Source organism: Martes martes (assembly GCF_963455335.1).
Source record: "Martes martes genome assembly, chromosome: 1".
NCBI classification, from domain to species: Eukaryota; Metazoa; Chordata; class Mammalia; order Carnivora; family Mustelidae; genus Martes; species Martes martes.
The window spans coordinates 106,655,261-106,943,618 of NC_137888.1; the positions used below are offsets into that span (position 1 = coordinate 106,655,261).

Consider the following 288,358-nt stretch of genomic DNA (forward strand, 5'->3'; position numbering starts at 1 on the left):
GTAAATAGTCCTTGTTCTTCAGGTTTGTGCTCTGGCATTTCTAAACTATATTAAGTACAAGTCCTATTACTTCTATGTAGGATGTGAAAGAATGGGCCATGAATGTGTGTTCCGTGGCTTTTCCTCCTGGGACGCACAGCAAACATTAGAACAAATTAATGTCGGAACCTCATGTTCTGAACACTTGGACATGGAACCCTCCTTTGTGTTTCACTTGTGGAACTGTTGTATGGAACACACTTTGGAAAGTGCCAGAAGTAACACCAAGTGCAGAAGAACGTACCTCAAAAATACACTGGGGAAGCGCTGCCCCCCACCGGCCTCTAGCACGCACGCTGCCTCCTGAGGGCCATGTGACCATCCAGTCTGGAGTCACGCTTCCGATTTTCCTTCATTGTATTCGTAATAGGTTCTCATAGTAGAAAAGTAAAATGCTGATAAATGGTAAAGAATGAGAGTTTGTAAACTCCCCATTCAGAGTTAATAACTGAACATTAACATTTTGGTATATATCCTGGCCTTTGCTATATGCCCCTTCTTATATATATAAGTAAGTGTGAATTGTACATGTTCACACATGTATCTTTTTTGTTATTAACAAATAGAGAATCATACTACATATATATGGCTATATAACCCCCTTTCTACTTAGTTTATCTCAAACATATCTTCATGTCAGTAAATACTGACATTTAGTGTTGCATAGTGTTCCAGAATATGGCTTGTGCCAAACATACCATCTTGTGCCATGTTTGGGTTATTCTCTTAAATTCTCAAAATTCCCGAGTTAAAGTTAGATATATTAAAAACAAATTAGGGTGAAAAATCACCTATTGGTATTTTGACTGGTTACTTCTGACACAGGATAATGTGTATCTCCATTGTTTAAGTATTTTTAAAATTTTTAATCTTTATTTTTTATTTCTTAAAGATCCTGTCAGAGAGAGAGCAGTGCACAAACAGGAGGAGCGATGGCAGAGGGAGAAGCAGGCTCTCTGCTGAGCAGGGACTTGATCCCAGGGCCCTGGGATCTTGACCTGAGCCAAGGGCAGATGCTTAACTGACTGAGCCACCCAGGCATCCCTAAGTATTCTAAAGCAAAACCTTCATGTGTCATTCTACCTGAATATTTAAGAATGTCTCCCTAGTAATACTTAAAAAAAAAAAAAAAATCCTCTGTCATTTTCACATCTAACAGAATAAGGATTTGCTAATATCATCTAATACTCAGTTCATATTAAGATTTTCCTGATCATTTAACAAATGTTTTGTTCTATTCTTCTAATCAGGATATATAGTGGGCTGAATGGTGGCCCCCAAAATGGTAGGTCCACATCCTAATCCTTGGAACCTGTGAATATTACCTTCTGTGACAAAAGTTGATTAACTTAAAAGTCTTGAGAAAAAGAGTTAATCTTGGATTATCTGGGTGGGCTCAAATGCAGTCACGGGTGATATAAGAGAGACTGAGTTTTGAGACAGAAAAGGAGGAGGTGTTAAAATGGGCCTAGGCAAGGTCTATATTTTATACTAATTTTTGTGGGGAAAAAGATCTGTATATCTCTAAAAGTCTGGAAGAAGATACCGAGTGTTAATAAGGGTGGTCTGGACGGGCTGTTACTTTCTTCTTTATAAACTCATTTTTGGAGTTTAAAAAAAAGGAGGAGGCAGTAAGACCATGGAAACCAAGTCTGAGGTGATGTCGCCACAAGCCAGGGAAACCTGGAGCCACGGAAGCTGGAGGAGCCTTCGGGGGAACAAGGCTCTGCTGACACCTGGATTTTGGTCTCCTGGCTCTGGAACTGTGAGAGGATACATTTCTGCTTTAATCCATCCGATCTGTGGTAGGTAGTTACAGTGGTCTCTGGAGTCTAATTCAGGCTCCAGATAAGAAACCTTATTTGATGTGTGTGTTACGTTTGATGATTACCGAGCTCTTGAGACTCGCAGGCAGCAGGGGTCTCCCTCCCTAAACTCTTATTAGAGAAATTGCCTTGTCCTGTGGAATGTCCCACCTTCCAGATTTGGCTTAGAGCTCCTTGGTAGTGCTTAGATATTTCCGCCAGCCCTTGTATTTCATAGAAACTGGTTAAGGGTAATCTAGCAGCTGGACTGGATTCAGGTTGAAGTTGGTGAGGACACTTCATTGCTGTCCCTGTTGTATTGCATCTGGTTGTCCTGCTTAGTGACGCTAAGATCAGTGGTTCGGGCTGTAAGGCTTCCTATTCATCTTTCTCTTCTTGGTTTTAAATTTGATGGCCCATTACTTCATTAAAAGGTATAAATGGTACTTTTCTAATTCTGTCATTGCTTCTGTGTTCACTGAACTCTTAAATAAAGAAAACTTACTATTTGGTTACCCTGAAATGTACTTCATACAGGAAAGAATGTATGTTTTGACTCACTAGTACTCTGTTGGATGTCAAATGCCCTATTTCGGGCTTTTGCATTCTTTTGACAGAATCCCACAAGTCTGAGGGTGATAGCTTTCTTGCTTAACTGGTATGCTAAAGGCTCATCTTACACATCTCCTGTTCCAGACCTGAAACGGCCATTTATTGAAGGATTTCTTTTAGTGAGAAATTGTAGAGCCAGAATTTGAGCAGTGTTAATGCTGATTACCACTGGGTTATGGGTGCTTCTAGGCCTTTACAATCAGCAGACTAGAAAATACTTTTTCTTCCAAGGGATGATTTCCAGTTCCAAGGTGAGAGCCTGTGGATTTTCTTTCTTTTCTTTCTTTCTTCCTCGCTCTTGCTCTTCTTTCATATTTTATTTATTTGACAGAAAGCAAGCACAAGTACTGGGAGCAGCCAGAGACGCAGGCTTCTCTCTGAGCAGGGAGCCAGACGTGGGGCTCAATCTCAGGACCCCAAGATCATGACCTGAGCTAAAGTCAAAGTTAATCGACTGAGCCACCCAGGCACCCTGAGTCTAAGGATTTTCTTGATTTTACATTGTAATCTTGAAAACCTTGGTTGCTAACAACATCCACATAATTATTTGTTTTTACCCCATAGTATACTTAAAATAATTTCAACATATCCAGCATAACAACTAACAAGGTCACTAAATACATTTTAAGATTTCTTTGCAATTCTTTTTATTTTTAGACCATATCCCACTGGAGATTCATGTGAAAATACTCTCTTAAAATCACTTAATTTTTTTCCCCAGTAATTATGCTTGATATGTGTATCAACTTGATACACAGTTAGATTCATTTGTTCTTGGTGTTTAGGGATTTGCGTTTTACTTCTCTAATTGTATAAAACATAAACATTGGTCCAAGAGCAAAATGATACACCAAGATACATTAACAGTTTACTTGCCTCATCCTGTTCTTTCCCTGTCTAGATAACTTAATAGCTTTTAATCTTCCCTTTTTTGAAAATATAGCTAGGTGTGTAAGTATTCATATTGCGTTCCTTTTTTACATTAGTAAAGATACCATGTTAAAAACACTTGTTCCTGATTGTTTAAAAAACTCAGTTTATTCTAGGGGCCCCTGGATGGCTCAGTCGATTAACTTTGACTTCAGCTCAAGTCATGATCTTGGGGTCCTGGGATTGAGCCCCATATTGGGCTCCCCACTCATCGTGGGGTGTCTGCTGGTCCCTCTCTGCCCCTCCCTGTTTGTGCCCCCTCTCTCTCACACAAATAAATAAAAACCTCAATTTATTCTAGACAAGTAAGTTACTTCTCATTCTTCCGTTCTTTTTATAGCTTCATAATAATCCAGTGTTTTGGGGGACCGTGCTTCACTACCAGTCCCCTCACGGCGGACTTTTAGGCTGTCAGTCTTTTTCTGTTACAAATAACGCTTCAGTGCATGTGCCTTCTGTGTCGCTTCATGTTTGCGAACATATCTTTGGTATAGATTCCTAGAAGTGGAATTGCTGGGTCAGATATGTAGCACATATAATTTGCCAAATGTCCCTCCTTGGAGGCAGCATCGTGTCACCTCACAGTCTTACCTGCAAAGCCTAAAATATTTACACTGTTTGTGGAAAAGGATGTCATCCCCCTCATGGCAGTCCTTAAGGTCTGGTCAGCACGGAGTCCCTGCGGGAGCTAGTGTAGGCAATTTTCAATGGGTAGGGCTAGGCGTGGCTCCAACCTCGTGCTTAATCACATGTCCACATGGTTCCGCAAGAGAAGGGAGACCAGCAGACAAGGGTCTGGTGCCTGGGAAGAGAGGACCGTGGATTTTTGTTCTGCAGCTAGCACTCTGGCAGTTTTGTCCCAATTATGACACTTTTGGTTTTCCCCCTACTTTTCCCGTATACACTTCACACATTTTTGGTCTTTGTTAATATGTGTTTTGGGGTTTTATCATTACCATGTTTTGCTTCCTCTTCTAGGGTAATTTTGATATTTAAATTCAGTTTTAAATTTAGTTGTAATTATAGATTTACAACAGTTTGAACTTTCCAGTTTGGCTTCAATGCTTATTATTGTTATTTTAACATGAGTTTCATTTGGCTTTAGTTCTTAGTTGGAAACATTTTCACATACTTATTTTCAAAGACGTAGGAATTCTCTTATCTGAATCCCTGCAAATAGAATCTTTCTGAAGTTTTCACACCTGAAAGATGACTGGTATTGAAATTCTCAAGTCATGGCCCTTTCTCTTCTTACAACTTGCTTTCTGGCAGTCTTGTGGTGGAGCAGAGATAGCTGAAACTAGCTTGATTTTTGCTTATTTTGTTTTGTAAATAATTTTTTTGTTCTGTATCCTATTAGAACTTCAGTTCTATCCAAAAGTGTGCCAGAATCTATCTAGGTCTGAATCTCTTTGGTCACATTAAGATACTGCTTTGTTGCTATAACAAAGGACATAAAATAAGTTTCTTTAAAAGGATAGCTTTCTCTCTCAGGTACCTGTGTGAGTCCAAGCAGTCTGATGCGGCCTTATCCTTGAAGGTGTTGGGAGCTTTCCTTAACATTTGGCTTCACGGTTGCATTAAAGATGGCTGTTGTAGCTCCATCACTGCTCTCTCCCACCCCTCATCGGCCTTCCCTTCAGGGGGAAGGCGGAAGTGGTGGGTGACCCTGGAGATGGCAAGTATGTGTGTTTCTATCTTTCAAAAAAGGGCTTCTGTGAAACTAGACCAGGCCAGGCACTGGAGTTTTCCCTTTCCAGTTCCATATCACTTAATGTCAGTCTCCCTTGCTTTTTGAGTGTTTAGTTGTTTTGTCTGTTTTTGGTGCTCTTAAGTTTTCATCTTTTTGATACTGAATGAGAAACCGTAAGAAGGAATACTGAAGGCTGCTAACCAGCAGCTATTTTTAACTTGGAGGGACTTTGTTGTATTTAAACGTTTATTTTATAAATAAGGAGACAGGTCTCTGAGAGGCAGGTCTCCAAGGTTATACTGCTCCTGCACAGGGAGAACATTTCTGGGCCCGGGCTTGCTTTTATGTTCCTAATGAGGACGTGAGACCCCAGTAAAGAAAAGAGAGCTATGGTACCAGAGAGAGTCCCAGTCCGTCCCTGCCTTCAGGCCTGCCCTGGGGTAGTGCATATGGGAGAAGTCTTAAATTTCCATTCATCAGCTCCTTAAGGGAAATGTAACTAGGAAATAAAAGGCAGCAGCAACAGTTTACTGTAAACACCCAAAGAATTTGCTAGCAGTGTTGTTAGACATCTGTGGTAGCAGGCCAAAGCAACCTTGTCCTTTTCTAGAGCTCCATGTTGGATGGAAAAATAACATCTGTAAGTCTAATTAGAGGGAAAATTTACCAGGACGGAAAGGATGTTTGGGGCTACTCACCAAGTCTAGGGAGAGCAGTACCTTCAAAAGCACTAGGGGTCATGGGTTTTCAAGGGGCTCTGTTCAAGGGAACAGAGAGGGGCTATTTGAGTGCAGGCTCATGAATAAAACCTTTCTTGTTGACCTAAGGCCCCATTTAACAACCGTCCTTTATTTGCATAAAATCACATAAGTAGGACTTTCTGGGTTGTCAGGATGTCCTCTCAAGACAGGAAGTCGGGGATTCGCAGAAGGACCGAATACAAAGTGGGAGTCGTCTCAGCTCAGGCAGATGCGGAGAGTGCTCCCTCCGAGTCCAGCGCGGGCGTGAGGCTGTTCTGGCTTACAGTTAGGTGAGGCAGGATTTCGTCCAGCACTTGGGTTCTCAGAAAATGAAGGTGAACATCTTTGCTTTGGAAGCAGCCAACAGTCTCCTTCCTGTCTTCTTCCTCTCCGTGTGGCCTCCCCTTCATTTCTGCAACCCTAGGACAACTTCTGGGTGCTCAGTACCACGGCAGGCCAGGCATCATCTTAGCATTTCCTTCCCTTTCTCTCCCATGTTCAGAGACAACTTGGCAACAGGGCAGTTTAGGACTTGGAAGGAAACCTCGGATTCTGCCAGCTAGAACAAAGGCCAAGGAATGAAACAGGGGCAGCAGAGCTAAGAGCGCATTTTTGGAGGGTCCTGTGTCTTCTCGCTCTCACAGAGATCGCTCCATCCTGACAGACTGGTTCCCAAGCCCTTGGGCCTATATTTAAAGCTCTGCCTTCAACGGTGTGCTGTTTCTCTGTTCATCTGACAGGGACACCTCTGGCCGGGGCACAGCTCTCAGACATAACCCTGGTTGCCAGGAATCCTGTGGCTTCTCTACGACAGCAGCCTGTGGTTGGTTTGTCCCTGAGAGGGCAGCAGGTTCGAGTCCTAAAGGGGACAGGAGGGAGGGCGGAGCCAGAGGGTCCAGGACTTTAAGGGCCACAGGAATGGAGTCTGTCCCTGCCCTTAGTCATGCCAGGCACGGCAGGAAGAGGACAGCTGGCGGCCATGTGCAGAAACACTAGACGTACAAAGAGCGTCTCAGAAATCAGTGTAAGGAGAAAATCAGGAATGGGGATGGACACGGGTGAAGAACACACTTTTAAGTGACTGAGGAGCCCTCAGAGCTTGTTAGAAGGGGAATGAGGCTCCTCGGCAACCCCATTAGCCCCCCTCCGTCTGTCCTTTCTGTGCTATGAACAGTCACCCCAAAAGGCCTGGCTGGCCACTGCTGGTGGTCTGGTGTCACCTCTCTATTCCAAAGACTGCTTGGACTTGGAGCATCCGTCTCTGGTAGGCCCCACAGGTCTATGAACGCAGGCTCTGACATGCAACGGGCCCATACCTGTCTGACTTTATTCCGACCCATCCGACACATGCACGGGAGTGTCCAGTATGGCACCCCGTCCCCACCTCCAGTCCAAGGCCTGCCCTGCCCTCCTCCGACCTCCTGGAACACTTACAATGGGGCTTTGGCAGGGGCGGGGGTGGTGGTGTGTGAGCCCCTCTTCCCTTGAACTGTCAGGCGTATTATCCGCTCCTCCTCCCCCACATAAAGATCAACTCTTGCCAGGCCAGGCTCAGCGTTCCCTAAAGAGAGGGGCCAGTCTTACCTATCTTGACGTGCAGTCTGTTCATCCCTCCAGTTCGTGGCTGTCAAACTCCGCCACCCCGGAATCACCCAGAGGGCTTGCTGCAGCCGACTGCGGGGCCCCTCAGGGTCTCTGATTCAAGGTGGACCCCAAGAATGTGCATTTCCAACATGTTCCCCGGTGATATGGGTGCTGCCAGGTGGGGACCGCACTTGGAGCACCACTGACCTAGTTTAGCTTCTCCCCGAAAGCTTCCTGCGGAAGCCCGCCTCTTCCTGGCTCTATGTGCTGCGCATGTTCCCTCAGTCCCCCAGAACTGGACTCTCCTGACAGTTAGGCATGGGCAATGCTTAGTAAAATAAAAGACCACGACACCAGGATCTTGTTAGCTGGATATATTTCAATTTTTTTTGTTTTTGTTTTTGTTTTTGTCACAGAACACTGTTTGCAGTAGAGGAAACTGGCATTGCAGTCTGGTGGTAAATGGCTTGTTCACATAAACCAGTACATGTTCATCCTTTAGCGCAAAAAGCCCTAATGGCGCGTACCCTATTGAAATTCAGGACATCTCCAATATTTTCTCTCTCTGTTTTTCTTTGTCATCTTTTTTTTTTAAATAAACATTTTCAAGGTTTGTCCAAAAGCAGGCCATACAGGTTCTTGGCTAGCGGAAGACAATTCAGAACAGCTGTTGCACACTTGGACTGTCACCTTCTCCAGGCTGGCAGTTGATATCTTATTTTTTTCCAACTCATTTTTATTAAAAAAATAAAAAAATGCTCCAACTATCAGTTTTACAAAATCTCTAAGGGAAACACAAGAGCAAGGTGCTGAGGTAAAAAACACCTGAGGTAGCTTTTTTTGTGTGTTTTTCTCGTTTAAAAAAATCTGTAAATTTAACGCCCTGGGCCAACGACCTTGTGTAAATTGCTATTTTCCTCCACATTTTTTTTTAAAAGAAAGAAATCATTTCGCTGAATATGGATGGCTTATACACCAAAATGTAAAAAGACAAAATACATTCTTTCTTTGTGGAATTTTTCTTTGTTTGGTTGATTGGTTTGATGGGTTCCTGTTTTCTTCTTCCAAAATGCTAGGACAAGTACCATTGACTCTTGTTCTTTTGAGTAACCAAGTGTAAGTTGAGGCTGGTTTGTGTGTTTCGCTTTTGTTCCTTTTGTGTGATGTGATACTCAGAGCACTGCTTTGCCTGGGGGGTGCGCAGATACTGGGAATTGAGACAGAGGGGTGAGGGAATGAAAAAGAATGGGGATGGAGAAGGAGGGGAGGGAGAGAAGGTAGGGGAGAGATAAACAGAGAGAGACAGAGAATTATATAGCAGTATGCAAAAAACCAGTTTAAAACCTGTGAAGCAAAGAGAAATGGGTGTGTGAGCTAGACAGGGATGAAGAGAGACAGAGTTTCCTCTTCAGAGAGACGGTATCCCTTCTGTTGACATACACAGGTGATCCAGAACTGCTGTGAGTGTCCTTTCGAGATTTCCCGCGGGTGGATTTTGTCTGGGTGGTCTCGAAGCTCCTTCACTAAACCATTAGACCTCCCAAAGAATGACTTTATTCTTTAAAGTCTAGAAAAGCCTGCTTTCTCTTTAAAAAGAAAAAAATTAATAATTGATTAAAACTTGGAGTTAGTTGAGTTATTTGATATATTATTTCTAAAATATATTAACGCTGCAGGCCCCCTGTGCAACCCACAGGCCACATATCTTAACATCTTTCCCCTTCTAATATGTACACACATGTACAGAGACAATTTCCACAAAAAGAAAAGGGTGTGAATTTTGCTTTGCTTTGAACATGTTCACCTATGTTAGTTCAACTAAAAGGGATAGCGCGGTGGGAGTTAAGGAGAGATCCGAGTGGATGGTGCAGTGGCTGGCTGGGAAGCCTGCAGAGGCCCCGGGGGGAGGCAGGAGGCCGGGCGGGGCCCCGGGCTGACCTCCCTCCTCCCTCCTGGCCCCTGGGATTCTCAGGGCGCCTCCGCAGACTTCTCATTCCTCAGGATGGTCTTTGGTTTGCTCCCGAGCTGGCTGGCTGTGTTTGGTCTCATTCTGTCAGGTGTTGGAAGGGCTACATTCATCCGTTGTTTTGCTGGTGCCTGTGGGGGCCTCACTTGCTGCGCTGTGAGGCGACTCCCTGAGGATATTTCTGCTCCTGCTGCTTCACCTGTTGTACAATTTCCCTGATCTTGCGCTGTGCGGTCTGCAGCAGGGGAGAGGAAGGGACAGGGGAGAAAAAGGAACCCGGTTCTGAGGACAAGCAGTGGGGGTGGGAGGCTGGGGCTGGGACGTGGGGAAAGCAAGTGGGAAGCTCAGGAGAGTGTCATCGACCTACTGAGGCCCTCACTCGGTGGGGGGGGGGGTGGTTCTGCCTCAAGTAAAGTGGAGGGTTCCCCCACCCTTCCCCAAGGCCACTGGGTGCAGAATGAGGATGTGGGGTGCCAGAAACTTCCAGGTACTTGGTGGACGGAAAGGCCAGGAAGCAGAGGCAGGGAACCAGTGCCAAGGGGGCCTTGTGGAGGTCCTATGGCATCCCCTGCCCACTGCACACACTGTGGCTTTCAGGGCTGCCCCACCCGCCTTTCTGGAGCCCATAGGAAGAACATGAGTGTGATGGCGGGAAAGACGGACAGGAAATGGGATGGGGAGGAAGTGAGAAACAGACACTCTACCCTGTACAACTAGAGAAAACACATGAGCCCAAGCCTGCCACCCCTACCCCCCAGCACCGGTGCTCCAGGGCCAGGAGGGCGCAGGGACGGCAGAACTGCACCCCTCTAGGAAGGCAGGGCACTGGAGGAGCTGGAAGCAAGAACGGCAGAGTGGGCCAAGCTGGGGCTCTGATGGGGGAAGGGGCGGGGCTTCCGGGCACAGGCTCAGCTCTGGGAAAGCAGGCTCCGCTCAGACAAAGCTGCAGACAAAGCTGCCAAGCTGCCGGGTAAGCTTAGCCCACCCTCACTTGTTTGGGGCAAGGACTGGGACTGCTCCATCCCCAAACCCAACACACAAAGAGCATGGAGAAGAACCAGGCCACGTGATGCGGAGTCACTGGTCCTTCTGAATGGAAGACAGGAGGTCCTGGGCCCTGACGGGGGATGTGACGGTGAGGTGGAGAAGGACGGCAGAGGAACGGAGGGCTCCTGCAACGAGCACGTTCAACCCTTGTTCAACCCAGTGAGATTCTGGCACCCACGTGGGTTCCGAGTCTGACTGGGGAACCCCGAGGGTGGGTCCTTGCCTGGTATGTGGTTCCCAGCAGGGGAAGGCTGTGACTGAGGCCTCAGTAGGCGGCAAAGGAAGGGGGTATCTTATGCTCTAGCATTTCAGGGGGCTGGAGATGTGCTTGGCTTGACTTCAAAGTGCTAGGCTCTTCCTCGAGCTCCTCCAGCATGCCTGGGGAGAGCCATGAGGAGAGGGTGTGGAGCAACTTCCCTTGCCCCGTACATAGTCCCTGAAGAGCCAGGGGAAGGTTCCATCTGTGTGTGGGGTTCGGGGAGCAGGGCGTGGGGTGTGTGCAGGGCCTGTGACCACCAGACAGGCCAACAGCTTAGAGAACTGAAAAGTGGCTGGCAGGAGAGACCAGACCCTCACGGCACAGATACCTGGCTAGCAAAGAAATGCCCAATAATTCTGACGATCACTTCCTCATTTTCATCTGGCGTTTGGTCACGAGGCACGATGACTTCTGCACTGGTTAAGTTCTGCAGTTCATTCACCTGGGAAGGAACGGAGTGGGTTCAGGAGGAAGTGGGAGAGGAGAGTGCTGGAGGGAAGGTTGGCTGGAGGCTCCTCTCCTTTCCTTCAGCCGAGGACGTGTCTGGGGCTTCCCAGCCCTTGGTCACACAGGGCCATGTTTGTTTGAGCCCTGGAGACTCCCTGGGTGGCCCAGGGAGGGTCCAGCCCCCAACTGGAGCTCCTTCTGGGGCTGAATTCTTACTCTGGAATTCCCTTCAATGCAGGCTCCTGCACATGCTCCCAGTGACCCAGGCTCCCCCGTCATCCAGGAAGGAACACCCCTCCTGGACATGCTCTCCTGGGTGTCAGTCGTCAGCCAATATCCCCCCTCTCTCAGTCTCTCAGACTCACCAAAATAAACTTTCTAATCACACATTGCTCTGAGCCTGGCTCTTCATTTTCATCCCTGCCTCTGCTCTTCCTTCCGCTTCTTCTACCTTTGGATCATTACCTTATCTCCCTGCTGCTCTAGTTCCGTGTTGGCCCCCCTCTGGGAAGACTCCAGCTGGTGCTGCTCCCCCATCACCTGTGGCCCACTTCCTGCTCTCCGGTGCTCCTCCCCAGCCTCAACAAGCCTACACTACGTGGGGGCTCAGCCTGGGCCCCGGCCCCCAGGGTGCTGAACACACAGGTGGGGGCACCAAGTGCTCCCTGGACAGGGGACAGCCGGGGGGTGGCGTGCACAGAATTCGGTGACTGGTTCCCAAATGACCATACATGGGATCCAAGGGCTCAGGATGTGAATCCCCCATGGGTCATTAGCTCTCCTGCCTACAGCAGTCTAGCTTGTCTAGAGCCCGTGTGTGCCCTAGGATGCTGATCACGTTCCTGGATGTGGGGGTGATCTGTGGGCCTTTCGGCTTTATGCTTTTGTATAAAGGTGACTCATTATACCCAGAACTTGGCTTTGAGTGCTTAGCAAGAGTTTCTGTGTAAAGAAAACAGCAGGTACCTGCATGCACACACATGCAGGACTCCAGAGATCCCCCAAATTCCTGCCACTCAACAGGCCACTCTGGTAGTGTGCACACGCTCTACGAGAACTTCTTGGGGATCAGAGCCCTGCCATGTAGGTTAAGTCTTGTTCTAGAACACACCTGCGTCTGATGGACTCTATGCTCATTCCTACAAGCTTCACAGATCATTCTCTGGCACTTTTACAAATTCTTTGTGCTACTGCCACCTTCAGGTTGAAAACCTTTTTAAAAATTTTTTTTATTTTTATTTTTATTTTTTTTAAGTATTTCCTCCTCACCCGCCACCTGATGGCTAACCTAGCTCCCCAGACACAGATGGGCAGGTTGGGGAAATAGCCAGGACACAGAATCTGCCAGTGGGAGAGTTTGAAATGTCAGAGGAGAGTGTAGGACAACCAACCCTGCCTGCCTCTGAGCGTGACTTTAGAGAAGACAACTGTCAGCCAAGTGGGTATCCTCTGAATGGATACTGTTCCCTAGTACTTTCCTGCTACTATATGTGGGTTTAAAGGGGGCAGGAGGCAGCCTCCTGGTCTCTAGGGAGTTGGGATCTTCATTTTCCAGCCATGTGGCTGAGATGCAAGATTTCCGCGTACAGAACCCTGGTGGTTTTGGTGGCCTGGCTCAGCTCCCAGGACTCGGGGCCCTCAGCCCCAGAGTAATGTCCCTGAAGAGCCGACAGAGGTCTGAGGAAAGTCAGGTGAGGCTGGGCAGGGAATGAGCCAGGAGACGAAGCCAGCTCGCAGCACACTTACGGTTTTGCCGCCCTTGCCGATCACCCGGCCAGCTGTAGAAGAGGGCACTCTGATGTGGGCTTCCAGCTTCACCTCTTCTTTGGGGTTAAAGAAGTTTTCTTCTTTCAGTTTCCCAAAGATCCGCCCCTGGGCCTGAGAGAGCAAGGAGGGACGGCTGACTCTCGGCTGCCAGAAATGGCCAGCCCGGGCCTGGTACACCCCCAGCCCCAAACACCACAGGGCCGGACCCGGGGCAGCTGTGAGCCTGTGTCGCTCCTCCAGAGACCCAGCGGGGTGCTGCTCTGGCCACACTGCAGGGCCGCACATGACTGCCCCCGCCAGAAGTGCTGGGTGTGGGGCTGGGGTGGAGGCGACCGAGTCTGAGTTCCATTGCTGCCCTAGCACCCACAGCCCGGTGTGTGACATTCCTCACTCCCTCCCCCCACACAGTAAGTCTAGACTTCAAGTCACTGAAGGCTGGAGGCGAGGCGGCTGGGGACGCAGCTGCTTGCCGATGTCTTAGCTCCAGAGCTAGTGTCAGCTAGGAGCGTATGTATGTTTTTTTAAACTGAAAAACTGAGATATAGCTTATATAACCTAAAATTCATCATTTAAAGTGTCCACTCCAGGAGTTTCGGTGTATCCACTATATCAGGCAACCGTCCCCACTACCCAGGACACGTCCACGCCAGCAGGCAGCTGCCGCCCTACTGTCTGTCCCTGTGGATGGGCCTTTTCCCGACATTTCAGATGAGGGGACTCCTATAACATGTGGCCTTGTGCTTCCGTCTTCTTTCGCCGCACGCGGGGTCTTCTAGGCTCACCCACACTGCGGCACACATCAGAATTTCGCTTTTTATGGCTAATGTCCTACTAAGTGGATATACCAAGTTTTGTTTATCCGCTCAGGAGTCGAGGGGTTACTGTTCTAAAATGTTTCCACATGTGTTAATATTTGTTCTCAGATCTAAATATTTTTAATGATAAGGACTATATTTTCATAAATACGCTTCTGACTTTCAGAAAACTCAATTTATAAATTTCCTAGGGGAGAAAAAAGGACAAAACAAAATGCACCCCCCACCAAACCACTCCTAACAAACTTCTGCGTCCCCTTACACCCACGGCTTTTGCCCCCAGGGCTGGGAGGGCATAAGTGACTCAGTGAGTCTGACATCCCCTGTCCTCAGAACCACGGCTCAGAGGTCAGAGGCACCCCAGAGTGGGTGCCATCTGAACTGGGTCCCCACAATCTACTTTTCCATAGAAGAGCAGGGAAGGAGGGCTCTAAGCAGAGGAGACAGCCGAGGTAGGGTAAGTCTGAAAGGAGCAGCAGCAGGAAGGGCAGTGGAGGCGAGGCCTCCCCAAGACAGTCTTACACATGCCTCTGAGCTGGCTGCTGCCTGCTTAAGGCCCTTGGCTACTGCAGGCTGAGGGGACCCTTGACACTGACCTTGAACTGGGCTTCAGGTGGGCCGGTGATGATGACCATCCTTTCGCTGACGTCTGGGCCTTCTGCCGGGGCAATCTGTAGTTTACAAGCAAGAGGAAAATGCTGCTGCCGGGCTGTGCTCCCCAGGCCCCTCTCTCGTCTGCGTGTGTGGTACGCACACTAGCAGGGGACTACAGGGACTACAGGGCTTCTGCCTTTGTACCCGCTGCTTCCACTCTGGGAAGCTTTGGGCGGGGGGGGAGTGGGCAATGGGAGGGCTAGGGCCAGCTCATCCATGGCACGGGAACTGAGTGTGACAGCTCCAGAGCAGAGGTGAGGACACCCTGGTCCCAGTGTCTGCTCTGCAAATCCCTCCCCTCCCTGGACTCTGTTTCCTCATCTGTGAAATCTGGAGGTGAACCCCGGAAAGCTCAATTCCTCCATTTGCTCTCACCATTTGTGAGTTGGAGTCCTCTCGTAACACATCTTAAATGACAGACCAGGCAAGCACTTTTTGTTAGATCCGCATTACTGGCTCTTCTCTGCATAGCCTATCTTGTTTCAAAAACCATTAAGGTAGCTTTGGAAAGTAATACGGTGTAGCAAAACTAAAGGTAAAGTAAAAGGAGTGAAAAGTACACCAGACATTGAGAAATGAGCCAGGAGCGAAGTCAGCACACAAATGCATCTCACGCAGTCCCGTATACCTGCCTCAGGTGGGCCGCAGACTCAGTTGCAAGCTTACCAAGAGCAAAGTAAAAAAGAAACCTCATTTACAGGGTCACAGTGTTCCTAAAGCCAAAGAAGCAGTGGCTCAGGAGACATGCCATCCTGAGCTGGAGCCTGGAGAAGGAGTTGTTCACAGTGATTGTAATTCACCATGATCTGCGGCGCCTCTGATGTGGGCTCCCCCAGGAAGACCGCCACCTCCACTTCCACCGTGGCCAAGACCAGGCTGCATCTGCTGATTCCGTGAGCCTCAGGGCGCTCAGTTCTATAGGGATGACGCATCCAAGTTGTGCTCTGACCTGTGTCTGGCTCTGGGATCAGAGCATCTTCAAAGAGGGCTGTGGCTGACACTCTGTGGCACGAGGAGTAGCACGAGGCCCAGGTCTCCAAGCCCCGCGCTCCTCGGGAGGACTTGCTCTCATGTGGGCAGACGACCTGCTAGCTCCGGCGGCACAAGGGCAGCAGCCGCAGCCGAAAAGTGAAGATCACATGTCCCCAGGGGACTGGAGCCCACCAGCAGGCCCCACACAGGCTGGCCCCCGAGACCACTGGTGGGAAGACCTGCCTCTACTTCTTGATCCACAGTTGGTATTAAGTCTGGCCCTTATCTCAAAGAGGAAACAAGTGAGACGGGAGCATGGACATGTGGGTCCCAGCTCTTACCCACCCAAATCCGGAAGGGCTGCCAGGCCAATTCACACTTCCTGCTGACCAAAACAGGTCTGCCATCGTTGTCTGCCTCCCAGGGGCTCCTGGCTGCCTGTCTCTGATTCGGAAGCAAACAGCCCATCTCTCCACTGATTCCACCGCCCAGACCTGAAGTCTCAGAGCTACTCGTGGGCTCCTGCAGTTCTGCAACGACATTCCGCTGGCAAACTCCTGTGACGGTGCTGGGAAGGAGGATGCCGTCTTATGACTGAACCAAAGGGGAACCAGAGGTGAGGTGCCTGCCCAGATCCCAGGGCGAGCAGGGCCCGACACAAGGCTCAGGAGGTCCGTGTGGCATTCTGCAGGGGAGGCAAGCGACAGGAGCCCAGCATCAAAGCCTCTCTAGGTTGCCCACCCCCTGCCGGCACATAGCTCCCACAGGGAGTGCACAGCTCTCTCCCTGCCTCCTGCAGCCACGGAGGACTGGCAGAGCAGGAAGGGGCGGTGGTTTGTTCTTTGGTGCGATATGCTCTGTTTTGCTTTAGAGAAAATGTGTTCAGAGTCCTGCTAAACAAAAACCAGCCTGATTTTGTAAAAGTGGGAAATCTCTTCCACAAAGAATTGGCTTGCCTGGTTTTTTCTCTGTCTCTACTATGGGGAGAGGCCAGGGCCAAGGAAGAGGGGGGCGCTGGGGAAGCAGCCTGATGGTGCAGCAGCAGGGATGACTGCAGAGCCCATTGTGCCCCCTGGTTCTGCCCTGCAGTCTCCACCCATCACAGAGGTCATGAGCAATGTGACACACAGTCACTCAGCCTTCCTGGGATGGGGAAGGGTGCTGGGCACGCCGTGGGGCAATGCCCGACGGAGTGCTGCTCTCTCTCCTACTTTCCCTGAGGCCTGCAGGGCATGATTCTGGTGAAGCACCCGGGCTGCTGCGGTAGAAAAAAACACTGGACCGGAACTGGTTCACCCGGTCAAACGTCAGCTCTCACATTTTTCGCCTTTGCAGCCTTCAACAGTCGGTGCAAGGCCCTGGGCTGGGTTCCTTATGGGCATCAGTAAATGGAGTTACTGCCGCAGCCAACCCCAGCAGGTGCTCAGTATCCTCGAGGTCAGCACTGCCGATGAGCTCACAGCTGGTCCTGCCACTGGTGTGCCTCCGCCCGGCCCTGAGGCCTCCCGAAGTCCCACTCTTCTTGAGGGACGGGGGGATGTGACATCATGCCTCAAGCCCCCCGTGGTTGAAATCGTCTTGTTCTGGCTCCACGGCCTCTCAGGCCCCAGGACTGGATACCAGGAAGGGTCCCAGGGACAGCCAGCTGCGTGGGCTTTCCTGCTGTACCTGTCCCACCACAGCTGTCCCTCACGGGCTGGGGTCCCGCCGGCAACAAGCCTGCTGGGAGCACCCCGCCCGTCACTGGGTGTGGTGCTGCAGGCCGCCGCACCTCAGGGCTCCCACCGGGTCTCCGTGCTTTGCAGGTAACAGAGGGGAAATGCTTTACCTACGTGAAACTCTCTGATGGTCTCACGGCAGTCCTTTACTCAGAACGTTTTGGTTTTGCCTTTTCTGCAGCACACTCGCTGTGGGAGAAATTCCAGCTCTTCTTGAGGAGAAAGTGCAAGCATTCTTTCTCTCCGAGTCATGAGACTTCTCGTTTGGAATTCCGGGTTGTCCCATGGTAGCAAATTACTTTACGTAACAACGGAAACTCTGTTTTCAAAAGTGTTTCATGAGGCTTGGGACGTGCTCAGCATTCTGCCCGTGAGTCAGAGCCGATAGCCGGGCTTGGAGCAGGACCAGGGTCGAAGAATCCTTCCCTTCAGCTCCTGGGACACTTCTTCACAGGGCGCTCGAGGGGGCAGGATATGGGCACGGCACTGCCACCGCCAGGCTGGCACTCGCGACCCTTCCCAGAAATGAAGGGGCCTTCCGTCCTGAGCTGGTGCGTTCGGTCCCAGGACTCCCCTTCCGGCTGTGTCCCCAGCTCTGGTTATCTACGGCATTAGTGCTTCCCAAAGAGTGTTTCACGCAAACTTTTCTTGAGGGTCAAGGATTTGTGAAGTTGAGGCTAATTAAAGTGTCAAAGCTCTGATAAGGGCAAAGTGTGAGTGACGCTCTGCTGCCAGCTGCCCCTTGGCTCGGGAAAGCCCTCAGCCTGTCTTTGCTTTACGTTCTTGAGAAAAGGGCTGTGTTAGCCCAAAGAGGACCGGGTTGGCTTAGGTGGTGCTAATATTTTTTCTAATTCAGTTATCAGTAGAATAAGAAGGGAATGGATGGGAGAGGTAAAGAGGAGAGCCAATGGGATTAATCCTGGAGGCAAAGTTGCCAGACCCCGTGGGCCCCTGTCCCTGGCATCAGCACTGGCCAGGAGCCTCAGAAGGAACAGGGGGTGGGGGCTGGTGATGGAAGAGGGTGGCCGTCGAGAGCAGCTTTACCTTGATGGAGGCCCCAGCGAACCTGGCCAGCTGTTTAATGTGCGCCCCCTTCTTCCCGATGATGGCACCTACAGCCTGGGTTGGGATGAAGAGATTCACGGTCTCCTGCTCTGGATACTGGAAGGGCAACACAAGACGAGACATCATTCCCACTGGGATGGCTCCTTCAGGCACTCAGCAGCTACCGAGCATCTACCACAAGCCATCTGCTATGAAGACCCCAATGCCCAGGGAAGTGGCCAAAATGGCGCCCGGGGCTCTCTGCAGTCTAGAGCTCTGCGGGTGTGAGGCCTATAGAATGAACCTAACCACAGTGCACCTGAGTGACAGTCAAAATGGAAAGTCCTCTTGAGCAGCTCGGACGCTGTTGACAGAAAGCAGTCTGCTCACAGATTTTTTTTGTCACATACAAATGGGATGTGTACTGCTCATGTGTCTTTATCCAGGAAATCAAGACTGTGACTAAATATAGCTGGCCTGAGCACGGGGTTCTGAGGCCCTCTGTTAGAAGGAATGGGAAACCACTCAGCACCTGGGAGCCACAGTGGTATTTTCATGAGCGCGGCATCCTGTTCAAAAGAAGATAAGTAAACCCACCCTGCCCAGGCTGCATGGTGACAGCCCAGAGAGCCAAGGGCCAGGCCACCATGGGTCCTTGCTCTAAGGGTCCTTGCCAAAGACATGACTCCCTGTGTCAGACTTTGTTCAAAGACGTTTGGAAACTCTGTTCTTGAGCTCAACACCACCTCCTGACCTGCCCTCCTGAACATTCACACGTACAGACTCCTGCCACCCATGGCTGCGGAGCCTCGGCAGGACTGCTGAACAGGACAGCACCAGTGCTTTGAGGAACCTTGAGGGCCCAGATGCTGGGGTAGTCTGGTGTGCTCCTGCCCTGCGATGTGTCACTCCTAGGGTGACTGGGAAACACGGGACCCAGCACTCACACCGAGAGCATTTGCTGATCAGTCGGCCAAGGACTTTGCAGCGCCCGCCACAGGACAGGGAAGAATGTCAGATGGGGCTGATCCAAGGGGACACTTACGGAGTGGTGATGCGGGAACGGGCCAAACTGGTGAGGGGGGTACAAGCTGGAGAAGTATCCGGAGTGGGTCTGCAGCATGAAAGAGACAGTTGGTCAGTCAGCGCATGCCCACCGGGATACGGCCCACTCTCAGAGAGGCGAGAGTCCCACACATGGCACAGGCTCCTTGCACCATCACCTGGCCCCACTGTCACGTCTGCACCTGTCCCCTGGCTCAGATCTCTGCTGCACTTTTCCCGATAGAACACTGAATGCCGGGCTGAATTTATCACAGCTCAGCTGTGCCACGTATTAGGCCCCTAGGAACTTACCACCGCAGGAGAGAGGGAGCGCACACACTCCTTTAACCTGCTCTCCCTCAGACAGGCAGGCCCCGTGGCTGCTATTTTCTGGGAAGCCACAGACTGGGGACTACAAGGCACAGAGACTGCGGCACAGTATCTGGAGTTATGCATTCCCATCAAATGTGCTCCTGCGAAGCTGGGTCCGTGAGCTCCCTCCCAGAATTTCAGAAAGAATGACGAGATTGAGAATGGAGGGAATGAGAAAGAGGTTGGGAGAGGAGGGAAAGAAAATGAGTGAATAAACAGTACCGTGAGTGAGTGTGTGTGTGTGTGTGGGGGGGGGTTGTACAGAAAGGTAGATGTGGACAGAAAACAACAGAGCTATTAGGAAAGTAGGATTTAAAAAGTAGCTGCTTCTTACTACCTACTGTGTACTAGGCACTATGCTGGATACTTTATTCACAGACTCTTAATCCTCACAATAGCCACACAAGACAGGAAGAGGTCTGATTTCGTATATTCGTATGGGCAGGATGCTGACAGAATCAGCATGGTCCAGGTAGCGGTGCCTTACATAAATAAGGCCAAATAAATGCAGGCATGCCTATTACAGGAAGGGAGGTTACCACGAAGCCAATGCCTGTGGGCCTGCCTTGCAGGATGACCTCCTAGGTTTCCAACACTGGTCAGACATGGATGAGACTTCAAGTCCAGGGCCTAGCTTTCATCTGAGGGCCCCTGAACAAATCTCATGGCGTTCTTGGTCTCCCAGATCTCCAGCTGCACTCTTAGCTCCAAATCACAACTTTGCCTTACCACTCACTAGGGACAAAATGAAACAGTCCCCCCTTTCTGAGCCTGGAGAGTGGACTTCTGGCCTCGGGGAGGGGGTTGGAGAGCAGGTGTGGACACCAGGGAAGCTTCCCCCAGGGGGTGCCCTAGGTGTCCACAGAGTTCTGCTCAGGGAAGGTTTGCTATGCTGTAGGGAGGGCAAACTCTCAGGCCTTGGAAAGAGGCTGCAGTGACACCTTACACCCACAAGAGGGTGCTCTGAGAGCAGCTTCTCCTGGCACTCTCCACATCGGATAGGAAGTCCGGTGAAGAAGGCTTTCTGGGTCCTGCCTCTTCCTCGAAGAGCAGTCTGCTCCAGACCCTTTGCACAGGTGCCTGTCCTGAGCCATGCAGCATGAGGGGAGAATTCCTGTGGCTTTCTGCTCAAAGCGCTGCCTTGGGGAAAGGATGCTTCCCTTCCTCTTGCAGGAGGCCTCAGAGCAGCAATGACTCCTTTTGACTGATATTTGCCTTTTCCCAAAATTCATGAGACGGAGAGTAGACCAGCCACAGTGTGGCTCCTATTCTGGGTTTGAATACTCCCAACATAAACACCGTATCAGATGTAGATCTATCCCTTGGGTTAGGGGAGAGAATTAGCTGTGAAAGTGTAAGAAGGACGAATTCCCCACTCTCCTTGTATTCATGAATTATTACAGCAGGAAAACCATTGGGGGGAAAAGAACCCTAGACTCGGCAGCCGGGAGCTCGTTTCTAGTGGAGCTCCTGGCTTTGCGCACAGAAGTCGGTTTTTGAAGTCCGAATGGTCACGAGGCCAGAGTCTGAATCACCAGCTCTACACAAGCTGGAATAATTTATCCAACCCTTCTGAGCCTCATCCACAAAGAGACTAAAATAGTATCACCTAGATCTTCTAGAAATTAGATCTTCCAATATTGTTGCGAGGGTTCCTTCGATCACTCATTCACTCACGGGAAAGATATCTGAGCACCTAACCGCCTATAAAGCAGTGTTCTAGGTGCCGGGGACACAGCCATTAAGACAGAGAGGCCACTGCCACCACTGACGTTCTATGGGGGAGGCAGACAAGTGTGAAAGAAGGGAACAAACAGGACAGCGTGCGGAAGGGAAGCAGCGGAGACGAGGGGTGCAAGGGCAGCCTTGGGAGAGTCCAGGGAGACCCCTGCAGGAGGGAATCTCTGAGCTGGGACCCATGGAGACCACAGCACCTGATGCAAGGCCCTGGGGAGGGAGCCGTCTAAGCAGGGCTGTTAGAGGTGCTGAGCTAGGAAAGGGGTTGGCCTTTTGAAAAACAGAAAAGTATGGGATGCGATGGTAAAAGCAAGTAAGAGAGTACAGCTGCAAACAACAGGGAGGTGGGCCATCAGAGATCAGGCAGGGCCTGGCAGGCCTTGGTGCCAAGGTGCATTAGACCCTAGGTACAATGGATGCCCCCGAAGGATGCTACCTGGCATTCAGAGGTCACGGGAATGAACAGTCTAACAGTCTGTCACTGGCTACTGTACGGGCTGAATGAGGGGTGTTACGTGAGCACGGTTTATAATGAAATGCATGGCTCAGAGCTCACTCTGTTTCCCATCCTCCCAAGCTTAAATGGAGTCTACAATCTCAAATGTAAGAAGGTTTTTAAAACATGCTTTGTCACAAATGATCCGAGAAATGACCCGCTGATGACTTGAATACACGTTCTCTCTTCTGGGAAAGCAGGTTGTAGCCATGGGGTAAACCAAGGGCCCAGGGAAGCGGCAGCGGGTACGGAAGCCCACCCCCACCCCCAGCTGGCCTCACTGTCTCAGTTTGAGAATTCCCACTTATTTTACAAAGGAGAAGCTACTTTACTTTTGAGTATTTGAGAAGCATCATGACACTGGGGAGGGGGCGAGGGATGTCATAGGAAAGATGACCTGTGCCAAGTGTGCTCCAACTCCCTGCCAACAGAGGCAGCAAGGGGAGCGTGGGGTCATTATTACCCACTGGTTCATGTTACACTCTCTGTTTGAGGGAAACTGCCTGCTTGACTGTGCTGGGGTGTGAGCAGAGGAGTACATATCAAATGCATTTGTAGAAACTAAAAGGGAATTACAAATAGTTGGACCAGCTTTTCCTGGAAGAACTGTGGCACCCTTTGTTCCAAGCTGCCGTGTATGACCAGTATCATGATGCCAGATTTAAGTAACACACTGAGGCATGAATAAATCAGGGGGCAGGAAGAAGGAGGGGTAGGAAATGGGTAGTGGACAGGGCGGTGGTCAGGCATACAGATCATGTTCAAATACTGAAACAGCTTTAGTGAAGACAGAATGATGTCACATTGCAAAGACAGTAGATGCTCTCCCAAGGACCAGGGATGTGGCCGCAGGCCTGGTGGGGGGGTGGGGGGGAGCAGTGGACTTGGGCAGAGCTCTCCAAGATTCTGAAGGTTCACCATTTTATCCCAGCTTTTGAAGGGCTTCCCTGCAATGGCTGCTTACCCACCTCTGTGTTCTCATGGGACAACCTCAGGAACTGATGGAAACTAGAAATTGTTAAGCTAGCCAGAGGCAGAGCCAAGATCTGAGCACAAATCTGTGTCTGACGCTGCAGCCCAAGGTCTCAACCACTATACCCAAGGCTGCCCCCACCTAGAACACTGCGAATTCATGGGTTCAGGGGGGCCCACGGCACATGTTATGGAAAAACTCCCCTAAGAATTCTAATATGCCCTCTGTTGAGTTTATTTAAATATATGAATAGACAATTAACATTCATTAGACAATATACAGAGAATCAGCAACATGAAAGAGGGGAGCAAAGCTGAGAAAGGCAAACAAACGACCCCAGTGAATTAATTCATGAAAGAGAAAGAGCTTTTTTTAAAAAAGTGTCTGATTTCTTTTTTTTTCTTTTTCTTTCTTTCTTTCTTTCTTTTTTTTTTTTTTAAGGTTTTACTTATTTGACAGAGAGGGCGCACATACACAGAAGCACAGGCAGGGGGAGCACGAGAGGGAGAAGCAGGCTCCCTATTCAGTGTGGGCTTGACCCCAGGACCCTGGGATCATGACCTGAGCAGAAGGCAGATTGTGACACCCTGGTGCCCTTTGATTTGACTTCTTAATTAGATTCAAGATGACAGTTCATTCCCATGTAAGTAACTGCTGTGAGAAAAAAACAAGGAGGGGCCTACATTGATCTTGGAAAGGAAACACTCAACATGGGCTGTATCTAACAGCAGAAAAGACCCTCCTGCAAAGCCCATCAGTGCCCCCTGGAAGATTAACCCACGCAAAACAAAAAGAAAGAACCAGACATGAGGATAAAGATGTATGAGCCATAAAGTGGGAGTTCCAGAAGGAGAAAATGAAGTGGAGGGAGGGAGAGTAATACTACCATTAAGTACAGAAGGGAAAGATTTTCCTGAACCAAAGAAAAACCTGAATCTTGAGATCAAAAGGCTGAGATTCAGATTTCTGAATTCTAAAGGGGGAAGGCAGAAATACTAAAAAAAAAAAAAAGGCAAAAACCTTAGAAGGAGAAAAAGCTATCTACAAAATAAGGAGAATCAGGCTGGTTAGCACACAAATCTGAAAAACACAATACTGAAAGTACTGTTTTTAGAGTTAGTCTAAAGTTACTAGGACTCTAGAATCTCTAGACAGCCTGTTGAACTTTCATTCATGTGTGAGGGGGAAAAAGGTCATTTTCAGATCTAGAAAGTTTAGAAGTTATGCTACTTATGCACTATTCCTGAAAAAGGTTGTTTAAACAAGTATTCCTGACAAACTAACAAAAAAGCCCCAAGTAACTAAAAAAATGAGAGCATATGGAGCACAATAAACCATCCGCAGTGAGCGAAGCAATCCATTATACAGTTAATTCTAAACTGCAGATGATGAGGCTGTGTATTCACTAAGAAAGAAAGTTTAATAATTTGTAATAAAATTCCAGATTATTTCTAGGGTGAACTGACCAAAACATATTAAACAAACTTTGTTACAATAAAGAATTTGACAAAACCATCATCACAGTGGGAGACCAGCAAACTTCTCCCATCATGTATTAAATCATACGGATAAAAATAATTATATAGAGGACATGAGCCGCCAATGAGAAGCTTGTTTTCATAGCTATAAACTCAACTCTGAGCCCATCAGAGAAGGTACATCTTTCCAAATGCTCATGAATTCAAAAACTGATCATGAGTGAGTGAGGTAAGGGCCACAAAAATCAGAAATGTTCTGATGACACTGTCTGAACACAAAGTACAGGAAACAAATGCAAGATAACAAAAAAGAAACCACTAACTACTTAGAAGTTTAAAATAGATAAAGCCCTAGCAAATTTGATAAAGAAAACAGAAAGGGGCCCCGGCTGGCTCAGACCCTAGAACACGAGGCTCTGGATCTTGAAGTCATGAGTTCAAGCCCCATGTTGGGGTCAGTGTTCACTTTAAAAAAAAAAAAAAAAAGAGAGAGAGAGAGAAAACACAAATATACGATGCTAGGAATTACAAGAGAGTAATACACAAGTTTGGGGATTTAAAAGGCCAACAGTCCACTCTGTACAGGTTATGCTAACACATGAAAATCAGGTGAAATGAATACTTTTATGGGAAAATAAAAATCAACACAACTAAGTCAAAAACTTATAAGAAACCAAAAGGCTTATAAGTGAAACGGACAAACAAAAGGTGGTAGGCCCAGATGTTTCACAGATAGGTCTTATCAAGTCTTCAAGAAGTAGAAAACTCCTATATATGCTTTAATTTTCCCAAGCACATTAAAAGTTGGTCATCTTTCCAATTCATTCTTTGAGAAAAAAAAAATCATGCTGTTAAAGAGAGTATAAAACTACAGTAATTACAGTGTAGACAAAGAGATGAATGGAAGAGAGTCAGGAAGACGACTAAGTGGGAATTTAGTGTATGACAAAGCTAGAATTTCAAACTGAGTGATAAAACGGTACATCACTCAAGCAATGTTTTTGGGAAATGTGGCTATTCATTTGGAAAGAAAATAAAGTTAGATCCTTTTGTCAAAGTATAAATCAAGATAAATTACCTAAGGATCACAGATACAGATACAAATAACAATCCTCAAAAACCAATAAGAAAACATGGGAGAATATTTTTATAGTCTTGGATGGGAGATTTTTTCTTTAGCATGTCATCAAAGGCCAGAATCCACACAAACATCACTGATTTAACTACCTTACTTCTTAAAATTTCTACATGAATTCTGGTGAAAGGAAATCTGTGAGAATTTAAACTGCATACAGCCTTTGATACAATAAATACAGTCTTAGAAAATTTACTTTCAGATATACTCACACATTTGTGCAAAGACATAATGAAGACTATTCATTTTGACACTATGTATAGTAGAGAAAATGTGGGAACAATACAAATGTCTAAAAATAGTGTGCTTGTTAGAAAAATTATAGTAAATTCATACAGTGGAATATTATGTGACTGTTAAAGAGAATTAAGTCTAGCTATGAAAAAATGCTCATAATAAGTAAAAGCAAACAAAAAACCTTGTAATTCTGTATGACATGATTACATTTATAGTTTTGAATAATATGATTTTATCTATGCTGAGAAAACATTTCTAAAAAGTGTAAACTTAAAGGTGCTATACCTCTGGGGAGTGGTGTTTGCTAAACTTTGGGTAAGATAAGGCAGGCCAAGGGAAATGTTTACATTTTACTTCATACAACAATTTGTTCAAAATATATCTATTTTAAATTATTATGGCACAAGACACCATGAGTAAGGCAAAGAAAAATGACAAGCTGGTAGAAAATATGGACAACATGATGAACAGATAATATCCTTAATATGTAATCAGCTGTTACAAATTATTAACAAAAAGATGGAAAGTAAAGGTGATGACAATAGCAACTACATTTGCATAGAAATTATTACATGCAGGTTTTAACTTATTTAATAACCCTAACAACAACCCCTATGTTTATGATTACTACCCCCATCTTATGGGCCAGGGACATCAAGATGCAAATGCAGGCAGTCTGGCTCCAGAACCTGTACTGCATCTCAAAAGGCTGATGGGCAAAGGATACAGAAAGACAGAGGGGGAAAATGGCCAATAAAAACTGTGGAGTCTCATAATAACAAAAGAAATGTGTATTTTTATTTATTTATTTATTTTTAAAGATTTTATTTATTTATTTGACACAGAGAGAGATCACAAGTAGACAGAGTGGCAGGCAGAGAGAGAAGGGGAAGCAGGCTCCCTGCCCAGCAGAAAGCCTGATGCGGGGCTCAGTCCCAGGACCCTGAGATCATGATCTGAGCTGAAGGCAGAGGCTTAACCCACTGAACCATCCAGGTGCCCCAGAAATGTGTATTTCAAAGTATCAGATTGTAAGGAATCATTACATGAGTAATGAGAGTATGGAAGGAAAAGTCCCTCTGTCACACACTGGTGGGAAGGAAAAGTAGTATATCCTCCATGTATCAAAATTTACGTATTAGGCATCAACATTTATATATTTTATAACTATATATTATATATAAAATGTATCCATTCTTAGGCTCAGAAATTCTATTTCAAGGAATTTATCCCAAAGAAATAAATGGAGAAAAGAGTCAAGATGTATATATAAGGATTTCCACAGCAGCATGAAAAATCTGAGTATATATAAATATATGTAGTATATATATAAATTATATATACATACACCCATATACATGCATACACTGGTTATTTCTATAGAGAAAAAACATGCACTTTCCACATTTCTGTACTAGTTGCTTCTTAAATACTATGCATGTATTACTTTTATTAACCAGAAAATAAGAAAAATTAAGCTTTCAAACATACACACGTTTCCAGAATTTCAGACGTCAGAGACCAACCTTGGCATGTGTAAGCCAGCTATGAGGAGGTACAGAGACTTCCTGACCTTTGGATGCCAAGAGCAAAAGTACTAGTTCTGTGATACATAAAAGCCAAGATGGACCCTAAAGTTTCCTGGAAATCTGAAAGCCTATGTGACAGGAGAATAATGTAAGTATTTAAAGCATGCCCAACACTCCCACCCTACCCTGTCCTTCTCAGACTCCACAAGTGTGGCTTTGGAGGCCTGTCCTAGGTCCTGAGCAGGTAGGTAGCGATCGCCATCTCCAGGCCTTGGCCTGCACTTTCACAGCTGCCCCAGGGAGCCATATTGTCACAGAGAGTCAGGGTGACTACGTGCTCTGGATTAGAACCCAGTCTTAATCAATGGGATTGAGAGCAGAAGTATACGGCTTTTAGCTTTATAAAGATGAGTAAAATCTGGGATGCCTGGTGGCTCAGTTGGTTAAGTGTCTGCCTTTGGCTCAGGGGTCCTGGGATCGAGTCCTACAGCAGGCTCCACCGTGCTTTCTCTCTCTGACAAATAAATAAATTTTAAAAATCTTAAAAAAAAAGTAAAATCTATTTGATGAAGAACAGGAACTATATTTTAGTAAAATGGTTATCTTCCTATTGTAGCAAAGATCTCAGCTGAAAGGAAGCTTTCTAACAGGCAAAACTTATTTTCAAGTTGAGAAAATATTCTGCTCTCACCTGAGAGTTTCTCCCCTTGTTTCAGTACAGGGGTCTGTGAACTGTTTCTGTAAGGGGTCAAATACTTATTTTAGACTTTGCAGGTCACAGGTTTCCTACTGCATCTCTTTAACTCTGCCATCACAGCAAAACAGCAAACAGACAATACATAACCAAAGGTCATGGCTGTGCTCCAAAACATTTTTTTTTTTTTTTTTTTAAGATTTACTGATGGGCACCTCGGTCGGTTAAGTGTCTACCTTCAGCACAGGCCATGATCTTGGGGTCCTGGGATGGAGCTCCATGTCTGGGGTCCCTGCTCAATGAAGAAGTCTGCTTCTCGCTCTTGCTCTGCCCCTCCCCATTGCTTGTGCGCACTCTCTCTCTCCCTCTGAACACAAAAATCTTAAAAAATACATATGCATTATTTTTTAGGGAGAGCAGGAGAGAGAGTTTGTGAGCAGGGGGAAGAACAAAGGGAGAGAATCTTCAAGCAGACTTCCTGCTGAGCAAGAGCCCAATGCAGGGCTTGATCTCATGACCCTGAGATCATGACCTGAGCCAAACCAAGAGTTGGAGGCCCAAACTAGGGAGCCATCCAGGCGCCCCTCAATACAATTTTATTTACAAAAATAAGTGGTAGGCAAGTCTGGCCCCTGAGCCAAATCTCAAAATAAGGGCTTCCTGACCCCCTGATCTCAGATTACCAATATTAGAAGTGGCCTATTTTACTATACGTTCCCCCCACTATTTATGTTTATCTCAACTTTGGTTCTGAGGTTATCTTCTGTAAGCAGTAGATGCAGACTTTCTCCTAAGAAATGAGATGTGTCCCAACACCACTGAAATGGACCAAGCTTGGTCATTCTCAAATCTCACAGCAAAGATGTGGGGATGTACAGCTCTCAAAGCTGGTCTAGCTCCTTGGAGCAGCCCCATGACTGTGAGAGGGGGACTGCCACAATTCCTCCTGGCACACCCCAGCTCCCTCTTACCGGGCCCCCACCCCCCACACACGGCCCAATATTGGGCCCCATCCTTTAGTTTACGAGAAATGGATATAACTCCAAAGAAATGGTGTGAAGGTTTAGAAATGACTCAGAAGATCGGTATATAAACAAGAATGCAGAATGTGTATATTCTTGTGACCAAAACTGTAGGTGCCAGTCATGTCTGTATTTTGCTGGCAGAAGAGCTTAATGGCTTCACCCTGTCTCTACAGATAACTCAAAGAGCTGCTAGGAATTCTCACTTTGCAGTGCCGACACCAGAGACCAGCTCTGAAAAGAAAGGAATGTTAGCTAAGGTAGTGTTCATCAACCTAATTCTTCCCATTAAAAAGTATAAAGGTTGGAGGAAAGAAAGTTTGCTTAAAAAATAAGCAATACATATAGAAAAGAATTAGGAGTGAAAAAAGATAAGCTGTCAAGTATCCTGAACCCAAATTTGACAACGTATAGATCTATAATGCTTGTAGATGGAAATGGAAGTAACAGAAAACTCTTAACATTCACATTTCCCTTTTTATTCATTATGACTCAAGCAGTAAATACTTATTGAGAACCTACTAAATGCCAGGCATTGTGCTAAGTATTCAGAAACAAACACTGTGTATTATTTTCTTTTAAAAACTCCCCATTAATAAAATGTGATGCATTTGAGTTGTAGAAACAGGTGAGAAATATATATATTCGAGTTACCCAGGTACCCTATTAATAAATGAACAACAGCCATGAAGATTCTTATTTGAGCTAACAAATCCTTTTTTATAATAAAGAGGATTCTAGTTAGTGAATTTGCTAGCACTGCAGTTTCTTCCCTAGATATGGTATCTACTATGTTCAAGAGCACACATTTAGAGGACGGTGTAATAATATTTCTCTGCCCAGTAGGAAGAAGTCCTAAGAAATGTTGGATTTATTCTCCAATCACTTGCAATTATGGCCTCCAAATTAAAGCTTTAGCTGTGATTCAACACAGCAGAGTAATGCTGCTGCCTGGGGGTGCCCAGAGCATGAGCAAACCTCTGGATGCTGAGCTACTTACAGCGAAAGGGTGGTAAGGGGGAGCGGGGGGAGCTCCTCGGGGCCCTGCTGGTGGAGGCAGCACGGATAGTCCTGTTGAAAAGATGCCAAGTGCGCTGAGGTTCAACCCCGGGATCAGATTGGCTTGTTGCTGGGAACAGAAATGAAGAAAAAGATGAGGGGAGGAGAGCAGAGAGGCCCAGCTTGCCTGGGTCAACCTCCATCTCTTGGCTGGTTGGCACCAGTGCCTCCTGGTCAGGTCTGCCCTGGCCTCGTGGACCACCCTGCTGCTGGGGTGGGCTCTCCAAACCTCAAGATCGCCATGGCATTCCTTCAAAGCTTCTCCGAGAATGTCTACACATCGTCACACAGCCAGCCAGGCTCCTCGGGGGACTCAGTCCCCCACATGCTCTTTCCTGCTCACCCCTCAGCCACCCCCTGCCCAGTCTGCTCCTCTCGAACCCTGGGCCCCTGCAGACATTAGCCATTGTGTAAGGAATGTGCTTCTCTTCCCCCTCACAGGGCTAAGTCCTGCCCTTCATGTGGGTCCCACCTGAGCTCAGATGTCCCCTCAGACAGGAAACCATTCTATGTGCCCCCATCGACATTCCTGTTTCCTTCAAATAGTATTTGAAAGATTAGTCACACGGATTTGCACTGCCTGAGTGGCTGCCTCTCCCTCTTAGACATAATTTCCTTGTGGATGTAGACTGTATCACTCAGTGTTGTGTGCTCAGTGCCTGGTACATAGTAAGTACTCAATAAATACTTGTGGAATTAATATGTTTAAAATATATTGGGTTAATAGGTTTTCCAACCTATCCCGACAAATATCAGACCTTTCAATAGGATACCGGACATGTAAACTCCATTCTCCAGGTTCAGGATGGTTCACAACTTCAAATTTTTCACCGTTTGGTTGCCAGTGTTGTCATCCTCTCATCTTGCTCATTTCCCATTTATACACAGGGATGCCCACCTAGGCTGCAATGAGTCTGAACTGCATAGCCCTTCTGAAGCAGAGGGATGTTGTCACCTGGCCTGGGTCCTCCCTGCTCCCACCTGTCTCCCTGAACACTAAGCAGCTAACATTTTCAGTTTTCTTATCTGTGAATAGGGTCACCCATTATCTTGCCTTCTCTTAGGATGTCTGGAGTAGGAAAGCTGAGATCTTTAACCTTGACCTCATCTGATACCTAAGATCCAGTAGTTCTATTATCCCTCTATCAACACATCACCTTGGTGCAGATACGGGTGGGTCTAAGTGGTATGCTTAAGTGGAGGTATGGGGAGCACACAGACCCTTCTGTAGCTTTTCTTGGTGTTCACAGAAGAGATGTTTATTGTATGATGTCAAGAGCCCAAAAGAAGAAAATGAGATCATGTGAGGCTATTTCCACGGACAAATACAAACAAACAAGGGGGTGACAGTGCAATCTTGTCCTCGTCATGTTTCACAGTTATCATGCGATGTGGGCTGCTACTGGGGGTGGGGGGTTGGGGTGAGGTGGGAGCAGTGCTCTGAACTGAGGAGGAGGGTCCTTAGAAAGAGCTACACTGACAGCACTGGGTTTGGCCTACAAAGCTCTTGGTCAATATTTACTCCTCTGTGAAGTATTATCAGGTCTGGGATTTGCTTCAAAGTCATTCAAGAAGGGTGGGAAAGCAGATGGAGGTCCAGATGAAACAAAACAGGCTGGGAGCTGATAACTGTTCAATAGGATTACAGGTATAGGAGGATTTATTGCAGTATCCTTCCCTCTTTTATGTTAGAAAATCATTATCATAAACAGATGAAAAAAATTACTCCTCTGAGTGGAGCTTGGGCTTTGTTGATAGACAAATATTTTGAAGACGTCTGAATGTCACACTGGTGTCTCCTCATTATAAAGGGAGAGTTAGTTAGCAATAACAGGAAGGACATGTCCAAACCCAGATGTGTGCTGGAAGCATCAGTGAGAGCCAAGGTGGTGGATGACATTTACTAGGTGATCCGGATGGGCAGATCAGTAAGCAAGGGATGAACATCAGCATTTAATTTTAAAATATGTATTTTTCAATTTAAAAAGTAACAGGACAATAATACAGAAAGTTTGCGATATAGAAAAAAAAATCCCCCTTTCTTAGAGCACCAGCTGTTTTTATTTTTGTACGCAGCCTTCCAGTCACTTTGCTCCATACTATTTTACATAACTATAACCCGAGTTAAATATGCTTCTAAGTGCTCCTTTCTTAATTAACATTATATCATAAGCAATTCTTCACTTTATAATCTTCAGAGTTATGCTTTTAATAGTTTCACACTATTTTTTTTCCAGTGCATTTATCACAGTCCACTAGTTGGTTTCCTGCTTGCTTCAATGCTCTTGCCCCAAGAAGGCAGGAATAACTCTGCATATCTATTCCAAGGCACTTACTCACTAGCTGAATGACAACTATCCTTCGAGAGGCTTGTGTCCTGCCTGAAAACACATGTGAAAGTCAGTAGAGAAGAAAGCATTCGGCACTTACATTAACAGCCAGCATATCATTTTCAAAGGCCTCACGGAGCTTCTTCATAATCTCTACCTCTGCATTGGCACAGGCCTCGACTGTGCCCTTCACAGTGATGGTTCTTTCAGGGTTGTATATGCTCAAATCCTGCAAGCTGGCCACCGGGAAAGAGAGAGATTTCCTTTTTCAAAAGGAAAAATAAAATCCCAGAAGGATCACAAACAAGTCTTGGTGGAGGATTCCCTCACCACACACTGTGGTATCAAATACTTGCCATCTTATCTCAAATCTCAGAAGTGACTTAGCTCATATCCACAGTAGAAAGTGTATGACTGGTAACGATATATGCATTTGTTTTGATGGTGTTGGAGAGAATTAGATTAATTATGATTATACTACCATTTTAAGGAAAGGCAGATGGAGGCGTTGGGCATATCAAAATGCTCAAGTTCTCCATTTGGGCACAATTAAACTGAATGGGTGGCTTACGATGAGATTGTTATCTTGGTCCCCGTCTCATGTTCAATTTTCTTCAAATTTCTGCCTTCTTTTCCAATCAGTCTTCCAACTAAGCCATTGTGGGCCAAAATTTTCAGAGGAATCTCTTCAGCTCTAAAAGAGACAAAAAACAATTCAACACTCAAGGTGGACATACTGGTTGCCTCCTAAGAGCTATTAAACCACTTTTCTCCCCTTTACAAACAGAAATCTTTGTTCAGGTCCCAAGTGGCAACAGGATTTAGGTGAGGCTGGTTCCCTCACCAAGCCCAGTGCATGAATTCCGATTAACATAAGCCAAACCGTGGTAATTGTATTCCCTTTTTAAGATGGACTGGAAGTGGGTCCATGAGGCAAGTCTGGACAATGAGGTATTAGGAGAAGTCTGTTGCATGACTTTAGGAAGGTTTTTCTTGCTCTTAAAAAAAGACAGGAGAAAATATCATCTAGATGGCAGACTAGGATGCTACAGGCCCTCCTGACCCCACAGAGACAAGTTAACAATAGAAAGGACTGGAATACCTCTGTAAGAACTCCAGAGTTCAACTGAGAAGCTATAGCACCTTGACCATTGTAAACCCAAGAAAGACTCCAGTAAAAGGAGTGGGAAAATTTGCAATGTTCGGTGTAGCTACACATGCTCCTTCCCTTATGCAGCATTTCAAGGAGCAAATGGGAAGAAATCTCCCATACCAGAGATCCTCCCATGGGATGTAAACAAAATATGGGACCACACATCCAGCACTCTGGCTCATGTGGGAGCTGCCCAAGGGACTGGTTTCTGTCTTGCCTCACTTGGAGCAGTGAGGAGACTGGCACCAGAGTTTTGGAAGCCACTGAAAAAAGAGGTGAGCAGTATGTTAGCACTGCAGTTCCACAATCAGAAGCCAGAGGTGAGAAAGAGATCAGAAAAGGTTTGAGAGGCCCTAACACCTCTGGTAGGGCTGATAAGTGAAGGAAGGTCTTCCCCTGAATGAAGGCAGTGCGCATAGACAAACAGATCGTTGTTTTTTTTTTTCAAATGCCCCAAGCCTAGCAAAACATTAAAAGACATACAATGAAACAAGGAAATATGGCCTAATCAAAGGATCAAAACATAACTCCAGAAACCAATCCTAAAGAAATGCAGATCTATGAGCTATCTGACAAAGAATTTATAATAATTGTCTTAAAGACACTCAATGAACTAAAAGAGAACACAGAGAGACAACTAAACAAAATCAGCAAAACTATGCATGAGCAAAATGGAAACATCAACAAAGAGAAAAACTATAAAAAACAAATAATGTAACTAAACTAAAAAATATGATAACCACCTCCCCCCCTCCCCCTGCCAATCATCAAAGAGGTTCAACAGCAGATTTGACAGGCAGAAGAAAGAATGAGCAAACTTGAAAACCGGTCATTTGAAATCATCAAGTCAAAGTGGAAAACAAAAAGAATGAAAACAGTCCCCATAAAGCACAAAGAAATGTTAAGGTACTTAGGGGCCAGGATCAAATGGACTAATATACTCATGCAAATCCCAAAAGGAAGAAAGAGAAAGGGCAGAGAGCTCATTTGAAGAAATAATGGCAGAAAACTTTCCAAGTATCAGGAAAGAAATGGACATGTAGATTCAAGAAGCTCAAAGAACTCCAACTGGGAATAAAACCAAAGAGAATCATACTAAGACACAGTAAAAGCCAATTTTCCAAAGTCAAAGACAAAGAGAGAATCTTGAAAGCAGCAAGAGAAAAGTGATTATTCACATGGAAGGAAGTTTCCAGATTTCTGAGCGAAACTTTGCAGGCCAAAAGGAAGTGGAATGATACGTTCAAAATGCTGAAAGAAAAACACATCAACCAAGAATATTATAATGGCAAAACTCTGCTGTGAAAATGAAGGTGAAATTAAGATTTCCCTAGATAAACAAAAGCTAGGGGAGTTCATTATTATTACAGTTACTCTACAAGAAATGCTAAAAGGAGTCCTTTAATGGAAGTGAAAGGACAATGAGCAGCAACACAAAGCCATATGAAAATATAAGATTCTCTAGTAAAAGTGAATACACAAATATAATAATCTGTACTATGATAATTTTGGTCTACAGAATATAAATGACAAAAACACTTTTAAAATAAATCTGTTAATGGGTATAAATATTTAAGGAGCAATTTGTGACATCAGTAACAAAGTGGGGGTTGTGTTGTAAAAGAGCAGTTTTTGAATACGATTGAAGTTAAGTTTGCTATCAGTTTAAAATAGAATGCTATAACTTTAGGATGTTTTATGCAATTGCAGTGGTAACCACAAAGGAAATACTATAGAATATATGTAAAAGGAAATGAGAAGGGACTCAAAGATATCACTATAAAAACACCAAAAAGCAAAAAACAAAGTAAAAAACACAAAAGAATGCAGAAAGAGAGAAAAGGAGGAACAAGAAAGCTATAAGAAATACAGAAAAAAACAAAATGGCAAGAGGAAATCCCTCCCCATTAGTAATTACTTTAAATGTAAAAGAATTAATTTTCCCAATCTAAAAGACATGGATTGGCTGAATGGATTAAAAAAAAAAAAAAAAAAATGAAAGATCTCAAATTGAAAACTTTAAACTCTTAAGGAATTAGAAAAAGAATAAACTAAACCCAAAGCTAGTATAAGGAAGGAAATGATAAAGATTAGAGCAAAGATAAGCAAAAGAGAGAACAGAAAAACAAAAGAAAAAACCAACTATGAATTGGTTTTTGAAAAGACCAACAAAATTGATAAACATTATAGAATAATTAAGGAAGAACACTCAAATATCTAAAACCAGAAGTGAAAGAGGGGACATTGCAACTGATGTCACAGAAATAAAAATGATTACAAAAGAATACGAGGAACAGTTGTACATCAACAAACAGATAACCTAGAAGAAATGGATAAATTCCAAGAAAAACACAACCTACTAAGACTAAACCTTGAATAGAAAATCTGAACAGACCAATGATGAGTAAGGAGACTGAATCAGTAATTAAAAACCTCCCAAAAAAGAAAAGCCCAGGATCAGCTGGCATCCCCAGAGAATTCTAGCAAACACTTATTTTTTCTACCAAACATTTAAAGAAGAATTAACACCAATCCTTTTCTGCAATGTCCAAAAAATGGCAGAAGAGGGAACATTTTCAAGCTCCTTCTATGAGGCCATCTTTAATACCAAAGCTAGACAAAAACACTTTGAGAAAAGAAAACTACAGACCAGCATCCCTGGTAAACATTGATACAAAAGTCCTCAACAAAACAAGAAAAATGAATTCAAAGGCATTATGCATTAAAAGGATGATACATTATGACCAAGCAGGATATACTTCTGGAATGTAAGTGTGGTTCAACATAAAAAAAAAAAAAAAAAAACCAATGTAATATACATTAATGTAGATCAATACATGTAGGTCAAAAACCTTATGATCATCTCGATTGATGTAGAAAAAGCATATGACAAAAATATAACACCCTTTCATGATAAAAACACTCAAGAAGCTAGGAATAGAAGGAAACTACCTTAACAAAATAAAGGCCACTTGTGAAAAGCACACATTGAACATCATATTCAATGATGAAAGACTGAAAGCTTTTCCTCTAAGATCAAAAACAAAGGCATCAAAATTGAAAAGGAAGAAGTAAATTATCTGTTTGCAGATAACATGATCTTAAATGAAGAAAAGTCTAAAGATTCCACAAAAAAACTGTTAGAATACACTCATTCAGCAAAGTTGCAGGAAATAAAATCAACACACAAAAATCAATTGTGTTTGTTTTTCTTTTCTTTTTTAAAAGATTTTATTCAGGGACATCTGGGTGGCTCAGTGGGTAAAGCCTCTGTGTTAGGCTCAGGTCATGGTCTCAGGGTCCTGGCATGGAGACCCGAATGGGGCTCTCTCCACTCAGCCGGGAGCCTGCTCCCCGCCCCACCCACCCGCCCTGCTGCCTGCCTCTCTTCCTACTTGTGATCTCCCTCTCTCTGTGTCAAATAAATAAATAAAATCTTTAAGAAAAATAAAGATTTTATTTATTTGAAAGAGCGAGAGAGAGTGAAAGTGCACACAAGCAAGGAGGGGAGGTAGAGGGAGAAGCAGACTCCTGGCTGAGCAGGGAGCCTGACAAGGGGCTGGATCCTAGGATCCTGGAATCATGACTTGAGCCAAAGGCAGACACTTAACTGAGCTACCCAGGCAGCCCATCAATTGTGTTTCTATACACTAACAACAAATAATCAGAAAAGGAAATTAAGAAAAGTTTCATTTAACTATAGTATCCTAAAGAATAAAACACTTAGGAATAAACCTAACCAAGGAGATAAAAGGCTTATATGCTGAAAACCATATAAAACTGGCGAAAGAAATTAAAGAAGACAAAAATAAATGGAAAGACAAACCCGTGTTCATGAACTGGAAGACTTATTATTGTTTAGATGTCCATACTACTCAAAGTGATCTACAGATTCAATGCAATCCCTATTAAATCCCAACGGCATTTTTTGCAGAAATAAAAGAATTCACTTGGAATCCCAAGGGACCCTGAACAGTCAAAACAATTCTGAAAAAGAAGAACAAAGGTAGAGAACTCAAACCTCCTGACTTCAAAACATGTTACAGGGCTACAGTAATTAAGACACTATGGTAGTGGTGGGGCATCTGGGTGGCTCAGTTAGTTGGGTGTCTGTCTTTGGCTCATGTCATGATCCCAGGGTCCTGGGACTGAGCCCTATGTTGGGCTCCCTGCTCAGTGGGAAGCCTGCTTCTCTCTCTCCTCCCAGCTCATGCTCTATCTCTCTCTCTCAAATAAATAAATAAAATCTTAAAAAAAAAAAAAAGACACTATGGTAGCGGCATCAAGATAGACAAATAAACCAATGGTACAGAACAGAGAGCCCAGAAATAAACCCTTGCATATATGATCAAATGATCTTTGACAAGAGTGCCAAGATAATACAATGGGGAAAAGGACAGTCTTCAACAAATGGTGCTGGGAAAACTGGATATCCACATGCAAAAGAATGAAGCTAGGGAAGCCTGGGTGGCTCAGTCCATTAAGCAACTGCCTTTGGCTCAGGTCATGATCCCAGGGTCCTGGGATCAAGTCCTGCATTGGGCTCATTGCTCAGTGGGGAGCCTGCTTCCCCCTCTGCTTGCTCTGCCTGCTGCTCCCCCTGCTTGTGCTGACAAATAAATAAATAAAATATTTTTTAAAAAAATGAAGCTAGATCCTTATCTTAGCCCATATACAAAAATTAACTCAAAATGGAATAAGGACCTAAATCTATAATATTCCTGGAAGAAAACAGAGGAAAGCTTCATGGCATTAGACTTAGCAGTGAGACACCAAAGCAAAGGCAACAAACACCAAAATGACAAATTCAACATCAAATTTTAAAACTTCTGTACACTAAAGGACACAGTCAATGGGGTGGAAAGGCAATGTAGGGAAAAGAAGTAAATATATCTGTAAATCATGTGTCTGATAATGGATTAATACCCGGAATATATAAAGAACTCCTACAACTCAACAACAACAAAAATAACAAAAAAAATCAGATAACCCATTTTAAAAATGGGCAAGACTTAAATAGACATTCTCAAAAGATGATGCACAGATGGCCAATAAGCCTATGAAAGGATGCTCAATATCACCAATTGTCAGAGAAATGCAAATAAAAACCACTATGAGATACTGTGAGCACAAAATATTACACCCATTAGTTTGGCTACTATCCAAATAACAGAAGATAACAATGACTGGTGAGGATGTGGAGAAACTGGATCCCTTGTGCACTGTTGGTGACACTGTAGAATGATGTCATTGCTATGGAAAATAGTATGGAGGTTCCTCAAAAAATTGAAAATAGAGAGGCGCCTGGGTGGCTCAGTCAGTTGAGCCTCTGCCTTCAGGTCATGATCCCAGGGTCCTAGCATCAAGCCCCGTGTTGGGCTCTCTGTTTGGCAGGGAGCCTGCTTTTCCCTCTCCCTCTGCCTGCTGCTCTACCTACTTGAGTGCTCTCTCTCTCTGTCAAATAAATAAATAAATAACTTTTTTTAAAAAACCTGAAAATAGGAATATCATATGATCCAGCAATGTCACTTCTGGGTATATATCCAAAAGAACTGAAAGCAGGATCTTGAAGTGCTATTTGTACATCCATGTTTGTAACAGCACTATTCCCGACAGCCAGAAGGTAAAAGCAACCCAAATGTCCATCAATGGATTAATAAACAAAATGTGATATATGCACACAAAGGAATATCATTCAGCTTTATTTATTTATTTTTAAAGATTTTATTTATTTCACAGACAGAGAGATCACAAGTAGGCAGAGAGGCAGGCAGAGAGAGAGAGGAGGAAGCAGTCTCCCTGCTGAGCAGAGAGCCGGATGCGGGGCTCGATCCCAGGACCCTGGGATCATGACTTGGGCCGAAGGCAGAGGCTTTAACCCACTGAGCCACCCAGGTGCCCCTCATTCAGCTTTAAAAAGGAAGTCTTGCCACATGCTACAACTTGGATGAATCTTGAAGACATTACACTAAGCGAAATAAGCCAGTTACAAAAAGACAAAATACTGCATGATTCCACTTATATGCAGTCTCTAAAGCAGTCAAATTCATAGAAACAGGAAGTAAAATGGTGTTACCAAAGGCTAGAGGGAGAGGGAAAAGGAGAGTTGTTCAATGGGTACAGAGTTTCAGTTTTGTAAGATGAAAAGTTCTGGAGATCTGTTTCACATTAATGTGACTATATATAAACATTATTGAACTGTACACTTAAAAATGGTTAAGTGAAATAAGTCAGAGAAAGACAAATACTGCATAATCTCATTTACATGGGGAATCTAAAACAAAACAAGCTCATAGATACAGAGAACAGATTAGTGGTTGCCAGAGCCAGGGGTAGGGGGTAGTGAGGCAGGGACAAAATGGGTGAAGAGAGTGGAAAGTTACGAACTTCCATATAAAATAAATAAGTCATGATATACAATGTGCAGCATGGTGACTATAGCTGACACACTATACTGAATATATGAAAGTTCCTAAGAGAGCAAATCTTAGAAATTCTTGTCACAAGAAAAAAAACTGTAACTATGTATGACAGATGCTAACTAGAGTTATTGTGAACATTTCACAATATATACAAATATTCAATAATTATGTTGTATACCTGAAACAAATACAGTATTATATGTCAATTATACCTCAACAAAAAAATGGTTAGATAATAAATTTTATGTGTTTTTAATTTTATTTATTTATTTATTTATTTAAAGATTTTATTTATTTATTTGACAGTCAGAAATCACAAGTAGGCAGAGAGGCAGGCAGAGAGAGAGGAGGAAGCAGGCTCCCTGCTGAGCAGAGAGCCCGACGTGGGGCTCGATCCTAAGACCCTGGGATCATGACCTGAGCGGAAGGCAGAGGCTTTAACCCACTGAGCCACCCAGGCGCCCCGTTATGTGTTTTTTAAAAGAAAAAAAATGTTCAAAAAAGAAAGAGCAAGGATGCCCTCTCTTTCAACTTTTGAATATTTCTCTGTGGGGACACAAGGTCTCAAATCACTACAGCCATCCTGTCATCACCAGGGGAGTATTAGACATCCTGAGGAAGACAGAGCACAAGGGTTATGAATTTCTGAGTCTGTAATTTAACTGACCTTGGAGTCGCTCACCTTAGGACTTCTCGTTATGTGACAGAATAATAGTGTCTTACTGTTTAAGCCATTTATGTTTTCTGCTCGTTAGGGCCAAAAGCAATCTAACATTCATTGCTACTACACACTGGCTTTGTTCACTGGCACAGAGAACAGTGCCTGGCACAGAGTAGGTGCTCAATAAATGATAAATGAATAAAAAGAAAATTTAGGATACCTCTTCTACATCCTCTCCCTCCTGCTCATCCCCCTTAGGACACAGCTTAAATGTCACTTACCCAGGGAGGTCTTCTCTGAGCCCCTCAAATCTCTTTCTATTCTCCTAAAACCTTAATGAGGGCCCTCCATTTACACGTAGTTATTTTCAACTCCCACACGTGCCATGGCTGTGCTTAATGACCCACTGGTTTCAGGATCTGTTTAGCGAATATCTCTCCCACTATCATAAGCTTCATAAAAGCAGGAACTGGATCCTGTTTATGGCTGTAGCCTCATTTCCCAGCCCAGTGCTTAGCACAGTGTGGCACTCAAAAAAACTGATTTCAAAGATATTCAAACTCTATATTGACTCTATGTGAAAACTCAAACATTTAATTTGTGCATCAGTCTTTTTAATTATTTAGAATATTTGAAGTTGCTTGTCCTGAGGCTGAAGGACCAAGAAGGGTATTATTTATAAAGTTCTCAATAATCTGGTTGAGGGAGGGGCTTATTTAAATGAAGCCATGGCATTTGGGGTGTTTCCAAGGCCTCAAACAGAGTAAATAATTCATAAGTAATAAATTTTTAAGATTTTATTTATTAATTTGTCAGAGAGACAGAGAGGGAGAGAGAGCGAGCGAGCACAGGCAGAGGCAGAGGGAGAAGCAGGCTCCCCGCCAAGCAAGGAGCCCGATGAGGGACTCAATCCCAGGACGCTGGGATCATGACCCGAGCCGAAGGCAGCTGCTCAACCAACTGAGCCACCCAGGCATCCCCATAAGTAATAAATTTATAAGTTAGAGTCCCTTATGAAATCTGAGAATAGATTTGTGAAGTTTGGCTTTAAAGGACTATTTTCATCTTCTTGGTTTTATTTTTTATTTTTCTTTTCATCCTCTTGGTTTTAGAACACTCTTATTTGACATTTTTTGCTAATGATGTCAAATTATGTCAAATTAATATGTCAAATTAATATTCAATTTATCCCCTCACTCCTCTATAAAACTGCCCCTCCCCGTAAGTGGATTTTTCCCCCAAACTGACAGGGAGCTTCTTTGTTGTCTATTCCATTACAATTAATTCATTTATAATACAAAGTCAATGGGTTTAGTAAGAATTGTACCGCTGTTTGAACTGGTACAACACTCAGGAATCCCAAGAAGTATTTTGTAGAAAAAAAAAAGAAAGAAAGAAAAGGAGGGAAGGAGATGAAAGAAGAGTAAAGTAGATACTTGGATACCAGTTTCTACTACTTAAGGAAAATTTAAGAGTGCAACATGGTAGTAAAAACCTTTTCCAGAAAAGTAAATGATGGTTTCCATGACAATGTACATTCCATACACACCTGCACTGTCCAGTATGATAGCCATTAGTCATAAATGTGACTATGTACATCTGAATGAATTAAAATAAAATAATTTAGCTCCTCCATTCTACTGGCCACATTTCAAGCACTCAGTGGCAACACGTGGCTAATGGCTATCATACTGAACATGCAGATACACAATGCCTCCACCATTGCATGGAATTAGAAGTATGTATCTATATGTTTCTACCAGTAATTGTTACTAACGAGTGACGGAAGCATTCAGGTTACCAAAAGAAACACTGAAGTGAAGAAACAGCCATATTACAAATATCTATTTCCTACTACATTCTCCTTGGGAACAAATTTCTTACAAATAATTTGTCCCCTGTTCCCTTTACTGAGTAACAAAATTACAGGTCTTAAAACATTTCTTGTGTTAAGTGAATGAGAACTTACTCTTCTCTGTTAAGTAATCTGGGCATTGTATGCAAACTTACAGTTTGGTCTCATCAGCCTCTTTCTGCATGATTTCAAGAATCATGCGGCATGCTTCTGAGGTCCCCTCTGGGGTGGCATGGATGGTGACAGGCTTCTCCGCAGCCCCTGAGTTCTCCTTTCTATGGATGTCTACCCTGTAAGGAAAGAATCAGGAGCCATAACACATCATCATCTGGGACAGGATGCTAGTCCCGAGAAATCATCTCCCGGGCCAACGGACAGTGAGGACACAGACAATGAAGTGTCATTAGCACGTCTGCAACCAATGCCATTCTTCAAGAAGGCGGCAAGCAGGGCAGGACATCTTGTGCCAAACTTGAATTCTTTGCAGTTCCATTTAGAAGGGAATATTTCTTGCAGCAGTGCTGTGGGACAAAGGCACCAAGCCAACTCGGGTAATGAAGCCAGTCTGGTAAATGAAGTATTTTGTGTAGTCTTTCAAATGATCATAGAAGCAAAGGGTAAAGTGAGTGGGGGTAACACTGCATGCTGGCATGGTGCCAGTCTCTGAACTGATTGTAGCTTTTAAAAGCCATGTGTTAATCCAAATCCAAACACCAAATTCAAGCAAGCTGTATATATTTGAGTGTGGATTAAAAACAGAGGCATGCCCTCTCTTCTCTGCCTCTCTAAGTTTTTGATTTCCTTGCCACTGGCAGCCTGCCTTCTTCCAGGCTCTTAAAAACTAATGGCTCAAAAGCTTGATGACTTTATCAGACTTCTTAGGGTAGTTGTGGCCCTACTTGTTTTTGTTATCTTTGAAAATTACATAACTGATTGTGTCCCTTTTTACTCTGGCTGTTAGAAAGCCCAGATCGAAGTTTTCTGCCTCTTTGTAAAAAATAGGCACCTATTTTGAGAACTAAAGTTCACTTTTATCTAAACTTTTTGCATTTTTAAAGCCACTTTAAGAAATTTTTGGAAAAAGACATATAACTAAAAATCACTTTTGCAGTGAAGCAAACTTGGAGGGGAGAAAAGAGCTGATTTTAAAATAAATGGAACAGCAGACAGTATTTCCCCTCTCTACTGGGTCATCATTTCACTGGTATGACTGTGAACTCTGGGACTCATACATTTAAGTGCCCATTATTTGGCAGTAACTCAGACAGTTTGAAGAAAATAGTGTTTTCTCTTTCAGGTTACAAGACACTCTGGATGACGTGAACAAAATGCACTAGGCATGTAAATAACTCCTTTTGGTGTTTTGCAATTTAAGTACTTTCATAGCAATTACTTCTTTTAATCTGCCTGGCTGTCCTAAGTCTAACAATAATCCTGGCTTATGGAAAGAGCAGTTGATGCTCAGAGATCAATTTTTTTCCCTACGATCACAGAGCCTTTAAATGGTCAGTCTTCAACATGGGTCTTTGAGTCCTGGGCTTTCTTCATTACATCAGGCTGTGTTCTTTTTTTTTTTTTTTTTTCCCAGACTGTGTTCTTAAGAACATTCAAAAATCAACAGTCCCACAGGTCATTTCACCCACAACTCCTACCACCTCTTATAACTACAACTCCTGCTTCAATCTCCTTAGACAGACTAAACATAAGGCTAATGTACTTCATTTCTTGGTCAACAGAGCAGACCCACTCACTTCTTTTACATAGCTATTTAGGAGACCACCTAAGAGATCTCAAAGAACGACTACCACTCAGGGCTCCAACTCGAGACAGGAGGTAAGAACTATGAGAAGTGGTTTCTGGGATCCCACAAAACTCAGCCCTATACCTCTGCTGTTTTAGAAACTGATGTTTTCACAAGCATTAATAAGCTTATGAGGACTAGTCTCTGCTGTGAAGTCCTTAGTACCTTCTTTATGAACCTTTAGTATTTCAGGATCTGACCTTTAGCTACTGGGTGAAAGCACGTTAAAGTCCTCAGCTTTGTTAGTTTGTTAGTAGTTCTGTTTTAAGAAGCCACCATCCCACACAGCATAGCCCCCCCACTGCTGATGCAAGCGAGAGCCACCTGAGGATGACTGGGCCCCACCAGGACTCAGGGGGCCTGTGAGAAGGAAGCAAAGGAAGCCCCGGAGGCACGTACCGGGACTGGGTCTGCTTAGTGATGTTCTTTATGGTCAAGCCCTCCTTTCCGATGATGGCACCAACAAACTGGGTGGGGACCAGGATCCGCAGCGGGAAATCAATCTGTCTGGCCTGAGAAGAGCCCCCAGGGGCGTGGCCTTGCTCCCGGGAAGAGTGGTCCCCACGCTGGGCTCGCTGAGGGGGCGAAGGGGAGCTCACCTCTTCATCCGGGATGTAGGAAATCTTGAAGGAGTAGTTCTCAAACTGATGCCCGCTTAGCTTCTCGATGGCTCTGAAATGCAGCAGGAGCAGGTGAGCTTTGTTAGAGAGTGATGTCAAAGAGGACCCTCAGGCCAGCGGACAGTCTGGTTTACTAGGTAACCCTCCCCGAGGATACAGCAATGACCAAGGCAGATGCCAGCTCTGCTCCCTCAAAGCGTAACAATTAAACACATAATTACAACGTACAGGCCTGGTCCCACTTGATATACAACTATGCATTCTGCCTTTTTTCACCACCCAAGGCTGTATCCTCCTCATCAAAAACTCTTTATAAATATTGGTATAAAATTAGGAGTCATTTTTTTCCTCATTTTGATCATAATACATATTTATTATTGAAAATTCAGAAATAGATATGCACAAATGAGAAAAAAAATTCTAGTCCACACTGTATCTTTCTTTTCTTAAATATTATCATTTATAAACATGGATTAATAGTGTGTATACTATTTTCTAATCTTTAAAAAAGAGTTAATACTCTAATTGTTTTCCAAGTCATTAAATTTAGTTGTAATTTAGTTGTTTTGTTTGTTTAAGATTTTATTTATTTATTTATTTATTTATTTATTTGTGTGAGAAAGAGGGTACAAGCAGAAGGAAGAGCAGGCAGAGAGAACCAGGCTCCCTGCTGAGCAAGGAGCCTGATGTGGGACTCATTCCAGAACCCTGGGATCCTGACCCGAGTCTAAGGCAGAGGCTTAACTAACTGAGCCACCCAGGCGTCCCTGTAATTTAGTTTTTACTGGCTGTTTAACATTTTACTGATTTATCATCGTTTTTGCAATTCATTCCCTATTGTTAGATACAGATACATAGGTATCTATGTATATACGTCCAATCTTTTATTATTATGTACAGTGTTGCCATGGGCATTTCTGCAACTCCGACTGCACAAAGAACAGACTCTTAATGGAATTGTTGGGTCAGAGTATATGCAGAAGTCTGACTGTTAACTATTGCCCAGTGTGCTTCCGGAAAGGTTTCAACACTTACTATCCCGAAGCAGCTAAGAGAGCCTTTGTTTCCTTGAGTCCTCGAAAACAAAAGTATTACTGAAAATTATTTATTAATTTGATAGGAAATACACAACATCCCACTACTGCATTTTTATAATTATACAGGAAGTGGGACAATTTTTTCACAAATCTTTTACAGCATGTGAAAACAATAACCTTATTCTACTAGGTTAATGTTTAGGGGGTTGTGAATTTACTACAAAGCAGTACCTTTGAATTCAATAAAGGCAACAAAGTCATACCGTGTATGGCAGCCCTGGCTAAGGGGCAGCTGGACACAAACTACGATGGTGAGTTGCTGGTATGCATCCGGCTTATCTATGCGTGGCTGAAGTCCACAGCAAGTGATCTATTGCCTTTTTCAATGCAAAATTAACTTTTTTAAGACTAGTCGTATGAGGATGGGTTAAATATGTCTTCATGTGTGTTGAAACCTTGAAAAATAAATAAAACTATAATTTTGGGGTGTACAACTAAGGTTACACCACATCCATGAAACAGGACCATGTCTGACCATAATTCTAGTTACAATGACCTGACAGGCATTTCATTTTAAGGACCTTCTACAGAAAGGAACTTGGCTTTGTTTTGTTTCATTTTGTTGTTGTTAAAAACTCAATCCCATGACCATTAATTGCCAACTGCAAAATAAACTATCACTGAAGCAATGTAGTCATGAATGGGGACTAGGAAGTGAATGGAAGTTAGGAAAAGAGAACCCAAACCAGGTGATCTTTGACTAACCACTCCTGGACAATTCTCCCTGCTGTTGGTTTCATCGAAATGGATCCCCATTTTTTAATACTACACAGAGGAAAAATGGATGTTAATCTCTTCACCAAATGTGGGCAGAAATAGGTTTGTGCTTCTTCCTCAGGGTGCACAGGGGGAGGCTCCAGGTAAAACAGCTCTCAGCGGTTGGCAAAGCAGAATCTGAGGAACATGGTTTCACAGAGCTGGTGCCTCTGTTCTGGACCATGTCAAGACACAGCCCCTACCTCGGTTTTGATGCCAAGGCTCAACATTTTTCAAGATAAAGTCTCCATACCACCCACCAACAGACATCCCAGTACAAATGCCCTGCTCCACTGACTTATCAAAGGGAGCACAGATGCCCTGGGGCTCCTTTGCTGTGTCAAACATTTGCATCTTTTGGGAATCAAAGACAACCGTCCCCAAATTTAAAAGGAAAGTAGCCCAAATCCACTTACATTTTTGCTTCTTCTCTTGTTGCATATGTGACGTTGACAACCGCAGTTTCTGTGTCTGTGTTGACTAGGAAAGAAGCAAAAACTATACTGTCATAGAAAAAAAGCTGTCACCCTCTGGCTCAACATAAACAGACTTTAGAGAAGAATGCACAAAAAACTCATCACCCTAACTCCAGTCATTTGAATCTCTATCTTTATTCGTGTGCATTCATATTAATCAACTGTATACACACATTTGTAATCAATTGTATATACAACTCAAAGCTATAGTTTCACTTATAAATACTATCGCACGTGCCTATGTCTATGCACATATTTGTATTTTTCATTTCTAAGGTTATATAAAATTTTAGCAAGTAAATGTGCCATGATTTTTGCCTAACCATTCCTCAATTGTTGACAAATGGGTTATTCCCAATACCTGCTATTCTAAGTAGTATTGCTAAAAATTACCTTTACTGCAAACACCATCTGATCAGTGGTCTCTTCTGAATTACTCTTTTAGGATAAAATCACAGAAGAAAAATAACTGGGTAACAGAACACAATGCCTAATGCATATTTTCAGATTATTTTCCTAGAAGTTTATGTCAATTTACTGTACTACCAGCAAGGTATGAGTTTTAATTGTTATGTCTGCATTTATTTTTAAATAACTGGACATATGTATAAAACAATAAGCAAGTATTTTAATTCTTTATTCATTCCTAAAGTTAATTAATAATATTTCTGTTCCCTTTGACTGAGTTCCATGACTCTGTGAGTTAAATCTAGTAACTGTATAATAAACAAAGAAAACTGACAATTATAACTCACTTGGCTGAAGGAAAGAACACAAACTCTTAAGAGTGGCTAATACCAAACTCTTGTGAGCTGGCTTATCTTGGTTCCTAATTGCTTGCCTCTTCTTCTAAAGTTAGGAGTTAAAAATAAACTCGGAAGGCAAGATAAAACTTTCCCAATCCAAGCCAGTAAAGTTAACCCCCAATCCTGGTCTTCCTCTAACTAGTAGCGATGACTAAATCAGATCCTTCCCTTAAACATTTAAGCTATTGGGAGGCTTGGAGTTAACAACAGGAAGTTAATGATAATTCAAGAAAACCATGATAAAGCTGCTTTCCAAAGGAATACTAAAACCCTGTAGTGCAGGAATTTCTAATCCTGGATCCATGTTAGAGCTTCAGGAATTTCATAAACTCACACCTCACCCCTACCCAAGACTCAAAGGTGCAGCTATATGAATCTCTCTGGCTTATAATTTCCGTAAGACTCTCAAAGAGGTTAAAGACCATGGTTAAAAATATTGTTTATCCAATAACTTCAAAGTCGCTGCAGCCTTCCCAAGGAAGGGATGCACACGCCTCAGGAAGGAGCTGCCACTGAGATTTACATGTCATAAATGCTGAGCCCAGCCCGGCTCTGCCCAGGAGTGTTCTTGCTGCCTCTAATTCACACTTACCCAGAGAAGTCCTCACAGTGCCAAACGGGGGGTGAGCAGCCCATAACTGTCCTCTCTCAGTGCTGACACACAGAATGTACACAGGGTTCCTATTTGCTGCCTTCTAGTGCTCCAGATGAGGCTGTTGACTCCCACAAAGGGAGAAAGGGCTGGGTTTGAACCTCCTGAATAAATCTATCCACTAGGATTCTCAGGTTCTCAGATTTTGTTCTCACTTCTTAGTCATATTCTCTGTTATTCAAAGACACTTTGTCTTTAGGAAATCAGACAATTCTGTGATTCTGGAAAGAACTGAGCTCCATTCAAATAATTTATTTCACTGGACATAAAAGCTCTAAAAAATTTCTTATAACTCTACTGAAAATGTTTCCCTGCTGAATCAGGAGTCACCTATGAAACAAAACAAAACAAAAGCCCAACACTTCCATCCTGTAGTTGTGAGGCAGCCAGAAACTGGGTGGTCTCTGGAGCAAAGGTGCGCTAGGAATTGTAAACTCCCCCAGGGACCTGGAATGATTCTTCCTTGCCTGGCATTGTCCTGAATTTACAACATGGCCTTAGCGAGTAACTTTTACAGGTTCATGTCTGTGAGGCCATCTTTCCTACCACATCCAATCCTTATTAGAGTGTCTTCTTTTCCATGTTGAGGGAAATACCAAGAACTGAGAAAGAGCATCCTTCTAAATCGTATCTTCTTTCTGAGCTCTCTCCCTTCACCTTTGGGCGTGGGCAGTCAGCAGCATGAAACTGAATAATAGTATTTTTAATATTCATGGAATGGAGAACATCTGAATACTTACTACTTTAAAATGATTATTATACTGACAGAATAGATTGCATATAAAAAAATGGGTTCTCTGTGATGATTTTCAAGTGAACCTCAACAATCCCTTGAGATCATAGAGGACTTCATATATTTACATTCTCTTTGGGTGTCACAACTAGTCAGTAAAATGGAAGGGAAAGAAATTATTCTCCCCATTTTGTACAGGTGGAAACTGAGTCAGGGAGGGTAAGTGACTTTTCCAAGGGCCCATAGTCACTAAATGACCGAATTCACATCCTGCTTTTTAGGCCAAAGGAAAAATAATCTTTATGATATAGCCTGTCACATCAGAAGCCTGGAATCTACTTTTCTGGGACACTTAAAGAGCCATATAAGATACCAGCTTCTTTAAAAATGTACCTTTTTTTCTTTTTAAAATCATAGCATTTCATGTTTTAGATGAGATGAGAATGGTAGAAAGAAGAGTATCTATTTTCTGTGGATTTCCAACACTGTTCCTAAGCCTGTGGCTCTCAAACTTGAGTATACGCAAAAATCACTTGGGGGTGCTTGTTTAAAATAAAGATTCATGAACTCTTGCCCCTAAGAGTTTTACTTTCTAGGTCTATGGTAAGCCCCAAGAGTCTGCATTTTCATAAGCACCGTGAGGGATTCTGGTGTAGGAGTCCTATTCCTTGAGAAACACTGAGACATTAGGGATCTGTTGTTCTCAGCCAGGAAGAGGAAAACTGTAAGAGCATAAATTCAATTACTTCCAAGTGAATTAAGCTTACCCTGGCCTGACAGTGTTTGCCTACGGCTTCAGCACATTAACAGAGTATTAAAAAAACAACCTGAAAATCCTAGTCCTTGAAAAAATAAATTATAGAGATATGGATAAAAAGATCTGAATATCTCTCATATACGAGGAAGCTTGTTCCAAAGGAATTTGAATTTACTATTTCTCCTTGGAGCTGGCCCAGCCTATAAGAAATAACAGATAATAATCCCTATCAAAATTCAATAGGCTAATTTCCTTATTACCTTGTTCTACATTCTCCACTGTCCCATACTGAGCCAAAAGTCCATCCAGCACCTGAAAAAAGAAAGAAAGAAAGCTTCAATGTCAGAATGGGAAGACAAGATCATATTCACACACACACACACACACACACACACACACACACACACACACACGGTATAGTGATAACTTCCAGCAAATGAACTAAAACAAAACAAGGACAGTATGGCAATAATCTAATTAAATTGATTTTTCAGGTCTTCCAACAAAACAGAACTGAATAAATACATGGTACTTGCATTTGCTTATTGACTCTTAAGTAATCTTTTCACTGAGGTGACACAGCAGAATTTCAGTCTTAGTAACTGTTAACAATCCCATTCATCATGACAGTTGGAACATACTGCTTTTGAAATGAAAAGCAGAATAAAATACAAGGCTCACTTGTCCTTCTTGAAAGTTTTAACCATTCTTCCTTCTGTCTCTCTCTAGGGAATCTCCTTATCTATCTATCTATCTATTTATTTATTTTTAAATTAACATATAACATATGGAATCTCCTAATTTTTACAAAGCAATAGGATATATATGTTTGAAATGTTTCATAATAAAGGTTAGTATTTCTTTTAAGTATAAAAATATTAGACAAAACATTGTTTCCTTCAAGGCTGTTTTGATTTTGAGTTGGAAATAAACATTTGGGCAGTTTGTTTTTAAATAATGCAAGCCACTCTTTGAATTTTATCTTCTTGATTTCAGTGTTGCTATTTTATAAAAACTTTTACAATTCTGAAACTGTATCTTACCCACTACTCATAGCAAAACTAATTAAAAAGAAAAACCTACTCAAACTAACAAACTTCTTTTTTTATTGAGTTTCCACTGATTTTATTTTTTTTTCCAAAATCATAATTTGGAAAGGCAAAAATCGTTCACAAAATCATGAGATAAAAATCACCAACCAGATACACATTTTTTTTCAGTTTGTCGGTGCCTGGTGCTCAAGAAGACAGACCAGGAGGGCTCAAAGTGTACATCTTGCACCACGAGAAGGACAAACACAAACCTAATGTTATGACAGATCACATACATGAGGGTACTGAAAAAGGGAGATAGAGGACCTAGTGGCCTTGTGGGAAAGGCCTTGAGGACCTCTAATTCCTCAGGGAACTAACAGATGGAGAGAGGTTTTGCTGGCCTATTAAAAAGGACAGAGAGCAGGGAGACCATAAACACACAGGTGACACGGGCTTACCTCCCACTGCAGGTGAGGAGGGATGTTTCGGATCTGAATTTTTCTGCTCCTGTAAAAATGAAAGATCAGACTGTAGCACTCTCTCTAGGACACAGACTTCAACAAGTAATAAAAAGAGGCTTAAGACCAGAGTTTGAGTTCACCTTCTCAGGGGGCTTAAGGAGGCATTGGCAAGAGATTCCAGCTTTGACTCATGAGCATCATGTTTTAAGGGTGTCAATTACTTGGGGGAAAAAAGTGAAGAATAAGCCCAACAAGTCTGAATATGCTAAAGAAACAGTTTAAACGCAGACATGCCTTTTCAACTTCTTGCCAAAGTGGTTAGAACTTAAATTGTCAGAGAGATTCTAACTACAGAATTTACTACCTTCCTCCCCAAAACATATGGCCCTGCAACTGACCCCACCCCAAAAGGTACCTAGGCTCAAACATACAGTTAAAGTCACATTAGAGTAGGCTTCACCAAGATCAGATTTAGCTCACTCTATACCTAATAATGCAAAACTACCTCTCAAAAATTACTTTCATCTTTAAATAATACAGTAATAATCCAAAAATTAGAACACTCTAAAAAGGTAGACTAGGAAAAGACTTACTCCCAGGCACCCCCTTCCCTCAACAGAAGCAAATATTTTACTTATTACTCGTGTATCCTTCCATTTCTTCATGTAAATAAACACAAATGCAAATATAAATTCTTATTTCTCCTTTTCTCTTACAGAAATATTTGCATATTCTACAAACTCTCTGCATGTTGTTTTTTTCACCTTAACAGTAATATCCTGCTGATCTTCCCATGTTGGGAGAGAGCAACTATTTTTCCTCATTCTATCTTCTCCTACCTGGATGTACCAAAGTGCATTTAACTCATCCCCTGCTGATGGACTGTTGGGACTTCCGCCTCTCTAGTCAGAGGATTTTTCTGTTTTTCCGGGACATCCTGCTGGTCTGATAACTTTAAGTGATTTAGAATGTTTCTTGTTTTTATGTAAACATTAAAATTAGAGAAAAGAATAGAAATAGGAGGAGAAGAATTTTTCTACCTTTTTTTTTTTAAGACTTTATTTATTTATTTGACAGAGATCACAAGTAGGCAGAGAGGCAGGCAGAGAGAGAAAGGGAAGCAGGCTCCCTGCTGAGAAGGGAGCCTGATGTGGGGCTCGAACTCAGGACCCTGAGACCATGACCTGAGCAGAAGGCTGAGGCTTAAACCACTGAGCCACTCAGGCACCCCACAAATTTTTCTACCTTTTAAGAACATGTTAGATCCTGAAAAGAATATAAATTGGCACTTATTTATTTATTTTTAAAGGTTTTATTTATTTATTTGACACAGAGAGAGAGAGAGAGAGGGAGAGAAAACACAAGCAGGGGGAGTGGGAGAGTTATCTGGCACTCCATCCCAGGATCCTGGGATCATGACCTGTGCAGAAGGCAGGTGCTTAATGACTAAGCTACCAGATGCCCCACAAATCAGCATTTAAATATTAGAGAGTTCATTTTCATGGATAGACTTGATATTCAATTCTCCTAAATAACCATTTGGGAGGGGGTTGCAAGAGAAGGGATGTGATGGCCAAAGTACCCATTACTTTTTCTTTCTTTCTGGTGTCAGAGGTAACAAATAGTAATAACATATGTTTTTGCATGGCTTTAATCTGGGCCATAGCCCCTGAAAACAATGTTACAATTCATGCAGAGAGTTAAAGAGAGAAGAAACATGGAAGCAAACAATGAAGTAAGTGGGGGGCGGGGGTTCCAGCTTTCTCAGATTTTAAACGCAGGGGGGGCATCCCTATGTTCTAGAGCCTACAGAGTACTTCTGCCTTATTTTTAAAAAATGAGAATACATTCATGCTTTCTATGGGGCTGCTTAAATGACAATACAAGCCAGTCTATAGAACCCCTAATCTTGTATCAGGATAGGAAGGAGGAAAACGAACCAAGAATTCATTTCTATCTCTATACTATGAAGCCTCTTTTCTGACACTGCCCTTGGCAATAGTTCATAATAAAACTGCTGACACCATCCCATGTAGTGGCTACATGGATTGCTCCACAGAAGATGTCACAAGTCTAACTACTTATAGAAAAGGCATCAGAATTTGCAAGAAATTGAATATTTTTAAAAAATTTTGTTATCTCCAAATATAAACATTGACTCTAAATGTGAACCAAGAATTTAGTCGTATAAGTCTTATTGGAAGAAACTCATGCATGAACACAAAGATTTGAAAAAAGACAGCTACAATAGCATTGTTCGTTATGACAAAGACTGCAAACAATTTGAATATCCACTAACAGGGCAAGGAATAAATAAATCATAAGATGGGCAGAACACATGAACAGACACTTCTGCAAAGAAGACATCCAAATGGCCAACAGACACATGAAAAAGTGCTCAATAGCACTTAGCATCAAGGACATACAAATCAAAACCACAATGAGATACCACCTCACACCAGTCAGAATGGCTAAAATCAACCAGTCAGGAAACAACAAGTGTTGGTGAGGATGCGGAGAAAGGGGAACCCTCCTACACTGGAATGCAAGCTGGTGCAGCCACTCTGGAAAACAGCATGGAGGTTCCTCAAAAAGTTGAAAATAGAGCTACCCTACGACCCAGCAATTGCACTACTAGGTACTTAGCCCAACGATACAAATGTGATCCGAAGGGGCACATGTACCCCAATGTTTATAGCAGCACTGTCCAAAATAGCCAATGGAAAGAGTCCAGATATCCATCAAGCAATGAATGTATAAAGTAGATGTGATATATAAATATAAAATGGAATACTATGCAGCCATCAAAAAACCGAAATCTTGCCATTTGCAATGACGTGGATGGAACTAGAGGGTATTATGCTTAGCGAAATTTATCATATGATCTCCCTGATATGAGGAATTTGAGAAACAAGACACAGGATCATAGGGGAAGGGAAGATGAAACCAGAGAGGGAGACATACCATAAGAGACTTTTTTTCCCCCCATAAAAGACTCTTAATCTCAGGAAACAAACTGAGGGTTTCTGGAGGGGAGGGGGGATAGATGGATGGGGTGGCCGGGTGATGAACATTGGGGAGGATATATGCTATGGTGAGAAAATAAAAAAAATTAAATAAATCATAGGATAGTCACAAGATGGAATATTAGATGACCATTAAAAAGAATGAAGTAGGGATACCTAGCTAGCTCAGTCAGTAGAGCAACCGATTCTTGATCTCGGGGTTGAGAGTTCGAACCCCACACTGGGTGTAGAGATTACTTTAAAAAAATGAAGTAAACACATGGGCATGGTCATAGGGAACACTCTAAGGCATGTTGCTGTAAGAAGAGAGCTAATTATAGATTAGGTTGATCCTGTTTTTTAAGCACCCAAAACAGGTTACCCGTTATTAAATGTATGTGTTTGTAAATGCATAAAAAAGGTAGCTAGAAGCAGTTGGTAAAAGGGGGACATACACTTTTTATTTTAGCTACTTCTATCATTTACATTTTTAATAAAATGGGAATGTATTCACATCTTACTTGCTTTAAAAAATTAACAATTAAAACTCCTACTAAGGCTGCTTTAATGAATACATAAGATTTATTCTTGAAAAGTACACCAGAGGGGCGCCTGGGTGGCTCAGTGGGTTAAGCCTCTGCCTTTGGCTCAGGTCATGATCTCAGGGTCCTGGGATCGAGTCCTGCATTGGGCTCTCTGCTCAGCGGGGAGCCTGCTTCCCTCCTCCCCTCTCTCTGCCTGCCTCTCTGCCTACTTGCGATCTCTCTCTGTCAAATAAATAAATAAAATCTAAGAAAAAAAAAAAAGTACACCATAATCTACTAAATTTAAAAAAAGAAAGAAAAAAGGGAAAGAACAAAAACAAACAGCTCACTTCTTCCATAATTAGGTTAAGCATTCTTGAAATCTTATTTCACAGAATATTAATTTATTTAGCCAACTCTGTTCCTAATGTGTAAGCCGTCACACTCGGCCTGGTCCAAATGACCCCAAATCCTAACTAAATGGGCATAAATACTAATGTTTCCCTGTAATACCTCATGTAAAGAATGCACATTGAGCAATCAGTTCAACAACTGCAATGTTTGTTTAGAATTCTAGGAGAAATAATCTCTAAAAAACTAGTGTGTGGCATCTCTAATCTTAACTCACTATGGAAAGGAAGAAAAAGAAACAAGAACTAAAAAAGGAACTGGTGATCACTACTGGAGAACCAATTAAACTGATCCTTGGGTCACTGTGAAGATTATCCCTAGCGATTATCTTTCAGGATCAGGAATGATCAGGACCCTCACGGGTCCTGCTAGCTTGCACAGCACCATCTGGATGGTGTGCCCCCTTGTGTCGGTGTCCTTCGATGCCCGGGTCCCTCTCCCCTGGGAGGGACTTCCACATGCCCTTCAAACCCTGCTCACACCTGCAGAGGCTTCCAGCGCGTCTCCAGGCAGAACTGTCTCCTCTGCACTCCAGCTTTTCTAACAGCTCACTCCACTATCAGTATTTCTCTGCTGGGGCTGTCATGTCCCCCCACCAACCCTCTGCTGAAGGTAATTTCCTCAAGAACAGTCTCCCGGTTACTAGTCTCCTGTCTGGTAACTAGTTTCCTGACCGGCACAGAGCCCAGTGTCCAGTCTAAAAGGTGAACAGGGCACCCCCGGGGCTGGGAAAAGCACTCCTCCTGCTGGCTGTAGCCTGCCTCGCATGTGGATCCTCTGACCCCACCCAGGAAGGCCAACTGTTTACTTCTCCTTTGCCAGGTAGTCAAGAGAAAAGGGAAGAGTTCTTTTCCCTGTTTCCTTTAAAAAAGAAACAGCGTTTGGCTCAGATTCAACCAGCAAAAGTAGATCTTTTTCTCTCTGACATCCATAAAAGTGTGCCTTGCTTTAAAAAGCCAAACGTATACAGTAACTCAGGCCTGCTTTGGTTTGTTTTAGTTTTGGGGGTTTTTTACGAATTTTATTTATTTATTTATTTGAGAGAGAGAGAGAGAGAGACAGTAAGAGAGAGCATGAGCGGGGTGGGAGGAGGGGAGTAGGGGAAGAAGCAGGCTCCCAGCTGAGCAGGGAGCCCGATATGGGGCTTGATCCCAGGACCTTAGGATCATGACCTGAGCTGAAGACAGATGCTTAACCGAATGAGCCACCTAGGTGCCCCAGGAAAGGGACTGGTTTTCAGAAAATAATTTTTTTTTATTCCTTAAAAAAAGGGAATAATCTCAGTTCCTTTTTTTTTTTTTTAAGATTTTATTTATTTATTTGACAGAGAGAGATCACAAGTAGGCAGAGAGGCAGGCAGAGAGAGAGGGGGAAGCAGGCTCCCTGCCGGGCAGAGAGCCCTATGCGGGACTCGATCCCAGGACCCTGAGATCATGACCTGAGCTGAAGGCAGAGGCTTAACCCACTGAGCCACCCAGGCACCCTCAGTTCCTTTATTTTAAAAAAGAAATCAAGCTTCTCTAAATCTATGTAATGACATCTCTCATCCTCACTGCCCAGAAGCATTACAGCAATCTCCCAGTTGGCCCTTCTTCCACCTGTACTCCCTCCTCTCCCATCCATCCCTCCCTGGCTGCCAGAGACTTTCTAAAACACAACTATGACTGGTTACTCCTGCCTTTTTTGACTCCCTGTCACCACATCCAAACTCCCTTTCATGACCCTGTTACTGCCTCCCTCATCTCTTTCTCTTGTCACACCAAACTGCCCAGACTTTGTGCACTTATCCCTTCATCAAAAGCAACTGGTTACATCTGCAGTTTATACGCATGCCTTCAATGTTTTCATCAGTCTACCTCAAATATAAGAATAAAGAATTTGCCTATTACAGATACCTCTGTAAATGGAATCATAAAATATTTGTCCTTTTCTGTTTGGCTTATTACAGTTCATATAATATTTTCAAGGCTCATCCATGTTGTAGCATGTATCAAAATTTTATGCTCTGCACTGATCTTTATGTTTTAAAAGATTTTATTTATTTGAGAGAGAAAGAGAGAGAGAGAGAGAGAGAGAGAGAGAGAGAGAGCGCACGAACTGGGGGATGGGCAGAAGGAGAGGGAGAAGCAGACTCCTCACTGAGCAGGGAGCCTGATGTGGGGCTCGATCCCAGGGCCTTGAATTCGTGACCTGAGCCGAAGGCAGACGCTTAACTGACTGAGCCACCCAGGCATCCCTGTGCACTGCTTATTAAAGTTAATCTGTTAGTGTGCTCACTTGGGCAGTACACATACTAAAGTTAATCTGTTTGGGTCTTATATTTATTTTCTTATAACTTTTTCACATGAAGGAATATTTTGGATATATCTCCAAACTTAAGAGAATCCATTCAGACTTATACTGGTCAGGTTAATTAGATCTAGATCAGTGGGTTAAGGGAAGGGGAAATTACTGTTTATTGGTACATAGTTCCTATTTGGGATGATGAAAATAGATAGTGGTGATGGTTGTACAACACTGCCAGTGGGCTTACTGCCACTGAACAGCACATTTAAAAATGGCTAAAATGGCAAACCTTGTTATGTACATTTCACCACAGCAAAAACAAAAACAAAAAAACAAAACAATATCACAGGAGAGAAGAGCAATGCAAAGAAACGATGTAAAATTTTCTGTAAGACAACTAGTTTGGACTCTTCAAAATGTCAATGTCATTAAAAAATCCCCCCCCCAAAAAAATCCAAAAACTGTAGATTGCTCTAGATTTAAAGAGAATAAAGAGATACAACAACCAAGGGGGATAAACGGACAAGAGTGAAGAGGGCAGTCAGAAGCACAGTTTTGATTTTTTTCTTTTTCATCTTAATCGAAAGCAGAGTAAGACCTACAGTCAAGCAGAGAGTGTCCTTTAATGGAGATACACAGGCTCTTTCCCAGTGGCTCTAGGATTTAGGAATTTAGAATTACCCACTCTCAAAATTCAAGGAAGGTAAGTATTTTGGGTGAGAAAAGTAAAGAAGCTCAGTCTCCACACTACCAGGAAAGGGGGAATACTGTCAGTCGTACAGCCATCTCGGGAATGGGCTGGGGGACTTGGCTACTTTGATTTTATATTCTGGTTAATCAGTGACTGTAGTAGACACGTCTAGACTATCAAATCTTAAAGAACTAGAAAACAAATACACTTAACCTCAATTAATCTAATTCTAACTGACTTAATTGACAGTATATGGAACTTTTCAACATCTAAGTGCCTCAGACTACTTTTTATGAATGTTATTATCTTTGTACTGTAGATGCCCAGAGGAGATAGAAAGTTCCAACTAGAGTGAATTTCAGATAAACAAGATGTCCATTGTTAGGAATTTCAATTACCCAACAGAAATTATTTTGTATGGTAGAATTTGTAGCTTAAAATAAGTGGCCAACCATGTGGGGAAATACAGTCATATTCAATTGTCATGGAATTGCTATGATTCTGAAGAACCATTTTACCTGTATTTGGGGGTAAAAAAAAAAAAATGTAAAATACATGCTTGCATGAGCAGAGGATGATGGCATAGTTTTCCAGGCATATGGTAATTAGCCACAAGTCTAATCAGCGCCTTGGGAACTCTAGCCCAAGCCTTGACCATGATGATGGCTTGAATGGAGAACAAAATTAACAAACTGTGGGAACACAGCTCATGAGCTCTCAGGTTCCATTTGAAAATTAGGCCATCTAGGGACTGGAGGATCCCCAGGGAAACTGTGGGCAAGAGAGGCAATCTAGGAAGTAAAGTGGGTCCTACAGAAGAGTCCTTTAGGGTTCAATGAAGGAGTCTACCTAACTAGGTCCCATCTGTTTCCACAGCCACTCTGGATGCCATCAGATGACACACAGTCCTCACTCTGGAGAGAAATTAGAGCACCATGAAATGTGCATTATCTGTAAAGAGTGTCAAGTACATTAACCAACTCCAAGGACTGTGGTAGAGCCAAGACTAAAACCACCATGGTTCTTGTTTTGCCCTGCCTCACCAGATAGTGCCACAGTCAGATTCCACTGTATCCCATGCACTCATTAGTATGTGTTTAAAACTTAGACTTAATTGGGACTTCATCAAGATAAAAAGTTTTTGCACAGCAAAGGAAAGAGTCAACAAAATCAAAGGACAACCGACAGAATGGGAGAAGATATTTGCAAATGCCATATCAGATAAAAGGACTAGGATCCAAAATCTATGAAGAACTTATCAAAATCAACTCCCAGGGCCGCCTGGATGGCTCAGTGGGTTAAGCCTCTGCTTTTGGCCCAGGTCATGATATCAGGATCCTGATATCATGTGGGGCAGCACCAGGCTCTCTGCTCAGTGGAGAGCCTGTTTCCCCCTCTCCCTCTGCCTGCCTCTCTGCATACTTGTGACCTCTCTCTCTTTGTCAAATAAATTAATAAATCTTAAAAAAAAAAATCAACTCCCAAGAACTAATCCAATCAAGAAATGGGCAGAAAGCATGAATAGACATTTTTGCAAAGAAGACATCCAGACGGCCAACAGACACATGAAAAAGTGCTCCACATCACTCGGCATCAAGGAAATACAAATCAAATCCATAATGAGATACCTACCACCTCACACCAGTCAGAATGGCTAAAATTAACAAGTCAGGAAATGACAGATGTTGACAAGGATGTGGAGAAAGGGATGGGGCGCCTGGGTGGCTCAGTGGGTTAAGCCTCTGCCTTCGGCTCAGGTCATGATCCCAGGGTCCTGGGATTGAGCCCCGCATCGGGCTCTCTGCTCAGCGGGGAGCCTGCTTCCCCCTCTTTCTCTGCCTGCCTCTCTGCCTACTTGTGATCTCTCTCTGTGTGTCAAATAAATAAATAAAATCTTTAAAAAAAAAAAAAAAAGGATGTGGAGAAAGGGGAACCCTCCTACACTCTTGGTTGGAATGCAAGCAGAATGGTGCAGCCACTCTGGAAAACAGTATGGAGGTTCCTCAAAAAGTTGAAAATAGAGCTACCCTATGACCCAGCAATTGCACTACTAGGTACTTACCCCAAAGATAGAAATGTAGTGATCTGAAGTGGTACCTGTACTCCAATATTTATAGCAGCTCTGTCCACAATAGCCAAACTATGGAAAGAGCCCAGATGTCCATCGAGAGATGAATGGATAAAGAAGATGTGGCATACATATGATGGAGTATTACACAGCCATCAAAAATGAAATCTTGCCATGTGCAACGATATGGATGGAACTAGAGGGTTTATTCTAAGCAAAATAAGTCAATCAGAGAAAGGTAATTATCATATGATCTCACTGATAAGTGGAATTTAAGAAAAACAAGGCAGAAGATCATAGGGGAAGAGAGGAGAAAATGAAACAACATGAAACCAGAGAGGGAAACAAACCATAAAAGACTCTTAATCACAGGAAACAAACTGAGGGTTGCCGGAGGGGAAGGGAGTGAAGGGGTGGAGTAAGTGGGAGATGGACATGTGTTGTAATGAGCACTGGGTGTTATATAAGACTGATGAATCACAGACCTGTACCCCTGAAATAAATAATGCATTGTATGTTAATTAGTTGAATTTAAATAAAATTTTAAAAAACCTTAAACTTAAAACTTCTGCATAGTCTGTACAAGGGATATTCTGTGCTAAACTGGACCAGGACCTAGGTCCTGGGAAGCAAATGAATCACCGGTGCTAGCCAAGTCCAATTCTCTAGCCAACTGTCATTTAAATCCTAACTCCAAATCCCCCTTTGTCTGCCTCTCTCTCTGTCACACACGCGCGCACACACACACACACACACACACACACACACATACACAGGGCACAGAAAATGATTAGGGGTCAACTTGACAAATTATTTAGTTACTTTCTTTTTTACAAAATTAAGAACAATTGCCTTTGTCTCCATGGGATCTAAAATAAATGTATTATAACAGTTATTAGAAAACTTAATGTTTTCAATATATAAATTGCTGAAAATGAGCAAAAAAGTTTTCTGACTTTTTAGGAAGAAAAATTATGTGATCAAAGTCTTTGTGAATATTAGCAAGTACTATGGACCAAATCATAAGAGGATTAAATCAAATATTATTGTGGTGACCTACTGCAAAGGGTTTTGAGCCAGGAGAACTTCAGTTAAAAACCTGGTAACTTCCTTTGCTCTTTAAATTCATGTCCACAAAACCATAAATTCCCAAGCAACCCTAACATGCTCAAGCTTCCTGCACATTCAGCGTCAGGAGCTCATGAAAATCTGTTGCTTGAATGCGATACAAAAGACATCAGTGAATATGATAAAACAGTAGCCCAAGACTTTGTAACTTACGTAACCTCCCACACCCTCTCTGTCTACTAGCTTATAAAAAGGCCTTGACTTTTTAGGAAGTTGCTAACACAATTCCAGATTTCCCTATTGATGAAGCACCAGGGATTCTTAATTGTTGCTGAAAGAAGGAGAAGGTGAAAGAGAAAAGTCAAGGGGATGACTTATGATAATTAGATGTTCATGAGAAGACCAGCCACTCCTGGGCAAGATGGTGAAGTAATTCCCCTACGGGGAAGGGGTACAGTGAGTATAATTCGCATTAAAAGACCATTAAGTTTCATTCCAATTGCAGGATTCTACAAATCCTTTGGAAAGTGTAAGAGGAAAGTTAAAATAATCTCCAGTTAAAAGAAATCAGTATGGGGGCACCTGGCTGGCTTGGTCGGTAGAACATGCAACTCTTGATCTCAGGGTTGTGGGTTCGTGCCCCAAGGTGGGTGTAGAGATTACTTAAAATTAAAATCTTAAAAAAAAAAAAAAAAAGGAATTAGCACGCTTGAATTTATAGACTGAAATGACCATATACTATTTAAGCAAAGCAGATAACCAGATTTCTCAGAGATTCAATATTTTAGCTCTTTAAAAAGGAAGTATCTAAAACCTTCTCTTTTTTTTATTCATATTCAGTTTTTGGCAAAGGGGTTCCTTTTACCAGAATAGTGGTAAATAGGAGAACTACCTGAACTGAAGGAAGACCAAAAGAAATCTAAATAATAATTTGGGGAAAACAGTATTTTTCTTTGCCAATAACTTCTTTAGGAAATTAAAAAGAAAATAAAAGGGACGCCTGGGTGGCTCAGTTGGTTAAGCGGCTGCCTTCAGCTCAGGTCATGATCCCAGCGTCCTGGGATCGAGTCCCACATCCTGCTCCTTGCTCAGCAGGGAGCCTGCTTCTCCCTCTGCCTCTGCCTGCCTCTCTGTCTGCCTGTGCTCACTCTCTCTGACAAATAAATAAATAAAAAAAAAAAAAAAAAAAAGAAAATAAAAAATGCTTACAGGAAAAGTGTGACCACTCTTATCAAAGTTTGTATACAATTCCCTACAGATAGTATCACCTTTCCCATCCATCATTACCCTCCTTAATTCATTTTGTGACATGACAAAGAAACAGTTTTAACTCTGGTGTTACCAGAACTTTTCCACGTGTTTCCCTGAACACTATCTCTTCCCCATCCAAGTTATTTTATTAATGAAGTCTCATAAAGTTTTCAGAGGTTTCACCAAAAACATCCATCACAGTGTTTTCAGCAGGAAGCGTTCCCCAAACCACCACTACTACTTACATTTATGTATACTAAGCATCTCATTTAAGCCTTAACACTCCCATAGGAAGTAGACATTGTTATCCCCATTTTTCAGATAAATAAACCGAGGAGTTGATGAGTCCCCTGCCTTGTATTTTTGGTGTAGGTTCAGCAAGTTTAAATCTTTGTTCTTACAACGTCACTTTGGAATTGTCAATTCACCAATAGCACTTGGTGCTATTTACCAATTTACACTTCATGTATAGATTTCAGTTCAATGAATTTTGGATAAGATGTGCACTTTCAGGCAAATTCTAGGAAAATGGGTCCTAAGAATGGGCTTCTAGCCTTTCCCTCTCAGTGTCAACCTCATTTGGAGACTCTGACCAAAAACACCACCTCTAGGAAGGGTTATTTTGGAAACTTCACCATTGCAGCTCACTCTTTGCTCCTCGAAAGAATTTGCTTACATATAAATCCCCTTAGCTGGAGGCGGGGGGAGTGAAGTGGGGGCGGATAGGGATAAAGGCTTTACCTAGTCAAGCACTTCACCAGGTCAGCTGACTCCTGGTTGACATTCAGGCTTTCCTGGCAAGGGCTGGGAGGTGGACACACCTGCAAAGACCTGAGGGGGGACCAATCTGCCTGGCAGTTTTGCTTAGTTATCACCGGCCTCAACCAGGGCTGTGCTGAGCCTCATGATAAAGTTTGAGAACCCTCTCCCAGATACAGACTGCTGTATGGGGAAAGGTGGAGTGGATCCCAGACACGTGGATAAAGTCCTGAGAAGCTTAGGACATTTATGTGTGCCAAAGTACAAACATGCATTTGGATTCAGGAAAGTGAGATTTTGAGAGGTAAGGCTGAGTCTTACCAAAAGTAAAGTGAACCAAAAATCTGCACACCAAATTCCCGCTTTTTAAGACCTAAACAGAGTTAAGAACTGAAAAGATTTTCTTTAATGTTTTTAATTCTGCTGTGATGAAGATTCCAGTTAACAAAACCAAACTGTGTTTCTACAGAAGTGATTAGTTACTCTTTACAAGGCCCTCAACTCATTATCTGTAATTAAGACTAACCAGGGTAAAAACACGTATTTACACATCATAATTTGAGCCAAGATAAATGATACCCATAAACACGATGCAACATAAGTTATAATCCGAGTATATAAACGTTTGCTTTGTGTGGTGCATGGCAGACACAGAATCATCTTTGTAAAGGCAAAGGGAGCCACATGCCTGGTCACCCACAGCTATGCCATCCCTCCAGCACCCCTTCAACCCATTTCAAATAATTGCTTTCTTTAGTTTTCCAAAGAGCACACAAATCTGTCCCCCTCCTTCCTTCCTACCTGGGTCTTTTTCATTTTTTTTCCCCTTCTCAGCCCAAGCAGTGTCTGGAACACAGCAGGTGCTCAGCAATCAGCAAATTCACCAGAAGCATTTGTTGCTGACAGCTGGCTTCTTTTCCCTGGCCCACTCAACCCCATCTTCTCTCTTCCAACTCAAGAACATGTGCTTATGGAAGACACTGACTGGTCCTCAACCAAGCCGATTCCTTTGACTCTAGTTTGTGCTCATCAGCTCAATGCAATAGGCTGCTGAATGAAAAATACAGAAGATTGTCCTAGCACAGTAGCCAGTACATACATTTCCTGTGATTCATGTAAAGGACTCATGTAAAGGTGGTGTTTTCCCCCTTCAGACAAGAAGTACGTCAGCATGTCTTGACTTACTGAAGAAACAGTTTCACAATGAACACAAAAATTCAAGCCGGAAGCTATGAGTCCTCAATGTCTGGGAATGAGTGATAAACCAACAACACTTTACTTCTGAAAAGAAGGAATCATGCCCAGCAGTTATACAGTACTTTGATCTTATTCATTATAGTCATGATGATGACTGAGAAAAATTAAATGCATCTCTACCATAGCCCTAAATCCCAATAACCAGAGAAAGGTAGGAGAGGGTTGGCCAAATTGCATACCCCTCCCTCACAAGGGAACTCCTTTCCCTGGCTGTGCAAATCAAGTAGTATTCACCACCTCATACAAGAGTAACATCTCACCTATACTAGGTTGTAAACGACCCAAACTGCACATACCCGAATGTTCTGACAGGAGATTAAATATAGGACATTTCATCCAATTTTGGAAAACAGGATGATTTCTAAGATTAAACCTAAAACTTTTCCAAATTCATTGAGCAAATGCTCACTAAACACCTGTTGTATGCCAAGCACTTGTCTTAGGTTCTGGGGTATATTAGTAAACAAAACAAAAATGTCAGGCTGCTTATGTTCTAGGGAGTAAAAAACACAGGACACTATTGACCTCAGCAACCCTGAGAACTCTCAATTCAACTTCAACAGAACAAAAGAACTTCCGAGTTGGCGCCTTGATCTAATCAAATAGGGAAGGAAAAAGGCTATCCCTGCTTTTTGCTAGCTTAAATTTTTTAGGTTTTAGCTAGAAGTGAACCAAATATCTTTAAACACCTACTTCTGCACAGTATTTTTTAAAAGATTTTATTTATTTATTTGACAGAGATCACAAGTAAGCAGAGAGGCAGGCGAAGGGGGTGGGGGAAGCAGGCTCTCTGCTAAGCAGAGAGCCTGATGCGGGGCTCGATCCCAGGACCCTGTGGATCATGACCTGAGCCAAAGGCAGAGACTTTAACCCACTGAGCCACCCAGGCATCCCTCTGCACAGTATTCTTACAACGTAATTGCAGTTAGCAAAGAGCATGGCCAAGTCCTTGTTCCCATGGACCGTGAGGGAAGTGGCGGCTGGGGCAGGTACTTCCGTGTGTAATAGCAGTGGGACATGTGCACTGCCACAGAGGGGTTTTGGAGGAGTTTTCCTCCCTACCCAGGGCCTGTCCTTGGCACTGGACCCCCTAAGGCTTTCTCTGCTATACAAAGGGGCATTCTGGAGAAAATAAAAAAGATCATGGGAAAAGTTAGTTGTCAAAATTGGGAGAGGAGTCAGAAAAACAACTTTCGCACAGTCCCAATGCAAAGATAAAAGTAGTTCACAGGATACAGAGAAAAAAAATCAGTGACCAACTGGTATCCCATAAGCTGCGATGAAAAAAGAGAGAAAAATCACTAGCTCTTAATGTTACATGATCTGAATACAATGCAATTCACTTTTTAAAAAAGATTTCATTTATTTATTTATTTGAGAGAGAGAGAGAGAGAGAAGAGAGCATGAGCACAGGCACAGCACGGCAGGAGGAGGGGGAGAGAGAGAACCTCAAGCAGAGTCCACACTCAGCGTGGAGCCCGACACACAGCCTGATCTCACAACACTGAGGCCATAACCTGAACCAAAATCAAGAGTCCAACGCTTGACCGACTGAGCCACCCACACACCCTGCAATTTGTTTTTTAAAACCTCAAATAGTCAACTTTAAAAACATCTGAATGAACTGGGGAAAGAGTATATGAATTTTTCTTATTTTTAAAAGGATTCATCATCTAGGGGCACCTGAGCGGTACCATCGATTAAGCAGCAGGACTCTTGGTTCTGTCTCAGACCATGATCTCAGGGTGGTAAGATCAAGCCCACGATCATGCTCCGCACTCAGCACAGAGTTTGCTTAAGACTCTCTCTCCCTCTCTCTCTGTCCCCCGTCCCCCCATTCTAGCTTTCAAATATTTCAAAAAAAAAAAAAGATTCATTATCTTAATGAGGATTCATTTTATGATCCCTTCACATCAATTCTGAAATGAAACAAACAAGCGTGGAGATAACTCCAAATATGTAAGTTTGATTTATAACCAATTTTGGAAGACTAGACTTTTACACAGAAAATTTTCCCAGGGGTGCTAACAGAAATGCAAGGTTCATGAACTGTACCCTTCCGCAACTATGTACATTGTATCCCTACGGCTGTATGTCCACAGCTTCCAACCTGGTAGCATGGACACAGCAGGCGCCCCATAAATTTGATGAATGAATCAATGTACACGACAGGGTTAATGTCTCTGGCGCTTAAACACAGAATTCCTTCCAGCTGCTGATTCACACTCTCTTCTTACAAAGACTGTAAACAGAGCATCTGTCTCAGTTGGTTCCTGACTTTTCATCACTTCCTCTTAAGCCAGCACCATTGGCTAGGTGAGCCCCCCCACCGTCCATGAATGGGAAGTTGCAGAGAGAAGCCAACGCCAGACCTGAATACAGGTGAACAACCTACCTGGCTCAGCAGGTGGCCATAAGAGGTCCTGCTACCACAGCTTCTGATTCCTTTTCCCATCTCCTTCCCCTTCTCTGGATGCAGCCCGGGCTGCCTCCTACTTCCGGATGCTCCTTCTTTCTCTGCCTGGAGCCAGGTCCTCAGAAACATGACTGGGGGAGGGAGGAGAGTTCAGCGGTGCCCTCCCCTCTGCTGTTCGTAGAGTCCCAGTCTCCTTAGTTTTGTGATGAGCAACTGCCCTCTCCTCTTAATTGTCCCTTGCCAAACTGCAAGGAATTATGAGAAAGTACTCTGTCAACTGCAGTGTACCCTACAAATGGGGGCAGGGTTATTCTGACAGATGCATAGAAGCCTCCAACTGCGCTCGCATCTCTCATTCCCAGCTTTGGTTCTGATGTACCCAGAAGAGCTAGTTTTCCTACAAAATGTGAGTGAATCTGACTTCATTCGATGAGTCACAACCATGTCATTCATTAGAAGGCACTGCATGGAGCCAGCACTGAACCAGGGGAGACGTTACTGAAATTATATGGAGCCAACTGAGGAGTCAGGCTAAAAATCCATTTCAGGGTAAGTTTAGAAGGATTATGCTTCTTCATTTAAGAGCACCTTGATTATTATGCTTAAGTGAGAGTACTTTTGTTCCTTGGTAGGAAATAGAGAAGTTGTAATATTCGCTAGAAACTTGTGGAAATGCAAACCCTTTATTAACTAACGTCTGTAAGCTAAAGAAAAGGCCCCGATTTCCTAGAGAAATACGATTTAAGAAAAAATACAAATTTAAATATATTCCCTGGATTTCCTAACTCCGTGATTCTCCCCGCCCCTAATAAAACATTTTGTTACCAAAGGCTACCATTATTTCAGCACAACAGAGTGGAAGGCGTGCCCAGCTGAATTCGAATCCCATTCCCTTTTGGACATGTTGTCAGACAGATGTTGAGGCCAGTCCTTTAACCTCTCTGGTTAATGCCGCAGACCTGGAGGCAGTTAGACAAGATGACCAAATGCTTTCTCAAACTAAAATTCACTTCATCTTAGCAGCAGAACAGAACTGTCAAAAACAGAAGGTAAGAAGAAGAAGAGGTATCTTCATAGACCTAAGCTGCAAAGAGAACTGGAAAAACAAACACCCAATTCAGCAAAACCTGCATTTTGTTTGGGTCATAATTTTTAACAAACCAATAAATAAGTTAGATGGCAGAGTCCATCATATTTTATAATAGGGTGGCTTACAATCCAAAAATAGTGGGTTTCCTCCCATTTTTAAAATTTAAATTCAATTAATTAACATACAGTATATTATTGGTTTCAGAGGCAGAGTTCAGTGATTCATCAGTTGCCTATAACACCCGGTGATCATCACATCACGTGCCCTCCTTAATGCCCATCACCCTGTTACCCCATTCCCCCCAGCAACCTTCAGTTTGCTTCCTATGCTTAAGAGTTTCTTATGATTTGTCTTCTTCTCTGATTTCACCTTTATTTTTCCCTCTCTTCCCCTATGATCCTCTGTTTTGTTTCTTGAATTCCACATATGAGTGAGATTATATAATTGTCTTTCTCTGATCGATTTATTTCACTTAGAATAATACCCTTTAGTTTCGACTACGTCATTGCAGATGGTAAGATTTCATTTTTTGATGGCTGAGTAGTATTCCAAAAACAGTGGGTTTTGACTCTACTTGTATCATAACCCATCCGAAGAGCCACAGTTTATCCCATTTATTTCCCTTTCTACCTGATTACAGAAGCCTTACGTTTACACCCTCACTACTGTTAGGGTTACTCTTGCACAGCCTGTGGTATCTGGATTTTGAAGGTGTGATGTTATTTCATGAAATTTACTATGAACGACGGGTATGGTACAGCTAAGCAGAAGCTCGTCTACATCCTATAGGTATATGTAGGTCTTGGCATGGGACTGTGAATAAGGAGACTATAATTGCCTCCAAGGAATTCCACTGATGTCAGAAACCACCAGATCAAAGCCTATGTTTCCACTACTTAGAAACAGCTCTGGTCCGTAATTCAGATGTTGGTTAATTAGTATTGTGGTGATAGTCTACTTGTTATTGCAACTTTGATCTAAATAGTTCTGTAAAGCCCACATTCGTATTTTTAAAGTAACATGCTTTAGCAGTAGGTGAAACTTCAGGCATAGCACATTTATTTCAAAAGTAGCAATGGTCAGCTTGATTTAATGAAGATACCACAAGATAACTGTCCAAGGCTCCTTCTAGCAATAAGGGTCTAGGTAACAGGTGAGCAAGAAAGACTTTACAGGCAGGGGTCAGAGGGTGGAAAGGTGTGGGGAGACATCAGGAGGACAAGTGTTTATAGGACAGAATTCTTTTCAGTGACTTCTGTACAGTGGTCCTGCAGAAGTCAGCAAATCTGAACATTTATATCTACCACTTAACCGGTTTCTTTCAAACAAATGTACTTTTTATTTATTTTTTTCTAAAGATTTTATGTATTTGAGAGAGAGACAGGGAGAGCAAACAGGGAGAAAGACAGTGTGACGCAGACTCTCCTCTGAGCAGGGAGCCCGACAAGGGGCTTGATCGCAGGACCCCAGGATCAAGACCTGAGCCGAAGGCAGATGCTTAACCAAATAAGACACGCAGGTGCCCCAGATACTCTATCGTCTTTGCACAAAGTTCAAAAGATACCAAAAGGTATAGTAGAACAATTCTCTTCTGTACTTATCCTTCTGCACTCTTGTTCTTGACACCAGTTTTTAAAAAAATCATTCCAGAGTATACTATACATAAACATGGATGTATATATTCCCCCTCATATAAATATGTTTGTGCTCTGTATTTTTTTTTACTTGAAGATTGTTTCATACTCATACACATAGAGTTGTATTATTCTTTCTGATAAGTGCCTAATTCTCAATTTTATGGAAGTGCCATAATTAATTTAACCAGCCTCTTGATGTACATATACTGTTTCTATTCTTTTGCTATTTCCAACCAACCAACCAACCAACAAAAACCCCAATGCTGTAATATCTGTCTACTAATTTTTGTACATGTGTGACTCCATCTTGGAAGATGAGCCCCTAGCAATGGAATCACTGGGTTAAAGGGCTTGTATTTATAACGTTAAAATTCAAATGCAACATAAGGTTGTTTTTCCATACATCTGGAAATATAGTTATCAAATTTTTAAATTTCTGCCTCTTCATATGTGAAAAGTACTATCTTGCATTTTAATCACAAATGAGGTTGATCATTCTTTGTATGTTGAAGAACCTCCCTCATGTCACCCACCCTGGGAAACTTGACAGAATTTTTTTTTTTTTAAGATTTATTTACTTATGAAAGAGAGAGAGAGAAGGGGCAGAGGGAGAGAATCTTCAAACAGACTCTCTGCTAAGCACACAGCCTGACATGGGGCTGGATCTCATGACCCCTGAGATCATGACCTGAGCTAAAACCAAGAGTTGGACGTTTAACCACCTGAGCCACCCAGGTGCCCCAGAAACTTGACAGAATTCTCCCCCACTTTTCTTCAGTATTCTAGGAAGTGACTTCTAGATTTAATTAACCTCACTCATTTCATTTATTTGATAAACACTTGCTGTGCTTTTACTATGCTGGACACCAGAGAAACAGGTGAAAAGCCTATCCTCTCCCATGAAAAGCTCACAGTCCGGCTGGGAAGACAGCCACATATGCCGTCAGTATATCCCGGATCCAGGATAGGCCTGCGTCATGCTGGGGGGAGCCGGGGTGGAACTCAGCAAGGGCCAGACATACCTCAGCCGAGTCCTGAGCAGCAGGAGACAGAATGGGCCACAGGAACAAAGGTGAGGGGTCCAGAAGCAAGGTCAAAAGTGTTGAAGGATCCAGAAAGGTCTCCCAAGTCAAGGGAATGAGGTACACAGAAGCATGGTCATTTAGTTTGAGAGGAGCAAAGAATGCTTCCAGGGAGGGTCAAGAAAGCAGGCTGGAGAGGCTGGCAGGAACCAGATCAGGAAAAGCTTCCTATTTTCTGAGCTGAACCCTGAAAATGTTAAACCTTTCACCAAGATCCAGAAATGAAAGACCAGGCCCTTTGCAGGGTCACTGAACACCAGGTGAAAGAGTGGAGACACATAAACACAGCCATCAGCATTAACTTTCTTTCCAGAACCTGTTCTCTTTTTCCTTCTTACTGACTTCCTTCCTCCAAGAAAAGAGCCTCGTGGCTCTGAAAATTTGGGTACAGCATAATTCTACCCTTTCCTGTGGCTGCGTGCACACCACTGTTGGGGACGTCTGCTGACTATTCCTCACTTCTCCTGGACATGGGGCTGCCAGGTACATTTTACCAACAAATGAAGAGCCTCTTGAACTTAAAACAAAAGCATCTCACCAACTCCACTGTAACACTCCTCTGTCTCCAGCAAGAATTTACCACACCTATTGAGAGTACAACAGATAAATCCATTAAGAATATTAAGAGTGTTTTAGGTTAGTGAAAGTCACGATTAAATAATGATTGATTTTTTTAAACAAATGCACTAGAACTTCTTTTTTTAAAATTCAATATAAATAATGCCTCCATCAAAGTAATGCCCACAGAAAACTATTTACTTACTCCAATAATAATTCTTCTGTCCAACATATTTTTGGATTTTTTTAAATTGACATTTTCTTTAGCAGCTTTCCCATTAACACGGATCTAGCCGATCTGCCTTTGGTCTGTAGTACAGTCGCAAATCTGCTGTGTGTTGAAGCAGAATCGGCCTCTTTTCCTTTCTCTTCCTCTTTCTATATTCAACAGAAACAAAACTCAGAGGTGGCTCCTCTTGCCTCTGCTAACAGCACAGAGCACAGATCTCTGGGGAGTAGGCTGCCTCACTATGCCAGGTTCCTTAGATGCCAGGACTGGGGGGCTGGCCACCATATCCATGTCATCAACCTATCCTCATGGGGGACTCACCTCCTACTTTCCTTCACGGAGGGTGGAGAGGAGCAGCACCAGGGAGAACACCGTTGGCTGTCCTGAGCTTCCTGGTCTGGTTAAGGAGAGGGTATTTGCTCAGGGCTAGGCTGGTGAATGGGAAAGTCAACCCCATCAGTACTGGCTGATTATCAGGATGGGGGCGGGGGACATTCGTTATTTCCAGTTATTGTGTGGTTAACTTTAGATGCCAGGATCAAAATTTCACCTTCACTGTGGGGGAGGCTGCCTATCCTGGCAAGGTCAGTGCTCCCACAGCCTTCTTTGTGGCACTTATCACAACCCTCTGTTTACATCTCTACTGCCCAGCCAGACTCTGCTCCCTGTGGTTCCTTCATCCCACCATCCAGCACCTTCCATGCTGGATGTAAACAAGTGAGCAGATGGCAGGAGTAGCTGTCCTGGAAGCCCATGTCACCAGGCCTCTCAATTCATCCCACTTTGGCCAGGCCAGGTCACTGGAATGGGAAGAGACCACTCTGTCTCTGACCAAGTTCCTTGCAGCCCTCTGAGGGTCAGAGAGCTCTGAGAGAAAGCTCATTCCCTCAGGGTTTGAGACCCAAGTTTATTGGGAGGTCACAGGCAGAGGCGAGGCACCAGGACTGCTGAGCACGCGGCCACCTCCTCGATATGTGACTACGGCAGGCTACTTCACTTCTTGGGGCCAGATGGCCTCTTTCTACAAACCTGCTCAGTGTCAGGAATTCTCCAGTCCTGCCTGCTGTCTTCCCTCAAGGACACCACAGATGTCTCTTCCTCCCATAGAAATCTGTACAAGAACTAAGTTGTCCAGGCAAAACAAAACAAAACAAAACAAAAAAACCCAACCTTTGAAGGAAGAATTTCTATGCTGTGAGTGGTTTATTCGGAGAATAGGACTCAGAAAAGTCTTAGAAATCTTCATTCAATGACATAGATAGACAGACTTTAATCTGTGAGCCAAGAAAAATGGTTTGTAAAGGCCAGAAGAAAAGAACCCCATGGCTAAGAACTTGTAAAAACATCTGTAACAAACAAAAGTTCTAAGGGAAAGACTGTGAATCACCAGGATCACAGGAGGTGGAGAGTGAGCTTTGAAATGGCAGAGAATTAACCGGCTAAAGGGCAAATGGCGCAGAATGGGACTGTGGGAGGTGACACACACAGACCCAAGCAGCACCCGCTGCGGACAAGTAGACACATTTTCATCCCAGGCCCACACCAGTATGCACAGCGTCATCTACCATACTTGTATTTTCCACATGGGAAGTAGGGACTACTGAGATTCATTAGAGATTATAAGGCCAAAAGCTCTGGTCTGGGGAGGTAGAAAAGGAAGTGAGAATGAGCAGGAATTACGTTTTCCATTCCTTTCACCGACACTTTTGCATAAGTTGTAAATGCAAAGGGTGATGTAGATAGAAGGCTCCCACTACAGTCTCTGCCTTCCCGGAACTCAGTACGGGAGGCTTGGAAGACAGGACACCAGAACCTACCATCCGAGGTATTATCAAGGATAAAACCAGTGCAGCCTTCACCACTGCAAAGCATGTTTACGCAAGCCACCTCATGTGATTCTCACTCTGGCCAGCAGGCCGGCAGAGAATGTAAGTAACTTGCCCAAGGTCCCTCAGGTGTGATGGGATAGGCCCAGCTGCAGAAATGTCACAGATAACACTGTAAGAACTGTAAGAGATATTGCGGACTCACAGGCACTGCAAGGACAATAGTGCCTACACAAGGGACAGGCACTGTGTTGGCTACCCTACGAACACTAACCACAGTGCCTAAAAAAGCCCTACACTGCCACTCAGCCTGACCCAGTCAGCATCTGGCCCCTATCTGCTGCATAAATGAGGGTGAAGTATTAACTGCTTGTACTTTGCCCTTGGGGTATCTAACCTGAAGCCAGGAATCTGAACACAGATCTGATGCCCACGTCACCAGTCCTTCCATTCTGGTAGTGTTTTTAGGTGACACATGAGACACAGTTCTATGTGATAACTGCAGGAGGTGAGCAAATACAGCAATAAAAAACAATGTATCACATTTCACTTATTTTCTAGTATTTCTTTGTACATCAAGGAAAAAGTCTCAGGCGGTGGCTGGACAGTTTTTAATACCTCACCAATACTAATCCTCCTCTCTCTTTTAAAAAAGGAGATCATATTGAAAGCAGAGCCTTTCAACAAGCAACAGTACCTAGAATTTAATAACACTTTGTTCACAGTATATTTTAATTTTTATTGTTACTTTCTCTCTATTGCAAATGGTACTGGTTTTACATTTACATAAATGAAATAAAGTTTCTTTTTAAATTAAACTTACATTTTTTTTGTTTGTTTAAGTAAGCTCTACACCTAATGTGGGGCTTGAACTCACAACCCCAAGATCAAGAGTCATACTCTACCAACTGAGCCAGCCAAGTGCCCCTGAGTTAAGCTTTTTAACAGGGGTGGGGAGGATCATGTTAAAGGACAAGAAATTAGTTAATGGTGCAGATCATGGAGCCATGACAGAAAACATGAAAGCAGTACACTAATGGCTGAAATTTGAGAAATGCTGCTCTACATCACACTGGCCCTCAGAATACAAGTGCTCCTCCCCAATTCCAAATTAGTACTCCTTCACAGGTTGGGTAAATAGGACAAGTAATATTCTCCAGGACCCTCAAGTCTGAGACTGCAAGATTCCCAACTTGGCATGTCGCAGACATGATCTCTTGCACGGGCTACGTGAAGAATATCATGTGTTCAGGTTGGCAGACAGTTACATGAACAGGTGTGAGAACTGGATATTAACAAGTGTTTGACTAGAGAAGGGGGTCACCAAACTCAGTTAGTTGGCTACATCTAGCCCGAAGACTGGTTTTGTAAATAAAGTTTTATTGAAATTCACATTTGTTTACATACTGTAAACATATTGTTTACATGCATATTGTCACTACAATGGCACACTGAGCATTGTGCCCAATACATTTACTATCTGGCTTTTTACCAAACCAAACCAAACCAAACAAACCCCAAACGAGCAAACAAAAAACCTGACCCTTGCACTTGGGAGGGCAGGCATTGTATATCAGAGCGAACAGAGTGTAGTTCAAGAACCAAAGCAATAACTCCACCAGAAATTAAGTCAGAAATGGCCCCCTGGAACTGGCAGATAGGTGCGAAAGAAGAAATCTGAATGGAAAACTGAATCTCGAAGAGGGGAAGAGCAAAGCTATGATGGAAACTTGACAAGCAGGGAAGATGAATGAGGGGCAAGGTAATAACAGAGATAACAGTTTTGCATCTGTTGGAGTCCAAAACCACCTTTGTGATGAGCTGTTCTGGGCTTTCCAGACCTTCCCAAGTTGCTGCCCTTTGCAACTTAAAGGAGCCAGATCCTTGGGAAACCGGGGACCCCAGTCGTGCCTTGGCAGGTGGTACTGAGCGTGAACCATGACGACTGTGATGGTCACACAGGACCTTGGGTGGGAAGAGGAAATAACAGCTTGTACTTGGGCAAGGGCCAACTGGGTACAACAAGGAGAGATGAATACTAACTTGGGGAAGTGCAGAGGCCTTGTTCCGTTGAGAGAGGAGTCAGCACTACTGTGGTAGGCTATGGGAGATCACTGCAGGCGTTTGAGCAGGGAGGTAATTTGTAATTCCAGTTATTTGTGAGGCAGATAGTGGGGGGTGGGGGTGACAAAGCTCTACAAAACAGCAAAATACTACCTATCTTTGGGTGACAATAGTATAAAAGACAAAACAGACTGGGTTTGCTAGAATAAAGGTGTTAATAAGACGTCTATCAGTAGAGTGTGAGAATCTGCTGCAGTCACAGGCTCACAACACCTATGCCAGCTCTTCTTTCACATGCTTCATCTCCTTGCACAGACATTTCTATGAGTTAAACACAAACAAGACAGTGATGCCCTAGGAGTGACAGCAGTACTGACCTGGGGAGAAATAAGTAGGCCCTGTCAGAGACAAATTCAAATGAGAGAACCAAGCTGTACTGGATCCAAGAGCCATGAGTACACAAACTTGCAGGGGCTAGGCTAGGGGGGATGGCAGTAATCTGTAGCTCTGCCAATTTCCGTGGTGTAAATACTCTTAGCACAGCTCATTTAAACCCACTAACATGAAGTCACCAAGTGAAAGTTGGAAAGAGATGCTCACAATTGACTCTAGTGAGCAGAGCGAGCCTTCTCCAGCAAACCACCAGAAATCCAGCAAGTTGTTCACAGCAGCTCCTACCTGGACAGATCTCTCTGAAGTCCTGCTGCTGAAGTTACCCACCCCATTGCTGAGACTGAGATCTTTCAGGTGACATTCTCAAAAGGGTTCTGAAGAACCTTACTTTCTTTTTTTTTTTTTTTTTAAGATTTTATTTATTTATTTGACAGAGAGATAGAGAACATAAGTAGACAGAGCAGCAGGCAGAGGGAGACAGAGAAGCAAGCTCTCTGCTGAGCAGGTAGCCGCATGAGGGACTCGATCCCTGGACCCTGGGATCATGACCTGAACTGAAGGCAGCTGCTTTACTGACTGAGCCACCCAGGTGCCCGAACCTTACTTTCAAATCTCAAAAGAACTTCATTTTGCAGAAAAGGAAACTAGCTCAGAACTATGGAGCTGCTCACCTTGGACTATGTGGCAAGGCTGGGAGCATGCTCTGCACGACCAGAAACAAATTCTGAAGCCAGACATGGAGTAAGTGCAGACCGAGAAGGTAGCCTACAGTTAAGCCGCATCAAAGTGCAGCTGATACAGGGCTGGCAAACTACTCCCAGGGTAGTCTAGTTAAAGCAAAGAAAGTCCATCTAGGATGTCTAGAAGCTGTATGTGTATGTGTATACACATGTACACACAGGTGCACATGTAAGTGAGCAGAGGCCACAAAGTGTTCCCAAATGCCACTTCCTATGTACCATCAAGAGAGCAAAATACTCCAGGTATCTTATTTGAAATAACAAAAAATTAATGTGTAAATTTTAACCAATTAATATCACATGTGAAAGGATAGGCTCATACTCCTCCCTCCAGGTGGGTTTTTTTCTTGTCTCTTATCTTTATGGTTAAAACTTTTAATTTTGTTACTTGCTCACTTTAGCAAATGAACAATGAATTTTATGGGAATGAATTCTTTCTCTAAAAACTGTACCTCCATACTGGTTTCCTTCACACTAATATAACGCTGTTTGACAACCAAAACCTTGGGTGGGATGCCTGGGTGGCTCAGCTGGCTGAGTGCCTGCCTTTGGCTCAGGTCATGATCCCAGAGTCCTGGGATCAAGACCCGCATCAGGTTTCTTCCTCAGCGGGAAGCCTGCTTCTCCCTCTGACTGCTCCCTACTTGTGCTCTTTCTCTCTGACAAATACACAAAATCTTTAAAAACAACAACAACAAACAAACAAACAAAAAACCTCAGGGAGTCTGGGTGGCTCAGTTGGTTGAACATCCAACCCTCAATTTTGGCTCAAGTCATGATCTCAGGGTTGTGAGATAGAACCCCACATTGGGCTCTATGCTGGGTGTGGAGCCTCCTTAAGATTCTCTCTCTCTTTGCCCTCTACCCCTCCCTACTCCCGGTTTTCTCTCTCCTCTCACTTTCTCTCTCTCAAAACAAAACAGAACAAAAACCTCAAGTAGGTCTCTCATGTACCTGACCAGTTACGTCTTCCTCCCTTTCTGACCACCACCCCCCTCACCTTCATCTGAAAAGAAGTGAACACCCACCTCGTGAGTTCCCTGTCATCAGGACCAACAGACCGTAGGGAGAATTTACCCACGTTAGCTTCCTTCCTGACTCTTCCTGCTTACAAAGAATGCTCCTTTGGCAAGTCAGGGCAGCCTTTCGGTCTATTTGTGAGGCGCTTTTCTTCTGGGTGGCAGATAATGCCTTCTACTTAACAACCATTCACTCACCACTAACCAGCCTCTTTGGCAGCCCTTAGAAACATCCAGGTGGCAATGTTTGTTTATCCCCATTTTGTAGGGGCCGAAACTGAGGCAGAAGAAGAGGAAATCACTGTCAGGACATGCCATAGGAGCAAGAGACAAAATAAGAGTAACTCAGCTTCATGGGTTATTTTCAAAAACTAAAGAAGGGATTGTAGTAAGAACGGAATCACTTCTTAATACAGTACTGCCTTCTTTACCAATTCCTTCACACTTCAACTTGAAACGAAACTCGAACGAGAGGCAACACTGACAGACTGAAGTTTTCAGTTTTTGCCATGTTGTGTCTTCTGGAGGAGGTATACTGAGTTTGGAAATGGTGATACAGTGGGAGGGTAGAGAAGAGAAGTAAAGTAAGAGGCTTGTATGATCCAGAATGGGATGATCAAACTAAGAATGATCAGTCTGGTGGAGACTACACAGAGACTCCAGGAAATGACCCTCAGCTGTACTAAATGTAAGTTCACTGGAAAATTATGTGGCCTCTTTACATCAGGGCTGGTGGCTGGAGACTTCAGGCCCAGTGCTGTGTAATTATATAAATACAGAGGACCCTTGAACAACAAGGGGTTAAGGGTTTTGAACCCCACCTCATACAGTCAGAAATCTGCCTATAACTTCTTCTTTTTTTAATAATTTCTTTTTTTAAAGATTTATTTGAGGGGGCGCCTGGGTGGCTCAGTCGGTTGAGTGTCTGCCTTCAGCTCAGGTCATGATCCCAGGGTCCTGGGAATGAGACCCTCATCGGGCTCCCTGCTGAGCCGGGAGTCTGCTTCTCCCTCTCCTTTTGCCCCTCTCCCCGCTTGTGCACACACACTCTCTCTCTCTCAAATAAAATCTTTGAGAGAGAGAGAAAGAGAGAGGGCATGTGCATGAGTAGGGAAGGGGCAGAGAGCAACAACTCTGTGGGGAGCACATGGCTCCATCTAATGACCCATGAGATCATGACCTGAGCTGAAACCAAGAGTCGGAGGCTTAACTGACTATGACACCCAGGTGCCCCAAAAATCTGCATATAACTTCTGACTCTTCAAAATGTAACTACTAATAACTTACTGTTGACTGGAAGCCTTACTGATAACAGAAACAGGTGATAAACATATATTTTATATGTATATGTATTGTACACTGTAACTAATTATAACTGAGAGAAAAAATATTAAGAAAATCATAAAGAACTGAAAATACATTTACAGTACTGTAAATAATCTGCATATAAGCATACATATAGGGGCGCCTGGGTGGCTCAGTGGATTAAGCCGCTGCCTTTGGCTCAGGTCATGATCTCAGGGTCCTGGGATCGAGCCCCGCATCTGCCTCAGCATCCCTGCTGAGCAGAGAGCCTGCTTCCCCCTCTCCCTCTGCCTGACTTGTGATCTCTCTCTCTGTCAAGTAATAAATAAAAAATCTTAAAAAAAAAACATATATATATATATGCATATATATATATAGTGGACCTGTGCAGTTCAAACTGTGCTGTTAAAGGATCAAGTGTATATGTATATACACACATACACATATTTATGTGCATATATAATATACATTAATACACATTCATTTACATAATTATATGTAATTATTATGTATACATTATATATGCACGCAATTATAATTGAGTCATGAGAACCTACTATATTAGGGTACTTTGAAGAGCAGACTTCATCATAAGGGAAAACTGCTAGCCATAAAAACACTGTTTTGTCTTGTTTCCAAAGGGATATGTACTTTTGTCTTGCTTTGCTAACTAAGAATCAAAAATTCTTGAAATGTTTCTTACTGGCTAAACTGGAGAGAAGACAATAAAATTCAATGGAGACTTACAAGTCATGCGATTTAGGATCCAATGAGATTTAACATGAGGAGGGAACAGGGTTTATGGACTGTGGATGTGTTTATGACTGTATCAAATCCAGCCAGCCAGAGTCCCCCACCAGGGACACAATCAATATTGTGCAAATAACTAAACCCTGTCCTTAGAAAGTAATGATATTGGGTCATATTTCCAATACTCAGAACTCACTACTTAGCTCCACAGCAGTATACACTCGAAAGCTTATCAGATAAAGTTATCTTTATAGAGAATTAAGGCTGAGAAGGTCCTTAAAGAAATCCTTTCATTCATAAATAAAAGACTGCATCCCAGAGAAATGATTTGTCCAAAGACACACAATAGCTTTTTGGATGAGAAGGATCTCAAGATCCTTGAAGCTTCTTCCCACCCCAATACCTCAGTGCCCCTCACCAGTCCATCCATTAACAGACACGAGCAAGCACTGGTATTCCAGCCACACGTCAACCACCTCAGGAGGATCTGACTGTATTCAATATGCATGGCTCTGAACAGGCACGGAGGGCTCCACGATAAACAATGAACTGGAGGGCTCCAGTTTCTTCCCTGCTGGAGCTCCCAACCTAGTAAGGGTCACATGGAATGAAACAACAAGTAAGTGCAGAATGGAGTGAAAAACCATTCCAGAAGAATGTAGAGGAAACTCTGGGAGCTCTGAGGAGAGGCCACAACCAGCCATAAGGGAGAGGAGTAGGAACCTGACCTAAACCATAAAGAAAGCGTAGGCATTATTCAGGTAAAGAGGAGGAGGAAAGGACATTCATCCTGTAGACAAAACAGCATGAACAAGGTGGGGAGGAAAGCCCAGAAAAGCAGGTTCAGCCCAAGTAACCCCAGGGAAGCCAGAGGAGCCAACTCCAGTGAGAAGCCAAACCATGCTGAGACACATCTCTAACTCTCAGTGGGGCTGCAATGAGGATGAGGTCAAAGCAAACACAGTAGAGGCAGGGAGGTCTAAGTGGGCACCAGAACTAGCAAGGAATGAACAGACGGAGAGAACAGAGGAGAAAGCAAGCTTCCCAGAAAGCACATGGGCAAAATAGCCTGGCTGAGGTCCGAAGAGGCAGACACAGAGACAGTCACTGAGATTCCCTGGGCTCTTGTCCACAGGGGCCAGTGCCGTCCAAGGACTAAGCTGGCTCAAGCTATCTGCCAACAAGAATCTTCCTTCCCTAGAGTTGTGAACCTTACAGGACCACAACTGGACAAGGAGAGATCAGAATTTAAAACTAATTCCTAGTAAGTTTTTATAATTGTTATTATCTTTTTTCCATTTCTTTCCATACCTCGGCTTTTGCCCCGATTAAGTGGAGACACTCTGGAGGTTGCGATTGGAGCCAAAGGTTCTATGATCAAATCCCACCCAACTATTTACTAATTGGAAGACCCTTGACAAGCTTCTTCAACCTGTATTTTCCAGAGATGACAGCAACTAAAATCATCCACATGTGCTTATGATGTGACTTAGACACTTCTCCCACTGAAAGATGGTATTCTATGTTCCCTCCCTTGAATCTGGTCAGGCTTGTGACCATGGCAAAAGTGATAGTATAGGGCTTCTGAAGCAAGATCATATCCTGTCTCTCTTATGAATGCTTGCTCTTGGAACTCTGTCACCATGCTGTGAGGAAGCACAAGTAACCACATGGAGAGAACACTGTTCCAGCTGACAGCTCCAGCTGAGGGCCCAGCCAACAGCCAGCATCAGATTGTCAAAGACGTGAGCAAGTAAGCTCTCAGATGTCAAGTCACACCCCAGCTTTGAATCTTCCCAGCAGAGGGCCCAGACATCACAGAGCAGAGACAAGCTGACCCACTGTGCCCTTTCTAAATCCCTAATCCAGACAATCTGTGAGTCTAAAAAAATGGTGGCTGTTTTATGCCACTTAGTTTGGATTTGTTCTACCGCAACAGTTAATCATTACAATCGCTTTAAGGCAGCAGAGGGACTGCAAAGGTCTGAAAGTGCTTTTCCCCAGAAGGCCAACTTGACTGCAGTGGGTTGACACTGCTGGCAGAGAGACCCAGTAGGGAACCACTGATACAATATGGCAGGTTTTATATGACGCAAACCCAAATGTTGCGGCAGGGAAAGTCTTTACAGGGGGGACAGATTAAATGTAGGGGTTGAGAAGAAGAGTTCACATGACTTCAGCATTTGAACTACTGATGGAAGCCCTGACAGAATTAAGTTCCTCCAGAAGAGGAACTGATTTCTGATGTGTAGAGAAGAGAAAGTCAATTCCATTCTAAATATACTGAATATATTGAATCTGCATGATGTTAAGAGGATCTAAAAAGTGCCAATTGAGCAAGAAGAAATTCAGGACTAGAAGTGGAAGACTGGTTTTGGTTAAAACCTTGAAAACAGATGAGATTAGCTCTGAGACTGTGCTGAGAAAAGGGTTTAACCTCAGCCTTTATTAGAGGAACAACAGTGGAGAGGGAGGGACCAGCTTCGGTAGGTTACAGAGGCAGAATTCTGGAGGTATAACATCACTAAACAAGTTCTGGGAAGAGTGATCATTATTCGTGCCAAATGCTGCCAAGAGGTCAAAGGACAAAGTACTGAAAAAGGGGACTGAAACCAAAAAGGAGACAAGGGAAGGACCCAGGGTCAGAGGAGAGCATCTCCACCCCCGACCACAAGTGGGATCAGACGCACAAACTGAAGAGTGAAATGGCGGAAAGTCTGCTTAGTCCATCGGTCTTTAGTCTCCATTCAGATAGACAATCTCCTGTGAGCTTGCAAAGAGGAAGTGAATAGGAACTGTTGAAATAAGATGGTGAAAGGCACATTTGTAAGGGTACAACGTGGGCACAGGGAACACCTGCCACTAATCTACCTCAACCAGATAAGGGACAGATTAGACTCCTATAAAGTGCTTTGAGTTCTCTGGCATTGTAGTAGATGCGATCCTGATCTTTCAGCCATCAAGAGGAATAGTTCTTAGCATTTGTTGAACTCCACAACATTCCTGTGAGGTAGATATTATCGTTGGATGAGGAAACAAAGGCCACACAGCAAGTCAAAAGCCAAGGCAAGATTAGAATGGGGCCTGCCTCCCATGGTGGGGAAGGCCAGTTGGCGGGATTCCTTTTGTGTCAGTAATAGGTTCTTTGATCTGTAACACGGAAGAGGCTTGTTTCTGGGGAGGTTGTGAAAATAGATTCATTAATGACCATAGGGTTTTCTGAAACTCATGGAGGGTGATACGGAAAAAAAAAAAGTGCAGCCACCCAGAGTCTAGAAACAATTAAATTCCAGGAACAGCGAGGATTCTAAGAATAGCCAGAAAGACAAGGCACTGGGGAAGAATCAGTCTGGGTGGCAACCAGGAGGGGAGAGGCTGTTGAGGACAGACCCTGGAGAGGTGGCTGTGTGCCAGCTGTGCCACACATGGCTTCCTTCTGCTTCTTCACTTTGGGCAGACGGCATGCAAGCGGCTGAGGTGAACTGAACAGTAACTGGGCTACTTCTAGGCTGAGCTGGTGAACAAAAGGGCAGTCCTTCGGAGCAGAGAGGTTCTGGATCAGAGCACTTCCTGCATCCCCAGGAACAGTGAAGAAGAGAGGTCATGCTTTTGTGAAATATTTACTTGAGATTCCTGGAGAACCAGAAGCACCACAACAATCCTTCCAGTACTGCACCTAACTTTTTCAAAAAAACTCACCTTCTTAATAAAAGTGAAAAATCAAGGATCACACTCAACAGTAGTCACGGCCTTATTATAAATGACCAGTGATGGAGTTTAAGATAAATGAAGCTGGCATGCACAAGGTCCCGGCATTTACTGAGTACCTACCATCAGCTATCTCATTTAATATCTGCAACCCCCTCTGGAGGTAGTGGCAACCCCATTTCACAGAGATGAAACCAAGGCCTAAAAAGGTTCACCTCTTGCCCAAGGCCATACAGCTAGTTTATGACAGAGCCAGGGTTTGAGTCCTGACATGCCTCATTGCAAAGCTCATGTTCTTTTCTGTGCATTGCACCGCCTACCTCCCAATAGTCACAAGTTCAACATTAGTCAGGTCTGAACTAATGAGGTCTATTGTACTGCCCCAGAGATGACGGTGCCTCGAAGCTGGAGAACGTGCAGGGAGGGGCACTTACATTACATATGCCTGAACTATGTGTGCAATTCACAAAGGATAAAGACGTGACCAGGACCAATCCCAGTTGGGTATGAGAGGCAAAGTTACTAATCACTCCTCCTTGCTCCAGAGAGCTGGTGGTCCGATGAACCCCTCACTGCTCTTAGATTCTCCCACCCCCGGCCCTTCACCAAGCACTGTCCATTTCCTCCATTCCCTCAGAGCCTTGACTTGGTTGGCAAGAGTGTTGGGTTAATTAAATAAACTAACCTCTGCTAAATTGTTAGCTAATACATTATCCTTCCTAGTATATGGGTATAACTCAGTTAATAGTACATTACCACCATAAGGGTGCAAAGAAGTAATGATAATGGTGGACATCTCAGGCACCCTGGAAGACTGACACAGGAGAGAGTTTCTGGGCAACCCGGCCTTTAGGCCTTTCCCCAGATAATCAATCAACTAGGTAATAAGTTTTACCAACACCTACTGATGGATTAACTATTAAGCAGATTAACTGATTTAATGAGGTAGGTACTATTATTATACCTATTTTACAGAGAGTAAACAGCCACAGAGAGGTTCAATATCGTCCCAAAGTCACACAGCTAATCAGCACCAGAAGCAGAAGTCAAATCCTGGGCAACCTGGACCCTGAGTCGTGCTCTTAACCATCATGTGGTTTTTGAAGTGTGATCTACAGACCTTTGGGATCCCCAAGACTCTTCCAAGAGTTGCAAAAGGCTAAAACTATTTTCCTAAAAATACCAAAATGCGATTTGCCTTTTCCACTGTATTGGTAATTGTATAGATGGCACAAAAGCATATATGATAGCTGGAACTGCTGAAACCTTAGCATGAATCACGGCAATGGCACCAAAATGTACCGGCAGTCATTGAATTCTCACCCATACCCATTTGGTAATGGAGTCCTTGATAAGCAGCAAAATTTACTAATTTTTGTAAAATCTTGACCCTGTAGCACTGGTCTTCCAAAATATTGTCTGATAAAATGGATATTACACATAAGACACTTTTGCACATACTGAAGTAAGACGCTGTCTCAAGAAAAGGAACTTCTGTGACTGAGTTGTGGGCTTTCTTCACAGAAATACCATTTTTACCTAAAAAAAACTGGCTGACAGGCAGCCACAGCTATTCAGAACTGGGTACCTGACATACTCTTGAAAATAAATGAAGGGAGCATGTGACTTCAATGATAACAACTGACAGTATTTTTGCTGCTAATGATGAAACAGGATCTCTCAAGCAAAAATGAGGATGTGGGGAAACTTGTATTTTATCAACATGAGCTTGCAGCTTACCGATATTTAAAGACTTCTGAGATGAGATTGGTCAGAAGAGCAAATGATTGATTTTTTGATACTGTATAATGTAACATCAACATCTGGAAGACCTGAATAACCCAGTATTTTCTAAATAACTAATGTTTGGTATTACAAATTCCTGCATTAGTAAGAGATTCTAATGTAAGAGAATCTTAAAATTCATTTGTATGGTTTCAGATACGGTATGGCAACTAATCTTTAAGAAACCATTACTTGTTCAAGTTTGATGTAGTATCAAAAAGGAATATCTGTGATTATCTGAAAAGGCTACTGAAAGACTCTTTTTTCCAACTACATATCTGGGTGAGCTCAGATTTTCTCCATATATTTCAACCAAAATAATATATCAGGCTGAATGCAGAAACAGATATACAAACATATATGCCTTCTCTTAAACAGGACATTAAAGAGACTTGCAAAAAGCCAATATTCTCACTAAATTTTCTAGCCTTATAAAATATAGCTATTTCTTGGATAAAAGACCTCAATGTGAGGCAGGAATCCATCAGAATCCTAGAGGAGAACATAGGCAGTACACTCTTCGACATCGGCCACAGCAACTTCTTTCGAGATACATCTCCGAAGGCAAAGGAAACAAAAGTGAAAATGAACTTTTGGGACTTCATCAAGATCAAAAGCTTCTGCACAGTAAAGGAAACAGTCAACAAAACAAAGAGGCAACCCACAGAATGGGAGAAGATATTCACAAATAACACTACAGACAAAGGGCTGATATCCAAGATCTATAAAGAACTCCTCAAACTCAACACACACAAAACAGATAATCATGTCAAAAAAACGGGCAGAAGACATGAACAAACATTTCTCTAATGAAGACATACAAATGGCTAACAGACACATGAAAAAATGTTCATCACTGGCCATCAGGGAAATTCAATCAAAACTACATTGAGATATACCACCTTACACCAGTTAGAATGGCCAAAATTAACAAGACATTAAACAACGTGTGTTGGAGAGGATGTGGAGAAAGGGAAACCTTCTTACACTGTTGGTGGGAATGCAAGTTGGTACAGCCACTTTGGAAAACAGTGTGGAGATTCCTTAAGAAATTAAAAATAGAGCTTCCCCATGACCCTGCAATTGCAGCACTGGGTATTTACCCCAAAGATACAGATGTAGTGAAAAGAAGGGCCATCTGTACCCCCAATATTCATAGCAGCAATGGCCACAGTCGCCAAACTGTGGAAAGAACCAAGTTGCCCTTCAACGGACGAATGGATAAGGAAGATGTGGTCCATATATACTATGGAGTATTATGCCTCCATCAGAAAGGATGAATACCCAACTTTTGTATCAACATGGATGGGACTGGAAGAGATTATGCTGAGTGAAATAAGTCAAGCAGAGAGAGTCAATTATCATATGGTTTCGCTTATTTGTGGAGCATAAGGAATAACACGGAGGACATGGGGAGCTGGAGAGGAGAAGGGAGTTGGGGGAAATTGGAGGAGGAGACGAACCATGAGAGACTGTGGACTCTGAGAAACAATCTAAGGGTTTTGGAGGGGAGGGGGGCGGGAGGTTGGGTGAGCCTGGTGGTGGGTATTATGGAAGGCACGTATTGCATGGAGCACTGGGTGTGATGCATAAACAATGAATTCTGGAACACTGAAAAGAAATTTAAAAAAAAAAAAAGGCGACCTGAGGTGGGGGGAAATATAGCTATTTCTAATTCAATATTAATTCAATATTAATTGAATATTAATCTAATTCAATATTAATAGAAATATTGTAATCATTTTATTATTATCTTAAGTGGATTAATAAATACCTTCAAACTTTCTTAGTTTTAACTTCACATTTGGTGAATATCAAAAGTTCCTCGGAGTCCTCAAAAATTTGTAGGAGCGTAAAGAAGTCCAGAGACCAGAAGTTTAAAAACTACCTGTACAGCATGAGTCCAGAAGATGAGAAGCCCAAAGAGCAGACGGTAGAGCTGCATCACTTTCCAGGTGAGAGGGTACCATGACTAGCAACCATGAACCTCTTAGACTTCTCAGCAAGTTAAATTTCAAGGACTCCATTTCTCATCAGGTTTTATGGCCTAATGACAACGAGCATTAAAGATCATTCTCAACTCCTTGCAGGACCCAGAGTGTATGTGTTCTCGCTTTTATCCAGAGAAACTTTACTCTCCTGGAAGGGGACTTCTAGCCCAGTAGGCACTCACCTCTTCCTTCTCCCTCTAAGCACCCAGTATTTTTCTTTTCTACAGCACTAAGCCCATGCTTGTAATATTTGCTTACGTGGCTCTCTGATGGAAGTGTAAGGCCTTAAAAGGTAGAATTTTGTCTTAATTCCAGCATTTTGCTCAGTACTGGGCACACAGAGTGAAACTCAAAAAAGGTCTGTTTAATTAATGAAACTAATTAACTCCCCACCATGCACCAAGCCATTTTGCAACAGCAACCTGACCTCTCCAGGGGAAGACTAGACAGCCCAGGGGAAGAGTGTGGGGTTTTCAGTGCTTCTCAGTATGTCACTCGACTGGCATTTTGACTATCAAGTCTTTTATTAGTTAGACTGGTATAATCTTGAAATTGTCCAATGGAGACCCAATGCCAGGCAAGCCTCCCCCCACCACCTCGTGACCTCCGCAAATCACAAGGGCCCTCCCTGTAAGGACACCAGCCTCCTTCTGTGATATCTGTGTCACAAGTTCTCTAAAACAACACAGGCTGTTAAAGAAGCAGGTTTGAAGAAGAAACTTTTAGCAAAATGAAGAGCATATAAAGTCAGTTAAAAAGCAATGCTGTCATTTGAATGGCCACATGATCAGGGACTCTATAACTCAATTAGAGAGAAATATTTTTTTCCTCAAATTTAATGTAAGCAACGTGTGGGAATAAAGGATATTGAGTCAGATAATCCCCTGTGTGCATCACAGACAATACAATGTGCATAAGTTATGAAAAATTTTCACAAGCTCAGGATGTTACAGCTTCTTTCTGGAATGTTGCTACTGTCCTGTTACTCCCCACCCCCACCCAACACACAATGATCTCTCATCCTGTAATTCATCCCGCCTCTACCCTTCCTTCTGCCTTTCCTTCCACTATACCTTGTTCTGATGCCTCCTTCCTCTATGCACCTGGGAACTGAGGGAGGATATAATAAAGCTGACAAGGGCGCCCGGGTGGCTCAGTCAGTTAAGTGTATGCCTTTGGCTCAGGTCATGATCCCAGAGTCCTGGGGTCCAGCCCCACATCCGGCTCTCTGCTCAGTGGGGAGCCTGCTTTTCCCTCTGCCCTTCATCCTGCTTGGGCTCTATCTTGCTTGCTTGCTCTCTCAAATAAATTTTTTAAAATATCTTAAAAAAAAAAAAAAGCTGACATGAATAATAAGACATTCACAACCTCTGCTAAGGAATGTCATCTTATTTCTTTATTTCTACAGACTATGAACCTTAGAAATGACCTATTCTCACCCCCTCACTTTACTAGAGAGGGAACTGAGAAAAATAATGTTAAATGACTGAAATGCCACATTTCCTTAATTTATTTCTGTATGTTTCAGGAAAACTAATGCCAAGGAAAAGGGGGTACCCACAGATAAAATAGGGAAAGAAGCTGAGGAATGCTTAAGAAGACTTTCAACATCCACTCAACACCATTTATCAAGCATCTACTATATGGGTGGGAGCCTGACACCCTGTGTTAGCCCATGCAGACCTTGTACACTCTAACTGTGCATTGAAAATTTAACAGATATTAAATCAGATTTAAAAAAGCAAATGCAAACAGGCAAAAGAAAACAAAATAAATACAGCAGTCTAGAAAAACAAAAATAGCAAGACTCTCTATGAATGAAACAGGAAAGAAATGGAGGAAAACATAACATTTATTCTGATTGAGGAAAAAAATGTAGCTCTCTCTGCAAACAAAACTGGGTAAAGACGTAGCAATTTATTTACATCACAATTTAAGGATTTGTTTAAAAGAGTGTGTACATTCATTAATGGGAAAGGACTTCTGGAGACAACTTTTAAAAACCCTAATAACAACATTTCCAGTATTTTTCAGAAGGCTCCCTTAACCCCCACACTTTGCCACAAGAGGGTGCACACTTCCTTATTAATAGGGTAGACAAGGGAAACTTAAATACCCACCTCTGCTCTGGCACCTCTCTCTGGGACCCCAGAGCCTCAGGATAATGAGCATACAATTATGTAGGTCAACTCTTTTCACATGTATTACCTCATGTAATTCTAACAATAGCTCTGTGAGGTTGGGAAGGGTGAAAAGTACCAACTCATCTTAAAGAAGAGGAAACACACTCAGAGGCAAAGTGACTTGCCCAAGGGCAAAGAGGGAATGACGTTAGAGCCCAAACTTGAACTAATGTCTTCTGATTTCCAAATCCTATACACATTTTCCTTAGTTCCCTTTAAGAGCATAATCAAAACCCATTATCTCAATCATTCAGTGCCTCCATCCATCCGTTCCACTTATTTTGAGCAAAGAATCATACACTGGGGAGATCCAGGAGACTTTGCTGCCTTTGCGGTGTTAAAGCTTTTTTTTTTTTTTTTTTTTTTTAAAGTGTGTGTGTTAACACCTGGCAATTACTTTTATGGGTTTCCAATGAGGTGAAAAGTGTGCTGACACTAGTCTACAGTGTTCTACGGCAGCATTCACATGGACTAGAATAATTTTAAGTGTTGCTTAGGACAGGGAAATTGACTAAAAACTCAAATTTCTTGGGCAGATCCTCTGAGATTGAGGCTAAAATGTAACTCCAAAAGCCTTCTCTTGTGAGAAACAGTATAGCACAATGGTCAAGGGCTTGAACTTTGCAGCCAGACTGCATGCGTTCAAATCCAGATTTTGCCACTTACCCAGTAACCTTGGCCAATTCCTCAACTCCAGTGTGTCTGTCTCCCTGTGGCAGAATGGAGGCAGGGGGCGGGGGGAGCAACTCCTCCCTTACCATGTAGTAGTGAAGATACCGAGACCATGCACCAGAGAGTACATAGGCTCTCAAGCCATGAAACGCAGTCCTTATTCTAAAGGACAGAATTCAGAATTATAGTGATTGCTAAAGAAACAACTTTATGTGCTTTATGTCACAGAACTGCATTTTATGACAATATGTACACGTGAAAATATATTTAAATCCTTAATAACCTATGTGCACAGCAGATTTTATCTTAAAGGATTTAGAGTATCGATATAAATTGCTAAGGAGTATGCAGTTTTCCTATCTTTGCTTTTATGACACCGTGTGTCTTATCTGTGGCTGCCTTGATGCCAAGTACTCAGTCAGGAAAGAAAAGCAAAATGACAGAGTTCCTCTGGGAGGAGATAATAAGCTTTATGCAGCAGAGGGGAAGCTCCCTGACCTAGAAACCTGAAGACCTGGGTTGTATCACAGCTCTGCCACTACCCAGCATCCCCCAGATCCTGTACCATCAAAGGCTTCATCTCCTTCTCATTAGGCTCCTCACGGGCCACAGAAGCGGGGTGGACTGAGTTTGCTGAGTGAGTGAATAAGCAGGGATGGGAAGAATGGCAATGGAGAGGAAGGCTGCAAGGGCGGGAGAAAAGGTTAACTTACACACTACATGCATATACTTGTTAACTCAAATGCTAGCCCAGCTCTGCCTCACCAGGGCGCTGGGTCTGACCTCTAAGAATCTTCCCTCCCTCTCAGGTTTTCTTAGTGGTGGTATCACAGGGCCCAAAGGGACCCCAGATCACCGTTTTCAGTCCTGTTCAATTTTCCAAATCAAATTCACCAGACCGTTAAGGCTGGGTGGTCATGGGCCTGGCTGAAGCCGTGTTGGCACCTTTTGGTCTAAGATGGCACTGGGCCTAGCCTCATGTGGGCTCAGAGGTGGGGTGGCCTTCCAATTAATGCCTTCCAGCTCCTTCCAAGGGCCCCGAACATCACACTCCTTCTCTTAGGACCACCCTCTAAACTCTTGCTTAGTTTGGACATCTCTCTTGCATGACTCCCGCGGGGCAGAGATAATTCTGTGGTGACATCCCAATGAATGGTGAATACCTTTTACAGCTTCAGCCTCGGGTTTTATTTGATGTCCCCACGGGCTCTGGTGCCTCTCTTGGGACATGACTTCACACACACAATATATGCAAGATTACTCCCTCCTCAGGCAATGGCAATGCCTTAAGTGCATTCACAGGACCACGGACTGCAGTGGCTCCCAGGCTCCCTCCGGAATGTTTCCACTTGCTCACCAAGTGTGGCTGTTAATTTTATAGCAAGGAGGCTCCTCGTATCCTGCTCGCAACCTGAAATGCCCAGCAGGGGGCACCATGGAGGGAGGAATCACTCACCTGACTGCAGACTTAAACTGCTACACTCTTAGGGTTTCAATTTAGGCTTCGTGGACAGTCAGCAACATTGGACTGCATGACGCTGGGGACATGCCTGAGTTTGGCTTCTACAAGAGTGTAACAAGACTCTTTCTTTTGACCCTGATATGCAAAACTGTGCAATCAGAACTGGGTGGCAAATCCATGCTAGGAAGGGCCATGATCTCAGCCATCAAAATTAGAACTAGAAAGCCCTCCCCAAATGTAGGCAGGACAGCTCAGTCGTAAATGCCTCCTATATATGGGGCTTTTGATACTTCTCTGGGGATTCCAATTTACAAGCTAGCAAGTCTCTCCATGAAACAGCTTTTCTTGATGTTCAGCATTAATTTTTATTTCTTTTTAAATACTGCTTTGATTGGTTATAAATACATTTTGTCTTTCCATGATGTTTACATCCGTCACATTCTTAGGGACTGTTATCATATCCCCTTTAATCATCCTTTGGCCAAGCTATACATATTTAGCTCCTTTCATCTCTCCTATGTCCTTCCTTCCAGCAGTGTTGGCTCCTCTTTAAATTCCTTCTAATCTGTCAACATCTTTCTGGAACTGATGCACACCCTCCCTTAATAAACATGCTAGGTACTCCCTGTTTCCTAAGAGTTTTCCAAAGCCCCTATAGTAAAAAGAATACCGGGCCAGGAGTCAGAAGTGGTAGTTCTAATCCTGGCTCTGCTGTTGTCCCTTCTATAAAATGAGAATGGTACCTCTTATGATTCGAGAGAAGATAAAATATAAAAAATCACTTTGCAGATTATAAAGTATTATTCACGAAGGATATGCATATATATTACTCATATAATTTTAAAAGTGTAAACAAAGAAAAGTAAGATTGGAAACAAGTATGCCAATTAACGGTTATTAAATCTGGTGGTAGCATCAGGAGCAATGGCTACATTATTCTACGGACCTGATGGGTTTTTAAATTTCAGTTTATGGAATTCCTCATTTATTTACTCACTGAAAGTATTTATTAAACTTCTACCACACGCAGGACAGTGGGCTGGAGGATATGGGTGAACATGGACATGATATTTTTTTATTTCAATGTATGGAGTTACTCACTGACTCATTTAAAGTATTTATTCAACCTCTACTATATGTAAGACAATGGGCTGGATGATCCCCTAAACATAGAAGAAGCACTTCAAGGAGTTATCATCATCTCAAGTTCTCAGGAACTCACTACATACTCGCTTTGGATCACATAATATTAGAAAGCTACTCCTGCTGTACTTTAAAAATTTTTTTTATTGAGGTATAATTAACATATAACTGTTTCTTTGATTATGCTTTGAAACACGAGTGATTTATTATTTCCTTAGAACAAATTGAAAGAAACAGAATTATTAGGTCAAAGGTTATACCCATATATAAACTTCAAATTTTCAAATAGTTTCCCAAAAAGGGTGTGCCAATTTATACCCTCATCACCAATATACAAATATCTCTTACCATACTATTGCCAACACAGGGCATTATCTTTTTCCCCATCTAAGGGATTATTTTTAGAAGTAATAAACAGGAGGAAATCTAAAATAAATTCATTTCTACCAATACAAAATATCCTCATGTGGTACCTATTTTGGTTCTGCCTTCTGGTAGTTGCCTGTTCAATAGAATCTTTGAGTGCTTATTACTTTCCAGGCAATATACTGGGGGTTAGACCACAAAGATGACTCTGCCCTCAAAAGGCTCATAAACTCAGTGCGAAAGAGAAATACCAGTAATTACAGAACACTGCAGAAAAGTGCTCCTTCCTTAAGAAGTGCACCTAAAATGCATAAGTAACACAAAGTAGCCGAGAATGGTCAGGAAGTCTTCAAGGAAGTGGTGACATCTGAGTTGGGTTTTGAAGGGTAAGCTTTGGGGGAAGCTTAGGCCACAACCAAAAAAGAAAGAGAGGAGGACAGTAATCCAGGCACAGGAGCCAGTTGCTGATTGTGTAGCCACTAGAACCCTCCCCAAGAAAATGTTTTATCATATAAAATCTTAGCAATCCAGATTCAAGCTTCATGGGTAGTTCTAGTGTTATCATCTCTCTTTATCATTTGCAGTTGCATTTCTGTCCATGGAAAAGCAATCAGCAAATCTTCCCGCTATCTCATCCAACAACCGAAGGTGCAAGATTTCTCCTGCTTCCTTCACAGAGAACACTTTCACAAAAACAAGCAGGAAGCCATTTTGTTGAATACAATCTTTAAAAATTAGATTGTCAAGCTGTAAGAGGATATTTAATCCTTAATGACCCTTAAATGGTTTCCTCATTTAAGAAATAAAACAAGCAAAGGGGAAAAAATAAAAGAGAGAAAGAGAGACAAAGGAAGGAACAGACTCTTAACTATAAAGAACAAACTGATGGTTATCAAAGGGGAGGTTGGTGGGGGATGGGTTAAACAAGTGACGGGGGTTAAGGTGCTATAAAGAGCACCAGATGTTGTATGAAAGTGTTGAATCACTATGTTGTACACCTGAAACTAATATAACACTACGTTAACTAACTGGACTTTAAATAAAAACTTAAAAAATAATTAGTTTTCTCAAGTAAGGTAGGAGGGATTAGAAATGAGATTAATAACTCCCTTCTACTCCTAAAAAAATAATCAATTGGACCAACACAAAATCCAGTTTAAAAACAGTGTGGAGCACCTGGGTGGCTCAGTCGGTTGGGCGCCTCAGGTTGTCATCTCAGGTTCCTGGGACTGACCCCTTGTTGGCTCAGCAGGAAGTCTGCTGGAGGATTCTCTCTTCCTCTCCCTTTGCCCCTCCCCCCACTCACGCTGGCTCGCTCCCTAAAATAAATAAATCTTAAAAAAATATTATAAAAATCTATTTTGGCACCGTATCATTTTTAATAATAAAGATATCCCGAAAAGCAGCCCTTTTATGTGTTTTCACATGTCACTAGTGGCAAATATAAATACCCATGTCTGGAATCTAACTGTTCTGGAAAGCTCTTGCAGAACGTGAATTCCTGCAGCACACTTTAAATGCAGGTAGAGGGGGCAACTGCAACTATACTGGGTCAAAAGCCTCTCATTTATTCCCTAATTTTCAAAGCTGAAAACGCCTCTCCAGGTCACTAATCCTCTGGTGTTTAAACTGCAGAGGACTTAAATAGACTTGGCAGAAAATCACATACAAAAGGGCCTCTCTGGTCTCTTATAAATTATTAGAAAATGGCTTTTGAATTACTTTGTCAATTATTTTCACTTAAATTTAAGTCCTTCAATTGCACCCTATGGCTCAAATATCTTCCTAAAGGCTTTGTTGTCAAAAGACAAACTGATCTTGCCTCAATCTGAATGTCAGCCTGGTCTTCTTCTGTCTCCCTAGGAATCACCACCACCTGCTAGAATGCAGCTGGGCTTGGCTGAGAGCAGACACTTAACATCTCTGATGCTGCATGCAGCATGGAGACAGCTTCTCCTGCCCAGAGCTCCAAGGGAAGGCTATGACCCTAGAGCCCAGGTAAGCAACCACACAGAACTTTGGTTTCCGTCCAGGCCCACAATGCAGCCCACATCCCAGCTGAGACTTCAGACCATCTGTCAGTGAGCCCAGTGTTCAGATATGGGAAATTTTACTAAAAGTAAAGATGCCACCAGGTTTTGTCTGTTTTTTTCCCTTGTTTTTTGTTTCTTTCCCCCCAGTTGTCAAAAAGCAAAGGGATCCTCATACATGGAAAAACCATAAAATGCATCTCTTGGTTTGTTTGTAATTTAGAAGGACAGAAGTCACACAAGGTGAAAAATAAAATATTTACCTATTTATTCCTTCATCATTTAATCAGCAAGCACCTACTATGTGCTAACCACTGTGCTGGGCTGAGGATACTGAAATGCATGGCTTGCAGCTCCTGTTCTCAAACACGCAGTTTCATACAGACAACACTATTTTTCTCCTTTGTGTTTCATGGCTATCTGCTGGATTTCCTACAGAACTAGACAAGACTATTTATTAATCTGCTAATAATATTATTCACCTCCTAATGTCACAAATACAGTCACTTGAAGACTTGTTATTTCCAGTGTATACTACTAAGCATAATAGTTAAAAGTGAATGCCCATTCTGTGTCAAACATCAAACAAACCCGTCTTCTCTATATTAACAAGCATAATCCTTTCAGCTAGCTACTCTGCTATGCCTGTTCACAGGTGAGGAATCCAAGCTCAGAACCATAGGTGACTTGCCCCAAATCATATACCGAGTTAAGAGGTAGAGCCAGGATGGGTCTCCCTGACCAGAAGTTATGCTCTTGACTACCAAGCTTTGTAGCCCCCCATTTACTCAACAGACTGTCAAGATTATTTGGAAATGGAAAGAATTTTTGGATATTTTCTAAGGAATTTTCTATCGAAGGCACAGGGGCAAAATATTCCAATAACCTCTCAGAGATAAGTTCAGAAAGTTACTGGTTTGCCAACAGCTCACCCGTACACTGATGATTTTATAAACCCAACAGGAACACAGGGAGAATACCTTGCTGCCAGCAAAAGTACAGTTTTGAGGCTGCTAGTTATAAATTCTGATTTTTATTAAACTTCTTAAATTCCAAGAGCTTGGCCTTTTCGACTCAGTGTTCTTTCCCTCCTATTCAGAATCCCTGGGCTAATGTGTTTGACTGATAAACGCACAATGAAAAATGAACCGGTACCAACAGCAAGCGTACCTTGTACTACGAATGACTGCTATTTGTCATTGTCAGAAAACCTAGAATTCACCCTGAACAGAACTCTGGGCCCAACAGGATTACAGATAAGGAGGACTCGAACTGGGAAGAGAAAGCCGTGGGAGGGTGACAACAAGAACCAGTCATTAGGATCACAAACATGACAATAGTCAGGGCCAGCTTCTCTGCCGGATCCCTCAGGGCCCTGCTCCCCAAAGGGCTGCACTTTGTTTAATGCTGTCCTGGGGCCACATGGGAATTCTTAATCATTTTACCTCTGAATCTGTGTTCTGAACGTGAAGTCCAATAGAATAGCAGAGCATGAGTATGAGCAGAGGAGATGCCGGTAATACGGGCGTGTTGTTCTGTGCTATCATCCTGACTGCATACAGTGTTCATGCCGTCCTAGGAGCACACAACTCTGGTGGACCCACCACACATGGGATTTCAGCAAGACTCAGAGCAAGCCCAAGGTAAGCACGTAAGGTCTATAACTGCATGAGTAGAGGTGCAGACCCAAGGAACGCTTTCCATTGGCACCAGAACTTGTCTGGAAGGTAGAAATAAGGCAATACCGTCCCGAGAAACACAAAAAACCAAGGAACCCTCTAATGTCCTTTCTCACTCATGTTACTTTCCCATGTTAGCCAACCACTTACACTGAAAATGATCACGTCTGATGTAAAAGGAAGAGACAAGATAGGGCAACCTGTAGCTTATTTTCCATTAGTCCTTACCAATAGTAAGCTAAAGGTAGTAATGGTAGAATACGCACACACTGTCTGAAATAAAAATGGCTGGGTTCGTTTGGTGCAGAGCAATGTCTGAGAGGGCGTCTGGGTGGCTCAGTTTGCGGCTTCCTTCAGCTCAGGTCATGATCGCGGGGTCCTGGGATCGATCTCTGCATTAGGCTCCCTGCTCAGTGGGGAGTCTGCTTCTCCCTCTCCCTCTGCTTATACTCTCTGTCAAATAAATAAAATCTTTTTTTTTTAATTTTATTTATTTATTTTTTACAGACAGAGATCACAGGGAGGCGGAGAGGCAGGCAGAGAGAGAGGAAGGGAAGCAGGCTCCCTGCCAAGCAGAGAGCCCAATGTGGGGCTCGGTCCCAGGACCCTGAGACCATGACCCGAGCCGAAGGCAGAGGCCTTAACCCACTGAGCCACCCAGGTGCCCCAAAAATCTTTTTTTTTTAAAAGAACAATGTATGAGCTACAAAATACAAATTTTATAATGGTGGTTTTGCATATGAATTAAATGCTTATATTTGCATTTTAAACTCATATGGGGAATTTAAGAAATAAAACAAATGAACAAAGGGAGAAAAAAAAGAGAAACAAACCAAGAAACAGACTCTTAACTACAGAGAACAAACAGATGGCTACCAGAGGGGAAAGGGTGGGAGGGGTGGGTTGGGGGGTGGGTGAAATAAGAGTACATTTATCATCATGAGCACTTGAGTAATGTATAGGACTGTTGAATCACTATATACTTGAAACTAACATAACACTGTATGTTAACTGTGCTGGAATTAAAATTAAAAACGTAATAAAAATAAAACAAACTGGCAACATACCCTATAAAGGTAAACAGTAAAATTCATAATAATTAAAATTTTAAAATTTCCCTTATTTAGAGTGACATGAAATAGCAAATAAAGTACACTACAAAAAGTCAAGACAGAAACCATGGAAGAAAGGGAAAATGTCTATATTTTAGTACCTTTAACAAGAATTTTTCCCTGTGTTTTTGAAAAAGGGCACTTCCATTTCACTCTGCATGTGGCCCAACAAATTTGGAGCAGCCTTGACAACAATAACAGAGGAAAGGATTAAGTTATGATTGATTGATTGCCTGTGTCCAGTCAAACTTCAAATGAAGAGGTGAAAGACTTGATAATTCAATAATAAAGCAAAAAAAACAGGACTGCTAGGAATTCTGACTTTGGTGAAATCAACTCATCAACACACACACACACACACACACACACACACACACACACACAACCTTCTTACACCACATGCAAACACCCAGGGAATCACAGAAAACCAAGGGTATCCAGTCTGAAAAAGAGGAAGAAGATTTTTATGTCGAGTCGGTCACAGACCTCTCCCGGAGGCCAAGACTGTGCAGCAGAGCTTCCCTGTGAGGGAAGAACAAGCAGATAGGACACGTGAACTTATGGACACGTTTTCAGTGCAAATCTCTGTCTGACACAAGCAGCTTCAGACGTCAGCAATGACTTGTTGCTCACGTGCATCTGACCTATTTGGCACTTTCGAGGAGAAAGATAACTGCTTATGTTTGATAGATGTTTTAAGACTTAATCAACATAAGCATGTACATACACAGTCTTATTTTATTTCTACCACAGCCATACAAGGGACTCGGGAAAAGTAATTTTCAATACCATTTTTATTATCAGTATTCCAATGCTAAAGTCATGTTGCTTTTACTATTCTTGACCTGGAGTGTTTACATGGGTATTTACTTTAGACTCACTCATGAACCTTCATATAGTACTTTTGTGTATAAGTAAGTCTGCAACGAAAAGAACAAAAGGTAATAAATGTTCACTGCAGGAGATTGGAAATGAAGGTTAAAAATCTCCCATATTCCCAAAGAAAACTATTAACAACTTGATGCTTCTTTCCGTTTTTGTTTGTTTGTTTGTTTGTTTTTAAGAGAAAGAGAGAACATGCAGGCACAGTCAGGGGAGGGCAGAGGGAAAGAGAGAATCTTAAGCAGGCTCCTTGCTCAGGAACCCAATGCAGGGCTCAATCTCCTGACCTGGAGATCATGACCTGAGTTGAAACCAAGAGTTGGATGCTTAACTGACTTAGCCACCCAGGCACGCCTCCCTTCTTTGTTTTTATAAAACTGATTTTTTTAATAAAACATGATTTTTTTACATTAAAAAAATCACGTTTCCATGATGCTGCTTCTTGCTCTCTTCTTTCTCTCTCCAACATAATTTTACAAAGCATTACAAATTCAACATAGGGGGCACGTTGGACTCCTGCTTTTGGCTCAGGTCTTGCTGTCAGGGCTTGTGAGATGGAGCCTCAGCTCACACGCTGCGCTGGGCACGGAGTCTACTTGAGGCTCTCTCTCCCTCTCCTTCTGCCCCTCCTGCTTGTGCTCTCTCTCTCTCTCTCTCTCTAACTAAATAAATAAATCTTTTAAAAAATTCAACATAGTAATGCTTAAAGATAAATCCTAGTTAATAAACTAGCCCCCTATTGCTGGATATTTAGGTTGTATCTAATTTATTTCCAAAATTATCAGAGGGCACCTCTCTCTCTCTCTCATGGACAAGGTGACAGCTCATGCAGGTCGATGACCTCATTGTTGCTATGTGCAGAGCCAGGGAAGGCTGCAGCTCACTGGGTTTGCAGGCTAGGCTCCTTCGTCTCCCTATGCTGCTCTGCACTTCTCTGATCACAAGGGTTTAACTTGACAAATCAAAGGGGGAAATCGTGAAAGATGATCTGCCCCTGTCCCTTTCCCAAGAACGCGCTCTCACCCTAAAAAAGCGGCACAGTCTACCAAGTTCAGGGTTAAGATCAGGAAGGATGTGTTTCTTTGGCGGTGCCCAGCCTGAGATAAATGGCCCCATCACTGTCCTTCTGACATGCACTGCCTGGACCCAAACAGTCACTTGGGAGGCCAGGGAGGGAGAATAAACTTTTCAAAGGTACAAGGTTGCAGGGTTCGAGGTTAATAGGGAGGTTCTATAAATATTTACTGAACAAAACTGTGCCTGTTAACTGGTGACACAGAGCAAGGTGTGGTTTTCCTTGACGCCCCCGGAGGTGGCTGGGAACGCTGGTCTGACAAACTAGTGGGAAATGCTGTCCAGCCAAGATGGAACCATGAAACCAAGAATGCCTAACAGGATTCAGGAAATGAAATGAGCCCAACCATCTTCTGTCTGCCTTCTCCCCCCAGCCCCCACAACTCCCACCCCTGGTCCCTGAAGCCGGAAACCATAGAGGAGAAAACATTCATAAACAAAACACTGGCCACAAAAACGAGAGCCTGGGGTAGCTGACCAAACAAACAACGCTGACTGCAGTATGCGCGTTAGCTGCTTCCCAACAGGTTGGGGGTCACTGGCACCATGTTAGACTGCAAATGCCACTGGATAGCAAAAAAATCACAAGCTGTGGGAGGCTATACATAGAAAAAAAGTCCTAACCTGACTGGTTTGGTGGGTGGTCTGAAAGGTCTCTTTTCGACAAGGACACGTCCGTTCCTTTACACTCCTGGCTAACTGAAAAGCCAAGAACCTAGGTTTGAGAAGGTGACCTTCCTTCAGGTAGAACCACAATTAAACCACTCCAGACTTAAGAGACTCTATCCCATCATCTAAGGACCTCACACACACCCTCAAAACTTCTTGAAAACACAAAAATGTGGAGCTATAGTTTCCTGGGAAACCCACCCCTTCCTGCCCCTAGTACACTCTAATTTAATGCAATTCTAAAAAACAAGCCCATTTTCCCATATAACTTAAGATACAGGCTATGTGGGATGACACATTTTGCCTGGGACATCCTGAGGCAGTGGGGGCATTCAACGGTGCAGGAAGCCACCTCTCAGAGCTACTGAAGCCAGGCATACCTGATTGCTCGGAGCAACCATGGACATAAAACCTGCTGGTTCCAAACATCAGCACTCCAAGGACAAGGGCTCCAAAAGGCAGGCCTTGCTCTGCTGCAGAGGTGCTTCTCACACGGGCAACTCCACATCCTCCCGGTAACAACAGCACTGATCCACTAGATGGTGATTGATTATGTTCCTGAGTAGCACTGGGGAGGACAGCTAGGATAAAATATAATTCAAAAGGACTAGCCTTTCTAGCACTGGAAGCCTAGTTTAAACGGAATGTCTCTCTATTCTGGGATCCAGAAAGGCCAAGTCCATGGGTATGAGGCATACTTTGATTTACAAACTTTGTGAGCTTCCAGGAGAAAGACTATATGGGAGTGGAAGAGAAGCGGGGACAAAGCTAACAAGAACACATACCATCTTACACATGACACCTATTTATAATTTTTATTTAGGTTTTCATTTAAAGGATGGATTCTGGAGCTACATATTCCTATAGAAATCACCTGAAATATTTTATGGGAGAAGAGAAAGTACTCTAATGTCTGGAAGCAGGACAAGAAAAGGATTTCTCAGATGCTTCAAGTTGAAAAGCTGATCTGTAAAGATCTAGGTATCCAAAGGTGGTCATGCTAAATTGCAGTGTGGACTCTTTTTCATTCTGGACCTGCCTTCCTTTGGAAGTGTAATTGGGCAAAAAGCAAAATAACAAACAAACAAGAGCAAAAGCAGATAAAACAAAGAAATAAGTCAGAGACACAGAAAACTCCAAATCACTAGGAGTTACGGACAATTACCCATGGAATTATCAAATTATCAAGTATCAATGGAATTACTATGTTTTAATTTTATATTATTTCTACACTTTCAATATTAATTATCTGCTTACTTGTAGCTTCAAACGTATAAACAGGTACTTTTTTACCACTTTGAAGAAATTCTTAAAATACATTAATTAATCTATCTGAGACAGACAGAGAGAGAGAGAAAGAGAATGAAAAGGAGAAGCAGAGGGGGACGGAGGGGGACAAGCCAACTCCAGGCTCAGCATGGAGGCAGACCTGGGGCTCCATCTCAGGATCCTGAGATCATGACCTGAGCAGAAACCAAGAGTCAGACACTTAACAGACTGAGCCACCCAGGCACCCCTACTTTGAAGAAATTTTGATTTTAAGATGTTAACATATTTAACTGAAAACTGTTAACATATTTTACTGAAAACCAGTAAGACTCTGACATCAGTTCTTTTCACTTTCCTTATGCTTTGGTCCAGACACCATCCCTGGGGTTGAAAGTCTTTGGTATTTATGGTCTAGGCACTCGTTCTTTTTTTTTTTTTTTTTAAGATTTTATTTATTTATTTGACAGAGATCGCAAGTAGGCAGAGAGGCAGGCAGAGAGAGAGGACGAAGCAGGCTCCCCGCTGAGCAGAGAGCCCGACACGGGGCTCGATCCCAGGACCCTGAGCTCATGACCCAAGCCGAAGGCAGAGGCTTAACCCACTGAGCCACCCAGGCGCCCCCTAGGCACTCATTCTTACATGATTTAAAACACGTGTATATGGACAATGACTACTTTAGCCTCTTTAGTAGGTTGAGAGTGTCACAAATATAACTTATGAAAGTTTGCTTCCTATCACATTTTTAGGTGGCCCTATTCAGCTTGCCCTCAGCAGCAGCAGAGAAGGCAAAGGAAGGACTAATGGGTCCGCGTAATGGACACACCATTAACCATATGATGTACTGCCTGCCTCTGCTCAATGTGTCCACAAACAACTACTTCGTGCCTTAACACCAGAAGCAGCAACTGGCAGACAGAAAAATATGCCACAAAGCCTGTGGCTGTTACTATTGTGGGAAGTCAAACAGCAACCATTTTAAGTACTAACTTCCTTTCCCCCAATAACATTACATAGACCCTCTCTTCCAAATTATAGAATTTGTTCTATGATTTTTAGAATTATAGAATTATAACAAATTATAGAATTTGTTCTATAAAATTATTTGAGAGAGAGAGAGAGAGAGAGAGCGTGCATGTACAAGTGGTGGGGGGGGATGGTGGGGAAAGAGAAGCAGACTCCCTGCTGAGCTGGGAGCTAAGGATGGGGGCTGGATCTCAAGACCCTGAGATCACGACCTGGCCAAAGTCAGATGCCACCCAGGTGTCCTGAGCTTGTTTTATTTCTAAAAATTACCAACCAATTGTAGGCCAGCAGTTCCTACTGGTAGGGCATATTATGTAACAATCACTGGAGGATGAATTCCCCAACTCTGGATTTAGAATATACCAACTGTCTCCCCCACCTCAGCCTCCGCACACAGCCTGATGGGTGGCAAACCTGTTCCAACAGGTCTGCCAATCCCGCATAATCTCAAAATCAGCCTGATAAGTCACATTTTGAGAAACCCATTCTCTAAGTTGTTGACACAAAGAACTCCAACGTCATTGGCAACGTCAGAAATTCCATAAGGCCCTTTCACCTCTCTCCAGCCATTAAAATTATTTAAAAAATACATACAGTAACTCAAGAATTTCTCCCTTTTTCTGACTGATTGCACTGAGGATGGTAATTTAACCTAAACATGTACATGCCAAGGCTATGTGGTAAATGATGTAATTACCTATTAGTTTATTTATTAGACTCTTGGCCTTAGAAATAAATGTCAAGAAGGGAAAAAAAAAAACAAGAAGTGGGGGGTCCTCATTTGAAGATAAAACTCAACTTAAAGAAATAAAGACATATAATCAATTACTGATTAGACACTAATGATTATAATTTATGCTGGAGTCCATAGTTCAAACAAGCAATTAAGGCTTACAAGAGAAGTGTAAACAATTAAGTGAATGGACTAATTGCTGTTCTGAATGGAGACTGGCCTCTTCCTCATGGAGACTTTGTGACCATCTATCCTGCAATCTCAGTGGTAACTCCCATGCCACTTCCTCCCAGGTACGTGTTTAAGAACTCTGAAAACTAGTAATATTCTGGAATGCAGAGTGTTGTTGTTTTTATGACCATCACTTCTTCCTCTGGGTGATTCTTAGGAAAAAACTTCAAGTTGTTTTACTAACCAGTGTGAAAAAAAAAAAAATTAGTGCTTACAGTCAGTTTTAGAATTAGCCAGGATATGATCTCTCACGGAAAGACAAAGGTACTATTAAAATTAGCAAAGCTGCAGTGTGTTAAAAGGGTCCCTGATACCAAGCCAAAAACATGAATTAGCTTGGCTCAGGGAGAAAAGAGCCTGTTACTGAGATAAATCAGGCAAGCATGCATCTTCAACAAAAATTAAAAGTACAAAACCACAGCAGCATTTTAGCTTTTATTCCTCTTGCTGATTTAATATGTGACTAGAAACTCTTCAAAAGTGGGGCTATATCCTAGCTCAGTTGTTCAAGCCAACATGCATCAGAATTCCCTGGAGGATTTGACACAGGACCTCTCTCCCTCCAGAGCTTCTGGTACAACAGATCTGGGGCGGGGCCTAAGAATTTGCATTTCCAGAAAAGTTCCCAGTTGATGGGAAGACCACCACACTTTGAGAATCACTGTCCCAGCTTATATGTTCCATGGGGTGTATAAAGGTGAGAGGTTACTTACTTTTCTGTGGGGAACATTCCCTCAACAGCACTGGAAATTTGCAAGGTGAAAGGATCCTTCAGGAAATGCCCACCACCATAGGTCCACACTTTGCCTCTGACACTGCAAATTTACTGTTGTTGATCTTTAATCTATGTATCATAAACCTTTCTAGAAATCTAGAATAAGACATACCTGAATTCAAATCTTGGCTTTCTCTTACTAAGTTCTTGGGCAAGTTATTTCGTCTCTGAGCCACCATTTCCTCATCTACAAAATGGGACTCATAATAATACCTATAACTCATAGTGTGATAGTAAAAATTCAGTGAAAGAATAATACAGCTGACCTTTAATACAGGGTTAGGCATGCCAACACCCCCATGCAGTCAAAAATCCCCATATAGCTTTTGACTCCCCCCAAATTTAACTACTAATAGCCTACTATTGACTAGAAACCTTACTGATAACATAAACAGTTGGTTAACACATATTTTGCATATGTGTCATACAGTGTATTCTTATAACAAGGTAAGCTAGAGAAAATGATATTAAGAAAATCATATGCAAAATATATTCACAGTACTGTAGTACAAAAAAATTGCCTAAGTGGAACCATGCATTTCAAACCCACATTGTTCAAGGGTCAATTATATATCTACAGCTTTTAGCCCTAGGTCTAACTCTCAGAATATTCAGCAAAGGTTGGTGCCATCATGCCTACTCCTTGCTGGAGAGTTCTTGAATTCCACATTTGTAATCCAGGATCTCTTCTTCCACTGATAACTCCCACCTACCCGGATTACAACAAGAGGCCAAGGCAGGAGAAAGCATCTCCTGAGAAAACATCATTACCAGTCCCCTTGGAACTCTTGTCTTCCTGCCATCCTTGTATCTTTGCTCCAATCCAGACCCTCCATATATGTTAATGTATGAGGTCTAACTGGCGTACTTTCACCTAAGTCCTCCAGGCACCCTAAATTCTTTCATCACTGTTCAAAAAAACCATCTTTTTGGAAAAAGGGAAGAAAGCTGTGGGCCATCATTAATTCAGTCATCTGAAGATAAGTAAACCATTACCACCTGAATGCATGCCATTTCCTTTGAAATCTGTGTAATTCAGTGCACGTTTTTTCCTTTTAAAAAATGTTTCAGTTTTGCAACATTTTTATTATATAGAGAAGAAATTAGGAAATTAAGACCCCTAGTAACTCTATCACAAGATAACTACTGTTAGTAATCTGATGAGTGTTATTGCAGTTGGGTATGTGCTCATGAAAATGTGATCATACTATTTATTTCTGTTCTGCAATCTTTTTCACTTAGTATACTGTACAGGTTTTTTAATATTCTTCTACAATATTAATTTTAATGGCTGCAAAAGATTTCTTGGCATGGTTGGACAATAACATACTTAACCCCTTGGAACCTTTTTTCTCTCATACCTGCTATGCACATTTAGGATCCAGAAGAATTAATACATGCATTTACTATCCCTGCTCTCCATCACTGGGCCATGTGCAGGGATAGAAGTGCTGGATTGATAAGGCTAAAGGAATCATTACCTAATGAACATACAGCTTGACTTTATTAAATCAGGGAAAAACATTTGAGTTGATTAAAAATACTTCTGTTTCTATACATTCTAATATTGAAGAGCAGGTAGTCACACACTTTTTTGGTACTTCAATGTAGGTGGAGCATTTCCCCCCACTTTTGTTTTAATGAGAAATTTAATCTTGTGAATGAAATTAAATAGGAATACATTTTACACACATTCCCCATGGTTTAAAGAGAATAAGAGCATTCAAAACATTTTTTTAAATAAAAAAGAGAAAGAATGAAGACTTATCTGAGCTATTTACCATGCTTTAGCTCTATAATTACTACAGAGACAATACAGAGTGGTTGGGGGAGACAAAGTCTTAAACTGCACTTTTAATTAGTTGATGCTGTTAAACAATAAGCGACCCCATGTGAGAAAAAGTCCAACTCTCCTGTTTATGCTGTCCTTATCAAAAAGCTCTCATAAAACTGATGATCATGAGTATAGGAATCCCATTCCAGGAAGCATGTACAGCCATGGACTTCATAACCAGCACTGACATCACTTCTAGTACCTGCAGGGGTGCACTGTGCTTGAAAGGGACCATCTGCCCTCCACCCAACCCCTCCAAGTCTCATTTCTCACTAACTGCTTCAAAGCATATATGTTTCCCCATCTTGGGAGGACCAATATTACTAGGAAAGATGCAGAAAAGACTATATATATTACCTATTAGAATCGGCTCATATATCCCTTATGAAAAGTTGAACTATTTATCACTTCCTGTAACAAGTCAACCCTGGGGTGGGGGGAACCCCAAGGATATACCACACTGTGTCATGAGTAGTGGACACAGTCCCTGCCCCATCCAAAGAGACAAGCAGGGCACAGCCATTCTCTCCCCACTACTAAGCAGACACTTCCTTTTGATGTCCCCGTGCCTCAAATTTAAAACTACTTTCTCAAACCCACCTCTCTTCTGATTTCCATGTTACACTTAATGAAACAATACCATCACCCTTCTCCCAAGATCCCTGGTTCAGGATCACTGAGCCACCTCTGATTCTTCTTCTTCTTTACCTTCACTAGACTTGCATATCCAGTCAGTACACACCAAATCCTGTTTCTTCTCTCTTCATAATAGCTTGTCCATCTGCCTCTTTCTTCCAGCTTTCTTAGCCAATACTCTAATTTCGGTCCTTACTCCCCAAACACCAAAATATAACCATAGTCTCTTAACTGGGCTCCCCACCCATCAGTCTGTTCCATCCTCGACCATCCATTTTGATCATACCTTCCTGCTGATCAGAAATTCAGGTGGCTACAGAATAAAATCTGAATGTCTTCATCCAGCACTCAAGATACTCCATGGTTCCAGCCGTATCTCTGGTCCAGCAAAACTGGTCTCTTTGGTATCTTCTCTTCCTGGGCACATTTACACATTCACTCCTGTGTTTCCAGAGTACTCTTGACACACCATCTCCTACATTTGGAATGTCCCTCCCACCTTCCCACCCCTCTCTTCTTCCTTAAATGTATTCATCCTTGAATGTCCAGCTGAAATCCAACTTCTACAAAGCCATTAAAAAAAGCTACCTATCTCTCTGCTCTCCTCTCTCATTCATTCAAAAACTATTTATCAAGTTCTAATGATGCACCAGGCACTAAGCTGGTTGCTAAGCAGGAGGACATGAAAAAGAACCATAGATATGGTTCCTGTTTTTATTTTTTCTCTTTGTGTGAGTCATATCTGCACCAACTGGGTATAAACTTTTGAGAGGCTAGATCCCACACTTTTCCCCTCTCTTAATCCTCCAGCACTCCTAGCATAGTGTCAGGTATGTGGCAGTTGGTCAGTAAATGTTCGCTGTTTGATTTTTGATCAGTGCTTAGAGATCTGATTTAGCCATACACCCGTACGCTGACCTGCCTGTGACAGAAGCTGTTTATGCATTTAAGCTAACTGGCTCATATCTGAAGAGGCTAACCTTTAGTAACACTATTCTCCAAAACCAGCTAGGCTACCTAGCAACCTCACCAAGAACAATAATATTTCGGGAGGCCTGGGTGGCTCAGTTGGTTAAGCGGCTGCCTTCGGCTCAGGTCATGATCCCAGAGTCCTGGGATCGAGTCCCACATCAGGCTCCTTGCTCCCCACGGAGCCTGCTTCTCCCTCTGCCACTCCGTCTGCCTGTGCTCACTCTCTCTCTCTCTCTCTGACAAATAAATAAAATCTTTAAAAAAAAAAGAATTATTAAAAAAAAAAACAATAATATTCCTTCCCACAGAGAATGTGAGCGGTTTGCCTTTGGCACCAAGAACACTTTGTGAAACCCTGATGCAGCAGGAAAAGGCACTTCTGAACGCCAAGAGGAGACAGTACAGGTGGGCTGTGCCTTCCTATGTCTAGGTCACGAAACATGGGTTTGGTCATAGGTTCCCATTCATATAATGCCTTTGGTATTTCTTATAGTCTCATAACTACTTCATCTCATATAAATTTAGGAAATATGCAAAAGATCTGTCAAGCATCCAAAACATGCATTAATTCAGCAAATATTTACCGAACACCAAGAAGAGGCAACACGCTTAGAGAGAAGAGTATGGTCTTTGAAACTAAGAAAACCTGGGTTGATTCTTAGATACGCCACTAACTAGCTGTGTGGAAAGACATCTGACCTTGCTTAGCTTTGGTTTCCTCCTCTGTAAAACAAGCACAGGGCCACCTACCTCACAAGGTTGCTCTGAGGATTAAATGAGGTAATGCATGCAAACTACTTGGCACAGGCAAGTGTTCAGTAGGTGGGAAGTTGTTGCTACAGTTGAAGGAGAAGAACAGCAACCAGCAGTGGTATTCCCAGTGCTGGGCATCATGCTTAATTAGCATTGCCGCCTCTTAGCACTGCCAACAAGACAAGCTCCAGGGAGAGCCCGCCTTAGAGAAATAAGGTGAATATACATAACACTATCTTATGCCTTGGAACTCTGTCATTAAAATCTAAGTAATGTGGAGGTTTCACTGGCATCACAAGCAATATTAACCCAAACTATTAGGAAGTAAAACATCTCCAGCTTTACGTTCACGTCACAGTCACTCCGTGCTTTCAGCAATTCAAGGTGCTGTGGGGGATATAGGTCAGTGGTAGAACATTTGACTGCACTTCAAAGCACCTTCATCTATTTTACCTTGAGCTAAATATAGCCTGTAAACTCCTAGAAAGCCAATATTGTTCCAAAAACCAAAGCTGGTTCTTTAGGGGAGGTAGTGCAGGAATCCAAAACTCGTGTAAGAATTCAGCTCCCTTGCGGGCCACTGTAAGGAGGGCATCTAGCACACAGTAGACACACACATGTCTGCCGAACATAAAAATGAGTTTCAGTTATGCAATGAGCCTGGACATCCAGTGTAATGAACACATGGGATCGCAAGGTCATACATGATTACGAATAAGAATTCCAGTCTTGAGAATCAGAGAAGGAAATACACATGCCAAGCTTTGGTCTCTCCTGAGAACAAAGAACACCTGAAGAAAGTCCTGCAAGAGAAGCCGGCATTCACTCACAATCACGTGCCACCATCAGCATTACCCCGTCTTCCCCACAGTCTTACGGGTGTGGGCATGGGTTTCGGAAGCACGGGTCTCAAGTTCACACAGGAGGTCAAGGACCAACGCTATTCTTTCAGTTCCCCTCCCAAGAAGATACTACATTTAAGTACTTTAGCCCTTGAATCCCACTGAAGAGCAGGGGAAAAGAGGAGACAAAGAAATGTCAAGAGCAAAACTACCTTTAAGAGAGAAGAATGTTCCCTTCTGCCTTTCTGAAGAGCAGTACCTCTTCCTTCCATAACCCATGTAGCACGATCTGAGAAGCACAGGGAAGGCTGAAAAAGCTGTGGATGACCTTACTGGAATTTCATGCTGACTTATACGTGTGACTTAGAGCTAGCACCTGGGCTTCCAGTCTCTCAGAAGTCACCCATAAATCAGCAAATGAGACAAGTGCTGCAAAGAACATACTTTCTCATGAGCAAGAATCCTGGCTATGACATTGGTTTTTTTGTATTTAACAGAGAATGATAAAAATCTGTTTTAACATGTTATCAGGAAAATGTTCAAACTTACACAAAGTAGACAGATAGTGTAGTGGACTCGACCTGAGCAGCTATGGGCGTATGGCTAACCGTGTTTCATCTACACCCTATCTACTGGATTATTCTCAAGCTGAACCCAGAATCCCTGCAACTATTTAGAAACACTTCAGAATGCGTCTCTCAAAGACTTTTAGAAAGTCACCACCATGCCATTATTATAACTAACAATGAAAAGTACATAATTCCTTTGTATTCTCAAATATTTCATCAATGTTCAAATATGTCCTGACTGTCCCATGACCTAATCGTCTTTTTGCAACTGGTCAAAAATTGAGTGTTCACAATAGAAAGAAACTTAGAGACTGCATTGTTCAATTTCTACCCAGTATGACCCAATTCCCCTTGAAGCGGTGACACTGTCCCTTAGAAGTGTGCACCTTGGGGGTGCCCGGGTGGCTCAGTTGGCTAAATGACTGCCTTTGGCTCAGGCCATGATCCAGGAGTCCCAGGGTCTAGTTCCACATGGGGCTTTCTGCTCAGCGGGGAGCCTACTTCTCCCTCTGACCTTTCCCCTCTCATGCTCTCTCTCTCTCATTCTCTCTCAAATAAAAAAAAATTAAAATTAAAATTAAAAATTAAAAAAAAAAAGAAGTGTGCACCTTGTGGAAGATGTGAATCTTAGACTCATGAGCTGATGTTTTTCCTGTATGTTATTTTACTGTCTTTCGTAATGACAACTTCCAAATTTTTTAAAAAGTTTTATAATGATATAATTCAGACACCACAAAATTTACCCATTTAACATGGTTTTTAGTATACCCACAAGGTTCTGAAATATTACTACTATCTAACTTTAGAACACTTCCACCGCCCCCAGAAGAAACCCCCGTACCCGTCAACAGTCACTCCCTACCTCCCTTCTCCAGCCCCTGGAAACTACTCATATGCCTTCTGCCTCTGTGGACTTCATCCATTCCTCTGGACATTCTTACCCCACTCTCACACTGCTCTAAAATCGTTTAGGGGTTGCTCCTCCCACTCCCAACCAAGGCAGGAACTGTCATCCAGGGAGGGTATTCGTGGTACCTGACACTCATCTTGGGAACAAGATGCTCCAGCAAGGGGGCTCCTCCTCTCTCCCCTCCTTTGGGGAGAGAATCAGCCATTTCTTTTTGCTCTCCTATTAGAAACCTCAGAATCAAATTTGTGGCCCAGCTTTTATGACCATGTAACATATTATCATATACCTTTCTCTGACCAAACTTTCCCTCTGTCCTCACTTTAGTATTCTACCTTAATTTTCCTTTTGTTTTCTTCATTTGTTTTTTTTTTTCTTATATTCCAAGAATTTTTGTACTTTATGTCAAATGCTTTTTTGGAACAAGGAAAGATTTAAATTCTTCTCCAGACATTTTGATATGATCCTATCATATCCTAAAAGCCTAGGAAAATCTCTCCCATTTGGCCATAATTATTTCTTTTTGATGATGAACGCTTAGACCAGTACTCCCAAAAATACGGTCCTAGGACTCCTACTAAAGGATATGAACGCATAAAGGGTGACTTGAGTGAGAATATGTGAAGTTTATTCCTGTACACACAAAAAAAGAGGTGTATGTGTGCAGAAGAATCTGTGAAGGAAGAGTTGGTGATTCAGTGGTTTAGAGAACTAAATATGACAGAGTTGATTGTCAGGGGAAATAAAGAGGAAGAAGAAAAGAGACATGGGAGGGATCGCTCTGGGATGTTGGGCAGTGCCTCAATAAGTTACTACTGCATTTACTGGGAGGGGGTGTGTGTGTGTGTGTGTGTGTGTAAATTTCAGGGAATAAGAACTGCAACTTTACTGATAGAAGTGTGATGTACTCACCCCCATTCCAAGTGCTGGCACATTTTACTTGGTGGTATTGGTTGTTCTGCTTTTGCCAAAAGAAAAATATCCTGTACGAAGCAACACGAAAACCCAGGCTTTCCCAAGGAAAAGTTGCCTGGAAGGACCTCACAGACAGAGACATTAATCCTTCCCTTGATAGAGTTTAACAAAACTCTTCCTGTACCCAGGAATGCAATGATTAATCAACTAATTTCAACCCAAGTTTTGTTTATATGTTCCAACTGTAAACATTAATTGAAATATTTCCACTGCAACAAAATCACTTTGGTTTGGATTTAAACACTACTGTATGACAACATGGAAGCATGTTTCAGAACATGAAAGCACAACTTAGCAAAATAACATTTCCTGTATAAATCCAAGGAGGCACACAGTGGAAAGTGTCCTGTCAAGTGCGTGGCTACTTGACAGGTATAGCAAGGGGCTGAGATTTCCTTTTCCGTATGATAAACTGCAACAGATACTCCACCCTACTTTGTGGTTTTAGACAACTTGTGTGAAGAAAAACTGCCTGGTGGTCTCTGTTTTATTTTGTGGAGGGCAGGTAGGTAGTATTAGGTTTTAACGTGTGAAAAAGAGACAAAAGAGTGGGAAACAGCATGTCTGAAAGTACACATATTTTGACAGTATTTGAATAGGGGACAAATCCTTGGAAGAACCTTGGCTACAGTAATAGAGGTGAACATGATAACGTAACTTGTATGGGCCATATTCTATTTCAGTTATGGCTCTAGGAGAAAACAGCCGTTGGGAGGTGGCAAGAGTCTGGGCAATCTGACATGTACAAAGGCTATTATCTTAATAAAAGTTAACAGATGAATTTTATCCAAATGCTTTAAAGTACACATAACAGAAGGATCTGAACCAGCTCTTTTCACCAAGACGAGCTCTCCCACCCTCAAGACGATAAACTGACTTCTCTAACAATGTCAGAGTGACACATTCACTTTTTTTTTTTTTTTTTTAAGGAGGATTCTCTGCCTAGACTGTGGTCCTCATTCCTGGATGCATTCTAAAATCACCTGGACAGCGTTTTCAAACAGCAAAGCCCCCTCCCCCACCACCCAAGACTCTAATTTAATAGTCTGGGATTGAGCCCAGGCACTGATATTTTTAAAAAGCTCCCCAGTGATTCCAAAGTGGGCCAGGGTTGAGAGCCAATGGTCTATACAGATGCCTCAAAGAAGCTTTTCCTTCCTTCAAAGGTGAATCTCTTTCATGTAGTGTACCCAAATGGTCGTACCTTAGTGGGGCCCTAGTCATTTACCCGTTCCAGGTATACCTCCGATACTATGTTTTCTCTATTTTTCCTGTGGCTATTTATGAAAACAACCAGCATTATATTCATAACGTAACCATTATGTCTGCGTTTGTTACTACGGCTTGTGCTAAGTGACATGCTTGTGTTAGCTCTCTCATTTGATTTATTAGATGACTTAAGACTGATTATTATGTGAAGGTCACTGTGCTCAAAACCTACAGAGGGTGCAAAGACGGAAAGTCATTCTTGTAGCTACACATGCAGTCAAGGAACCTAAAATCCAGAATGGAGAGGAGACAGGTCTGAATAACAGCACAAGAATATGAAGTCTGATGGGACGCCTGGGTGGCTCAGTGGGTTAAGCCTCTGCCTTCGGCTCAGGTCATGATCTCAGGGTCCTGGAATCAAGCCCTGCATTGGGCTCTCTGCTCAGCAGTGAGCCTGCTTTCCCCCCCTCTCTCTGCCTGCTTCTCTGCCTCCTTGCGATCTCTATCATATAAATAAATTAAAAATCTCAAAAAAAAAAAAAAAAGAATATGAAGTCTGTAACAGAGGCCCAAGATGAGCTTGACCATGCTTAGCTGCAGAGCTCAAAAATATTTTTTTTTCAAAAATATTTTTGAAAGACATGTATCAAAGTGTTAACAGAGGTTATCGCTAGGAAGTGGGATCAAGGATTTTGTTATCTGTGTTTTTCTATTTGCAAGTCTTTTACAAGGAGCACATGATAAAAATACTCTCTAAAGAGAGTGGAATCAGTTTGAAGAATGGAAAACTGACAGGTAGAGAGGAGCACAAGCAAGCCAAAGCAGCATATGTGCTTGGCAACATGAGTAGCTCTGTTTTGCTGTAACCTGGAGGGCAGGACCAAGAGAGAGTAGGTAAGGTTGGACAGGCTGGAGCAACAGTGCAAAGATTCTGAATGTCAGCGGGTGGGGGGGGGCTGTGTGTGCAGGGGGTTAGGTTTGATAATCAGCACCTGGGAGCCAGTAAATATTTTTAAATGGTATTTTCTATCATTACAAAAATGATATTTTTCTCAAAAAACAGTATTATACATTTACTGTAAAAATAATTGGAAAGGTCTAAAAATCAAAGAGTAAAAAAAAAAAAAGTTATCACCAGAAAGAGAGAGAGAAAGCTGTTATTAATATTTTGGCACCCTCCTTTCCAGTCTCTTCCCTATCTATACAGTCATGGAAGATTTTTGAGCAGGAATGTGACATCACTAGGGCTACGCTTTAAGAAGGCTGATTAAAGATGGTCTAAATATAGGGGCACTTGGGTGGCTCAGTTTGTTAAGCATCTGCCTTCGGCTCAGGTCATGGTCCCAGGGTCTTAGAATCAAGCCCCACGTCGGGCTCCCAGCTCAGCAGGGAGTCTGCTTCCCCCTCTCCCTCTGCTCTTCCTCCTGCTCATGATAACTGTCTTGTTCTCTCTCAAAATAAAAATAAATAAAATCTTCAAAGACGGTCTAAGTGCAAAGTGGACTCTCTGGGTATGGAGGTGACCGGTTCAGGCTTCCACACGCATGTTCACAGTTTCTCCTGCTTACGTTTCTGCACCTGCACGAGTCAGAAGAGAGACTGGGTATTCAGAGCAGACCCACAAATACACCTTGAGGGGCAAAGCAGCACCTAAGGGGGAAGCCCAAGGCGAAAGCCTAGGGTAGGCATTCCTACCGCAATTCAGTAAAGCCGAAAGACCTCAGCAAAGGTAGAGAGAGGTACCTGTAAAGCACAACAGGTCTCCAGGAAGGGAAGGCTCACCTCTGGAAGGGCCTTGTTTCACAAGACAGAGAATGCTTTCCTGAGACCATCCTCACCACGCAGGATTCCCAGTACAGAAATGCCTAAGAATAGGTGATTACCACATCTAGTATGTGATAATTATGTTACGATAAAGCGGTTCATGGCATGACAGCTAGTGCCTATTGGTCAGAAATCATGTTGACTCCAAGATCCCAGCCTCAAGAAGAGGTAGACCTATGTCAAAACGCACTGACAGGCCTCACTGGCCAAGTCAGCTCTGCCGGCACTCAGCCTTGCCCCCACTCGGAGACAGTGGGGCTCTGTGCAGGAGCGGAGGCCAAAGACTGGAAGGAAATTTGCATGCCTCTTCTACTCCCATACTCCCGTGAGGTGTTTATTATTTTTTTAAATTTTTTTTTATTTTTTTTTTTATTTGACAGAGAGAGACATCACAAGTAGGCAGAGAGGCAGGCAGAGAGAGAGGAGGAAGCAGGCTCCCCGCTGAGCAGAGAGCCCGATGTGGGGCTTGATCCCAGGACCCTGGGATCATGACCTGAGCCGAAGGCAGAGGCTCAACCCACTGAGCCACCCAGGCGCCCCGAGGTGTTTATTATTTTGCTTCCAAATAGGCTGAGTCCAGTGTTTTATTCCTCCCCTTTCTTCCCTTTGCTAATTTTAACTCAATTTCAAATTAATATTTTTCAAGAGATAACGTACTTAATCCCCGACCCCGCCTATCCCTGTTTATGACTTAAGAATGAACGTAAGCACAAAACATCTTGTGATGGCCTCAAAATAGAAAGCAGGTTTAAAGTTTTATTTTTCTGTCCCAAAGCTGCCAAAGCTCTGGCGTGTTTTAACTTCTGCTCTACACACTGTTTTCTCCTTCCCTCCCTTCCATCCAGCTATATTTAGTAAAGCCCAAATAAAAGGGATACAGGCAAAGCAAAATTAAATATAGTTTCTTTGAATCAGTAAATCCCAGAGTTAGCCTATATGGCAGCAGCTAAGAAAGTGAAGTTTGGGGGTGCCTGGGTGGCTCAGTGGGTTAAAGACTCTGCCTTCGGCTCTGATCATGATCTCAGGGTCCTGGGATCGAGCCCCACATCAGGCTCTCTGCTCAGCAGGGAGCCTGCTTCCCCCTCCCTCTGCCTACTTGTGATCTCTGTCTGTCAAATAAATAAATAAAATCTTAAAAAAAAAAAAAAGAAAAGAAAGAAAGTGAAGTTCGTATAAATACACATATACTCCTAAGATGCACTGTCCTCTAAAGGTGGCCTTCGGCAAGTGGCAGGACAACAGGAAGGCAGGCACATCCTCTCCCCTCTTCAATCTCTGACCGCCCTTTCCTTTCTTGCTCCCACATCTCCCTAGCCCCCCTTTCCTGCCACCCCCATCTCTCCACTCTCCATTTCTAGATTTCAAGAGATCTACACCACCCTTAACTCTCTGCCTGCACCTAGAAGGAAAAAAGAAAAACTGAGAAAGTTTCATTTAAATGAAAGGAAGCACGGAAAAGTGCTCAGATGACCAAGAAATTCTAAACCAAGCTAGTTCGGAAGCATACCATTGTAACTGCTATAAGGTATACATTTTTACTTTAGTTGTTTTATTTAAAATGGATCTTGGGCTTTTGCTGACTAAAGGAAATTCTATAGAATTGAGGACCAGGGAGGGAAACACTCTGGTTCCGGTTTTCCAAAAGGAACAATGAGACTACAGTGGCAATCAGGATTTGGGGGGAGAGCTTCTTGTCCAAATACAGAACATTCTAAAAGAAGAAATGGGTGGGTTTGAGGGGCATGAATTGTGGGCATGGAAAGGGAATGGCATTAAATGCAACTATGCCATTCTTCCATAAAGAAGTACCTGATGGCCCCATCTCTTTCCCAAAACCAAAGGCACAGAGGAAGAGAGAAAATGTGGAGGTTCTAAGAGCCTAATCGTTGGGTAGCAAACTCAAGTTTCACAGAATATTATTTTTCAAGATTTTAAAAATTTATTTATTTGAGAGAGAGACAGAGAGAGCACATGCGCACAAACCAGGGGGGAAAGCAGACTCCCCACTGAGCAAGGAGCTTGATGCGGGGCTCAATCTCAGGACCCTGGGATCATGACCTGAGCCAAGGGCAGATGCTTAACCAACTGAGGCACCCAGGTGCCCCTATATTTTTTAAGATTTTATTTATTTATCTGTGATTTTATTTATTTATGATATTTACGTTATTTATTTATTTGACAGAGAGAGACACAGCAAGAGAGGCAACACAAGCAGAGGGAGTGGGAGAGGGAGAAGCAGGCTTTCTGCCAAGCAGGGAGCCTGATGTGAGGCTCGATCCCAACCCTGGGATCATTACCTGAGCCAAAGGCAGATGCTTAACCAATTAAGCCACCCAGGCTTCCTTAAGATTTTATTTATTGGCGGGGGGGGGGGACAAGTTGGGAGAGAGGGGCTCCATCCCAGGACCCTTAGATCACAACCTGAGTCAAAACCAAAAGTGGGACATTTAACTAAATGAGCTACCCAGGCTCCCCTTCACAGAATATTCTTACCTAAATGTACCCACCCCCGTTTCCATATATGCCCACTGAATTAATTTAATTTAGAGTCAGCTACTATCGAATCCAGTCTACGGAGCAATAAAGATAGTATACTCTCTATTTAGACAATATCAGAAAAAGCTCCAAATGAATTTGTGACTATAAGGCAAAACAACTCAACATTTTAAAATATTTTCAGTATCATGTTCTAGAACAGGAGTTAGCAAAATATGGACCATAGGCCAAGTCCAGCCTGCCGCCTGCTTTTTGTACAGCCTGCAATCTAAGAATGGTTTTCACTTTTTAAAAATGGTTGAAAAAAGTCAAAAGAAGAATACTAGTCCACAAGTAAAAAATTATATGAAATTCAAATTTCTCCATAAATAACATTTTGTTGGAACACAGCCACACTCATTCACTTACATATTATCTATGGCTCCTTTTGTAGAGTTAAGTAGGTAAGAAAGAGACTATATGGCTTACAAAGACAAAAATATTTACTATCTGGCCCTTTGCATAAGAAGTTTGCCAACCCCTGGTCCAGAGACACATCTAGGGTGTGAAAAAACACCTTTTGCTTATTTCATACATTATAGTTTTTCAGGTAAATTCACACTTGTTACTCTTATTCCTCGTTACTCCAAGCCTGTAAGTTGGATAAGCAGAAATTATTATCCCCTCTTTAGAGATGGGAACACAGAAGTTTGAAAATGGATTTGCCCAAGGTCATGTTGCTGCTAAGTGGCTAGGCCAGAGTTACACTCCAATTTCCTGACCTACATCCAGAGGTGTTCACATTACACAACTCTGTCCTCTTGGATGTCTGCCAATAGTGGCTGCCAAAAGTCTTTTAAACATTCTCTCCATATTTGATAGTTCACCATAGCGTAAAATCCCTCCTTCCTAAAATAGGAGCCCAAACACCACACTCCCAACCCTTCTTTCTGGTTGGGCAGAGACACACAAATGTAGACTCAGTGGTTTCCCATCTTGGCAGAGATGGCTCCAGCAGAGGCAGCAGCTCCCGTGGCCGACCAGTTCTGTGGAATTCCTGGAAGCTCAGCCTGGAGTCTGTTTCCTCAGCCGGCCGGACAAGCTCTTGCTCTACCTACATATCTTAATGCATCTTCCTTGTTTTATCAAGCTACTCCAGGTTCTATCCTCCAGAATCAAGATCAGAGATGAATATAACTTAAGTCGAGAAGAAATCCTTATAATAATATGGTGGTTCCTAAAAGCTTCCAGAATGACTATCACCAATTCTGGTTTCATGAGATATCACCAGATGTTACTCTTAAAATAGGATTCTGTAATTAGATAAATAAAACTGGGAAACACCAAGTTAAACAGATTCGTTTACTACAGGATTTCTCATGTACATGTGTGCTTCATAAATCTACATGTGTGCTTCATAAATCTACAAAAATGTATGCAACATTTTAAAATTTATTGGACCACTGAACCATTTTTTTTTACCTCTCCTAGACTACAGCATTTTATTACAGCTAAATATACATGAAATTTGCCATTTTCACCATTTAAGTGTACAGTTCAGTAGCATTAAGTACATTCACATTATTGTGCAAGTATCACCACCATCTGTCTCTAGAACTTCTTCAGCTTCCCCAACTGAAATTCTGTATCCACTTAACACTAATTCCCCATTCTCCACTCCCAACCAGCCCTTGGCAATCACCATTCTACTCCCTAGACTATTTTTTGGCTTAGTTTCTCTTCACACAATAGAACAGAGGGTCCATTGCTAACTATGGGATTCCTTCTATATATGCAGGCCTTCCTGCATATACGGGATTGAATTTATTATAAGAAAGGTAAGAGAAAATGGGATTGGAGAAAGGAGACAGCTTGATAGGGATTTTCATACTGGGCCTACTATCCACAGGCCTCAGCAGCCCTGCCATGGATCGGACCGATTCTTCCGCATCAAGAAGTTGATCTTGCGAGCCATTTCCATGTTGTAGATTCGCCGACAGGTTTCGTAGCTTTCCCTCTGTCGTCGGCGACAAGGCTTTTCATAGTACCGCCGTCACTTAATGTCTTCAATGAGCCCATCCATGGTGAGGATTCTGTTTAGAGTCCTGTATGCACCTTCCATGTTCCCCTCCTGTACCATCACAGTCCTGGCAATGAACTTCAGATGTTTTGCCATGATCTTGGAATTTAAATATTCACTCTGCAGCACCCCACGCCCTCAGGAACCGGCCCCCACAAAGGTTGCTCTGAACCATTTTTTAATATTGCATTAGTTTATTAATACATTTTGGGAAGTACTGATCAACTTATCTTCTACCTAGAAAAAAGTGTTTATAAAAAAAAAGAAAAAAGTGTTCATAGTTCTAAAACATGTTTTGAAAGAAGGCTACAGAAAGGAGGAATCCAATTCCGGAGTGTGTACAGTGAAAAAAAACAGTAGATTGCTGGAAGAGTATACATTAGTACAATCTTTCTGGAAAGCAATTTAACAATAATTAGCAGATGTCCTAATATTTATGCTCTTTAGACTCAGTAATGTCACTTTTAGGAACTTATCCTAAAACATATAATCTGAAATGTGGGCAAATGTCAGACCCTCAGTTCTTAAGATACCTTTGTCACTCTGTGAAAAGGAAAAACAATTATGCTATGACTTGAGAAAAACAAAAAGGGGCTACTTCATTTTTCTTCTTAGGTGATAGAAAAAGGACTTCCTTATGGTGCAGGGAAAAGAGACAAAAGTGTGTCTATATCTTTAGTAGCATCATGACACTATATAAACATTTCTTTAGCTCTTTACCTTCTGCCTAAAAAGGAAGAAGTTAAGTTGGAAACTTTCCCAAGAATATGTCCATTATTAATTAAAGCATCCTAGGCCAGACACACAGCATTCCCATAAATGAAACAGGGAGAAGAAACCTAGGTGACTAGATAAGTAGTTAGTAGTGGTATGACCCTGAGTTAATCTAAAGGCTGATGACAAACCACAAACCTACAAGACAAGACAGTTTACTCCAGGATTCAGGTTAACTGGGTAAACACCACAACAAAGAACTGTGTGATAAATATTTATATTTGAAGTTAATTTTAATATTTCTTAAAAGATCATTTCGTATTACTTAAATACAGTTATTTATTGAATTTTATACTTTGCATGTTGCATTTATTGTGTATATTTAACATAAAGAACTACTACAAATTTTAAGTGGAAGACTGAAGGGAGGAGCTTCAAATTCAGCCATTTGTAGGTTCAGATCATGTGACTAAGGCAGCAATGCCCCCTAGTGGCAAAGCATCACACTTTCACTTTGAGGCTTCTGACAGATCAATAAGCATCTTCAAAAGGTTGAATCCACAAAAGTAAAGTTATAAGGAGACAGCAAACATTGCTACAAACCTGTAACTCTTAAATAGTGAAGCCATGATCAAACAAGGGTATTCTGTTTTTTTGTTTTTGTTTTTGCTTTTGAGAGAGAGCGGCGGGGAGAGGCAGAGGGAGAAGGAAAGAGAGACTCTTAAGCCAACTCCCCGATGTGTGGGGAGTCTGATGCGGGGCTTAATCTCACAACCCTGAGATCACGACCCTGAGATCACAACCTGAGCGGAAACCAAGAGTTGGATGCTTAACCAACTGCACCACCCGGGCACCCCAACGGTATTCCGTTTTAAAGCCATTCCTTGATTTTCTCTCAAGTCCATTTTACAGATAGAGAAACCACAGTCTCAAAGATTAGAAATTTCATCTCAGTCACAAAACCACACAAACCAAGAATACTATGTCTCTGCCATGCTTACTACCTATTAGGCAAAAACCACAAAATAAGGATGAATGAACCATCTTTTCATAGTTTATCTCCAACATGGTGCTAACCACCTATAGCAGGAGTTGCTACAGTTTTTCTTTCCACAGTTCAGCTGTTGTGGACCAAAGGGCCACACAAACCAGGTAAGATCCAGCTGCCCCAGCAGGGAAACAACTCCCTTCTCCACATCCCTCAAACAGACTTGGGAGACTTTCTCCCTCTTAAGCTCAAATGCCAAGAAAATCCATGTGCTAGTAGGTGTATAACTGACATGAGAAAATGTAGCCTACGTCTCTGGTCTGCAGGAGCACAAGCACAGAGTTAGGATTCAGGAATGGTCAAGCAGGACTGGCCAACTCCAGGCAACATGTCCAGTGATTTACAGTTAACTCTCTGGTTCTCCCAGGGAAAATGGGATGTGGCAGGACAGGCAAAACCAGAGAACAGAGACCACCACACTGGTGACAGCAGTAACAGGGATTTCATATTTGCAGATCTTTTAATACACAGCAAAAAACTCTGGCAAACATTTGCTCCTTTAAGTTAAGACCCGGTAGAGAAAGCACCTTCATTCCAACATTGTAGATTAGAAAGAGAAGACTCTGAAGTTTAGAGAAGTTTAAGTGGTTTGTTTGTAAAATCTGGCAAATTAGCAGACTCAAGACTCACCCTGAGGTCTATCACGTTTCCCAAAGCACCTGTGACACTCAAGTGGGAAGTGGCTTAATTAGCCACTATACATTATGAGAGGAGAGGAGGAGGTCCTATAGGTAGTCACAGAGCAGCCTGCGAAAGTTGAGAAAGACTAACAGATGACATGGTGGAAAGGCTTTTGAAAATCCAAGAAACAGCCACAGAAATTAAAAAGCAAGAGACCTGAGACCATTCAGAATAGTGAAAAACAGGTCTATAAAGCTTGAAAAGAGCCCAAGGTAATCACTGTATTACAATTAAAATACGTGCATTCTACTAAGTCCATTTTAGAAAGACTACTACTTGGGACCCCTGAGTGGCTCAGTCAGTTAAGCAGCTGCCTTTGGCTTGGGTCATGATCCCAGGGTTCTAGGATCAAGTCCCACGTGAGGCTCCTTGGTCAGTGGAGAGCCTGCTTCTCTCTCTGCCTGCTGCTCCCCTGCTTGTGCTTGCACTCTCTCTCTCTGATAAATAAATGAAATCTTAAAAAAAAAAAAAAAAGACTACTACCCAAAACTACTAAAACATTTGCTAAAGGAGATAAACTTTCCACTTTGCAAAAACCTTCTGGATAACTAAGGTTCTGCTTAAAGCCTCTTCCCAGCCATTTCAATCAATCTTTTTCTCTGCTTCCTATGGCTCTCTGTTTCCCCATTTGAATAAGTAGTCTTGTATTTGGAGTTTTTAAGATGGAACATTTCAAATCCTATGAGCTTATTTGCATTGCAAGACTCATTCTCAGTAATGAAAGAAAACAATGGAACTGGAAAAGTAGAGAGCCTTTAATAGACACATTTTTGAGACACTCAGTAGTTCACACTGCACCCCACACCCTCAGGAACTGCCTCTTCATGTCTAGAGTGGGCTCTTGGAGGCAATGTTTATATCCTGGAACCCTGTCCCTGGGGCCATATCTGATTGATGTGGAATAGACATCTGTCCCAAAGAGAGCCAATCAGAAACCTCCCCCGAGCAATTCCTTTTGCTTAAACTAGCTGGATTCTGTTTTTACCACTTGGAACCAAAAGGTTTAAAGCCATACGTTTTATGTATTTATTTTCTGCTTCCCCAAATTGTTTGCTCTATGAGTAATTTTTATCTGTTTTGTTCACTGTTATATTCCAAGTGCCTACAACAATGCTTGACCCATATTAGACACTCAAAAATCTTGCTGAGTAATGAATATTGTTTTAGTTTTCTCCACTGTAAGTTTTATTCAGTGTACACATTCCACTTGCGTAAGAGAGAAGGCCCAGTCCCTGTCTTTACCATGTTTCTACACAATATGTGAAAGATTTCAAATCCATCATTTTGCAAGTATCTGTTCCCCATGCTTCTACCTCTGAAAAATTCTCATTTTCCCTTTTTTTTTTTTTAAAGAATTTATTTATTTATTTGAGTGAGAGAGAGGATGAGAGGGGAGAAGGTCAGTGGGAGAAGCAGACTCCCTGTGGAACTGGGAGCCCAATGTGGGACTAGATCCCAGGACTCCGGGATCATGACCTGAGCCAAAAGCAGTCGCTGAGCCACCCAGGCACCCCCTCATTTGTCCTTTAAAGATAAGCACTTTAAATGCCTGGGTGGCTCAGTGGGTTAAGTATCTGCCTTTCACTCAGGTCGAGATCCCAGAGTCCTGGGATTGAGGCCTGTATGGGGCTTCCTGCTCAGCGGGGAGTCTGCTCCTTCCTCTCCCTCTGCCTCTCCTCCTTTCTTGTACATGCTCTCTCTTAAATAAATAAACTCTTTTAAAAAAAGATTTAAAAAAAGATAAGCTCTTTGGTACATCTGTTGTATACAATGTACTGTACTATTATCATCATCATAAAACAAACGCTAAACTTCCCTTTCTTTCCTTTTATCCTTCCAAAAGTCTGCTCTCAATAATGTCACTGGCTGGGCCATCTCTCAATAAATGGACAGAAGACTCATTCCTGCTTCTTAAGTTCCAGAATTTAAATGATACCAGCCAGGGAATAAGGAGGTGCTTGGGGGAGCCCTGCTGACTTTGTTACAGTACTAATCAGGTTCCCAAGAGCCACAAGACATGTGATTACCACCCAGTAGGCCAAACCACGTCAATATACCTGTCAATCCCTTCACTGAGGTGGGGAGCATGCAAACTGCAAAAAGACAGCTGGCCAAATCTTTATACCTCCCAGACACTGTACCAGCTCCTATATCCGAGCCACTTAACTGCTCTGTGTGCTGATTAGTACAACGATCAGTCCTCCTTCTCCATATTGTTAAGAGGGAACAATCACTATAATAACACCTAGACTACAGTAGTTGAGTGTTTGGCTAAGATGAAATAATCTATTAGATTTTTAAGTATTTTATTTTTGATTTTTTGTTTTTGTTTTTAATTTTTTGGAGGGAGGGAGGAAGGAGTTTAACAAACAAGCGGGGAGGAGGGTCAGAGAGAGAGAGGTTAGAAGCAGACTCTCTGCTGAACAGAGAGCCTGATGTGGGGCTCAATCCCAGGACCCTGAGACCACGACCCGAGCCGAAGGCAGACACTTAACTGACTGAGCCACCCAGGCGCCCCAGATTTTTAAGTATTTTAAAAAGCATAAGTGCTAAAGGAATATAAATCACTCACATAAAAACTTTAAGTCCAGATTACATATTCAAATGGAAACATAATGAAGAAATAGTAAGTTGTTTTTTTTTTAAGTAGAAAATTTCCCCAAATATATAGCTTTAAATTTTAGTGGTAGAGGCACCTGGGAGGTGGTGTCAGTTGTTTAAATGCCCAACTACTGATTTCGACTCAGGTCTTGCTCTCAGGGTTGTGAGATCGAGCCCTGCACGGGGCTCCACACTGGATACGGAGCCTGCTTAAGAGTCTCTCTCTCCCTCTCCCCTGTCCCTCTCCTACCCCCATGCTCATACATGCACTAAACAAAAAAAAAAAAAAAAAAAAAAAAAAATTAAGCGTTTAATGTTTAAAATCAATTGGTTAAAAAAAACCACCCCAGACTTGAGGTGAGATTAAATTCCCAACATAAAAACCAAGTTAGGGAAACCAAGGAGGGGCTTTATTTATAAGGTAGAAAGAAACATCATCACAAATGGGTAAATGAGCCTTATCATCACAAATGGATAAAGTGGCCTCATCCCTACAGTTCCTTAAAATTGCTTCTATCACTTCATTTCATGCTACATTCTCTTTCTTGTTTTAATTTCTTAATGTAACTTCTTGGGCTTAAACACTTAGAATTTTTTTTTCCTATTGTAGCTATGCATTAGCTCAATCTTAATTTCTTGCAGTCTGAGTACTCTAAAAACAAGGGCTCTAAAAGCCCTTTGTCATACTTGTAAGGTGTTGAGCACACTTGTGTAAGTGATCTGACAAAAGCAAACACTTGTCCAGCTCCATTCATTATCTCAGACTTCTCACTTTTGGCCCTCCCTTCCAGGAAGTCCTGAGTTTGCTGATTAAGGGGAGAAACAAATTTCTTTTGATATGGTGGGGTGAGGGCTGCCTGCCACTCTCCACCTCTCCTTAATAAAGTGCTGAACACAGTTTTCTGGAGGTGCTCCAGAATGTGTGCTTTCTACAAAGGCAAAGAATTGTGGCCACATCCTTATTCCAGTTCACACAGCTGAGGAGAGTGTGAAGGGTCCAGAGCAGAAGGGAGGGAAGCAAGGAGCCTGTTATACAGGGGCTCACAGGATATCGGTGCCATTCACTAAGTTTCAAACGTCATCTTGTTTTCCTCTGCTACTGCAAAATCACGGACTGAAAAAGCAGAAGTGACTTCAAAAAATAACTCCTGGCTAAAGCTCTGCCTTCCCACAGATAAATAAGTAAGTCTCACAGTATATATATGATGGTCAAGAGGGAACCTAGGTTCAAATCTTGGCTCCATCATTTATGTCTGGGTAAACTCTACCAAGTTACTGAAGCTCTGTGCTTCAGTTTCTTTATTTGTAAAATAAGGATAGTAATAGTACTGACCACCAAAGGTTGTGCATTCAGAACAGTACCTGGCAGGTAGGAGCTCAATAAATGATGGTGGTAATAGCTGTTGATATGATGTGCTACTGTGACTCATGTTGTTCTCCAAAAGAGTTCTCCAAAAGAATGCAATGCCTTCATTCAGCAAACATCTTACTTTTTATTTTTATTTTATTTTATTTTTAGAGAGGGAGGGGCAGAAGGAGAGAGAGAATCTTAAGCAGGCTCCACACTGAGCACAGAGCCCGACACGGGGCTCCATCTCACCATCCTGAGATCATGACCTGAGCCAAAATCAAGAGTCACATGCTTAACCGACTGAGTCACCCAGGCATCCCTTCAGCAAACATTCTGATGAGCACTCACCATGTGTGTCATTTGTGTAGTGTTAAACACAAGAGATAGAAATTCAAAAGCCACTATCCAGATCCTCAAACAGCATCCAATCAAATAAGACAGTATGTCACAGAGTGGTATGATCTACGACAGAGATGTGTAGAGTATGTGAGAAGCAAGAAGCTTGAAGACATCCAAGAAAGGGAGAAGAGCCAAGTCTTAAAAGGCAGACTGGAGTACATCAAAGGAAGAGGAAAGAAATGGTCATTCTGGACTAGGCTGGGGAATGGCAAAACATAAGACCAATAAGCAAACGCAAGTGTATGAAAGGCCTAAGTAACCTGAACCTTAGCCTGAAGAGAAATGCAGACCTTTGATTTTAGGACAAAGGATGGGCTGGAATGGGGGAACAAAAGAAGAAGGAGACAGAAAGCATGGAGTAGAGTGAATAGACCCAAAAATTGGGTAAAAAGGTAAAGTCACAGGTCTTAGATGCTGATTTGATGTGGTAGATTATGGAAGGTAAAAAGTAAAAAGTGAGTACAAGTGACTGGAAAAATGGGGTAGATTGTGGGGTCAATGAAATTCAGGCAGAGGAAGGTTTGGGGGTTTTGGGAGATGAGAGCTTCGTTTGAGCTGAGGGACCTGTGGGACATTCAGATGCAGCCATCTGAAGAGGGAAGTCAGAAATATGAGTGTGTATCTGTAAATTCAGGTGAGGCTGGAGACAAAGTTGGAAATGTCACTGCTTGGGATGCAGCCAAAGCCGCAGAGAAAGAGGAGTGGAAGTGACCAAGATGGACCCATTAGGGAGAAAAGATGACCAGGAAGAAAAAGAGACCAGATACCACAGACACCAACATTTTCTCAGAACTAGGACACTATTTTCATCCTCATCAGCCTTGTCAATAACAACTTCTTCAAACATTCCAATGTTCTTTATTCATATACCATCTGTTTCACAAATATTTGAGGCGGCTCGTGGTAAAGACATACAATAAAGCAGAGAAATAAAAATGAAACAAATATACCAGAGCAAGAAAACAGGGAATCAGATTAGGAAATAAAGGTGGGGGAAGAGGGGAGGATTAGAATAGAACCATGCAGGCCAAGTGGGACCAGAGAGTCGAATCAGAAGTGCAAGTTCAGCAAAAGACAGATACCTCTGTAAGAAAAAACTACACTCCTCCTTATGATTAACTGATTGTCCCAACATCACCCAGTTAAAAGGTGAAAGGCTCCTGGACTCTACCAAGTTCCTTCAACAAGTGAAGAACCTTGAGCATAATTAGATTCCCATCATCAGGGTAGAACGGCAGGAAGGGCACTGGACTAGGAATCAGGAGGCTTAGTGATCATAGCACCTGCTCTTCTACTAACCACAAACCTATCAGGAGCCTCATAACCTGTGAGTTCAAGATCATTGAAATTCTTTGAGCCTTGTTTTCTCAACTATAAAACAAGTGCTTTCACTGAGCCACCGTCAACCAACCACAGACAACATGTGTGCTATCATTCTCCAATCCAGCACACCTCGACAGACACTGCTAATGAATCATAGAGCTTTTTTTCTGCTGAATCCTAAAAAGACCTCAAAATCCTGCCAACGGTGTTTCAGGTAACCACCAATCAACCAGCACACAAGCATTCCGACCCTCGAGGCTCTCAAAGTACCTGCAGTACCATCATGCTCTCTCTCTCTCACACACAGACACACGCACACACACTACCATGCTATGATCATAGTGTCAGTCACAGTTCATGACATCCTCTCTGAATGAGGAATGCTGAGGAGGATATGACTGCAGCTGCTAAGGTAGGTAAGTATGCAACAAAGCTCTTCTTGCACTTATTTTTAAACTTCTAAAAATACTTGGGATATATCAAAATTAAAACTCACGTGATTCAAAATATACTACTGATTAACACAGAATACTTTCCAATCACCGGCCAGAGGAAATCTAGGAAAGACATAGTAGCATGTATTGAGGTGAAAATTCTTAGGAGCAACTCAACTTTCAAACGATCGTTCTCTTATTTTAAAGTTTATATTATGAGCATTTCTACAAAATGCTCTGCATAAAAGCAGGGAGAATAGTACAAAGAACCTATATGTACCCATCATCCAGTTTCAACAGCCATCAACATTTTGCCATACATGTTCACAGGACTTTATTAAAGGTCTAGCCTTCAAGGACCTTAAATCAAGGTTTAAATGCTATGGCAAAACATAGCTCCCTCTGGAAACATGCTCGTGTCCATGTGTTGAGGCATGGACACACATACCCATGAAAACTGTAGCTTTCGGTACTACAGAGAAACAAGCCGGAATGAGATCTGTTCTCTAGATTTCTGCTACTCAAAATGTGGTTCCTGGCTAGCAGTGGCAGTACTACCTGGGAGCTTTTAAGTAATGCAAAATCTTTGGCCCCATTTCAAACTGTATCATAATTTGCATTTTAACAAAACCCTCAGGTAATTAGTCTGCATATTAAAATTTAAGAAGCACTGATCTACTCTAGACCACCATCACTATCCTCTGCAAACCTTTCCCTATCTAAGTTACTCCGAGGAGCTGGGCAAAAAACTGAAGCATGAAAAATAGTGTTCATCTTACTTAGGAGGCCAAATTGCCATTAACTATCAAATTTTAGTGTATATAATTTACAGCCTAGCAATTCCAACCTCTCAATATCCACCCGAAGAATACATGAAGAATTTACATATATGCTTAAAGAGGATATTGCAAACATGCGCAGACAGCCTTGTTTAGAATTGGAAACAATCTGACTGTCCATCAGTAAATAAATGGTGAATAATAAGGACAGATAGTAAGCAGAGGTTAAAATGAATGAGTCCAATCACGGAAAGTTCTCCTGAACATGTTGTTGAGTGAAAAAAGCAAGTTGCAGGATGTTCCACTTAGTATAACAACACTTGTTTAAAACAAAACAAAAGAAAAACAGATGCTGCATCATGTATTTTCTCTGCTACATATATGCATGAGTAAAGGAAGAGGAAAAGTATGGAAGAACAGATACCAAAAGGAAACAGTGGTTACACTTGGAAAAGGAGGAAGGGAAGTGGGAATACGGATGCGGACTTAGAGGAGGACATATACGCTTTTTATGGAAAGGAGAATGCATTTGTGGAACAAATATTTTTAAAGCAGCGATATAGTTTCTTATACCAAGTGAGTTTATCTAGAGAAATTATGATCATGGTAAGGTTGTAGAAAGATGGATAGGAAGTTTAAAGACCTTTAAAGACCTTTGACAAACTGTAGGTATTTAAAAATCAGTTGTTTGCATATATGCATATATGATGGACCACTTTTTTCTCACTGTTTTCCTCAACATGTGCATTCAGGGGGCGCCTGAGTGGCTCAGTGGGTTAGGCCTCTGCCTTCGGCTCAGGTCATGATCTCAGGGTCCTGGGATCGAGCCCCGCGTCGGGCTCTCTGCTCAGCAGGGAGCCTGCTTCCCCCTCTCTCTCTGCCTGCCTCTCTGCCTACTTGTGACCTCTGTCAAATAAATAAATAAAATCTTAAAAAAAAATCCATAAACATGTGCATTCAGATGGTATGGGGCATATTTTACACTATTTAAAAATTGTCTTCAAAAGTGGTATTTGGGGGCATCTGCCTTAGACTCAGGTCATGACCCTAGTGTCCTGGGAATGGAGCCCCATGTCTGATTCCCCCTACTTGCCCATGTGTGCACCTGCTCACTTGCTCTCTCTCCCCCTCTCAAATAAATAAAATCTTTTTAACAAGCGGTGTGGTGTTTATTTTCTGTGTATTTTTGTGTTCCCTTCATTTGTCTACAAGCTACTTGAAAATAAATTCTGTATGTGATAGCTTTTATTGCTGCATATTCCCAGTCCCTAGTTCAACAAATGATCGTGCAGTCTAGCTAAATGAATAACCCGCCGATCTATGTATAATAATAATAGCTCAAAAAAAACTCCTAAGAGGCAGAGCACATACTCTCCTCATTTTATAGCTGAAGAAACAGGCTTAGAAAGGTTGGGTGGTGTGCGGAAGGACCCTTTAGCTAGTAAGTGGCAAAGCCAGACCTGGGCTCTCCATTTGTGAGTCCACGTCCTTTGCTTTTCAATTATACTACACTGGCCATGCCACCATACTCAAGTACGGTTCTTACGCACATTTCCCAGCAGTTTTTAGATTGTTTCAGAATGGAAACTCTGAGGAGAAATATTAAAATTCAATAATATGTACACTTTGGGGATCTCATGTCCAATTATTTTTAGTTTCTTTTCTTTTCCAATACCTTGCCTTGAACAACCCAAGGAGATGAGACTGGAGAAAGTAATATTACCACCATACTCCATTCATAAACAAAAAAGGATGAATTCCGGCAATTATGAGTTTTTAAAAATTTATCTGTTCTAATTTACATTTAAAAATATATATTTATATATAATATTAATATGTAATAATATAATATTTTTATTTAAAAAATATATATGGCACACATGGGTGGCTCAGTGGGTTAAGCCTCTGCCTTCGGCTCAGGTCATGATCTCAGGGTCCTGGGATAGAGGCCTGCATCTGGCTCTCTGCTCAGCAGGGAGCCTGCTTCTTCCCCGCCACACCCCCCCCCCCCCCAGCCTGCTTCTCTGCCTACTTGTGATCTCTCCCTGTCAAATAAATAGATAAAATCTTAAAAATATATATATATGTGTGCGTGTGTGTGTGTGTGTAGATAGATACTATGTACCCATCTCCCAGCTTTTATTTTTTTATGTGTTAAGATTTATTGCAGGGCATGGCTTACGTGATTGTGGGGGCTGGCTAAGCAAGTCCAAGATTCACAGGGCAGGAGTAGAGAAGAAGATCACGGGCAAGCTCAGACCCACTGAAATGATCCAAAACTGTCGTCCTCGGTGAGTCAGGAAGGGGAGATCCGGAGCAGGCTGGAGTTCCAAGAGCACAGGCTCAGGCCATCCTCCCATCTCCCAACTTTAACAACTATCAAAGCCTAAAAATCCTGATGGTGATGAAAATAGTGGTTAGGGGGAGGGGAACTAGCTGTTTGCTCTTAATAAAGGAAAGTGACAAGACATCTGAAAACTGCTCTTGTGAAATAGTCTCCACTGGACTTACAGGTTTTATGAAGTTATGGTTATTTTTTAAAGTATGGAGTTAACAAGGTTAAAATCTCACACTGGACTTTAGATACCAAGATAATACAACTGACTTCTTGATCCTCTTAAGCACTGGGACTACAGAGGACACTCTGGACACACATGCATGCCTCTATTTATAGCAGCAAGTACCACGTCTTACGGGAAAAGCTCCCAAACCATTTAAAAATCAAACTATTTTAAGCACCTCACGACTTTCTAAGAATTTTATTTGTTTGTTTTAACACTGTGTTCCCCCAAATTGGGTCATGAATTGTGTGTGTGTGTGTGCACACCTGTGTGCGCATGTGCACACACTCAAGTTTGGGGGAAATGTGCAAAATGAGGTTAGTGGGTTTGAAGCATTTAAGGCTCAAGAAAGTGCCTCTAACCCAGGCTGCATTTGTGGGATAAGGTCCTGGGAGTTCATAGTATGACTAAGAAATGAATTAACTGCTTAAAAAAATTTTTTTTTTTTTTTAGAATTGGGCTGAGTATATAGATTGCTAAGAACCATGAATCATGTACAGCTCATTTCAAATACTGGGCACATTTGCGATAACCATTTAAACATATAGGTACTGACTCTGGGATCTTGCTAAATTTAAACCCTGACTACATATAGTAAGACAAGTCCTTCCTTCTTCTTTTGGGGAGGGAAGAGTGGAAGAGATGCCCCAGTAGGGAAGACTGCTAACAACACTCTCTATGTGCCAAGAACTTCATGTGTCAGGAACTTTTTAATGATGTAGAGACTTATTAGCCTCCCCCTCCCCCCGGCTTTCTTCTGAATAAAAATTGGTTGTACCCTGGAAAAACCTGCTTAGCATCACAGCTTATTTCCAACATTTGTCTGTTTGACTTCAAAATCTACAACCTTTCCTCTTTACCACAAAGACACTCAAATAGACCAACAATACCATTATGTTTGCTTCAGATAGTCCTGAAGTAAGTTTTACTCACCATCTCTGCTTGGCATTAATCTTTTGACCATGGCTTTTTTACTTTATTTATTTGAGAGAGAGAGAGAGAGAATGAGAGCAAGCAAGCATGAATGGGGGAAGGTCAGAGGGAGAAGCAGACTCCCTGCTGAGCAGGGAGCCCAATGTGAGACTCAATCCTGGGACCCCAGGATCATGACCTGAGCTGAAGGCAGTTGCTCAACCAACTGAGCCACAAGCACCCTGACCAAGGCTTTCTCTAATGCATCATGTTTTTAAGAAGTTCATATTCATTCATATAGAAAATTATATTTGAGAAAGAAGACTTTCCACTACACCATGGCACTTACAAGGTAGTCATCAAGAAATGGTTATTCCCTAGTAATTTTAGGCCATCACCAGAAGCTCAGAATGTAAATTAAGGGGCACAGCTACACTGATCTTATCTGAAAATAGCTGCATGACTAACTATGTCCACACGGTGACTAGAGTATGTCAAAGCACAAGACTCATGGGTTGCAGGACTTTCGTAGAGGGGAGCCTCCATGAAGGCAGACTAGGACCTCAGGCTGAGAGCTGGAAGGTGGAAGTCACTGGTTTTCCAGCCTCGTCACCAAATAATACACTAACTTGAGATTTTTAACCGAAAGTCTTGTTCTTAATCCCATCTGAAGGAACAAATATGAAGAAGTTATGCAGTAGGGATTAACCACCTGTCAGCTGTGGGCCTTGTGTTATCAAGTTACAGGCTTGACTCAATTAGTAGTTGTAATTAATTACATAATTTTTAGTTCAAGTTTAATTCCACTAAAATGTCACGGTGAAACTAGGCCATTTAAGAAGGTTTACAGAAAACGATAACTATAAGATTGAGGGTTATCACACATAGGATTCAAATTTGAGACACGTGGGATACTTGCAAACCAAGAGTGGACCCTCCTACTCCATTACAGCAATATAAGCATCCAGAAGTTTCTGAACATTTGGACTCTTAACTGAAAAGAGAATGGTGCCTCTGCTCTGAGAAAGCCTAATTGCACCCTGGTCCTCAGCAAGGAGAATGCTGTGGGCCTCCCCGGGGCTGCATGGAGCTCCGTGGACGTGCAGGACTTCAGGTGACGGGGACACCCAGGACACTGGGTGTGCCCTGGTCACCAAACAGAGTTCTCATCTTTTTTTTTTTTTTCAGAGTTCTCATCTTTGAGGGCAGGACAAAGGGTTCCCAGAGACTCCACCCCAGCCACTGATTCAAAAACTCTGGGACACAAACCAGGGAGAGCCAGAGGGCCATCACTTTGTCCTTCTAGCCACAGGCCACTGCCTCTGTAGCTAGTCCTTGGTTTTCACCACTCCACGTGAAAACACCTCAACCCCCAAGATCTGAATGGCCACAATGGCTAATATCTGTTTGTGCCTAACCGATAGCCTCACTATACTTCTCCGTCTATGATATAAGTCTTCCCAGGCCTCCATAATGATGGGCTCAAGATACAGGATGAATGCTACTTTTTGTGGAATATCAATTCCATGTAAAGTTTTATATTATTTTTTGACATCTTTTTATGAAAGCAAACACATACATGATGGAGTGCATTGCTAAGCACACGGAAATGTTTAAAAAAATGTAACAGGAGACAAGTTTTATGTTCATAAAGGTCTTTTTGGTGGACTGCTTCTGATTCCCAAGGGGAATATTAGTAGAGCTATTTGAGGACTACTGGCCTATTGGATTGCCAGGCTGTTCCCTCAGAGCCTCAGGCTGGAATGGAAGGTCCCCCTCCCCAGATGCCACTTCCAGCTCCCAGAGAAGGCATGAATCTTGGCTCAGACTTTTCAGTGCCATCCACCACACTACATTCTTAAGTCAACCACAGAGCTGGGCACTACTACATTAGCATTTGTTATGCCACGAAAACGTTCCCTGTGCAATGAAGGCTGTTTGAACAATACCCTGCTATTCGTCATCATCAAACTCTACGACAGTGGTGGAAAGATGATCTGGTACCAGGGACCAAAGTGAGACAGGAAGGATGTGTCTACAAGAATGAGTCTGTGAGTGAGAACAGGCTGGGGCTAAGAAAACCTGCTAGTAGAAACAACTCCAAGATACGAAGAGGCATGTGCAGACACATCACCAGTACAGCCAGTATCAGAAACACATTCACTAATCACCAGCCATGTCCTAGGCACTGGGGATATACAGAAATACACAGGACACAGTCCTTGCATGTGAGGTGAGATCAGGATGACCTAAGTTCCTGACATTTCAGTGGCCTGCTATCAAAATCTGTATATTCTAAGTCCGACTTCTTTTTCAAGTAAAATAATGGTATATCTGTGTTTTCTTTTCAATCTAGAGTTGACATAACTGCAAAGAGCTTTACAGGGAGGTTTAAGGTTCGAGGTCTTTACACTCTAATACCTACGCTCATTTTACTGTGCCAGTAACAAATGTAAGAAAAAATAAGGATAAAAATTCTATTCTAATAAGCAAGAAACATCTGTTTGTTGTATCAGAAAGATTAATCATTTGACAAACTTTTTTTTAAAAAGATTTTATTTATTTATTTATTTATTTGACAGAGAGAGAGAGAGAGAGAGAGAGATCACAAGTAGGCAGAGAGGCAGGCAGAGAGAGAGGGGGAAGCAGGCTCCCTGCTGACAGCCTGATGAAGGGCTTGATCCCAAGACCCTGAGACCATGACCTGAGCTGAAGGCAGAGGCTTAAACCACCACCAGGCACCCCTCAGTTGACAAACTTCTTAAAGGTTAAAAAGAACTTAAAAATTTCTAGTGCTGCGGAGTTTGTTGTGAAAGCAATTTCTAGACAGAATGGATCACTGAACTAGATCAGAGGCTTCTTTCATTCAACTATGCTATAACGAATTTAACAGACTGAAGAAAATATTCTAGATCCTCTGCTAAATGCTGGTATATTCAGAGACTAATGGGACACACGTCTTGCTTTCTAGAATTCAATGTTGGGCAGTGTTTCTCAAACTTTTTTTCATTATCATTTCCCTAACAAGCCGAAGTACCTAACTAGACATTTTCTAATCACCCCAGCTCCTCTCCCCAAGAAATTTTAATACCAAAGATACATTGTGTATCTGTTTATATACTACAGCTCTTTGCAAGTCTGCAAATCATTGTCATATCTAAGATTCTTATCCTCTAAGAACCAATTTCATTCCCTCAGGGTAACATGGCCCCACTGAGAATTCATGGTCTAGGAGAGATGTTCACATAACCCCCATAAGATACATGGAGGGGTACAGCTACAGACACAGACAAGTACGTACACACACACACACACACACACACACACACACACACTTTTAATCAAATTCTTTAAGGACCCCATGATAAAATATATACATACAACAGATCTAGAACAGGGGTCAGCTTCTATTCTTGAAAGGACCAGACAGTAAATAGTTTAGGTTTTGTGGGCTACATACTCTGTGGCATATTCTTATTTTGTCTTTGTTTTGTTTTTACAACCCTTTAGAAATATAAAAATCTTTCTTAGTTCAAGGACCCTACCAAAATGGGCTGCTGGCCAAACTTGGCCTGTGGGCTAGAGTTTGCTGACGCCTGATCTAGAGGGATAACAGCTAACATTTCTTGAGATCTTACCATTTATAAAAAAGTAACTATTTGTAGAATGGTGGTTGCCAGGGGCTGGGTGGAGAGGGGAATGAGGAGTTAGTGTTTAATGGGTATAGAGTTTCAGTTTTGCAAGATGAAAGAGTTCTGGAGATGGATGGTGGTAATGCTTGCATAATAATATGAATGTACTTAATACCACTGAATTGTACAGTTAAAAATGGTTAAAACTATAAACTTTATATTATGTGTATTTTATAATAGAAAAAGTTATATAACTTTAATTTTCACTTAATACTCACCAAAAAGACATAAAAAAAGATATCTTCATTTTATAACTAAAAGAATGTGAGGCTGGAAGAGTATTAGCAACTTGCCAGAGTTACCAAATCAGCAAGAGGAGCATTTAGATTTGAGTCCTAGTTTGTTAGTTTCAAAGACTGAGCTCTTAGTCATTCTCACCCCCAAGAACTCTTTTTATTTATTTTCTCCAACAGATGCCATACTTCAAAAGATTGAATCTTCTAAACAAACATCACTCACTAATAATTTGTTTTGCTTCTTAAACAATTATTTGAAGATACATACTGGCAATCAGAACTTCAGCTCTGTTCCTCTATCAGCCCATTCTTAAAAGACAAACTCTAAACTGGTCTGATTTCAGCCAAAAATCAAAGAAATGCGGCATCCTTGGTTAGCCTGTCAAGATTTTTCTTTAGGTAAATAAATGTCAGGTCCACAAGGGCAAGCACCTTCCTTATGTTTCATGTCACTATCCTCTGTTCCCAGAACCAGTATGAACATTTGTAAGTCCTCGCCCCCTTTTATTTCTAGGTCCTTCATGTTTTGGAGACACCATAATAGATGTGAAACTTTTAAAGGCAAAGGGAATCTTAGATCTCTTTCATCGCTTGAGTTTTATAATTTTCTGCCTCAGTATACTAAACTTGTGGGATTCATTTAGTCAATCAACCACCATTCTCAAGAACCCAGTACAGCACAGGTTGCTAGTCTGTACTCTTATGAAAACAGAGTCAAATCAAAGAGGAGCCTACAGGTTAGCTGGGTGTAAAGTCCATAACCTGACAAAAACAACAATAACAAAAGACTTTAAACAATTTTCAATGAATTAGAGAAACAATCTTAACTAGTTGTTTGAACTGGGCCTCATATGAACTTAGAAAACAAACAAACAAACAAACAAGAAATAGCTCAAACTGTTTGTAACCATTCCCTCACGGCAATATCTGTGTGACTTCACTGGGCACGGGACACCAGCCAAGCCTGCCATATACCTTATCCCTTCGGCTGTATAAACTGTCACAGGCACAGGACCTAGGCCAGGCCAATCAGAATTCTCCCCTGAGATTCTTCAAACTTAAACTGGAGGGAACTTAAGCTATTTTCTCCTGGATCACAGGCTTTCAAGATATCTACAGGTTGGCACTGAATGTGGCCTTCCATGCAAAGAAAGCTTACCTGAGGTATGAAAAAAATGAAGCTAGATCGAGATAGATAGAGACAAAAGGTGGCAAGAAAGAGGGAAGGAGCCAAACAGAGATATACAGCTGTGTTCAAGTCCCTTGTTCTGAAGGTCCTTAAAACCCACTCCAACCCAGCTTATTCTGTAGGGTGGTTAAGTAAGCAAAAAAAAAAAAAAAAAATCCCCTTTTGCTTAAGCTAGATGAAATGAGTTTCTGTTACTTGCAACCAAGAATCAATCAATCTTCCTTCCTTCCTTTTCCTCTCTTTCTTTCTTTTTCTTTCTTTCTTTGGTTTTATTTATTTGAGAGACAGAGCACAAGCAGGGAGAGCAGCAGAGGGAGAGGGAGAAGCAGGCTCCCCACTGAGTGGGCAGCCCAATGCAGGGATCCATTCCAGGACCCTGGGATCATGACTTGAGCCAAAGGCTTAATTGACTGAGCCACCTACGTGCCCCGCAACCAAGAATCTAAACACATGGGCTGAGGAGGCTGACTGACCTGAGGATAAAGTACGTCATCCCAGAGAAAGCAGGCTAAAGGTAATACCGCCTCAGCTCACCCTGGATGGTTCCTCATCCTTCTTCCACCTCAAGTTTTTATCTGAGAAACTAGGTTAAACCTCTTTGCTGGCAGGTGTGCTCGAATTCCTTACAAGGCAGATCTGACATGAGGTACTGTTTATACATGTTTGTTCTCAGAAGTTCTCCCAAGATCCCCCAACAGAATTATGTTTATCTTGAAAGACCCTCTACATTTTACAGAGCATTTACTCACAGAAACATGTGTGAAGAAGTGACGGGGCAGCTGGCTGTATGTAATAAAGAACTCTATGGGAACTGTTGAGAATGTAATCTTTTAAAACAGCTCATGTAAATTATACTAATCTATGGAAAGAAATCTTGCATCACAGAAAGAATATCAAGAAAAAATTTCATTTTCTTCCAACCTGGCCACCAGCCTACTCACCCTTTATCTTTCCAGCTTTGTATCATGATTTTCTTAACTTTATTTTTCTTGATTTTCTGTTTTCACCCATATGAAACTGATAAAGCTATTCACCATTAAATTGATCCAGTTTTACCTAAGATTGGGGAACTATGAGTAGACACAATATGCAACTGAATTAGTTACCAGACACAAAGAAAACTGATCACTTGCCTTAATAGAAAACTCAGAAAATTAACAATTAGCTAATGAATATTTGGAAAAGTTTATTATTTAATATCTCAGATTACTACTTTAAGACTTTATTTAAAAAGAAAGTAAGTGAGGGCGCCTGGGTGGCTCAGTGGGTTAAAGCCTCTGCCTTCGGCTCAGGTCATGATCCCAGGGTCCTGGGATCGAGCCCTGCATCGGGCTCTCTGCTCCGTGGAGAGCCTGCTTTCTCCTCTCTCTCTGCCTACTTGTGATCTCTGTCTGTCAAATAAATAAATAAAATCTTAAAAAAAAAAGTAAATGAGAATTACTCTAATCAAACACTGTGTAAAAACAAAGTGCCCACATATCTTTCATTAGTTTACTTTGAAGGACAATTCCGAATAATTTTAAAAGTCACTTTTTCATCACTAGTATTTAAGAAAAGAGATTTTGCTATCAGTCACATAGGCTAATTCAAAGTCCATCCATGTAGTTCTAAAATAGCAGTCTATGTATTTCTAGGAACAGTCCCACCTGACCCACTGAGGGCCTTCCTGATGATGGTCCTTTTTTCCCACCAGCCTATAAGCTCCAAGAGCAGGCGATAGATCGGTACTGGTCCAGTCCTATGCTTTTAGAGCCTGGTAGTGCCTGGCACATCACAGGTGATCAATAAATGTTTGGTGATTATGTAAATAAGGGGGTCAATGAGTAAATCCAACTGCATGTCCTACTTCCCATGCTGATGAGTTCTACCTAAGAAAGTTCTTAAGAAACTACTGAGGACGGAAATAGAGAATGTAAACATTTTTCTTCCTTAAATTCAACCTAATTAAGCAAGAACTGGCTAGGATGTGCTCTGTGCCAGGCAACAGACTGGTAGCTGCTGACACACAGATACAGGTGCATCCCAGGGTGCACGTCAGAATGAGCTGACATCAGCCGGAGGCCCAGCTCTCACAGGACCCAGCAGCTCACCAGGAGGCTCATCCTAGGTAGGACTATAAAAGTGGGAAAAAGGAGAGAAGACCATGGAAAACTTAACAGAATGGTGATTTTTAAATGCACCTAAGCATCCTAACTAGCCATTAAGAGCTTATAGTATCACATAACCAATTATTTCCATAATATCATTTCTACAGAGAAATACATTCTAAAAAAATTCTAACCGGGAGGCTATATAGTTCTAGGAACAGGTCCCCCCATTCTTAATTTCTCTTCTCTCCTCTGCCTCAGTTGCTCAGGCAGAAGTGGAAGAAAAGACATAAAGGGCACCTCTGACAAAGGGAGTCTCGTAGGGTGGGAAAAGAGGAGAAGGAAAAATGGGGTGGGTGCAATATTCCTGTGTATGACATGGACCATTTGAGTACGTAAAGACAGGGGTTGCTACACTTGAATTTTGAACCTCATTCAACCCAGATGCATCTCAGTTTACACACCAAATTCCACTTTAGTGAAAGAGTAAAGATATTACTATTACTGCTAACAGCTTGAATGCATGATCATAGACAGTCATCAAATTATAGCAAATCCTGTTAAAAAACAGACCATTACTTTATTGGTTTCAAACACCACCAAATTACAACCCCTCCAAAGACAGCAGATACACAGAATAAAAGTCTAACTAATTTTGGAATTGAGTATCTGCCTTTTCCCCCCATACCAAAAGTAAAATAAATTGCACATATATTCATTTAACATAGATGTTATCAAAGACATAAACAGTGATTCTCTATAAACTGAAAGCTCCTTCATCTATTCATCAAATTAATCCATGGAACACAAATTATGTGTCAGATACCACATTAGCCTTAGGAAAAATATTGAGGGGAGGGGAGAAGGGACGCACAAAGGGAACACCCTCAACTAGTCACATCAAATAGCATTCTTTCTATTTCTCATCTTGACTTGTTAGAGTCTAGATGAATGACTAATGAGTGGAATAGGAAGGGAAGATAAATTCCAAGTACTATCCTATAATAAATTACCGACTTAGAGTAGAAGTTAAAAATAGATGGAGTAAGAGCCACTATTACTTAGAAATACACAGGTGCAAACAAAATGAGGAGAGTATCTGGTCACACCATAAGCATTCCGAAAAGACACCATAAATAGACCTAGGAAGAACTAGCAGCATTAGACTCCTGGGATAGCTCTGAACCACCTGAGACCTTCCCCTAAGCAGCCTACCCCACTTCCTCCTCTATCCCAGCTAGAATATTCTATTATCCTAAGATACAGGGCATGGAAGAACTGTTTTACTTTTTGGTCATAGTTATCACAAACATGGCTCACTAGTTAAAAATTGTTCAGAGCTCAGATTTATGGGGAGAAAAACTACAAACAGAACTAGCTAGTGATTCTATTACTTCCTTCTTAGAGACAATCTTTCAGTTCTACATTATAAAGTAGTACAGTTATATGTCTCTCTATATTATGAAGTGTGGTATAGCAGAAAGACTATACAGGCTTCACAGTCAGACAGATGTAAGTTCAGATCTAAGGTCTGTCCTCTTTCTTGCTGGTGGCCGTGGGAGAGTGGCAGTCTCCCTGAACCTCTCAATCTTCTTTTCTGAGGAATAAAGTTGCGACCAGGCCTCACAGGGCTATTGAGCAACCAGCCCAGTCAATGGCCTCTATTTGACATGCCAGGTTGTCTGCACCTCCTCTCACACAACACAGCCACACACTGTCCACACACGGCACTCACAGCGTTCTGAAGGGAAGCTGCAGCCTGTCACTTGGCCTGTGTGTGCTTAATAAAAGCAAAGCTCTGCTCACATGAGCCTACACCAAACCTAAGAGGAAGGATTAACTTCGTCCAAAACTATATGCTCTAAATCCAAAAGAAACAACTTTTACGTGACTGATATACTAGCCCAGGTAAGAGAACCTTTTCCACAGATGAGTGAAAATAAAGACAATTCAGGAGGAACAGCCTCCATCCTTGAAGGCAGAAACTGACTTTTGATGCCACAATCACTCTGTCAAAAACACTTAGAGAAAAAATCCCTGTCTCTGGGCCTGGTGTCAAAAGCAGGTACACGACACTAAAACACAGCTCTGGAATCCGACAACTCTGGAGGTCTGCTCCTGCCTCTAGAGCAGTGAGGCGAAGATGGACAGGTTAAATGATGACTCTATATTTCATGCACTTGGGTGGCTCGGTTAAGTGTCTGCCTTCAGCTCATTTCATGATCCCAGGGACCTGGGATGGAATTCCATGTCAGGCTCCCTGCTCAGCGGGAAGCCTGCTTCTCCCTCTCTCCCCTGCTTGTGTTCACTCTCTCAAATAAATAAAAAGAATCTTTAAAAAAATGATTACTCTTATTTTCAAATGTGCCTGAGTCAAGGGCTGGTCAGAACAAGTTCTACAGAACTGTGTTGCCCATAATTCACAGGTGCTCCTGGCTCCTTATCTTTGCATAGGCAGTTGTTCCTGAGAAAGTATTTCTTTACAAAGAGTATGGACTCCCAGAATTCTAGAGCAGGCAGGAAGGCTGGACGTGAACCAGCCGACATGCTCACTTTACTGATGACAAAACTAATGGCCAGATGGATAGGGCACAGAGCTGGTTAATGGCAGAACCAGAATTACAGCCCAGGCCAGCATTCCTTCCACCAAACTTTACCATCTCATTCAGCCAGTTCCCTTCTTTCAGGGTTTTGCTGGGTTTTTTTAAAGCCTTTCAAAGTCTTGACTTTATTTGGAAGAAAATTCCAAACACTTTTTATTGTGAAGATACACACATGAGATAGATATTTCATTTACATATATATCTATATATACATATATATACATCATAAAATTTATCATTTAAGCCATCTTTTAAAAGTTTTAACTTTAAGTAATCTTGACACCCCACATGGGGATGGAACTCAAGACCCCAAGATCAAGGGTCACATGCTCTTTCCTCTGAGCCAGCCAAGAGCCCTGTAAACCATTTTTAAGTATACAGTTCAGCAGTATTAAATACAGTTGCACTGCTGGGCATCCATCACCACCATCCATCTCCAGGACTTTTTTCATTGTCTTCACTGAAACTTTGTAGCTATTAAACAGTAACTCCTCATTCTCTCCTTGTCCCCAGCCCTGGCAACTACCATTCTTCTTTATGTTTCCATGAATGTGAATACTCTAGGTGCCTCACAATAAGTAGAATCATATAGTATTTGACTTTTTGTGTCTGGCTTATTTCACTTAGCATAATGTCCTCAAGGTTCAATTATGTTATAGCATGTGTCCAATTTCCTTCCTCTTTAAGGCTGAAAAATGTTCCATTGCATGTATACATCTGTCAACGGACATTTACACTGCTCTCACATTTTGGCCATTGTGAATAATGCTGCTATTCAGATAGGTGTACAAGTATCTGTTCGAGTTCTTGCTTTTATTTTGGGTACACACTCAGGAATGGAACTGCTGGATCATATGGTATACCAGTGCTATTTTGAAATGTGTCTCAAGGAAACAGAAACTAAATTATCTTGCTTGGTGAATCCTTTAAAAAAAAAAAAAAAAAAGGAAAGGAAAATACTGAGTGTTTTGTTCCTGAACTTAGCTTAACTTAAAAACAAATTTTGTGAGATCTCTTTTAGAGGTTGTGTTAGGTAGAAGAGCGAGCACAGCAATGATAGTGAGGAGAATGACTTTGTACTAATGTCTAATGTAACACTGTTGACCTCCCTGAGCATGTAGGAGACAGTGGGAGGAAAGCAGTCTAGACAATCCCTAATGTCTATAGATTCTGTGGGTTCTAGGAATCTATGGAAAAACTTAGAGAATTGCTATGTTCCTTCTTCATTTTTACTTTCCTTTACTTCTGTTTGAATAAGCAATTGTATTAAAGCTTAAAGAACTGTTCCTAGTTTTGTTTTGTTTTGTTTTAAGATTTCATTTATTTATTTGATGCAGAGAGAGAGATAGCGAGAGAGGGAACACAAGCAGGGGGGAGTGGGGAAGGGGAGAAGGGGAGAAGGAGGCTTCCAGCTGAGCAAGGAACCCAATATGGGGGCTCAATCCCAGGACCCTGGGATCATGACTTGAGCTGAAGGCAGACGCTTAATAACTGAGGCACCCAGGTGCCCCAAAGAACCGTCTCTAGTTAAAGAACTTAGTATATTCTTGAAAAACAAATTTCAAGGGCAAGGAGAACCCCTAAGCTAGAAAAAAAAATCACTGAGACTAATTGATAAAAATCATTGAGACTAACTTAATATAACAGGCAATAATCTTCCCTAGTAGCACATTTATTTGATAACTGCCTTAGAATTTTCTAGAGTGTAGTATCTGTATACTCTAAGTCACTGTGGCTTAATTTAAGTCACTGTGGACTTATGATCACTTTATAGTAGTTGATATAGTAGTTGATATGAATGTACACCACTGAGCTCAGTATCAACAGGGAATACCTGCCAGGAAAAGTTTGAAACAATAGTTTGGTCCAAACAACACTTCAGTTACTGAGCAACATACAGTCACCAAGGTCCCTAACCGACAAGGCATTCAGAATCAAAATGCAGACCTGGCTGCAAGTGAGACAACAACACACTCCAAATCCCAGCCATTCCTGGGCCTTTCCTAACGACCCATGGACATTATTATTGTCTTTCTCAGGAAGGACTTGCACCCTACTTTCCCCAGCTTCCCAGAACTCTACCTGCTTGAGCACCCACCATGAAGCAGGCTTTCTACTCCAGGGTCAAGAGGGGCAAGATACAGATAGACTCCAGGTCTGTTTCCCCAGTCAGTATTTCAACTTCTTAAAATACTCTTTATGGAAAGCTTCCCTTGCTGGGTACAATGATCTATATTAACCGATTCAATACTGACAATTCTGGAAACAGGGTGTGTTCATGTTCACACTACAGGAAAGCAGAGGAAGCTCAGAGAAGCATCCTATCATGAGCCAGAAGGTAGGAAGGAGCACAGCCGGATTAAGCCAGCTGCGAGTCCAGCACTTCTTCCGCCACACCATTTGCCCACACTCTCACAAGTCTATGCCAAACTGGGCCTCCCAGAAGAGAACATCTGAGGCTCCTCCCTCAAAAAGCGGCCCCTAATGATTTAAAAATTAATTTATGGTTTTTCAGTCAAGCGTGAAGTGTACTGATCACATCATTTATTCTCTTACCTTTATTTCTGCTGATAGGCAGAACCTTAAAGTTCTAAGTAAGGCCAAGAGGAGAGATCTCAGATCAGTCCTTCCATTAAAAAGAGCTTTCCAGGGGGACACCTGGGTGGCTCAGTGGGTTAAGTGTCTGCCTTTGGCTCGGGTCATGATCACAGGGTCCTGGGATCAAGTCCTACATCAGGCTCTCTGCTCAGCAGGGAGCCTGCTTTCCCCTCCCTCTGCTGCTCCACCTGCTTGTGTGCTCACACTCTCTCTCTGACAAATAAATAAATGAAATCTTAAAATAGTAAAAAATAAAAAAAGAGCTTTCCAGGGATAGAAACACCCACATTACCACCACCTCCAATAGCAGCAGACAATGATTAAGTAAGTCCTTGGATTTTTATCCACCTCCAAGCTTACTCCTGGTCAATCTACTGGGAGAAAAGGCATCCATTCAAGACACCCCTGGGCATTTTTAGAGACTTAGACGATGTGGATCTCTTCCCTCCAAATTCTAAGAGTGCATACAAATAGTGTTAATGAATATTCATTAGGTAATAGATTCAGGAACCTTTGTGTCCTATTTCCACATGCATTTTTCTATGGCACTGAGACATATGGGGTGATCCTAGTTTGCACATCACATTATGATGATTTTATTGGACCTGGAGCATAATTTTATGATTTTAAATGACCACAGATGTTTATAATTATTGTATCATTGACTTCATGACATGCTACTGGTCCATCTATGATTTATTTGATGCCAAGGAGTTGATCAGGAAGTTAACACCCAATTATGACATTGTTCCTGTGGGAAAACACCACTGGTTTTAAAACACCCATTTTTTTATTAATGCAATGCCATGAAAAGTGGGTACTCCTTGCTCAATGAAACCCCGATTAAGCAAAACACAACTGTAAATTTTTCTTTAGGAGAAAGAAGCATTATTTTGGATTTTTTTAATTATTATTTTTTAGTAACTTCTACACCCAACATGGGTCTCGAACTTACAACCCCAAGATCAAGAGTCGCAGATCAAGAGTTGCTCTTCCAGCAGAGCCACCCAGGTGTCCCTGGATTTATTAAGAGATGCAGATGATAATGTGGAATAATTCCACTCCCTACATCACTGATTCTCAACTCTGGCTACATGTCATATCACCTGGGGGCACTCAAAAGATAGCTATGCCAGGCCTACCACAGACCAAAGGAATCAGAATTTCTGGGAGTGGGCTCAGGGGCTCATTTTTTTAAAACTCCCCAAGTGTTACACTATGAACCCAGGGTTCAGAACAACTGACCTATACCAGTGGTTCTTAAACTTAGCGTATCAGAATTACTGAAAGGCCCTATTAAAACACAGACTGTTGGACCCATCTGGGAATTTCTGATTAGGAGGCCTGGGCTATGGCAGAAAAACCTGCATTTCTAAAATAACTTCCTAGGGATACCGATGGCCAAAAGGCCACACTGAGAATCACTTCCTTATACTTTCCTTAGATGAATATTAATAGTTACTCTAACTTAATTTCATTAGAAAAATATTAGACCCCTCCTCAATAAGGTAAGGTCTAAAATTTTAGAAAGTTTTCAACAGAATAGGCCAAAGAAAGGATTTTCTGCTTAACCATCAATTAGTTTATCAGAATGTACCATCCCTTGAGAATTTTAGTTACTAAAGTTAAACCAGGAAAAAATCAGACACAGTTCACTCCCACCATTAGCAAGCACCACCCATGTGATGGCTGGGCACACACCATGAGTAAGTCATTATTTCCTTCCTAGAGCAGTGAACAGACTATCAGACCAGCCTGCTCTGCACACAGATAACTCTGCAGCCAGACGGTGACAGCTGAGGGAACAGTGAAAACCTGACTGGGAACATTTCAGAAAGAGCTGAAGGAGTTTTACACAGGATGGAACCTTATAGCTAGATCTTCAAAGGGGTCACCCTGTTGCCAGTTTCCCAGTACCCACAACAAAGTTTACAACACCAGTGAGTGTCCTCCCTGCCCCATGAGGGTGCATCTGGACCTTGTCCCCAGGTGTGATAGGTGTGATCAGGAACTACAGGCTAATTTTACTTCCAGGCTGAAGGCAGGGCCTGTGGTTTATCTACCTTTGTACTTCTTACAATTAGCCCAATGCCTCACAGGTAAGTGTGGCTGAACACCTGGGAGTAAGTGATGAAAAAAATGTAATGGGGTTGGGGGGGGGGGCGCCTGGGTGGCTTGGCTGGTTAAGCACCCGACTCATGATTTCGGCTCGGGTCATGATCTCACAGGTCATGGAATCGGGCTCCGCATCAGTCTCCACTCTCAACAGGGAGCCTGCTTGAGATCCTCTCTCCCTCTCTCTGTCCCTCTCCTCACCTGCATGCTCTCCCTCTCTCTCTCTCTCTCTCTGAAATAAATGAATCTTCAAAAAAATGTAATGTGGAAAATAAATCTAGTGCACCTCAGAGGTGCATTCAGGCACAGGGGAGGGGGTCCAGTTCAGTTTAAGGTTGAGAGTCTTGCTCCCTTCCAAGCTTAACACACCACAGACACTTGGAAAAGTATTCTTGACTAATCAGAAATATGGCAACACATTAAGCTGGTATGGGGATGTTAAGGATGAAAAGCAAGACTTTCCTCATGGTTTGCTTCTGTGCTTTTGGAAAGAGTAGAGAAGACTCTTTAGAACCTAGCTCATTAATGTGGAGACTGAGGGCTGGCTTCTTCCGTGTCCTACGTTCTGTGTCCTGCACTCTGGCTAAACACACAGTAGGTGCTCAAGTAATGCTCTTCCAAACTGAAATAACTTGAATTCCTTACTGAGTCTCAAAAACATGTTTTAAACTATTGGGACATAATGTGACAGTCACCTGCGATATTGAGAGCAGGCAGGCAGTGAATTTCAAAATGTAGTATCACCAAGTAGGCATAGAATCCCTCTTACCCACCAGCCAGACTGAGGCACAATCAACAAAGCTTAGGTCTCTAAAGACCCCCCACAGAGAAAAGAGCCAGAAGTAAAAGCTTTTCTCAAGTTGAGCATACCCACAAACACTTTTTTGTTGCTAGAAGAACCGAAATATATGTAGAAGTTAAATGCTAGAAGTACCCTTTGGAGTGCAGGTGTAGTAGGGGTTAGCCAACTCCAGGTTCCATAGCTCCTACTAGACCACAGCTCCCAAACAGCCCCTTCTCCTAAACAGCTGGATATTGAAGGTTATCATCTTCTCTCTGAAAAATGTAGTTTGCTATGCTCAAACTTATAAGTTCCCGTATTTCCTTCAAAACTAAAACATATATAAATTTTGCCTTTAAAGGGTAGTACAGAATCAAATGTCAAATGATCAAACATTAAAATAGCCCCCAAATTAAAGTATGATTGGTTTATTAGATTCTTGTTGGTGACTATTTCCCAAATAAAAGTACTGAATAATTATTAAGCTCTAATTATTCTGATCAAACTGCCTTCATTTCTGTCAATTAAATAAAAATGGATTGCCATGATTTAAATTGAACTCTGTTTTGAATGGATGGCTTCCTGTCATGTGAAACTTAGGATAGCATCATCCTAAATCCTTCCAGAATAGTTTGATACTTAGACATTAAATTATTTGCATCTTAAGGGCATTGGAAACCTAAAAAGAACTGAGATCATATTATAGTCCATTGAATAGTGAAATGCCATTAATTCTAATTGTAATAGCACAGAACTGGAATTTATTCCACCATTTCTTTAAAAAGAGGGTAAGGGTGGCTGATTCAACCAAGGATCAATATAAACAAGCTCATAAGAGGGAAATTTAAGCTACTCAAGAGAATAAGCTATTTAAACACCTTTCAGAAGTATTTATATATAACTGATATGATGAATATAAATCATTTTTCTATTCAATAAAAAGGTCTGGTAGGACTGCTCTTTAACTACTCAGGTTGCAGTACTTAATTGAAAGTAACATACATTTTCTTAAAATCTGCCCATTCAGACATTTGACGAATTATCATTGATCTTCCCCTAACCTGCATCAATAAAGCCTCAATGTATTTAATTCTAACCATAACCTCAGGTCAAGAATTGAGCAGCGCCAACCAGATTCAGAGAAACTGATGCTGTTTTGTGTTTTCAGAGAGGATCTGATGTATCTGATGATGAAAAACACCCAACCACTTTCACTGTACATTATGTGGTCCCTAGGCTGTTAGACACAAGAGAGAATGTCTGAGGTTCACACATCAATTGCACTAGACCACAAGCACTTCTGACAAACCAGGAAACATGTAAGTTTCCAAAGAACATGCAACCCTACAGGAGAGCCACGACACACATCCAGAGGCACTCAGAGGAGCAGTGGCCTAAGCGGAACTCTGTGGACAGCTCCTGTCCTGAGGTGTTTAGTAGGTAGACACCTGTGTGGCTCTGGGAGGAGGCCTGGGAAACAGGCTCTGTGAGGTAGCCAAGTTGGAAACATTCTCCTCTACCCCGAATGCTGTTTTTCTAGACTTGAAAAACAAATCAGCTGGAGGGGAACTCAAGGAGGAATAACTGAGATTATACGAGGTCTTGGCAGGTCACCTGTGGCAGTTCAGCCCATTCTTCTGATTTTTGCCCTCCTCATCCTCCCCCAGGCTGGGATTCTAACAGAGGAGTCACCGAGGAAGACTAAGAAAAAATACATTTCTTTGGGTGAATATCTACAGGCAGTCAAAATAATACAAAACAATAATAAAAAAATGTGTACAGTTACATATCACACAGGTCATCCTCTGGGCTCCCAGAATTGTTCATGGTCACCTTTAATCTCCTAACACTTGAAGATGACAAAAATCTCAAATAAATCTTAAATTTGGTCCTTCCACTGAAGGCAGTTGGGTAGTTCTCTCTAAAATCTCTGAAGAAAAAAAAATTTTAATGTCATCATTTGATTGCTTTGTGAAAAAAATACAACAAGATTTTAAACTCTAGAGAGGTTGAGAACCTACTCAAGGACAACCCTCTCCCAAAAAGGGTAACTCAGGATATATTCTGTTTAACTAGAATACACAGGGTGTAAAAAATTCAGGGGGCACCTGGGTGACTCAGTCGGTTAAAAGTCTGCCTTCAGCTCAGATCCCGGGGTCCTAGGATCAAGCTCTGCATCAGGCTCCCTGCTTAGCTCGGAGTCTGCTTCTCCACTGCTACTCACCCCACCCGTGCTCTCTTTCTCAAATAAGTAAATAAAATCTTTAAAAGAATTCAGTATTTACCCCTAGCGGTTTTTCTTAAACAATATAAGAAGTTATATAGATGCGGCCCATCCATCTTTCCTTGAGAGCAATCATTCCTAAAGGACCCTAAACCCTCTATAAGCCTCAGTCTATACAAATTCAAAAGGAAAGAACCAAAATAACTCCTCAGTCACACTATCCTATTATTAGGACCTTTGAGAGAAAAGGTTAGATGGGTTATGGGAAGATGCAATGTAAGTAAAGTAAGCACTGAGATTCAATAAAAATTTAAAGACTTGATTATTAACATACTATATCTGAGTGAAGTCAAAGTCAGGACATTCTATAAGCAAAGTTGACAGGTCTGTGTGATTTTGGCAAAACACTCATCTGTATTAAACACAAATGTGGATATGACTAACACCAGAAATGTGATCAAACTTCCTCAAGAAATAAATGTATGAAAAAGGTAGATACCAAAGATCTCAAGGCTTGATGTTTTCCATTTTTTAGAAAGATTTTATTTTTTTACTTGACAGAGAGAGACAGTGAGAGAGGGAACAGAAGCAGGGGGAGTGGGGGAGGGAGAAGGAGGCTCCCCACTGAGCAGGGGGCTGAACACAGGGCTTGATCCCAGGACCTTGGGATAGACCTGAGCCGAAGGCAGATGCTTAATGACTGAGCCACCCAGCCACCCCTGATGCTTTGCATTTTCAGTGGAGAAGAGAATTGGCCTCGTCTGATATCAAAGTGGCCACTGCATTTTGTCCCAGAAAGATTTACTCAAATTTGGTATAGTAAATAGCATATTTCTTAGAAAACCAATGATTTTAAAGAAGGGTAAATCTATTTTCCTCTTGTAGACCATGGCTAACCACAGTATGGCACAATTTTGGAGAAATCAGACCTCACCCAGTTACAAAAATAGCAAAAAGGGCTCTTACTGCTGGCAAAAAAATGGCTAACATCTTTATTGATACTGCAAGAACAGAGTTTTAAACTTTTCAATTATGCTTTTAAAAAATCAGCTCTTACAGATAAGGCTGAAAGGGAAAAATTAAATTGTGTTTTATAAAAGAGAAAATAACTACAATCATTCTTTGGAGAAAAGAAGAGGATGATAAAAAGTTGGGGAGCGGGGGAGGAGACACTTCAGGTCGAATGCTGAATATGTGACCTGTCGAAGCAGTTTGAACAGTCTGGGCCTTGGGTCCCCAATCTCTGAACTAAGGAGAGCAATGCCTTCCTCACCCTAGAAGGGGTTCTGAAAAATTAAGTAAGGTTTATAAAAGGATTCAGTAATCTGTAATTGTTATTACTGGTGTTTTATAAGGAATTCGTTTTACTCCAGAAGGGGCTACATATCAATATGAACAAAGGGGCATTATTCTCCTCAGTATAAACCCCAGATCAACCAAGGCTCTCTTCGATTTGCTGACTTTTCCTGATTGACTTAGTTAAATCCTAGGCACCCCAAGGATCCCTACCTCCAGGTCCTCACTTCTTGAGTGACCCTTTCCCACTGAGTGCGGGCTGGACTAGTGTCTCCGGTCTCACACACAAAACAAGATGATGCACAACTCATAGACTAGGGGGTGCAAGGCACTGCGGTGTTAGGCTGTCCTGGACTATTCACTCAGGGGAGCCCAGGGCCTTGCTGGGAGAGGCCCCTGCTGTGAAGGCCTCTATCCACAGCCATGGAGAAAGGAGGCTTTCTACCACCAGATGAGTGAGCCTGACAGCAGATCTTCTTGACTGCAACCTCATGAAAGATGCTGAGCTACAACAACCCAGCTCAACTGTTGCCATATTCCTGACCCTCAGAAAATGCAAGAGATAATGAACGTTCGGTGCATTAAATTGCTAAGTTTTGGGGGTAATTTGTTGTTGTTGTTTTTTTATGGAGTCCAATGAAGGGCTTGAACTCACAACCCTGAGATCAAGACCTGAGCTGAGATAGAGAGTCAGACGTTTGGGGCACCTGGGTGGCTCAGTGGGTTAAGCCTCTGCCTTCAGCTTAGGTCATGATCTCAGGGTCCTTGGATCGAGCCCCCGAATCGGGAAATCTCTGCTCAGCAGGGAGCCTGCTTCCCCCTCCCTCTCTGCCTGCCTCTCTGCCTACTTGTGATCTCTGTCTGTCAAATAAATAAATAAAATCTTTAAAAAAAAAAGAAAAGAAAAAGACTGATTTGGAAAATCTATTCTGGTTCCACCAAATCTAAAGCTCTACCTTCCAAAACTCATTTTGTGGCCCTGTACAACAGCTCTTTGCAGCGCAACTCTTGTTTTTAAAGGGCCTTTGTACCTAAAATGCCCATGAAGGCTTCATTCCACTTAGGCCAAAGATTCATTCAGTACAGAGACTGCCAAACCCATTCACAAAAGAGTAAAATCTTTGAACTGCTACTTCTCCCCACCCTCAGTCTGAAAATAAAGACAAGGAAAAGAAATAAAAGCAAATTATTAAGGATACCTTATTATGGCTCTAATTGTTTAAAAGTTAAAAAATATTTAATGAGCAGCTAATTTCACTTTTCAAGGCATTCAAGATGCACCAGTGGAAATAAAAAAAACAAGACAAGAACCAGATCTTGTGGAACTTCAATACTGTAAAGTTCAAAAGATCAGTCCAAAAAATAGAGTTGGCTGTTTTTGTGGAACTGATGACCATTAGATCCTTCACAAATGAGGAAAACCAAATGAAACCCTGAATTCTCAGACTCCTATATGCCACCCTATTTGTCTTACCACAGGTGATCTAATTTATGTTCTCCAAGACACGCTCCTCACCACCATTACAGTGATTCCTCCAAACGAGCAATTTCATTTCATGTAAGCTTTGGAATAAAAAGATACATTTTTAAAATGGTAATCCAACCATTCTACTAGTTTTTGTTTTTCAGTTTTCTTGGGTTTTGTGTTGTTTTTGCTTTTTGTGTGTGTGTTTTTTTCTTTTTTTTTGTAAAGGTCCCTTAGGTAACTGGCAGTTTCCGTTTAGTTTGGCCTTAATGAGTATTTACTGCATGCAGGACCCAGAAGCAGAATCCATACAGCTTTCAATTTCCTCAACTTAAATATAAGAAAGTGTAACAGTAACCAAAACTTTTCAAAATATTTAAAAGCACTACTTTTCACCACTGAATTTTCCTGCCAAGTACACACTATGCTTTTAAAATTACCTGCCTTACATCAGATGTTGATTTACAGGCAGAATTCGAGCTCTTACTTAAAAAAATGTTTGCTAGACATATGAGAATCATATTTTCTTAGAAAACAGTTTAAAACTTCATCTATAGATGGCCCAGTGTTTAACTGGAGAAGGTGTAATTGAGACTGATGAGGAACTATGTTCCTCCAATTATATGAAAATAGGGCTTTTTTTCCTCATGAACATGTAAAATGAAATAGCATATACATAAGATTATAAGATTGCCACATACTCTACATATGTACATTCTAAATTTACAAAAGGATTTCAGATGGTTTCATATAATAGAAACATAATAATTTATAAAATTTAAAGTATAAGGTACCATACAGTAGAGAAAATAATTATTTCAGGAAACTATCTAGACTAAGGATGGCTGCTGCAACGGAGACATAATTTTAATTTTGAGCTTCCAAACAGCTATCCTCATCATTAGATAAGAGACATACAAGTTTATCCAGTTTATCAAGACAAGGACTTTCCCCTCTCACTCATAGGCAAGCCTTAGGGTGGGAGATACTAGACATAATGGAGAGAGTCTTTACAGAAGGTACAGAATTTTCATGTGGCAGAAACTGCAAAACAGCAACCCACGGGCCAGGTTCAACCCACAATTTATCTTCTTTGACTCCTCACAGTCTCTACAAGATTTTTTGAATTGTTGCCAATATTTAACATAAGAACCTTGTCTTCCAGCTTCTTCTGAAAAATCAGATTTGAGAATGCTGGCCTTACATTTCCACATGGTAGCAGCTGGCTGACTTAAGTGTTACCTCTCCTGTACGTCACAGAAGGCCCCCCTTGCCACCACTTACATCATCTGCAGGTATTTGAGTGTGGACCCCTGTAAATATATAGTGGTTTCTTGTAAGAATCTTACTATGAAACTTGAATGTATGATACGAAATCAGCAATCTTCAAAGACCAGTCTTCAGGAAGTGGGAGCAATGGAGCACAGGGCACAGAACAGAGCTCAGAGGGGAGCCTCCTCTCTCTGGGCATGAAAACCATTGAGGAGGCTCTTTAAATAACACAGAAGGCAAAGTCCAAGGACTTTAGATACTGCCCCCAAGAGTCCCTAACCACACGTTAAGAAATCACTGAGAGAATAACATATATTGTTTGAAGTAATATCCTGTTTTAAGATTTTATTTATTTATTCATGAGACTCAGAGAAAGAGAGGGAGGCAGAGGGAGAAGCAGGCTCCTCACAGAGCAGGAAGCTCGATGTGGGGCTCCATCCCAAGATCCTGGGATCATGACCTGAGCTGAAGGCAGACACTTAACAAACTGAGCCACCCAGGGGTCCCTAATACCCTGTTTTAGAATAAGACTCATGCATGTAGGACTGATGCTGAGCAAGTGTGTATTAGATAATGGTTTATGTTCTCTCTGACTTGCAAGGTGTCCATTCTAACTAGTTGAAAATATTCTGAAGATCACCTCTGTGTTTATGGAAACTCACCAAATGCAACAGATAAAAGGAGGGGTGCTCTGCTTGAAGAAGGGGCAGGAGGGCCAACATGCTTGGACCTCCTGAACCAAAAACGTGCTGTTGATGAATGAGTGGGTCCCATGTCACCAGACCCATGACTCCTCAGAGTCAGTTGACTCTCATGGCTCTGCCAAGAACTAGACTGCAATCATTGGCTAAGGAGCTCCCTAGAAAGTTCCCGAAGGGCAAATGTTCTGTGCTATTGATTATAGAAAAATCCACAGATTTACTTAGTCTGGCATGCAGTTGGCAAAGCAAACATTTGTTACTAAAGTGAAAGTGACAGGCCATTCCACAGGAAGTAGACTTAGAAGTAGCAAAGGCAGGGTCTAAATTTTCGTTGAGAAAGAGCTTTGGATCTGCTGGAATGCCTGAACAAGGAACGGATTCAAGGCATGGAATTACATGCTATAGGACAGATAACTGTCAGACTGTTGTTTAAAGCAGCAAACCTCTTTTCTGAACCAAAATCTAGACTGAACTTCGATACATAAAACTGCAACGAATATAGCTGTTTTCTGACTGAAAGGTGGTTAAGAAGCCAGGATCTCCCATGTACATATGTCCACTTCTTCCTTCCCATGAATTTGGCATCTTCTCAGAATCCTAAGGCTTTGTGGAACATACTGTTAAACATACTACCATGGGGGAAGAAAAGGTAGGACTTTGGCCTGGAAATATTTTTTAAATATTTATTTATTTATTTTAAAGCGAGCACACAAGGGGGAGAGGTAGAAGGAGAGGGAGAATCTTAAGCAGGCTCGACTTCGTGCTGAGCACAGAGCCTGACGTGAGGCTCGATCTCAACCCCCTGAGATCATGACCTGAGCTGAAATCAAGAGTCGGACACTTAACGACTGAGCCACCCAGGCACCCCAGGCAGGCCTGGAAATTTTTAAGGCAGATACTAACATCTTGTCCATAATAGTGAACTGAAGCCACAAATGTCCAATATCAAAATTATTGTTTTGAAATCACTGAAATAGACATGGAGAGCAAACCATTAATACAAAAATCAATGAACCAACTCTTCCTGGCAAATCTCCTAAGATATATAAAGAATTATATTAGAACCGACCACCTGTTCCCAGTCCTTTTATAGCCCTTAAAACAAAATGTCAGTTTCACTTACTTACTTCATAAAACTAAATCCCTCTCTTCTTTATTTCAAATAATTGAATAAACAGCACCTTTGTTATCTCAAATCTTTTGTGAATAAAAAAATGAATGTAAAATATTAAAAAATATTAAGGGGCAAAAGAATTAGAAGTATTCATTGACTAGTATTTTATTATTTATTCTTCAAAAGGGAGACTAAATCCTACATTTTAAAATATCTGAGTTTAAAACTTGGCTTCTAAAGATCCAACTCAGCATTAGCATTGACACAACTCAGAGTTTTCCAAAGCTTATTTTACAAATTCAGTGTCCATGATTTGAAGACACCACTATTCATATAAAGAGAGGAGGGGGGAAAGTACAGCAAAATCCAGGAGCAAGGCCAGATTATGCATCCACAAAATTTTTTTCTATCCTTCAATGGTATTTGGGGGGGAAAAAAAGATGTTTTCCCTTTACAAAGAATAAATACAATTGCACTCGGGGGGCGGTGGGGGGAGGAGTATCCCAAACTTTCAACACTGTGAAATTCCTTCCCAAATTTTCAGCTCTTCATAAAAGCCAGCAATGTTTGACACCACCACTCAACCACTGACGAGTGCGTGCGTGTGTGTGTGTGTGTGTGTGTGTGTGTATCTGTCTACTGCACTTTCCCGGTAAGTGTATGCCATAGAACCCATACATTCCAACACACTGAGCAAGCGCACACACGCCTCCCTGGCTTCCACAAACTCAGCTAGCGAGGGGGCACTACACTGGAGGCAGGCCTGCACACCAGACACCTTCCAGCCCTGCCCAGCCATCCCCACGGAAATGCAAAGGGGAAGGAGAATGAGAGTAAAAGAGAGAGAGAGAGAGAGAGAGAGAGGAAGTGGCCAGTACAGGGCCTCATAGAAAGAAATGCAAAACCTTTTGTGGGGCAGGCCAGCCACATACTCCTGGAGTTTTTAAACGTCAAAGAATAAACTGTGAGATTTTCAGTCCTGCTGGCACCACTGGAGTCACTTGCTATCTTCTATGCACTATCAGTGAACACCAGTCTTTCCCCTGTGCTCCGAAATTAGAGAATGCACGAGCTGTGTGACATGTTCACTCAGTCACCTATGCTCCTATGGCCGCCTATCTCCTGGCCTCCTCCTTTCCCTCTCTCCCTCCAACTATCTCTCTTTCTTTCTCTTTCCCTTCTTCCTTCCTTCTATTTGAAGAGGATAAACTCCATTTTTTTTAGTGTTAAACTGTTGAATCATCTACCTCTGACTCTCTCAAAGATGCACAAATATTTCACTCCAAAATCTTACCCGTAGAATGAAGAAAAACATCCATTTTTTCATTATGCATTGTTAAAATCACAACGATCAGGAGGGACTCAATTAAAAGGTCTCCATATGATATAGTTTTTGCCTGTCCTCACATGAGCTTTCTCAAAATATCTTTTATTTCGTGAATTGGTTTGAAGTTTACCTGTCTGCCGAATCACCATTCGATTACATATTTTTTGCTTTACTTTTTGAAGAGAAAAGAGATGTAGCAAGATAATAAAAATGTCTTCTCTGATTACATTTTAAGCTCTATTAGAGGTTCTTGAGAGAGAAAAGTCATTTTTAAAAATTTTTTAATCATAATAAAGCTCATAAGATTATGATTTTATCAAAAAACCACAACCTCTATATCTAGAAGCAAAATTCTTGTATATCTCATATTTCACTGATAGTATAATTGTATCTTATGTCTTATATACTTAAAAAAGTCACCAATGTACTATAAATATAATGTTTAAGTATTGTATCAAAAAGAACATATAGATCTTTTTACTCCCTATGCTTTCACTGACATTTTCATGTGTCAGAAAGGTTTAAACTTTTCTAATGTTGGATGAATCATTTTATGAAAAGCAATGTGTGAGAATCCCATACTTTCCTTCTCCAGACCATAAACATTTTTTTATATACAGATGAAAATGAAACCATGCCAAACTTTGTGCAACATTCTAAGTCCTAAACAAAAAAGCCTGAGTCTTTTTTCAGGATTTAAAAAATATATATCTGGGCCAAAGGCATGAATACAGACCTTCTCCCCACACTGCATACACCTTACGTTTTTTTACACTAAATTTTCAGCCACAATGACTTTTAAAAACATCTCTCTTTCATAATTACTAACGTCTCTACATTAGGAAGGACTACTTCAAAAAGTGTCCTCCAATTATGACTAACACTTTTAGCTGTTTTTCAATTATATTATATTAAAAAATAACCAAACTTCAATCCCTTACAGTCCTCAGCATATCTGTGTATAGACGTAAATTTTATTTCTTATTCTGAGTTGGGAAAAACATACAAAGTTACTCTCTAGCCTATGTAAACATTATCACAACTCCTGCCTAACTGGTAGGGTGCTGTTACTATATTCAAATTAGGAGGAGAGCAAAGGTAATAGGACCACTGTTTCTTTGAAGCAGGTTCGGTCAGGTGGAAGGAGGAATTGCTTTTGAGCCTGAAGCTTTACAGCCCTATCTGGAATAGGGATGAAGTACAGGTCTCTCCTGGCTGTTGTGAGGATAAAATTAAGATACAGAAGGCCTAGGGCAGCCCCTAGCACAGGAATTGCTTTCTAAGTATTAGTTACCTTCCTTCCCCATCTTCAGAGTTAGAATTCCACAGATCGTGCAATATCCTACTCCATACTATCCTAACTGAAAGAAATGAAACGTGTGGGGAGTTGGAAATAATCTTTTCACCTATTATTTTCTTGATAGTGCCTTCCTCCCTTCCACCACCACCATATACACAGGACAGTATCCCAAAGTTAAAGGAAACAAGAGGATAAACGCAGGAGAACTTTACAATTAAGGGAAAATGAACTGCACTTCACAAACTGTGTTATTTAGTATATGTTTTTGAGTGACTATATCATTAATGAAGACCTCTGAAAACTTCACGGGTGCTATCCGACCAATATTCCTTCCATCCCCACAGGAGAGGCCAAAGGCCATATTCCGTACAGCAAGGGAAGCAGAGAGACACCACATCTAGGGAAAGACCTGGCAGACACCAGGAAAAGAAACCAAAACATAGTCCTGACCTCCAGCAATGGGGTGGTTAAAACCCAGGAAGAACTCACCCAAGTGATTCCTTGAGCTAGACTTTCCTTTACCACAAGACTTACAGTCTTGACCAGAGCTATAGCTCACTGCCTCATGCATGTGGCGCAAGATGTCGAGAGATACGTCTTTCTTGGCAGTGTTCTATTTCACAGCACAAGGAATGCAACCACTGAAAAAAGCAACAAACTCCAACCCCACTTCTGTCTATGGGCGAGCATGGAGCTGGGAGGAGGTAATGCTGCTGGTAACGTTTAAATTGCCTCTGTTTGTTTCTAATTATTTTTGTTTCTAAAAAACCGTAACAAAGTACAGATCACTCAGATTGATGTAAGAGTAAGACTGCAAAGGGTCATTCACAAACAAATCTATTTTCATATATTTTCATCACTCTTGAGAAGCACCCTTTGAGCCTTACAATGCTTTTGACTGACTTCTTTAACTTAAAAAAGAGGGGGGAAAAGTCTCAGCATGCTGGACTGAGGATCAGAAGACCTGGGCTCTAGCCGCAGCTTCACTATTTAATAGCCATGTGGCCTTAGGCAAATTATTAAATCTCTCAGAAACTAAGTTTCCTCATCAGAAAAAAAGGGAGGAAATTACTTGTCCTATCTTCTTCACATAATTATTACTTGGAATAAATGAAATAATGTGTTGAAGGGGCTGGGACATCATCTGTACTATAAGAATACACGATGCAGGCACATAAAAATACATGTATCTCCCCAAGAGAACGCTACTAGCATTATTTATACATCAACACATGGAATCATGAAACAACCTTTCTGATCACATTTAAAACAAAAATTAAAAATCCAAGCTTCCCCCTGAGGCAAATTCTCACACACTGGCACATATTAATTATATCATAATGAGAAAAGCTGACAATATTCTCATTGCAATGGTCCCAAAATATTTCCCTGGTCATTAGGTACAACATTTCTTATGACACAGATAAATACCAAAAAGTCTAAAACATGCATCAGAACTCTTAATTTTCATTTATTGGACTCACTTTAAAACACCTATATTATAAAATATTCTTGATAGTACACAGAATGGGAAAATTCTAAGGAATGGTCACATTTTAAGAAAAAAGTACAGAATAGATAAATAACAAGGAAATCCAGGAATAAATGAACAAAATATATCTCAAAAATGCAAGCCTATTACGCAGGGAGAAAGAGAGGCTTGGGAAGGAGACATATGTCTATTCAACGATGGGCACTGGGTTAGCTTTTAAATCTGATGGCCTGCTATTAATGTAAAAGCATCCATTTTCTCTGGTCTACTTAATCTTTACCTCAATATGCCCTCAAACTCTAAACCAAATTAAAGAAACAATTATCATATCCTCCCTTGTCTTTGGAAGCCAAAGCAATAGAACCTGAATTTTTCTATAAAGGAAAATAATTTTTCTTCACTATTTTATGGAAAGACCAAAGTACATGATCAAGACAGGAAAAGAAAAACCTTAAAAATAATGCTCTGAGCACTCTACAATTTTGCTGCCCGAAATAGAACCCATACAGTCCATGCCACCAAATGAAAATTACAAGTTTGTAAGCATGAAGTCAAATTATAAAGTAAAAGATTTTTTTAAATATTTTAATGATGATAAATGGGAGGAAAGACTGTTATCTTTACTGGTAGGTGTTTGTTGTTTATTTGTTATTACGTTTTCTTCAATGATAGTGTTCTGAATGACTACCCAAACTGATTGGACTTGAATTTCAGTGTAAAAAGGATAAACCTTGACTAATAAATTACTTGGGCATGTTTTGTTAAACAGAACCATCCCATACTTCAAATTAAGAAGTTAATCATAACTTTTGAGAGATTATGCTTTTGACTAAAAGTTTCGGAAAACTGGTTTAACAAACCGACTTAGCCAAGTCACACCACTCTCTTCTTCAACACTAAAAAGAACGTAAAGACACTTTGGTGGCATGTAAGTGGAATTTTAAAAAAATATATTTTGAAACTTTTTTAAGAGTCTCCGAAGAAACCAGTTCAATATTGATGTTTCTAATGAAATTGATTCTGTCAGAGTACTTTTGCTGTGCAAAATAATATACTGTCTTCCACAGCATAGAATTTCTAATGAAAATGCATATTCAAATCTTGAATTTTCTAACATTTATAAAAATGGCTTATCCATTATCAGAGCTTTCACAGAATCTATGAGTGAGAGGGGCTATCCAAGCAAAAGGAAGAGAGCAGACTTTGCATTACATCGTCCTCCCAGCAGCAGACTTAGGGCAAAAGCCACTATAGGTGCCGGAGCCCTGGCTTCCAAAAGGTTAACCACCTACAAGAGTTACGTATCACTCAAGGCAAATACTGAGTCCCTTTGTCACAAGGTTCAAACATCTAGCAATTTTCATTTGCCGTGTCAGATTCTAAAATCCAGAGCAAATGTTGCTCAATTAAAGATTTCCTCCTCTTCCCTCTTGATACCATCTGTCTGAAAATACTGTCCCCCACAAAGCACACATGCACACAGACACCCATGTGCACACACCCCACTGAATCACAGAGATGACACACTTAGCTCAAATAATATCCTCTCACAACTCTGACCAATTGCTCATCTACTTTTGAGAATTTCATTAGAAGACTTGGAAGAGTGATTCAGCAATAGGCAGCAAATATTTAGAAAGTTGAGAAGTATCAGATATGTGTAAAAAGTTCCTGTAGAAATCTGATTTTCATTGTTTTGACTTTTAATAAATGTGCCCAAGTTACTATCCTCTTCTGTACTTTCAACCTCATTTACATCCCCCCAGCTGAAAAACTGCAGCAACCTCCACAAAACAAAAACATCTACTCAAAATAGTTAGATGTAAATTTTGATACACGATTAGTTCTAAATCATCTAATGTCCTTTCAAAAATTCTTCTTAAAGAAAATATATTATATCACCATGTATAAAAGCTATTGTACAAATACTACTAATCTTCTCTCATGTAATCTCAGGTTAAAAGAACAAAACACAAAACTCTGAGACCATCCCTACTGGTCATCTTATATCCAGCCATAATTATAAGGAAACATTATTTTTAAAAACACCATTTGACAAATGTATTAAACATCACCAAGCCTCCTTTTAGAATTAGTGGGGAGATGTAGTCATTTAGTACTTTTATATATTGCTACAATACAAATTTAAAACTGAGATGAATTTGACCAATTGGAAATCAAGCAGCACATAAAAAGTATTTTGATTTGCAGCTTTCAATGGTTTTTAAAATTTAGCTAAATGATATAAAACATCAAATAGCCAGTCTTTTAATATTTGTAAGCTAGAACTTTTAATCTACATTATCATATAAATTATCAACTAGTTTTTTTCTTGATTGCTTCTATTTCAATTCTAATTCTTATCTCTTAAAGGTCACAAAAATGTGTAATTCTTTATGGCATTGCCTAGAAACATATGAAAAAATTATTAGCTTTTTAAAAAATGGGAAACTAAATGTCCAACTCAAAGTCAAATCATGTTACCTTACACTTTGACATGTATTTTATATTAATATATGTTATATACTAATATAACAACATATATTAATATAACACACATGTAATCTGTATATTTAAATTCAGGAATTAATTTTTAATTCAACAAATTCTTTAAATAGAAGGTTATCATATGATTTTAACCTAAAAAAGTCTTTTCTATTGCTACAAAATTAAAAATTGATGCAGCAAAAGCTTTTGTTGCAGGGAGGGCTTGAGGTTGGGTGATTTTTTTTTTTCTCTTTTTGGTATTTAATTCAACTATACACAATGTAGTACATACAAGCAAAATACAATTGAGATACTGTTTTCTTTAACATTCCTATAGGAGACCGAATTCATTTGCATTGGATAGAACACAATTACTGATTTTTAACTCATGAAAGACAAATTCATAGCTTTTTCCTACACTACCTCATAGTATTCACACCATCTCAGTGAAAGCATGTCTAGCAACACTTGGTTACTTCCTAGCAGTGGGCAGAAATTGCATTTTTCAAAGTTTTGTTTCTCACAGAATCATTCAAGTTTAGTTACAAAGCACATTCAGGTTCACGTATGTCTTTGCCCAAAACAATTTATGTGACATGTGCTTGTGTGTGCATGTGTGTAGGTACATATGCAGATATCTGTATATGTTTTTAAACTAAACTCTCCTCGACATCAAAAATGAAATTTCTCCCAAGGAAGTTTCCACAACTTTTAACAGAATTTTAAAGTCACTACCAGGTTCTTCCTCTTTAAGCAATCTTTGATTTATATATAGTACCAACAAATATGAATAGAGAAAAACAATCCAAAGATTTATATTCAACAAAGCTTGAAACCCACTTAGCAAGTAAGAAAAATAGATGGTTTGTCTATGGTTTGCATTATAATAATTTGCATCTAATAAGAATGAAACACATGTGGCAAAAAAGAAAAAGAGTTTTCTGCTTCTGATGACCCTGAGAAAATAATGGTTATCTAGTCTGTCTGCTATAATAGCACATGTAAAATGATGCTAGAAGGATACTTAACAAAAGACCCAATTGGTAAGCAAATGGCACGCCAATAATTTCATGACTTAAGATAAAAACATCTCCTCCCAAAGTATCATTAGCTTAAAAAAATCTATTTGGAATGTAGATACTAAAGTTCATTCTTGCAAACAGAAAGAAATCAGAACAATATAAAAAAAGTGAGCACTCAATTGTTGAATGATTTTTTTTAAGGAAGCAAGCAATGAGGATGAATTGTTTTCTTCACATTTTCACTTCAACTAACACAAAAACCACATATAGAACAGACTTAACGCTGACAAATCTACTTCTAACTTGTGAGATTTCATGGAAATGCAACAAAGGAACACCAAAATAGTCACCATATAACATAAAAGCTTTGGTTTCAAATGTCACAGTACCCTGCTTTTTGAAAGCCAGCACTGTGATAGTGCCCTGTACATGAGAACATACAGCTGCTTCATCCCAGGGTCTGAGCTCAGTACACAACGCCAGTCATTAGCCATCTCTCCCTTAGCCTGCAGTACAAGCAACTAATTCCTGCATTTTAAACCAATAAAGGAAAGGGAAAAAAAGAGTAAAACCATCCAATCAGAAATGATGCAACCCTCTACAGCAGCAGCTTATGCATACATTTGGTATGTCAGACGTCTTCAGTGTAGTGAATCATACACAGCGCATTTAATCTACCTCCTAGGTATTTCACATCGCCCACATGTTCAAAGAAATCATGTACTAATAGGACTATGTAAGTCCTAGTTTGCTCTGTATTTAATTAATACTAAAAAATTGGGAACGCTTTTAATTCTGAACTCTTACATAAACATAGCAAAATTACTTAAATGATACTCTGGCTAATAGCAAATAATCTCTTCATTTTGAAAGAAAAAGTTTAGAAGAAGTTTATTTGGGAGAAGGCTCAGGATAAGTTAATAACTTCAGATGCATTAGTATTTCACTTACATTGCAACATGAAATAATGTACTTTGCAACATGAAATGAGACATCAACTAAACAAAGTTAAAATTCGAGTGATTTTTATTAATTATAACCCAAAAAAGGGCTCAAAACAGCTATACAACCCATAGAATCAGGCATTTATAGAATAATAGTCCATCAAATGTTATAGGTGGTTCTTTCAAGCCTTGCTCAATATATTCATCAAATTTTCAAGTGTTGTAAGATGAGTAATTTAAACTTACAATAAGTACTTAATATATCAGAAAGTTTCAACTTGAATTTCTCAGGCAAAAAAAAATTATAGAAAAGTTTACAAATTAAAACACTTAACTGAAAAACCAGTTACACATTACATCTGTTCCTAGAGAGAAGAACTAGCTTAATATTACACATGAAGCTGCAAATCATAACTTTTGTCTTTTTCTGAAGTCAGTAGCTTTGTGACACCTCACAGAATCATTTGCAAACAAAAGATATTCTGTTGCTTAGTTAAAATAAAAGTATCTGAAAAGACGCCCACAGTTTTTAAAACCGCTTTAACAAAACATCTAAGTATTTATAAAATTAGTCAGTTTGTTTTAAAATTTATTCAATCCTGGTAAAAATCAAGTTAGTGGTTACACTGTTGAGTATCACAAATTGTAAAGGTGGTAAATCAAAGACTTCACTTAGAGTTTTCAATCCAGCTACTTAATGACTAATGGTGAAGAAATGTATGTGAATGGGATATAAACTAAATTACGACACATGGGAGAAAAAAAATCTAGAATGAGTAATAAAGGGCCCCGATTTAAAGTCCACAATAAACTTTAAACAAAGATGTTCTCCCTCATTCTCTCCTCATAGATATTTCTCACGTAGGCAAATCACTGTGGAGAAACCCAACCTCCACAAAGCTCTTTACTCCTTCATTAACAACAGTGCACTTAAATATAACCTATAGATTTCACAAAGATTCTTGTTCAGCCTCAAACTATCTTAAAAGCAACAACAACAAAACGCTCAGAAGCAATAGCCAATAGTCTCACTGACTAAAAAAGTCTGGCTTTTTAACTGCCATCCAATCCAAACAACCTTCTTTAGAGTGCTATCCAAAATATTGACCCCTTACTGAATTATTTTATCATTCAACGTTAAGCTATCTTTAAAAAAAAACTAATTAATCGCGAAGTTTAGTTAAGCAATTTAGCTGACAAAGTAAATATTTACTCTTAACATCTCACAGGAAGTCTTGACAAGCATTTGTTGCCACTGTGCTGGGGGTAGGGGTGGGAGGCAAGTTTTGATAAACAAGTTTAACGGTCCCAGCGAATTTCACACAGCTAGGGTTCGCCACCCCTCACCCCCAATAAGGCACCAGATATTTTCCAAGCACAGTCAACACCTTATATAATGAAAGTAAAAAGTGTAACTTTCTAAACTGTGTTATTTCCACTAACAAAACAAACAAAAGCCCTTTTTTAAACCATAAAAGCACATTTTTAAAAACGGAGTGTATTTTTGTATTTTTACGTAAGCCGTATCATAAAATAACTAAGTAAAAGATATTTACCTGAGCTTTTTAGAGACTGAGTAATCAACTTCCATGATTTTCCCATGCAATTCCACTTTACCTTTAAAACAGAAATTAAAGCACTCAGAACCTTCCTTAGATAAAAACCGGCGGGGGTCTAGGAGGGGCACGCACAGAACTCCACGCTCGGGCTCCGCCTTCGGGCGCCCTCCAGGGGTCTCCTACCCTTCCCGAGCTGGGCAAACTTGCTTCCCAGTGGGAAGCAAGGTGGGCGCCCCTAGTCTTGGGGCGAGGTGGGAAGGGCGCGAGCCCGGATCCGACCCCAGGTATAGCTGTGGGTGGCATTACCGGAAAAACAAATTTAATAAAGAGCGGCGCCAATTTGAAAGGATGAGCTCATTTGAAACTCAAGCTGCAGGGCTGGCGCGGCCCCGCTCCTCTCCCGGCCCCCATTTCTCCATACCGCTAACCCGGGCCCCGAAGGCTCCGCTGCGCTCCCCTCCCTGCCTTCTCCACCCGGTGGCCCCGAGAAGACGCACCGACCCCCTCCTCCTGCCCCACCACCACCCGGGCGGCCGCTTCTGCGAGAGTCCAGTCCCGGCCGGCTCCTGGGTGTCACCTTGGCCTCGCTGCCGCCCCGCCCCCACCCCGCTCGCCAGTGGGGAAGGGGCTCCCGCCGGGCCGGGGTTCGGGGGGCGCAGGCTCCTGGCCCGGGGGCGAGCGCGGCTCCGAGCGGTGCGTGTGCTAGAGGGAGAGTTGGTGAGTGCGCGCGCGCGCGAGTGTGTGTGTGTGTCGCTCTCCGTCTCCCGTCTGGGCTCCAGCGCTCTCGCGGGCCCCCCGGTCGCCTCTTTCCCGGTTCTCAGCCCGGGCCCCCACCGAGTTGAGACAGGGCACCTCGTAAAAAGGTGCTTCTGGCCGAGCGGGAGGCGGGGGGACAGACGGCGGAAAGCCCCCAGCCCCGAGTTCTTCTCAATAAAATCGGACAAAAAATTCAGAGAAAAATAGGAGCGCTTGAGAGACGAGCGAGAGGGGACTGAGGTTCGGGAGAGGACCGGGAGAGATGTGCCGTCGTGCAGGGGCTGGGGTTGGGGAAGCCCCGAAACCTCGGAGGGGATCATCAGGGTGGCGCCGAGGGGGTGCCGAAAGTGGGGGACCGCGAGGCGAGGTGGGGAGGGGGGCTTGAAAGGAGAGTGCGGCTCAGGGGACGCCAGAGGGCGAGAGGTCCCGGGCACGAGGCACGGAAAAGGGTAAGGTCCGGTCAAGGGAGAAAGAGATGCAGGCTTTGGAGGGGGTCCCTGACAAAGGGGGTGACGGGAAGGTCAGGGAAGAGAGGGGACGGGGGCTCTCTGAGGATGGGGGTGGGGAAACTCTGGAGAGCAGCTCGGGGAGCCAGGGGGAGGAAGGGTGCCCCCAGAGAGCGAGCGAGCCCTGGGCACCCTCGGAGCGGTCGGGGGTCGCCCCAGGGCTGCGGCTGGGAGGGCAGTGGGGGGAGTCCGGAGTGGTGGGGGGAGGGGAGCGGGCCGTCCCGGGATCCGGCGGGCGGCGAGAGTTGAGGGTCTGGTGCGTGGAAGTGAGCGTGCGGGCGCGGGAGCCCCCGCCGGGCGCCGCCCGCAGGGCTCGGCCTCCCTCCGGGCGCCGTCCCGGCCTGAGCTGGGCGAGGCGGGGGGAGGGGGGTAGCGGCGACTGCTTACCCGAGAGGGTCTCGATGGCGCGGATGGCCCAGTTCTGGTCGGGGTAGTCCACGAAGGCGTAGCCGGACTTGAGCAGGACCTGTCCCGCCAGGGGCAGCTTCCTGTCCCCGAAGAGCTGCCGGAGGTCGTCGGCGGTGACGGCGGGGCTCAGGTTCCCGATGTAAAGCTTGTTCATCATCCGTCTCTTCCCCGAGAGCCCGCGGCTCCCCCGGCCCGGTACCCGGCGCTCCTCGCCTCCTCCGCTGCCCTCGTCTCTCCTCCTCCTCCTCCGCCCCCCCTCCCCGCCCTCCGCCCGCCCGCCACCCACCCCCACCCTCAGCCTGGCTCCCCCCACCGCGGCCGGCCCGGCCCGCCCGGGGGCAGAGGCGGAGGCGGGGACTCGGCGCGGCTGCCTCCTCGGGGCAGAGTCCCGGGCCGGGCGGCGGCGCGCGGACAAAGCGCTCTCTCTGCCTCCCTCTCTCTCTCTCCCTCTCAAGGCGGTGGCGGGAGGAGGAGCAGCGGCGGGCGGCGGCAGCGCACCCCGCGTGTGTCTGTGTGAGAGTTTGTACGGGCGTGTGCGCAGCCGAGAGTGAGCGAGCGAGCGCCCCCTCCCCGCCCCGCGCCGCCGAGCCCCGAGCCCCCCGCACGGCTACCCGGGCTTCTGCCTCCCGCCGGGCGGGCGGAAGCGGGTCGCCGCCCGGGGCTGGGGCTCCCGGGCGCCAGAAGCCCGGGCGGGCGCGGCGCGGAGGCCAGGCGTGCGGCGGGGCGGGGAAGGCGCGCCCCGGGCGCGGGTGGGAGTGCGCGAGGGGGCGCGGGGGAGCGGCCGCGAGCCGCAGGCGTGGGAGGGAGAAGGGCCGTGGGAGAGCGTGGAGAGGGGTGTGCGCAAGGTGGACCGGATGTGAGAGTGCGGCTGCCAGGGCCCGCGGGAAGGTGTGTCTCGGAGGTGAGAGGCGAGGGCAGGCTGGGAGGCAACTTTCGCGGCGAGTTGGCCGCGTCTGGCGCCCTGCGCGGTCCCGGGCGGAGCGCTCCCTCAGAGACCCGCTCCCCGCCCGGCTCTCTGGGGCGACCGGGCGGCGCGTGTGGTCGAGGGATCGCGGACAGGAGTCGGGACGCCTGGGGCCCGGGACTGGCAGGGCCCTCGCGGACTGCGCACCCCGGGGAAGTTGCCGCTGGATTTGGGCCTCAGTTTCCCGGCCCGCTGGGGGGAGACGGAAGGCCAGAGCGGAGTCACGTCCCCTCCGCCCGCACCCCATGCGCCCGGAACCCCGCGGCGGGCGGCAGCCTGACGTTGGCAGCTGCTCTCTATTCTGGGAAGTGCCGAGGGCTTCCCGAGCGGCCGCTGCGAAGCCAGGTGGCGGGTGGGGAGGCCAGCCGGGAGGGGGCAGGGGCTGCGGCCGGGAGGACCGACGCTCGGTGCCGGGCGGCGAGGCCGGGTTTGATCCCAGAGCTGGCGTGGTGGGAGGCGAGGGTGGCTGGAAGCGGAGGCGCTCGGGCTGTGTAGGAGTTCCCCGAGCATTGGGAAGGGCCCGGGGAGGAAAGAGGTCCTTCCAAGCGGAGGAAACAACGTGACCGACGGAAGAGGCAGGGTTGGGATGATAGCCGCCCGAGCCGAGGGGCTAGGGAAGGAACCAGAAGGGCTGGAGGCTGTTGGGAGTTCCGGGGCCCGGCTGGAAGTCTGGTGGTTAGAGCCCAGCCAGGAAATGAAATTACACAGGGCAGGAAAAAAAAAAAAAATGGGCAGGATTCAGAGGTGAACAAGGGGCAGAAGATTCCAAGATCTGGACTTCTGGGGGGCCTTAGCAGTGGTGATGGTTTGACCTGAGGAATAACAGTTCTTGAGGAAATTGGAGATCTCTTGTGAAGATGAAACAGGTTCAGATCTCCTGGCTGGGTCGTGAAGTACTGTCTTTCCTAAACGTTCCTGTTGACAAAGAGGGTGGAGGGAGCGCGGCTTGTTTAAAAATAAAGAAATAAAAATGCTTGTTTCCAGGCCCCTTTGCAGACTGAGTCTGAGAGCCTGGATTTTGTCTTTTCCTTAAGTGCTCCCAGGTGATTCTTGTTTGGGACGCACTGGCAGGTGGAAGGCCCCATAGGCATAGGACTCAAACATTCCTCCTTTCTGTCCCCAGCTGTATGGCTTGGGATAAAACAACCAATCCTTGCAGGGCTGTTGTGAAGTCTCTATGAAGGGGAACTGAGTAGTTTGTAGAGACACAGTGCTCACACACATAATGCTCTTCTTAGGAACTAATGAGCTTTAAAATACTTTCTTTGGCAGAGGGAGATTTCCTTAAATAATTATTTGTCCGCAGGAAAAATAATGTATAACTAGATATTGCAGTTATTTGAATTCTGGCTGTGGTCTCAAATATTCACATAGTTCCTCTCTCTAAAAAACGATTGGATTGCACTGCTCCTGGAGTTGGGAATGGACTTTGCCATTATTTCCCAAACTAATAGGCAAACTAGGTATGGATGTTTTCCTACCAAAATGTATTGGAGAACCACAAATGAAAACTAGTGTGTGTGTGTATAAACCTCAGCAGACCCAGAGGCAATGATCTTCAGATTGTTTACACAAATACCCCTAATTAGTATAGTCACCTTTGTATTATAGGACAGTGTTTGCTCATTTTATTTCCGATAATCCAAATTTGCACCTTCTGAAAGAGAAATGAGAGTGGCAGGGGTATTGGTCTCATTCTTCTCTGAAAGTAAAAAGTAAAGCTGTTTTTTGTTCTGTGATATTTTCAGGCATATCAATTCCTTGGTCCTACTGCAAAACCACAAACATTTTAGCATGGATTCTCTAGTGGGCAGCAAGCATCTAAAGATTCTTGGCCAAGGTGGCTTCTAGTGAACTCTTTTGCCATGTCTTACCTGGTCACTTTCAAATTTTTTTCTGAGAAATAACTGCTCTTTGCTGCAGTTGTGTCTTCTATTCTGCCACGGGTCTGTAAACCATGGTGCTGCAGAAGTCTTTAAATAGTGTGGTGGAAGACAGTTACCACGATTCCTCTGATTTGTAGCCCCCACAGTTCCTTACCTTTGAATGCAGAGTTGCTCTCTTACATGAGAGAGAAGGGGACAGCCTCCAAATGCAAAACCAGAAATCCAGAGGTCATTGCCCCTGCCTGACAAAACTTTATTTTCTGCCTGTTTTCTCCTGAGTTCCCCTAACTCATCCCCTCCCAGAGAGTTGAAATGGAAATAGATCTGGACTGAATTTAAGCCTACTAAGCTAAGATTTTATGAATGTTTAACTGAGGTCAGAAATTTGGAGACATTTTTCTATTAGGCATATTAACCTTTTCCTCAAGAACATTGAAGGCAGTACAGATCCTCATGGTTTCTCAGTGATTCCTTTGGGCAGGATCCACAGTTTGGTAGCTGGGACAAGTTTTCTTAAGGTTACTTTGCAGATAGGAAAACTGAGGCCCAGGAAAGTAGAATTTCTTCCTGGTCATACAGAGCTTGAAACGTGACTGGCAACATAGTCTAGCTAAAAAAAGAGCCTATGAAGAAGTGTTAGGGCTTCAATTTGGACTGTCTTTCTTTCTTTCCTTCTTTTTAAAGTAATCTCTACACCCAACATGGGGCTCAAACTTAACAACTCCAAGATCAAGGGTCACATGCTTTTCCAACCAAGCCAACCTGGTGCTCCTTGGACTTCCATGACTAAAATATTTTTGTCCAGGGACAGAACACCTTCTGACAGCATCACTTTGGCTGCCTTAACTGTTTGAATTTATAAAACCATGGTGAAAATGTTTCTGCTCAACTAGTGAGGGTGGTCTGTATGGCCAGTGGTGCTAGGTATACAAGGATTTGGGAGGGAAAATGAGGCCTGTTTGCTGGAAGGCTGGGGGAAAAAATGTAGTTGGAGCCAAATCAGTGTTTGTGGTGTCAGCTTACTCAATGGGGATGATTTGGTGGTCGTAGTGTAACCTTTAGATACCTTCTCTTGAGGTAGCAGGAGAAAATTTGTCTGACCTTAGTTGAATTAATTCACCTCTCTGAACTTCAGATTCCTCATTTGTAAAATAATCTCACTTACTACCTCAGCATAAACTCCAGCTTCTCTGTATTTTTCATATTTTTCCAAATACTAGGCTCTCAGAGCTCTACTTCTTTGCACATACTCTCCTTTTCCTGGAAATTGTTCCCCTGGTAAATTGCCTCCTCCTCTAACCTGACCCCAGTATACACACAGAGCTTCATACAGATAAAAAGTATCTTTTCTAGTGGTGATTTCCATGATTTTGTGAATATCCTAAAAACCATTGAAGTGTGCATTTTAAACAGGTGAATTTTTGGTATGTGAATTAAATGTCAATTTTCAAAAATTACATGAGGAAAATAAAAGGCTTCTCTGTGGTGAATTTCAGGAGAAATGAGATTTTGTTTTTTTCATTCTTTGGCCAAGTAGCAAACCTTGCATGTAATTGAAGCTCAGGTATGGGGCGCCTGGGTGGCTCAGTGGGTTAAGCCTCTGCCTTCGGCTCAGGTCATGATCTCAGGGTCCTGGGATCAAGCCCCGCATCGGGCTCTGTGCTCAGCAGGGAGCCTGCTTCCTCCTCTCTCTGCCTGCCTCTGCCTACTTGTGATCTCTGTCTGTCAAATACATAAATAAAATCTTTAAAATAAAAAAAAAAAAGAAGCTCAGGTAATAATTGTTACATAAGCCATTACTACCTGAGATTTGCTCTACAGATTAAATGAAGATGTATGAGATGGTACCTGTCTTGCATGGTCCTTGACAGGTGGGAGGAGGAAATGTTAGGCACTGAGGATACAGAAATGGATAAACATTGTCCTGCTCCCAAAGAGTTTATGATCAGTAGGGGAGACCGATGTATAAACGCATTATGGTATGCCTTTAGAGGTGCGATAATAGACTTTGGACGCATAGAGGAAAGACCATCTCATTCAGCTAGGGTCAGGGAGAGGATCATCATGGAAGAGCTGTATCAGGAATGGGTTTTGAAAGATAAGCAGGGATATGCTAGGATAGGAGAAGGAGTGAAAGGAAATGCATGCTAGGCAGAAGGAGTAACAATTGCAAAGGCACAGAAACATAAGAAAGCATCTGCTCCACACCTAAAATCAAATTCAAATGTTGATTCAGAACTAAGTTTGAGAAAAAGAGAACAGAGAAAATAATGCCCCCTACCAAAAAAATAACAACAAAAAGTTTTGCAGAATCAAAGATATGGATCTTCAGATTAAAGAGTTTATTGAAGGCACAGCATGAAAAGTCAAGAACAAGGACCCCCTGCTTGGTTCAGTCAGTAGAGCATGCAATTCTTGATCTTGGAGTCCTGAGTTTGAGTCCCACATTGGGCATACAGTTGACTTGGGGGTGGGGGGGGGGAAACATGCATAGATTCAGATATGTCCCCATTGGGGGGAAGCTGGAGGATAAGGACCAGCAAAACCGTGAAGAGGAAAATAGATGTGGGAACATGGAATCCAACCCAGGAGATTGTGAATAGAAGATCCACAATGCCACCAGTGCAGGTTTCCAAAGAGCAACCAGCACAGATTGGAACAAGAAGATAGATGGCTAAGAAAGAGAAGACTTTAAGGGGAAAAAAATGGAACTTCTATATGAATGCATAGTAATTATTTCTGATCAGATGCCAGGCATGTTGGAGCATTTGGAAAAAAACATAGGTATACGGGAAACTGGGTGATGAAAATGAAATCATTAACTCTAGGAAAAATAGATGGTCATACAAGAAAGAAGCAGTGGTCATAGGCTCAACAGTGAAAATATTTGTATAGCCATAATGTAAACATTGATATATTATCCAAACTTTATAAAGAGAACTTACAAATTAGAGAAAGACAGCTGTTAGAAAAATCGGAAGGAATACGAATGGACTAACTCACAGAAGATGAAACAAATGGACAGTAAGCTCAACTCATGAGTAATTGAGGAAATTAAAACCATTCACAAACATTAACTTGGCAAAAATTATAAAATTCTGAGTACAGGGATCGGTGAAGGTGTATAACGTCAGAAACAGACATCCATTGCCAGCAAGAGTGTACACTGGTACAATTCCTCTAAAGAACAATTTGTCTGTATCTAGTGAAACTGGCGATCTAGGGTCTTAGCACTCCCTGGCAATCTCTCCCATTCTCCTAGATGGCCTTTACTTATCATCTCACCTCTCTTCACATCCTCTAATCTCCAATTGCTCCTCACTCACCCTAGCTCTAAATTAATCACCTTGCTTTCTGTTTCACTGAGAAAATAGAAACAAGGAGAACACTTCAACAAATTCTATCAAACCCTCATATCTGTATCTATGCCCATAGACCCTGCTTTCTCTTCTATTATTATGATGACCATGCATGGTTCAAAAAAAGAGGGGAAAACTGATGAATCCGGAGAAAATGAATAAACATGCACACCCTTTGGCCTATCAATTTCTCCTCTAACGAAATTCTGCATGTGTACAAGCATATCCAAGGTTCATTATCACACTAGGATAGTGAAAAACTGGAGTCCAGCTCCGTCTTCAAGAAAATGGATTTTTAGGGACACCTGTGTGACTCAGTGGGTTAAGTGTCTGACTCTTAGTTTTGGCTCAGGTCATGATATCAGGGGCGTGGGATCCAGCCCTGCATCAGGCTTTGTGCTCAGAGAGGAGTCTGCTTGAGATCCTCTCCCTCTCCCTCCCCCTGCGCCTTACCCTCTCCCTTCTCCCCCATCCCTCCCCCTGCTCAAGCACATGTGCCCTCTCTAATAAATAAAATCTAAAAAAAAAAAAAATGAATTTTTAAAATTGTGGTATAGTCAAAAATTGAATATTATACATCAGGTCAAAGAATATGCATGTTATTCATTTCTTCTGGAATCAATTTTTTCCTGTCTTCTCAATGAAATCAATGATTGGCTACTTGTATCAATGTTAATTATCAAACTATATCATGCTGAATGTAAAGCTATATTGTAGGAAGGAGTATTTATTATAAACCGCTTATAAAGTTTGAAAATGTGGAAAATCCATTGCTGATATGAACATATTTATATGGTATAAATATATAAAAGCATGCATTGGAAAGAAACTTCAAATTTGGGATGATTCCCTCTGTGAGGGGAAAACAATAGGAGATGGAAAGGCACACAATTTCTGTTATAACTGGTTTTTGGTTTTGTTTTTAAAGCTGGATGGTAGGTAAATGGATTGTTCTTTTTTACCTCTTTAGTAGTAAATTTTTAATTTCTTTATCTGGTATGGAATGATTCTCAAACCAGATTAAGCATCAAAACCACCAGAAAAATGTTAAAAATACAGATTCCCAAGACCCATTACTAAAAATCCTAAACCAAAAATTTCAGAGCTGAGCCCAGGAATCTACATTTTTTAAAAACTAAAAATTGTTTTATACATATGGAAAAATTATATTTGTGTGTTTATATATACACATGTAAATTTATAAACGTATATAACATGTATATAGCATATATAACATATGTGTAATGTTGGACTTCTAAGAGGGTTGTATGAATAGTACAAAGAAGTCCTATATACCATTTACCCAGATCCCCAAATGTTAACATCTTATCACATTTGTTTTAACCTTTTCTCTATTTGAAGAGTAGCGTAAACTGCGGGCAGGATGTCCCCTTATACCTAAAAACATCAGTTTACATCTACTTTAAAAAAACAGCAGTCTTGGGCACCTGGGGTGGCTCAGTCTGTTAAGCATCTGCCTTTGGCTCAAGTCATGATCTCAGGGTCCTGGGATCAAGCCCCGTGTCGGTCTCCTGCTCAGCTTCTCCTTCTCCCTCTGACCATCCCCCTGCTCATGCTGTCTGTCTGTCTGTCTGTCTCTCTCTCAAATAAATAAAATCTTTAAAAAAAAATTTAAAACTGCCCTTTAAAAAGAAAAGAGTAGTGTTTATATAACCCCACTATAATTGTCAAAACCAGGAAATAAACAACACTACTATCTATAAACCTTAATCAGATTTCACCAAATGTGTTTTAGAGCAAGAGAAAATCCCAAATCATTTGTTGCATTTCACTATTTTGTCTATTTCTTTTATTCTAGACATTTCCTTAGTCTTTTGTTTTTCATGGCATTGACATTATTGATTTAAAAAAAAAAACAGCTTATTTGGAATGCCCTTCAATTTGGGTTTGTTTGATGTCTCCTTGTGATTAGATGATTAGATTATAGATTTTCTTGTGGGAACACCGTAGCAGTGATACTGTACCTGGTGTCAATAGGGCTATGATGCTGATTTGTCCCATTACTAACTGGTGATACAAATTTTGCTCATTTACTGAAAGTGGTGTGTATGCCAGGTTTCTCTGTTATAAAGTTGCTAAGTATCTCTTAGGGAGATACTTTGAAATGATAGATACTCTATTATTCCTCAAAAGTTCAACCACTAGTTTTAGTATCAATTGTTGATTCTTGCCTAGACTAATGGTTGCCAAATGGTGATTCTAATTTCATCAATCCTTTTGTATTAGTTGGCTTTCTACTAAAAGGAAGAGCTTTCCATTAAATCTATCCAAGAGATTTCCATTAAATCTATCAGTGTGGATGCATATGTTATTCAAACTGTTATAAACTTTTACTACCATTAAGTATTTTTCTGCTCAGATTGTCCCACTTTTATCCAGTAAGAGCCCCTTCAGACTGGCTCATGTGAACTTCTGGCATTGTTCCTGGTTTACACTTTCTCTGCCTCAGTCCTTTAATCAGTCACTTACCTAGGGTGCCCTGGTGCTTCTTTAGTAGAGAACAGTATTTAGAAACAAACATCTGCATGCTAGATATGCTCATTGCTGCCGGGATATTGTTGATTCTAGACGCTCTCAACCAAAAAGACTAGGAGATCGATTACGTGGATACACACACATGCAGATCTATTCCTATCTATATTTGCCAGGGTATTACTACATTAAAAATCACCGGTGGGTGGCAAGGGAGGCACCTGGGTGGCTCAGTGGGTTAAGCTTCTGCCTCCGGCTCAGGTCATGATCCCAGGGTCCTGGGATCGAGCCCCACATCAGGCTGTCTGCTGAGCAGGGAGCCTGCTTCCCACCCCCCCACAACCCCCCCGCCTCTCTGCCTACTTGTGATCTCTGTCAAATAAGTAAATAAAATCTTTAAAAAAAAAATCACCAGGGGTGCCTGGGTGGCTCCATTGGTTAAGCATCTGCCTTCAGCGCAGGCCATGATCTTGGGGTCCTGGGATTGAGCCCCATGTTGGGTTTCCTGTTCAGTGGGGAGTCTGCTTCTCCCTCTGCCCCACCCTGTCTCATGTGCTATCTCTTTCTCTCAAATAAATAAATAAAAATCTTTTTAAAAAATCACAAGTTCATACCAATACTTCTGATTCCAGTGAAACACTATAGGAGTCATTTTCTTTTCCCTCCCACTTTTCCTATTTGTAACTCTTTCAACAGTGAGAAACTTGGTTCCCATTATCCACAATATATTTACTTATTTGCTCAGTCCCAGAATACACAGAATTGCTAATCCATGCTTCTGTGGGAAAAAAGAGGTGGCTGTTAACTGGGTTCCTGTTACCTAATATTAGCTTAGAGTTTTTTTGTGTTAAGCCTGAGAGTATAGGGCCCAATTACAGTGTTCAAAAGTTACTTGTGTTTTATTTCCCCCTTCAGTGTTAGTTATTTTATTCATTTGAAATTTGATTGGTTCATTTGTTTTGTACATTTTAGTCTCCCCCATTCTTGTTAATTTTTTTCTCTTTTTGTTGTTGTTTTGAGTATTTTTTTAAATGTTTTATTTATTTATTTATTTAACAGAGAGAGAGAGACAGAGAGATCACAAGTAGGCAGAGAGGCAGACAGAGAGAGGGGGAAGCAGGCTCCCCGCTGAGCAGAGAGCCTGATGCAGGGCTCGATTCCAGGATCCCAAGACCATGCATGATCTGAGCCGAAGGCAGAGGTTTAACCCACTGAGCCACCCAGGTGCCCCTGTTTTGAGTATTTAAAACATTAACATGATTCCAAAACACAGAAGATGTAGTCAGATGATTTTCACCCCTTTCTATTCCTTCTTTTCTATCCAACCCATTCCCACCCAACCCCTGAGAGTAACCAGTCTTTTTTTTTTTTTAAGTTTTTTAAAAAATTCCAGTTAGTTAACATGCAGTGTTATATTAGTTTCAGGTGTACAATATAGTGATTCAACATTCCGTATGTTACCCAGTGCTCAACACAACAAGTGTGCTCCTTAATCGCCATCACCTATTTAACCCATCCCCTCCCAACCTCTCCTCTGGTAACCATTAAATTATTTTCTATAGTTAAGAGTCTGTTTCTTGGAGAGCCTGGATGGCTCTGTCAGTTAAGCATATACCTTCAGCTCAGGTCATGATCCCAGGGTCCTGGGATTGAGCCCTGTATCTGGCTCCCTGCTCAGCAGGGAGTCTGCTTCTCCTTCTGCCCCACCCCCCTCCATGCTCCTGCGCTCGCTCTCTCTCTCCCTCCCCCTCTCAAATAACTGAATAAAATCTTCTTTAAAAATAGTCTGTTTCCTGAGAGTAACCAGTCTTAATAACTTCTGGTTATTTTTCCTGTGTTTCTTTTTACACACATGAACATATACATGTATGTTTTCTTATTCCTCTTTTTTCCAACAGAAAAACATACTGCAGATACTCTTTTGCACTTTGATTTCTTCCCTTAATATATTGTGGAAATCACTCCACACCAGTTCACAGAGGTCTTTCTCATTCTTTTTTATTTAACAACTGCCTACTCCTCATATGCCATATGTATGTGCCTGTCAGTGGTTTCCAGGAGTTTTTAGTTTTGCAAACAGTGATGCTTTAAATAACCTTTACATATGTGTTTTTGTGTTGTTGGGGGTTTATCTTCAGGGTAAATTCTTGGTGGGATTGCTAGGTCAAAAGATTATATATGTGTGCACATGTGTGTGTTTTAAATAAACGTTATGAAATCTTTCTCCATGAAGGTTATACCAATTTGCCTTCTCACCAGCAATATATAAGCATGCCTATTTCCCTACACCCTGCCAACAAGGTATATGATTCTACTTTTTATTTTTTGCCAGTCTGATAGGTGAGAAATGGTATCTCAGTTTAGTTTTAATTTTTATCTCTCTTATTATGAGTGAGAAGAAACCTCTTTTCATATGTTTAAGAACCACCTTTATTTCCTTAAAAAAATGAACCACCTTTATTTCCTTTTTGGAGGTGTGTTTTCTGTTCATGTCTTTTGCCTGTTCTTCTGTTGGGTTTTTTTTTTTTTAATAAAGATTTTATTTCTTTATTTGACAGACATAGATCACAAGTAGGCAGAGAGGTAGGCAGAGAGAGAGAGGGGAGGAAGCAGGCTCCCCGCCGAGCAGAGAGCCCGATGCGGGGCTCGATCCCAGGACCCTGGGATCATGACCTGAGCCGAAGGCAGAGGCTTTAACCCACTGAGCCACCCAGGCGCCCCCTTCTGTTGGGTTTTGATCTATGTTTCTCCTCACATTTTAAAAAAAGATTTTATTTATTTATCTGACAAACAGAGATCACAAATAGGCAGAGAAGCAGGCAGAGAGAGGGGGAAGCAGGCTCCCCACTGAACACAGAGCCTGATGTGGAGCTAGATCCCAGGACCCTGAGACCATGACCTGAGCTGAAGGCAAAGGCTTAACCCACTGAGCCACCCAGGCACCCCTGTTTCTCCTCAATTTTTACTATGAGTTACTTAAGTGAAAGAAATAGAAGCCCTTTATCTGTGATACATGTTGCAAATATTTTCTTCTTCCCGATTTTAATTATCTTTGACTTTGTTTATAGTGTTTTTTTCCCATGCAGAAATTTTTGCTTTTACATAGTCAAGTTTATTAGTCTTTTCTTGCATTCCATTTGATTTTGAGTTAGCTTTCCTTTACACCCAGGTTAAAGAGGACTTTGCTCATTTTTTAAAATAAAATTCGTGTGGCTTCATTTTTATATTTAGATCCATTTAGAATTTGTTCTTGTGTATGGTATGAGGTATGGATCTAATTTTACCTTTTTTTCCAAGCAGCTAACTAGTTGTTCCAGTACTATTTATTTAAAAATCCTTTTAGCCAGGTATTTTGAGATGCCAACTTTATCACATACTAAAGTTTCATAAGTACTTGGTGCTATGTGTGGACTTCCTTTTCTATTGGTCTATTCATGTGCCCATACCCTACTGTTTAGTTAGAAAGGCTTTATAGTATGTTTTCATGTCCAGTATGCATAGTCCCCCTTGTGGCTTTTTTCTTTTCTTTCATTTGTTCTTTCTTTTTAAGTGTTTTCCTGGCTGTTTTTGCATGTTTGTTTCTCCGTATGAAGTTTAGTACCAGCCTGTCAAGCTCCATAAAAAGTTGGTATTTTATTGAGATAACATTACCTTATAAATTAACTTAGGATAATCGACATCCTTTTCGTGTTGAGTCATCATATCTAAGAACAAAGGCTGCCTTTTCATTTACCAAACTCATTTAACAAAAGACATTGGTTTCTGTGTTGGAAAGAGGAAGCTGAGGAAGAGTTAAATGTCATTGGCCTCGAGGGGATAACGATGAGATAATGGACAAAATTGATAAATCGAGGAATAGTACAAGCAAATTAATTACAAATACATAGATAATTGCCAAAGGAAAGAACTACAAGTATGAGAGGGCAGCCTTCCTTCCTTTTTCCTTCTTTTTTTCCTTCCATCCTTCCTTCTTTTTTAATGAGGCTTTTAAGTACATATATCGGTCCAGGTCCTGGTAAGAAATATGACACACTCAGGGTGATTGAAAATCTAATGAAGGACCATGTAGAAGTCTGGGTGGAGTTAGGTGGCATGACCAAGGCCTGGTGAAGCAACCTGCCACAAGCAGCAACAAAGAGCTTGGCTTGAGAGTGATGGGAGGGAGGGAAGATTTAATGGAATCAAGAGAGCTACAGGACAGGCAGACTACCTACTAGAAACCTCACACTTGGGAGAGCACAGTCACTGCTCACTGCAGCATGACAGGTTGGGAGCTGAGGCAGTAAGTATCCTCTTAATCTTCTCCCACTCCTGCCTGTGCTCCCTAATGGCTGAACCGAAGCAGAAGGCAGAGGCCAAGGGAGCCCATTAGTGCCATTTGTAACCGGCAGCCTCCAGCACACAGTAGGGCCGGGAAGGGTGGAGAGTGGATTTGGAGGGGCACATGGAAGTTATCCAAGCAAAGTATCATACATTTAAGTCTGTAGATGTACAGCACATAATAAAATGATAAAGTAACAGTAAAAAACAACTTTAGTCAATGAATCTGTGGTCTAAGGGAACATGAGTCAAGTAATTATAATAAAGGTTGAAAAGTGGTAAATGCCTGAAGAGATTGGGGGCAGTCCCAGTGAGGGAATCTGGCAGATTCTCTGGAAGGGAGACAAACATTCAGTCTAAAACAATCGTGTCAGCAGAAATACCAGGAGCCTCTTGTTTTATGACTGAATGTTCATTATTGGTATAGTGGCCTCTCCCCTGCCTACAGGCCATGGAACTTTAGTCTTTAGCTCATGGTTTCTGATTTAAACTGCATTGGGTTTCCTTGATATTCTACTTCTCTATGTTCTTTGCCTCCTCCCATTACACACTGTTCCTTTGAAACAGGAAAGCGTTGTGGAAAATGCTATTTTGAAGACAGTACACCTAGAATTAAATTTCCCAACATTCACTTATCAGCTCTGTTGCCTTAATAAAGTGGCTTAACCTCTCTGAGCTTCAATTCCATTTTATAAAAGGAGAACGATGCCTAATGGAACTGTTGTAACTTAAAGATGCCAAGATGTTGTAACTTAAAGATGTCAAGTTGTTGTAACTTAAAGATGTCAAGTAGCTGGCACCAGGCACCTCATCCCCAGATGAGGATATTACTTTCTTACTGCAGACTGTTTTTCCTTTCCTTCTTCCTACTGAGGTTCTTAACTTTGAGCGCTTTAACATTGCTACAGTAGGAGTTGCTCTCCTGGCAACTATTTGAAACAGAAAAAGTTTCTAGACAAAGTTGGAAAGGGTTTTAGCTGTCATCTGGTCCATCTTCCCAGGGGATGCATGAGATCCTGCCATAGGCTTCCTGAAAGATGATTGTCCCAACTCTGCCCATACCAACACGGGAGCACCACGTCCTGAAGCTGCCTGTTACTAGAAGATTTGTTGATTGGAAGAAAGATTCTCCTTGAGTTGGGCTGAAACCAGCTTCCCCACTAATTATAGACTCAAAGCCATTTAGAGCAAGATCTTCCAGCCCGCCGGCTTGTTATAAATGAAGAAGCTGAGGGTCAGGGATGTGAGGCAAGGCAGTGTTCTTGGTGGTAATGCATTGTAGAGATACAAAGAACAGCCTCCTCCTTGACCTTTAGTGTTATCAATTATCATGGTCTCCAGTTCTTTCAGATGCTCCATCCCTCAGCATCCCCACCATGAACCTGGGTCCACTGTTCGCCACTCTGATCACCCACCTTTGCCTATGCTTAGAACTAAATCTGACTCTTACTGTGGTCTGGCTTCAGCAGAGTGAAATGAGGCTATTTGTGAGTCATATCTGGGATGAGGGATGGCCATTAGAGCTAGAAAGGCAAGAGCTTGAGCTAGACAAGCCAGCAGGTAATCCCTAGAAATAGGATTGGTCACAGTTATTCACAACCCTTCTCACTGGACACTTATAATTTGTCTTCTGTGTTTGTAAAACCTCAATGCCAGTTTAAAGAAGGCATTCAGTAATATTTGTGATTATAGATTTAATTTTAATATACACATATACACATTTAATATACACATATACACATTTTAATTTTAACATACACATAAAAAGGGGGGGTTGGAGGTAGGGGAACATGTCAAGGAAGAAATAGATCTGTTGCCTCAAAACCAGAGTTGTTAATTTACGGTTTTCCCAAATAAAGTATTGACCTAATGCGTGACTTTAAAATATACCTAAGCAAAATTTCTAGAAGTCCAGCATTGTTGGCATTTTCTGGCAATGTTGATAGAAAAGATACAATACAGATCTACCTGGTATAAGATGAATAACACTGGTGAGTCCTTTTGTTCAAAGCCAGGCAAATTGTCTCTGGTTTTCACAGTATTTTTGAGGAAGCATGACTGAACATCTTACTGTATTCAACTGAATAATCCTCACTACTTTGTTTTTTTAAGATTGGCACCATGTCTGGTCATTGGTTTTTGAGATTTTCTTTTCTAAATATTAAAAACCAATACCCATTGTTATTAGAATGGGTAGACTAAATTCTAGTTGTAATGGGAAGTATCTTTTTATATCCCAGGTAACTCGATTTTTAAATATTTATTTTGTAATTTTTTTCTCATTTTTAGAATTTAAGTTTTTTTATTTATTTGAGAGAGGAAAAAGGATTGAAAATCTCAAGCTGACTCTGCACTGAGCACAGAGCACAATGCAGGGCTCAATCTCACAACTATGAGATCATCACCTGAGCCAAAACCAAGAGTTGGATGCTTAACCAACTGTACCATCCAGGTGCCCCAATTTTTTCCCATTTTAGACAAATTGGATATATACCCTTCTAGAAAACTTACAAAAAATCACTCTCCTTTATATGAAAGACATTTTTAGCAATCACCCCAGAAATGATTTCCAGAAGTAGATGATCTGTTTAGCTAATCATTGTCAAAGAGAACAGTTAAATATTATGCCAAAATGAAAATTGTTGTTTTTTTCAGAAATTTGCCATTAGTCAGATGGCCCAATTTAAATAACACACAAGCAGCCGGCTATAGGCAGTTTTTCATGGTTCTTGCTGTTTTAAAAAGAACAACTAACATAGACCTATTAACAGCCCTTACACAGCCCTTACCCAGCCCTTACCAGGTCAATGAAATAAACAAATAGCTAACCCCTGCCTCTACCGAAGTTTATCTTGGACTCAAGCTGGACTGAAAGACTAAATGTAAAAGTCAGGCAGGACGCCAGTGAGCATCTTTTCACCATGCTCCAGTCAGAGGTAGGAGAGTTGCTGTAGCTTCGTAAGATATTGATTTGGTTTTGGTTCAGTAGAAGAACTATGCATTGTGGTTCCCTTTGATTATTTTTTAAAAGACTAGGGCCACCTGGGTGGCTCAGTCGGTTAAGCATCTAACTCTTGATTTCAGCCGAGGTGGTGATCTCAGGGTCCTGGGATCAAGCCCTGGGTGGGGCTCATGCTGAGTGAGGAGTCTGCTTGTCCCTCTGCTCTTCTCTCTCCCTTTATTCTTCCCTCTGCTCTTGCCCTCTCTCTCTCTGAAATGAAAGATCTTTAAAAAAAAAAAAACTAGCTTATAAAATCTTATTGTGGGCTTAAATATTGTTTCTCTTCACACAAAGTATTTTTTCTCTGATAAGGCATCATCAAATTGATATGGAAGTCAGTGGGAAGTGTGATTAAGTTTCAAAACTAGCATTATGCCCAACTCCATTGAAGCTTTTCATTTGACCTCACTGCCTTTTCAGAGAGAAGAGAGTGAGGCAGCAGTGGGTGATCAATGCATCTACAAGGTCTGGGATAGTATTGGGTTGAGCCGTTCTCAGACTTTTTGAATCCAGCAGTAAAGAATTTTGAATTGTCCAACTCAATTAGTCCTGTCAGAATCAAAAGGCATAAAGAATGGTGGTAGAGATTCTGCTTTTGATGAGGGACCAAGGCTCTCTAAGTAGGTTTACTAACTCAGAAGCCAAACAAGCTGCCATCCGATGGTAAATATAAATTTGACGTGGAAAAGCACAGCTTTTGAAACAGAAAACCTAGAGTCTGGTTCTCACCACTTCATTCTTAAGAATTTGGGACAGTTCATTTAATCTGCGTCTCAGTTACCTGCTGAAGGCAGAGGGCTGGCTCTAATCATCTTCTGGGAGTGTCTTTCAGGGGTAAGATCTATTAGCAGAATTCTTGGGAAAGTGGCTGTCTTAGTTTCAGGAAATACCATGATAAGCCCCTAGGGTGTAAGGGCTGGCTAGGGCTCAGGCAACCAACAAGGACCAGAAGACTGCACTTACAGAAGCAGGAAATTAATTTTTCTTGGGAGTCGGGGTGGGGAGAAGGTGCTCCCTATAGAATGGGGTAGTGAAGAGAGGGGAGGGGTAGGGTATTGTGGGAGTAAAAGCCAGGGAGAAACCAGTAAGGAATGATCAAAAGGATGTTTATGAACCAGAAAGCCTGAAATGTAATCTTAAACTCTTTGGGGCAATGTGACCCATCCCCCAAGCCCCTACATCTTGGTGAACTTGAACACACTAATGTTCTGTGTGAGTGGCAGCTTGTTGAAAGAAGAGCAGGGAACCATATGGACATGTTGGGGAACAGAGATGGTTTCAGAAGAGCCAGAACTGGGAGGCAGAGAGGCCTTCCAAAATAAATGCCCTTGTAAATTAGCAGAAGGCTTGCTAGGGCTGTGGACCTTGGTTGGGTATAGTGGGGCCCTAGCCCATCTGATCTAAGACATAAACAGAGCCCAGCTAACCTTTAGGTTACCCTGATGATGGGGAATCTGCAGGCTGCCAGCTTCATCTTGAGTGTTTTCACCCTCCTCGCATGCATGTGAATTTAAGAGGTAGTCTGAGACCTTGGATCCCTTGTGTGTACTGGTAGTTTGATTAGAACACAAGCGTTTTCCCCTTTAGTGCGTTTCTGAAACCCCTCTGTATTGTCCTTAAGTTATTTTCTAACTTGACCTCATTTTCTTGTTTTGTTTCTTTTCCTCTTTTCTTAGAAGTGTATTGACACAGGTTCTGGTTTATTTCCTACTCCTCTCCTCCATTTGTCATTCAGATTTTTATATCTAAAGATTTTATTGCTTCCAACTTCAGTTTTTAAAAGAAATTTATATTTAAATGTGCCATATTCGATTCTATTCTGTGACAGTTTCACATTCTCACCCTAAGTGAAAATAATCCCTTTGGAGTTCCATCTAAAAGCATTAGCAACACTATGTAAAGATTATGCTTGTGTGAGAATGAATTGATATAACCTTTCTGTCAAGCAATTTGGCAACATAGTTCTTATCAAGAGCCTTCAAAATGTTTATATCCTTTGGTTCAGTGATCACACTTCTAGGAATCTTTCCACTGGAAATAATCAGAAGTGTGGCCAAAGATTTCTGTATAATATGTTTATTGCAACATGATTTACTGAGATGGGGACAAATTGGAACCTGAATGCCCAGCAAAAGGAAAATAAAGTGTTACAACCATATGATAAAAATTACGTGGCAGTTAAAAACTGCCAGTTTCCCTGAAACTGGCAGGTGGTTTAAAATATTTGGATAACCACTCTGAGTTTCCAGGATTTCCAGCGTGGAAAGTAAGAGTGGCTTGGGTCCCTTTAGGAACTTACTTTCCTTCATAGACTCTGAAAATCAGGCCATCTTGAGGGTGGGAGTGGGGGGACTGAAGCCCAGCCCCAGTCCTGTCTTTGCAAGTCTGGTGGCCTTTGGAGTCCATATTTTTACTGAGGTTTCCCTGTGATTCTGTCACGAGTACAACCTGAGACACACACCACCTCCCTTGATACCCTCACCACCAGGGTCTTAACTTTGACAAGAATTGGGGAGGGGAGCAGGGGCACCTGAGAGGCTCAGCCCTTGAGCATCTGACTCTTGGTTTCAGCTCAGGTCATGATCTCAGGGTTGTGAGATCGAGACCTACATTGGGCTCCATGCCCAGCACGGAGTCAGCTGGAGATTCTTCTCCCTCTGCCCCTCCTGTTGCTCATGTGTGTGCTCGTGTGTGTGTGTGTGTGTGTGTGTGTGTGTGTGTGTGTGTGTATGTGCATGCACTTTCTAAATGAATGAATAAAGTCTTTAAAGAAATGGGGGGGGGTGCCTGGGTGGCTCAGTGGGTTAAGCCTCTGCCTTCGGCTCAGGTCATGATCTCAGGGTCCTGGGATCAAGCCCAGTATCGGGTTCTCTGCTCAGCAGGGAGCCTACCTCCCCTGCTCTCTCTGCCTGCCTCTTTGCCTACTTGTGATTTCTGTCTGTCAAATAAATAAATAAAATCTTAAAAAAGAAAGAAAGAAAGAAAGAAATGGGGAGGGGAGCAGAAAAAAAATCATTCTTTCAAAATATTTTTGCTCTCTGGGGAAATGCTATTTTGAAGTTAATTTTTTTTAAAACACACTGTATTATTACAAATTTGTGGGGAAAATTATAATGTACTTAGAAAAAATAAGCACACCAAAATATTTACAGAGTTTAAATATGGGTGATGGAATTATGGATGATTCAAGAGGAACCATGATTCAGAGAAGTGAGGTTATTATTATTACAAATTCTTATAGTTAACAAAATGCTGGAGTGCAGATTGAAACCCAAGTCTACTTGACTATAAATTCCATGCTCTAACAGCTGTTGAATATTTCTTAATATTAAAAAACCACGTAGAAAAGAAATACAAATGTAGTACCTTGAGTGTGGTAGATTGAATTATTGCCCCAATTATTCACTGCCCTGTAGGAGTATTTTACATGCACGCCTTTGTTGTGGCCTCATGATAGATGGAATGGATTCCATGGACTTTGATTTTGGGCTTGGCCATGTGACTTGCTTTGGCCGGTGGGTTAAGAATGAAAATAATGAAAAGGAAGGCTTACAATGGCACACTGGAGCCTTTTCTCTTATACTCTTGCTTTTTGCCATGAGAATAATCAGGCAACCTCTGGTCCAAGGGGAATGAGACATACACGAAGCAAACACAGACCTTGCCCACACCATAAAGCTTCAATCTCAGCCAGTCTGAAGATACATAGTAAAAAACAAATGATTATGGTTTAAAGTCACTGAGTTATGGATTGTTATATTTTATATAGAATTATTATGGCAGATAGGAAACACAAAGATGTTTGTATTATGTAACAAAACAGAATCCCTTGATATGTCGATGCAAGTCCAAATTTAGTTATGTAAATGTAGGGTCTACATGTTCTCACCATCTGGGGAAGTGTATAACCAAGCCTTTTATTTAATACGTAGTGCCTCTTTACTTGGTACGAGAGCTAGTCTCCAGTAAGGAGGGAGAAAGTCACAAAGAATTGCATGACATTCTGAGAAAAAAAGGAGAACAAACCCCAAATCTCTCAGGTTCTAGGGTGGGAAAGCCAGTTGTGGGCCAGGCCCAGAATAAGGATGACCAATGGGGAAAAGAGAAGAAATAGGCTGGTTTCCAGAGTTTTTAAAGGGAAGTCCTTCTTTAGGGGGTCGTGGAAATATATTCTGCCTAGCATGAGGCTACAGCAAGAGCATAAATCTAAAGAGTAGAAGGTTCTAGGTCAACAACCTTTGAGGTTGGAGCCGGAAGATCCTGAAACCAAGTCACTGTGGACACCTCGTGTGAGATTTAGAGAACTATCATTCAGTCCGTGAACTGTTTCCTTTGAGTCGAACTACTAGTCTGACATTTATGCTACCCATTCACCTTTTAAGAAGAATTTCAGGGGTGCCTAGGTAGCTCAGTCAGTTAAGCATCCAACTCCTGATCTCAGCTCGTTTTGATCTTAAGCCTGGCACTGGGCTCCGCAATGGGCATGGAGCCTACTTAAAACAAAACTTCAATCAGGGATGTCTGGGTGGCTCAGTTGGTTAGACATCTGCCTTTGGCTCAGGGCATGATCCCAGGGTCCTGGGATTGAGTCCCATGTGGGCCTCCCTGCTTAGAGGGGAGCCTACTTCTCCCTCTGCCTGTCACTCCCCATGCTTGTGCTCTCTCTGTCTCTGTCAAATAAAATATTTTTAAAAATTAAAACAATAAAATAAGACTAAACAAATCTAAATGAGTTTCTCTAAATATTAGTATTTTGAAAGAAATATCTAGGAGCAAGCAAATTATAAACATACAATTATATACCTTTTTTCCCCCACAAATCCCATTTCTGAAAATTTATCCTAAGCATATGATTCAAAACAAGAATAGACCATTGGGTATTTGGCTTAGTAGCTCCTAGCAGACTCAGTCCTCCCACAGACTACTGTAAATTGGACAAAATACAAAAGCACAAAACTTAAGGACATTGGAGAGTAATCAAAAGCAAGCAGATTTTGGAAATACTCAGGAAAAGAATATCACAGGAAAAATTACCCACTTTTGGAGCTTTTTGCCTAAGACAAGTCACAGCTCTATATGTTATGATTAAAACACAACTCTCTCTGATCTAAAGCACCACAGGACAAAGTTTAGGGAAACCCCAGGTACTGGAAAGGGGAAGGTGGAATCTGAGAAAGGGGAGAATCATGGAGAGAGGCCCCTAAATTCTGTGTATAAACTGTCCAGATCTCTGGTTAACCCCTGAACTATATATGCCTTGGAGAGACTTTAAGCTTAAGAAGAAAAGAAATGGGGGCGCCTGGGTGGCTCAGTGGGTTAAAGCCTCTGCCTTCGGCTCAGGTCATGATCCCAGAGTCCTGGGATCGAGCCCCACATGGGGCTCTCTGCTCAGCAGGGAGCCTGCTTCCTCCTCTCTCTCTGCCTGCCTCTCTGCCTACTTGTGATCTCTGTCTGTCAAATAAATAAATAAAATCTTTAAAAAAAAAAAAAAGAAGAAGAAAAGAAATGAACTGACATTTGAGCTACCATTTAAAAGAGAGGTTACAGTTTGTCCAAGAAAATTGGTTTATATAAAAACAACAACAACAATAACAAAACGCATTATTTAAAGAAATATAGCAAAATCTGGATTTTTAAAACGTTTTACGTTTATTTATTAGAGAAAGCATGAGTGGGGGGAGAGGCAGAGGGAAAAGAAAAGAGATTCTCAAGCAGACTGTTTACTGAACAAGGAGCCCAACATGGCACTCCATCTCATGACCCTGAGGTCACGGCCTGAACTGAAACCAAGAGTTGATGCTTAACCGACCGTGACACCCAGGCATCCCTAAAATCTGGAATTTGTAAAATGTAGCATTTACAGGGTCCAAAATACAGTTTGAAGATCCAGGAAAATGTGACCCATTCTCAAGAGAAACATAATCCCTCTCCCTCTGCCCCCCCCAACTTATGCTCTTTCTCACAAATTAATTAATTAATTAATTAATTTTAAAAATGTTTTAAAAAATGGGGGGCACCTGGGTGGCTCAGTCAGTTAAGCGTCTGCCTTCAGCTCAGGCCGTGATCTTGAGGTCCTGGGTTCAACACCACATCAGGCTCCTTGCTCAGTAGGGAGTCTGCTTCTCTCTCTCTCTGTGCCCCTCCCTCTGCTCACGCTCTCAATCTCTCTGAAATAAATAATTTTTTAAAAAAAGCTATTAAAAAAAGAGAGTGAGACAAAGAAAATACTTTAATAAATAATAGATAAAATTTTCCTGTATTTGGTAAAAGACAGACAGTTACAGAGTAAAGAAAGTGAAATCTACGCAGGGCAAATATAAAGAAGCCATGTGTACAAGCACCATAGTCTAACTGCTTAAAAAAGATAAAGGGAAGATCACAAAAACATTACATGCAGGTGAACAATGCTTCAATTAACTGCTGACTTTTAGTAAAGACTACAGAGACAGTGAAACAATTTTTTTTTTTTTTTAACCTTCCACATGGCCTTTTGCCCACCCTCTACCCTCTGCCTCTGGCAACAAGCAGTCTGTTCTTTGTATCTCTGAGCTTGGGGTTTTTTCGTTTTTAATTCCACATAAAAGTAAGATCATGTAGTATTTCTCTTTCTGTGTCTGACTTATTTCACTTAGCATAATGCCCTCAAGGTCCATGCCTGTTATTGCAAAAAGCAAGATTTCCTTCTTTGTTATACACACACACACACACACACACACACACGCACACAGAGATGTATCCATCTATCTATCTATAAATGATAGATAGATAGATAGATATATCTCATATTGGTCATATGTTGGTCATTGGTCATCCATATATCTATATCTATATCTATCTATCTATCTATATAATAACAAAGTAAATCTCACATTTTCTTTATCCATCAGTGGACATTTAGGTTGCTTCTGTATCTTGGCTATTGTAAAAAATGCTGCAATGCAATGAACATAGGGGTGCAGATGCCTTTTCAGATAGTGTTTTCATTTATTTCACATAAAAACCCAACAGTGGAATTGCTAGATCATATGGTCAATCTATTTTTAATTTTTTGAAGAGCCTCCATACTGTTTTCCATAATGCCTGTACCAATTTATAGTCCCACCAATAGTACCTAAGGGTTCCCTTTTCTCCACATCCTTGCCCGCACTTGTTATTTTTTTTTTTTTTTGGTATAATAGTCATCCTAACAGGAGTGATATGATATCTTACTGTGGTTTTGATTTGCATTTCCCTGATGATTAGTGATACTGAGCATGTTTTCACATACGTGTTGGCGTTTTACGGCCAACATGTCTATGCAGTTCCTCTGTCTGGTTTTCTTCCCATTACAATATGTGTAATCTTTAATTCGCATCACCTATTTCAGCCATCCCTCCACCCCCACCCATCTCCCTTATGGTAACCATCAGTTCTCTGTAGTTCAGAGTCTGTTTCTTGGTTTGTCTCTCTTTTTTCCCTTTGCTCGGTTGTTTTGTTTCTTAAATTCCCCTGATGAGTGAAATCATATGGTATTTGTCTCTCTCTGACTTATTTCACTTAGAAATATACTGTCTAGCTCCATCCATGTTGTATCAAATGGCAAGATTTCATTTTGTTTTATGGCTGAATAATAGTCCATTGTAGATATGTACCACATCTTCTTTTTTTTTTTTTAAAGATTTTATTTATTTATTTGACAGATCACAAGTAGGCAGAGAGACAGGCAGAGAGAGAGAGAGGAGGAAGCAGGCTCCCTGCCGAGCAGAGAGCCCGATGTGGAGCTCGATCCCAGGACCCTGGGATCATGACCTGAGCTGAAGGCAGAGGCTTTAACCCACTGAGCCACCCAGGTGCCCCTGTACCACATCTTCTTTATCCATATGTTGATGGACACTTGGGCTGCTTCCTTAGTTTGGCTATTTTAAGGAATCCTGCAATAAACATAGGGGTCATGTATTGCTTTGATTTCATGTTTTTGTGTTTTGGGGGTAAATATCCAGAAGTGTGATCACTGGATCATAGGGTAGTTCTATTTTTAATTATTTGAGGAACCATCGTACCCTTTCAACAGTGACTGCGCCAGTTTGCATTCTCACTAACAGAGCAAGAGGGTTCCTTTTTCTCCACATCCTCACCGACAATTGTTGCTACTTGTGTTTTTTATTTTAGCCATTATGACAGGTGTGAGGAGATACCAAATGATATCACATGTCATTTGATGATAAGTGATGTTGAACATCTTTTCATGTGTCTGTTGAGCATCTGTATGTTTTCGGAGCAATCTCTGTTCATGTCTTCTGCCCATTTAAACTGGATTGTATGGATTTTGAGTTGTATCAACTCTTTCTATATTTTGAATACTAACCCTTTACTGGATGTGATATGCAAATATCTTTTCCCGTTCAGTAGGTTGTCTTTTCATTTTGTGGACTCTTTCCTTTACTGTGCAGAAACTTTTTAGAGACTTTTTTTTAAAGATGTTATTTATTTATTTATTTGACTGACCGAAATCACAAGTAGGCAGAGAGGCAGGCAGAGAGAGAGGAAGGGAAGCAGGCTCCCTGCTGAGCACAGAGCCCGATGCAGGGCTCGATCCCAGGACCCGGGGATCATGACCTGAGCTGAAGGCAGAGGCTCTAACCCACTGAGCCACCCAGGTGCCCCTGTGCAGAAACTTTTTATTTTCACATAGTCCAAATAGTTTATTTTTGCTTTTTTTTTTTTAAGATTTTATTTATTTACTTGACAGAGATCAGAAGCAGGCAGAGAGGCAGGCAGAAAGAGAAGAGGAAGCAGGCTCCCTGCTGAGCAGAGAGCCCGATGCGGGGCTCGATCCCAGGTCCCCAGGATCATGACCCGAGCCGAAGGCAGAGGCCCTAACCCACTGAGCTACCCAGGCACCCCTGTGCAGAAACTTTTTATTTTGACATAGTCCAAATATTTATTTTTGCTTTTAATTCCCTTGCCTCAGGAGACATATTTAGAAAAATGTTAACTATGGTCGGTGTCAGAGAAATTACTGCTTGTGTGCACTTCAAGGATTTTTATAGTTTGAGGTCTCACATTTAGGTCTTTAATCCATTTTGAGTTTATTTTTGTGTATGGTGAAAGAAAGTGGTTCCGTTTCATTCTCCTGCATGTAGCTTCCAGGTTTCCCAACATCTTTTGTTGAAGAGACTCTCTTTTTCTTATTGTACATTCATTCCTCCTTTGTTGAAGATTAATTGACCATATAATTATAGGTTTATATTTGGGGTTTCTACTCTATTCCATTGATCTGTGTGTCTATTTTTGTACCAGTACCATACTGTTTTAATTACTACTACTTTGTAATATAACTTGAAATCTGAAATTGTGATACCTCTAGTTTTGTTTTTCTTTTTCAAGATTGCTTTGGCTATTCAAGGTGTTTTGTTGTTCTGTACAAACTTTAAGACAGTTTGTTTTAGTTCTGTGAAAAATGATACTAGTATTTTGAGAGGGTTTGCATTAATTCTGCAGATTGATTTTGTTAGTATAGACATTTTATTTTTTTAAGATTTTATTTTTTAGTAATCCCTACACCTAATGTGGGGTTCGGACTTCTTTCCCCCCAGAGATCAAGTCACATGTGCTGCTGACTGAGCTAGCCAGGCACCCTAGGTAGTATAGACATTTTAATAGTATTTGTTCTCCCAACCCATGAGCATGGAATATCTTTCCATTTCCTTGCATTATCTTGAATTTCTTTCATCAGTGTTTTATAGTTTTCAGAGTGTAAATCTTTCACTTCTTTGGTTAAGTTTATTCCTAGGTATTTTATGGTTTTGGTACAATTGTAAATGGGATTATTTTCTTAATTTCACTTTCTGCTGCGTCATCATTAGTGTATAGGAAAGCAACAGATTTCTGTACATAGATTTTGTATCCTGCAACTTTACTGAATTCATTTATCAGTTCTAGTAGTTTTTTGGTGATGCGTTTAGGGTTTCCTTATATCGTATCATGTCATCTGTAAATAATTAGAATTTTACTTCATCTCTACCAATTTGGATGCCTTTTATTTCATTATATTGTCTAACTGCTATGGCTAGGACTTCTAGTACTATGCTGAATAAAAGTGGTGAAAGTAGACATCCCTGTCTGGTTCTGGACATTAGGGGATAAGCTCTCAGTTTTTCACCGAGTATGATGTTTGCTGTGGGTTTTTCATATAAGGCCTTTTTTGTGTTGAGGTAGGTTCCCTCTAAACCTACTTTGTTGAGGATTTTTATCATGAATGGATGTTGTACTTTGTTGAATGCTTTTTCTGCAGCTATTGAAATGATCATACGGCTTTTATCCTTTCTCTTATTGATGTGATGTATCACATTGACTGTTTTGTGAATATTGAACCACCTTTGCATCGCAGGAATAAGTCCTACTTGATCATAGTGAATGAATTTTTAAATGTATTGTTGGATTCAGGTTGCTAATATTTTGTTGAGGGTTTTTGCTTCTACATTCATCAGAGATTTTGGCCAATAGGGTTTTTTTTCCCTCTCTCTCTCCATCTCTCTTTTTGTGGTGTTTTCATCTGGTTTTGGTATCAGGGTCATACTGGTCTCATAGAATGAATTCAGAAGATTTCCTTCCTCTTCTGTTTCCAGAATAGTTTGACAAGAATAGGTATTCACTCTTCTTTAAGTGTTCGATAGACTTCACCTATGTAGCTGTCTGGTCCTGGACTTTTGTTTGTTGGGGGTTTGGTGTTCTTTGCTTTTTTTTTTTTAGTATTGACTCAATTTCCTTGCCGGTAATTGGTCTATTCAAATTTTCTGTTTCTTCCTGCTTTAGTTTTGGTAGGTTATAGGTCTCTAGGAATTTATCCATTTCTTCTAAATTGTCCAATTTGCTGGCCTATACGTTTTTATAATATTCTGCTACAGTTGTTTGTATTTCTGTGGTATTGGTTGTTATTTCTCATCTTTCATTAGTGATTTTGTTTATTTGGGCCTCTGCGTATTTTTTATCTAGTTTTTGAGCTTTATACTTTTTAATTGAATTATAGTTGACACATGATGTTACAAATCTTTATGTTATGCTATACTCACCACAGGGGTAGCTACCATCTTTCACTATACAACACTATTACAATATTACTGACTCTTGGGGCGCCTGGGTGGCTAAGTGGGTTAAAGCCTCTGCCTTTGGCTCAGGTCATGATCCCAGGGTTCTGGGATCAAGCCTTGCACCAGGCTCTCTGCTCAGCAGGGAGCCTGCTTCCTCCTCTCTCTCTGCCTGCCTCTTTGCCTACTTGTGATCTCTGTCTGTCAAATAAATAAATAGAATCTTAAAAAAAAAAAACCAATATTATTGACTCTCTTCCTTATACTTTGCCTTTTATCCTATGACTTATTCATTCCATAACTGGAAGCCTGTATATCCCACTCCCCTTCACCCATTTTGCCAATTCCCCCACTCCCTTCCCTCTGGCAACCATCCATTTGTTCTCTGTATTTATAGTTCTATTCTGCTTTTTGTTTCTTTGTTTTTTAGATTCCACATGTAAGTGAAATCGTATGGTATTTGTCTCTCTTTGACTTATTTCACTTAGCACGATACTCTCTAGATCCATCCATGTTGTTTCAAATAATAAGACCCCATGCTTTTTTATGGCTGAGTAATATTCCATTGTAGACACACACACACACACACACACACACACACACACACACGCACGCATGCAAACACATCTTCAACCATCCATCTACAAATGGGCACTTGGGTTGCTTCCATATCTTAGCTATTATAAATAAAGCTGCAATAAACATAGGAGTGCCTATATCTTTTTGAATTGTTTTCATTTTCTTTGGGTAAATATCCATAATTGAATTACTGCATCATATGGTATTTCTATTTTTTAATTTTTTGAGGAATCTCAATGCTGTTTTGTATATTAGCATCACCCATTTATATTCCCACCAACAGTGCACATTGATTCCTTTTTCTCCACATCTTCACCAACACTTGTTTTGTGTATTTTTGATTGAGCCATTCTGATAGCTGTGAAGTGATAGCTCATTGTAGATTTGATTTGCATTCCCCTGATAATTAACAACATTGAGCATCTTTTCACATGCTATTGACCATCTGTAGGTCTTTTTTGGAGAAATCTCTGTTCATGTTTTCTGCCCATTTTTAAATGGGATTATTTGGGGTTTTGGTGCTGAGTTGTATAAGTTGTTTCTGGGGCATTGGCTAGCTCAGTTGGTGGGGTGTGCAACTCTTGATCTTGGGGTTGACAGTTTGAGCCCCACGTTGAGCATAGGGCTTACTTTAAAAAAAATGTTTTTTAAAAATTTGTTGTAGTCCCAAAAGTTTAGTTTTGTTTTCTTCCCCCTTGCTTGAGAAGACATTATCTAGAAAAATGTCACTAAAGCCAATGTCAAAGAAATTACTGCCTACATTTTTTTCTAGGAGTTTTATGGTTTCAAATCTCACATTTAGTTCTTTAATCCATTTTGAGTTCATTTTTGTGTATGATGTAAGAAAGTAATCCAATTTCATTCTTTTGAATGTAGCTAACCAGTTTTCCCAGTAACACATATTGGAGAGACTGTCCTTTTCATTCTTGGCTCCTTTGTCCTAGTTTAATTGATCATTTAAACATGGGTTTATTTCTGTATTATTTTGTTCTATCGACCTATGTCTCTCTTTTTGTTAAAGCACTGTACTGTTTTGATTACTATAGCTTTGTAGTATATCTTGAAATCTGGAATGGTTGTTACCAGCTTATTATTAACAATATTCTTCCATTTCATGAACATGGAATATCTTTCATTTCTTTTTTTTTTTAAGATTTTATTTATTTATTTGACAGATAGAGATCACAAGTAGGCAGACAGGCAGGCAGAGAGAGAGAAAGGGAAGCAGGCTCCCTGCAGAGCAGAGAACCCAATGTGGGGCTCAATCCCAGGACCCTGAGATCATGACCTGAGCCGAAGGCAGAGGCTTAACCCACTGAGCCACCCAGGCGCCCCATCTTTCCATGTCTTTTTGTCATCTTCAGTTTCTTTCATTAGGATCTTAAAGTTTTCAGAGTACAGGTTTTTCATTTCCTTGGTTAAATTTATTCCTAGAGATTTTATTCTTTTCGGTGCAATTTTAAGTGAACTTCTTTTTTAAATTTCTCTTTCTGCTACTTTATAATTAGTGTATAGAAATGAAACTGATTTCTGGGTATTAATTTTTTATCCTGCAACTTTACTGAGTTCATTTAATGCTTCTAACAGGGTGTGTGTGTGTGTGTAGTCTATGGGTTTTCTATGTATAATATCATGTCATCTGCAAACAGAGACAGTTTTACTTTTTCCTTACCAGTTCGTATGTGTTTTATTTCTTTTTCTTGTGTGATGTTATTTGTGACTTTTATTATGTTGAGATGTGTTCCATCTAAATCCATTTTGTTGAGAGTTTTTATCATAAACAGATATTAAATCTTGTCAAATGCTTTTTCTTCATCTTCTGAGATGATCATGATTTTTATCTTTCATTTTGTTAATGTGGTATATCACATTCATTGATTCATGAATATTGGACCATCCTTGCATCCCTGGAATGAATCCCACTTGATCATGGTAAATGGCCCTTTCAGTGTACTGTTGAATATGGTTTGCTAATATTTTGTTGAGGATTTTTACATGTGTGTTCATCAGGGGTATTGGCCTCTAGTTTCCTTTTTTTGTAGTGTCTTTGTCTGGCTTTGTTATCAGGATGATGCTAGCCTCATAGAATGTATTCAGATTTCTTTCGTTATCTACTTTTTGGAATCTTTTGAGAAGAATAGATATTAGCTCTTCTTTAAATGTTTGGTAGAATTAATCTATGAATCCATCTTGTCCTGGATGTATGTTTGTTGGGAATATGTTGTTTACTGATTCAATTTCATTACTAGTAATTGGTCTGTTCAGATTTTCTATTTCTTTCTGAATCAGTTTTGGAATATTGTCTGTGTCTAGGAATTTATCCCTTTTTTTAGGGGTTGCCAAATTTGTTGGCATATAATTTTTCATGTAGTCTCTTACAATCCTTTGTATTTCTGTAGTGTTGGTTATTATGTCTTCTCTCTCATTTCTGATTTTATTTGAATCCTCCCTCTTTTTTTGTCTGTGATGAATCTGGCTAAGTTTGTCAATTTTGTTTATCTTTTCAGAGAAGCAGCTCTTGGTTTCATTGATCTTCTCTATTGTTTTATTAGTCTCTATTTCATTTATTTCTGCTCTTATCTTTATTATTTTTTTCCCTTCTATTAACTTTGGGTTTTGTTCATTCTTTTTCTTGTTACTTTAGGTGTAAGGTTGGAGTGCTTACTTAAGATTCTTTTTTTTTTTAACTTTCTTTTTTTTTAAGATTTTATTTATTTATTTGACAGACAGATCACAAGTAGGCAGAGAGGCAGGCAGAGAGATGGGGAAATAGGCTCTGCACTGAGCAGAGAGCCCGATGTGGGGCTCGATCCCAGCATCCTGGGATCATGACCTGAGCTGGAGGCAGAGGCTTTAACCCGCAGAGCCACCCAGGCACCCCTATTTAAGATTCTTCTTGTTGCTTGAGATAGGTCTGTATCACTATAAATTTCCCTCTTAGAACCAATTTCATGGTTTTCCAAAGATTTTGGACCACTGTGTTTTCATTTTCATTTGTCTCCATGTATTTTTTTATTTCCTCTTTGATTTCTTCATTGACCCATTGGTTGTTTACTAGCATGTTGTTTAGCCTCCACGTGTTTGTGTTTTTTCTAGTTTTTTTTTCTTGTGATTGAATTCGAGTTTCATGCCATTGTGGTTGGAAAGATGCATGATATAATTTCAGTCCTCTTAAATGTATTGAGACTTGTTTTGTGGCCTACTACAATCTATCCTGAAGAATGTTTTATGTGCACTTGAAAAGAATGTGCATTCTGTTATTTTTGGATGGAGTGTTCTGTGTCTATCTGTAAAGTCCATCTTGGCTAATGTGTTGTTCAAAGATACTCTTTCCTTATTTTCTGCCTGGATGACCTATTTATTGAGGCAAGTGGGATGTTAAACTTTGCTCTTATTATTGTATTACTGTCAGTTTCTCCCTTTATGTTTATTTATATTTGTTTTATGTATTTAGGTGCTCCCCTGTTGGGTGCATAGATATTTACAATCGTTATATCCTCTTGTTGGACTGATCCTATTATTATGTAATGCCCTTCTTTTTCTCTTGTAACAGTCTTTGCTTAATGTCTATTTTGTCAGATGTAAGTATTGCTATCTCTGCTCTTTTTTTGCTTCCATTTACATGGAAGCTTCCACATACATACATACTTTCAGTATGCATGTGTCTTTACATCTAATTTGAGTCTCTTGTAGGCAGCATATAGGTTGGTCTTTTCTTTTATCCATTCCACCACTCATTTATCCATTTTCTGATTAAAGCATTTAGAACATTTACATTTAAAGTTATTATTGGTAGGTATGTACTTATTGCCATTTTTAAAATTGTTTTCTGGTTGTTTTTGTAGTTCTTCTTTGTTCCTTTCTTCTTCTCTCACTCTCTTTCTTTGTGATTGATGACTTTCTGTAGTGTTATGCTTGGCTTTCTTTCTCTTTATTTTGTGTATATCTATTATAGGTTTCAGGTTTGTGGTTGCCATGAGTTTCATATATAACACTCCAAGTATGTAGCAGTCTATATTAAGTTGGTGGTCACTTAAGTTTTTTTTTTTAATTTTATTTATTTACTTACTTATTTTAGAGATAGGGAGAGAGCATGAAGGGGGAGGAGCAGAGGGAGAGAGAGAGAAGCAGACTCTGTGCTGAGCACAGAGCCCAGCATGCTGGGCTGTCAGTCAAGAGCTGGACACTCAACCAACTGAGCCACCCAGGTGCCCCAAGTTTTTTTGTTTTTTTTTTAAAGATTTATTTATCAGAAAGAGAGAGAGTGGTGGGGGAGGGACAGAGGGAGAATATCCTCAGGCAGACTCCCTGCTGAGCCTGGAGCCCAATGCAGGTCTTGATCCCACAACCCATGAGATCATGACCTGAGTTGAAACCAAGAGTCAGAAGCTTAACCAACTGAACCACTGAGGTTCCCTTCACTTAAGTTCTAACACATTCTAAAAGAACTGCTTTTTTACTCTCCCCCTGCCTCCAGTGTTTTAAATATATATGTTGTCGAGGGCCACTTGGGTGGCTCAGCCTGTTAAGTAACTGACTCTTGATTTCAGCTCAGGGCATAATCTCAAGGTCCTGGGATTGAGCCCATAGTAGGGCTTATCACTCAGCAGGCAGTGTGCCTCTCTCCCTTTCCCTCTTTCTCTGCCTCTCCCCCTGCTTGCACTCTCTCTTGAACAAATAAATAAATCTTTAAAAAAAGATTTATAGGGGCACCTGGGTGGCTCAGTTGTTAAGCATCTGCTTTTGGCTCAGGTCATGATCCCAGGGTCCTGGGATCGAGCCCCACATTAGGCCCCCTGCTTGGCAGGAAACCTGCTGCACCCTCTCCCACTCTCCCTGCTTGTGTTCCCTCTCTCACTGTGTCTCTGTCAAATAAATAAATAAAATAAAAAATAAAAAAGATTTATATATATATGTTGTCATATTTTATATCTTTTTGTTCACAATTTCTTTATTTCTAATTATGGCCTTTTCCATGGAAAGAAATTTTCTTATAAGGCTGATTTAGTGGTGATAAACTCCTTTAACTTTTGTTTGTTTGAGAAACTCTTGATCTCTCCTTTAATTATGAATGATAACTTTGCAAGGTAGAGTATTCTTGGTTGAAGATTTTTTTTTTCTTTTTAGCACTTTGAATATATCATGCTGCTCCCTTAAGGTCTATAAAATTTCTGCTGAAAAATCAGCAGAAGTCAGCCTTATGGGGTTTCCCTTGTATGTAACTTCTTGCTTCTCTTTCACTGTTTACCAGATTATCTTTTTCCTTAATCTTTGATATTTTAATTATTATATGGTATGAACCTCTTTGGGTTTATCTTGTTTTCAACTGTCTTTGCTTCCTGAACCTGGATGACTATTTCCTTCCTCAGTTTAGGGATGTTTCCAACTGGGCTCCATGCTGGGGTGGTCCTGGTGGGATGGCTGGGGTTAGTGTTGGCCAGGGGCCCAGGGCTCACTGAGATAGGCTGGCTAGGATACCTGGACACTGCTCCTGTCTGCACTATCCATGTATAGAAAGAACATAAACTGTGGCATTAACCAGCCCGTCTGACCCTGAGAGGATTCCAGTAACTTTCCCACTGCTTGGCAAAGTTTTAGGGCTGGATCTTTTATATTCCAGTTGCTTTCTTTTTCCACAGCTTTTTTTTTTTTCCCTTGTGCCAGGCATCTAGGGCTGGTGTAGACTCATGGCACTTGCAGTGTGCTCCCATCTGTGCTATCATGGCAGAGAGGGAGGAGTGGTAACTGTGGCATTTGCCCACACCTCTGACCTAGAGAGAATTCCGGCAGCTTCCCTGCTATTTGGCAGGGCTCTAGGGCTGGTTCCTTTATATTCTAGTTGCCCTTTTAAACTACAGCTTTTTTTCAAACCCCAGCACAGACGAATCTGCTCATGTTCCCTGGGTACTATCCCTTCCACCTTGTAGTTTGTAGCATGATTGGAGTGGTAGGGGGTGTTCCCTTCATTACCATGTCTCCATCACTTTTGCCTGTTCTCTGTGTGCTCTCTCTCATTTCTTGTGCACAAGTTGTTATTAAGTTGTGAATTTTTAAGTATATTTTGGATATTGACCCCTTATTGAAGATATGGTTTGCAAGTATTTTCTCTTATGTAAGTTGCCTCTCATTTTGTTGGATGGATTTTTTTTTTTTTTTTAAGTAGAATCCATGCCCAGTGTGGAACCCAACATGGGGCCTGAACTCATGACCCTGAGATCAAGACCTGAGCTGAGATCAAGAGTCAGATGCTTAACCACCTGAGCCACCCAGGCACCCCAGATTCTTTTTTCTTCTATACAGAAGCTTTTTAAAGGTTTATTTATTTTAGAAAGAGAGAGCACATGCTCCAGAGTTTGCAAGCAGGGGGAGAGGAAGATAAGTGGACTCCCTGCTGAGTGCAGAGCCTGGTAGGGGCTTGGTCCTGTGACCCTGAGGTCATGACTGGAGCTGAAATCAAGAGTTGGATGCTTAACTGACTAAGCCACCCAGGTTCCCCTTTTTAGTTTGATGTGGTCCCACTTGTCTATATTTTGGTTTTGTTGCCTTTGCTTTTGGTATTAAGTTTTTAAAATTGCCAGACTATTGTCTGAAGCTTATCCCTGTATTTTCTCCTAGTTTTATGTTTTCAGGTCCTATGTGCAATTATTTAATTCATTTTAGTTGACTTTTGAATATGATGTAAGATGGGGTTCAGTTTCATTGTTTTGCATGTGGCTGTCCAGTTTTTCCAGTACCACTTATTGAAGAGGCTATCCTTTTTCCATTGTATATTTTTAGTGCCTTTGTGATAAATTAATTGACCATATGTGTGTAGGTCTATTTCTGAGTCTCTGTTCTGTTGCACTGATATATGTTTCTGTTTTTATCCCAATACCATACTGTTTTGATTACTATAAGGTTGTAATATAATTTGAAATCGTAATGTGATGCCTCCAATTTTGTTTTTCTTAAGATTTCCCTGGCTATTCTGGGCCTCTTGTTGTTCTGTGTAAGCTTTAGGATTGTTTGTTCTATTTTAATGAAAAATACGATTGGAATTTTGATAGGGATTACACAAATCTATAGATTGCTTTGGATACTATGTATATTTTAACAATATTCTTGTAATCCATGAACATGTAATATCTTCTCATTTATTTGTGTCTTCTTCAGTTTCTTTCCTCATTGTCTTATAGTTTTCAGAATTCTTCAATATATATATTCAGTGTTTCACCTCCTTCATTACACTTATTTCTAGGTATATTGTTCTTTTTGATCCAACTGTAATTAGTATTTTAAAAATTTTCTTTCTGATAGAAAAGCAAGAGATTTTTGTGTATTGATTTTATATTCTGCAGATTTGCTGAATCTACTTATTGGTTCTCACAGTTTCTTGGTGGAATCTTTAGGGTTTTCTTTTCTTTTTTTTAATTAACTTATAATGTATTATTTGCTTCAGGGGTACAGGTCTGTGAATCATCAGTCTTACACAATTCACAGCACTCACCATAGCACATATCCTCCTATCCCTCCCTCCCACCCCCCAGCAAACTTCAGTTTGTTTCATGATATTAAGCGTCTCTAATGGTTTGTCTCCCTCCCAATCCCATCTTGTTTCATTTTTTCCCTCCCCATCCCCCACTACTCCCTGCACTGCCTCTCAAATTCTTCATATCAGAGAGACCATATGATAATTGTCTTTCTCTCATTGACTTATTTCACTTAGCATAAAACCCTCTAATTCCATCCACATTGTTGCAAATGTCAAGATTTGGGTTTTTTTAATGGCTGCATAGTATTCCATTATATCTATATATCACATCTCCTTTATCCATTCATCTGTTGATGGACATCTAGTTTCTTTCCGTGGTTTGGCTATTGTGGACATTGCTGCTGTAAACATTCAGGTGCATGTGCCCCTTCGGATCACTACATTTGTGTCTTTAGGGTAAATACCCAGTAGTGCAATTGCTGAGTCATAGGATAGCTCTGTTGTCAACCTTTTGAGGAAATTCCATACTGTTTTCTTTAGGGTTTTCTATATATAGTGTTATGTGTTCTTCAAGTATAGACAATTTTACCTCTTCTTTACCAAGAATGTATGGCTTTTATTGTCTAATTTCTTCCCTAATTGCTCTAGGTAGGACTTCCAGTATTATGTTGATTGAAAGTGGTGCAAGTTGGCATCCTGTCTTGTTCCTCATCCTACAGAAAGAACTTTTAAAAAAAAAGATTTTAATTTATTTATTTGACAGAGAAAGACATAGCAAGAGAAGGAACACAAGGATGGGGAGTGGGAGAGGGAGAAGTAGACTTCCTGCCAAGCAAGGAGCCAGGTGTGGAGCTCGATCCCAGGACACTGGGATCATGACCTGAGCCAAAGGCAGACACCTAATGACTGAGCCACCCAGGCGCCCCAGGAACTTTCACTTTTCCACTATTGAGTATAATGGTTAGCTATGGGGTTATCACATATGGCCTTCATTTTGGTGAGGTATGTTCCCTCTGTACTCACTTTGTTGAGAGGTTTTATAATAAATGGATGTTGGAGGGGCGCCTGGGTGGCTCAGTGTGTTAAGCCTCTGCCTTCGGCTCGGGTCATGATCTCAGGGTCCTGGGATCGAGCCCCGCATTGGGCTCTCTGCTCAGTGGGGAGCATGCTTCCCCCTCCCTCTCTGCCTGCCTGTCTGCCTACTTGTGATCTCTCTCTGTCAAATAAACAAATAAAATCTTAAAAAAAAAATGGATGTTGGATTTTTGTCAAATGCTTTTTCTGCATCTGTTGAGGTGATCATGTCATTTGAACCTTTCATTTTGTTAATGTGGGGTATCAGATTGATTTGTGAATGTTGAACCATCCTTGCACCCCAGGGATAAATCCCAATTCTTTGTGGTGAATGACCCTTTTAATGTATTGTAGTATTTGATTTGCTGATATTTTGTGGAGGATGTTTACATGTATGTTCATCTGGGATATTGGCCTCTAGTTTCCTTTTTTTGTAGTGTCTTTGTATGGTTTTATATCAAGGTATTGGTAGCTTCATAGAACATATTTGAGAGCTTTCCTTCATCTTCCATTTTTTTGAATTCTTTGAGGAGAATAGATATTGGCTCTTTAAATGTTTGGTAGAATTAATCTGTAAATCCAACTGGTCCTGGATGTTTGTTGGGAATATGTTGATTACTGACTCAGTTTCATTACTAGTAATTGGTCTGTTCATATTTTCTATATCTTTCTGATTCAGTTTTGGAGTATTGTATGTGTTGAGGAATTTATCCATTTCTTCTAGGTTATCCAATTTGTTGTATAGTTGTTCATAGTAACAGTTAACACTTTTTAAATGCTAGAAAATGTTGTCAACCCAGAATTATATTCCCAGCAAAAATATTCTTCAATAATGCAAACAAAAAGATGACTTTTCCACATTAAAATTAAGGTAATTTTTTACGGGGGCTACAGTATAAGAAATGCTAAATGGAGTTTTCAGGCTCAATGGAAATGATACTAAGATGGAAACTCATCTTTAGGAAGGAATGAAGAGCATCAGCATAGGAATGGCAAACATATAGATGGAAGATTACGTTCTCCCTTTTAATTTTAATTTTAATTTTTTTTAAGATTTTATTTATTTATTTGACAGACAGAGATCACAAGTAGGCAGAGAGGCAGGCAGAGAGGAAGGGAAGCAGGCTCCCTGCTGAGCAGAGAGCCCGATGTGGGGCTCGATCCCAGGACCCTGGGATCATGACCTGAGCCAAAGGCAGAGGCTTAACCCACTGAGCCACCCAGGTGCCCCTCCCTTTTAAAAGTAAGACTGTTTAAGACAAAATTTCAGTTTCTTGTGGGATTTATAAGGTACACAGAAATAATACATATGACATGTGTTTCATAAAGGTGAGTGGGTGTGGGTGGTAAATGGACCCACATGGTTTTAAGGTTCTACCTTTTATATAAAGTGATACAATATAAATGCTAACTTAGGCTGCGGATGTTAAGGATGCCAATATAAACCCCAGAACAAGCACTGAACAATAATGCAGAGAACGTAGTGAAAAAGTCAGTAGATTATAAGTATTAAAATATTAAAATATTTAAAAGACAAAACCCATCAAACTGAAGGAATTAACAAAAAGCAGAGCCTTCAGTGCCTCCAGGAAGGAGTGCGTGAAGCTTCCATGCCCCGGCCCCTGCTAACCTTGCTGACCCATCTCTCCAGCCCACTAAGCTTTCTCCATTTTATGCTGTCTCTTCTTCCCTCTGCTCTCTCTCCTCCCAGGGACACCTTTCCCACAGTCCCATCCCCTAGCTTACTCTTCATTCTTCACATCTCGGTAAGGTGACACTTTCTTCAGAAAGCCCTTCTGGGCCAGGTCCCCCGTCTTGTGTCTTCTTTTGCACCCCAAACATCCATCACTTCACTCTCCAGGTTTCTTTGAAATTTCTGGCTCAGGGCTTCTGTGTCCTTACACCAAGCTTCATGAGGGCAAGGCTGTGGCCTATTCTGCTCACCATTCTGTGCCATTGCTTGGCACAGTGCTAAGCTCATGGCAAATATTCAGTGAACATTCGTTGAGTGGCTACATGAATTAGTAGAGAATGTTAGAATTAGTAGAGATAAATTAGTGGTTTATCTGCCTAAGAGAGAGCCACTATGCTGGGGAGGTGGTGTTACAAAAATAGCAGCCAGGGTTGCTGAGGGAACAAGCCTCTCAGAAGCACTGAGGCAGTGCAGGTTGACATATAAGATGACCACATCATGTCAATGAATGGTAAAAGCACAGAACTGTATGTGTAGCATGCTGTCAGTTGTGCGATACACCCATAGTCTACTTCTTGAATGAGGTACAAGAGACTTGTAATAGTGAACTTCGTTGTGGAGGAAAGAAACTCTTTTCAGTTTGTATAATGCTCATGTTTTGTCCATTTAAAATAAATAGAGTCAGGGTGTCTGGATGGCTCAGTGGGTTAAGTGTCTGACTCTTGATTTCAGCTCAGGTTATGATCTCAGGGTCATGAGAATGAGCTCTGTGTTGGGCTCTGACCTATGAGTGGAGTCTGCTTAAAATTCTGTCCCTCTGCCTCTCCCCCAACTATCTAAAAAATATTAAATAAATAAATAAATAAAATTTAAAACAAGCATAAAGACTTTATGTGCAGTGCTAGCCATAATGGAAAAAAAGAAAAAAACAACCCACACATCTGTATTAGGATTCTCCAGAGAAACAACCCGTAGTGTGTATGTATGTATAAAAAGATTTATTATAAGGAATTGGCTCATGCAGTTATGGAGGTGGACAAGCCCCAAGATCTGCAGAGTGACTTAACAAGCTGGAGACCCAGTAAGAGCTGATATTTCAGTTTGAGTCTGAGGAAATAAAAAGCTGATGTCCTATCTCAAAGGCAGGCTGACAGAAGGAATTTCTTTACTTGGGGTAGGGTCAGCCTTTTTCCATGCAGACCCTTAACAGATTAGATGAGGCCAACCCACACTGGAAAGAGCAATCTGCTTTACTTAGTCTACTAACTGAAACATCAATCTCATCTAAGCACTTTAACACTGAGAGTAATGTTTGACCAAATATTATCTGGGAACTCCATGGCTCAGTCAGGCTGACACATAAAATTAACCATCACAGTATCCTACAATAGGGTAATAGACTATAACACAGCCCTTAAATGCTAATTTTAAAGGCTAGGGAAAATGAGTATGGTAGGAAAATAAAATATAGAAAAATAAAGCATGGAACACTAGCTTGTACCTGTTCTTGCAGCTGAGAAATATGTGTGATGTGGGTAAAGAAAAGAAGGAAATAGGAAGACATAAAAGTGGTTTTTGTATTAAGCTGCTGAGATTATGGGAAAGAATTTTCTTTACATTTTTCCTTTAATTTTTAAATAATGGAATATTTAAAATGCAAGAAACCGGAAATCCCAGGTGTAGAGTTTTACAGGAGGATGGAGCAGTAATAATAATAAAAAATGCCTGCTACATTGTCTGTACTAAATAACTATTGAATGCATGAACAGTAGTTACTGTCTTCTACTGGGTTCCCCAGAAGCCAACCATGGGACAAGGACTTGAGTGCAAGTAATTTATTTGGGAGGTGATCACTGGTAGGGCGTGGAGAAATGAGGCTGGGAAGGGAAAGAAGCCAATACAGGGCACTTGAATGAGAAAGTACCCTGGAGACTACTGAGTCACAATCCACTGGGGACCTCTTGGAGAATATGGAAAATGGGCTTTAGTTTGTCTCACTCAGAGGACAAGAAAGAAGGAGTCTTAATCTAGCAAGTTCCAATGATCACTGGTTGAAAGGGCTGCATCAGCAGGCATTAATTCCTTGGCATTTCCAGCCTACCCCAAGCAAGGATTCATCACACTTCTGGGGCCAGAGAAAGCCTGCAGGCATGCTGAGGGCATCCAGGTGGGGCACAGACAACATCTGCCAAGGTTACTGTCATGGAACACTTACTCTGATTCAGGCACTTGAAGAACATTTTCTCTAGTCCCTCAACAATTTTACGTGGCGATTATTATTAGTTCCATGGTTCAAGTGATGTAACTACAGCTCAGAGAGGTTGTGACTTGCTCAAAGTCATGCAGAGCAAAGTATGGAATCAAGTACTTGAACTACAAGCCTAATGTGTTTTTTCACTTCCTCCTACAACCTCCCAGTAAACAGACCTGGAAGCTTCCTAGATAGACTCACCAAAGCCAAAATCGTGACAGTTCAAAGGTAACAGTTGAGTAAGATCTGCTTCAAAATAGCAGAACAACTATCTGGGTCCACCTGTGCAATCAATAAGGATTCAAAGTGTCTGACAGAGAAAGCTCAAAAAATAGGGCATCTACCATGGCAGAAGCGGTTACCCATTAAGAATCCAGCCAGGGTCAGTAAACTTGCACTTAACTACTTTCTGAGATATTAAAGAAGAAATCATGACAGTGGAAGGAAATTTATGGGCACTACTAGAAAAACAAATCTGCCTTTGTCACTTTCTCCCTCCAAATCCTTCAGCGACCCCCAGCTGCCTTCAGTATTCCCTCAGTAGAGCATACGAGTGATTTAAGATTTGGCCCCTGCCAGCCTTTCCTTGCTCATCCCTCCCTCCCTCACAGCCATGTAAAACCACCTGTAGTCCTCCAACTAGCCCAGCTCTGTCATAGCCCAGAGCTATTCTAAGTCCTGCTCCTACTACCCTGAATTTTCTTTTTCTCTCTTTTCCACCTAGCCAATTCCTACTCATTATTTAAGGCTTAGTCATTAAGTTTTTTAGTGAAGTTCTTAATCTTTTTTTTTTTTTTTTAGGAGTTGTTTATTTCAGACAGAGAGTGCGTGAGCGGGCCCTGGGATCATGACTTGAGCCGAAGACAGACGCTTAACAACTGACCCACCCAGAAGAGGAGCCCTGAAGTTTCTTAATCTTTTAAAAAACCATACCCTTAAAGTGATGTATGTCTGTCTTCATTTCATACTAACCTTCCCTAGAGATTCTGATTGTAGCTTTTTGAGAATTGCTGATATACAGAATATATCCTCTACATTTGAATATTTCTACCATCTGGAGTGATTCTGTATTTACTTTCTATAGTTTGCATCATCAGAACAATACTTTTTCACTTCCTCATATGTAAAGTAATGTTATAATATTGAACACATTTTTTTTTAGCCTTTGTCCTTCAGTGCAAAGATTCCCCATCAGCTTTTGTACTCCTTCCTCCTACCCACCCCAAAATGGAAATTACTGTCGTATGGGAAATTTTTCAAGATGCCAGCCTAGGCTAGGTGGCACTTCTCTGTTCACAAAGAATCTTATAAATACACCTTTATTTTGTTTTAAAGGTTTATTTATTTAGTATTTATCTGAGACAGAGAGAGCGAGCACAAGCAGGAAGAGTGGGAGAGGGAGAAGCAGACTCCCCACTGAGCAGGGTGCCCGATGTGGGATTCGATCCCAGAGCCCCAGGATCATGACCTGAGCCCAAGGCAGTTGCTTAACTGACTCAGCCACTCAGGCACCCCTATATACACCTTTATATTAACCCTTTCACATTGTTTTGAATGTGTTGACATAATTATTAATTTTCCACTGAGTTCTTGTTTTTAAAGGAATAAACACATTAGGTTTACACCAAGTTCCAGGAACTATCTTAGATGAATGAGTAGTATTGCCATCCTTGGGAGGAAAAAGAAGACAAGGACCTATGTAATTTTTCAGGTAAAGTTCCAACTAATAAGTGATAGAGTTGTGATTCTAGGTACAGTTTGCCTGATATCAGAGTCTCTGTGCCTTCACTAAAATGCATTCCTGCCTGAAGTGAGAGCTGTGTCTGAGCTCTGTAACTGTGTACTCAGCATCACACCTGAAACAAGTAGGTCTGTAATATTTGGGGATGAATAAATGAACCAAAGACATCAAGAAAAGTAATAAAAATCTGAATAGATATCACTGAACAATTAAGTGATGGACAAGAAAAAACAACCTAGAAACCTAAATTTCAGGGCATTTATACACAACGGTACAAAACAAATCCACGCTCTATGGAGAGGCTACAGTATGACACTCCAGTTGACAGACACCACAGAGCCCAGCCTCAAGTCGTCCCAGCCAGGCCCCAGACATATGAGTGAAGAAACTCCCAGATGATCCATCTTTCAGCCACATGAGTCTTGTCTTGATGAGGCACCAGACATGTGGAGAAGAGGGAAGCCCATTCTATTGTGCTCTCCCTGAATTACTGACCCACAAAATCCATAGCATAATAAAATGATTGTAGTTTTACTCCACCAGGTTTGGGGTGATTTGTCATGTAGCACTAGAATACCCAGAAAAAATATCCATTCATTCCTTTTCAAGATTCCTCTTTGTTCAGTGTTTAAATTTTACAAAAGTAGACTTTTTTTAAGATTTTACTTATTTGAACAAATCAAAACCGCAATGAGATATCACCTCACACCAGTCAGGATGGCTGAAATTAACAAGTCAGGAAACAACAGATGCTGGCAAGGATGCAGAGAAAGGGGAACCCTCCTACATTATTGGTGGGAATGCACGCTGGGGCAGCCACTCTGGAAAACAGCATGGAAGTTCCTCAAAAAGTTGAAACTGGAGCTACTCTACGACCCAGCAATCGCACTACTGGTTATTTACCCTAAAGATACAAATTGTAGTGATCCAAAGGGGCACGTGCACCCGAATATTCATAGCAGCAATGTCCACAATCACCAAACTATGGAAAGAACCTAGATGTCCATTAACAAATGCTGGATAAAGAAGAGGTGGTATGTATATATATATGTACACACACACATATATACATACAATGGAATACTATGCAGCCATCAAAAGAAATGAAATCTTGCCATTTGCAATGATGTGGATGGAACTAAAGGGTATTATGTGAAGCAAAATGAGTCAGTCAGAGAAAGACAAATATCATTATGATCTCACTGATAAAAGGAATTTGAGAAAAAAGACAGAGGATCATAGGGGAAGGGAGGGGAAAGTGAAACAAGATGAAACCAGAGAGGGAGACAAACCATAAGAGACTCTTAATCTCAGGAAATGAATTGAGGATTGCTGGAGTGGAGGAGGTTGGAAGGGATAGGGTGATGGACACTGGGGAGGGTATGTGCTATGGTGAGTGCTGTGAATTGTGTAAGACTGATGAAGCACAGACCTGTACCCCTGAAACAAATAACACATTATATGCTAATAAAAAATAAAAGAAATAAAAATAAGACTTTACTTATTTGAGAGAGACAGAGAGCCTGAGCAGGGGGAGAGGCAGGGGGAGAGGAAGAAGCACACTCCTTGCTGAGCAGGGAGCCCAAAGCGGACTCAGTCCCAGGACCCTGGGTTCATGACCTGAGCTGAAGGCAGATGCTTAACCAGATGCTTAACCACCTTTGTAGGTGAAGCCACCTACAAAGGTAGAATTGTGTGAGTTGCAAATAGAAGATGAGAACTAAGTTTTAGAGACCCAGTGATAAGAGGGACTTTAAGACCAGTCCATGAGATGTTGGATAAGAGGAAATTGAAGAGAACTGAGTTTTTGCTTAGCAAGGTTGACTTTTCTCTTTGAAGGCAGAAACAAACCATGGCATGATCTACAAAATCACCCACACTCAGATTTTCCATCATATCCCTGAACTGTAAAGAGCATAGTAAGAACTAGGGCGCCTGGGTGGCGCAGTCATTTGAGCATCTGAGTCTTGGTTTTGGCTCAGGTCATGATCTCAGAGTCATGGGATTGAGCCCCGCATGGAGCTCAGTGAGGAGTCTGCCAAAGTTTTTCTCTCCCTCTGCCCCTCCCCATGCTTGCCCATGTGTGTTTTCTCTCTCTCTCTCTGTCTCTGAAATAAATAAATGAATCTTCAAAATAAAATTTTTAAAAAAAGATCACAGTAAGAACTGTGGAAAGCAAAAAGCACATATATGGAGGATAAAAATAAAGATACAGAGACTCAAAAGACCTCAGTGAATTTAAATGTTAATAAAAGGAGAATTTTAATATTGTAGCTATAATCCAGCTTAGGGCACAATCCATTAGTAGGCCATGAAATTGAGTTAGTAGCTCTTAACCAGCTTTTTACTTTTAAATGAAATATAATACACTAGAATATAATGGAGTAGAAAACACCAGAGTTTCTTTTTTTTTTAATTTTTATTTATTTATTTGACAGAGATCACAGTAGGCAAAGAGACAGGCAGAGAGAGAGGAGGAAGCAGGCTCCCCGCTGAGCAGAGATCCTGATTCGGGGCTCGATCCCAGGACTCTGGGATCATGACCTGAGCCGAAGGCAGAGGCTTTAACCCACTGAGCCACCCAGGTGCCCCAAACACCAGAGTTTCATCAAGGGTGTTTAACAAAAACTGCATATTGCACCAATTGCAATGAAGGGGGATAGAGAGAGGAGTGTGAGGAATACATGAGCTGGTGAGGACTGGGTCATTTGATCTTTTGTTACCTGGTATATCATGATCAATTTGAATATCATAATGGAAGGGTTAATGTTCTACAATTGCAGCTAAGTTTGAAGGAAAGTTTAGTATAATTTTATTTGCTGTTGGCAAAGTTATTGATACTTTATAATGGATTTTAGATAAGAACTTTGTGTTTTTCAGAGATGGCATTATTAATGCAACATATTTTGAGTTTGTAACATTTTAACTGATTGTAACATTTTAACTGAACCTGTACAAATGCTTTAAAATTATTTAAGAGTAAAAAATGAGGAAGTGAAAAATAGAGGCAAGTTCAAGTTTAACTGATGGACAAATGGTTAATGGACCAGCTTTATGTACAGTGCTATTAAGAGCTGTACTAGTTTGGGATGCCTGGGATTGCTCAGTGGGATAAGGGTCAGACTCTTGGTTTCAGCTCCGGTCATGATCTCAGGGTCATGAGATAAAGCCCTGGATTGGGTTCTGCACTGGGCATGGAGTCTGCTTAAGATTCTTTCTCTCCCTTTCCCTCCCCAAAACCCCAAAACAAACAACAAAAACACTGCAGTAGTTTTTCTGTGACTCACCCACATCATCAAAGTTGGAGGCTTAGAGTTAGTGAGAGACCAACATGTGTTCCAGTGAGAGATAGTTAGGGACCCAGCTTGCTCTTGCTCTCCCCATCAGCCTCCTTGACTTCAAGCCCAGTGCCCAATGCAGGTGCAACTGACTTACACAGACTGCTTACCCAACTAGCTCTCCCAAGTATGTTGGCTCTAAGTCATATAATCCTTTATATCACCCCAAATTGTTCTGCTTTCATGAACGAGCCCTAGCTGATAGCTCTCCTCTATTTCTTTTCTTTTTTTCCTAGTAATTCATTTATCTGGCAGAGTTTCCCATAGTCTGGATTTGGGATTTTGTTTGCGGATTGTGTCCCTATAGTGTTACTTACCATGTTCCTCCGTCAATTTATTTCCTTTAGATTGGTAGTTAGATCTGGAGGCTTCATCTGATTGAGGTTCAGTTTCCGGGGTGAGGGACAAGATGTAAATAGCAGGTGTATATTTCTGTTGGGAGGTATATAATGTCTGGTTGTCTTTCTTTTTTTAATTTATTGTTATTGTTATTATTATTTTAAGTAGGCTTCCTGCGCAGCATGGAGCCCAATGCAGGGCTTGAACTCATGACCCTGAGATCAAGCAAGACCTGAGCTGAGATCAAGAGTTGGATGCTTAACCACTGAGCCACCCAGGTGACCCTGGTTGTCTGTCTTTCTGTGATGCTAGCAATCACCGGTGGTCAATAGCAAGACCCACGATTTCATTATTGTTTGCAAAATGGCAATGTTATATCATTCTTCACTTATTATCTGGAATATTTATATAAAGAGAAACTTCAACTATTTGTTTACTCTCTGGTACAATTTGTATAAGAAAAATATTTTGACAATATTTCAAAAGAATGATTTGGCTCCTTAGCATCTTCCAAAGGTGACTAATAAGTTTTGTTGTTGTTTGTTTAAGGACCATTATGAATTCATGAACATGTTTGAAGTATTTCAAATAATTCCACTTAATTATTTTTTTAAGTAAGCTGCACACCCAACATGAGGCTTGAACTCACAATCCTGAGATTAAGAGTCACATGCTCTACTGACTGAGCCATCCACACCCCCTCCCCATTTATTATTCTTATGGACATGTTTTTGGCCACCAAGCAATTTTCCCATTTTGGGGCAGTAGATGTCTCTTAAAATTGGGTTTTGGGTCATTTTAACAAACCCTCACTCAGCTTTAATGGGGCTTTCTTGTTTTCTGACATATTTCAGGCTAAATTTACATATCCCTGTCCCAGGTATGGAATCAATCATTTCTCCAAAGAGCTCTGGTTTCTTTAAGTGGGAAATAGATTTTGGATACCACAGTCTCAGTAGGATGCTCACTGGTCCTTGATTGGGCCTTGTTTCTAGGCCTTTTCAATGGATATAGCTAGGAAATACTTTTTTAAAATGATAAAACACATGATGAGTTTATAGTGAAACTGCTAATTCAAATTCAGGACCACGGGGTTTTGACTTAACCTCATCTATCTTAATGTGGTTCTCTCTCTTTTTTTTTTTTCCTCGCACTGGAAAACCAACATAAGGGGCTCCTGGGTGGCTCAGTGGGTTGCGCCTCTGCCTTCGGCTCAGGTCATGATCTCAGGATCCTGGGATCAAGCCCAGCATGAGGTTCTCTGCTCAGCAGGGAGTCTGCTTCCCCCTCTCTCTCTGCCTGCCTCTCTGCCTACTTGTGATCTCTGTCTCTTTCTGTCTGTCAAATAAATAAAATCTTAAAAAAAAAAAACCCAACATAATCACTTTTTTGCTTTATCCCACATGCACACAGAAATTTGTGTGTATTCTGCCAATTCAATATAGAGTTAGATTTACTTACTTTGCTTTTGATTTTTAGGGATTGCCTTTTAAAAATCACATATTTTATAACTATGTAAAATGTTTACGTGATTTCATTGTCAGATGCTTCAAACAAGGTATGTTCTTTTTTTGGAGGGGAGGGGCAGAGGGAGAGGGAGAAAGAAAATCTCAAGCAGACTTCCTACTGAATGGGGTACCTGATGCAGGGCTTGATCCCTTGTCCCTGAGATCATGACCTGAGGTGAAATCAAGAGTCAGACACTTAACCGACTGTGCCACCAAGGCACCCCCCAAACAAAATGTATTCAGAAAGCTTTAGTTTCTGTCCCTTTATTCTTTAGCCTTTCCTTCCCTATAGCATACCATGCATACTTGTTTTGGTTGCTTTTTTCATTTACTGACATGTCCAAAGTATCACTCTGTAGCGATACACAAATGTAGTTCTCATTTATTTTTACATGTGCATGGTATTCCATTATATATATTATCATATATGGTTTATCCCACCACTTCTCCCTAAATGGATATTTGGGCTATTTCTTTTGTTAGTATAAATACCCTGACCTTTAAAAATATTTTATTCAGGGGCACCTGGCTGTCTAAGTCAGAGGAGAACACAACTCTTGATCTCAGGGTCATGAACCCGAGCCCCACGTTGAATGTCGAGATTTCTTAAATAAGTAAATTCTAAATTAAAAATAAAAATAAATAATAGTATTTTATTCAAGTATTGGAACTATGCATAACCAGTTTGTTGGTTGTCTTTAGGGAAAGTAGTAGGCAGGTTGTATAAACCTAGAAATGAGATTCGTATTTTTCAAATTGTCATCTTTCCCAATTTTTGTATTTGTATTTTTATTTGGTGCTTCTCTATATTGTATTTAAATATTAATAATACTTAACACACACTTTGTAATTTTTTCTTTATTATACATAGCAAAAATATGTATTCATTTGTGAAATTTTTGTTTCTTATGTATATTTCTATGAAGTAACAATGTAAAACATAGATTTCCTTGTCACAGTCAAAAGAGGATGGAATATTAATAAGTATTGATACTTGAAGATTGTTGTTTTTTAATCCCTCAACCCCCAATTTTCTGAAGCTAGAAGCACCCACGTTTCCACTGCCAGAAGTGTTATTCTCTGCCCTGGCTCCAGACCCAGCACCCTGGTAGTCTTGTGCACTTCTCACCGCCCCATGCTCTGAAAGCCTGGCTGCAGCAGCCTCTTGGCATCAGTATTCTCATCACCCGTGTCATCTAGTCATCCCTGTAGCTGACGAAGTAGAGGAAGTCCTTCTTTCACAAGGTTGAAAGCCTTGGAAAGGGACCGTTGAGGCACCGGTCTTGCCCATTTCTTTCTTTCAGCATGCCGACCGTTGTAAACTCTTTATTAAACCATTCGCCTCTCCTACCCTTCAAAATATTCTCTGCCAAAGATGTTCTTCACCAGCTACTGCCGTATCTTTCTCTTGCCCTTCATAGGCAGATTTCATCGTCTCCGCCTCCTCATACCCCATTCATTTGACAGCCCACGGCGGCTGCTTCCGCTTCTACGGTTCCACCTTAACGACACTTGCCAGAGTCACCAGAGACTTCATACGTGGCGACATCTATGGTGCTTTTGAGTTGTCATCCAACCTGAATGCTCTCTGAAGCACTTGGCATTGTTAACCACCCCTCTTCTTTGAACCTGCTCTTGCCTTGGCTTTCATAACATTCTCCTTTTCTCTGGCAATTCCATCCCAGTCTCTTTTTCATGTGAGCTTGCCCAGTTTAATAGAGCTTATTGTATTTTCCTTTCAAATACAACAGGAAAACATGCACATTGAAACAGGTCATTAAACACAGAATTATAGAAAAAAAGAAGCCAGCTATGCTCTTTTCTGTATTTAGAACTAACAGCATTCTAAAACTACTAAAAATGTTAATGAAAAAAATGTAAGACTGATACAAGTTCAAGTAAGCTCTGACTCTGTGATTTAAATGAAAGTATGTCTATATTGTAGAGAAGGCTGAAGACAAGCCAGTTAGGTGGTTGTTACTGTGTATCCAGTTGAGAGGGGATGGTGCCTTGTGCAGGGGATTAGGAGAGATCTAGAAACAGACCCATCCTCTATATATTTAGAAGATAGGATCAGAAAGGGGAAAAAAAGAAGATAGAATCGGTAAGCCAGATTGGTTGATGGGTAAGGGAGGTCGGTGAGAGGAAGAGTCAAGTATGCCCTTCAGGTTTCCAGGTAGACCATGGAGGAGAGTGAGAGTGACACAAACTGAAATACAGTGTGGGAGGAGGAACTAGTTTGGGAAAGTTGGTCTTTTACTTTGAGCATGTTGAGTTTTAAATGCCAGGGAGATGTCCAAGGAGAGAAGTCCTGTGGTTTCCTGGATGCATGAAACTGAGTTGGGAATTCAGAGAAGAGAGTTATTTGCTTGTTGTGACAATGGGAGCCATGGTCATAAATAAACTTGTGTCAGGAAGCAAGGTATAATGAGAAGAGAAAATGGCCTAGGATAGAACCCTGAAGGGTCTTACATTTACATGTGGACAGAAGGAAGAGAATCATGCTCAAACAACTAGTGCTGCTTTCTTGTCATCTCCCACTCTGCTCCATTTTGACTACATGGTTCCGGCTGCTTATTATGGGCAAGAATGCACTGTGCTGTGTAGTGAAGATATTAAGACACATTAATTATAATAAAAAATTTTTTTTCTAATGGACCACCAGAAGAAGAGGACATGTCAATAAATAAGTACATGTTTAAGCAGAGTTCTGAGCCCTGGCCCATGGTATATATTAGCCATGCCTTTTTATTTTTTGTATTTCTGATGCTTTGACATCTAGGGCCTTGTTGACCCTGGAGAGACTGTTACTTTCAGAAATGTTCCTTTCAGAATTCCTAGAGATAGCAAAGGGCTTAGGGCAGTAGTCCAGTTCCTTGGGCTGTCCTCCAGCCTGTGCTCCTCACAAGAGACCATGTGGTGGAATTGGTATCACCAGGAATCTCATACCTCACTCATATAATACTTGGACCTACTGTTTAGGGTCAGTGGAGTTGGTTTCTGAGTACGAGTAGAGGGGTGTCTTCAAGGACTGGGCAGAGCAGGGATTCTGGGAAGATAGGACTAGACGTGCCCTGGGGGTCAGTAGGAATCTGAAAGTTGATGTGACTATATATCATGGAGTTTAAAGCTGGAATCTAGGGGTCATAGTCCTTCAGGTAATCTGGAGTGTCTGGCCCATTTATAATCTTTGAGGCCCTCCAAGAGCTGAGACCACACCGTTAGGTTTCTGTCCATTCTAGCTTCCAGCAGGAAGCAAACATACTACAGTGTAGTGGGCTGTGACTCTTCCACCCACACATGGGGACAGCCTCTTGACAGGGGGGACCACTGAACAAGTAGAGGCCAAACTAGGTCCTGGGCAGCAGTGGTTTGAGTACCCCTTATATCCTACCAACTAGGACACCAAAACTGTTGCTTCTCATATTTCTCCATAAACCTGATCTTACATTTCTGCAAATAGCCAAATCTTCAGAAGAAAGCAAAACAAAACACAAAACTAAGCCATCTAGTGGAACCTCCAGTTACCTGACAGGAGAAGATGGGGCATTGGTGAGAAGAATGTCTCTAGCTACCCTTCCACCTCCACTGGCCACACAGAAGGTGCTGAGAGCTGAGGGGGACCACTTTCTCCCCTGAACCGCCCTCCCACCCCATCCCTTCTGGCCAGGAAATCCTGATTGGTCCCAAGAATTGTGCATGATTCTTTCATCAGATTCTCTTTCCGTATCAGGGGATTTAAGGTGGGTTGTCTGTGGGGTCTTCTGAAATACTAAAAAATATCTTGAGAGAGAAATAAAGGAAGAGAGCAAATAAAATGGATCTTACGGTAAAAAACTATGTATGTAAAAGAACTGCTTATATTTAAAGAAATACAGAAAGATAAGCCATAATATTTTTTGAAAGGTTATCTGTAGAAGGAGGGAGGAATAGAGTAAAGAGGGGAGGAATAGAAGCTAGACTTGTTTGTAGATTTTACTTAGCAACTGTGTAAACATTTTATATAATTATAAAACAAAATTAAGATTTAAAAACAGTCCCATAAAAATTAAAAGCAAAATAAAACAAATGAACCAAACTGTAAATCAGGCTACTGGCAAAGACAAACAAGGGACCTATTTTGGGGTGCCTGGGTGGCTCAGTCGGTTAATTGTCTGACTTAAGCTCAGGTCATGACCTCAGGGTCCTGGGATTGAGCCCCCACCCCCGTGGGGCTCCCCACACTGCAGGGAGTCTGCTTGTCCCTCTCCCTTTACCCCTCCCCCTGCTTGTACTCTCTCTCTCTCTCAAATAAATAGTCTTAAAAAAAAAAAAAGGACCTTTCAAGTGAGTTTAAAACAGTAATTTGATTGCTTATCCCAGTGGGATTACCCTAAGGACAAAATTACTTAAAGAATTTTAAACTGTTTATGGCAGTCATATTATTGGCACTAATGTTGACTTCATTACTCTGAGACTTTAATGTGTATCGTGGGGTGAAGAAAGTAAGTAATTATGTGATACTCCAGTATCATTCCCAGTGTCACTGAAAACTGGCACTCTCAGCATGGGTGAGAGAAATACAAGATAGAAGTTAAGTGTACACTCTGAGTTGGAAGTGTCATTATAAACTAATGATGAATTTATTTTAGAAAAAAAATATTCTGTCCATTTCAGAGGCCTTATATCAATAAGTAAAAATGAGTATGCTGGCAACCAGATCGTGATCTTAAAATACTATTTCCCACTAAAAGGAACTAGGATTCCTTGGAGAAATGGCTGATTCCATGTCTGGGGCAGCCTGTATTACCAAATAGCAAGAAAGTTATCAAAGACCACTAAGGTTTTATCTAAAGAACTTACAACTTTAAGATCCTCTCACTGGCCAAGATGAGGTAATATGTACAGTGTATCAATGTATTTGTCAACAGTGTTCCTAGTAATACTAAAAATCGGTTGCTGTTGGAAGATACAAGTGAACCACAATTCATCTTTTTGAGAGTTGCTGAATAAGGACAAATAATTACCAGGTATTCTGTTTTTCCTTTATGAACTGTAAAGGAACTGGGTAACTAAATAGTAGATGACAGTATTTCTTTATAAAAGTATTCCAGCTAACAAATGAGAAAGTCATGATAGACTTTGCATATCACCATTTAGAAGTTCTAATGAATTAGTGGATCTAGTTATTGGTGTTTAATAGCTACTAACATCGCAAAAGGGGACCACAAGACATCATGTGTCTACTAATGGAAGATCACAAGAGCACCAAGTTGTGCCAAAAAAAAAAAAAAAAAAAAAAGAATCTGAATGTGACCAGTCTTCTACATCCAATTACCAATTTGTGAGGAAAAAATGCAGAAGATAGAGAAAAATGTTAAATGGCACCATGGGAATGCAATCAGCAAAATACAGATTGTGGGAAACTCTTCAGGACAAACAAGTCATTTTATTAAAAAAAATAAATTTCAAGGAAAGAAGAGAAATGGAGGAGGATCCTAGAGTGAAAGAATTAAGGGATAGATCAACAAATGATAGGGCACCTGGGTAGCCAAGTCAGTTAAGCGTCTGCCTTTGGCTCAGGTCATGATCCTGGGGTGTGGACTCAAGTCCCAGATTGTCTTCCCTGCTCAGCAGGAAATCTGCTTCTCCATCTTCCTCCACCCCTCTCCCTTGCTTATGCTCCCTCACTTGCTCTCTCTCAACTAAATAAAGAAAATCTTAAAAACAAAAACAAATCACAATGTATAGATCTTTTCTTGATCATGATTCAAGTAAATTATAAAATGTACACATACATTTATAACATTTGAGTTAATTACAAACTGAACCCTGAATATTTGATATTAAGAAATTGCTTATTTTTCTAGATATTGTTTTTTACCTTAAAAAATATAGCATTGTTTTTTCAAAAAATTTAAAGCAAGCCTTAAAATTTAGCAATGCATATTAAATAGTTGTAAAATAGTGCTCGCTTCGGCAGCACATATACTAAATAGTTGTAAAATATTCGTGTTTTTTTAAAAATGGGAAGTGAGCAAGTAACTGGAGAATAGATGACACACATGGTTATGAGTTGATTATTTTGTTTTAGAAAGTTGAGATAGTGCTTCTAAAAAAATGTTCTTATGTGGAGAAGTGCTTAATAACATATTTTGTTGTTTTTATTGAAATACATTTGACATATAACATTATGAAAATTTGGGGCACCTGGGTGGCTCAGTTGGTTAAGGTCTGCCTTCAACTCAGGTCATGATCCCAAGGTGGTAGGCTCGAGCCCCATATCCAGCTCCTTGCTCAGCAGGGAGTCTGCCTCTCCCTCTCCCTCTGTGCTTGCTGTCTCTGTCTAGAGTAAATAAATAAAATCTTTTTAAAATTTTATGAAAATTTAAGGGGTCCAATTTGTGAATTTGACACATTTATATATTATAGTATGATTGCCATTGTAGCAATAATTACATTGCTATCACATTATGTAAGTATCCTTTCTTTTTAGTAGTTGGAATTTTTAAGTTCTGGTCTCTTAGCAAGGTTGAATGTTATAATACAATATTATTGGCTATATTCACTATACTGTGTATTAGATCACCAGGGCTTTTTTATTATTCATTTTAAGTTTGTACCCTTAAGCAGTATCTGCCCTATCCCCCTCAGCTACCTTACCTTGGTAAGCACCATTTTGCTTCCTATTTTTATGAGTTTGGCTTTTTTACTTTTATTTTTAAAACATTTTTGTTAAGTTTACTTATATTTTTTAGTAATCTCTGCACCCAGCATGGGACGAAACCCACAGCCCTGAGATCAAGAGTCACACATTTTTCTAAGCCAGCCAGGTGCCCTGCTCTGAGTTTGGCTTTTGTAAATTCCACATGTAAGTTATATCATACAGTACTTGTCTTTCTCTGTCTGACTTACCTCACTTAGCATAATATGCTCAAGATCCATCTATATTGTCACAAATGGCAGGATTTCCTTTTTTAAACTCAGGGCTGAATAATATTCCATTGTATATATACACCATATCTTCTTTACCCGTTCATCCCTTGGTGGGCACTTAGGTTGTTTCCATATATTGGCTGTTGTGAATAATGCTGCAATAAACATGGGAGTGCATTTATTTCTTCAGGGCCCTGTTTTCATTTCCTTTAGGTAATACCCAGAAATGGAATTACTGGATCATATGGTAGTTTTATTTTTAATTTTTTTAGGAACCTCCATATGTTTTCTACAGCAACTGAATCAATTTACATTCCTGCCAACTGTGCACAAGACTTCCCTTCTCTCCACATCCTCACCAACTGTTATTTCTTGTCTTCTTGATGAGAGCCTTTCTAACAGGTATGAGACGATATCTCAGTGTGTTTTGATTTGCATTTCTCTGATTATTAGTGATGTTGAGCATCTTTTCCTGTACCTGTTGGCCACTTGGATATCTTCTTTGGAAAAATGTCTGTCTACTTCCTCTACCCATTTTTAAATTGTATTTGTTGTGGTGGTAGTTATTGAGTCGTATGAGTTCTTTATATGTTTTGAATATTAACCCCTTATCCAATATATGATTTGCAAACATTTACTCTCATTTAGTAGGCTGCCTTTCATTTTGTTAGTTGCTTATTTTTCTACGCAGAAGATGAGTTGATTATTGTTAAAGATAGTAATGAACACTTGGGATATCATTATATTATTTTGTCTCCATTTATATAGGTTTACATTTTCCCATGATAAAAAGTTAAAAGAAAAAAAGGAATTACCAACATTATGAAATTCCGCAGAAAGATCAAAGAAGATGTAAACTAAGAAGATTGCATTCATACTGGTCATTGGTGGCTTTTTCAGAGCAGTTTCAACGGAATGGTTAGGGCAGAAGAGAGTTTCTAGCAGGTTAAAAAGTGGATGATTTGTTGCCATTTGCAAAGACATGGATGGAGCTAAAGACTATTATGCTAAGTGAAATAAGTCAGAGAAAGACAAATACCATATGATTTCACTCATGTGGTATTTAAGAAACAAAACAAATGAACATGGGGAAAAAGAGACTACTGGATGGCTACTGGAGGGGAGGTAGGTAGAGGGGTGGGTTAAATAGGTGATGGGGATTAAGGAGTACACTTGTGATGAGCACTAGGTGTTGTATGTAAGTGGTGAATCACTAAATTCTACACTTGAAACTAATATTACACTATATGTTAACTAACTGGAATTTAAATAAAAACTTGAAAAAGTGGATGATTCAGAATACTCATGCCTTAGAATTAGCAGAGCATTTATCTCTCCCTTTTTCTAAATTTTTAAGTATGGAAAATTTTAAACCAAGAATAAAGAAAGGTTAGAATAACAGGCCTCCATGTATCTTGTTACCCAGCTTCAATAATTATTAATGTTTTGCCAGTGTTGTTTCCACTGCATACCTCCACCATTTTTTTAAAAAAAGATTTATTTATTTATTTAAGAGAGAGACTGGAAGTGAGGGGTAGAGGGAGAGAAGAGGGAGAATCTCAAGCTGAGTCCCCACTAAGTGCAGAGCCTGATGCAGGGCTTGATCTCTCGACCCTGAGATCATGAGCCCATCTGAAACCAAGAGTCTGGAATCTTAACTGGACTGAGCCACACAGGCACCCCCACCATTTTTTGATGAACATTTAGTTTTACTTGTAAATAATCCAGTATTCATTTCCAATTGATAAGGACCTTTTTCTAAATAACATGGAACCATTAGCACACCTAACAAAATTAAAAATAATTTAGGGAAGGATTTTTTAACAAGATAAGAAACACAGATCGTAGAGAAAAAGTTCATACATTTATTGACACTTAAGAATTTTAAAATTTCATTTATCAAAGGTCACCACAAAAAAGAGAAAAGATAGACTGAGAAAAGATAAATACAAATAACCGTCCAAGATTAAAGAACCACATCAGGGAGGGAGACAAACCATAAGAGACTCTTAATCTCACAAAACAAACTGAGGGTTGCAGGGGCGGGGCGTGGGGGGGGAGGAAAGGGTGGTTGGGTTATGGACATTGGGGAAGGTATGTGCTATGGTGAGTGCTGTGAAGTGTGTAAACCTGGCGATTCACAGACCTGTACCCCTGGGGCTAATAATGTATTATATGTTAATAAAAAAAATTTTTTTAACTAAAAAAATAAATTATTTAAGTAAGTGTTCTGTAAACTAATAAAAATATTTTTTAAAAAAGAACCACCTCAAATTAATTAGAAAAAGACCAACAGTTCAAAATGGGCAAAGAATAACAATAACTTACAGAGGAAGAAATCTCAAGAGCCAAAAAACATGGAAAGTACTCAACCTCTCTAGTAATCAGGAAGAAGTAAATTAAAATCACAATGAAACACCAAATTACATTTTTTTATATAGGCAAAATTTAACCTGAGAAAACCATATGTTAGCAAAGATGTAGACAAACAGGAATTCTCAGGTCCTGTAAATTGAACAGTTGTTGAAGAGCAATTCGGAAGTATCTACCAAAGGTGAAAAATAGGGTAGACCTGATGGTCCAGAAATTCCCTTCCTATGTGTAGAGCCCATTAAAAAACCTTGCATATTTGCATTAGAAAATATGCGTGAGTGTTTATGTAGCATTGTTTATAATTTAAAAAATGGGAATAACCTAAATGTCCAACAATATGAGGATCAATAAATTCTGCTTTATTCATATACTGGAATACTAAATAGAAGTTAAAATATGTATCAACCTCAAAAAAACATGTTGAGTGAAGAACAAAATATAGGAAAAATATAAAGGATCATATCACTTACATAAAGTTTATAAATTGTAAAATAATGGTACACATTGGTATATGTTATTTATGAATACATGCACAAAATAATAGTATATAAACATGTGTGTGAATGATTTCAGGATCCAATTTCAGGATCCCATTTACCTCTGTGAAAAAATAAGTGACCAGGGGCACCTGAGTGGCTCAGTGGGTTAAAGCCACTGCCTTCGGCTCAGGTCGTGATCCCAGGGTCCTGGGATCGAGTCCCGCATCCGGCTCTCTGCTCGGCAGGGACCCTGCTTCCTCCTCTCTCTCTCTGAGTGCTGCTCTGCTTGCTTGTGATCTCTGTCTGCCAAATAAATAAATAAGATCTTTAAAAAAAAAAAAAGTGACCACAAGGCGCTTTAACTGGGTCTATAATATTTGATTTTTTTTAAATGCCCAAGATTAAAACCTAAAAGAGATCTAAAAAGATTAAGAGCTAATCAGGCACATGGATGTTTATTATATTTTTTCCTCTCTGATTTTCTGTATGTTTGAAATATTGTTGAAAGGGAAAAAACAGCGAGTAAGGGAGATATGGACGTGAAAGCAGTGAGCCTCTTGGCTCTGAAGTCAAAGAGAGATGACAGCAGTCAGAAAAGGAAGAAGGGCCAAAATCCTAATGGGGCCACAAGTTTTGAAATGTTGGCAGGTTAAAGGCCAAGCCGTGCCTTTCATTTTTTATTATCCCCCTCTTGTTTGACAAATAATACTTGGCAAATAAGTAAGCACTCTATGACTTTTGCTGAATGGATGAATGGAGTTAATAGCCAAATTTCTTCCAAAGAAACAGTTGGCACCAGTGATATATAGCTGAACATTCTTTTTTAACAAGGTGGCCCAGAATTTCCTGAATAGATTCTTCTGGGACAATTGCTTCCCTCTTTTAAAAAAGTCATATCCTTTGACTAAATGGGGATTTCTGCCACGCTTGCTAGCACTGATTACAATCTAGCATCCTTTCTTGATTAAAACACTAACATAATTAAGTATCTGAGTATTTTTTTCTCCGTAAAAACAGCATTATTGAGGTATAATTTGCAACTATAAAAGTGAGCCATTTTAATGGTATAATTCAATGACTTCTAATAAACTTATGGAATTGTACAGCTATCACTGTACTCCATTTTTTAGACTATTTCCACAACATCAAAAAATAATTTCATGTCTATTTGTAGTTAATCTCGCCTTCCACACCCCGGCCTGTTACCTCCAGCCCAACTTCCAGGCTTTCTCTGAGTTTGCCTCTTGGGGAGATTTCATGTAAATGGAATCATATCGTATACAGTGTCTGTGTCTGGCTTCTTTCATTTAGCACTTTTTGGAGGTTTATTCACACTGAAGCATGTACTGGAATTATATTCCCTTTTATAGCTAAATAGCATTTGCATAGAGGGATATAGTATATTTTGTTTATCCATTCATCTGGTGATGAACATTTAGGTGATTTCCAGTTTGGCGCTATGATGAAGAAGGCTGCTATGAACAATTTACACACATGTGTTTTTATGTATGGATATGTGTTTTCATTTCTTTTTTTTTTTTTTAGATTTTATTTATTTATTTGACAGAGAGAGAGATCACAAGTAGGCAGAGAGGTAGGCAGAGAGAGAGGGGGAAGCAGGCTCCCCGCTGAGCAGAGAGCCCGACACGGGGCTCGATCCCAGGACCCTGAGATCATGACCCGAGCCGAAGGCAGAGGCTTTAACCCACTGAGCCACCCAGGCGTCCCTGTGTTTTCATTTCTTTAGGGTAGATTCCTAGGAGTAGAATTGCTGGGTTGTATGGAAAGTTTATTTTTTAAGAAACTTTTGTACCCTTGTATATTTCTACCAGCAATGTATGAGGGATCTAGTTATCCCACTTCCTCACCAACACTTGTTATTCTCTTCCTTTATAATTACAACCATTCTAGTGGGTGTGAAATGGTATCTCATTGTAGCTTTTTTTAAATTGTAGTTTTAGTTTGCATTTCCCTAATGACAAATGGCATTGAGCATATTTCACGGGCTTATTAGCCACTTGTCTATCTTTTTTAGTGAAATGTTTATTCAGGTCTTTCACCCATGTTTCAAACTGAGTTTCCTTTTATTATTGGAATGTAGAAGTTATCTATTCTGGATACAAGTTCCTTCTCAGATATATGATTTGCCAATATTTTCTCCCAGTCCTTGCCTTGTTTTTTAAAATTTTCTTAATGGTATCTTTTTATACTACAAAGGTATTTTAATTACTAGAGGTATTTAAAATTTATATTGAAGCCAAATATTTTATCAGATAAAATTTTGCTGTTATATTTTCATATAGCTAGAAATGCCGTATAAATAACTTCTGTTTACAATAGTAATAAAATTTTTATTGACTTGACTTGGAATCAAAGAGATTTAAAGAAAACAACACAACCCTAAGGGGATTAATAAAAGCAAGCATGTATATAAAAGAGAAATCTTGCTTGAGAAGGATCAGTAAGGATGACACATTTTCAGTATAAATTCAATTTAGCAAGCATTTTTTAGTAACTATTATGTATTAATCATTATATTCTATGCTGAAACAAAGTACAAATAAGGCATAATCTTCTGTCTTAGAAAATATACAAGTATTGAGATGCTAGAGTCACTATGTGGGAAAGAATTAGCTTGGATTTCCACCTCACATCATTTACTATAATAAGCCCCACATGAATCTTCAATTTATTAATGTTTTGGTTACTATTACTGTATAACAAATTACCCCAAAGCAGTGGCATAAAACAACTATAGTAATTGATTTTGCTTTCAAGTTTTCACCATTGAGTTGTATGATTTCTTTGGGTTTTTCATATATGGCTTTTAATATGCTGAGGTGATTTTCTTCTAGTCTAAGTTTGTTATGTGTTTTTATCTTAAAGTGGTATTGAATTTTTTAAAAAGATATATTTTAGAAAGAGAGCATGAGAGGGGAGGGGTAGGGAGAGAGGGAAAGAGAGAATCTCAAGCAGATTCTACACTGAGCAGGAAGTCCGATGCAGGCCTCAGTCCCATTACCCTGAGATCATGACCTGAGCAGAAACCAAGAGGCCAACCTTCAACCAACTAAGACACCCAGGAGTCCCAAAAGGGTGTTGAATTTTTATCAAATGCTTTTTTTTTTCTTTTTTTTTTTTTGCATCAATTCAGCTAAACAGGTGGGTTTTTCCCTTCATCTTGTCAATGTGGTGCATTACACTGATTGATTTCACATATTAAACCATCTCTGCACTCTAAGAATAAACCCCAGTTGGACATGGAGTATAATCTTTTTAATATGCTACCGAATTTGGTTTTGCTAGTATTTTGCCAAGGATTTTTGCATTAATGCTCATATGGGGTATTGGTCTGTCGTTGTCTTATAAGGTCTTTGTCTGGCATTAATATTAGGGTTTTGCTGGTTCCTTAAAATGAGTTTAGTAGTGTTTCCTTCTCTTCAGTTTTTTGGAAAAGTTTGAGAAAAATTTGTGTTATAAGAAGATCAATTTTGCCTTTTATAGGTTTGGGTTTTTTTTAAGATTTTATTTATTTGACAGAGAGAGAGATCACAAGCAGGCAGAGAGGCACGCAAAGAGAGAGAGGAGGAAGCAGGCTCCCTGCTAAGCAGTGAGCCTGATGTGGGGCTCAATCTCAGGACCCTGAAATCATGACCTGAGCCGAAGGCAATGGCTTAAACCACTGAGCCACCCAGGCACCCCCAATTTTGCCTTTTAAAGAACTAGAGAATATCATTTTGGACTGCCTTGAGTATGCAAAACTGAAATAGAGGGGGGAAGATACCTTTTAGGCAATCAAATGTGGCCTGCCCTTCTAGTCTTTTCTGTTTCAGTGTAAATGGGCCATGTTCAGATTAGGACAACATCTTCACTCCCAAGACATCATGGCTGAGAGGATTCTCTTTCTCACTCCTTTTCAAAATCAGCTCCAGTGTCATTTCTTCACCTTGTTTTGAACAAAAACTTAACTCCTACATTAATTGTCTACCTTGCCTCAGACTGGACACTGAGGGGATTTGGTCATTCCTAAAATTCAAATAAAACTCAGAAGGTAGGGACGCCTGTGTGGCTTAGTCAGTTAGGTGTCTGCCTTAGGCTCAAGTCATGATCCCAGGGTCCTGGGATTGAGTCTCACATCAGGTTCCTTGCTTAGTGGGGAGCCACTTCTCCCTCTAACTGCTGGTTCCCCTACTCTCTCTCTCTCTCTGACAAATAAATAAAATCTTTTTAAAAAGACTCAAAAGGGGCGCCTGGGTGGCTCAGTGGGTTAAAGCCTCTGCCTTCAGCTCGGGTCCCATGATCCCAGAGTCCTGGGATTGAGCCCCACATAGGGCTCTCTGCTCCACAGGGAACCTGCTTCCTCCTCTCTCTGCCTGCCTCTCTGCCTACTTGTGATCTCTGTCTGTCAAATAAATAAATAAAATCTTTATAAAAAAAAAAGACTCAAAGGTTAAAAAAAAATAACCTCTTTGAGAAAATTCAGAGAAAAACAAGAATAAGACTTCTGGAAATTATCAGAACTGTAGATTATTTCTAAATGCCCCTGGGTTGTGTGAGATGTCCTTATAGAGTTATAAAAACTCCCCATGTACTTGGTTAAACCAGCTACAGTTGGATTTTGGTTAGTTGCAATAAGAATCTTAGCCAATACACTGTTGAATTTGCTGAGACCTGACATCGGCCATGGCGTGGTTCAGTGCACCATTTACACAGTGACCTTGTGCAAATATTTAGAATAGTTTGGCTATAGCTCTCCCTTTCTGTTGCTTTTTTTTTTTTTAAATAATAGTCTTACTGAGGCATAATTGACATGCTATGCAATTCACCCTTTTAAAGTGTACAATTAAGTGGTTTTTGGTGTATTCACAAAGTTTTGCAACCATATCCACAATCATTTTTAGAATATTTTCATCACCCCAGGAAGAAACTCCATAGCTTTTACCCATAACCCCTAATCCATGTCCCCCATCTATAGGCAATCACTAATCTACTTCTGTCTTTATAGATTTGTCTATTTTGGCCATTTAGAACCATATAAGATATGGCACTTTTTGTCTGACTTTTTTCACTTAGAGTACTATTTTCAGGGTTCATCCTTGTGTTGTAGCAAGTAGCAGGACTTCATTCCATTTTATTGCTGAATAATATTCCATTGTAAGGATATACCACATTTTTTTTAAATCCATTTCTCAGTTGATGGGCATTTGGGTGCTTTTGATTGTTTTGGCTATTGTGAATAATGCCGCTATAAATTTTCATGCATAAGATTTTATGTAGACATGTATTTTTAATTCTTTTAGATATACACCTAAAAATGGAATTGCTGATTGTTAAATTGTTCTGGTCCTCCAGATCATGTTTGCCTCTGTTTTAACTTCATATTCCTGGCTTTGGTAGGAGATCTTGTCTTACCCAACTTCTGACATTGGCCCATAGCCTGTCGCCCTTTTAGAGTTTCCATTATTTTCTCATGTATTTTGTATATTCACGTTTTGTCTACCTAAGGAGATCAGAAGACACTTACATTTATCCCCCAAAACCTAGAGCCAGAATCAAAGTAGGGCCATTTATTGAGCAGTGATAGTAGAGACAATATAGTGCACAAATGGGCTCTTCATACTCAATGTGCATGATATTGGTGAGGTTATATTTGTAGGAAAGGAGTATGACATTTGGAGATAATTAACATTCTAAGTGTATTAAGCCTTCTAATCCATGAACATAGTATATTTTTCTCTCTAGGTTGTCTTTGATTTCTTTCAAGAGCATTTTATGATGTTAATGTTATTAATTTTTATTTTAATTCCATATGGTCAAAAAACATCTCTATGATTTCAGTTCTTTTTATGGTAGTTGATAGTGTTTTTACATTATATGTTCTTATCAATTTTCTGTCTGCTTGTTCTATCGATAACTGAGAAGAGTGTTGAAGGCTCCATAGTTGTGCATTTTTCCATACATTCTTTCAATTCTATCATTTTTGCTTTTATTTTGAAGCTCTCTTGTTAAGTACATACAGTTTTAGGAATGTTATATCTTCTTAGTGAACCAACTCTTTTATCATTATGTAATATACCTCTTTATTTCTGGTAAGTTTCTTTGCTTTCAAGTCTATTTTGTCTGATATTAATACAGCCACTCCTGCTTTCTTTTGATTGTTTACATGGCACACTTTTTCCGTCCTTTTACTTTTAACCCACCCATATCATTTCACTTAAATTAAGTTTCTAATAGATAGCATACAGTTAGATCTTCTTATTTTATTAAATTTGACAATCTTGTCTTTTAATAAGTGTGCTTGACCATTTATATATAGTATAATTATTGATATAATTAAATTTAGGTCTAGTTCACTTACTTCCCATTTATGACTTCTGTTTTTTTCCTTTCCTGCTTTTTCTTTGGATTATTTGGTTTTTTAAAGGATTCCATTGTAATCAAATCCATTATTTTTGTTTTTGTTTTGCTGCATCCCTTTGTACAGTTTTTTTTTTCTTAGTGCTTGTCCTAGGAATTATAATACATACTTAACTTTCACAGTATTCTTAGAATTAATATTTACTACTTCAAGCAGAATGGAAAAACCTTACCACCATTTAAGTCTCTTACCCTCCATTTTTATGTGATGATGTCACATATGATACATTTATATATACATTGAAAACCCTACCAGACAATATTGTAATTTTTGCCTTCAAATATCACATATACTTTAATGAAGAGGAGAAAATCGTGTACTATTTTTACCCAGATTTGCCATTTCTATTGTTCTTCCCCTATTCCTGAAGTTTGAAGTTTCGATCTAGTATCATTCTCCTTATACCTAAAAAAAAAATTCCTTTAGCATTTCTTTTAGAGAAAATTTGCTGGAAACAAATTATCTTAGTTTTCTTTTACTAGTGAATGTCTTTATTTCACCTTGCTTTCTGAAGAACATTTTCTTTGGATACAGAATCCTGGGTTGAAAGTTCTTTTCTTTCAGCACAGTGAAGTCTTTGTTCCAAAGCCTTCTGACCTCTACCTCTACAGGTTTCTAATAAGATATCTGAAGTTTTAAAAATAATTATTCTCCTAAGGGGTGCCTGAGTGGCACAATAAGTTAAGTGTCCAACTCTTGGTTTTAGCTCAGGTTGTGATCTCAGGGTTGTGAGATCAAACCCCATATTGGGTTCTATGTTATTCACAGTATGTGCTTCAGATTGTCTCCCTCTCTCTCTGCCCCACATGACTGTGCAGGTTCTCTGTGTTTCTAAAATAAATAAATAAATCTTAAAAAATAATTATTCTCCTATATGTAATATATTGTTTTCCTCTAGTAACTTTCAAAAAGATTTTTTTTAAAGATTTTATTTATTTATTTGACAGAGAGAGAGATCACAAATAGGCAGAGAGGCAGGCAGAGAGAGAGAGGGAAGCAGGCTCCCCGCCGAGCAGAGAGCCCGACACGGGTCTCGATCCCAGGACCCTGAGATCATGACCCGAGCCAAAGGCAGAGGCCCAACCCACTGAACCACCCAGGTACCCCAAGATTTTAAATTTGTGTTTGGTTTTCAGTAGTTTGACTATGTTTCTGGCATAGATTTCTTTGAGTTTAGCCTTTTGGGGTTGGTGGGATTCTTGATTCTGTACATTTACATTTATCACTAAATTTGAGAAGTTTTCAGCCATTGTTTCCTCAATTTAACTCTTGGAACACACTTTCTCTGAGTATCTAGTGATACAAATGTGAGATGATTTTGTATGTCCCAAAGGTTCATTACGACTCTGCTCATTTTCATCCCCTTCTCCAGTGTTTTGTTTCTCTTTTTTTCCAGACTGCATAATTTCTTTTGCTCCGTCTTCAAGTCCATTGACATTTTCCTCTGTTATCTCCATTTTGCTATTGGATCCATCTAATGAATTGTTAATTTTGGTTATTATATTTTTTAGTTCTCAAATAGCTGTTGGACTTGTTTGTTTTATTGAACTATAGTTGACACAAAATGTTACATTGGTTTCAGGTGTATGACATAGTGATTTGACAACTCTGTATGTTATGTTATGCTCACCACAAGTGTAGCTACCATTGGTCACCATATAACACTATTACAATACCATTGACTGGATTCCCTACACTGTGCCTTTCATTCCCATGACTTATTCATTCTGTGATGGGGAGCCTGTACCTACCACTCTGCTTCACCCCCTTTTTGCCCAGTCCCCATGTCCCTCTCCTCTGTCAACCACCAGTTTATTCTCTGTATTTATAGGTCTTTTCCTGCTTTGCTTTGTTTATTAGATTCCATATATAAGTTAAATCATATGGTATTTGTCTTTCTCAATCTGACTTATTTCACTTAGTTTAATACCCTCTAGGTCCATCCATGTTGTTGCAAATGGCAAGATCTCACTCTTTTTAAGGCTGGGTAATATTCCATTGTATGTATAAACTGCTTCTTCTTTATCCATTCATCTATCAATGGGCACTTAGGTTGCTTCTGCATCTTGGCTATTGAAATGCTACTGTAAACATAGGGGTGTGAATTAGTGTTTTTATTTTCTTTGGGTATTTCTATTTTTAATTTTTTGAGGGATCTCCATTTTGTTTTGCACAGTGGTTGCACCAATTTATATTCCCACCCACAGTGCATGAGGGTTCCTTATTCTCTATATCCCCACCAACACTAGTTATTTCTTGTCTTTTTTGATGCTAGCCATTCAGGAAGATATAAAGTGATATCTCATTGTGGTTTCAATATGCATTTCTCTGATGATTAGTGATGTTGAGCATCTTTTCATGTGTCTGTTGACCATCTGTATTATTGGGTTCATTTTTACAGCTTCTGTTTCTCTGCTGAGATTTTTTTTACCTTTCCATCCATTTCAACAATGTTCACCCTGCTTCTTGGAGTATGGTTATTTATAATAGTTGCTTGAAAGCATTTGTTTGATACTTATATCTGGGTCATGTCAGAGTTGGCTTCTGTTGCTTGTCGTTTCCCTGGTGAATTGTTGAGATTTTCCTGGCTCTTCTATGTTGAATAATTTTAGATAGCATCATAGACATTTTGAAAAATATATTATGAGACTGTGTTGTTTAAATACTATAGAGAATTTTTATTTTTCAATTATTATTAATGTTGTTGTTTTTGTTTAGCAGGAAATCAGCCTGCACAGGTTCAGGATATAAGTTATAACTCACCTTCTGCCATTTCAGTGTAAGTTCATAGTTTAAAGTTTTTGTGGTGCTATTGGGATTAATCCTTCACGTTTGCCATGTAAGGACCAGCTTGCTTCATGAGCAGTGATCTGCCCCACAGTACATTTCTCAAAACCTTGCTATTCTATTAAAGATCAGATCTATACATCCATAGCTTGAGTATAAGCCAAGGAGTTCATGCAGAACTTTTGTTTAGCTCCCTCTTCTCCACAATCTCCTTACATTCTCAAGCACTCAGGGAATCCTTTTGATACCCTGGCTATAAAGTTGATACTTTATTCTTCCAGCTTGCCATAGTTAGATTTGCCTCTGGGACTGAGGAACTAAAGGCAATCTAGAGAAAAAATCAACACTCTCACTTCAGACCATGGTTCCTCTAATCAGACAGAGGTATTCCCTTATCTCAGATTTTAGGTGTCCATATGACTTTCCCTGCCTACACTAACCACCACCACGGGATTGCAACTCAAGACTGGGGATTGCCAGAGGGTGTGGACAGGAGAAAAAGGAAAAAGAATATTTTCTCCAGTCTCTTTGACATGTAGAAGTCTTAATTCCATTCTTTTATCCAGAAAGAGAGGGATTCTCTTGAAACTTGCTATCTGCAACTGGTGCATAGTTCTGGGATTTGGGCTGCCTTTGCATTCAGGCTAGTAGATAACAGAAGAAGAAAAATGAGGAAACTTATTGCTGAATTACTAGTACTTTTTTTTTTTTTTGAAGATTTGTTTATGCTGGGGCACATGGGTGGCTCAGTTGGTTAAGCATCTGCCTCCAGCTCAGGTCATGGGTCCCAGGGTGGTCCCAGGGTCCACCAAGCAGGTTCCCCTCATTAGTCTCCCTGTTCAGTGGTACCTGCTTTCCCTCTCCCTCTGCCCTTTCTCACACTCGCATGCTCTCTTTCTCAAACAAATAAATTTTAAAAAGATTTATTTACTTATTTTAGAGAGAGAGAGGGCATGAGCTGAGGGAGGGACAGAGGGAGAGAATTTCCAAGCAGAGCCCCCACCCCCAACCCTGGAACTGAGTGTGGAGCCCAACATGGGGCTCGATCCTATGACCCAAAAGACTGTGACCTGAGCTGAAACCAGGAGTCCAGCACTCAACCAACCAAGCCACCCAGGTACCCCAAATTAGTAACACTTTCAGTCTTGGATTTCTTCATCAATTTATTTGCTATTATTTGCTTTTTTAGAGCCTTCAGTCACACCATGCATTCTCTCTGGGTTTCTTAGTTACATTCAGTGAGAGAGCTGAGAGGTTCTTACTCCATTTTAACTAGATGGTTAACTTTATGGTTTCTTCTAGAAGCTTTATAACTTTATCTTTTCAAATTTACATAATTCATCCTAAAATAATTTTTGTATCAAATAAGGTAAAAGTCAAGGTTCACTTTTTCCATATAGGAAACCACTTGTGTCAGCACCATTTGTTGAAAAAGTTTGTTTCCCCATTAAATTTCTCTGATACCTTGGTAAAAAACCAATTGGCCATATAAGAGTAGGTCTATTAGCAGAAATCAATGAAATAGAAACTAAAAAAACAATAGAACAAATCAACGAAACTAGGAGCTGGTTCTTTGAAAGAATTAATAAGATTGACAAACCCCTGGCCAGACTTATCAAAAAGAAAAGAGAAAGGACCCAAATAAATAAAATCATGAATGAAAGAGGAGAGATCACAACCAACACCAAAGAAATACAAACAACTATAAGAACATACTACAAGCAACTCTATGCCAACAAATTTGACAATCTGGAAGAAATGGATACATTTCTAGAGACATATAAACTACCACAACTGAACCAGGAAGAAATAGAAAACCTGAACAGACCCATAACTAGTAAGGAGATTGAAACAGTCATCAAAAATCTCCAAACAAACAAAAGTCCAGGACCAGACAGCTTCCCAGGGGAATTCTACCAAACATTTAAAGAAGAATTAATTCCTATTCTCCTGAAACTGTTCCAAAAAATAGAAATGGAAGGAAAACTTCCAAACTCATTTTATGAGGCCAGCATCACCTTGATCCCAAAACCAGATAAGGATCTCATCAAAAAAGAGAATTATAGACCAATATCCTTGATGAACACAGATGCGAAAATTCTCACCAAAATACTGGCCAGTAGGATCCAGCAGTACATTAAAAGGATTATTCACCACGACCAAGTGGGATTTATTCCAGGGTTGGTTCAACATCCGCAAATCCATCAATGTGATACAATACATTAATAAAAGAAAGAGTAAGAACCATATGATACTCTCAATAGATGCTGAAAAAGCATTTGACAAAGTGCAGCATCCCTTCCTGATTAAAACTCTTCAAAGTGTAGGGATAGAGGGCACATACCTCAATATTATCAAAACCATCTATGAAAAACCCACTGCAAATATCATTCTCAATGGAGAAAAACTGAAAGCTTTTCTGCTAAGGTCAGGAACATGGCAAGGATGTCCGTTATCACCACTGCTGTTCAACATAGTACTAGAAGTCCTAGCCTCAGCAATCAGACAACAAAAAGAAATTAAAAGCATCCAAATTGGCAAAGAAGAAGTCAAACTATCACTCTTTGCAGATGATATGATACTATATGTGGAAAACCCAAAAGACTCCTCTCCAAAACTGCTAGAACTTGTACAGGAATTCAGTAATGTGTCAGGATATAAAGTCAATGCACAGAAATCAGTCGCATTTCTTTACACTAACAACAAGACAGAAGAAAGAGAAATTGAGGAGTCAGTCCCATTTACAATTGCACCCCAAACCATAAGATACCTAGGAATAAATCTAACCAAAGAGGCAAAGAATCTATACTCAGAAAACTATAAAGTACTCATGAAAGAAATTGAGGAAGACACAAAGAAATGGAAAAATATTCCATGCTCATGGATTGGAAGAACAAATATTGTGAAAATGTCTATTCTACCTAAAGCAATCTACACATTTAATGCAATCCCTACCAAAATCCCATCCATTTTTTTTAAAGAAATAGAACAAATAATCCTAAAATTTATATGGAACCAGAAAAGACCTCGAATAGCCAAAGGAATATTGAAAAAGAAAGCCAAAGTCAGTGGCATCACAATTCCAGACTTCAAGCTCTATTACAAAGCTGTCATTATCAAGACAATATGGTTCTGGCACAAAAACAGACATATAGATCAATGGAACAGAATAGAGAGCCCAGAAATAGACCCTCAACTCTATGGTCAACTAATCTTCGACAAAGCAGGAAGGAATGTCCAATGGAAAAAAGACAGCCTCTTCAACAAATGGTGCTGGGAAAATTGGACAGCCACATGCAGAAAAATGAAATTGGACTATTTCCTTACACCACACACGAAAATAGACTCAAAATGGATGAAGGACCTCAATGTGAGAAAGGAATCCATCAAAATCCTTGAGGAGATCGCAGGCAGCAACCTCTTTGACCTCAACTGCAGCAACTTCTTCCTAGGAACATCGCCAAAGGCAACAGAAGCAAGGGCAAACATGAATTATTGGGATTTCATCAAGATCAAAAGCTTTTGCACAGCAAAGGAAACAGTTAACAAGACCAAAAGACAACTGACAGAATGGGAGAAGATATTTGCAAACAACATATCAGATAAAGGGCTAGTATCCAAAATCTATAAAGAGCTTAGCAAACTCAACACCCAAAGAACAAATAATCCAATCAAGAAATGGGCAGAGGACATGAACAGACATTTCTGCAAAGAAGACATCCAGATGGCCAACAGACACATGAAAAAATGCTCCACATCACCTGGCATCAGGGAAATACAAATCAAAACCACAATGAGATACCACCTCACACCAGTCAGAATGGCTAAAATTAACAAGTCAAGAAATGACAGATGCTGGCGAGGATGTGGAGAGAGGGGAACCCTCCTACACTGTTGGTGGGAATGCAAGCTGGTGAAACCACTCTGGAAAACAGTGTGGAGGTTCCTCAAAAAACTGAAAATAGAGCTACCCTATGACCCAGCGACTGCACTACTGGGTATATATCCTAAAGATACAAACGTGGTGCTCTGAAGGGGCACATGCACCCGAATGTTTATAGCAACAATGTCCACAATAGCCAAACTATGGAAAGAACCTAGATGTCCATCAACAGATGAATGGATAAAGAAGATGTGGTATATATACACAATGGAATACTATGCAGCCATCAAAAGAAATGAAATCTTGCCATTTGCGACGACATGGATGGAACTAGAGGGTATTATGCTTAGTGAAATAAGTCAATTGGAGAAAGACAACTATCATATGATCTCTTTGATATGAGGAAGTGGAGATGCAATGTGGGGGGGTTGGGGGCAGGTAGGAAAAGAAAAAATGAAAGAAGATGGGATTGGGTGGAAGACAAACCATAAAAGACTCAATCTCAAAAAACAGACTGAGGGTTGCTGGGGGGAGGGGGGTGGGAGAGGGTGGTGGGGATATGGACATTGGGGAGGGTATGTACTATGATGAGTGCTGTGAAATGTGTAAACCTGGCGATTCACAGACCTGTACCCCTGGGGATAAAAATACATTATATGTTTATTAAAATAAATAAATAATTGTTTTAAAAAAAGAGTAGGTCTATTATTGGATTGTGTTCTCTCCTACTGACATATTTTTTATGTCAATACCATATTGTCAGTGATTACTAGAGCTTCAAAGTATATTTTTGAAGGAAGTATAGAAGTCCTCAAAATTTCTACTTTTTTATCCAGATTGTATTGACTATTTTAGATTATTTATATTTCCACATAAATTTCAGCATCAAATTTTCAGTTTCTAAAAATCTTGTGGAGAATTGGTATCTTAACCTTGATTTTTTTCTATCCATGAACATAGTATATCTTCCCATTTATTTAGTTTAAGTTTGAGTTTTCTCAGCAGTATTGTGTAGATATTAGTGCAAAGATCTTACACGTTGTAAAATTTGTTCCTAAATATTTTTAATGTCTTGGGTGCTATTGTAAATGGTGTTTTAAAATTCTAATATTCTTTTCTCTCATTGCTACTGTATAGAAATGCAATTGACTTTCATATGCTGATCTTATTTTCTGACATTTGCTAAATTTATTTATTAAATATGATAGCTTCTTGTAGATTCCTTAAGATTTTCTGTTAAAACAATCATGTAATTTTTTTTGAAGATTTTATTTATTTATTTGACAGACAGAGATCACAAGTAGGCAGAGAGGTAGGCAGAGAGAGAGAGGAGGAAGCAGGCTCCCTGTCAAGCAGAGCGCCCGATGCGGGGCTCGATCCCAGGACCCTGAGATCATGACCTGAGCCGAAGGCAGAGGCTTTAACCCACTGAGCCACCCAGGCGCCCCCAATCATGTAATTTTTTAATAAAGACAGTTTTACTTTTCCTTTCCAATATGTATGCTTTTCTTTTCTTTTCTTTTTTCTTGTTGCATTAGCAGAACCTCCAGTATAATGTTGAATAGAAATGATGTGAGTGGATAGACTTACCTTGATCTTAATATTAGGAGAAAAACATTCAGTCTTTAATCACTAAGCATGGTCATAGATGTCCTTTGACTGAAGAATTATTTTCCTCTATTATTAGTTTGTTGATTTTTTTTGTCATGAATGTTTGTTGAATTTTGTCAAATGCCTTTGCTGCATCTTTTGAGATGGTCATTAAGTTTTTCTTCTCTTTTCCCCTCTATATGTGGCAAATAACATCAATTGGTTTTTGAATGATGATCCAGACTTATATGCTTTAGAAAATTTGATTTAGTTGTGATGCAGCAAATTTTTATACATTGGTGAAGTAAATTTGTCATTATTTTGGAATAGATCTTCCACTTAAGTTCATGAGAAGTATTTACTCTGCAGTTTTATTATAATGTCTTCATGTGGTTTTGATATCAGGGTAATGCTGTTAACATAAAAGGAGCCAAGAAGTGTTCTAGTCTTTATTTACCAAAAAAAAGTTTGCTTAAAATTGTATTATGTCTCTCCTAGATATTTTTAATAGATTTTATTTATTAATTTGTCAGAGAGATTGCACAAGCAGGGGGAGTGGCAGGTTGAGGGAGAAGCAGGCTCCTCGCTGAGCAAGGAGCCTGATGCAGGACTCAATCCCAGGACCCAGGGATCATGACCTGAGCCAAAGGCAGACATTTAACCAACTGAGCCATCCAGGTGTCCCTCTCCTAGATAGAATTCACTTGGTGATGCTAACACTGGGTATGGAAGTTTTTTGTTGCTATTGTTGCTGTTGTTTTGTTTTGTTTTGTTTTATGGAAAGATTTTAAATTACAAATTCATCTTTTAATAGTGTCTGTACGCTCTGTAATGATGTTTCCTCATTCATTTCTGATATTAATAGTATGTATCCTCTTTTTTTTCTTGGTCAGTGTAGCTAGGGTGTAGCAATATTGTTAAACTATACAAAAACCAAACTTTAGTTTCACTTATTTCCTCCACTTATTATATGATTTTTGTTTCATTGATTTTAGTTCTTTATTTTTTCCTTCCTTCTACTTATTTTGGGTTTAATATGCTCACTTTTATTTCTAGCTTCTTAATCATGGAAACTTAAATTATTGATTTTAAGTCTTTCTCCTTTTTTACTTGAAATCATTTAATTTATAAATTTCCTCCTAATCACTGTTTTAGCCGAATCCCACAAATTTTGATATGGTATATCTTTATTATCATTCAGTTTGAGATTTTCTAATTTCCCTTGCAATTCTTCATTGATCCGTGGGTTAACTAAAGCATGTTATTTAATTTCCAAATACTTGAAGATGTTCCAGATATCTTTCTGTTACTGAATTCTATTTTTGTTAACTTGCAGTCAGAGAACAAACTCTATATCATTTCAACTTTTAAAATTTTTTGTGTCTTGCACTCTAGGCCATTTGTGATAAATGTTCAATGTACACTTAGGAAAAAATGTGTATTCTTTAGTCACTCAATATAGTGTTCTATAAATGTCAAAAGATTAAGTTAGTTTATGGTGTTCTTCAAGTCTTCTGTAGTCTTATAGATATTCTATCCTATTATTTCTTGAGAGAGAAGTGTTGAAATTGCTAAATATAATTATAAATTTGTATTTCTTTTTTTGGTTCTGTCAGCTTTGTTTCATGTATGTTGAAACTCTGTTATTAAGGTGCATACAAATTATGATTGTGTCTTCCTGATGAGATGATCCTTTTATCATTATTAAATATCCTTCTTTATGTCTGGTAATCTCCTTGTCCTGAGATCTGTTGTTTGATAGTATGATAGCTATTCCATCTTTTATAAAAATAAGTGTTTTTGGAGTGCCTGGCAGGCTCAGTTGGTAGAGCATGTGACTCTTGATTTCAGGGTTGTAAATTTGAGTCCCACATTGGGTGTAGAGATTGCTTAAAAATAAAAAAAAAATTAAAAAAAAAAGAGTATTTGTATAAGAGTATTAGTGTTTGCATAGATTTTCATAAGATTAGTATTTGCATGATATATCTTTTTCTATTATATTTTTAATCTCTCTGGGTCATTTATTTAATGGCAACCTCTTAAAGAGCGTACACTTGGTTTTTGCTTTTTTTAAAAATCTAATTTGATAACTTCTGTTTTTAAGTTAGAATATTAATTTACATTTAATGTAATTTTTTATGGCTGGTTTTAAATTGTCATTTGCTATTTGTTTTCTGGTTGCTGGTTTTTTTTTTTTTTTTTTTTTCATTTGGGCTTTGCTTTTCTCCTCTTCCTTCCCTACCTACTTTTGTATTATTTGTGTTTTCCAGTATCCAAATTTGTCTATACTATCGGCCTACTAACTGTACATATTCTTTGTTTTATATTGTTAATCATTATTCTGGGATTTGTAGTGTTCATCTTTAATACTCTACCTTCAAATAGTATAAATTTATACATAATTTAAGAGCTTGATAATATGTATTTTCATTCCCTTCCATTCTTTTTGGTGTTGTTTACATACATTTTACTTCTACATTCATCATAAACCCTGCAGTACATTGTTATTTTGTTTCTTGAAACGGTTATCTTTTAAATAAATTAAGAAATGAGGGAAACAGTCTTTTACACTTACCTTCCTATTTACCAGTTCTACTACATTTTATTCTTTATTCCTACATTTATTCATTCATGCTTCCACCTGGCATCATTTCCTTTCAGATTGAAGAATCTATTTAAAATTTCTTATAGAACATGTCTATTGACAATGAATTTTCTGAGCTTTGTTTGTTGGAAATGCCTGTATTTCCTCTTCATTTTTAAAAGATATTTTTGACTAATATAGATTCTAGTTTAACAGGGTTTATTACTATTTTTTTTTTTTACAACACTTTAAATGGTTGCTACATTGTACTCTGGCTTGCATTTTTTTCGGCTCAGAAGCCAGACATAATTCTTATCATTATTACCTTTTTAATGCATTTTCCCCCCTCTGGCTGCTTTTAAGTTTCTTTTTTTCATTGGTTTCCAGAAATTTGATTATGATGGTTCTTCAGTGTGTTTTCCTTTATTTTTATCCTTCTTAGTGTTCTTTGACTCTTAGATCTGTGAGTTTTTATTTCGGAAATATTGCAAAAAAAATTGACCATTATTCATGTCCCATATTGCAACAAATATTTTTCTGCCTTAGTTTCTCTTGCCTCTTCTTCTGGTCATTGAATTTCACATATAACTGATGGCCTGATATTGTCCAATAATTGATCACTGATATTTTGTTAACAATTTCCGAGGCTTCTTTCCTCAGTGTGCTTCAGTTTGAATCATTTCTATAATATCTTTAAATTCACTAATCTTTCTGTGTCTCTGTCTGCTGCTAAACCTATTCAATGAAATGTTCAATTGATTTATTTTACTTTTGGATTCCGGAATTTTTATTTGACTCTTTTTTGCATTTTCAAATTTTCTATCAGGATTTCCAAATTATTTCTTCATTCTGCTCATTTTTTCCTCAAAGTGGTTAAACTTGTTTATAATACTGTTAAAAAAGTATTTTTTCACTATAGGTGCCACACAATGTTACAGTAGTTTCAGGTGTACAACATAGTGATTCAGCTTCTCTAAACATTATGCTATGCTCACCACAAGTATAGTTACCTTCTTCTGCCATACAACACTATTACAGTATATTGACTATATTCCCTGCACTGTGCCTTTTATTCCCATGACTTATTCATTCTGTAACTGGGAATCTATACCTCTTGATTCCCTTTACCCTTTTTGTTCACCCCTCCCTATTTCTCCCCTCTGGCAACCACCATTTTCTTCTCTGTAAGTTCAAGTCTGGTTTTTTTTTGTTTGTTTGTTTTGTTTTTTAGGTTCCACATATAAGTTAAATTGTATGGTATTTGTTTTTCTCAGTCCGACTTATTTCACCTAATTTAATACCTGCTGGGTCCATGCATGTTGTTGTAAATGGCAAAATCTCATCATTTTTTGACTGTGTAATATCCCATTTTATGTGCATGCCACTTTCTTATCCATTGACCTGCCAATGGACACTTAGGTTGCTTCCTTGAGTGTTTTAAACAATGCTGCAATAAATACCAGGGTGCATATATTTGTTTGAATTAGTGTTTTTGTTTTCTTTCGGTAAACATCCAGTAATATAATTGCTAGATCATAGGGTATTTCTATTTTTAATTTTTTGAGGAACCTCCATAGTGTTTTCCACAGTGGCTGCACCAATTTACATTTCCACCAGCAGTGCATGGGGATGGATACCTTTTTCTCCATATCCTTGTCGAACACTTATTATTTCTTGTCTTTTTTATTTTAGTCATTGTGACAGGTGTAAGGTGATATCTCACTGTGGTTTTAATTTCCATTTCCATGATGGTTAGTTATATTCAGCATCTTTTTTTTTTTAAGATTTTATTTCTTTATTTGACAGAGAGGGAGACAGCAAGAGAGGGAACACAAGCAGGAGGAGTGGGAAGGGGAAGAGCAGGCTCCCCACTGAGCAGAGAGCCCAATGCAGGGCTTCATCCCAGGACCCGGCAATCATGATCTGAGCCAAAGGCAGAAACTGAACAACTGAGCCACCCAGACATCCCTATGTTCAGCATCTTTTCATGTGTCTTTGGCCAGCTGTATGTCTTCTTTGGAAAAATGTCTATTTTTTTAGAAGTTTGTTTGTTTTTAAGTAATCTCTACGTTCAATGTGGGGCTTGAAGTCACAACCCCAAGATCAAGAGTCACATGCTATTCAGACTGTACCAGCCAGGTGCCCCAGAAAAAGGTCTATTTTAAAATTCTTGTTGATAATAACATCACTTCCATCATTTGTGGGTGTATTTCTATTGACTGGTTTTTCTCCCAGTTATGAGTTATACTTTCCTGCTTTTTCACATATCTAGTAACTTTTTATTATATGCTTAGCATCATGAATGTTACCTTATTGAGGGCCTAGATTGGGATTTTACTCTGTCTTGGCGATTAGCTTAACCTTTTGAGACTTAAAGTTTTTAGGATTTGTTAGGATAGATCTAAAGAAACATTTAGATTAGTCTAGATTAGTTTTTCTCCTAAGATATCATCTTTCTGAAGCCTCTATTAAGGTATCATTTTTGTAAGTATTTTCACTCAGCCCAGTTCAAAGCTGAACACTTCCTACCCTCTGCGATATTCAGTAGTTAGTTAGCTCACAGCTAACTGATAGTTGGTCTTTGCCCAGCCTCCTGGAGCCTTGTCTTATACATATACAGTTTAATATTTGCCCAGACTCAAGAGGGTCCCTCTGTACATTTCTGGAGTAGCTCCTGGGTGCTGCTCCTTTATCTTTGTTACTTTGCTCACAAATTCCAGATAACTAAGTATTTGGTTTCTATTTTGTTAAATCAGGAGACTGATGTGCTCTGCTTAGGTAACCCCTCCTTACGCCACAGTTCAGAAATGGATTCCAGATAGAAAGTCAAGGAATATGAGGCTCATCTTATTTTTTTTTTTCACTTTTCCCAGGGATCATGGTACTGCAGTACCTGTTATGTAACATTTGAGAACAGTTATTTAATGTATTTTATTTAATTTTATAGTTGTTATAGTGGGAAGGCTGGTTGAATATCAATTTCTTTTTTAAAAAATTTATTTATTTGACAGAGAGAGAGAGATCACAAGTAGGCAGAGAGGCAGGCAGAGAGAGAGAGAGGGAAGCAGACTCCCCGCCGAGCAGAGAGCCTGATGTGGGGCTCGATCCCAGGATCCTGAGATCATGACCTGAGCTGAAGGCAGAGGCTTAACCCACTGAGCCACCCATGCACCCCGAATATCAATTTCTGTCATGGCTAGAACCATAAGTCTGCCTCTTGTCTGGTTTTATATCTTTAATTTTGGGAGGTGATGGAAATGTTCTAAGTTATTATTTTAATGGCAGTTTCATGACCATATTCTTGGCATTTTAAGAGTACACAATTGTGTACTGAAAACTGGTAAACTTTATTATATGAAAATAAATCTCAATAAAGCTCATAAAAAGGCAAAATAAAGACTTTTGCAAGCAAGTAATAACACTATTAGATTTTTCAGCACAAAAATAAGCATAAAGAATAGTATAGGAAATGCCCTTACAGTTATCACTCAGATTACAAAATAAGATAATACAACCAAATACAACCAGGAGCTCACTATGTATCCCTCTGTCTCTTGTAGAATTAACCACCATACTGAACTTTGTGCTTGTTTTTACCACCTTACTAATGTGTTTGTATCATCTTACTTCATATGTATGTATCTTGACAAATATGATATTATTTCACCTGCTTTTTAAACTTGACATAAATGTTTCATCCATCGAGCTGTTTTTAAATGCTGTGATAATAAATAGGCAAACCCACAAACATAATTATACTTTTATAACCTCTAGCATTAGGTCTGACTTTCATACTTGAGCATGACATGCACAAAGTTGATCAGATTATACATTTTGAAACAACTACCATTCTCTCAGGAGAGAAAGCCAAGGGACTCACTATCATTTATTCCTCTGCCCAGGGGGAAGAAAAATCAGAACACTCACACTTGGCAAGTGACATGAAAGGCAATTTGCAAAGGCTGGCCATGTCCCAACAGCTGTAGTAAAGACTCATGCGCCCAGGGCTGACGAGGGTTTGGCTGCTCCTATCGCCCTGAGTCAGCAGGCCTGCTGGTGCCTGGTGTCAGCAGTTTCCGGTCAGAGAGTGACTTGCTGGACACCCTCCTGCTTTCTGCTGGATGGAAGTGAGTGTCTCAGAAAAATTGATTCCAGCCCTCAGATCCAAGCTGGACCATAAACTCCGTAAATATTATTAATCCCTTAATAAGCACCAGAAATATCTGCAGTTCCCTCCCAACGTGACTCCTTTTTATGAGGTCCAGCCCACATGCACTACCCATTCTCCAAGGCACAGGCTCCAACGGCATCTCCTCACACCAGGCCCGAGTCCCCCAGTTCACAGTGATGGCTGCTGCTTTCAGCTTTTATCTGTGCCTTTTTTTTTTAAATCATTTTCTACACGTGCAGTATTTCTTTCACTACCTGTGTTGATTCCTCTGTTACAGCCAGAGACCTGCGTATGCAAGTTTCTCTTTGTATCTGTGCACTTGCCCCAGCCTCTTTCCCTCCCTCTCAGTGCCTAGTGGAAGATCTAATACAGTCACTGGTTGTTGAATGAATGAATGATTGACTGTAACAGATATCCATATGTTGTTTCAGTTTTTCCTACCAAATTTAAAACAACGGGAACACTTTGCTCACAAAAGGACTCTGTGTACAGCATTGCACTTGCAATCTCTCATTTAATCTGTAATTCCATGCTTTCGAGTCATGTAACTCTTCAAGAACAAGCCAATCACTGCAATCACCAGCAAGATCACAGCTCAGAAACACAGCTAGGTCCTCCAGAATAAGTTTTATTTTCTCATAACCTTTGCTTCTTCTAAGTAGAGTTTCATTTTCTTTTCCATTGTTCTTTTGAGCTATAACAAGCCCCTCCTTTGTCCATTTCTTGATTTCCCAACAGGTCAGTTTTGATCACTAGCAGGGTGGTTGAATTTCCTGAAATGCCACACAACTGAGCCAAAAGTTCTCAACAGAAACAAGAGGGACATCAGACAGTAGAGCCTGTTTTCAGAGTTCCCAGACCTCATGAAATTTGGAAGCATTAAACAACCTCTTTGTCAGTTAAGGAAAATTTTAATCAGGGAAAGTGATGGCAAGCATGTCTACATTAGTGCCCATACACACATTACCACACCTACACGTGCACACGTTTTTGCATATTCGGTGTTCTTTTTACTTTAAGTCAAACACAATACATTTCTATATCATTTGGTGAAATCAGTTTCTTCAGTTGGAATGTGTAGAATTCCCATTAACAAGTAAAGAAGGGAGGAACAGAATTAATTTGTTTCTAATTTATCTTACAAAAGGTATTTTTGTCAAAATAACTTAAAAATCATATTTAATAAATAAAAATGCAGGAGATTCTATCCCTTTCTTCCTCTCTCAGTTCTTTTTCTCAGAGACAACAAGCAACAATCATTTTACCATTCTGTTCTAATATTTCTTCTAGTATCTACCTCTATTATCTAAATATTGTGTTTATATTGTTATATCTTCCTGTCTCAATTTTAGACATTATCCATTTCTTGTTATGGAAATTGAGATCTTAGCACCCTTTACTTACATGTCCATACTTTTTTTCTTCCCCGTCCTCTCAATATAGGTATATCACAATTCTCAATGTATTAATATGCAGTGTTTACCTTATTATGACTGTGTCAGTATTGTTCACTTCTGAGTCACGTGCTGTAATATATTCTGAATGGCTTTTTTATTATCCGGGTTTCTTCTAGCTTTACTGAGATTTAATTGACAGACAAAAATTACATGTATTGAAGATGTATAATGTGATGTTTTGGTATATATATTCATTGTGAAATGATTGCCACAGTCAAGCATATTCATCACCTCATGTAGTTACCTTTCTGTGTGTGTGAGAACAATAGAGATGTACCCTCCTAGCAAATTTCAAGTATATAGCACATTAGTATTAACTATAGCCATTATGCTGTACATTAGGCCTCTAGAACTTATTCATCTTAAGAATTAATGTCTGTACTCTTGGACCAGCATCTCCCCTTTTCCCCATCCTCAGCCCCTGGTAGTCACTGTTCTACTCTGTGTTACTACATTACTATGAGCTGAATGTTTTAAGATTCCACAAAGGAGTGATACCATGCAGTATATGTCTTTTTGTCTTTTGTGTCTACCTTATTTCGTTTAGCATAATGTCCTTCAGGTTCATCCATGTTGTCACAAATGGCATAATATCCTTCTTTCTCATGGCTGAATAATGTTGCAATATATATATATATATACACATATATGTATATATATGTGTATATATATATGCCACCTTTAAAAATAATTTTTAAATCATTTTTGTGTTGATGGGCACTTTAGTTTTTTTTATGTCTTGGCTACTATGAATAATGCTTCAGTGAACATGGAAGTGTAAATATCTCTTTCAGATAGTGACTTCATGTCCTTTGGATGTAGACCCTATAGTAACATTGCTGGATCAGATGGTAGTTCTATTTTTAATTTTTTGAGAAACCTGTATACTGTTTTTCATAGTGGCTGCACCAATTTACATTCCTAACAGCACAGGTGTTCCCTTTCCTCAATAACCTCACCAAAACTTGTTATTTCTTGACTTTTTGATAATATCTTGATAGAAGTGATATGATATTATGGTCCTGGTTAGCGTTTCACTGATGACAAGCGAGGCTGAGTATGGTTACATATATATGTTGGCCGTCTGTATATCTTTGGAAAAATGTGTTTTCACATCTTCTGCCCATTCTTTTTTTTTTTTTAAGATTTTATTTATTTATTTGACAGAGATTACAAGTAGGCGGAGAGGCAGGCAGAGAGAGGGGAAGGGAAGCAGGCTCCCTGCTGAGCAGAGACCCCCCGATGCGGGGCTCGATTCCAGAACCCTGGGATCATGACCTAAGCCGAAGGCAGAGGCTTTAACCCACTGAGCCACCCAGGTGCCCCCCTCCTTTTTTAAAAACATTTTATTTATTTATTTGACAGACAGAGATCACAAGTAGGCAGAGAAGGAGGCAGAGAGAGGAGGAAGCAGGCTCCCCGGTGAGCAGAGAGCCAGATTTGGGGCTCGTTCCCAGGACCCTGGGATCATCACCCGAGCCGAAGGCAGAGGCCTTAACCCACTGAACCACCCAGGTGCCCCAATCTTCTGCCTTCTTAATTAGGTTATTTGGTTTTCTGCTATTTGAGTTGTATGAGTTATTTATATATTTTGGTTATTAACCCCTTATTGGATATATAGTTTGCAAATATTTTCTTCTTTTCTGTAGGTTGCCGTTTTGCTTTGTTGTTTCCTTTGCTGTGCAGAAATTTTTTAGTTTAAGGTAGTTCTACTTGTTGATTTTTGCTTTTGTTGCTTGTGCTTTTGGTGTCACATACAGAAAATTATTGCCAAAACCAATGCCATAAAGCTTTTCCTGTTCCCACCCCCTCCCCAGGAGTGTTATGGTTTCAGGTCTTATGTTTAAGCCTTTAATCCATTTTAAGTTGATTTTAGTGTATGGTGTAAGATAAGAGTCCAACTTCATTTTTGTGCATGTGGATATACAGTTTTTGAAGAGACTATTCTTTCTCCATTGTATATTCTTAGCATTATTTTTCGTTGACTTGGTAATTTGTCTCCTTGGCACCAATATTAATTGACTGTATATATGTGGATTTATTTCTGTGCTCTCTTTTCTGTTCCATTGCCACATACTTCTGCTTTTATACCAGTACCATACTGTTTTGATTACTGTAGTTTTGTGATATAATTTGAAATCAGGAAGTATGATACTTCCAGCTTTGATCTTGCTCAAGATTGTTTTAGCTCTTTGGGGTCTTTTGTGGTTCCATATGAAGCTTAGATTTTGTTTTTTCTATTTCAGTGGAAAATGCCATTGGAATCTTGGCGTAGGGGTTGCTTGAAATCTGTAGACCACTTGGTAGTAGCTTGGGTAGCATGGACATTTTAGTATATGTGCTGCCAAAGCGAGCACAGTATGGACATTTTAACAATATTAATTTTCCTGATCTGTGAACACATGATATCTTTCCATTTGTATGTTTTTCAGTTTCTTTCATTAATGTGTTATAGTTTTCAGTGTACAGGTCATTCACATCCTTGGATAAATTTATTTATAAATATTTTATTGACTTTGATGCTATTATGAATAGGATTATTTTATTTTTTCATATAGCTTTTTTCTTTTTTTAAGATTTTATTAATTTCTGGGGCACCTGGGTGGCTCAGTGGGTTAAAGCCTCTGCCTTCAGCTCGGCTCATGATCCCAGGGTCCTGGGATGGAGCCCTGCATCAGGCCCTCTGCTCAGCAGGGAGCCTGCTTCCTCCTCTCTCTCTGCCTGCCTCTCTGCCTACTTGTGATCTCTGTCTGTTAAATAAACAAATAAAATCTTTTTAAAAAAGATTTTATTTATTTCTTTGAGAGAGAGAGAGAGAGAGCATCAGTGGGGGGGGGGGCAGAGGGAGTTAATCCCCAAGCATACTCCCCACTGAGCAGGGAGCCTGATATAGGGCTCTATCCCATGACCCATGAGATCATGATCTGAGGCAAAATCTATAGATGCTTAACTGACTGAGCCACCCAGGTGCCCCAATCATGATTTCTTTTGCTAGGTTTCCTGTGCTTTAAAAATTTGAGATGTAGTTGACATATTATATGATATATAATGCATTGATTTGATAAATTTATATATTGCAATGTGATTACCACCATAGCATTAGTGAATACCTCTGTCACATAATTATCATTTCTTTCTGGTGGGAAGAATTAAGATCTACTCTCTTAGAAACTTTGAACTTTATGATATGGTATTGTTATCTATAATCACTATGCTATGCATTAGCTCTCCAGGACTTTTTTATCTACTAGTTTCAAGTTGGTACTGTTAAACAATATATCCCCAATTCTCCCACCCTGTAGCCCCTGTAACCACTGGTTTACTCTCTGTGTTTATGAATTTAGCTCTTTTAGATTCTACATATAAATGATACTATTCAGTACTAGTGTTTCTCTCTCTGACTTATCTCACTCAGCATAATGGCTTCAAGGTTCATCCATGTTGTTGCAAATGGCAAGATGTCCTTCTTTCTCATGGCTGAATAATATTCCATTCTATATTTTACACCACATTTTCTTTATCCATTTATCTCTTGTCATACTCTTAGGCTGTTTCTGTATCCTGACTGTTGTGAATAATGCTTCAAAATAAACATGGGATTGTATATATCTCTTCAGTATCCTGTTTCATCACCTTTGGGTATATACTCAGGATTGCTGGATCAGGTGGTTGTTCTATTTTTAATTTTTTGAGGAAATTCCATGTTGTTTTCCATAGTGGCTGCACCAATTTACATTCCTACCAGTAGTGAATGCAGGTTCCCTTTTCTCCATATCTCGCCAGCACTTCTTATCTTCTTGATGATAGCCATTCTAACAGGTGTGAGATGATCTCTCATTGTGGTTTTGATTTGCATTTCCCTGATAATTAGTTGGACATCCTTTCATATACCATTGGCCTTTTAGATGTCTTCCTTGGGAAAAATGTTTATTAATTCCCCTGCCTATTTTAAAATTAGATTTTTTTGTAAGTTATTGAGTTATAGGAGTTCTTTCTATATTTTGGATGTTAACCCCTTATCAGATACATGGTTTCCAGATATTTCTCACATTCCACAGTGTGACTTTTCATTTTTTTTAATTGTTTCCTTTGCTGTATAGAAGCTTTTTACTTTGATGTAGCACCATTTGTTGATTTTTACTTTTGTTGCTTGTGCTTTTGATGTCATATCCAAAAAATCATTGCCTAGACCATTGTCAAGGAGATTCTTCCCCATGTTTTTTTCTAGGAATTTCATGCTATCAGGTCTTATATTTATCTATTTTGAATTAATTTGTTTGAGTAGTATAAGATAAGGGTCCAATTTTTCCAAGTTTTCAGCATGTAGTTATCCTATTCTACTGGCAGCATTTGTCAAAGAGGCTATTCTTTCCCCACTGGGTGTTCTTGTCAAATATTAGTGAACTATGTATGCTGGGATTTATTTCTGAGCTCTTTTGTTATTGGTATGTTTGTCTATTTTTATGCTGGTATCATACTGTTTTAATTACTGTCTCTTTGTGGTATAGTTTGAAATCAAGAAGCATGATGGCCTCCTCCTCCTCCTCCTCCCCCTCCTCCCCCCCTCATCCTCCCCCATCCTCCTCCCCCCTCCCCCTCCCCCCTCCCCCTTCTCCTCCTCCCCCTTCTCCCCCCCCCCTCCCTTCCACTTCCTCTTTCTCTTCTTCTTCTTCGATGTATTTATTTGAGAGAGAGTGAGAGAGAGCGTGCTAGGGGAGGGACAGATGGAGAGCATCTTCAACCAGATACTGAGCTTGCAGCCTGACTCAGGGCTCAATCTCACAACCCATGAGATCATGACCTGAGCCTAAACCGAGAGTCAGATGCTTAACCAACTGAGCCACCCAAGTGCCCTGTTCTTCTTTCTTATGATTGCTTTAGCTATTTGACTTTTTTTAATGGTTGCATACAAATTTTAGGATTGTTTTTTATATTTCTGTGAAAAATGTCATTGTAATTTTGATAGGGATTGTGTTGTATTAATTTTCAGTATTAATTTTTCCAACTTATGAACATGGGATATTTTTTCATTTGTCTTCTTCAGTTTCTTTCATCAAGGTCTTACAGTTTTTATTGTACAGATCTTTCAATTCCTTGATTAAATTTATTCCCAAGTATTTTATTTTTGATGCTATTGTGAATGAGATAGCTTTTCATATTTCTTTTTCAGATAGGTTATTGTTACTATATAGAAATACAACTGACATTTGTATGCTCATTTTGTATCCTGCAACTTTACTGAATTTCTTTATTAGTTCTAGTAGTTTTTTGGGGTTAGTCTTTTTTTTTTAATTTATTTATATATTTAAGTAATCTCTATACCCAATGTGAGGCTCGAACTCACAACCCCAAGATAAAGAGTCACATGCTCTTCTAACTGAGCCAGCTAGGCACTCCTAGGATTTCTATATATAAAATCATGTCATCTACAGATAACAACAATTTTGCTTCTTTGTTTCCTATTTACAAACATTTTATTTCTTTTACTTGCCTAACTACTCTGGCTAGGACTAACAGTATGGTGTTGAGTAAGAGTGGTAACAATGGGCATCTTTGTTTTCTTCCTGATCTTAGAGGGGAAACGTTCAATTTTTTATTCTTAAGTGTAATATTAGCTGTAGATTTGTTGTATATGGCCTTTATTGTGCTGAGTTATGTTCCTTCTATACCCAATTTGTTGAATTTTTATCGTGAAAAGATACTGTATTGCCGAATGCTTTTTCTGCATTTATTGAGTTATTTATATGATCTTTATCACTCATCCTATTACTGTGGTGTGTGATATTGATTGATTTGCATATGTTGAATCATTTCTGCATCCCAGGGATAAATCTCACTTGATCATGCTGTATAATCCTTTCAGTGTGTTGTTGAATTCTGTTTGCTTATATTTTGTCAAGAATTTTTGCATCTATATTCATTAGGAAAATTGCCTGTAGTTCCCTTTTCTAGTGTCCTTATCTGGCTTTGGTATTAGGGTAATGCTGGCCCCATAAAATGAGTTTGGGAGTGTCCCCTTCTCTTCAGTTTTTTGGAAGAGTTTGGGAAAGACTGACATTGATTGTTCTTTAAATGTTTCTTAGAATTCACCAGTGAAACCACGTGTTCCTGGTCTTTTCTTTTTTGTGGAGGTTTTTGTTTACTGATCCAGTCTCCTTATTCACCATTGGTCTGTGTAGATTTTCTATTTATTCATGATTCAGTCTTGGTAGATTGTATGTTTCTAGGAATTTATTTCCTCTAGACTATCCAATTTGTGGGCATATAATTATTCATAGTAGTTTCTTGTCCTTTGAATTTATGTGGTATCATTTGTAATGTCTTATCTTTCATTTTCTATTTCATTTATTTGAGTCTTCTTTTTTCCTAGTCTAGCTAAAGCTTTGTCAATTTTTTTTTTCTAAGACCTACTCTTGGTTTTATTAATATTTTCTATTGTTTTTCTGGTGCCTATTTCATTTAGTTCTGCTCTCACCTTTGTTATTTCCTCCCTTCTGCTCACTTTGGGCTTAGTTGTTCTTTTTCTGATTCCTTGAGATGTAAAGTTACAATATTTACTTGATATAATTCTTTTTTCTTAATGTAGGCATTTGTTGTTATAAAGTTCCATCTTAGAACAAATTTTGTTACATTCCTTAAGTTTTGATATATTGTGTTTCCATTTTTGTTTGTCTCAAGATATTTAAAAAATTTCCTTGTGATTTCTTATTTGACCCATTGGGTTTTCAGGAGTGTGTTATCTAATTTTTACATATTTTTAACATTCCCACTTTTCCTCCTGTTACTGATTTTTAGTTTCATACCAGTTGTGGTTGGAAAGATACTCAATATGCTTTTCAGTCTTTTAAAATTTGTCAAGACTTGGAGCACCAGGCTGGCTCAGTTGGTAGAGCATGCAACTCTTGATCTCGGGTTATAAGTTTGAGCCCCATGTTGGGTGTAGAGATTAAGATCTGTGAATGAATGAATGAAATTTGTCAAGACTTGTTTTATGTCCTAACATATGATCTCTACTGGAGAATGTTTCATATGCACTTTAGAAGAATTTGTATTCTCGTGCTATTGCATGGAATTTTCTTTTATGTTCATTTAGCCTAAAGTATGGTTTAAGTCCAATGTTTCTCTATTGCTTTTCTGTCTAGATGATCGCTCTGTTGTTGAACATGGGTTATTGAACCCTCCTACTATTATTGCATTGATGTCTATTTTTCTCTTCAATTTTATTAATATTTGCTTTATATACTTAGGTGCTCTGATGTTGGAGATATATATATACATATATATATGTATATATATATAATATATGCAATTATTATATTCTCTTGATAAATTGAATGAATGGCTTTCTTATCTCTTACAGATTTTGTTTTTTATCCTAGGGTTGAAAATCATTTTATCATTTCATTTTCAAAGTTTTACATGTGCATGTAACAAAACTTCCTCCAACTATTTGGGAAAACAACAAATCTGTTAAAGTCTCTCAATATTTTTCTGAATGCAAAACACACGATTTCATTTTCCCATAGAGACTTCCCTCCATTGTAGACTTGGGCATCTCTAGGCTGGGCACACAACTGTCATACTGGGCTTACCTTGGCTGCTTTTCTGGCTGGAGTGCTCAGTCTCTTGGATCTTATTCCTTCTACTTTCCTAAGTTATGCCCTAGTTTTGCCAAAGCACATCTTCTAGGAGATTCCTTAAAAATCATGTAGGAAAAAACTATTTTTAAAGTTTTTTTTTAAAGTAATCTTAACCCAATGTGGGGCTCAAACTCACAACCCCAAGATCAAGAATTGCATGCTCCACCGACTGAGCCAACCAGGTTCCCAGGAAAAAATGATATTTTTTTTCCAAAGAAGGAGAATCTTTGCATACTTGGAAATATTCAATCCTCATACTTAAATTTAAATGGGTATAGATTTTTAGGTTGAAAATAAGTTTTCCTCAGAATTTGAAAGGCATCTCTCCACTCTTTTCTAACATCCAGTGTTGCTCTTGAAAACTTCCATGCTATTTTGATTCTGTTATCTGGTTCTTTGGGATTTTTTTAAAAATTATTTTTAAGTTACCTCTGGGCCCAATGTGGGCCTCAAACTCAAGACCCCGAGACCTGGAGTCATGTGCTCCACAGACTGAGCCAGCCAGGCGCCCTCCTATCTAGTTCCTCGAATGGGACCTGTGTTCTCTCTGTTTCTGTCTCTAGCATCTCCCTGTCTGCTTCTCTCTGTCCATCTCCTTCTGTCCCACTCCCTGCTTTTATGATTTTCTTTAGTATTCCTTAACTTTTGTGATGTGTATTTGTGTGCTGGGTGCTCAATGGGCATTTTCAATATAGAGAATTGTTGCTGCAGTTCTGGGAAATTTATTTGTATCCTACCTTAAATAATTTTATCCCTTCCATATCCTCTGGTCTCTCTTTTGGCAAATTCTAGTGTTCCCCATCTCCTGAAATACTCTTAATTTCTTCTTTTCACTCATACTTTCCACTTCTTTGGTTTTTGTATTATACTTTCTGGGAGTTTTCTTCATCTTTACTTTTCAACCTTTTGTTGAACTTCTATTCCACTCATCACGTTTTTAATTTTGAAGAGTTCTATCTTCCTAATTGTTCTTGGTTTTAGGTGTAGTACTCTTATCCATAGCTATAATATTTTATCTTACTACACAGAGATTGTTAATGATAATTTTTAAATATTTTCTTCTGTTCCCTGTGTGGTTCGTCTTTTATATAAATGCCCCCATATCAGTTTAACTTTTTAATTGAGGTATAACTTAGTGAGATGTATATAGAACTTGGTTATACAACTTAATGAATTTGTATCTGATTACACTCCTGTAATCACATCCAGATCAAGATATGGAATATTCTAGTGACACAAAAGACTCCCACATGACGCTTTTTAGGCAATACAACCCCCTAAGGAGAAATCACTCTTTTGATTTCTATCAACAGCAGTTTGTTTTATTGGTTTTCAACTCATATCAATGGAGTCATACAGTATGTACTCTTCTTTTTCTGGTTTATTTCTTTCAACAGTATTAAGCCTGTTTGATTCATCCATGTAATCAATGTAGCAGTTGTTGATTATTTTTGTTGCTGTATAGTATTCCATTGTATAAATATACCACAGTTCATTACTTTCCTATTGAAAGACCTTTGAGTTGTTGCCAGTTGGAGTCTATTACAGATAAATCTAAGAATATTCCTGTTTATGTTTATTATAGTTAAAAGCACTCAGTTCTCAGGGAAATATAATCAGGAGTGAAATTTCTAGGTCATAAGGTTATAAATATTTAGCTTTAAAATATATCGTCAAATTGTTTTTCAAAGTGGCTGTACCGATGGAAACTTCCACCTGCAATGTATGAAAGTTCCAGTTGTTTCACATCCTCATCAACACTTGTTGTCAATTTTGAAATTTTAGTCATTCTCGTGGGTATGTAGCAATATTTCAATGCAACTTTAATATGAATTTCCCCCACTAAGCTTATTAGATATTTACATATCCTTTCTTAAAAAGTATTTTAAGGGGTGCCTGGGTGGCTCAGTGGATTAAAGCCTCTGCCTTTGGCTCAAGTCTTGATCCCAGGGTCCTGGGATCGAGCCCTGCATCAGGCTCTGCTCGGCAGGGAGCCTGCTTCTTCCTCTCTCTCTGCCTGCCTGTCTGCCTACTTGTGATCTCTGTCAAATAAATAAAATCTTAAGAAAAAAAAAAGGGTTTTAAGTTATGTGCACCAAATGTGAGGCTCAGACACATAACCCTGAGATCAAGTGTCACACACTCCACTGACAGAGCCAGCCAGTCATCCCTGCATATCCTTTTTTTTTCTAATAATTTTTTTAAAGATTTATTTACTTGAGAGAGAAAGCATGCACAAGCAGGAGCGGCAGAGGGAAGTGGAGAGAATCCCAAGCTGACTCTGTGCTGTGCATGGAGCCACAACCCTGAGATCATGACCTGAGCCGAAACCAAGAGCTGGGTGCCTGACTGGACCATCCAGGCACCCCTTTATCCTTTTTTTTAACATGAAATTTCTGTTCAAGATTTTGTCCATTTTTTAGAAAATTGAGTTGTATATAATCTATTCTGAGTAACAAATTACCTCAAGACATACTGACCTAAAACCCTAGTGAACCTTTCTTATCTTGGTTTCTGAGGGTCAGGAATTCTGGAATGGGTGAGATGGGTGCTTCTGGGTTGGGGTTTCTTTTGAAGTTGCACTCAAGAGGTTAACTAGGGCTGCAGTCTTCTACAGGCTTGAGCAGGTTTGGAGGATCCACTTCCAAGATGGCTTACTCACATGGCTGGTAAGGTGGTGCTGGCTGTTGGCTGGAGGCTACAGTTCCTTGCCACATTGGCTCTTCATAGGGTGGCTTGACACTTCTCACAGCACTGTTACTGGCCTTGCCCAGAGCAAGTGACCCAGGTGAGAGTAAGGTAGAAGCTTCCATGTCTTTTCTGACCCTGAGTGTGAAGTTATATTGTGTCATGTTTGTAACATTCTTGGTTGCCTAAGTCCGTCTAGTTCAGTATGTGAGAGGACTAACTAAATGGGGGCGTGACTACCAGGAAGCAAAGACCAGTGGGGGTGGTTTGGGGAGCTGGCTTCCACAGGTGGTCTGCTCTTTTCTACGTATTCTGATCAGAAGTTCTGTTAGATGTGGCAACACTGTCAGAGTGACTTGCCTTTTCACTCTCTTAATACTGCCTTTCGGTGACTAGAATTTAACAGCTTTATTAAGATAAAAAGTACAATTAACACCTTTAGTGTATTCACAAAGTTATGCAACTATCACTGCAATCAGTTTTCGAATATTTTCATCATCCTTAAAGGAAACCCCATACCTACAGCCAATCACTCCCTATTCCTTCTGCAAATTCCCAGCCCTAGAAAACCACTAATCTACTTTTTCTGTATATAAAATTGCCTGTCCTGCACATTTTATATAAATTATACAACCTATGTTCTTTTTTGACTGGCTTATTTCATTTATCAAAATGTATAGAAGAATTATTCATGTTGTAGCATGTGACAGTATTCCGTTTCTTTTTACTGTCAAATAATATCCTATTATATAGACATGTCACATTTATCCATTCAGGAGTTGAGGGTTGCTTGAGCTGTTTCTACTTTTTGGCTATTATGAATAGTGCTACTACGAACATTCATGTATAAGTTTTTGGGTGAACATATTTTCAGTTACCTTGGGTAAATAACTAAGAGTGGAATTGTTGGTTTGTGCATAACTCTTGTCTTTAGATTTTTGTTTTAAGACCTTATTTTTAAAAAATTCTTTAGATGATTACTTATTTGAGAGAGAAAGAGCATGCACAAGTAGGGGGTTAGGGGCACAGGGAGAGGGAGAAGCAGACTTCCCAGTGAGCAGGAGCCCGATGAGGAGCTCGATGCTAGGACCCTGAGATCATTACCTAAGCTGAAGGCAGATGCTTAACTGAACTGACTGAGCCACCCAGGTGCCCCAGGTTCTTTCAGATCTTTTCAAGGCTTGATGACTTGGCAATTTTAGTGCTGAATAATATTCCATTTTCTGGTTGTACCATATTTGATCCATTCACCCAGTGAGGAACATTTTGGTTGATTCTAACTTCTGGGAATTATAAATAAAGCTACTATAAACATCTGTGTGCAGGCTCTTGTGTGCATGAGCATAGGGAGGGGGAGGAGAAGCAAACTCCCCATGAGCAGGGAGCCCGATGTGGGTATGATCCCATATCTGAGCTGAAGGCAGATGCCCAACTGACTGGGCCACAAGGTACCCCTAAATTTTCAACTTCTTTGGGTAAAGAGACCAAGGAGTCTGCTGGATCGTGTGGTTCAGTTTTAGAGGATGTTTAGTTTTCCAAGAAGCTGTTGAATTGTTTTCCAAAGTGGCTGACTCATTTTGCATTCCCACCAGTAGTGAATGAGAGTTCCTGTTGCTTCACATTTTCATCAGCATTTGATATTGTCAGTGTTCTGGATTTTGAACATTCTTTTTTTTTTTTTTTTTTTTTAAGATTTTATTTATTTATTTGCCAGAGAGAGAGAGTGAGCACAGGCAGGCAGAGTGGCAGCAGAGGCAGAGGGAGAATCAGGCTCCCTGCCGAGCAAGGAGCCAGATGTGGGACTCAATCCCAGGATGCCGGGATCATGACCTAAGCCGAAGGCAGCCGCTTAACCAACTGAGCCACCCAGGCGTCCCTGGATTTTGAACATTCTAATAGGTATCTCATTGTTTCAATTTGCATATCCTGGTGACATACAATGTAGAGCATCTTTTCATATGCTTTCTTTTGAAAGCCCATTTACCTTCTGTATATCTTTTTGTTGAAGGTGTCTGTTAAAGTCTTTGGCTCATTTTTTTTTTTTTTTTTTTACAGGTTGTTCATTTATGTATTGCTGCATGGGAGTTTTTTGCAGGGGTGCCTGGCTGGCTCAGTTAGTAGAGCACATGACTCTTGATCTTGGGATTGTAAGTGTGAACCCCACATTGGGTTCTACGTAGCGTTTACTTAGAAAAAAAAAAAAAGGAGTTTTTTGTATATTTTGGATAACAATCCTTAACCGGATATATCTTCTACAAATATTTTCTCCCAATCTGTTGCTTGTCTTTTCATTCTCTTGACATTGTCATCCATAAAGTAGAGGTTTTTAAATGTAATGAAATCTAGTTTATCAATTATTTCTTTCATGGATTGCTTCTTTGGTATTATATCTGAAGAATCATCACCATATACAAGATCATCTAGGTTTTTTCCTATGTTATTTCCTAGTAGTTTTATAGTTTTGTATTTTACATATAGGTCTCTAATCCAGTTTGAGTTAATTGTAAAAGGCATAAGGTCTGTATCTACATTCTTTTTTTCCCTTTTTGTATATAGATGTCCAGTTTTTCCAGCATCATTTATTGAGAAGACTGTATTTTCTCTTTTGTATTTCCTCTGCTCCTTTGTTAAAGATCAGTTAACTATATGGGTCTATTTCTGGGCTCTCTCTTCTGTTTTGTCGATCTGTTTGTTCTTTTTCCAGTATTACATCGTCTTGATTACTGTAACTTTTAGTATGTCTTGAAGTCCAACTTTTTTTTTCTGTCAGTATTTTGTTGATCATTTTGGTTCTTTTGATTCTTCATATCAACTTTAGAATCAATTTGTCAATATCCACAAAATAATTTGCTGAGATTTCTATTGAGATTTCTATTTCTATAGACAGCATTGAATCTATAGATCAAGTTGGAAATAACCAATGTTATGACAATATTGAGTCTTTCTATCCATGAACATGAAAGACCTCTTCATTTATTTATTCTTGGGATTTTATTCATCAGGTTTTTTTTAGTGTTCCTCATACATCTTCTGTATAATTTGTTAGATTTATACCTAATCATTTCATTTCTTTTGTTAGTGTAAAGGTATTTTTTAAAAAGATTTTTATTTATTTATCTGACAGACAGAGATCACAAGTAGGCAGAGAGGCAGAGAGAGAGGAAGGGAAGTAGGCTCCCCGCTGAGCAGAGAGCCCGATGCGGGGCTCGATCCCAGGACCCGGGGACCATGACCCGAGCCAAAGGCAGAGGCCCTAACCCACTGAGCCACCCAGGTGCCTCAAAGGTATTGTTTTTAATTTCAAATTCCACTTGTTAATTGCTGATATATAGGAAAACAACTGACTTTGTACCTTGCAATGTTGCTGTAATTGCTTATTCCAGTTTTTTAATTTTTATTTTGTAAGGTTTTTTTTTCAGCTTTTCTACATAGACAATCATGTCCCCTGTGTAAGGACAGTCTTATTTCTTCCTTCTCAATCTGCATATTTTTAAACTCCTTTTCTTGTGTTATTGGCTAGGACATCCTAAGATTTCCAGGATGATGTCGAGAGGGAATAATATCTTGTTCTTGAACTTAGTCGTAAAGCTTCTAGTTTCTCCCCATTAAGTATGATATAAGCTGTAGAGTTTTTGTTGCTTATCAAGCAGGGAAAATTCCCTTCCATTTAGTTTACTAAGAGGTTTTTTTTTTTTAATTTTTAAGTAAACTCCATACCACATATGGGTCTCGAACTCACAACCCCAAGATCAAGAGTGACATGTTCCACTGACTAAGCCAGCTAGGCCCCCCAGTCTACTGAGAGTTTTTATCATGAATGGCTGCTGGAGTTTGCGGAGTTTTCCAATGCTTTTTCTGCATCTATTGATATGATTATGTGATTTTTCTTCTTTACTGTGTGGATGTGATGGATTACATTATTTGATGTTTAAATGTTGAAACAGTCTTGCAACTGGGATGAATCCCAGTTGGTTATGGTGTAAAATTCTTTGTATACATTGTTGGATTTGACTTGCTAATTTTTTTTTTTTAAAGATTTTATCTATTTGACAGAGAGAGAGATCACAAGCAGGCAGAGAGGCAGGCAGAGAGAGAGGAGGAAGCAGGCTCCCTGCTGAGCAGAGAGCCCGATGTAGGGCTTGATCCCAGGACACTGGGATCATGATCTGAGCCGAAGGCAGAGGCTTTAACCCACTGAGCCACCCAGGCACCCTAATATTTTTATATGTATGTTCATGAGGTATTGAGCTATAGTTTTCTTGTAATGTTTTTGTCTGGTTTTGGTTTTAGGTTAATGCTGTCCTCCTAGAATAAGTTAGAAAGTATTCCCTTTGCTTCTATCTTTTAAAAGACTGCAGAAAATTGGCATAATTTCTTCCTTAAGTGCTTTGTAGAATTCATCAGTGAATTCATCTGGGTTTGGTGCAGTTTTGGAAGGTTATTCATATTGATTCTTCTTAAATAAATATAGGGTTATTCAGATTGTCTGTTTCTTCTTGTGGGAGTTTTGACAGATTGTGTCTTTCAAGAAATTGGTCCACTTCAACTAGCTTTTCAAATTTGTGGGCATAGAGTTGTTCATAGTATTTCTTTATTATCATTTAAATGTCCATGGGATGTGAGGCAATGACCCTTTCATCATTTCTGATATTAGCAATTTGTGTCCTCTTTTTTCCTTAGCCTCACTAGAGGTTTATCGATTTTATTAATCTTTTCAAAGAACCAGCTTTGTTTTCACCAATTTTCTCTTTTGAAATCTTACTTCAATTTCATTGGCTTTTGCTATATTTATTATTTTTTATAGTTATTTTCTTTTGTTTCCTGTGTACTTAATTTGCTATCTTTTCCTAATTTCTTAAGGAAATTAGAAGCTTAGATGATTAATTTTAGACCTTTCTTCTTTTCTACTACATATAGTCAATGCTACAAATTTCCCTTTAAGCACTGCTTTCACTGCATCACCCAAATTGGGTAAGTTGTGTTTTTTCATTTAGTTAAGAATATTTTTAAATTTCTCTTGAAATTTTTTCTTCAACATGTGTTCTTTAGGAGTGTGTCATCTAACCTCCAATTATTTCGGGATTTTCCAGCTGTCTTTCTGTTACTGATTTCTAGTTTAATTCTGATTTAGTCTGAGCAGGCATTGTATGATTTCTATTTTTTAAAAATTTGTTTTGGTTTATTTTATGGCCCAGATGTGGTCCACCTAGGTGGATATTCCATGTGAGTTTGAGAGGAATGTTTTCTGCTGTTGCTGTATAAATTAGTCTGTGGATGTCCATTAGACCCCGTTTATTGATGTTATTGTTGAAGTCAACTACAACCTTACTGATTTTCTGCTTGCTTGGTCTGCCCATTCTGATAGAAGGGAGCTGAAGTCTCCATATCTACTATTGGAGACATCCCTTTCTCCTTGCAGTTCTAGCAGTTTTTGCCTCACATATTTTGATGCTTTATTGTTAGGCACATACACTGAGGATTGTTTTATTTTCTTGAAGAATTGACCCCATTATGATTATGATTTTTATGATTATGCAATGCCTCTTTTTCTCCCTGATAAACTTTTACTCTGAAGTCAGCTGTCTGAAATTAATATAACCACTCTTGCTTTCTATTAGTATTATTAGCATGGCGTATTTTTCTTCTTCTACTTACTATTAATGTATATGTCTTTGTATTTTTAAAAATTGTGTTTATTTTAGAGGGGGGCAGAGAGAGTGAGTGCGTGAGTGGAGGGAGAGGCGGGCGAGAGACTCTCAGGCAGAGTCCATGCAGGACTCAATCCAATCCCTGAGATCATGACCTGAGCCAAAATCAAGAATTGGATACTTAACCAACGGAGCCACCCAGGTGCCCCCGCAGTATTTTAAATCTCTCTCATTCCTCTCTTCTTGCTTTTATTGTTTCTGGGAATTGAGATGTAATTCTTATCTTTGCTACTCTGTAAGTAAGGTTTTTCCTCTGGCTTCTTACAGATTTTTTCCCTCCATCTTTGATTATCTGCAGTTGGAAAATGGTAGGCGTAGATATAGTTTTGTTATTGTTGTTTAGGGTTTGTTTGGCATTTATCCTGTTTGGCGTAATCAGAGTTTCCTGGGTTCATAGTTTGGTGTCATAGTCTGTTCGGGTGGCTCTATCGGAATACCATAAACTAGGTGGTTTATAAACTACAGGAGTGTATTTCTCACAGTTCTTGAGGCTGGGCAATCCAAGATCCAGACACTGTCAGATGCAGTATCTGGTGAGGATCCACTCCCTGATAGTCATTTTATCTTTTTCCTGTGTGCTAACATACTACAAAGAGCAAGGGGAGCTCTCTGGGCTCTCTTTTTTAAGAGAAGCCATCCCATTCATGAGGGTCCCATCCTTATGACCAGATTGGTTCCCAAAGGCCCAACCTCCAAATAACATGACATTAGAGATTAGGTTTCAACATGAACTTGGATGGGGGAACACAGTCTACAGCAGTCTGATACAGCAGTCGGGAAACTCAACTACTGTTGTTTCAGAAGTATTTCTTCTGTTCCTTCCGTTCTTCTTTTTGGTATTACCATTCTATATAAAAGTTATACCTTTTGTAGTTGTCTCATACCTCTTGGATATGTCATCCTATTAAATTAAGTTTAAAAAATTTAGGCTGCTTGCTTCTTAAAGCATTATTTCAAAACAAACTCTACTGTAATTACAAAGGCCAAGCAGGCAGTAAGCAAAATAAGGATTAAGAAATTGGTCCCAAGCCTCGGAAGTACCATTGTGAGGTACCTAGTTCCAAAGATCTGTCTCCATCTTACCTTTCTTTCCTTTTCTTCCCAAGTGGCTTACTCTTAGAGGTTCTGCTGCTTGTTCTTAAAACCAGGAAGCTCCTGCTTCTGGTATTTAAAAGAAGACAGTTCCAAGAGTACATCGGAGAGACCTGGTGGGTTAGGGGCTTGGCTGAATAATGTTCTGGCAGGCTACTAAGAGTTTGGATTTATGTCTAAATATGGCAACAGGAATCCATCGAAAGATTTCCTTATCTTTTTTCTTTTCAGGTCAGACAGGCAACATGATGAGGTCATGACAAGGTTTGAGGGAGGCACGTTTCAAAGCAGAGTGATGTGATCTGATTTCCATTTACATTTTAAGACATTCACTCTCATTGCTGAGTGAAGAAGGGACTGAAGAACGGATAGGAATTGAGTCTAGAGATGGCTACCAGTTAGGTGTCCAAATGAATATTATCAGTGAAAATTCTTGGTTGTAAAAAATAGAAAATGCCAGCTGATTTAATCAGAGAAGGAGCTTGTTTTTTAATTTGATTTTTAAAATAAGACCATTTGGTAGTTTGCAGATTTTGGAGGAAGAAGGGAGGAACCAGGCTTGGGAGGAAATTTAACAGCCAAAGTTACACCACAGTCAGTTCAGTGTGGTCATTGCCACTGCCAAACCATAGCTTGCGCCATTGCTGCTGACAAGAGATGAGCAATCTGGCTACTGAAGCATGAAGCACTGCCCACTCCCAGCTTCACCCTTTCTCCTCCTCCCCACCTCCTGCCCCACATCTTTGAGGCACTCTTAGCCACTCCATCCACTTGAATAGATATTCTACTATACTTATTTTTTAGGGCTACTGGTTAGTGATGTCAAGTTTGGATGCATCTGATTGACCAAGCCTAAGTCACAGGTTTATGCACTACAAGCAGAAAAGGGTGGGCTAAAGTACCTAGGATTTTCTGCATCTTCAGTGTTAGGTAGTCTCTGCTTCCCAGCAAAACTTACTGGTGTATATCCTGGACAGGTCTGCCTCCAGAGAAGCTGAGAAAATTGACACACCCAATCCAACAATGGAAAACTTTGTATGGTAGATTTAATTATCGACCCTGTTCTGTTATCTGTGCCCATTGCACGTTAACTCTGCAATCCCCAAACTAAGTTAGTGTATTTCCTCATCCTGGCTTTTTTCCTTGGCCATGTGACTTGCTTTTGCCTTGGAAAGTTAACAGACAAGCAGAAGCTTGAAATGTACTTGGGTGATTGATCCTGTGTTTCTGCGATGAGAGGAGTATGTGCCAGCTTGCCCACTTTTCCAAGGAGGCTGAGATGTGGACGGACCCACACACCTGCAGTGTGAAGCCAACCCGTCTCTGCCACTGTGAGTCTCAATGAACAAACACCAGCTGTCCTGCAAATGGGAACCTGGCTGAGATCAGCAGCAAAACTTAGTGTATGCCTCTGAGTTTCTATGGGTTATTATGCAGCAACAGCTGACTAGATACCCTTGAGGGTATCTGAAGGAACTCCACAGGTTGAAAAGGTTGGCAAGTTAAGTATAAGGCTTTAATTATGGAAACAAGAAATGTTTGTGTTCGGTCATGAGACCTGTCTGTACTAAATTCTGAGACCTACTCAGCCTCCATATGTATAGATGGTTTTCACAGTTCTCTTTCACGTACTGGTCTTATGGCTTACAATCACTTTTGTAAACATGACCATAAGCCCAGGAGTATTACTGTCCTGTGACCCAAGCTCTCTTGGGTCTAGCCAGTGGCTCTCTTCTGTAATGTCAAAGCGTCACAAATGTACCTAACAGATCATCTTTAACAAAATCACCTCTGTATGTACCTGTCTTTCCCACTGAAGACCTCATTCTCTTCATTACTCACTGACTGGCACTCTGGAATTGAGCTATCAGCTCACTCCTTCACTCAACACTCCCAATGGTTCTTCATGCCATCACGAGTAAAAGCCAAATTTTCCTTAGTGTCTACAAAAATCACAAGTTGATAGATATGGCTCTCCCACTTAATCTTTACTCACACTGACCTCCCTGGTATGCCTTAGATCTGACCAAACCAAGGAACTTAGTCCATCAATATACCTTCCCCAGGTATCCCTATGGCTCACTTTCACCTCTTTTCTCTCAAATGTTATACTAAAGAGAAATCTAGTCTTCCCTAAAAATTGAATATGTAGGGGCGCCTGGGTGGCTCAGTGGGTTAAAGCCTCTGCCTTCAGCTCAGGTCATGATCTCGGGGTCCTGGGATCAAGCCCCGCGTTGGGCTCTCTGCTCGCCAGGGAGCCTGCTTCCCTTCTTCTCTCTGCCTGCCTCTGCCTACTTGTGATCTGTCAAATAAATAAATAAAAATCTTAAAAAAAATTGAATATGTAAAGTTAAACTGCGTGTAAGGTTAAAACAGCATTTGTGTTCTCTGCTTAGAGCTCTTAATAAACTCATTCTAACACAGTGGTTTTCCTATGAAATGACAAAATTTATGGTGTAATTCCAGCACCACATCTTATAGTGGAGAGTATCAGCAGCAGTGAATGGAATGGATAACGTAAGACAGTTGTGCTGTTTCCAGTGTTGCTTGTCTTTGGATGCACTCTAAGAACTAAACTTTAAGAGCCACAAAAAAAGCACTGTTCATTCCAGGTAACCCAATTTTCTAAGACTTCAGAGGTGCTTTTACCTATCAAATCTGAAAAGCTTCCAGGATTATACTTTTTTTTTTTAAAGATTTTATTTATTTATTTGACAGAAATCACAAGTAGGCAGAGAGCAGGCAGAGGGAGAGAGAGAAGGAAGCAGGCCCCCGCTGAGCAGAGAGCCCAATATGGCGCTCGATCCCAGGACCCTGGGATCATGACCCGAGCCGAAGGCAGAGGCTTTAACCCACTGAGCCACCCAGGCGCCCCCAGGATGATTATACTTAACTGTGTAAGACAACTAAGGGTTTAGGGATTTTATTTGCTGGGGGAAGGGTAAATTTGTTAAAATTCTTCTGGAAAATAACTTAGTGATATGTATTGGAACATTCCTGAGCCTTAAAAAGGTTCATACACTTTAGAACTTAAGTCCATTTTAGAATTTAAGAATGGGAGAACAAAAATTTATAGATTACATTAATTTCTGGTAACAAGAGTCTAAATAATTATTAAAAACTCTCAAATGGGAGCGCCTGGGTGGCTCAGTGGGTTAAAGCCTCTGCCTTTGGCTCAGGTCATGATCCCAGGGTCCTGGGATCAAGCCCCACATCGGGCTCTCTGCCCAGCAGGGAGCCTGCTTCCACCTCTCTTTGCCTGTCAAATAAAATCTTTTAAAAAAATGTATATTAAAAAAAAACCCTCTCAAATGGATGTTTCTAAAGTATTTTAAAGGCATCATGTTTAAGATATGTAAGTAGTGAGAATGTAAAGTGAATTACATAGTTGATAATATTTACAAGTGTCTATATAATACACATACACACGCCCACTTTCCACTTTCTCCGAAGAACCCTGATAAACCTAAGTTGTGTGGCAGATATTACCATGTCAAGAAACCCAATTCCAGAATTCTTAGAATTAAAACTAATGTCCCTTTCACAGTGGAAGAAGTTCAAACTACCTATCAGTGATTCCTTAAAAGAATTACTTATTGCATGTTGGAGCTCAGGGTTGGTTATTACTGGCAAGACAGGCTCTTCAAAGTGATAGTAATGTTTAGCCTAGGTGAACAGATACTCAAATACAGGTTCATTGCTTTGCTTTATTACCAACCCTTCTATCCAGCTACTTAGCCATATAGTGAGGTCACAAGACACTGTCTAGGAGATACCCATGAGCTGTTATCTTTTAGACCAAGACACTGAAGGTTTACACTACTCTTAGTTCTCACTGGGAAAACTGATGTCAATCATTAGGGTCTTCTGAGTGGGTCTTGAACATTGAAGTCTGATTCTGGGTGATGCAGGCACAGAGGGTAGAGAGCCACCTACAAATCAGGCTCGGTAGGACAGGGAGGTGGATCAGTTACCCATGGACTAAAGTATTAGCAAGCAGAAATTTTCCTGTTAAGAGGTCAGCCATTATTTGCACTTTTGTGGGTCATATGGTCTGTCACAACTACTCAATGCTGCTAGTGTAATATGAAGGCACTCATATATAATGCATTAAGCAAATAGGTTATAGCTGGAAAAAACAAAACAAAACCCGGAAACCAGCCAGATTTAGTACAAGGGGTGGTTTGCCTACCTCTGGGAATTCAAAAATTCTTAAGAGGGAAAGGTAAACTGCTCTCCTTCCCACACAAATGTATATTGCTTCTAGTGTTGAACAGAATAGTGGGGGAAAAAAAACCCTTTAGATTTTAGGGACATACCAAGTGACCTATTTGTCCCAATACAGAAAATTCACCTCAATTAGCACCTGCGTTTAAAATCACCACCTAAAATGTCCACCAGTCTACACACTGGCAAAAACTAAGCAAGAAATGGAAAATGTCTGCATTCTCTATTTGCCAGAGCCACCAGCACTACATCCCCTCAATTCTCAGAGACAGGATGACTTATTAAGTCCTAAATGGCTTCCCATTGGCCTTTATCCCAAGGTTAAGAGGATCCTCCTAGTTGAGGATACTAGTTAAAATCTACACAGGATTGGGTGGGGGGAGCCCCTCTCCCCCCCACAGAATCCTATTCACCTAGTTCCAAGCCTGTTTTAACTTTTTTTAAAAAATCACAACAGTGTCTGTCCCTTGTTCCCATGAACTAGTTTAACTGCAAGCCAGTATCTAGTATTTCTGGTAAGTTTGGGTATTTTTTTTTCTCCTGTACATAGTTAAGTACACAAATGATTGCACAACCCTTTGCCAAAATTAGTAAAGTTCGTATGCACAGGTGGTTCTTATTTTGGGTTTTTGGCCTCTTCTTCAAAGAGCTCAATGTCTTATGAGTTTTCTATTGTGCCAGGCCTATGTTCACAAGATCCAGAGGTTTTTTAAAATTATATAATTAAGTAAGATTTCGGTCTGTTGCCTGAAACAAAACTGCTGGTGTGCACACTCCTATCAATAAATCCTTCCCTGTAAAATTTACCTAATTTTGATAATGTAAATAAATTTCACTTCTGGGTGAAACTTTTTTTCCTAGTTCTTAATTTGTCCCCTTGAGCCTCTGCAGAGTTGAAATACTGATTAACAGGAAATGAGGGTTGGCATTGTTCGTTTTATCCCGAGGCAGACTTTCCTTGTGCAAGGAAAGCAACTAAGACCATTTCGGAGGGCTTGGGGTTCTCAAAGGCCTCCAAAAAAGCACAACAAAAAACACAATCTTACGCCAATTGTTGGGATCTGACATTTCCTGAATAATGTGTGCTTTCACAAACCCAAGTATGATTATGAATTTTAACTATTTTAGTTCAGCAGTCCTCCAAATCAACTTTCCATTTGGTTTCAATCATCCCAGGCCTGCAGCAGTAAACAATGTATTGTTAGTACTGGCATATAAAAACCTGAGTTTTTTTGCCTTAAGGCAAGAATTTCAAGACTTATTTATCCAATCCCTAAATTATCCAATGGCTCTCCTATGGTTCTGACATTATTTGTCTCTCTTAATTGGTGTATGCTAACAGTCAACCCAAGGGACTCGCCAGATGATGACTATCAGAGCACATGAACAGATGATTTTCCTATCCCAGAATAGGAAAGGAATCTCTACCCATCAAACCTGGTAAGCTCTAAATTTTCAAGGTCTGCTGCCGGTAATACACTCCTGGTATTAATTTATAAGTCAAAATGCTTCCAGATCCCAAAGCTCAACTGATCACTAGCTGGTCACTAAAAAACCCACCATAGCAGAATAATGGGTAGCTTACATCATTTAATTGCAAGCCAACACCTCCTGGGATACATGAATTAGGCATGGATGCTTTCTAAAGTTGGTCTAGACCTCAAGTCAATTAGAGGGCTGGGAAATCTTCCTATTTCTTACTCTATGAGAGGTAGGTCTTTGAGTAGGGGAACTCATTCAGTGAGACCTACACTGATGTCCACAGTTCTCACACTCACTGCTTAGGTGCTGGCCTGTCCTTTCCCCTAGCAAGAGAGCTTCTAAGTGGTACCATGTTCCTTCATGTACACCACTACAGAACTACAACTCCTTCTGGACCACATTCTACAACTATCGGGGGTGCTAAGTCTTACTCTCAAACTAGTTGACAATAAGTTTGAAACAGTTCCAGGTAGTTTTTAGAAACACAAACATGCAGAATTTTACGTTTGTTTCTGAAGTATGAGACAGGTATGCATGTGAGACACCACCCAGTATGACAAATTAAGGCCTGCAAATATTGCCTATGAATCATATATATGTATTTTTAAGTAGGCTCCATGCCCAACATAGGGCATGAACTCACTACCCTGAATCAGGAGTTGCATGTTCTACCAACTGAGCCAGCCAGGCACCCCATCACCACTACTCTTTCATTCACCTGACTATCTAGAGTAGTGGCAGAATGGCATCACCCACAGACTGGATGGAGATATGCCCACATCTGGCTCCTGGCACTGCCATTTAATAGTTATTTAACTTCAGATAAGGCACATCTCATGGCTGCTACACACTAAATGAATATATATGAAGTGTTTTAAAAAATACCTAGGACATAATTTTAATAAATTACTTGCCTACTGCATTTCCCCTTGAACTGGCCACCCCCAGGACAGGTGTGGAGACTAGACTCATGTATTGTAATATCATCCTAACGAAGACAATCACTCAAGTAACTAACTCTCTTAAAGGTATTTTCCAGAATGTATAATTTAACTATTAAAAAAAAAAAAAAAAAAGCTAAGAGAATACATTTCAGCCCAAGGGTTACCGTACAAGGGACTAAAAACTATTTAAAAAAACCCTCTAAGTAACAAGGTTGAAACAAATCTTCTAGGTCAACTGAGTTGTACCAGCCTTTTACTCTTTTCATTTGCATTTATTTAAACACAGTTCTCAAAACATTTGAGTGAAATTGGGCTTCCTTTGGTAAGCAAAGGACCTGAAAATAATATTTAAAAAATGAACAGGCAAGTCTTCAGTTCATCCACAACACAGGTGTAGTGTTCCCTTCTCTTTTCCCGAACTCTGAAGCACTCATTTTTTTCCCATAGTCTAAAAGCTAGAAGAACAAGAGTACATTTGTGGTGGAATGTATTGTTGCTTGCTGATAACTAGTTGAAATACCATTATCCCCTTGTAACAGCTTTAAGAAATAGCCTTTAAAAGGCATACATTGTGTACTTCTTTTCTTATTCCCTGCTTTATATGATACAGATTACATAAAGGCTGACAAATCCACATTTATATAAGCATTAAGCATTGGCTGTATTGAAAGTTCTTTAGTTCTAATACTAGCAGTACAGGGTTACAGAGCATAATTTTTAACACTTAGTTGCAGGTATATTAAGTATAGTATGTCTCACGGATTGGAGGAAAATGGGTATTTTTGTCTTGAAATTTACTACTGACAACCTAATCTGAACAGTTTTGCTAAGCATTGATGTTAGAAAGAAAAGTAAAAACCAAACTTTATTGTTGCTTTTTACCATTTGGTAGCATTTTACACACAGGCTTCGATCTTCAGAATACCCTGGATTCAGTAGAAAAACCTTTTAAATGAAGTTTTGTACAATAGAAACTTCTCAGCAGTCAAAATTTAGACTGTAAAAAAATACATGCAAAACATACTTTTCTGAAAACACTTAACTTTGAACAAAGCACCGAACTACACAAATGCAGAATGAAAACAGCATTTCAACTCCACCAAAAGTAGTCATCATAAAAGGTGTAAAAGTCACCTAACTTCACTAGGCACTGTTCACTTTTTAAACAGGAGACAATAAAAAATATTGTCCACAAACAATATCCCAACTCTAGGGTAGGCTTCAGAAAGTCTTCAACTTCATGCTTTAATAGCGACCTAGGAAGAAATAATAATCAGTCTTTCAGTATTGAAGCATATTTATCAAGTATAATTTAATGTTGAGATTTTTTAGACTATTCCACCATTAGAAAATTGTATGCACCAGATTCTCTCCTGAAAAGGGTTACGCTAGAAATCAAAGAACCAACACTGAATTAGAAATAGCTAGGATGTATAACTCCACCCCCAAATAACTAAGGTTTTAAAGTCACCCAAATGTTTCCAGGCTGTGTAAAAATTGCAACCCCTCCTGAAAAAAAAGCTACAAATGGCGACCAGAATGCAGTATACACTTACTATTTTAATCAGCATTAGGAATAACATCCCAAGGATTTTTTTCATATACTACCCTGAACCCTACACACAAAAACCAAGGATGGGTGGGTGGATTGTAATACATATAAAACTACCTGAATTAACCCACTACCATAGTTTGGTAACTTCAAACTATACTAATATATAAAAATTATATCAAGTTAAAAACTTACGAGGTGAGTATGATCGAGATCTAGAACGTGATCTGTATCCTCCACGACTATAGTAAGGAGAAGGTGACCGCCTTCTGTAAACAAATGCCAAAACCATCTAAGACTCCATAGATTGAAGTAAGACTGACATATAAAGATTGCAATGGTCACAGTATTTCAAGTCTGTATTAGATAACAAAACCACTAATCCCAAGCACACCTTCATAAACTAACACCCAAAACAAATTTTACTAGTACTTCAAGGAGGTTTTATAAGACTGACTTGAATATTCACTTGCTTATTGAGATGCTCATTAAAAGCTAACAAAAATGCAGTAACACACACACACACAAATAGCTGTAAGGAATAGACTAATAATATTATGGACGCTTAATCAGCGACTTTAACTTATACCATTGTTGCATACTAAGGTACAAAAGGGGGCCACTGAATAATTACCTAGTATAAGCCCAATTTATTTCTGTAAACACACAAATGAAGCCATGTATACACTATCATTGGTTTCAGTTATTTGATGGATTTCATGCAATCCAATTGTGTGATGCAACTTACAATAACTACCAAAATACTAGTAACCAAGTGTCTTTAGGTGAGCCATTCTGAGCCATTCTACTGTGTACTGTGCAGATTTAAAATCTTCTCCTGCCATACCTGTAAATCTGATCCCTGTCTTGAGCAGCTCTCCATCCTCCTCCTCCTCCACCTCCTCCTCTGTGAAGGCAGAAAAGCAACACATGTATTTTTTTAAGTTTTAAAAACAATGTATTATTTATGAAGTAAAATTAGAACTTCCACAGAGAAGTGTAAGGTCATTTTTTTAAGTAAAGTGATTAAAGCGCTCAATTTTGTCACCCTTTTTACACACCGGCATAGAGCTCTCTCTGGTGGCTAAAATGAGTAACAGAACAAATTACACTTGTGAAGTAAATGCTCAACTGAATTAAAATAAAACCTGAAAGTTTAATCTTCCCATCCTCCACAGATTAATCCCTTAAAAGTGGCAATTAACACAAAAATGTTCTTTCAAACAAGGTTTCTGTTGGGGATAAAATCCTGGACCACAGTGTCAGAAGCAAGCTTTAAGGACTCAATTCCACAGGTAATAGCTAACAATCATCAACTTCTTTAAACATTTGTAACAGTGTACACAAAAATAGACACTCACACCTCAATAAGGCACCAAAGATAACTGTGTGGCCAATACTTATTATCAGATGATTTACATTTTCTTAAAACAGAGTCTAAATTACCTGCTGCAGCTAAAATAAAGAATTTTCATTTTATCTTCACAAGTATTTCTCGGTATGATAGTTATTTCCTTACTGCTAATCCCTAAGGAAAAAAGGGATTTTTCTGTATTAAAAAAACCTCTAAGCCATCCTGATACCAAATTACTACCCTTCAGCAATTATTTTTTTGGACTCTTCCCTGTATCTCCAGGTGCATCATACATTAGAGACACCAGAATTGCTTTATAAAGCAATTACTTTAAAAATGCAGCTCATGGAACTTTTCTTAAAAAACAAGCAACAAAAAAGTGAAAAAACTTAAGTATGGTCTATGTAATTTTGGTTCCACTGCCATGCTCAAAACCAGGGATTCCAGTTGGTTTACAGCTTGTTTAAAAAAAAAAAAATTCATATTAAACTGACACAGGACCTTAAAATCTAGTTTCAACTCTAGCCCTATATTTCTTAGTATAAAAAATCGGTTAGTATAAAAATGATTTTATTAAGAACTTAGAGTGTTTTTAAGGCACTTGCCTTAAATTATGTTGCAAGTGATTCAGGAGAAGAGAGAATACCTGCCTTCCATTTTTTGGCACAACTTATATCTCATACTGTGGTTAACTTACCTGTATGATCTGCTGTAGTAGTCTCGATCATCATAGCCTCGATCATATCCTCTGTCATAGTAATCCCGACGGCGTGAGCTGCCACTACGAATAGTAATACGTCTTCATAAGTATATTTCACCCAGTGAAATATATATTCAGAATTTCTTCATTAATTACCACATGGCCTTCCTTTCCTATCTTCCTAGGTACAATTGTTACTCTGAATATATATTTCACCCAGTGAAATATATATTCAGAGTTTCTTCATTAATTACCACATGGCCTTCCTTTCCTATCTTCCTAGGTACTGTTTAAAGCTGTTCAGACAACAGCAGCAGCATGGCTCATTTGGGTCCTGGGAGTGGAATTCTAAGAACATGACTAGGCAACTGCTTCAAGCATCTCTTTAGTCTCTTCTTTTGGGCAAAAGTAGTATCTACTAATAACTCCCTAATTATTAATTCATAGGCCTTTTCCAACAGGAAAGTTAACCGGAAAAGATTATTCTTATTTAAGATTTCACTAATTTGGGATAAACGTTGTCCTTTCTCTGCTCCCTGTAACAATGTACATAAACACATTAAAAAAAAAATCTTTTGGTTAAGGGACACACATTCTGCTAACTTGCTTTCAAAAGTCAATTGTTAAACCCACATATTTTCCCAGAAGAAGGGAAAATTAAATATTTGGAAGAAGGTGGTTTCAGGAGTGGGAAAATTTAAATTTAAAAAACAAAAACAAACACAAACACAAACACAAATAAAGACTTGAACACAGAGCTTTTATTCAATACGAAGAGTGATGAGAATGACAACAAAGGAGAGAGGTACCCTATCATAGTTCAACGCAAAAACTGTTTTCCACTCTGCTTAATGAAAACAAAAATTTAAAAAATGCAGAGTTTGTTATAAACCTTTTAACTATAATGGTTAAAATTCCATTATGATAAAAATGGTCTAATTAAGAACATTAATTATAAAGCAAAGCCAGATATATGTTCTATAGGATATGCTGGGATGTCATCAGTGTGCAGCACATAATACATGGTTTTCATTGAATGTACTCTTTTGACTAGTCTTATCCAGTTAAAAAAAACACAAAGGAAGAATGATTTGCACTGTGGCAAGACTGGGTGAAATATCAAAGATTCTCCCCTTGTACATGGTAGTTCTTAGAGAAACTGCATTCAGCCATCAAACTTTATCTTAAAAATAAACTTACTAGGTAGGTCTCCCCATGTAAATCCCTGGTGTTGGAGTATGTGGTCTTTTTGTTATAGAGAAATCAACTCTGATCCTACGTCCATCAAGTTCCATTCCATTGGCACGCTCTTTTGCCTTTGAAAGATAATACTATGTTATTATATACACTTGTGACAAAGCCACAAACTATCCAATATAAATAAAAATATTTTTATAAATATTTACAAATAAGATAGTTTTAACTATAAATATATCCTATTTACAGTACAATAAAGCAAAAACTCCTTATCCAAGTTCATTAGTACTTGGGAACCAACAATAGGACTATTAAAAGAATATACAGGTACACTTTTACTTACTTCCTTGGCATCATCTACATTTTCAAAATATACAAAGGCAAATCCTCTTGAACGTCTAGACTGCTGGTCATATACAATGGACACATCAGCAATGGGGCCATATTTAGAGAATACTTCTCTTAGATCTCTTTCTGTAGTGTACAAGCTCAATCCAAATACTCCAAGACAGCAGTTGGGATCAGGATTTGCCTAGAAATGGAAAAATAAATTTTAAATCTTAAAACTTATCATAAATCAAAGTTAAAAAAAACAAAAAACAACTTGTATCACCCAAAATGTCACTAATTATAAAGTAGATTTAAAATGAACAATTAAAATTTAAAACTGGTATTTAAAAAAAAAAAAAAGATTTTATTTCTTTGACAGAGACAGAGAGAGGGAACACAAGCAAGGGGAGCAAGAGAGGGAGAAGCAGGCAGCTTGATGTAGGCCTTGATCCCAGGACCCTGGGATCATGACCAGAGCTGAAGGCAGCCGCTTAATGACTGAGCCATCCAGGCACCCTAAAACCGGTATGTTATGGCTATAGCTGCAAGCATTAAAAATGGGCAGAAAAGGGGCACCTAGGTGACTCAGTCAGTTAAGCATCAGACTTGATTTTGACTCAGGTCATGATATCAGGGTTGAGATCAAGCCCAACATCCACCTCCACATTGACCATGGAGCCTGCCCCAAATTCTCTCCTGCTGTAACAGCCTCCACCCCCCACCAAAGAAAATACTGAAAAGAGGATTTCAACCTCAGAATTAAGTGTGTGTGTGTGTGTGTGTGTAGGGGGGTAATAAGGACTCATGCTAGTGAATACCAAAACTGGTATTTTGGTGGGAAGATACTGGAGAGCAATTTGCCCAAGATATTCACCTCCTAGGAATTTATTCTAGACATAAGAATAATGAAAGTAGCATTACCTCTATAAGCCAGAGGGAAAAACCGTCTCAGGGAAGATAAGCCTTAATACCCAAAATAAACTTGCTTAAAATTAAACGGAAAAACCAAGAAGCATTCTAAAAAGTATTAAAGCTAATCCAGAAAACTTCAGTAACATTAGTATGGTACATATAGATGGTAATGTACAATGGGGTTTTTTTTTTTTTGGATGAGCTGATACACACTGTCACAGTATTTTGCTTACATGTGATTGACAGCCCAAATGTAGACCATTACATTAATACCTTTTAAAGAGACTTACCTCAAAACACTAAAATGTCTCTAAAGAACTCATGTGCATACTGCTAAAGTCTACTGTCAAATGTATCAGTTCTAATTTCAAAACAAGAGAAAGACATAATCCTTAAAGCAATTTTTCCTTCTTACCCGATTCCCAACATGACGCCTGCGAGTGGACATGGGAGAATGACTGTGGCTATGCCGTCTTCGATAATCTCGACTGTAAGACCTGCTACGGGATCGTCTATGGGAGCGAGACCGAGATCTTGATCTTGTGTAATGTCTTCGAGAACTTCTTCTGGATCTAGACCTGTAAGACAAAGGGTGCAGGGTTATAACTAAATAACTGATCAATACAGCTTTCAATTCTTTTAATCATCTAGAGTTAAACTCCAAAAGACAGAACACAATTCAGATAGATATTAATATGAGATTGAGATTTTTCTTCTGTATCTATTCATCTGAACTCTGCTAGGAGAGCTCCAAACCACTATCAGCTCTCTTCCATTTCTTTAAATAAAGATCAAAATTAATGTACTTAAGATCAGTTAACACACTCAAAAATTTGGTAAACATAAAACATGCAGTACTTCATACTAGCTGGATTTGTGCCCACCTTTTCCCTCAGTGTACCACCCTCTAATTTTTCGGTCTCTCCCATTATGCCCACCATTCACTTAGGATAAAATCACCATCACCGTAATCTTCTCCAACAGTGTTTTAAAACCAATCAATCGCTCTTAACTAGAGTAATAGGAGTTGTCATCTAAACCAGACAGGACACGTTGGAAGAGAGAAAGAGGTGCAGTTAATTATGCCTGACAATAGGCATAAACTGGGGCTGTCCTGGGCATACAAGGACATATAGCCTACTCTTGACCAACATTAAAAAAAAAAAAAAAAAGGCACTGTGTTAAGGTATTATTTGATTTATACACACGTGTATATAATATTAGACTACACCTATTTATCAAGAATTGCAGTTATGAAAGCCAATGTTCTGCAGTCTATTTGTCATACTTAAACTCATAGCGAATCCTCACAATTCTGAAGAACTAGTACTATTACTAAACCGCCTTTTAAAGATAAGGAAGCTAAGGTAGAAAAAGGTTAAGTAATCTGCCCAAGCCAGAAAAAACAGAGGTAAGATTTGAACCCTAATGCCAAAAGCCCAGGCTCTTAACCACTTAGTCTTCTGTCCCAGAACTTATGTAAGTACATTGCTAGTACCAATATTAAATAAGCCAACAAATGATCTAACCCTCTCTATCTACCTAATTTACAAAGCACACACCAATTTCAAAGCTAAGAGTAAAAGAAGAAAATCCCAAGACAGTCTTTCTTACCTAGATTCAGATCTGGACCTGGACTTTGATCTGGAACGCCTGGAATCTTCCTTGGAGCGAGACCTTGCTGGGGTATGCCTTGCAGATTTCCCAGATCCATGAGCACTTCCACTTCTGGAAGCAGAACGGGATTCCTACACGTAGATGTCAAAAGTTTAATTTGTATACTTTCTGGGCAACTTTAAAAACAAATAAGCTGCTGTGAGATAAATGGTGAGGGAAAGCAATCCCCTTCCAAGATAAGAAAACATAGGTAAGGGCAGGAACTGAATATACCTGGTACATTTACATTGCTCCAACTGACATAAGCCAATTAACTTGAACTTCCACCTTTTCTGGAGCTGGGATAAGAGTTAACTGATCCCACACTCTTCAGAAAGGGGGGCCAAAGCCAAGCAGTTAAGGGAACTGTCCAAGGATTGTTTTGGAACTGTTACTCCATAAAGACTAGGGTGAGAAAGAATCTTATTAACTATGATACCTATATCTTATACCTATGTATCAATCAAGCTGCCATCAATAAAATAAAACCCTATGAAAGTCATAAAACTTTTAAAATGCATTTTCCCCCATAAGACCTCAACTTCTCAAGTGTTATTTATTTTTGAGTGGGAAAAGAGGCAAGGACAATCTGTTTCAAGTCTTAGAAAAAGGCAGAAACCTAGTGGAAAGCAAGGACCAGTCTGAAGGACACAAAACCCTATTCCATCTAACCATGGTGGGAGGCCCCAAGAATCTCAAAGCAACCAGATGGAACCACAGCAGAAAGGCAGTGAACTATGCAGAAAGAGGAGCTGAGAGAGTGCCAGAGATCTACAGCTTCCTGGGCTAAATGGAGATGAACCAAGGCAAACTGATGGGGATCTAGGAATAAGAAGCCAGATAAGTTACATAAAGGACCTATTAAAACCAGAAGAGATTAAATCAGGGGCTCCTACCAAGGTCCATGAAAGGAGGGAATTCAGAATAGTATGAAAAACCAAAGTCTTGGTACACACTATATAGCCATGGCTTTCCCAATCAAAACTAGACTATCTGATTAAGTGGCACAGAAAGGAAAATCTCTGAAGAAACCAGCAAAAGAATGGGGAAACGGTAACTGGCTCATCAGTGAGTCAAAACTTAGTCAACTCATCAGCAAAAAAGACATACATATAACGTAATGGAACAAAGAAATGTTCTGCCAAGGCACCAAAAACAAACAGTGGATTAAGAGAACAAACCCACTCGGTCTGATAACAAACGTCAAGCAAGACCACCTTATTTTAGGTTCCAACTTAAGGCAAATTAAAAGGCATCAAGTCTAGTGAGTCTTTCCACCCAAGGTAGAGCAGAACTGGCCAGACCCAAAAGGAAACAACACATTACCCTCAAGACCCAAAGTTAAAAGCTACTGGATAAGAGTGCCACTGGAGACCTCCCTGTGTGATACACTTTCAGAATATTCTGGCCATTCTTGGTAGAATAGGATTTTAAATTATAGCAGAAGCCTTTTTAGATTATGTTCTGTAATCTACAACATAATGGGAGATAATCTGGAAGATCATTTCTATGATGCTCAGGAAAAAAATGTATATGCAATACAGAAGAAACTCAAGTTTTAAGTTTAGAACAGGAAAGAAAAGAGTTAGTCAGTAAAATGAGTTCTGGTCTCTAAGCCTGAAAGAACTCTAGAAACTTCCAATTAAGATTTCAGTTGTTTTAAAACATGATGTAAAGGGACATGAAATACGATAGCCTCCTCTCCATCCCACGGGCTGACTGTAAAAAGGTTCAAAGAAAAAGATGACACCCTTATTAGTGAGAACAGCTACCTTTAACAAAGAACTGTTAAAGGATGTACTGCAGCTTTGGGGACTCCAATTAATCTCTTGGCATTCTCTGGCAAAAATTCTGCACATTGACATTTAAAAACACAATCCACCTCCCTCTCCTCAGACAAAGAGGTTCTCAAAAAACAGGGGCGTGGTTTCCGACATTTTTTACCACAGGCAAAAGCTAACCTAGAAAGAGAAAACAGAAAAAGCAACCCTGAAAGTTAACTGCCTTCATTTATTCCAATGCTAGAAAAGATTACTTCATGGAATGATTATAGCTTTTAATGGAAACCAAAGAAAACAATTTACTCTGAAAAGGAGAGCTAAATACTCTCACAATAACAACTCACAACAGAGTTAAAAGATTACCAATAAAGTATTATAGTAAACAAATCAGTCAGCCTAGGGATCGGAATATAAAGGAACAAAGTGTAGAAAGTCAGGGTGTCTCTTGCTTCATTGAACAGAAAAACCTTTTTCTAACCTGCTTCACCAGTCTCCCCACTGATAAGAGACTGCTTTTTAGCCTAGCATATTAAGGGTCAAAGATGTAGTATCTGTGAAATTACAAGACTTTCCTTTCAGCCTCTAAAACTAACTGGCTATATGCATATACATTTTGTGAGTAATCACTTCTTAGGCCAAGAATAGAGAAAACACCAGCCAGAATGCAAAGATTTTCCCTTTTACACTGTTGTTCGGTCAGGCTTAGGCTAACACCTAAACAATGCCTCCACCTCTTATCTTCCTTGTCAGGGATGTTTCCTCTAAAGAAGTTAAACTCCTTTTTGTAGATATTTTGGCCATTAGCTAGTTTGGAAATACATATTCAAGGGAATTTAGCCTGTCCAGAAGAAGTGAGACCTAAAATTATCAGCCAAATCTAAATACAAAGTTAACTTTAAACATTAATCCACCGGCAAATCTATAAAACCAGCTGGGAAAGCCTCCACACAAAGAAAACTCAAAGTCCACTCTCAGGACTAAAAAATTTTATGTGTCAATGCCTTAAAACCCTACCAAAAACACTATCCTGGACCTTCAATACCTCAAAGAAAAGAACCATGAACTTAAAGTTAATGTAAGTATCAAAGCCAAGAAAGTCCCTGAATTTTTGCTCAGAGTATCAAGTTTTTGTAGATTGAGCTTAATTATAATATTAACAATATACATCTTAAAAGGAGCATGTCAGAAAAAAACTCAAGACTTTCAACAAATTAACCTTCATCTCCCCCTATTCCGAGAATGGCACTATCTTAAAAAAAACTTTCTGAAACAGATAAAGGAAGTGGAAATCATCTGGAACCATCAAATCACTAGGTTTCTCCTGTATTATTTTTAGAAACTAGATTATGAACAGTGGCTCTTAACCAGAGGTATGCAGTAAACCTACATAGCATTTAATAATACAAGTCCCTAAACTAGAGCTTATTTTAGTAACTCTGGTGTTGGTCTTCTACATTTCTTAGAAGCACCATACGTATTTATGATGCCAATTAAGTCTCACTGATTTACTCAATTTTAGAGTTTTATGCTACCTGCCTATTTTTTGGCAAAATCATCTCCTTGGAACCTTGTTTCTCTCATTTTCATTTCCACCTGCCTCAGGACAAGAGGCCTATCTCCCTCTTACCTCCCCAATAGCCAGGGTAGGGGTGAGAAGAGGCACTGTCAGACTCAAAGATACCGTGGCCAACAGGTAGATAGTGGGGCAGGGGGGGGACCCTGAAGGATGGGATGGTCCACCAGCATCGGTGTTTAGTTTCACCACACATCTATCCAGCTTAGACCATATAATCATATTCCATACTGCTTTACTTCCACTTAAGAGGCTTAACAGGTCTTTCCTCTTTTGGACCCCAAGGACCTTTCAGGTCTCCTGATAGAAGAATCCACGGACTTGATGAGAAATAGAATATCCATTCACATCTCTCTTACCTCAGCTCTCTGCCTAATCTGTAAGTAATTCAGAATGCAAAATTAACATTAACTTAATGTTATTAGTTTATACATGGCAAAAAATTTTACAAACCAGTAACTGGGACAAAGCAAAAGCTAGAAACTACTATAAACGGGAATAAATTTTCTTCTCCTTGCAAAACACAGAAATAATTATAAAAAGCACAAATCTCACATTGACAGTTGGCCCTAAAACCCCAGAGAACAAATTCTTCTAGAAATGTCATTTAAGCCACTTTTTCCAAGAGCTAGACAATCTAACACCTCTCAGAGTTTTTTTTTAGGTTGTCTTCATTTCAGGAAGAAGTGATACCTTTGGCTTTCCCAACAGAGGACAACTGTTGGTTAGCTACCACTGGACATTATTCTGACCCGTGTACTTGTCCCATCCAACTGAAAGCAACATTATACTGATCATCTGATTCTTTTATTCGACTAAAACAAAACACACAGATGGAGAAGTAAAAATTTTCAGGGATTTTTTTCTCCCAGTAAGTACTGGGAGTGGGGAACCAGAATAAAACTACTTTATAATCTATACCTCTCACATCACTCTAACAGTTAAGTGTTAATAGCAGAAAATGAGAAAAGGGAATAAAGCTGTTTTCTGAATAAAGCATCTACCATTACTGCCACTTTGAGTCAGAGATCCTGTTCACCTGTATGACCCACCTCGTTCTAAGGCAAGCTGCTATGCTATTTTTTAAAAAACAATAATCCAAGTCATTCAGCTGGAAAAGGCATTGAACAGAAACGAATTAAGAATCACTTGTGAATTTAGAACCTACATCCTAAAAGGTAGGGCCTAATTGGTCATAGCTTTCCACTATGCCATCTGGAAAAAGAGTATTTTCATAAAGGCCAAAAGGAGCTAACTATCCGGCCCACTGGTTTGCTTCAATTTTGAGGGTTCGGTTCTGTAACTATCCCGGAGACATTCTTTAGGAAAACTATGACAAACACAGAAAACATCGTATTATACATTTCTCAGTATTGAAGGACAGGGGTCAGTGAATTTTAAGAGTCCATGGAGGTGGCACAAACCACCAACTCCAACTCTGGAGGACTCCCTCATACTCCAGGACCAGCAGAGTTAGATGAAAAAAATCTAGAGGGACAACACATGAAGCCAACTGTTACCCATGCTGGAGAGCTCATTCCTGCCTCATATTTGACTACAAAGGGTTATTTTTTTTAAATTGCATTTCAATCATTTGACTAAGAAGTTAAAATTAGAATTACCTAATTTAAACGTTTCCCCTGGAAGGCACTTCTTTGCCCTGTATATATTTTCTTCTATTAAACAAATAATGCATGCATGTTTAGCAAAATATACAGGGACACATAAACAGACTAGTAATTACTTAGCGTAGTGCTTTCTGATTCCAGATTACTTCTTATCTTAACTTCATTTTTATTTCTTTTCTTCATTCTTCCGTTTCAAATTCTGACTTCTTTCATCTTCCCCACTTCACACAAATTGCTCAATATTCTACAAGTGGGACTTCTGGTCTGATAATTAGCATGCATTCTTTCTTTTATTTTTTCAAATTTCAGCTTCACTTATTCCTGAGCTTCAAATACTCATTTATAAAACTTGTCAAATGACGACTTCCGCATTTTCCTTCTTCAACATTAACCTTAATAGAAAAAGAACAGGATGAAGATATTTTAAAACTCCAGGATAAAATCCAGTGCCAAAACTGAAACTAGAAAAAAAAATCCCTTTTTTTGGACTTAAAAAAAAACACAAAAAAAACAAAAAACCTACAATATGCAGCTCAAAAAACTGAAACTAGCTTCCTGTTGGTTCTAAAATACATAAGGTAATCAACCTCAACTGTCTACTTCAAATAGATTTATCATGCTTAAGTTAAATGTGAAGTGCGCAACTGAACATTTGCTGTTCATCTAACATTAAAAAACTTTAATTACATTCCACACTTCTGACTTATTGTATTCATCAAGAGAAAATGTTAAGTGTCAAAAGCACATCTCTAGTCAAAAAGTGACACATTAATACAAAAGTGCAAGAAAGGAAAGCACGGACAATTCATTTGTACAATGATGACAAGGCTCAGGGTTGGAGAGGCTTACGACTTGTGACTTGTCTACATTATAAAGTAAAGAAATATATTTAATGTCACAGTGAAGAAATGTAGTTAATGTCACACATTTTTGTACTGCATATTTAAAGAGCTCTAGAAGACAATGTCAGGGAAATCAGAAAATTTGGACTAAAGTGCTCAAAACCCACCCCCTAAGAAAGCTGCTCTAGTGACATTTTAGAATTATGAATGGTTCAACTACTAAATTTAGCACTAACATAATAAAAAGACAAAATCAGGTCAACCAACTACTATATCCAAGTAGCTATGAAGGAAAGCAGAACAAACTTGAATCCAACAGTGGTGTTTTCAAAGAATTTTTAAAATTCCCCCTCAATGAACAAAGTATTAAAATTTCTTCCTCAGTCCAAAGGAGAAATCCTGTTTTTTAAGGTGGCAATATTGGAAGAAAATTATAGCTCACCTCCTGAAATTATTTAAAAAAGAAAAACAAACAAAACTCGACATCACTTCACAGATCAATAAAGTATAATAGTGTCTGTTAAACACCCTGAACAAAATAGTCCTCACAAAACGTCCTCGTTCTCCTTGTTATCCTGTACTTCACCTTATGATCTTTCATTTGTTAAGTCAACGATTTCCTCTCTATTAGTTTTCTTTTGGGGTGACTGGGGTTAAACGGTTCTTTAAAAAGGGGAAAAAAAAAGTAAGTCCTTATAACTCTAACTGGGTATAAAGACAACCATGGCTATCGTGGGAAGTATTATGATGTCTTTCCTAAGAAAGCACAATTTTCAGTCTAGTTTTTTTTGGAAAGTCAATTGTTTATTTAATCCAGGAAAAATTTTAAATAGCTTTTTAAGGGAGTCACAGTAATTGATTTTCTTTTAATATCCATCACTAAAATGTAATGGGAAATGTTTGCTGGCAGCACAAATGTAATCGTGGAATCAGAATGCCCAAGCAGGTTTCCTCTTTACTGCCTCCTAAAGAGAACATACAGATACAGGGCTTAGATGCAGAAGATACTAGAATGGAGGAGGCCAAAGCTCTAGGTATCAGAACTTTTCAATATGGATGCCTTCCTGCCTTTCTTTTATTACCCATTCCCAACCACCTTCCTCCTTTTATATTCGAAGATCAAAACATGTTGCTACATAATGTAAATATTAGGTTAATTTCAACTCAACTACTAAGTTCAAGTGGCCACTTTAATAAAACCAGATGACCAACTATTGGGCTAATGTTATTGTCCATTTGGTTAAGAGATCCTATTAGAAATAAGCAAAAAACTTCCCCCACCATCAACACAATTTTTGTTAAAAACAAACAAAAAAAAAACAACCTGATTCTAGGGATTATAGCTGGAATTCAAATAACATTAAAAACATGTACAAACTCCACAGGCTGCTGACAAGGTAGCATCTTAAAAACTGAAACGGCAAAGAAAAGTCTGTTGATACTGCTAGAAATATAAAGGTTAATGCTCACATCAACGGACTATTTTATTTTTCTGTAGTCAAAGTCTACCAGAAGACTGGGTGGAGAAAGATCTTCAAAAGACTAAGAAAAATGCCTGGGGATGGGGCAGTGCCCATTCATCTGACTTGCCTCAATCAGTGGTAACACCATCTCTTGCAGACTCTGAAAAGGGGCCTCACACATGCTGAACTATCAGGCAATCTACGCTGATCAAAGTAGCAATGTGAAAATAACCTCCACAACCTACCTAATTCAAAAAGATTTTGGGGGAATTTGAAAAGTCCAATTTGCTACAGTGATACATTTGGGGGGGGGGGCTTGCTTAAAAACAAGATGAAGTGACAACACCTAAAATTCGATGTAACCCATACCCCCAAAACTAAATTGGGTAAAAACACTTGTAATTTCCTAAACTTCAATCACCACCCCTTTTCAGAAAATAATTACGAATGAAAACAGATCAACATAAGACAGAATGCTAAGGCTCAAAAAATAGAACTGTAGTTCTGTCCTTCTCTTGGGTAAATGTGAACTATGAAAAAGTTAATATTTATCACTTAGGTTTTGGGCTTTATTGGAGATAAAGGGGGGAAAGGTAAATGCTATTAACATTAACATCTCTCGCCACCTGAATTCTTTAATCTTTTGACAAAACCAGAGTACTTACCTTGTTATCACTTGTAATTTCAGTTTGAAAATGCCACCTTCTAGTTCCAGACAATATCAACATTAAAACATTCTTAGTTAAAATCAAGAAAAATATTCTTCAACCTGGTTTCTTCAAGAGACTTGTACCTAACCAGACTCAGTGAAACAATGCAAACTATTTCCTCCCAATGGACATTAATTCAATCCTGTATTAAAGGAATTGGTACAACAGCTGTAATTCTTTAGAAAGAAATAGACTGAGATGTTTCACAGTTTTTGAAAAACAGAACCCAGAGTTAAGGGCTAAAAACCATGAATACAGAAAGACAACCCAAGATTAAGCAGAAGAGAAAAACTGCAGAAATCTGAAAAGCAGTTTGATGGGATGGTATCCAGATGCTATTCATCTCCATAAAGAGTAAGACTAAAGATAATATATCTATATTGCAAACATTTCTACAAAAACTATATCCCATATTCTACCCGAAAATTTTCTTTAACTGCTTGCTATTATAATCCTAACTACAGGACAGAAATTAAAACCATCTGGTTCACACAGTAATGTTTCCTTAGTTTCTGGATTCTCTAAGTATAGATGCATTTGCAGAATCTTAAAGAAATTACAATCAATTAGGAAAGTAGAACATTAAACAGGTGCCGAGACCAAACTTACACAAACATTGCATACTCTAAATATTATGACTGTTAGTTGGCATTAAAAAGATTTATTACCCCTCAACAGTACTACGGACCTCCAAACTTGCTACTTTTATCATATTCTTACTCCCTTCAAATTGTGACACAGCTGCTAATATTTCTTTTTGCAAAGGTGCTGGTCAACCTTTTCCCAAAAACTGTCAGCAATTTTTGGACAATACCGGAAGATAACTTAATTTGGAGATCAAAAGTATCTTTGCACCGGTTTGGCTACATCAAGAAAAGTCGACTCTAAAGACAATTTTAATTTAAATCTATCAACTTTCACATGGAAAAAACCCACAAATAAAGGTAAAAAGCTACTCTACCGTAACTCAAAGTGTTACGTGAACGACAAAAATTCTAGAATATACCCTAAGTGTGCATTTAAAAGGAGATAAAGGGACACACTTAACCACAGTTCTAGGAGTCAATAATTCACTCTATCAGGATGATCAAACTGAGAGCAATTTACTGCACACAAACTACCAATCTGTTTAGGAAAGGAACTTCTAAAGTCCAAATAAGGAAAAAATACCTCTAGAACTATCCTGGGGCTGCAGATACCAGAATATCTGGACCCTGGACAGCTAAATTAAGTGGGAGATGGGGTAGGTTTGCAAGTAGTTGGGATTCCAACCAAAATGAGGATATTACAAGTGGTTACATTACCAGTACCCATTTGGCTTTTACTAATGATTCACATTAATAGTCTGAAGTGTTTGAATGCCCAGAGTGGATTTACAGTAATTTTTC

The 288,358-nt window shown here is 40.6% G+C and overlaps 2 protein-coding genes and 1 pseudogene across 7 annotated transcripts in view; all 3 read right to left on the reverse strand.

Moving 5' to 3' along the window:
* Positions 1-7,812: 7,812 nt before the first annotated feature.
* IGF2BP2 (insulin like growth factor 2 mRNA binding protein 2) lies at positions 7,813-168,006 on the reverse strand. Of its 3 annotated transcripts, none has more exons than XM_080809282.1 (16): positions 167,731-168,006; positions 166,079-166,139; positions 51,480-51,528; positions 50,248-50,299; positions 46,980-47,043; positions 44,490-44,762; positions 42,445-42,579; positions 32,770-32,892; positions 32,299-32,434; positions 29,810-29,938; positions 19,138-19,206; positions 18,093-18,209; positions 14,301-14,375; positions 12,869-13,000; positions 11,004-11,117; positions 7,813-8,610 (listed from the first exon to the last, which is right to left on the reverse strand). In XM_080809282.1, the coding sequence occupies exons 1-16, from the start codon at positions 167,906-167,908 to the stop codon at positions 8,476-8,478; spliced, it is 1,842 nt and encodes a 613-aa protein (XP_080665408.1). In that variant the 5' UTR covers positions 167,909-168,006; the 3' UTR covers positions 7,813-8,475. The 3 variants fall into 3 exon arrangements, with proteins under 3 accessions (XP_080665408.1, XP_080665409.1, XP_080665410.1); XM_080809283.1 differs by having other exon boundaries at positions 7,813-9,604; XM_080809284.1 differs by lacking the exon at positions 29,810-29,938 and having other exon boundaries at positions 7,813-9,604.
* On the reverse strand, positions 119,607-119,870 carry LOC308346414 (small ribosomal subunit protein bS21m-like; annotated as a pseudogene). Its single transcript has one exon. The product of its transcript is annotated as a small ribosomal subunit protein bS21m-like (transcript).
* A 104,105-nt stretch (positions 168,007-272,111) lies between the features above and the next one.
* TRA2B (transformer 2 beta homolog) overlaps positions 272,112-288,358 on the reverse strand; it is an 18,833-nt gene continuing 2,586 nt past the window's right edge. The window contains exons 2-10 of one of the 3 annotated variants that reach the window (XM_080815047.1): positions 284,072-284,347; positions 278,932-279,065; positions 277,733-277,895; positions 276,419-276,607; positions 276,079-276,194; positions 274,876-274,959; positions 273,672-273,731; positions 273,020-273,093; positions 272,112-272,528 (exon numbers count right to left, since the gene is read on the reverse strand). In XM_080815047.1, the coding sequence (XP_080671173.1) occupies positions 272,518-272,528; positions 273,020-273,093; positions 273,672-273,731; positions 274,876-274,959; positions 276,079-276,194; positions 276,419-276,607; positions 277,733-277,765 (567 nt within the window). In that variant the 5' untranslated portion in view covers positions 277,766-277,895; positions 278,932-279,065; positions 284,072-284,347 and the 3' untranslated portion in view covers positions 272,112-272,517. Of the gene's footprint in view, positions 272,529-273,019; positions 273,094-273,671; positions 273,732-274,875; positions 274,960-276,078; positions 276,195-276,418; positions 276,608-277,732; positions 277,896-278,931; positions 279,066-283,949; positions 284,348-288,358 lie in introns of all 3 variants that reach the window. The other 2 variants (XM_080815048.1, XM_080815046.1) reach the window with 2 other exon arrangements.

Bases quoted from the DNA above. Each gene is read 5' to 3' on its own strand.
- IGF2BP2 (XM_080809282.1), bottom strand. From the start codon at position 167,908: ATGATGAACAAGCTTTACATCGGGAACCTGAGCCCCGCCGTCACCGCC. The intron at 44,763-46,979 runs GTAAGTGGATTT...GCTGCATTTCAG, and splicing joins ACAAGAGAAGAAGCAAAAAT to AGCCATCGAGAAGCTAAGCG. The intron at 19,207-29,809 runs GTAAGTAGCTCA...TTCATGCTGCAG, and splicing joins CCCCTTACCACCCTTTCGCT to ACCCACTCCGGATACTTCTC.